This window comes from Psittacula echo (genome assembly GCF_963264785.1).
Source record: "Psittacula echo genome assembly, chromosome: 7".
NCBI classification, from domain to species: domain Eukaryota; kingdom Metazoa; phylum Chordata; class Aves; order Psittaciformes; family Psittacidae; genus Psittacula; species Psittacula echo.
Window position 1 is genome coordinate 38,797,684 of NC_137740.1, and position 288,358 is coordinate 39,086,041.

The following is a 288,358-nucleotide window of genomic DNA, read 5'->3' on the forward strand; positions in this document are numbered from 1 at the left end:
TTCACATTTCATACCTCTCCAGTCATGAGAACTGGTGCTTAAGATTGTTTCTGCACTTTGGAGTGGCTGCCGAGCCTAATCACAGCCCTGGTAACAACCCTTGGGGAAGCCACGAGGGATCCTGTAAACCTACTAGCATGGTTTTCATGGTTTTGTGCAGCTGCTCAGCTGCAGTATTTGGGACTCTGTAAGCTCCCACCTTACCCAGCCCAGCCTCAAAATGCACAGAGGCTTTGGAGCAGACCACACGCTGGATTTTAGAGTTTTTATCAAAGCCAGTTTAGCAGTAAACACTGCAATATGCATTGATACGCACTACTGATATGCATTGATATGCAATAAACATTGCATATCAATATCCACCCACCTAATCCAAACCCATCGATCAGTCATACATATCACAACACTCAGATTTCACTGCAGCTACTCACAGGACCACAGCAAGCAAAACCTGTCCCCGTCACTCCCAATTCAAAATCTCCCTTTTTTTTCCTGCAAGTTTTCCTTTGAATGAGGAGAGTTGTGCTTAGGAGGGCACTGCAGATACCCTGGGCCACTCAACCCTTTTGATTAAGCTGATCCACAGGTGAGTCACTGTGAAAAATTTCTGCGTGGCTGAATTAGTGGCTGGTAGGGGAGGGGAAGGAATTGTCACAGGTTCTGGGTATTCAGGATCTGACAAATCCAGAAGCAATTTTTTCAATCAAATGAGACTGTCAGTCTTCTATTTCCCATAGCTGAGATACTGCAAAAGTTGGGAAACTCTGGAGGCAGAGGAGAGAGGTGGAAACATGCGGAGCGCCATATAGCCCAATGAATCTGACATGAAACAAAGGGAAAATCCCTGCAGAGAGGATTTGACAAGGTTCTGTAGAAAATCAATGGAGCCTGCCTGCTGGCATGCTGTTTCCCATGGCTTTCCATGTGGAAACTCAGGAAAAGACTGTGTCGTTCGAAAACAGAACAGCACGGGAGAAGCGAGGTGTCCAGTGTCAAAGCCTGCTGTAGTTTGGCCACCTACATGGATAGAACATAACAGAAGGCCAGGAGGACCCTTCCCTACCCTGCTGTTGCCCACAAAGGCACACAGCATGTGAGGCTGCTGTTAAAGCCAAGGAGGGTGAGCTGTAAAAGACCACAGAAGGTACAGGACACTTCCCTGGACACGACCTGTTTTAAGAAGGTTTTGTACTCTTCTGCCCTCCTCTGAACATCTCCTGGTGAGGGCAGAGAACAGCATCATCTGGAAGGATGCCATGATCCAGCTCAGCTGTTTGTGCAAGGCATCGAGTGCCGAGGCTAGGGATTGCTTTCATGGAGTACTTTGGATGTGCAAACCAAGATGAGAACAAGATGTCTGTACACAGTGCTAGGGCAGGTTTTGCTGCTTTAACACCCGGGTGTAAAGAAATGTGTTAGAGTATTTACCAAAAATTGCAGGTGTGGGAGCTGTAATTTAAGGACACTGGCAGCATAACTACTTCATATACACATTTCAATTTGAGAACTGTTTTGACAGCTCTTTGGTAATACCCCATTTGGGTTTTGCTCTGTGAGCAGTGCTCGACAGGAGCTATTTATAGATTAAACAAGGCACTGGGTGCAATCTGTAGGAGAGCAATTATGGTGCAGGGTGCTTTGCTGGAGCTCCTATCCTGCTGCACTGGGTTAAATCAGTGCCAGTCTATAGTACAGCTGATCTGCAGATAGAGTCTGAACGCAGACCTGGATTGGGGGTGGCAGGGAAGGGCTGCTGGGTGTCTGTGCCCTGGGTGGGAGGTGTGGGCTGTGGGTCCCCTCCTCACTTGCCAAACTGACTGCCTGCTGAAGTGGCTGCTCAGCTGTATGAGTAAAGGCCCAGAAGCAGAGCCCTTGCTACCAAGCACCATCCAGCTTTTGCAGAGCCACCCGTGGAAGGAGGCAAGCCTTAGGGCCCAGTTTGGTGCCATTTGTGGACATTGCAGCAGATCATGGATGGGGTGAGGACAGAGGGAGAGTGACAGAGCAGAGTGTGCACATGGCTGGCAGCACCCTCAGCACATCATCTCCAGCCTGTGCTTGGATGTTCAGGCTTAACTGGAGAGTGATGGATTGGATGCAAACTGCCCACTGCTCAGGGACACATACATGAGCAGGGCAAGGGGCTGGGGGAGTCATGCTCTGCCTGCCCTGGGTGACACCACAGGGGCAAGCAACAAAAAGGCAAAGCCATGAGGGCTTTAGCAGAACCTGTATGGGCCAAACAAGTGGTTTTCACATGCTCGCCAAGCTTAGTAAGAAAACAAAAAAACCCTAAACCTCACAACTCAAGTAGCTCCAGCTTATTTCAATGGAGATGTCCCTCCTCCTCATTACTGATCTTCAGTAAGGCCAATTTTAATAATCTGCTTGTATTTCATTGATAAGGATGCCTATTAAATTTAAATTCAGTATGCATTTCAAGCGCAGCTCTGGATGAGCCCACACACTCCTGAAGGACAGTGCCTGAGTGTGTGAGCCCGCCTTGTCCATGAGCACCGGCAGAGATCAGCACATGGGGTGCTGAGGAGCCTGCTCCTCCCTGGAGGAGCTGTTCCTGTGCAATCGAGTCGACAGTGGCAGCTCTTGCAAAAGAGAAAAACACCACACCCCAAAAAGGCAAACCAAAAAAAGCAAATATCAGCTTTGTTTTGCATAAGCATTGCTGAAGGATGCGTGCAATAACCCTGCTGTGCGCTCAGCCCTGCAGGACTGGGCTCCGGGCCACTGGCTGTGACAGCCTGGTTTGGAGCAAGCTCGAGGAAGGCAGGAGGAGCAATGGGAGGTTGGGGAACACAGCCTGGGGGAGCCCCCAGCGCTCCTGGGTTGTTTAGACTGTGTCAGATAAGCCGGAGGCACAGCATGACGGCACTCTCTGAGTATGTAAGAAGCTGCAAAGGGAAGGGTACAAACTGCCAATCAGCACTGTGGGAAGGACGTGTAATAACAGGTTTACCTTTCACAGCAGGGGAAGGTTGGGCTCATCGTCAGGCATTCGGGAGGCACCTGTATTTCCCAGCTCTGAAGGATTTCAGAAATATGTAGGACTGACTTTCATCAGGATAAATCCAGGAGTGAATGCTGCCTCAGGCCAGGCAAGAGGTCTTTTTATGATACATGAAGCATACTCTTCTGAGCAGGGAAGAGCTGTGACCCAGACAGCACACTACCAAGTGATCTGGGTGAAGGCTTGGTACATGCCTGAAGCCATCTTCCAGATAAGGAAGGAGAGAGAATAGTCATAATTTAATGAGATTGCTCAAGGCTGTGCTCGACAGGCTCTGGGTATCAGCTGAGCAGCGCTCCCGGTCATCAAACTGGCATCACGACTGACCCCAGCACTACCGCAAGCAACTGCCCCTGCAAGTGTTCACGGTTAAACAGTGCCTAGCCCAGCCCAGCCCTTTCTTCATTGTACTGCTCTGCTAAGCAAGAGACACCTGCAGTAGCACCAACGAGATTCTGTGGTTTTGGGTAGCATTAATAACTGGAACCCTGTCAGCTCTTCACTGCTATGCAAGGAGGAATAAGCATCAGCTCATCCTTAGCAATGCTCTTTTGTTCCCTAGCAAGGATGCTGATGATTATGATGAGGTGTGTTTGCAAACCAGAAATACTCCAACAAAGCACCCTATATTTTTCTAAAAAGCAATTTCCAGTTTCACTCAATGGAAAAGTATTGGCAGGAACCATTCTGGGCAGCAGCTTCAGTTTCCATTTCCTCTTGCAGAAGGCCTGGCCTTCCAGAAAAGGGAAAATAAAAAAGGCAGGAACAGAGATACCTGCATTGCCTGTGCCAGCCAGACAAGATTGCTCCTTTCTGTCTGCACCACGTCCTCTCCTCCCAGGGCAGTCGAACCCAAGCAAGGGTCTATAGCCTCTGCCAGGTCAGGAGCAACCAGCACAGTCAATGTGTACAGGCTCCCAAGCCTTGCTCAAACACAGTGGGCAAAGTGGCTCTGGACACAGCTGGAGCCACCTCCCCACTGCAGGCCTTGTTGGAAACTGGGGAACTGAGCTGTTCCTTCATTCCACTGCTTTTACCAACCTGGTGTTTGTTTTCATGTGGTTTTAGACACATCTTGGCACATCCATTCTGACACATAAAGGTGGGCTATCTTTTGCACCAAGTGGGTGTTGTACAAGCAGCAGAGGATGTGCAGATGAAACCCACAACCGCCAGGTCCTGCCCAGTCTTTCCAAACACTCAGTTCTCCCTTCATTAGAGCACTGTGAAAGCCAGCAGTCACATCAGAAACTGCATGAACGGTTCCAACAGCTGCATCCGCGCTAGGGGCTGACGGTGTGTTTGCATCCTCCAGTATGACACCAAAATTAAGTGACATCCTTGCAAGGGCATTAAGGGCAGCCAGGCCTCATGAGACCCCTGCATACCAAACTGCTGCTACTCACCCCACCCAACACTGACCTGCTGGCAGGCAGCAGAGAGGAGAGACCCCAGAGCAGAGGAGTACCTGTAAAGCAGCACCTGGTTACGCAGGGGGCATCCACTTGTGATAAAGCACATGTAACCATGGGGGATGATTTCTGCAGGGTTTGCATATTCCTGTTTTTCTAACTGTCAGTGATTTCCTGCCATTGGCACCTCCGTTTCCATTTCTTTGTTTCTCGTTTTCTATTTGTGTTTTTTTTGCTGCTGGACATTTCCTTGAGTGCTTTTTGTGATCCCTTCTGCTGTTTCTGTTCCCACTCCTTTCATCCCTCCTTCCTCCTCCTCCTCACAAGAAACCAGTTCTCACTTTTCTTAAATGACTTCCTCTTCTCCTTATTTGTCTCTTCCTTTGCTTTGCTCCCTGTTAGCACTGGCTCTGTTGGCTGCACCTTTTTATTTTCGTTCACTAAGATTTATTCACCTAGATAATGCCAAGAAGGCATTTCTGTGCAAGCAGAAATCCCCTCTAGTATCCAGAGAGCCCTGGTTATGTTTTCCATTCAGACCTGGCTTGCTCTCTGGTAAGCCACTCACCTCGTCTGGGATCAGGGTGCAGTTACAGTTACAGCCCCTGTATTTAACAGCATGGTGGAGGGAGCCCAAAGGGCATGTCTGCACCGTAGCCGGGAGCTGAGCCTGCTTTGGTACCCTACATCTGCTTGGGCAGACAAAAATGGCTTTCTCATCCACGTGCCTGGGCAGCAGCAGGGGAACCCAGTCAAGGGTCCCTCAAGAAGCCAGCACAGCAGAGATACAGCCAGGCACAGCTCCAAGAGGCTGCACTGTGGATAATAGAAGTGAAAATGGTTTGGAAGCTCCCCACCGTTGACTGGGATGGACAAAAAGAGAAGTTCACTGCCAAAGCTGATTCATGACCTGGTCTCAGAGCAGGCCAACAGGTCCATCCCCTGTCCGTGTGGACACGGCATCATCTCCACTAATATGAACCCTTGTCCTACCATAAGCCCACCCCAGAGTGGCTGGAGGCCCAGGCACCTGTGATATTTGGTTGTATGATTGATTTCTCTTCGAAACACTGCTGGGAAGGGGACTGCAGATTCATTCTGGATGAGGTTGGGTAAACAGTCTGGTCAGTTACAGAGGTATGAGGATTGCACAAAGCCTGACAGACAAAACAAACCCCGAGTGTGTTTCAGTGCATGAGAACGTGCTCCCTGGGGGGGGGGAGAAGTGGGGGGAAAGCACAGATGATGATTTAAAATAGTCTGATTACACTTGAAACAGCTTGTACCCAGCTTGTTGGAGAAAAGGGAGCCCAAAGGAAATTGAGGAAAGAACAACCCCTAGGTCAACCTGACATTTGTTGTCCAGTCTGTGGGAAAATATTCTCATGAAAACAGACTTTGTGCCATAACAGAAGAAATAAAGAAAGTGGAGTAGGTGTTTTCAGTTGCCATGATGTCAGTGTGGGGACGGTGCCATGTCCTGCCAGCAATGGAGACCCCCAGCAGCAGTCAGAGATGCTCCTGACTTCTGTAACGCAGTTCCCAGCTCTCGCTACTGGGCAAGAAGCACAGATTTCCACATGGGAAAAAAAATAAATCTTCAACCCCAAGTTGTGTGTACTGCCAGGGAGCTTGGTACCAGGAAGCAAGACCCATCGTGAGGCCTCATGACTCAAAGCCTGGTTATCAGTAGCTCATCACAAGAGGTCCCATCCCTCAAAAATGTTGAATTCCCCTCTAGCAGAAGGAAACCCTGGGCCAGATTGTGACCACCCTGCTGTGATGGAGGGTAAAATACTCTTCTAGCCTTGTCTTGCTTTGCCTTTCCCAGTAAAGTTGAGAGGAAAGAGTTTTTCTCCAGGGATGAGAAAACCAAGGCTTTAGCAAGCCATCAGAGAGCTGCAGGAGTCCTGTGGAAATCCCTGGAAAAGCCATCCAGCATGAGTTCCTGCAGCCTGCTGCCAAGAACTGTCTCACTGCATTGATTTATGGTCTTTATCATGGAACAGGTTGCGCAGAGCAGCTGTGGCTGCCCCATCCCTGGCAGTGTTCAAGGCCAGGTTGGACGGGGCTTGGAGCAACCTGGTCTAGTGGAAGGTGTCCCTGCCCATGGCAGGGGTTGGAACTGGATGAGCTTTAAGGTCCCTTCCAACCAACCCAAACTGTTCTGTGATTTTATGATGCAAACTCCCTGCATCAAGTTTGCAAGTTATACAAACTGATTGCAACACACGGACACCGGAAGCTGGGGCATGTAATCATGGGGCAGCAATCCTGGATACGAGAGGACTTTTCTTGACCCCACAATAAGGACACTGTGGGTGGAGGAGCAGGTTGCCCAGGAAGCTGTGCAGCCTCCACCCTGCCAGGTTTTCAGGACCAGCCTTGATGATGCCCTGAACTGCCTGGTCTGACCTCTGAGCTGACCCAGCTTTGAGCAGGAGGTTGGTCTAGACACCTCCTGAGGTTCCTTCCCACTTGAGGATACCTCCTGAGGAACCTTCCCACTACAATCATCACTGCTACCACATTTCTTCAAGCTACTTCCCCAAACACCTCCCACAGAGCTGTCCCAGCAGCTGCTACGCTTAGGTGCAAGGTTGGCACAGCAGCCTCAAACACCTGTAAAGAGGGGATGGGGAGCATCTCCCGCTCCAAGATGATTCTTCATTGAAGAAATCTAGAACCTTGACAGCCCCAAACATCACCTGGACAAGATACAGGCCAAACAGGCACACAGATGGGGTCCCTGCCAGAGTGTTTTGTGGTGGGGTGAGCCCAACCAGGCTCAAGCCTCCACTGGGAGAGTGGTTGCCTTCAGTGAGCAGCATGCCTGTGTGCACAGGGAGAACAGGTGGGAATCACAGTGGTCTGACAGTTCTCACACAACCTCGTGGGCAGCTGTCACTTAAACATCTCCATAAGGAGCAGCCTCCTCCCAGTCTTCTGCCCAGCTTCCAAGTCAGCACATCCATGAGCTGTTCCTTCCTCCTGGCCACAGGGGCGCCTTTATCCTGCTGTCCAGAACAGTCTGCTTCATGTCAGAAGCCCTCTTCCATTGCTCACCATGGCCAGGCACCACCAGTGACTGAAGAAGATGTGACCCATCTCTCACTGTCACCTAAGTCAGAGCTTGAGCTGCTGCCTCCAACACACGTGTGGGTTAGTGGATGGCCCCTGGACGCCCAAGGCACACACCACATCTTGCAGCCCATGCTGGTCTCCCATGTGTCTGGAAAGGTCGAGCACAGCACAGCCAGCCCAGGAGGTTCCTCTTGGCACATGCAACCATCAGTGCCACTCCCATACCAGCCACAAGTTGCACTGATTGGCATTTCATAATGACATGGCTTTGCCCAAAGCATGTGTCATCACTACAATTTCAGTAATGACACAGCGAGATCTTTATCACAAATACTCATTTTTCACCTAGTTTCATCCTCGAATTCTTGACAAGTGACACCACTGAAAACAGTACATAAAAACACTATTATTTATTCATACTGAGGCAAACTCAGGCCCTATTGGGCAACCACAGCACAGCCCTGCACAGGGTGCTGCGGATCCATGGACAGGGACACGTCCTGTCCCAGAAACCTTGGGTGCAGATACAGACAAAAGCCAAGTTCAATAACAAACAGTAAGGGGGAAGTGGGAGGGGTGGGAAATCTGGCAACAGGCATTTAAACAGAGCAGCTGTGATGGCTGTGAGGGTTTCGCTGCAGTTATATTTATGTATAGTTTTCATATACATAAACACACACAGAAGGAGAATTGTAGCAGCCCCCCTAAGCAAGCAGGAACACTCCTGCTTGCTTAGGGAGTTAGATCAGCAAGGCTGGGATGAGGCCTGTTCTCTGCTGATGCTCCTTTTCAGAGCTCCAGAGCAGGGTTTAGTGCTAGCCCGTTTCTCAGAGTGCTCTGCTGAGACACCCCTTGAGCAACCGGTGCTGCAGAGGGAGCTGTGATGATGCACGTAGGAGGCAATTAACAGCCAGGTCAGTGATTAGGGCACGCTATGTTCCTGCTGGACTCTGCTGTGACACCCTCACAGCTCTGTCACTCCTGCCCAGGTCTTGTGCCACAGGGAGGCTGGAAGCCAAGGATGATCCTCCACTAGCCCTGGATGGGCACTGGAGAGTTATCGATGTTCACCTTGCCATGCATTGGCACCACATGGTGACACAGCACGCCCCTGCCTATCCTGCACTGCTGCAGATCAGCTGTACTGAGTTTTGGCCAGCACATCCCCATGGCTGGCTAGGCTGCTGGTGGCAGCAGCAACACAAGCTATGGGGCCAGACTTACAGGGGCACAAAAGGGAAAATGGGGTCCTCTGCCTTCCACACAGGACCATGTTGCTACATGCCATGTGCTGAGGAGCTAGTTTGCTCAGCTTTTGCAGGAACAGGTTGGCATGGAAGCAACATAAATATTTTCAATGCACTGTCAGCAGCGTGTCCTCATCACCAGTCCCCACAGCTTTTCAATGTGCTCACAAGAAAAGTCTAAAATGGTGACGGTTCAGGAAAACCATCTCAGGAGCATCAGTGGGTAGAGAGAATGGGGCTGTGGGAGCACCCACCAACTGGAGCAAATGGCTGTCAGCTAACCAGAAGCATGGAAGGGAAGGCCCCAGAAGATCAAAACTGTGACAACATCCAAGGAAAAATGTATCTTATTTCGCCAACAGTGACACGAGAATGGAGGGAAGCCTCCAATCCCCAGCATGAGGCTTTGTAGCCCCCGATGTGCCCTCCACAACAGATGGTATGTCCCAGCTCTCAGCAGCGGTCCCCATCTGCCGCATTGATCCCATTCATCTGAATCTCAGACTGGCAAGAGACCTTTGATGGGAGAACTACCGAACACAAAAGCCACAGGAACATCAACCCTTATCCAAAGCCTTTATCTCTTAGTGTAAATCTTAAACCTCAGCTCTGAAGCAACTTCACATCCCAATGCAGACAGTTTTAAAATACACGCACATATAGATACAGCTCCGAGTGTAATATAACCAGCCATCTCAGACAATCCACTCATGCTGCCGGAGCAGTACCTGGCCTCAGTCACCCCCCAACATGCTGCCTGTGCTCCTGGGAATGGCAGGGACAGGCACCAAGTGTCACCTTGGTGCGGGCAGCAGCTGCCCTCACCACAAGGCACAGCAGCAGGACCTGTTGCTTCAGCCAGTGCAGGAAAGCCTGGTTACCATCAGAAAGCAGAGGAAGCAAGACAGAAGACTTAGCAGCTTTCAAACCTTGACAACCTTGGCTTAACTTCATCATCAAGCACAATCCCTTCCTCCACACACTAACATACTTTTCCAAAGCCATCTCTTGGAGGAGGCAAGCTACATCCAGGACCAGCTCCTCTGTTACACATCTCATTGGCAGCTGCCATGCCACCATACCAGTATTTCCCCCTCTTCCAGGACAAACCCCCTCAAATTTGAGCCCTCCCCTGCACTGCCAAGAGCCTCAGAAGAGAGTTAACGGGAACCAGCTGCTTGGATCTGCCCCTTTTCTCACCTACCAGCTGGTTTGATCTACTACAGGTAACAACAAGGAGCAACCCAGTGGGACAGAACCAAGCAGGAGTGCTGGTGGGAGTAATAATTCTCTCCTGTGGCAAAATACATTTTCACTGAGCCACAGAGAGAAAGTGGATACCAAGCAGGTCACCACAGAAGCGCAGCTCTGGGCTCAGCTGGAGGTTTGTTGCTGAATGGCACCAAGTCTAAAGCTCCCTTCCACTGCCAGAGCCCCACCAGAGGGGCTCCTCAGGCTTGCAGAGCTACAGCAACCACCCAAGCTTCCTCAGCATGCCGTGAGTGCTCCTAGACCAGACCTGCCCTAATATGCCCTGTGGAACTTTTGCAGCGAGATAGTGCCTTTGTGAACACCCTAATGAGGACAGGGCATCTCGGGTACTCCTGTCTCAGGCTGCTCGAGGTGAACAATTAGAAGGCATCGAAGTTAATCTCACTGAGCTATAAACAATGTCACTTGGCATATGACTTAAAATTTCGTAATGCTGGCCAGCCTGTTATGGCTATGGCAAGGTATCAGGGACCTCAGCGTGCCCGTGATGAGCTTCTAATGACTTTGGTGGAACAAGCTGAGGCGACAGTCAGTAGATGAGCCAGCTCCCAATAGTGTGGCAGGTGAGCGTGTAGCATGTGCTCCATGGTGCAACAGAGGTGGCTCAGACAAAACTGACTTGAGCTGAGAGCACAGCGTATGCCAAGGTTTGGAAAGGAGGTAATTATTTACTTAGCTTTTCCTGAATTTTAAGTCACAGTTCAGACATGATTTCTGGTCCCACTTTAGACTGTTCCACAGCTAGAGAAGACCCCTTGTGCCGTGATTTCAGCTGTCCCTCTGAACCATGCAGTGTGGCCAGTGGGCCCCCCTGAACCACTGCAAGCGCCAGTGCTGACAAGCTGTGCTGCAAGCCCATGGCATCACTGCTGGGGTCATTCCTGCCAGCTGCCAGGTCCTTCCATACAACCTCACCTGGTACGAGCTCCTGTTCTAAAATGCCACATGACACACTGTCCCACTTTTGCCCTTTGAGATACCAATACATTAAAACTTGCCCCACAGCATGTTCATGCACGTGCTGGTCGCAAAAGCTTGTCTTCCCAAGCAACACGGGAGCTGGGAATGAGCAACCTGCCTGTTCCACCACCCACCACAGCTGGCTTGGGCCAGCTGCAAACATCAGTCACTACTTTGTCTTTTCCATCCCACTGAAGATCGCTGAGCTGAGAATAGCTGCCTGGAAAACACAAAAAATACCCTGATTAAATGAGGATTATGTGCTGGCAATTATTTTAATGCAGCAGTCATTTTTAAATTCATTTACTAACAGCCTCATTAAGTGACCTTAACACAAATTTCCATCCTTGATCACATTTAAAACCTCATGAAAACTAGACTTTGTTTGGGGTCTCTTTCCCAAGAAACCTGTTCCCCAGAGGTACCCTCTGTGAACTGGGGATGTCTGACAGCAATGGGGACCAGTGACACATGCCCAGTCATGTGTGGGTTCAACAGCACAGATCTGCTGGCTTTTGGCAGCTGCGCAGGTGCCTTTCTGCTCCCCTGATAAACTGCGCACCCCAGCAGCTGCCAGGAAGCCGTCGGGCTCCAACCCCTCCTCATGGACAGCATGCCATTTATCATAGGGCTGATTTTAGAGAATGATGGATTTATTTGTGCTGTCCTGTTTAATAATCCAAAGTATGAGCAGGATATTAGTTTTGTAATCTCTCCCAATCTTTCTGAAATACAGTAATAAAAAATAGTGGTTGGGAGAATCTCTTAACATATTTGGGATGAAAATTATCTGGTCCTGATATCTAAAAATGGCCATCCTTAAGTTTTGAGATCAGGGCACATGCTATACCATAGCCACTCTAATATGCACATATCACAACTGAAATTGTGTACACACACACACACACACTTTTAAACATGACTATTTACTAACATAAATAAACTGTTTTATAACAAAAGGCACAGATTTTCAACTATAAACAATGGAAAAATGTTTACAATTTGCACATACATAATCCAACAGCAAGTGCACAATTGGTCACTCCCTTTTCCGCATTTTGAGATTTAGTTCCTTCCAAGCAAGTCATTTAGTCAGTTCTGCAATGTCCAAATTTTCTTTCCCCTAAAAAACTGCTACCGATGCCAGATAAGAGAGTTTATTCAAATGAATACTTCAGCAGTGCAAGTTTTCAAATGGAGACAGTGTTGCTAACTTCTTCATATTGGATAATAAAATAAGGGTAGCTCTGATCATCATTAAAAATGACAAAAATCTGAGGCTCAAAGAAATTGTCCACACAAGAGTCATAGAGGTCACTGGTAATGCTGCCGGGGTTCACTGGAGGAGGTCTCCTCATGGTGTGGTTACCCACCGTGTACCTTCCCGTCAGTACTTTCGCCAAGAACATGTAATGAACTCCTCTGGGTGACCTTTTGGAAAAGTTATGGGAATAGCTTGCCTTTCTGGCAAAGTAACTGCCTTGTCCAAACATGGTGGCATGCTTCCCACAGACACGCGGGTCAAAGTTGTGCTTGCAGATTCCATCCACCACGTCCTGGGAGGTGCCATGGAACAAATGCCTTTCGTTCATTATCCTGTCAAGCCCAGTCATTTTTTTTGACATGTATTCCTTTTTCCTGGAATAGAAAATGGAAAGTGAAGATTAGTATTCACTGCAGATGTGCAAGGGAAACACAGTTTCCACTCCAACTCTTGAAGCATCAGTATTATCCTCTGCAGTAGCAGAGCTGCAAGAGGAGATATGAAAACATTTCCATATGGCTGGCAGAGCAGGTCTTCCACTTTCAAATAAGGCTTTTGTGTGAAATAGGTATGTTTTAAAGGACCTGAGCTCATACTGCAGGAGCCAGAGGTCTCCCACCTGCACAGCAGCAAAGGCAAAGCAGCTTGAGAAGTGCCTGCTTATCTTTGCCTGTATTTTACCTCAGATGCAGAAGGAAATCTTCCTCCAAGTGAAAACAAGGGCTGTGCAAGAATTAAATCCCACTACAGCTTCAGAAGAGGCCACAGCGAGGAATTACTGAGAGACAGGCTGGGTGAAGATGCTCTACAGCAGCAGGAACACTGTACGGAAATCAGTCTTTGCTCACCCAGACCAGCCCTTGACTTCTCCTGAGATTCTGCCTTCCTTGAGAAGGGAGAGAGAATCCCCAAATCTAATTTTTCATCAGTTATGAAGTGGTCAATAGACAGTAATTTTCAGACCCAGCATCTTTGGTTTGAATGGAACTGACAGACACAGGATTTCGTCTTTGCAAGGCCACTGCAAAGCCCTGGGTCACCATGATCTGGGAGCCATGCCACTAATGATTATCTTAAATGTAGAGATGACCTGATGAAAAAAATGCCTCCCAATTTGGCTTGAAAATGAACCTAAAGATTTTTCAGCAAGATACCCTAGACTTCTTTTGAAGTTTCTGTGAAGATACATTTTACAGAGGTTATCACAGTAGACAGTATAGTATTAAACCTCTTACATAAGAAATCTCAGGATATTTTCCAGATACAGTTGTTCAACTGAAGATGCTTCTTTTCTTCAGCAAATCTGGAGTTTATGTATTCTACTTAGCAATCAATGTCTATTTTTCAGCCCAAATTGCGTATTTTAACGTATTTTTCCACTATGGTACAAGAATGGTATTTGCATTATCTTACCTTTTATATTTTTCCCAAAGAAACTGATTCTGCACTCTCAGTATTTTCAAAATTTTATATTTGGTCTCTGGCACAGTCTTGTGAAACAGGTTATAAATGGTTCTATAGCTTTTATCTTCCTTCAGAACAGGCACTTGGATGAAGTCCTGAGATGGATCCATACTAATCCAGGTTTCAGGATAGAGGTTTGGAGAGGTAACAGCAGCTGGAGACAAGACACGTGACAAAGCTGGTTCAGCTGATGGAGAGGGTACTGGAGAGTTGCCACCCAAGGTCCTAGTTGGGGAAGGAGAAAAGGTTTGTGCTTAAAACATCACAGAGGAGCTGCTAATCACATTTATTTCATCACCAACACATCTTAAGCAATTGCTGCTTGTCGGTTCAGTGACAATTTACACATCTTTAACCGCAGATTCCTAGAATGGTTGGGCTGGAAAGGATCAAGTTTATTTATTTAATGCTTGCTGGTTTAAACATGCAACTATTTCTGCTATTTTAATAACTCCTCTATCCATGCAAACAAACAACAAAATCTTGACTTTCAGGGATGCTCTTCAACGTAGGGAAATCTTACTGCATGGTGGTGTTTAAAAGCCTGCTGTCATCATTATTTACATTCTGGGATGGGGTTACAAACTAGACAGGGGTTACAAAACAGACAGGCAGAACGCTACCAGATATGATTATTCTGTATGTTAGCTATAGAGTATTCATTATTTTAACATAGCAAATAGGATGTACAGAACAAGAAAAGATTAATAATGTGGCAACATTTAACCTAATTTCCTCAAAATATAAGGAGTAGAAATATACAGTTTCTTGCATAGGATGAATAATGACTAACCCCAACTAAAAGCATTTTGTAGGCAAAACTTGACGATTATGTACAAGAGGAGATGCTGTGTTTTTAGTACTACCCAGTATCATGCTGAGGAAGGCTCTCATTTTCATTTGTGCAGGCCAGATGTAGATTTGCATTTGCAGTTGCTTATTTTCATGCGACAGAGCAGCCCCTACTCTTGGGAATGCTGCCAGGTAAGAAGTCAGGAAGGGGTGAAGGAGAAAATTAGCAGCATGGATGCCAGAAAAAGAACAGACATTAGTAAAATCCAGTTAAGGACATCAACTGGGGGGGGGGGCAAGACTTTGTTCTTAACAAATACATGCATCTCTGTGGAGCTTTTTCATACTCCAGAAGCTGCTAAATTTAGATAGTGTGATATCTGTGGCTTATGTTCACCTGATTATAATCTGACCAAACAAGCCTTATTCATCTGAACAATCCTTACTTATTGGGCTTCTTCCACTTACGTCAATGCAAATACTTTGAACATGAAAAGCTTGCATGTTCAGGCTCTGGTTTTCACAATTCAAGTGCACAGCTCTTCAGCTCCTGCAAGCTGGTGAGGTTCCCCTTCAGTTGCAAAAATACATGGAACTATCAAAATTTCACCAGATGAGTATTTTACCAAAGCATTTTAATGGGAAAAGCTGCCATGACTCCAGGCCCAACCCACAACGAATGCAAATGGGCACAGTGCACTTGGAAGAAGGCAGCTCTTGTTAGGACAGCCTATGAAGTCACAGGTACCCACTATCTGGCTGGAAAGACACAAGGTATGTCTTGTCTCTAAATCCCACAGGTGACCTTAAATTAGAATTCATTAAAGTTTAATGAACAATAAAGTTCATGAAATTTCTAGGTCACTTGTGTTCTGACAATATAAAACTGCTAAAACGTAAGGTGAAATGTGCTCTGACTAGGAGGAAATGGGAAAAGTGAATCCTTTGTATATTCATCTCGGGCAAGCTGAGGTTTGACAACACCCAAAGACAAATCCTGCCTTCCTGCATATACGCAACTGGATTTTGCACACAGAAACAACAGGCAAACTCAATTCCCTATGCCATCTTTGTAAAAAGAAAGTTTCCTGAAGAGCAAACAACTCTCAAAAACTTTGCTGAAGTCAAAATCATTTTCTCCAGTGACTCTTCAGGAATCAATCTTCTTTTGTTCAGGCATGATGTTGCCTGAAAAGCCACAGAACCATGACTACTGCACCCAGCCAACCTGTTCTTGAGGTACGCTGAAACACAATCACAGAGCAGTTTCTGATTGTCCCTGCTCATTAGCCTGCTTTTCTCTGCAGAGCCAACGTAATTATCTAGCTATTCACATCTTACCTACAGAAATGTCAATTAAGATTGCCTTTCAGAATATTTAAAGCTAGTGCTGTATTAGCTTCGAAGAACTGTATGTGCTTTTTTTGTAGGACCCATAAACAATTTAATGTGATTTTCTGACTGCAGGTTGAGCTTTTCAAATCTAGAAAAAATGTCTGGAGAAAAAGAAGTCTATTTTTAAATTGATCCATTTGATTTGGATCAGATCGACATTAAACTGTAACAGCACTCACACTTTTCAGAGCAGACATACTTTTTAAGGAAGTGTTCATGTGGGTTTCACCTGCTGTTCAAAGCTAAAAAGATTTGCATGGATTTCACTCGACTCAAGAGTTCTTCTGTTTATTAATAGTTTAACAGAAACTCAAAAGATGATGGATTTTTCTAAGAATGATTATTAAGATAGAACTCTGCAATATTACAGTGTGCATTTAATGATTTTATTTTTTTTCCTCCTAAAGTCAGTGAGTAAAAAATATTACTGTAGAACTTCATTCACTCACGCATGGACTGGAAGACCAGTCACAGAAAACAGGAGATTATGGATTAATGAGTAAGATATCAAGTACAACAAAAACACTGCAATCCTTTGGTGTACTTTGTTAATTTCTTCTGACTAGTGTAAACTATTTATAAACATCAGTCACACAAGGGAAGCCATTAAAAAGTCAACATTTGTCAACCAGTACCACCCAATTCCCACAGTTTCTAGTCAAAAATTCCTTCCCAGTTTTGTAACAGATTTAAGCAAGTTGGAGGGGAGGGAAATAAAAAAATCTTTGTGGTAAGTGGAGGTGAATACTGACTTCTTAAGGATAGCTCTCAGAAATATTTAAAATACTCTTTTGTTCCTTGCTAAGAACTGGTAGATTTTCAATGAAGCATTACAAGGTCTTTAGGTAAAGAAAATAAAAATGAGGTTTACTGCAAAACAACGGAAATTTCAGGGCTTATTTTATAGATTGGGTAGGTATGCATTGGCATGAATAGTTATGGTTAAGCCCTTGTGAGTGTAAAACACTCAACGGTCCACTAAAATTAGTGGGAACTTTATAATTCTAGCATATTCCAAAATTATGAAAGTTACACTGTAGTAAAATAGTCACTGCTAGCAAAACATCAGGAGAATACCTGAAATCCTTATTTTTCATTATGCTGATACTCTGAATTGCTGTAACTGGAAAGTCCACACTTAGTCTTTTTACCTGCATCCTCCCGGTATCTTTTTAATTATTTTGGGTTTCCTTCCTGTAAAACCGTAGCTAAAAATGTTTCTAACCACCACATGTTTTGAGGCTCTGACCAAATTCTCTTCACCTCGCAATCAGATGCAGTAACAACTCTGTACGCTAATGAGCACTGCAGCCCTTCTGCAGCAGTTAAAGCATCTTTGATTGGCCCAGCATGCTAAGCTGCCAGTCAGACTAATGACTTCCACCCCTTTGCTAACAGGGCAATATGTTGCTAACTACTGAACTCTGACAATAACGCTTCCAACTGTGCTGGTGAGATCACAAAAATGGCATTTTTATGAGTTGTAATCAAAAATGACTACAGTGCAACACTTTCCTCATTCTGCCTTTCACGGGCGAGCACGTTAACCCCCAGTTGAGACGACAACAAAAACAAGGCATGTTTTAATTGAGCTTGAAACGTATAACATCTTTTTGAATGCTCATCTTTATGGGACCTAGAACTGTTAGCTCACTATAGCGAGTGAGAGGCCAAAAGCTGGACAGTCCTTTGGCAGAGTTTAAGTACATCTGTGCTTCTGATGTTCTGAGATCCACAAGGTGCATTATAACCTTTAAATAACAAATACAGCCTAGCAGTAAGGAGTTCCTCAGATAATATTTATCTTGAGAAGCGGCAAGCGAGAGCTGCCAATATGACTGAGAATTTTTATTATTGCTTCCGATTTTTCTACCCAGTGATGCCTATCTCCTCGTCACATCTTAAAGAATACAGTTCTCATGGACAGACCAACAGGGAGAACAAATGCAAAGTTTCCATTTTGTTGGGATACATACTGTAAAAACGGCATCAGCACAATGCATGAACGAAGAAGGGGTCTCCTCTTGATTTCTCTTCTGAAACACGCATTTTGCTGGAATCCATCTTTGATGTTTAAAATATACTGATTATGCCAAGTAACAAACCGAACCTCTTTCAGACCACGACAGCTGGCTTCTTCTATCAATCTTACAACAGGCTGTTTCAAAGAAATTAAGAAAACAAAAACATACACATGATAAATTACATGCTCAAAATGTAGTATTTTTGCAGAGATCCCAGCAAATCCCTCTCTCTACTACCTTCCTCTCTCCTCTCTTTCCCCTTGTGCTCTGAGGCGCAAGTACATTCAGACTGCTGAAAAATGTTCCACTACCTGTTTGCAAGATGTGCCAACAAGGCAGGTTTCACAACTTTTCTATGTAATTAGTGCTGGTGCTGTTGTATTTTTACATGTCAAATGTTATTCCCAATACCTAACCTAAAACTCCCTTGCCACAAATTACCTACGTTTTTGCCTTTGCCCGTTGAACGTGAAAAGCAGAAGTCTGCGGTAGAATGATCTTTTATATATTAATATATTAATATATTCTCTTTCTTCTTTCTTTCTTTTCTATGCTAGAGAAATCCAGTTCTTTTAACTTCTCCTCACAGGTCAAACATCCTAAACTTCTTGTTATTTTCGGTGCTTTCTTCCAGACTCTCTCCAGTTCTTTTTTATATTTGCAAAGCCCTAAACTGCATACAGTGCTCTGCCTTAAGCTTATAAAGTCAGCATGATGGGTGAAATATGATCTAGTTTACACTGCCAAAATTATGGCACTAATAAGGTTTTATTCAAAATATTATGCACAACACTGGTCAGCCAAAGATGAGCTCTTAACTACAACAACTATTTGAGAGACTTACTGGAGATCTTACTTGAATGAAGCGAACAGAAGTATTCTGGGTTTTGGTTTGGTTAGGTTTTGGCTAGCACAATACTGTTTGACAGTGGATGTGATTTATGTGCCCATAATTGGGGTTAATGAGTTAAAAGAGAGGACCTACTTACAACCTGATATGGAAAACTGGCTGTTAAAATCCAGTGGGCAGTGGTGACACTGGAACAAGTGTCCATAAACCGTGAGTGAACAGATATAAACTAGACATTTAGGAAAAGGTCCCTAAGGAGCAGGGGCATTTGTAGCCCACCTAGCTGCAGCAGTGTACAGTGCAGCCAATGAGACAGCAGCAGGCTGGATCTAGTGATTCTGGAGGCCCATGTCCTGCATTGCAGTATCTTTGGGGACAGGTAAATAAATCAAAAAACTGCACAGCTAAATGACAGTAGATTTAAAAAGGCTGCAGAGAGCCATCCCGCCTGTCTTAAAAACAGGTTTCTAGGGATTAGAAAGTACATTCTTGGTATTGACATGGCCAGTTTGCTCTCAAATGTGACAATTCAGTCAGCCTCCATGTCTCCAGTGTTTTCAGGGATAATTCAAGCTGCAGTCCAGCAGAGCAGAATTCTCCTTTTACTGCTTTTTCAGTTCAACACTGACATTCTTGATTTTGTTCCTCAACAATAGCTCTTAAGTAACTTTCCTGAATATTTGAAGAGGAAACAGACTAAAAATGTACATATATAGTATACAATGTACATAAGAGTTCTGGTTACAATCCAAAGGCAGAATTCTCAAATACATTAAATACCTCGGAGTATTCTCTCCAGCCAAAGTGGTCCCTGCAGAAGTACTTCCAGACTGTGTAGTAGCTGGAGCTGGAGCTGGGGCAGGAAGGTGTGGACAGCCGCCGCATTTGATCAAACTCAACAGTTTCATGTAATCTCATAATATTCAAATCCACCCAAAACTCATGTCCCCTGGAAAGAACAAGAAAAACAGAATTCTCACTTTCCGTATCCATTAAAAAGGTATTTCAGAGGTAGTAAAACAGCCAGTCAGAACTATAACTGGCACAGCCCTCTTCAGAGATACCCTCGATCTAGCTGTGTTTGGGTCTCACAATCCCCATCAACACAAGGCTATCCCACAAGCTTGAAGTGGGCACAACACAGAGACAAGCTAATTGAGGACACCGAAGAGCTGTGAGGGCAAAGTAACTCTTCAAATGTCTCCAGGGACAATGGTGGAAGAAACATGGCCTTCAGCACAGGAAGACATAAAACCAAACCCAGCAGTCTTCGTAGTCCAGTGGTATTTATTCAGTATGCACGAACAGTACAAAAATCAATATACGTATCCTTGACATTTTGAGCACAGCTAAGTAAATACATCACACAACCGTATTTGATGAAGCAGCCACATACTATTCAAAAGGTTATTCTTGTGAAACTTAGTGCTTCAGGGAAGAAAAGAAAATGTAAATGGCTCCAGATGAGGAGCATCTGCTGCCAATCCACCAGAGAGTTCGAGTATCTTTCATCATGTGTTGCAAAGGAGAACTATCATAGTCTGAAAAGGAAACATGATTTCACAATTATGGAGCCTACACTGAGGAATACTGGCTTTTTTGGTTTTTTTTAGTAGCTATACTGCAGCTACAAAAATCAGCGCCAGTATGCAACTTCATTGACTGGTGCTTCCAAAAGGACCTAACAGCAACAGGATGCTACAAATTAAGAACCAGAGTATACCACTAAAGGGTAAAGTTTTAGATAAACTAAAGGCAAAAATAAAAGGGCACTTCCTCTACACTTCATAGGGCCATGTTTAACAGTGACTGTGGAATGCCTCAGCAAACAGTTTCTAAAGCTATTTCATTAGTCAGTGTTAAGAGAAAGACATCAAATAAAAGAACATTCTCAAGTAAAACATGGAGTTCTAAAGCTCTGCTGACCAATAGACAACCACTGGTTTATTAGCAATCAAGAACTGAAGAAATTCATAGAAATTGGAAGAAATGACAGTAATATTCATTCCCGACAGAAATCAGGGTTTTTTGAACTGGGATTAACATATTTCCAAAATAATGCTGTTTACATAATTAGTTTTCTACTTTCATAATCTCTTTACAAGTTGTCATCTTACTGGTATTCATTAACAGTTACTAATCTTTGGCAACTGGAAATGAAGCTTTTGAGACTATATAAAATATTTTCTTTGAATTCTTAACAGTAAACATAAACCAAGCTGATACTTGAAATCTACAGTTTAATTTTAAAACATTGGCACATGAATACCATAGAGATCAAAATACTGGGTATGAAATTGCCACATCAAGTGATACCTATTCTCAACATCTATATGATTTGATGAATGCAGATTTGCTTGAGAATGGCTGCAATTTTGCTAGTTATTTCACACTCTTACTGGTACAGTTGCTGAAGAGTTTTATTACGCTGCTTCCACAGAAAACTACTGAAGAGTTCCCACTTTAAAAAAATGATGATCAGCTGGAAGGATCCTTCAGTCCTCAACAGGAGGTACAGGTGCATAGCTGTTCTTGGTGTTTATCATCATCAATTAATTGCATTTGGGCCTGTGAAGTGCTAAGCACAGTTTGAAGTATTACGCGCTTTCCTGACATAGACAAAAGGACAACGTGTCTCTTCCTATGGGCTCACAATCAGGCAACCTGATCCACTGCTGTTTGGGTAAATTTAGATTGCTCTGTTTTCAATAAGCATTCATGTAAGACTTAAAGATATAGAATAGTCTCAAAAGTCAAATCAGATGTCTTAACAATGCAAGTCCATGAGCTACTTTTGAAGTTGTTTGGACACAGGAGTCATTCTTCTTGCAGCTCCCCCAGCACCCCAGACCAAGGCCCCCCAGCAGAGGTTTTGTCTGACTCATTTCAGGGACAATTCACCCTGTGTGTGGCTATCCCCGCCACAGCAGACCCGTCTGCAGGAGCAACAGCTCCAGCCAGCCTTCTTCCCCTTTACACTGAGAACTTACTACCTAAAAGGAACATCTTCCCGGGTCCCTGCACGTGATACTCTAAAAACTGTCATAGAACCACACTAATTAAGATGAAAACTTTGTCAAGATGACACTATCACACCAAGTCAGTTAAAGATTTAACAGTGTGTCCCCTACTTCCATCAATGTCATGCAAAATCATTACACTTCAACTATGGGTACAGGAGGAAACCAGCTATTCTGCATAGGTGTATTCTAATAACTCGTGTCTTCCCATCCAAGCTGCATCCCACTACAAGACGTTTGATACACTAATTAAAACTGACATTCCACAGCCCACTGCATCAGAGGCTAGTACACGGGAACCCATGCGACTCAAGAAAACACATATAACAACAGCATGACAAGACAAACGTCAGATACAAGTGCTAGAGCACAGATGCAGTCAGAAGGAAAAGTAGCACTAAGAAAAATAAATGACCGGTACAAGCAGACTGAAAGTAAACGTAGGGCTTGAAAAAAAAAAAAAAACCCACACATTTTCTGGAGTGAAAAAATCTAGTAACAGATCAGCCCACCTTCCTCACACGCAGTCGTTTTGTTCCATAACAAGCTACAATCTACTTTATCTGAAAACAGTGCATGAAATCACGAGGAAATCATCTCTCTGAAATACCAAGCAGTGTTATTATTTATAGTATTTGCAGGCAGCACCACAAGCATGATTTTTTGAGTGAATTTCATAATGAATATATTTTTAATGCTCCTTTAGGCCATTTGCTTTTTCTTCTTAAAACATTGCCTTACAGTTCTGAATCCCAGTGCCTAATAAAGCTGTCATGTTTGAGAAAAGCACGTTTAGCAATTGATATTATTTATATTATCCTTTCAGAGTGAGGAGTTTGACTCACTGTTTTGGGGTTATGTTGCACCCACAAATCCAAGCCCTGAATCAAGACCCCCAGATATTGTGCTGCACATTGTATGAAACAAATACCCCAAAGCTATTTCTCAGTACAGAACCTCGCAATTTGAGCATTCATTCTCACTTCCATCTCTTTTCAAGTCAAATACCATAACACATCCAAAGATCTGTGACCTCCAAGAAAGTGCAACAAAATAGAAAATCTTTTCGAGTAAATTTGTTTCTTTTAAAGGTGGCAAACCCCAGAGGATTATTTAATTTTATTATAACTCTGTATGTTCCATGTGGTGGTGTGAAAATTGATAATGAAAAAATGTTTGCCGTAGTTCTACGCCAATGCAGTGCAAAGCAAAGAGAATATGAAAATCAACCTACACTATAAATATGATAAAGACTATCCACTAGCAAGCTGAACTTTTTTAAAAGTAATAACATACTCGTTAATAGCCTAAAAAGTTAAAGGTTAGATTTTGAAGACTGGAAAGAAAATTCCACAGACACTTGAAACATGACTGGCTTCCAATAACATGACTTGGGTATTTCTAATATGGGCTTAACTGTGCTAAAATACAGTCTCCAACAGACACACAGCTCCACAGCAAAGCAAGGAGAATCAAAGTAATGCAATGGGAGGGACCCCGTATAAGGAAAAACTCTTTCCAAGATGAACATGGTATGAGACTACTTTTCCTCATGCTTTTAATGTAGAGCAAAGCAGATCTTCAGGATGACCTCCTAAAATTCTGGGTTCAGAGTGCATATGCAAAAAAGGGCATTTGCATGCAGACATGTTCTAACTGCAGAACAGGTAGGGAACTGATACGGCTTTCTTCTAATAGTGCTGTAACAACATGAAAACTTCACATACAATTTCAGTACAACAAATCACAATTTTTTTCCTACAACAAACAAAATCTGTGCACAATTAAGTGTGCATTTATGTAGCCTGTAAGACTGTTCAAGATTTATAAGGCTGGCGGCTAATGACAGCTTACTGTGAAAACAGTTTCTCTGAAGGCTAAATATTTGTCTGCAAAACCTGTATAGAATGTGCCAAATTATTTCTCAGTCCTGAAAAATGTAATGATTGTAATGTCTGCTGTTTGGAGTTTTTTACATTTTTGTAGCTCATTGCTTCTGCCTCTTCTTTATCAGATTCCCCTCCCTTGTAAGCAAACTGAGGAAGACAGGATGGTCATTGCTCTGTGACTTATACTGACAATTCACTGAAAGAACAACCCAGGCATCAAGACCTGAAACAGGTGATTACCACCCCTGCAAACATTCTTCCTGAAAGCCTATGTATGATACCACGCGTTAAATGTTCTTGTTTTCCCATTCTTAAATAGAACTGCTCAGCCTGTCTGTGAAGGTCACAGCATTTCTCAGCATCACACCTTTTGGAGCATGCCTGTGACACAGAGAGCAAAGCACAGCTTCCAAAGCTCCCACGCACCTAGTGCTGGCTTTCAGCTTGGTTAATACAGATCCATTGCTCTTCAATTAAAGATGAGGACACTGGCTCTGTGCAGTTGCTATCTGGGTTTACCCAAAGTTTCTCTCAGAATAAGAGCTGTAGTTCAGAACCCAAAAAATCAATCTCTATTTCTGGAAGAAAAAAATGTGGTCAAGGTATTTCTTGGTATGGTATCGTCTATGCATTCCCCTTAGCTGTGAATAGGGAAAGGATGTAACATAGTAGAATTTTCCTGAAACTCAAACTTCTGTTGAATTAGGGATGCTTTAAAAATGGTATCTCTATTTTTCAAGTTGGTAGAGTGTTTAGAACACTACTTCCCGAGAACAGAAAATTTAAGTGACCAAAATATCTACACAACAGGTTTCTATTTATTTCCCTGAGTAGTATCACAGAATCACAGAATGGTTTGGGTTAGAAGGGACCTTAAAAACCATCAAGTTCCAACCCCCCTGCCATGGGCAGGGACACCTTCAAGTAGACCAGGTTGCTCCAGGCCTCGTCCAACCTGCCCTTGAACAGTGCCAGGGACAGGGCACTCACAGCTTCTCTGTGGACCCTGTGCCAGTGCCTCACCACCCTCACAGGGAAGACTTTCTTCCTAATAGTATTTTAACTAAAAACATTCTAACTCCAAATTTTCTACCTAACAGTAAATTATTTGGAATAACATTGCAACATTTTATACAGCTGAAAATTTTAGATGAATGCATTTATTTAAGTGACTGCATCTGAAAAACACACTATGTGCCCAAAAGCCTACCTCATTCTCCCCCTCCCCCATCATAACATTGTGAATAAGGAAAGATACACTTTCACAAAAACCCTGGATTCACATAAAATACATATTACTCCAATGCTCATTTACATTCTTTAACAGTGTATTTCTCTATTCAGAAGTATTCACTTTTTCAAATTGTAACATTCACTAGCTTTTAAGCTCTGAAATCCTAAAGCAAAGTTATTTAATAATAGCTCTCCAGTTAAAGCACTTCCTCTGTATATTAAAAAGCTTATTACCAGCTTACATAATGCAAACCCATAAGGAAAAATTGTGATCGCAGCAAGTGGTTGTGTGATTACATTCCTGGCTTCAACTTTAAGACACCAGTGATGAAAGCAAATGTGACAACTGTACCTCTCAACTGTTTGAGGCCTTAATATAGGTGACAGACCACAAATTTAGAGCTCAAGAACAGTTAGAATGCAAGATGCTCAAGGTTATGTCTGGTATGTTCTTTAGCATAACATAATTTTATCTTCACACGGTATAATGATTTACTACTTCGGAGATACAGTGTACGCTATCTAAAGTAAAGGGTATCCTCTATAATGTATAGACTATTGATAACATATAGATTAGGAGCGGGGAAAACCAACAATAAACCAGGCACACATCACCTTGGTTTGGGCACACATCATCTTGTTTTGTGCCCTGAAGGGAGCACGAAAGAACATATAGCACATCACACACACGTGACTGCACAGCTATCTGCACCTCCAGGAGATGCTCCCACGCAATGGTGAAGAAATACTCAGGTACTGTGATGATGACAGTGGCAAAACAAATATACATGAACCCAACAATTAAAACCCTTTCTTGTGTGCGGGGGCAAAAGAGGCCCCTCCCAACACTTCCTCAGCACCATCTCCAAAAGATGAGCTCCATGAAAGGGGTTCATCGCTCTTTATGCTTTCCTTGGGCAGTTTATGTTAAGGAAAAGGAGAGTTTTGTAGCTAATGGGATTAAAAAAAAAAAAATAAAAATCTAGTGTTTTTACTGATGGCCTTTGAAGTCTTTATCCGAAATATGAGTCTAGAGAAGGTCGGAAGGAGATTAGAAAAGCTAAATGTTTGTCAGACATTTGGGAAAGCAGGAAATGTATTTCAAATACCTTGGTGGGGCAAAGTGTTACTCCCAGTATCTCTTTGCATTATGCAACAGCCTTCTGTACAGGTTGAAACCAGTAATAAAAACAATGCTGTTTTTTTCTACAGAAAAAAAAATACTAAGCCCCTCTGCAAACACCACAGCTTTGCCTCATCTTGCTTCTGAAGCAGAAAATCACTATCCCCATTTTTCCCCGGGAAAGACAGAAACACAGAGAGACTAAAATAGTTTCTCCCAAGTCCCACAGAGAATCTGCAACAGAGGCAGGAACAAAGACTTCTTAAGAACTTCACCGACTAACCAAATAAAGGTCTATAAAATATCTTCACTGAAAGAATGAACATATTGAAAACTCTTAAGAAACCATCGCACAAACCCAAATCTGGTGTTGTACAACACCACAGTTCAAAATGAAATTCCACGTGTGTTTTCAAAGCAGAACCTGGTTCCTCAACATTTTCTCTGTACCTTAACTATAAGGAGTAATACAAAGACATAATCTCTTCAGGACACTGAACTAAGTAGGTACATCGACTAGAAAGTTACAATATTGAAGTCTTTTTTCAGATGAATGTAGCCTGCTAAAATAAGGGTATTTGGGCTTGCTCTTCCTTGCATCCTTCTGAGGAACTTCAGCCTAATGTGTGCATCGTCTGTGCTTTTTCCGTTCAATATGACACATGTTCACTAGATGTTATGTACAAATAGATGACGAGGAGAAATACTTTTGTAAGTGCTATGAAAATGCATGTGGCTTCAAACTCTTCTCCTAAGTTCAGTTACATGTCATGAGTCTTACCGCAAGCAGGGTTTAGAAAAAACAGAAACCTAGTAATCAACAAAGGTCTGTACAGGAAATGAAACTCAGTTCCCATCAGAACAGCTGTGATAGAAGCAAGACTGAGAGTTAAACACCACTCAGATGATGAAACTGGTGATTTTCTCTCTATGACTAAACCAGTTCCTCTCTGCAATAGCAACAAGCTGAAAACCATTCAGGGGAACAAATTACCTTAAAAGATTTAAACAGGTACAAAACCCTTCTGTGCTTACGTTGGAAACACAAACTGAACTCAATTACTGTGGCAGATATGTCTGTCATTTACACTTTCTGGCGACCCCAAATTAGCAGTTTTTAATCTTATTTGTAGCAAACATTTGTTTGAAGTTGCACGCTGTAGTCCAGTTTTGGGTGAGGGAACTTCAAGTATATTGTCCTTATGAGGTCTTTCTTTTTAAGCCAAGTACTGAAATAGGAACGTCAGATCTTAGACAACAGCAGCCAAAATTTGCTCCCATCAAAACCAATACCAATTCCATAAGAAGTAACAGTAAACAAGAGCTCAGGTAACACTCATGAAGGGACATTCATAAAATAGCTCTTCACAATGTAGGAATAAAAATGCAGCCAAATCCTAGCTAGTGCCATAGGAGCATGAAAGGAAACTACGAACCTTCCCTCACAGAAGCAATACTTTACATGAGGGCAAGAACAAAAACAAGCTAGCAAACATGATCCTCCGGTCTTGATCTTACCAGTATCTCATCATTCTTAAACTGAACAGAGGGGCAGCAGGTGACAGGGCAGGAAATTAGTTTCATATTCTACTTAATTTGCTCCCTTATCATGTCACACTGCTTCTCTCTGCTGCGACCGAAAGCCATGCAGGAGGTGTCCAACAAGGCAGACTCAGAAAACAGGTGCTACAGAAAGGTTTACCTTTACACTTAAAAAGCTCCATCATCAGAGAAAAGAAAAAAATCTACCAGTATAGTAGTAGCTTTACTGCTTTCCCTGTATTTTTTTAGAAGCTGGAATGGCAGGTTTTCCCTGCCTTACTACTGGTGACTGGGGGTGTCCGAAAAAGCAGTCTTCTGTAGTTTTCACAGTGAAAGGGTCTCACCTGACTTGCATGTTTGTAAATCTGAAACTACTACTGGCATATTGATCCAGATGTATATACAGCTTAAACGAAAGCCTGGCTCCAGATCTTTCTGAGGGGGAGGGGTGGGAGGGTGGAAGGGAAAGGGGAGGAATCAAGCACTCTCACACACCAAGATACCATCTCTGGATCAGGAAGACATTGAGGCATGATTACTGGAAGATGACAGACTGTGCTGAGACGTATGTCTGTCCTGTTTAGAAATCCACTATTGCCCACTTTTGAACAGGAGGTACCAGGTTAAAGTGGTCCTTTTGTGTGAAGTGCTGCTAAGTTCTAAAAATCCATAGCAAAGAGGATGACAAACACATTCAAATCTTCCAAGTATTACTGCATGCACCATATTTCATAATTCAAAGCCAAGTTACAACTTCTATTTGCAGTAGAGGATAAACATGGATGTCCTTGTCTGAGATAGATTGCTGGTTTCAAAGGTCTCCTACCTGCACCTGATGAGGATACATTCTGCAGAGAGTTTTGTTAACTTACATTTCTATATCAGTAAATGTTTTAGAGACAGCACAAGCACAGCTCTGAGTGGAAACAGAGCTGATAGAAGAACGGGTTTTCAGGTAATGGGAAAGGCATTCACTTTCACAAAGCTGTAATATGAACATCTTCTAGAGCACTTAGGTGGAACCTCATGTTCAAAGCCCATTTTTTCACAACTGTTCTGCACAGACAGGCCTGGGTATTTTTTGGTTGTGTTTTGATTGTGGATTGTTTTCTTGTTGTTGGGGGGCAGTTTGTACGGTTTGTTTCTTTTTGTTAGAATTCTATCCAATCTCAGGGCTTAAAATACCTCTGAAATGTACAATAAATAATGAAACTGCATCAGTTTCATCAATGCATTATAAAAGATGATCATACACAAGTCTAACATTGACTAGTGACCAAGTCTGGTTGTTTTGGTATCAGAATGTTCCACCTAACATTTCATGTCACATCCTCCACATCCAGCTTCCTAAAACTGGACTCCTATCTATATACATTTGACTACAAGTATCAAATTCTGCAATTATTACTCAGCTCAAATCCCTACTGATTTGAGCAAATACATGTACCAACTAGGAAGGAACTTCACAATCACTGCTCCTACTAAGCAAATAGTTTTAACAGACTCTTTCTGTTCCTCATCCTTACTGAAATGGACAGGCAGACAATGTGACAACCGTGTGCCCACTGGATTACCTGTAAGCAACTCTTCTGAGCTATCTGTTTCACCAAGCATAAATCTTTGTTTCAGAAAAGACTGTTTTATTACTGTAAGAACACAGGGAACAGACTGACCTCAACCTGAAGCCTGGTGACAGCTGTTTCCAAAACTGTAATCTGTTTACTGACATGAAACAAGAAAAGGGATACAGGAGTGATTGCTGATTCCCACAGCAGCTCAACATAATGCTTCTAACTTCCCTAGATTTGTATAGCTAGAAGCCAATTAGTTTTATTTCATATGTAAATGATATTATAAAGTGGAGCCAAGAGGAATTCATTGAACCATACTGTTAAAAAGCACAAGGCAAACACTTCTAAAATCACTTTACATGCTGTTTTTATTTAGAGTCTTTGTCTTGCATTTAATTCCTTGCTAGAAGCAAAGAAGCTCAAAACCATTCAGCTGTGTATATTCAAGAAACACCACACACAATATCACCAGACACAGTGAATTTCAGTTGTTTTCTCATCTCTGGTGTTACCAATAACACGTGAGTTAGCTTGCACACTGTGGCAGCTGTGCAGATCAGAAAGATAACTTCCTAAGTTTAACTACTCAACAGGTCAGACAACCTGCAGAAGTCCCTGAATAGTTGAAATGCTTCCGCTATGCTTTGTATAATTTTAAAATCATAGAAGCATATTTGAACCACAACAGAGAATCAAGCTATTCCATGATCACATGAATGAAGGAATACTACTTCCCTGTACATTTATTTTTGTCCCTACTGTTCCTTTCCATGTCCAATTGATAACCCTACTGGGGAGCAGGCAGTATTTACTCTGACTTCATCCAAGAACCATGCATGTATACTGAGTAATTAGTCAATTGCTCCCAGGCAGAATATGCACCACCTGCTTTTCTCTGACTGTGTCCCTGGCACACAGTGATGTTTCTTTGCCAAGAGAAGGGGTGGAATTTTCAGCTAAAGCAGGGGAACTGATGGGTCAGGAACTACAAAGTTATTTTAAACAAATCCTTGTGTAATCAGTAATGATGTTGCTTATTTTGAAAAGTAACACATGCATGATGAGACAGGTGTGTGTGGGGAAAACCTGCTTAGCTCTGCAGCCAAGTATTTCCCCTTACTAAAGGGTACCTCAAAATATCCCATCTTGGGTACTCTCATGCTGGAAAGCAGTACTTGGCTTTGTTCTCTCCAATACTTGGCTGCAAGCTGGAACTTTTCCAGGGCCTCTCCTCACATGTATGAGGAAAACTGAGAGCTTCTAAGTACTTTAACCTGTTTAAATTCATATCCCCCACTTGTTCAGATAGTTTGGTATTTGGCTTTAAGTACTTGATAGACTTCAGAAAGCAAAAATATAAACAATTTATGATAAAGCTTTACATTCAGTTTGAGGCCAAACTGCAACAAGGATCTCAGGCAGTCATATTACAAAGTGAGTAGACAAGATTTACCACTTCTGCTTTAAGATCGTGTTCCCTTAGGTGAAAGACAATAACTTAATGTTGTTTTTATGTTGTTTTCTTACATTACTCACCCCAATAACATTAAGATGAAGAAAGATTTTTATAAATAGCTATTTGAAGAACACCATATTTGAATTTAAAGCTTATTCTCTAATTGAGCCAATAAGCCCAACACTTTCTCGAATAGCCAGACTTTCTTGGAGGAGCACACAATGGCAATGCTATGCATGCAGTCTGTAAGCATTACTTACTGTGCCATATAAACCATGTTTAAAGCAAACAAGAATAAACAACTACCACCCACTGGTTGTCAGGCTGGCTTCCGCACGGCCCTTCTTGGACATGCAAACTGCTGAACAGACATTTCCTTGTTGTATGCAATCTGTATAGATAGGCCTGTAAAGCTTGTCTGACCACAAGAGATTAATAGCTTTAGCCAAATAATGTGGTAACCATGTGAACGATGAGCTGTTCTAGCATGTTTGCAGCCTCTCAGCAAGGTTCAACACGCTGCTATCTGCATCTTGTTGCCAGGAAACACAACATCGCCCAGGAACATAAGGGAAGCCAGGTTGCAGTGACCAACCATGAACTCCAGGAACAGCCACACTGAGTCTAAGCAGTCCACACATAAAGGTCTAGCAGGTTCTTCTGACACAAGATGATGTTGCATAAGAAGAAACTGGCAAGGATACACAGTAAAACATTTGCCGACCACTTCAAAATCTAGCTTAAAACCATGTAAAAACTAGGTTTTAAGGCACATTATATTCAGTTTTTGAAATCAGAAACTCTAGTCTTAAAGAGGAAGTTTCAACCCTCAGTTCTCACCAATACTTACCCTCAAACATGAAGCTCTTCCAAGGGATGAAATACATGGAAGAGCTACAGAAACTGTCAATTTGTCATTCCATGGTAAGTGGACATTGTAAATCTACAACAGTTATCCAGCCTTGCACTGGGGCATGATTTTGCAGCAGTGACTGAAGCAAAGATCTTCACAACATCTTTTAAGAAAAGGAAGAGTACAGGCCGTAGAATTAGCAGCTTAAAACAGAAAATTAAAAAATACTGATGTTTAAAGTAATTGTTAAGTCTCGGTAGACTACTTTTACTTCAAGAAAACAGACACTAACTGGGTAGCCAGTTCAACTCAACAAGATGAAGTCTAGTTTGCAGTCAAAGAATATGCCTCCACTTTGCCAGCGGAGTTTCACGCTGACTGCAGCATACCTGGGTTTTCTGAGATCATTCTGTTTCTCTGACTTCATCCACAGTAACAGAATGTCATGTGTCTGGCAATACACCCACTCAGTTACTTCCCAAACCCGTAGGTCAGACAGAAACTGTACACCAAGAGACCAAAATACCCACCAGACTGGAAACCTGCAAAATAAGTGTAAAGGCAGAAAACGCTGTCCAGCCAATTTTACAGGCTGGAGACGATTAAACAATTATGAAGCTTTTTTTTTTTTTTTTAATTAATAATTCTTAACTCCATCATTTAGAACATGTAGCTCCTGTGTAGTGATGGATTCTGTGATACAGGCTTCAACAAGAAAACTTTTTGCTCATTTGCAGAGAACTCAACTTTAAATTATTTGCATGGGCTTATTGTATTTCTGCATTTGCTGTTTTGTTTTCAGAAATTATTTCCAATACTTGGAGAAAATGGAAGTTTCTCTTTTAAAATACAGCAAATGTTACCTGCTATGCAGTTACAAGATTTTTTATATTTTTTATATTTTTAAACAGACCAACATTCCTTCAAGACAATTCTATTCTTATTTCCTACTTCACATTCATTTTCAGTGTAAGTGGAACTGCCTTCAGGAAAACGCATGAATCCATAGGCTATTGAGCCCAAGTTTCAGTGCCTAATCCAACATCCAGTTAGGTGAAAGCAATGACTCACGTTGATTTTAAGCATTAAATTGAGTCTCTGGTGCCTAATGAGAAATCTCAGCCTATAAAATGAAAATTTAAACACTTAGGAAGAAGTGCTGCACTTCTTCAGGAAGTGGAAGGAAACAGAGGCAGTGAGAACAAATCCACGAAGACTCAGATGGCAAGAGTCTCTGGTGCCTAATGAGAAATCTCAGCCTATAAAATGAAAATTTAAACACTTAGGAAGAAGTGCTGCACTTCTTCAGGAAGTGGAAGGAAACAGAGGCAGTGAGAACAAATCCACGAAGACTCAGATGGCAAATGGAATTTGAAGTTTTTACTACACAACTACAGAAGCATCGCTTTGAACTGACTACGGCTGGAATGAGTTGCACCAGGTTTATAGGTTAGGTAGGGCAGATAATATAGGAGCAGTCTGCATTATCTGCTTCCTCCAGGGGAAAAAAAATAAAAAAATAAAAAGCAGTCTTCACCCCACTTTCACACAAACATGGACTACACAGATCTGATGAACTTGAGAGCATCATCACTCCCCACTACTACTCAACATGGAATATGCATTACAAAGTTGAAGAAGTTTTGGGGTAGATTTCAGGGTGCAGGATTAAACGTAGATTGGTAACAACCATGGAAACTTAAAAGCTGCTTTCTGATTTCAGAAAATGAGTGGATAAACACTACTATGTATAGAAGAAACAATAATTTCTAATAAATGGTTTAACAATTTTAGATGACAAACAGATGATCAGCATTTCTGAAAGTACTGCTCAGGTTGTTCATAGCAAATTAGCTGAAACGTCACCACATACTACCAACCATATGAAATTTCCAGTCAAAAGACTTAACAGAGCACCTGTCTGACTTTAGTTGCTTAGAATGTAATAATGAAACCTATGCTTGGAGTGCACACATCCAATCTGTATTCACAGTGACAGACGACAACTGCTGTATGATTCCTGTTTCAATCACTGCAAAGGCTCATTCATGCTGCCACTTTTCCTAATACAGAGAAAACACTCTTTAGGATCGTTAAGAACAAGCACAATATTACACAACAGTCTCCATCAACTCCATTGACACAGAGCTGAAATTTCATTATTTCATACACTTCAAGTCTTCCAGCCTCAAAAAATACTTTCCAGATGCTAAACAGTAGTTTTAATAGGCATGCAAGACTTCTCTGTTGTGGCAAACTTGTTAGTTATTATTCAGGTAACATTATCATAGGGCTTATAAAAGACTCATATACAAAACATCAGGAAAAAGAACACACATTCTATTATACTTCTGCACCACAGCTCAGTTAATCACCCTTGCTAGTAAGGGAGTAAATTTAGTTACCTACCGATACTTCACTTTGATCCTATCATTGTCAGGGTTGCAGTACAGCCTTTCCAGATGCTCCTGGGAATCATTGGTCACACTTTGCCAACTCTGGGTTGCTGTCCTCCTCACCTGCCAGTGGTATGGCAAGACTGTGTGATGTTTGGGACAATCACTGCCATAAACACAAGTGCCCTGGAGAAAATCCACACAAATTTCTATTCCATCTTCCTGATGGGTGTGATATTGCAGCTGGTTCAAAAGCTCGAATACCAGATCAAGAGAAGCTTCTTCACTTTTGTCCTGGAATATCCCACCACTGAATTCATTGCTTAGGCTCAAATTGTATTGCACTGGACAGCTAGTCTCTTGGAATAAGCCAGATGAGTAGCTTTCCAGAATCTTGTCTGGGAACAAAGGACAAGGTGCACCATCACTAGCAGCTGGGTGCAAAGGATGGTCCTGGAATGATTCATTACTATTATCAGCAGTAGTTCCAGGAGTCGTTTCTGGTGAGAGATCTTGCTCTCCTGACTGGACATCCTGCTCAGGATGGCCAGAAGGATGAGCTACTGGCAACTGACTCTGCACATTTGGAGCTGCTGGCATCAACACAGTCACATTATTTTCTGGTTGGGGACAAGAACTACTGAGGTCCAGAGCCTTTTTCACAGCAGGCTCACATAAATCACTATGACCACCACTTTGGCCTCGGGGCACAAAGACTCTATCCAAGGTCCCAGCTCCCAGCAAACTGGTAAATATTGGCCGCAAAGCCCGGAGAGTTTGTGTGTCCAATCTCTTCTGCACTTGCTGCTTCTTCTTGAAGCAAGGCTTCACTGGTGGTATTTTTTCAGACAGTCTTATCTGAGGAGGAAAGTCCTCTGAAGGAGGGCACTTCATTCCTGGGCAGTGAGCCTGCTGCACAACACACGCTGGCTTTGGTTCCGTGTCCATCCGACACGGACTTTGCTCTCCCAAATCACTTTCAAATGTCCCAGAGCCTTGCAAGAATCAATCTAGGGCAGAAAGGAAAACAAGACAGTTAATCTCTCTAATTGCTCATGGTTGACACGAACAGGATCACCCCTGGAGAGGATTTCAAGCCAGCAACAGCAAACTCCTCCCCTCTCTGTGACTGTGGGTAGCCCCTAGGCACGTAAAGCATGAAACCAGCTAAACTCAGGCTAATTAATCCCAAACACACACTCATCATCTTCTCTCACGTGAAGTCTCAGAGACACTCAGGCACGCATACACAGTCCCAAGGGGGAAGGAGGGGAAGCAGGAAAGGGGAATGGGCTTATGCTCTCCTCGTGATGATGTTTAATAATAAACAGTGCTTTAGTTCATTATATTCTATAGAAGTGAACATTGCATTGTTCATTTCTATGCTTCCCTCACATACAGACCTGAGAATAGGGGCATTAGCTGACATACATCCCTGAATATTCCCACCACACTTTAACACCATTTCTTCTCCCACCAGATAAGCAGGCGGATGTACGCATTCCAATTCCATTCACATACATCTTCCCTCATACAACCTCACACATCCACCCAGCAGCTGCATCAACGAACTGCTGGCTTCACTTAAGGAACAGCAAACTTCATACCAGCACCAGCAGGGGCCAGCATTTAATCCTTGTTTTTTAGACACAGGAATTCAAAGTGCTTACACCCTGTTCCTCCTGCTATGCATCTGACACTGACAGTCTCATACACGTCCAGACACTCCCACGTCATCTACAGCCACTCTCACATGCCCACACTCTCTCACACTGACTCAGATGCACAGGCTGCACTCCCTCACCCTGCTGTGACACACCGAGCTCATTTGCCTCTTGCTAGGCTGGTCAACGGGAATTAAAACTAGGCAGTCAAGAAAACAAAAGGGTGCCAGTTTGCTAGTTACTCAGGAACAGAGGAAAAATAATATGTCTGAGATGAAAAACTATTTTTTTTCTCAAGTACAAATAAATAGTGTGTCTCATACGTCACCAGAAAGCAAGCTCTATGGCTTTTAATCAGGAATCTCGTAATATTTGATTACACTTAATTAAACCCTCTTCAATCTCCTTGCACGTAGCCTCAAAGCTTAGAGTAGAGCACATTAAGGATTACTTCTTGGATAAATGCATTTCAAACAAAGTAATTCACATTTCAAAACAAAAACCCAGAAAAGGGATAAAATTTAACAATAATTTCTTACTACTGACAATTTGCTCTGGAAAACTTCTCATTGAGTCTTCTTTTATTTTGAAACACACATTTAGAAGGCTTCTGCATTACTGTGGGAAACAGCACATCAGGATTGCCAGGAAAAAGGAAAAAAAGTTGTACTTTCACAGTTTCCCATTTTTAGATTAAATTTAACACAACCAGTAGATTTGTTTGCCAGTTTATTCAAAGTTAGTATTCATTGGCACCTGTTATTCTTCCACAGACAAATCAGGTGTTTCTCCTTCTAAACCATCAAGGGTACCTTAAACTTTCAAGTAACTTCCAAGGTTTAAAAATCCTCAACTCTGAAAGGAATCAGATGTTTCACGTCACGGAACCCAGGTTTAACAGCCCTGGTGAGGCGATATGCAAGAGGCTCTCCCAGGGTCTGAGGTGTCCTGCTGTGCCAGGGAGCTAAATAAGTGACTTCTCTGGTCACTTTCGGCAGTAACCCTAACCCTAATTCAGTATTATTATCACTCATGATTATCACTTAAGTTTTGCTGTGATTTTTAAAGAACTGCCTTCTTACAGTGTAGAGCTGAATCCCCCAGTAACTCTAAAAACAGAAAACGGTGAGAATCAGAGTATCCGATTTTGTCGGCATTTCTGATTTTTTTAACACCCCAAATCACTCGGTATTGTTTAGAAACAACGTTAACAGTCACCAAGAGCAACGCTGATTTGCACAATAGATTTCAACACAGGAAGATCTCTTGGTGCGAGATTTCAATCCCCAAGTACTCGCCATCTCATGCGAACCACACCTCCTTTCCCTCTGCTGAAGAAAGCAAGTCTAATGGTCCTAACATTAATTTTTTAAAATGAAAAAAGAAACAGCCCAGACACAAAACCTAACAAGAGCAAGCGCAAGCAAACCCTGACGGACAGACCGCCCCGCAACTTTCTGCAGGGTTGAAGCCACTGTGAGCGGCAGGTTCCCCCATAGCAACCTACCGGCTTTTGCTCCCCCCGAGCGAGCGTCCTGAGATTCTGACCCAATTTAAGATTAGCCTCGAAACAAGATTAGTCTTCTGGTGGGGGAAAATAAAATAACGGATGAACCGACTGCTGCAGCCGGGTGCTCGCACGCCGGTACTTCCACCTTAAACGCGCAGAAACGCCTGTGTCCAAGCTCGCAAGTCCCAGGCTGTTTCTCGAGCTGCCCTCGGGGTTACCAGGAGACGGCGGTGCGGGGAGGGAGGGAGCAGCCGGAGCCGAGCCCCGGCACTGCGGGGAACGGCAGCCCGAGTTCACGGCCGCCCTGCCCGCCCAGGAGTACGCGTGCCACGGCTCACACCGTTCCTCCCCGCAGCTCCCTCTGCTCCTCACACATCCTCCTCGCTGTTCTAAATATCGCTTCCCGAGAACGCTCTGCAGGCGTCTGTGTTGCACGGGGAGGGGCTCGGAAGCGACGGCGCGGCTGCTCTCCGCCGCCTGTGCCGGGAAAGGGGCCCGCCCCCTCCGCCGCTCCGCCCCAGCCACCTCCCTCCGCGCCGGCCGCCTATGGGGCTCCGGGCGGAAGGGCCAGGGGTGGGGGGGGTTGAGGCATGCACCGTTCTATACTTGCGACAGCCCTTCGTGTACTTCCGTGGCTTAAGCCCCGTGTTGAACCCGCAACCCAACCAGCGACACCAGAGAAAGCAGAAAGCACGGCGACCAGGTCATTCCCAGAAATAAAGGTGCAGTAGATCCCTCTGCATTTGATTTATCACGCATTAAGCATATGGTCTCACTTCTGTAAACCTTGCGAACCCCAGTGCCTTATCAAAGAGGATTTCCTCAGGCAAAAAACCACCAGTGATAGGCCAACGAGTGCACCCAGGCATGCGTGCGTGTGCGCCTGCACGCAAGCAGGGACGTGCTTCCGAGGACGTGAGTTTAGCACCATGTCAGCCCTTGCAGCTTGAGAGTCACGCAGCACACTGGGATAAAGAGTGCTCACGAAAGCCAAAGTCGGCACACTCATTTTCAAACGTTGCTGAATTTCATGGTGTTAAGTTATTCACTGAACACTAATTAATGACTAAGAAGCAAAGCAGAAGCCCATCCCGCCTTAAAGTCACCGTGACTCATTTTCTGTACCTACAGTGTGAGCTCAGTGCCCTCCTCGCATGGGGCTGCCAGGATTTGGGCCTGCACTTCACTGCCTGTGACACACTCTGAAAAAGCAAGCATGCAGTGCACCAAGTACAATGATTTGCAATATGTTACTATTCATTACATGCCGTATTTTTAAGGTGGAATTTGTTAAAAGCATAGTTAACCTTTTCTTTTGTCCAAAAGCTGTTAGCATGCTGTCATCTTTTGGCTGCACGCTGTGCGTGTGTGAGAGCACGATGGGCTTGTTCAGCTGCTGGTGGGATGGCCTGGCATGCTTCCCTGGTGAATCACATTCTTGTAGTGCCGTAGGAAACTTCCAACAGGACATGGCCATCAATTCACACAGGCTGCACACACACACCCCACAAGAATTAAGCACATTTGCATCACTAACATGGCCAGGTAAAATAACTTACAAAGAGGTAAATAACTTCAGAAGGTGAAATTCATGTTGATGGAACACGTTATATTATGTGTGGTTTTGTTTTCTTTTTAAATAAAACTGGTCCTACATTCCTTGCTCAGGGATTTTATGAAATTATGTATATAGAAAATCCAGGCACCTGGAAAGATACTGTCATTTTAAGGGAGCACAAGCTCTACAGTGTGCTTTGAAAATGTGGTGCAGCTCTGTAATGCATGGAAAATACACCATTTCCACAAACAAATTGCAAAAATTGAGCTTCATGAGTTGGAGCAAACTTCTTTTAGAATGACACAGGAGAGGCAGAGTAAAGGAGGCATCGCTGTCTATAGGCGCTGAAAACAAATTATCATCTATAAATTAACTGAACTCTTGAGAGTCTGAAACATCAGACAGGCACAGCCTCACACTCTGTCTGGACACAGCAGAACAAGAGCTTTACCAAGCACGGTGACTGGCCATGTGTCATACCCTCATTTAGCAAGAAAGAACTGTATACACACTTGCACTTATCTTCTGTTACCAGAACAAAAATTATCTGTTTGGAAGAGCTTACTTTATGCATGAGATATAAATAGGTAGCACATATGGCTGAACTATACACTAAGGTACACACAACTCCCACTGCAGTGGGATCATAAGGACATAACTGAGGGAAGACAGAGGCCTGGAATAACCATTTTTCTCAAAACAAATGTATAATTAAAGGAAATACATCATGGCACACCAGCATATTGTACACCCATTTCTGAGGCTACCCCACACAAATATGTAAAGCAACTATGACCACCATGAGTATGATCTCATTTTTAAATGTACGGTTAGATCTTAAGCAAGAGAAAGAAAGCTTTAATTATTTCTTTCAAATGGTAAACTGCATCAGAATGAATGCAGCCATTTACAATTTTGACTTGCAAATAATGGAATAATCAGTATGCACAGTTCATGCTAAAAAAGAACAACAAACCAAACACAAAAACCAATGGTTTTGGGCTCCAATGCATTTTTTTCTAGTGACAGAAACATGAGCTCCTTTTCTACCTTAATACTTGTACAACAAACACTTTTAACTTCTTAAGCTACATCCCATCACAGGAAGGTTAACTGTTCTTTTCTGATGTTTTATATGCAGAGAAGTCAGCAAATGCTGAACTGGAAGGACACTGGGGAACAAGGCAGCACACAAAAGGTGTGCTGCACCTTCTCAGCTTTTCTGAAGCCATTTGTTCCTAGGTCTGTCTCACACACTTGTGCTCTCAGCATTTTCAGTAAGAAGGAAAAGGGAGAGGAATAGTCACTGCCACAAGCTTTCATTTTAGCTCAATGTATTTCTGCCAGCCAATCCAGCAGAAAACCAGGTGGTCTTCACTGATTTCAAGGCATTAAAAAACTCCTCTTATGAGAAATCTCAGTGCTGCTGTTCCCAATGTGCTTATACTCTGGATGTCCAAAACAGTCTACCTCACTGTATGCAAGAAGAGAATGAACTTGACTTCAGTAGTACGAGTTTTCTCCAAGAACTTCTCTACCATTTCTCCAATTTAATCAGTCACTACATAACATTTTTCTTCTTCTTTTTAATTGCTTTCTAGCACTGAACTTTACACACAAGTAAAGAAATCAGTACTGATTATTACCACATAAAATACTGAAATCTACAGTTTCGGGCTTTTTTTTCTTAATATCATTATTATGTAATGCAATTATACCAAAATTGTCTTACTCTTAATTGTCTGCTTTAACAATTAAACAAAAATACAAAATGAGACATCGCTAAGGTTAAGTAACAAGTCACTGGCAACTGGAAAAGGAGAGAGGTCCCTTGACTTACACAACAGCATTTTACAGGTTGGATCAACCATTTAGCACATCAAAGTCCAAGAGGACATACAAATGTCTATGACTCTTTCTTTGCTATGTAGCAGCAGACATGGATGCCAAAAACTAGAAAAAGGAATGACAGTTGTTAAACTAGTGAACCATTACTTGCAGTAGGAAACAAACTACAAAGTTATGCCACCTTTATTTAGAAAAAATACAAAACTTCTGACTTTGATTTAGCAGTGAAAAAACAATCAATCCATTGATGTTTTACAGTACTGAACAAAGAATGTGCATTTATTACAGAAATCAATATGAAAGGAATTCATCCATGTAGCCAAATTTACTGTAATGCTTTAAAATTAACCAAAGAGAGAGTTATTTTTCCATACCAATGCTTGATGAGAAATATTGATCACTTTCAGGCCCTGCCCTTGTTCTTACATGGACATGTGCCAGCAAGTCAGTTAGGTAAGTACCAAGGGAAAAGAAAGGTCAATGATGCAGACATTTTTGAGAAGTTCACAGACAGGAAAAGAGACTCTCTGATCAGCTCACCCTGTCATTAGGATGTGCTTACTCTTCTATACCTATGAGACTTTTGCAATAGTCCATTTTTCATAATATATATCAACCTATTTTTTTCTCTCACAAGTTGCATAACTAAATACTTATAATTTTTATTTTCTGTGCATTTCTATCCTCCCTCTTAATACTAAGGCTTACTTTTTTTTTTTTTTTTTAGTGAAAAAGCACTTGCTGTGTTTATATAAAGGTAAAAAAATGCAAGCTAGTTTTCACTGATGAGGAGAGATCAGGGCAGCAAAGGTTTATGCAACACCTGTACTCGGGTGGCCTTTGCTGGAGTGACACCTAGTGGGGTACATCTCTCTTGGTCTGTCCTGACCATCCGGAAGTCAAAAATTTCAAGGTCCAAACAAGCTGACGTGAAGCTTGCTATTCATTAATGTTTCCCTCCACTGGAAATGCTCAACGTTGACTGAACTTTGGCCAGGCTGGTGCATACAGCTTCAGCTCAGGAAGAAGACCTCTGGGGAGTGATAAACACTTGATGCCATAGCCTAGAGAAGAAACTGGAACTCCTTTGGTGGGGGGCACAGAAGGGGCATCTGTCTGCATTGTGTATCTGTGTCTGACTTCCACACACTGTCAGAATAAAGAATTGCTTCTGCAAATGCCATTATATTTACAGCAGTATGATCTACAGTAACTACAGGAATTACTGTTCCTCCTTGTGCCCTACTGCTATCAAATATAGCCAGGAGTCTTCGATAACTAAGCAGTATTGCATATCTGACTGGTAGATGCATTTGGCTCTTTGGAGGGTAGCAATGACCCAAACCCACACTGTTTATAAGAAAAAATATAAACACAGATTATTCTTATTGTACTATCCACAAGCAAGTTAAAGAAAAAACAAAAAAACACCCCAAAACAACCATCATCTGCTTAAACATGATAATCTAGACTGGTGTAAATAGAAGGGGGTTGCAGTCTTTAAAACAGAAATCTTGCTAGATAAATGACATATTCACTGTGTGGCAGTGACTTTTTAGTAATATCTTATATTCTTCTGTTTTACACTGCTTAAAAGTATCAAAGCTACAGTAGTTTCAGTCCATCAATATTAGTAAATGAAACCTTTTGAATGCAGACCCAACTTTTACATTTGCAGCTAGCAGTAACAAAAATTTAGTAATTTCCTTGGTCTCAAATTCATCTAGTTTGAATATCTTGTACTAGTAATTATAAGCTTTAAAAGCAGACCATTCTGTTTCTTACTTATCTTACTTAAGATACTTGAAAGTTTGACAAGAACAGCATTTCTAAGAAAAAAGCACATATATGACACATCTGAATAGCACCATACTTCCAGTTATTTTGCTGACTATCAGATAATCTTATCTCTGTAGGTGATTTATGATTCATGTATTTGGACAGAGAATGCATCATGCAAAAAGCAGACCCTTCTCCTGGAAAATTCGTTAATCATTTCTGCAGAGGTATCTTACTATTACAGGGCTGCAGTCTTAGGGAAATGGACCTAGAACTTTGGCCTACACATGCAGAATAACACTTCAATGCTTTTAGCATATCAGCACAGTAACATTATACAACTTAAGATGAAGTGTTTACTAAGAGTTCCCATCTATCTTATGAAACAGGAAATAATTTTATCACAAAATCAAAACAGAGAAAACTTTTATCAGTCACACTCAAGTCAGCAGTCTCTCAAGATGTCATCTTTATACATGGAGCTTCCTTCTGCAGTTGTACTACCCAGTGTTGTACCAGTCTGAGGGAAAAGCTAACGATGCTTCAAAACTGACTCAACAAAATCCATTCTTAAACTTCATTCTTAAGATGCATTTGCAGGGCATTAGGCGAAGTTAGAGACAGGTAACATTTCAGTACACTAAAACCCCTCGTTTAAGTACCATTTTGTGACTGGAGTCTGAAGACAGCTTTTCATCCATATGAGCGGGACTTCTGGACACAGTGCCTCTTGTTCAAAAGTAAACTTAACTGACTCGCTTACCCAGAAATTATCATTTATCTATTCATGTATCTGTTACAGACTGGTGAGATGCTCTGGGACATTCAACAGATTAAAGCATCCATCCCATTTTGAAGCTGATTTAGATCCATGAGTTAATACGTAAAATGACTGATAGAAAATAATGCCCACAGTGAAGACATTCCTGTGTAACCTCATCTAGGTGTTCCTGCTCCGGCAGGGGGATTGGACTAGATGATCTTTTGAGGTCCCTTCCAATCTCTAGCATACTGTATGTGTGTGTGTGTGTGTGACACACTTATTTGATTTATATGGGATTTTGTTGAACGGGTGCACCCTCTTGTGGAAGTCTCTTAAATCTGTACAAGCCATGGATACTTAGATAAGGCCAAGGCAGCATTTCCATGCAACCTTTGTAATATGAGAAATACAAACTGGTTCATATAATACCATGTAACTTTTAAGATTTTTTTCGAAGGTTAATTCTAAACCACTGATGATTCTGGCACATGTGATCCTGCCCCATGGTAGGTAGTGATGTATGGATGACAGTGCTTTGTTCCTTCTCCTTTAGGCTGACTCCCATTTTAATGAATAGGAAGGCAATGTTCCTTTAGAATGCAATGTTGAGCAATTCAAATTTAAACAGTTCTAAAATTAACAGTTCTATCTAACAGACAGGTAGTATACTATTCTATATGCAAATAATGTCCACTCTTAAACCAAAAATCCCAACAGATTATAAAGGTATGCCTTGAAGGCAGCAGCATTTTACAGCTGAAAAAACAGCTAAGAGCTGCTCACTTTAGCAAAACTTAATTAGAGCTTTAGTTACCCAGTGAAACACCAATTCTAAAAAGGCCTGTAACACCCTTGAAAAGTTGAAGGTGTGAATGAAGATCTCTGTAGACATCTCTTGAAAAGGTCAATTATTACAATATAAAAGGGAGCTGTATTATAAATTTGACTGCCCTTTCTCCCAAGCTCTGCATGATTCACACAGTGAGGAGGAAAATTCACATACTAGGTTAAAAATAAAATGAATGGAAGAAATTAACACCAAATTCAACAAAACTTTTTTTTCTTTTTTCCTAAGATTCAGGAGATGAAGAACAAAAATCTGAAGCTCCAGAAATAATGTTCAGATCCTCAAACTTAATTGTGCTTTCTGAAAACAGCAATAATAATGGAAAATATTCACAAACATACCATGTGCATCCAGTGGGCTAGGCATAGTTCCAGCTCAGCTATAGCAACACACTTCTAACCCTGAGTAATAATACAAACCCATCTGGAAGAAAATGGGGCTAGTCCTTCATTTTGCCTAACGCATATATAAGTAACCAATAAGAAGAGAGACGCACATTACTTTAGTGATCCTGTATGTCTTCCTTCACTATGGGATGGCATACAGTTTGTCTTAGTGTTGACTCCCAAAGCCTCCCTGCTGTGGATACTGTGAGCAGCTGGATGGATACAGTCTGCAGATCACATAAATAAAACCACAGTGTTAGACAGCATCACGCAGAAAACAGCAAAATGATAGCTATATTCAGCAGATGTTCTTTGTCTGAAACAGCCTTAAGTGACTATGAGCAGGAGAGATGCTTCTGCTCTATGTTCTACAATAAGAATATGCTTTGGAATGATTATTTCTTTATGGAAGAATTATTGTGTGGGAGTACACTATAAATGCTTTTTTTCTAGAGTTCAGGAATCTGTGGGTTGCTGAAATCAGGATTCCAGAAGGGTACAGCATACTGCCTTGCTATATTAATTCCGCTTGTGAAGATTTTTTTCTTTTACACTTCTTAAGGGTTTTCAAATTTAGAAAAAAACATGACTTGGAAGAATTTCCTCTGACATGTAGGTCCAGATTGAGTCTAGCAACGATTGGCTAGCTAGAAAATACAAAACTAATTCTGTTTTCTGTGGGTAGATTAATCTCCAATCTATATCAATAGATTGATATTAACGAACCTGAATAATTCTATCCAGAGCCATCTCAAATTAGCACCACACTCAAGCTCACCACAGGCATGTAGCTATACTGCTGCAAAGGGCAGCTCCGTACAGCTGTGCCACAGAAGTTTTGAACTGCTTTCACATGAGCTTTACATTATGCTCAATAGACCCAACTTGGAGAAGAACTAGACCACTGCAGACACCTGAGTGGCTGGCTGTCATGGTTTAAGCCCTGTCATTAGCCTAGTGCCTGTCCTATTCATTATGTCTAGCTCCACACCAGACTTCCAGAATCCACAAGCTGCTGCTGCACAGCACACTTACCTGGACCTTGCTTTCTTGCAACAGATTATCCTGTGAGAGCTTTCTGTCCCAGCCAAGAAGTCATGCCGTTCTCAGTGGTAGCACTGCTACGCTCACTGCTACCCTGACTCCTACAGAATCCTCAGTATTAGTATTAATCAGATTTCATATCTCCATTTTATTCACTATAGCTGGGCTCAGCCATTACCTGAAGTCTAAAACTGGCTGGATATGATTTCCATATACTTCATTCTGTTTAGACCATTGGAGTGAAATGAGCATTATCATGATGAGTTCAGATGTTTGCGATGGTTAGTCCATGTTACATACAGTTACAAATAGTCGTTCAGAAGATGAAGTAGTCAGAAATATCCCCTTTTCATTCACTCATCCAAACATTCTTCACATGATACTTCAGTTTCTAGTTCATCCTTCTTACTTTAGATACTAGCATTTTAGGAACCATCAGCACAGGGATGGCCAACTCTTCTGACTACACATTACAGGCTAAAATTTTCCTATGGCTAAGATCCAGAAGATGTTTGCTGAACTCAAGGGTGCAGGAATGGGAAACCCCAGAGCTAACTCACAGGTGTAAACTGACATCAACCACCATGAGATCCTCCTACATTGCTAAAGTATGCAGCAGTAGTGGGTGGGTGCTTGCATGACACATTTCAGACTCAGAAATCCCATCTGGCTGACTTGCTCCCACTAACAGGGATTCAGACTGCAGGACTAGACCGGCATAATCCCACTGCGGATCACCTTATGTATTCCTGGTGTGGGAACTACACGTGAACTGCATACAGTCTTCATGCTATTAAAGAAATAGGCTGACTATCCCACATTTAAACAACTGTTTGATTGCCTGGCATCCTTTTTGCCTAAATACATAATCACAGGCAGCAACTAAATAGATGGTTCCAGACTTTGCTGTGTAACCAGCAACAAACCTTCGCCCTACACGAGTACTCCAACCATCTCAAGTCACACCCTTAGCTCATTTTGCCATCCTGCCAATTGTCTTCCACACACACAAAACACATAGATCTGCTTATAGTAAAGGCTTATTCATTCAACTTCCTCAGCCTCTCCTAGTGCAGCAGCATTAATGACACAGCTCCCTTACTTTCACCCTGTATTTCTCCACTACATTATAAAACGCAAGCATATAGCACCTCCATATTAGATGGCACACCCAGAGCTGCATGTGTAGAAGTGTTCTCCTGAGCAGGTGACAGAGTTCTCCAGTGGCCTCCCCACAAGAAATTGCTTGTCTGCCACCCTTGGATCACATCTGGCATATATGTGCAGTGCCAGTCTGCACAAACCGCCACAGGACACAAAGCATTTTGGGTTTGACCAGGATAAAAAGTGATACGCAAAATGATGAAATAGACTACCATAATTCTTTATTTCCTGCTTTTAGAAGCTTTTCTTTATATTACCTGCAAGATATGCCTGAAGATCTCAAAGCATGGAAACCAGACCTCAATGTTTGAGAAACAGATGCCCCAGATCTTGAATATTAGGTTTACTCTTACTTGTAGAGTTTAGCTATTTTTCAAATATTGCATTTGATATTGCTTTTCAAAAGTGTGGTCCATTCCATGCTCTTTCTGGGATAAATGCTCAGCAAGGCAGCCCCCTGAGATTCTATTCTATTAATAGACAGTATTTTATTAATTTGGTCTACATGCAGAAGAACTTACCAACCAAAATGTTAAAAATGCCACAGGAGGAAACTGAAGCAGATGAGACCATTTCAAAACACCAAAAATAGATCACATATGCTACACTGAGCTCCCTTCAGCTATAGAAAGTGTCACAGAAATCCAGAAACTTCCAGCTTTTAGAAATTAAAGGTGAGCATAGCAATCCATTATTTCAGTGCAGCATCCTCAGAAGGTAAAAGACAACTGCTTATGAAGCCACAGCACTGGATAATGTACTCTACTTTGTCCACCTCAACAACTATTGCAACATCGTCCCATTTCCTAACGCACAGAAGGGCAACTGTCCTGGTTTCAACTGTAACAGTTATTTTTCTCCTTCCTAATAGCTGATGCGATACAGTGCTGTGTTTCGGCTTTAGTCCGAGAACAATGCTGACAACACACTGGTGTATTAGTTGTTGCTAAATAGCGCTTACTCTAACTCAGACTTTTCAGTCTCTCATGCTCTCCAGTAAGGAGGGGCAAAAGAAGCCAGGAGGAAGCAGAGACAGGACACCTGACCCAAACTAGCCAAAGGGGTATTCCATACCACAGCACATCATGGCCAGTATATAAACTGGGGGGAGTTACCTGGAAGGGAAGATCACTGCTCAGGTAGGGCTGGGTGAGCAGGTGGTAAGCAATTGTATTGTGCATCACTTGTGTTTATTCTTTTTTCCTTTTCCCCTTTTAGTTTTGTATTCTCTCCCCTTGTTATTTCCCTTATCATTAGTAGTAGTAGTTTTATATTATACTTTAGTTACTGGACTGTTCTTATCTCAACCCATAGGGTTTACATTCTTCCAGATCTCCCCATCCCACCCGGAGGGGGAAGGGGAACGGCTGCATGATGCTGAGTTACTGGCTGGGCTTAAACCACAACGGCAACTCAGACATTCTCTTCCCCTTACAGAGTCATAGATTCTTTGCAAACCCACACCCAGATAAGAAAGCTATCCTCTCAAAACAGCATCTGGAAGCAAATTTGTATTAAGCCAGTGCCATTCCTTACCAGCCCCAGACTGCCCCTCCAGCTGTGACAGCTGTGCTCTTTTGAGGGCTACATTCTAAATCACATCAAGGACCTGGTTTGGCTGAAAAAGGATACAGCCAGATTGTGCCTCCACTTTTAAACCTCAGACACCACAGAATGCTTTAAAAAAAAAAAAAAAAAAAAAAAAAAAAAGCATAGTACACAGAAGCATTGGAAAGCTTCTCATCCAACTAGTTCATACAAAGATAGCGAGAGCTGCTCAGTTTGAGTGTCACGCGTGTTTATTCAAAGGTTTTTCTTTTGTATTTCAGTAATCCCCAATCTGTTGATCCACAACTCAGCACACTAATCCCTTACCACATGATAAATTTCAATACATCCAAGCAAACACAGGGATTTCAGAATATCAGAAGAGTTCAATTTTGAGCAAAGGGGGGTTTTCAGTCTCAACTATAGTGAAGCTTTTGCTCTGCTCTCATTTAATTCCTGGACATAGTTTAGTCCACTGACTGTAGAACAAATGCCATTAAGAAAGTTAGTCTGAATTTAGATTTAGATCTGAATGTAAAAACCTAGCAGTTCTCAAAGCTGTGGGTTTCCCTCCTAACTAACAAGGTGGGGAGGGGGAAGGGAGAGATGTTAGAGGAAATACAGAAGAAAATCTGTCCAGATTTCTTATAGTGAGAATGAGGAGAGCACACAATTTCTGCAGAGAATTGCAATAGACAGCTTCAGTGTTAAGTCTTAGTCACAACTGGTTTAGTCTGTATTAGAACAGTACTAGGAAGTACTAGTACTTAGAACACTACTAGGAAGTGTTCTCAATTTCAGTGAATTACTTAAGTTAAAACAATGAAGTAGATGGAGGTCTTCCACTTACGTGAAATGAAATGGTTCAGCTAGAACAATTAAATAAGGGCAAAAGGAGGTGATCACCCCAGGGAACTTCACAGTGAAATGGATACCAAAAGTAAATGATATTGTTTTGTCCTTAAAAAAAGCCCTTTCAGAGAAGCAAACAAAACCACAATGGTTGGTAAGTAAGCAGCAAAATTAATGGCTGCAAGGGTCAGCCAAGTCAATTTTTAGCTTTAGATGTAGGTTTACAATGTAGTTGCATATGGAAAATAAAAAGGTATTTTCATATGAATGGGATCATTCCTCTGGCTGTTGTATGATTTAAATTAAAATGCATACAGTACTATGGCATGTAGATGATGAACTGAAAAAGATGCAAGAGACTGCACAGATGCTTCATCTCTACAGTAAAACATCACATTCAGGGTAAACATTAACATGAGGTCAAAGGCACAATATTTTTTCCAGATTAACTTAAAAAGAGGAGAACATACACACCCCCAAGTACAACGGAGTATACATTACTGGCACTACTGAAAAAAACATATGCAAGCATGGGAGACAACACCAGAGAAATGAGACTGTTCTGAAAGACAGCTGAACTTACTGCTGCTTTACTTTGTATAACCATCTGAAATAAACAATTTTAAAATACCATGTGTATGTTAAGTGTAACTGAAGATTTACTCTGACAAACTAATGTTATAAAAGCAAAGTACAGAGAGGGTGTGTCGAAGTCCATGTTGAGAACATTCGTTTTGTCACAGAAGTAATTTCACACAGCACACTATGTTCTATGTTACTTTTACAAACAAACTGTACAACACAGAGATCAGCTATAATCACTACTGCGGTGACATGTATTTTAATCACAAATATTATTTTATGTGGGACTCAGTATTCTTGCCAGTCAGTATTTCTTCTTGATAACAACAAACAACTATTACTGTTGGAATGTGATAGTGATCACTACCCTGAAAAAGACACATTTCTGTCTGAGAGTTTTTAAGAATTCTTTTGTTAAACAAGATGTCAGCTAACTAACAACTGAACAATTCACTTAGCCATAAGAAATACTGGAACATCCTAATATTAACTCTGGGTGACAGCAAAAATGATCCTGCTTGTTCTGTTCACACATAATGTATTGATGTCAAGAGAGCTTTTCCACATGTTTTGCAAGCTCAATAACAATTATCAGGAGTCTTTGAACTAGATTAGAAGGACTGTATAAACCATCACACTGCAAGCGCCTGTAATCTTTATAGCAGAGCTATGCCAAGAAAGAACTACAGCTCAAAGTGATACAGAATTTTCAATGCAGTGGAGAAGCCTTACTTGCAGGAACAATTCCTGTGGGTGAGTTCCCAAGCGTTTAGGTAGGCATAGCTAGCCAAGCCTGAACAGAGTCTGACAGAAAGGTCACTATGCAATGTGAAGAAATGCAGCAAATGTAGCTTGAAAGAACTGCTACACAAGATTCTGTAATATAGTAATTTGATGGAACATGTCAATAAAAAGAGGGAGAGGGAGAAATAAACAGATGTTCAGAAGATTGCTAACCAATGACCAATAATAACCAAGATGCTCAAGACTACTGGCTACATGAGTACAGCTACACAACCTCAGGCATCCACTGCCAAAACAGCCAACTCCTCCCACCCCACACACAGTCCAGACACCAGTTTCATCCCAGATATTCCCACACTGACCCACTGGAGACACACACGAGAAAAGGAACCATCATCTGGTCAGAACAACTCTGTATCATGGTATTGCTTTTGCTACTACAGCTTGTCCTGGGTTCAGCAGCAGCAGTCACTTTTTCTCCTTCTTAGTAGCTGGTGCAGCGCTGTGTTTTTGACTTTCGGCCTGGGAATAATACTGATAAAGCCGATGTTTTCAGTTGCTGGTCAGAATGTTTACCCTGACCAAGGACTTTGTGAGTCTCATGCTCTGCCAGGGAGGAGGAGAAGCCGGGAGGAAGCAGGGACAGGACACCTGACCCAAACTAGCCAAAGAGGTATTCCATTCCATGTGAAGGAGACATTCTCTTACCCTCCCAGTGCCCCCCCCCAGACCGTTTACAGCATCGTTTGAGAGTTTCGAAGTTTTTGAATGGCCTTTTAATACTGTTGAGACCTGATTGCTGATCGTGACGGGGATCACCGTGTTGGCACGCATACAGAGTGTGTTTTGTCCACAACCATTATGTCTGATCACAAGAGTTAAGCAGAGTCAGGTTTGGGTCTTGTCTGGGGTTAGATGACAATATAGGGAGCTGAGAGATTTTCCCCAAGGCTGGACAGCCATGAGTGGCAGAGTGTGTGGGACAGTATGGGCAAGTATCTAGGTCAGTGGGCCCCACCAGTGCTTTGGAATTTCACCACCAAACAAGAGAAAAAGCAAAAAAGAGGCAAGAAGGGTGAGGCAAGATGAAGAAACAATGTATTCACCACCCAGGCCAGCATCTGATCAGGAGTCATCATCACATGACGAAGAAGAAGAGGTGACTTCTCGACCTCGGACCTCAACCAAGCTACGGAATATGTGAAAAGATTTTACCCGTCAACCAGGGGAGCACATCATCACCTGGTTGCTTCGATGCTGGGACAATGGGGCCGATGGTCACAGAAGCCAAGCAGCTGGGATCACTTGCTAGAGAAGGGGGAATTGACAAAGCAATTGCAAGAGAGAAAAAGTCCCTCAGTCTTTGGAGGCGGCTCTTGGCAGCTGTGAAAGAAAGGTTTCCATACAAGGACGATGTTATGAGTCGTTTGGCCAAGTGGACTACTTTAGACAAAGGCATCCAGTCTCTGAGGGAATCAGCCATCACAGAGATGATCTATCACATCAAGCCGAATAACGGGGATATACCCGTAGACCCAGATGAAGTTGAATGTACATGAATCATGTGGCGAAAACTTACACGGAATGCACCGTCATCATATGCCCATTCATTGGCAACAGTAACCTGGAATGACATAGTACCACTAACAGTGGATTAAATGATTCATAAACTCCGAGAGTTCGAAGACAATCTCACCCCTTCCATCATCTCAGCTGTGGAAAAACTGTCCCAGGATGTCAAACAATTGAGGGACGATCTATCTGATTTATCCAGCTCCTCCTGTGTACCAACACAGGTCTCAGCTGTTAACAAAAGGCTATTGTTTGAGAGAGAAAATATAGAAGGTATACGCCACGGGCCACCCTATGGTGTTACCTACAGGATCATGGAGAAGACATGATGAAGTGGGATGGAAAACCTACTTCAGCTTTGGAGGAACGGGTGCGTGAATTGAAAATAGGAACAAGGGTCAAGGCTGATCGTCCCATGAGAGCTGCGGCTTCAGTCTCTGGTGAGCAGGTTCCCAGACGGAGCGGAAGAGCTGATTTTACTCCAGCTCCTGTGATAACAAAGAATAATCCCTTTCAACAAGACTTAAGTGTCCAATGTTGTGATGACTATTAGAGGGGCCCTGCCTCCAGCCAGGTGGAGGTAGGGGACAATCGGATTTACTGGACTGTGTGGGTCAGATGGCCTGGCACATCAGTCCCACAGAAGTATAAGGTTCTAGTAGATACCGGTGCACAGTGTACCCTGATGCCGTCAAGCTGTCAAGGGGTGGAACCCATCTATATCTCTAGACTGACAGCAGGATCCCAAGAGTTGACTGTACTGGAGGATGAGATCAGCCTGACTGGGAGGGAATGGCAAAAGCACCCCATTGTGACTGGTCCAGAGGCTCCATGCATCCTCAGCATAGTCTACCTCAGGAGAGGGTACTTCAAAGACCCAAAAGGGTACCGATGGGCTTTTGGTATTGCTGCTTTGGAGACTGAGGAAATTGAGCAGCTGTCCACCTTGCCTGGTCTCTCAGAGGATCCTTCCGTTGTGGGGTTGCTGAAGGTCGAAGAACAAGTGCCAGTCGCGACCCCAACAGTGCACCGGCGGCAGTATCGCACCAACCGAGACTCCCTGATTCCCATCCATAAGCTGATCCGTAGTCTGGAGAGTCAGGGGGTGATCAGCAGGACCCGCTCACCCTTTAATAGCCCCATATGGCCAGTGCGAAAGTCTAACGGAGAGTGGAGACTAACAGTAGACTATCGTGGCCTGAATGAAGTCACACCACCATTGAGTGCTGCTGTACCGGACATGCTAGAACTTCAGTATGAATTAGAGTCAAAGGCAGCCAAGTGGTATGCCATGATTGATATCGTCAATGCATTCTTCTCAGTTCCTTTGGCAGCAGAGTGCAGGCCACAGTTTGCTTCTACTTGGAGGGGTGTCCAGTTCACTTGGAACTGACTGCCCCAGGGGTGGAAACACAGCCCTACCATCTGCCATGGACTGATCCAGAATGCACTGGAACAGGGGCAAGCTCCAGAACACCTGCAGTACATTGATGACATTATTATGTGGGGCGATACAGCGGAAGAAGTCTTTGAGAAAGGGAGGGAAATAATCCAAATCCTGCTGAAAGCTGGTTTTGCCATAAAACGGAGTAGGGTCAAGGGACCTGCACAGGAGATTCAATTTTGGGGAATAAAATGGCAAGATGGACGTCGCCAGATCCCCACAGATGTGATCAACAAGATAACAGCAATGTCTCCACCAACTAATAAGAAAGAAACACAAGCTTTCTTGGGTGCTGTGGGGTTCTGGAGAATGCACATTCCAAATTACAGTTTGATTGTAAGCCCTCTCTATCATGTGACCCAGAAGAAGAATGATTTTAAATGGGGCCCTGAGCCACAACAAGCCTTTGAGCAAATTAAACGTGAGATAGTTCATGCAGTAGCCCTCGGACCAGTCCAGACTGGGCCAGATGTAAAAAATGTACTGTACACCGCAGCTGGGGAGAATGGTCCTACCTGGAGCCTCTGGAAGAAAGCTCCAGGGGAGACTCGAGGTCGACCCCTCAGCTTTTGGAGTCGGGGATACAAAGGATCTGAGGGCAGCTATACCCCAACTGAGAAAGAGATACTGGCAGCCCATGAAGGGGTTCGAGCTGCTTCGGAGGTGACTGGCGCTGAAGCACAGCTCCTCCTGGCACCCTGGTTGCCCATGCTGGGCTGGATGTTCAAAGGCAGGGTCTTCTCTACACATCATGCAGCCGATGCGACATGGAGTAAATGGGCTGCACTAATAACACAGTGAGCTCAAATAGGAAATCCCAGTCGTCCAGGCATTCTAGAAGTCATCACGGACTGGCCAGAGGGCAAAGATTTTGGAATGTCACCAGAGGAGGAGGTGATGCGTGCTGAAGAGGCCCCACCATATAATAAACTATCAGAAAGTGAAAAGCAGTATGCCTTGTTTACTGATGGGTCCTGCCGTATTGTGGGAAAGCATCGGAGATGGAAGGCAGCCGTATGGAGTCCTCAACGACAAGTTGCAGAAACTGCTGAAGGAGAGGGTGAATTGAGTCAGTTTGCCGAGGTGAAAACCATCCAGCTGGCCTTAGACATTGCTGAATGAGAAAAGTGGCCAGTACTTTATCTCTATACTGACTCATGGATGGTGGCAAATGCCCTGTGGGGGTGGTTGCAGCAATGGAAGCAGAGCAACTGGCAACGCAGAGGTAAACCCATCTGGGCTGCTGCACTGTGGCAAGATATCGCTGCCCGGGTGCAGAACCCGGTGGTGAAGGTACGCCATGTAGACACCCATGTACCCAAGAGTCAGGCCACTGAGGAACACCAGAACAACCAACAAGTGGATAAAGCTGCTAAGATTGAAGTGGCTCAGATGGACTTAGATTGGCAACATAAAGGTGAATTATTTTTGGCCCAGTGGGCTCATGACACTTCAGGCCATCAGGGCAGAGATGCAACATATAGATGGGCCCGTGATCAAGGGGTGGACTTAACAATGGACACTATTGCCCAGGTTATTCATGAGTGTGAAACATGTGCTGCAATTAAACAAGCTAAATGGTTAAAGCCTCTTTGGTATGGAGGATGATGGCTGAAATATAGATATGGGGAGGCCTGGCAGATTGATTATATCACACTCCCACCAATCCGCCAAGGCAAGCGCCATGTGCTTACCATGGTGGAAGCAACCACCGGATGGCTGGAAACATATGCTGTGCCCCATGCCACTGCCCGGAACACTATCCTGGGCCTTGAGAAACAGATTTTGTGGCGACATGGCACTCTAGAGAGAACTGAGTCGGACAATGGGACTCATTTCCAGAATAACCTTACAGACACTTGGGCCAAAGAGCATGGCATTGAGTGGGTATATCACATCCCCTACCATGCACCAGCCTCCGGGAAAATCGAACGGTACAATGGGCTGTTAAAAACTACACTGAGAGCAATGGGTAGGGGAACTTTCAAGCATTGGGATACACACTTACCAAAGGCCACCTGGTTGGTCAACACCAGAGGATCTGCCAACAGGGCTGGCCCAGCCCAGTCAGAACTTTTACAATTGTAGAGGGGGACAAAGTTCCTGTGGTGCACATGAAGAATTTGCTGGGGAAGACAGTCTGGGTTATTCCTGCTTCAGGTAAAGGCAAACCCACTCGTGAGATTGCTTTGCCTCAGGGACCCGGATATACTTGGTGGGTAATGCGGGAAGATGGGGAAGTCTGATGTATACCTCAAGGGGATTTGATTTTAGGGGAAAACAGCCAATGAACTCAATTGTATGCTGTTGCCTGCTATGTAATACTTTTGTAGCCCATCAACTAGAATCTGCAGGGCACCAGCGACTGGCCCTGACTTCCCTCCAACCGTCATCCCAACAGAGAATGAACTTTGACAGAACCAGACAAGTTTTGCAGTAAAGGAACGATCAGCATCAGCAGGCAACGATCTAACACTGCACACAGCCTCTCCTGCCCTGAAAGACTGTTCCAAGAGATGGAGCCCGACATCATGGACTGAATGGACTCAGCAGCCTTATAGGGACTGGTCCATGCACTAAGATAACAGTGCACTGAGATGAGAGTGAGGGTATACTGAAAATGTGGGATCTGAGCATGACGTGAATGGTATGGACTAAGGGGTGGATACTGTCCTGGGTTCAGCAGCAGCAGTCAGTTTTTCTCCTTCATAGTAGCTGGTGCAGCACTGTGTTTTTGACTTTCAGCCCGGGGATAGTACTGATAAAACCAATGTTTTTAGTTGCTGGTCAGAATGTTTACTCTAACCAAGGACTTTGTGAGTCTCATGCTCTGCCAGGGAGGAGGGGAAGCCAGGAGGAAGCAGGGACAGGACACCTGACCCAAACTAGCCAAAGAGGTATTCCATACCACAGCACGTCATGCCCGGGGATGTAACTGGGAGTTACCCGGAAGGGCACGCGCTGCTCAGTCGGACTCGTTTTCGGCAGGCGGTATCGTATTCTCTTCCCTTGTTATTTCTCTTATCATTGTTATTATTGGTGGTAGCAGTAGTGATTTGTGTTATATCTTAGTTACTGGACTGTTTTTATCTCAACCTGTGGGAGTTACATTCTTTTGATTCTCCTCCCCATCCCTCCGGGGGGGGGAGTAGAAACTGCGTGGCTGACTCGCCAACTGGCTTAAACCATGACACAGCTATAAAGGCTCATAGCTCATCTACCGTAGGGCACCTATTACTAGCACTGTTCTGGTAATGGGAAGAGCCACCACAACAGCTTTCTTGTTGTGTTCTTGACCCACCTGAGGTTGCCCCCTGTCTGGGCGTCTTGCAGGAACTTCCCCTTCTGCACATTAGGGATTCTTTTAGGATTTCAACACCTAGAGGAAGAGATGGCATAAATTAACCAACTGAGAAAAAACCCTAGTAATAAGTTATGGACTCACTAGGGGGGCTGTCTTGTTTTTTTTGTAAGATAGCCATATTTATGAAAACCATTCTTAGATGCTGGGACATTAAGGCTTATACTGGCATGAAAAATGACAAACAAAATTCTTCTAAAGAGCAGACTTATTTAATCACCTGCCTAGGAGAGTCCACCTTCCAATCCAATGCAAACATATTTTGGAGTCTATACTTCACACTGATAAGTGGCAACAATAAAACAGACAAAACAAATCCTGCTGTGAAATGTCACTGCCCTTATTTTAAGATTTGGTCCAGCTTAGAGATTTAGAGAAAAAGTGAGAGCAGTAAGATAATCCATATGTTTACAGAATATTTAGTACTGTTTCTGTGTTTTAGAAAAAAAAAATTGTTAAGGAACGTACTTCGTAAGTTACAAAGATAATGGCATTACTATTTCTATTAGTAGAACTTTTGCTTTTGGGTCATTGAGCTGTTGTTCCTCTAATTTTGATGCCTTATGTTCCCAGCAGTTTCTGAATGAGCATTCAGACAGGACAATGCAAATTTAGGCACTGAAGCAAAAACTTGTATTATTCTGGCAGAAACTGGTTGTCCAATTTACTGTTATGGAAGCCACTAGAGCATACATAGAGTGAGTGCGAAGCTCCAGTGACAGGATTGTTGTATGCAGAGTTCTGCTTAAAGACGGAGTTTGCCAGTGCCAGGATTTTCAAAAAAAACAAAGTATCCATTTGTTTTTTTAAATAAAATCTTTCATCATTCCACTGCCTAAAACAATGTCATACTTCATCTTAATGGAGAGGCAGACGGTCACCAGGCAGATTTTGTTCCAAAACAACAGCATCCTTCCCACATAAACCCAAACCAAGAACAGAAAGTTAGACTTCATTACATTCCACAACAGAAAACAAATTCACCCAGATGAGCGGAAGGAATAAACCTGTGCAAGAACAGAGTCAGTGATTACATCTGAATCTTGAAACAATCTTTCCCCCAGTTTCCAACTACTTTATATGACTCTTAACAATGTTCTTTAATAAAACAACTCATATGATTGGTAATGTTGAGCAGTGATACTACCTACCATGCGTTTAGTTTTAATGTGTTTTATAAAGAAACCAACACTGGTTTCCACTCTTTCTGGAGCATGATCCTCAGCACAGATTTCAGAATGCCATCTAACGGACAGAGAGCATTCCCCACCAGTGGAAGCCAGGAACTGCTGAAGCCATTTCAGAACAGGTTACTATAACCCAGAGATGCAGGGAGTAAGGAAGAGAGACATGAGAGGGAAGAGGTATTCATGTGTTTCACATAACAGATACTCATAAAAAATGAATCAGTGAAAGTAAGGGACACTTGCAAATCCAGCAAAGCACACACACGCATCTGCTGGGCACAGGCAGATGTTTCTGTGATACTTAGAACTTCTGCAGTTCATCTGATCAGCTAATGTGCCGCTAACCCAGCTTGGGAATGAAGAGGCATTTCCAAGCCAAGAAGGAAGGTCTTGCCAGCAAAAGGTTACCTCCCATAGTTATCTGTAGATAATACATTAGCAATACCATTCTGCTAGCACATAACACTCAGTTCACTTTGAATCCTGAAAATCCACTCCCAGTTTGGCCTTGGAAATTTGTTAAGCAGTTAAAAGGCAGAGTCATACTACATGTGTTTTATAGAACTCCATCAGGATGAATTATGATTTTTCGTTATATAAATTTAACTTCATTTCCAGCTAGCATTCCCTCGTTGTGCGCACTTCATATCTTTTCCTGCAAGCAAAGATTAGCAACTGGGGGGAAATAAGTGGAAGAATTCCTTTCATTAAATTTTAAAAAGATACACACTGCTAAATAAAGCTGCCTCACAAACGTTCCAAACATTAAGGAAAAAGCGCTGCTGCAGGAGATAAGGAGTGCTACAGTCACTTCAGACCATCAGAGCCACATCCCAAAAAATGTATCACATCGGCCGGCCCTTCACACTTTCAAGCAAGACGCTGCTGTTAATCCCCGAGATTTCTCTGGGCTCCCACAGGCTTTTATCACTGACTGTAGATGGACCGTTTGAAACAGAGCCCCTTTTGTGGCTTCCCAGACTGGTGTGTGTGAAGGAGATTAGGGAACATTTCAAGGAGTTAAAATGACAAAGAAATGCTTTGCAGAAGTACGACTAGACTTGAATGTGTTGGAAAAGAACCAGATAAACACACGCCAACAACGGCACCAACTCTGTGGGAGGTGAAGTTGGGTTTTTTACGGATAATAAGGAGAAACGGGGGACGAGCCGATTCCCGGCGGGGCTTTCGCGCCTTCCCCGAGGCAAACCGCTACAGCTTCAGCTGCAGCCACGGAGGGAGCACGTCCTCCGGCGTCCCCCTAGTACTCACTTGCCTCAACCGTCAGGACTCGCGCTCCCACAGGCCGGCGGCCTCCCACTTGCCGTGCCGCGGCGCCGGCCGTCATCCCGGGGCAGCCTCACCGCGGGGAGCAGACAGACTCCGTAGCGCCGCATCGCGGTTGCCGGGGTTGGGACAATGCCGCACCCGCAACGAGCAGGCGAGTAAGTCATAACGGTCTTAACAGCCTTCCAAGAGAGGCGGAATCTTCCCAGCCCCGGAAGTGCTCTGGGAGAGACCCGCCCCCGCCCCGCTGGCGGCCTGACCCGGACGCAGTCGCGGAGCGCTGACTGTCTCGGTCCAGCTCCCCACCATGGCTCCCAAGGGTGGCCCCGGCGGACGGCAACAGTCCGAGGAGGACCTGCTCCTGCAGGACTTCAGCCGTAACCTCTCCGCCAAGTCCTCCGCGCTCTTCTTCGGCAATGCCTTCATCGTGTCCGCCATCCCCATCTGTGAGTGGTGGCGTTGCGCTGACGCGGGTTAGGGGGCGGCAAGCCCTGGGAAGGGGCGAGCGGCAGGCCCGGACGGGGAGCTGCAGGACTGGAGGGGGGAGTAGGGCCTCCTCGCAGCCTGCCTCGGGTTCCCGGCCCGCTGGCGGCTGCGGTCTGGGGTCCATGGGCTGCTGGGACTCGCCGCTTTGGGCCGGCCTCAGTTGGGATTATCTTGGTTGTCTCTGTGCTGTGTTAGATCCAGTTTGGAAGCTGGTGCTGTTTGGAACAGTGGGCAGGGTGATGGCTCTGTGGTGGGTTAAGATAGATGAGCTACCGGGCGAACACTGACGTGTCAGTCTGGCTGTGCTGGGCTGCTTCTCAGCTGCGTGTGATGTGGTCTCATAAGGCCCCTTCCAGCCACAAGCAAGCAGACTTCTTTGTTCCAAAGTATTTCTAATGCAGTTTGAAAGCCCCCCGGGTGATTTTGCAAAATTAGTACTGAATTAGAGCTTAGTAACCTGTGTAGAACTCCTGTGGCATTTGTCTTGGAGAGGGAAATCACTCAAAATGTCTTTTTTTCTGGCTTTTAAGGGCTTTATTGGAGGATATGGCATATGGATCTTGTTCAGTCTGCAGTCCTGTATAGTGTAATGACCCTCATCAGTACTTATCTAGTAGCTTTTGCATACAAGAACGTCAAGTTTGTTCTCAAACACAAGTAAGTTTGGTGGCTATTTGAAGTAGAACTTACTGTTAACTAATTTAACAAAATCAGCATTCGCAACATTTTCTTTTATGAATTAGAATGTCTGAAATGTTACTCCAGAAACTATTGTACACAAAAGTCTCTCCTAGTTGGTTTCTGTAATCTTTCTCATAATATGAAATAGACTGTTCTTGTCAGTTAAGAGTACAATGAAAAGCAAAGCTACTTTCCTTCTCAGGAAAAACTGATCAGTGTCTTGGCTGAGTTTTATTCTTCACTGTAAATACAACTTCCTGTAATCCCAGAGTTGTTTTATTGGGATTTTTGTTGGTTGGGGTTTGGTTTTCTTTTTTTCAACTTTAACATAAATCATGTTCCTTACAGAGTGGCACAGAAAAGAGAAGATGCCGTTTCCAAAGAAGTTACTCGCAAGCTGTCTGAGGCAGACAATAGGAAGATGTCTCGTAAGGAGAAGGATGAAAGGTAATCCTCTTTGTTCTGAACAAACAAGAGTAATCCTGTTTGTTCCTCTCCCTTGTTGTAATACTGCCTACCATCTTTAAGGCAATGAGAGGTATTGGGCCATGGTCTTTTTTTCTATATTCTGATAAGTAGAAGCTGTACTGTCAGCTCTTTATTCATCTGTAAAGCCTTTTCGAGGTGAGTTATCAGTGTAAGGTCTCACACATTGAAATGTTTACCATTAAGGCCCTGTAGGGCAACCTCTCAGTCCTTGAGCTGCAAAGCAAAACACCTTATTGTACATGCCTTATGATAACTCTCTGAAGAGTAAGCATCACCATTGTCTTCAGAAATAAGAAAAGCTCCTTTCCTTGAGGACAGGCTGGTGTGATGCCACAAGACTGGCATGCAAGTTCCTTCAGACTCCAGCGTTTCCATATACTGCTAGATTGCACCACTAATCACTAGTTGTATTTGTTACTGTCATGGTTGGCATGTGTTGGTGTGTGGATTTCCAGTTGAATGGCTCATACCAATGGAAATCCACACACATGCCTGATGAGTGCATCAGGAAGCACTTGGTATTAGCATAAATGCCCGTTAAGACTGTACAAGATGTGAGGTAATAAGCTAATCAGGTCCTTGGAGCAAAAAACCTTATCTTCCCTACTCATTGCCAGGCACGCTGGTAACATCTTAACAGATTCAGGCTCACAAGAAATGTTATTTATGAAGGGCTAATTTTGATGTCCCTAGTAGGAAAACAAGCGTAAGTCATTTGAGTGTACAAGCGCATGCTATAAGCAGGGTTTTGTCTAATGACTTGACTGATAGTTCTTGCTGTGCTCTGTCTTCAAGAAGCTGGCTATGACAAAAGCAACAGTATGTGGTTTACAATCCTCTGGGTGTTAATTACTTCATAATGGTGGGTGTGCCAGGATATGCATTGATTTAAATGTCTGAAATAATGTCTCTACTTCTTCCTAGAATTCTGTGGAAGAAAAATGAAGTTGCAGACTATGAAGCAACAACTTTTTCTATTTTTTACAACAATACTCTCTTTCTGGTCTTGGTCATCATTGCTTCATTTTTTGTGCTGAAGAACTTCAACCCTACTGTGTATCCTTTATTACCACACTTGAAACAACTGTAGTCCTACTCCTATGTGTTGTCATTATCAGCTATATTTGTGATGTGAGTTGTGAGATTGCTCTCTTGATACGTGCAGTTCATTTCAATTCCTTGTGTTTTGTAAAGCTTCTAAATCTTCTGTATTAAAGAGGTGGTATAGCTATCAGTATATATATCCTTAACCTTTTCCCTACAGAAACTATATTCTTTCTATAAGCGCTTCATCTGGACTGATTGCTCTGCTCTCTACAGGATCCAAGTAGTCAAAAAAAACTACAGCAATTTATTTCTGTGAGAGGGTTCAACTGCCATACAAAAGTTTAAGGATACATTTTTCTAATAGTGTGACTGCTTGAGAGCATGGGGGGGAGGGTTTGAATCCAAAATGATTTAACTGTATTTACTCTTGGTATCTTTACATGGTATTATTCAATAACCAAATTAATAATTTCTTTTTACTTAGCAATGAAAGGAAGTGGTGTGCAAGCAGTTACGACAATGAAGTTTTCTGAAGCACTGCATAGGTGTGAAGATACTATAGTGTTAAAGTACACTGTAGCAGGCTGCTACACAGCAGCACAAACAGTTGTACTTCAAACCTGTAACACAATTCCCTGTAAGCTTGGTGAGTGGTGTAAGAGCCAAGCTCACTGATCATAAAAAGTGACAATCCACCATTTATCACTGTAACTGGAAAAGTTTTAATAAAGGCTTTTTTTGTCATTTAATTCTTTGTATTTCCTTTTTTTTTTTTTTTTAAATTAGTATTTCCACGGGCAAGCAGTGTATGTAGGTTTGTCAGCTCCTTCTGCTTCCAGAAGGGAGGAGGCTTCTACAAGTTAGCATATGTACTGCATTCTTTGGAAATACTCCTCATTTTTGAGTAACTTGGAGTCAGAACAAACCCTAAACCTCCTAGAAAAATGTTTTGAAGTGTTGTTTTTGTTTGGGTTTTTTTAGCTTTTAAATAGTAAAGAAATTGAAAAGTCTGCCAGTTTTCCTGGCACAGCTTAACAAAAATGCTTTAGTTGGCTTTTTACAATGGGTTTGTCAGACAATCCTGTTCCTTTTTTTCATGCTATCAGTGAAGCAGCTGTAAGTTAAATGCTAAACTCTACTACTATTAATAGAATTCTATTTTAGAAATTACAGATACTGCCATTAAAGACTTGGAATCCTAAACAGGGAAGAAAGCAAGCTTATAATCAGATTTAATGTTAATAATTACTTTGCTAATCTTTACTTCAATAAGATTTGTACTTACATGAAATACGGTAAAATGAAGATTTTGAAGTGCAGGAGAGAGACAGCGTATCTGGCTTGCCTTACAGTATGGTGGGTTTCTAATGTCACTATTTCTGACAAAAGCAACCAGGACAGTCTCACAAAACTGTTGCCAGAAGATGCAGTACCTGCTGACTATTCTAGTACTCCTCGGCATCCTTTAGATGGCAGGGCTGGATGGGGGGTCTTCAATCTTAACTATCCCCTGCTTTTACTTTGCTTCCCAGTAAAGATAGTACTATTCATGTGTTCACATCATGAAAATTCCAGTGGTTTTGTTGTAAGTTAGAGATGCCATTTAAATTACTTTTCTGGCTGGTCATTTAACACTTCAAATGAACTGGACTGTTTTCTCTGAAAATACGTGGATCTTCACATATTATAAAGGATAATAAACGCTTATCATAAAGGGTATAAATTATATGTATTTTAGTCTTAAGTATTTATATATATATAAATATCTGTATAAAAAATATATATATAAAACAAATTTCAGCATTGACAGCCTGAAACAAAAGCAGGTGCATGGGTTGGGTGGGTTGTTTTCTACAGCAAGCCTGGTCTTTTCTGTGGACTTCACAGAAAAGTTTTGGGTTTTTTTGGTTACATGGATTTTTGTTTGCTTTTGGTTTTTTTGGGGGGGATGCTAGTGATGGCTTTTTCTTCTTGCAGTCACCGCAGCCAGCTGCACCCAGTTTCTTCAGTATAATGCTGAATGTTAGCCTAAAGGCAGGCTGCTGCTTGGCATCCTATAGCCCTCAGAGCCTTGGGCAAGATGACTTAAGCTTTTGCTCTAAGTAAGGGACAATGGCATCTCCTTTTCAATTAAAAAAATAAAAAGTTTGGAATTAGTATTTTTAATACGTTGTTGGATTCCCATGTATCTGAGAAGAGGAAGAGAGAACATTAAATGCTACCTTGAGAAGGAAGAAAAGGAGCTAGTCTACTACTGGCAAAATAATTATGAAATGAAAAATTAAGCTGTTTACTGTATAATGGTAAAAGCCTTTATGCTGCCCATGAAGCAAATTTAAAAATACTTAAATAGTTAATTATCACAGCTAATACTGCAACATTAGGGGATATGGCTCAGGGCAGTGAAACTAAGTCATACCCGGGACATGATAAAAGCTTCAGTGGCAGCCTCCACCTCAGCCAGTTTAATTTTGGAGAGGCTGGTGACTGAATCACAGTGGGCTTCAGAGCTGTTGGGAGGGTGCTCACATTGTGCTTGTTTCAGGCCAAAATGTTATATGGAACTGATACCTGCCGTATGAGACTTAACTTCTATAAGTACCTTCTCCAAGGTGTGCATCCAGCCCAGCCTTTCACTCCCCAGCTGTACCCACTCGTCTGGCCTGAGGTCATTGTTCCTTGCCCGGCTGGTGTGGGTACAGCTGAAGATCATCACTTCCCTGTGGAATGATATGTATCCATTTTCAATATAAACCACTGCTGTTTCAAAATCAGTCTCAGTATTAGTAAGAGGTCTCTAAGTATACAATTAGATGCAGAAAATGTTTTTATTGTGTCCAAGCAGAAGTCAAAGTCGGACTGCATTTCTGGATACACAGCAGCCAAGTTCATTTACACATACCATAGCTCATTGGATTAAATACACGGGAAGACAACTCAAGTATTAGTATCTGTTCACATGGCCCACCTGAACACTGCACACACTCTGCAGATACCTTGGAGTTCAGGGGACTAAAGTACAAGGGTTCTACAAATACTGTACATAACTGTAACCCCAAGGAAGTATGCACCCAAAGTACACAGTTCAATACAAGTGAGAAATACTTACTGAAATCATCAATGCATTTTACAAAGCAAACTCATGGTAAAAGATGACGTGATTCTTAAGATGTGCAAATTAAAATATAAATGCTTGCTTTCAACTCCTGTAGAGGGATGAAATGCTCACAAAAAAATACCTGTTTAAAATGTGACTTAAAAATGTTATGCATTTACTTACGCCCGATTCCAGAACAAGTTAAAGCAAATATAGCCTTCCACCAGAATATGTACCTGATTATTTTCTGGCATTTTTCAGCAGCTGTATATTACATATATTTATAAGTATCTATATCCATAAAAGCTCATAAATATTGAAATTTGCAATAGCTCTGTCTACAAGCAGGCAGAAGTAGAGGCAGACGTCTATAGATGCAAAACCCAATATTTTATCATGGCTTTCTTAGTTTAAGGTTCATGTAGAATTAGAATTTTGCAGACATTGTTTTCATTAACCTGACATGCGCATTTGGGTTTTCTAACTACGCTGTTATGGCTTGTACTCAGAAATACTTCCCAGGAGCACTCCACAGCTGAAATAATCATATAGTTAGGAGTTGAGCTATCTAATTTCTAACTAATTCTTACATCCTTTATTCAACTACAAATGAAATCTAAAGCATATATTCAGCATCAAAAAGAAAACTGAAAATTTGAACTTGCCCCTTCCGTCTGTTAACCTGAATAAACTTTATAATTGAGATATCCCAAATGTGGTTTTATTAAAACCTTAAGTTGTATCTGGCTTTTCTTCATTGAAAAATAGATCTGTACATCCTTCGTTAATTACCAAGTACCTGAAGGTTATAAATTATTTTTTGCTTTACAAGTGTTTTTCACAGCACAAGCATGAGGTGCTAAGAGTAAAGTAAAAATTAATTAATTCGGTCAAAGGTAAGAAAATACAGTATTATTCTTGGTTAGAAGAGAGATCAACTGTGCTTTTAAATTTCATTGCAGGTTAGTAGCAACAGCACACATCTCAAAGGATCCAGTGACAGTAGACACTGAGCAGCAAGCTGCTGAATGATTCTCATGACCGGATATTATTTCGGGGCTGTACTTCCGTACAGAGCACTGCTAAAACCATGCAGTCCAGGTAGTTCATGCATCGCATTATGATCTGTAGTCCTTCTTGCTGTAGGGCTTATTTCCCAGTATATTATCTATTTCATTTACAATATGGGATGTCATTTTTGGAAGGACCTAGGGATAGAAGAAAACCCATGTTTAATCAAGCTTCTATTAAAGGTTTTTCCAAATTTAAAACTAGATTTTATCAAATAGCATTTCCTCTGGGGTTTTGTGTGACAGATATTTAAATGTTCTTCTAATACTGTTCTCCCTTAAAGGAAAAATGACTGTAGTGTGTTTACCCAGTGAGAGAATCACAGAAGGGCTCTTAAACTTCATATATAGAATATTGCTCAGCTGCAGCAGAAAGCAAGCTGGTAGCTGGAACAAGAGAGGAAGCTCTTATTGCTAAAAGCAACAGAGAATAATAAAGGTGGGTACAAGTGACATGTGCCCTGTGGAAGACTTAGCACAGAATGTATCACAGTGTGTCCTGGTTTTTCAGATATCTTAGACCTGCTGAAGCCACCCTTTTGTTGCTGGACAGGGCTACGACTACAAGTGGTGGTAAGTCATAGTGATGCACGACAGGTTTGCCTAATTAATGTGCATAACTAGAACTGGAAGATGCCTGAAACAAATTACAAAGTATTGAAACTATGTAAGAGGAGGGTGCTAATCTTGAGGTACGCTGGTTACTCTACATGGAGCTGACCAGCAGCTAACCCCCCGCCTCTGCTGAGGTCCCGCCACCGCCTGCACTTGCCTGTATAGCTCCAAGGTTCTCTATCAGCTGCTCTGGGTTGGAAGATCCTAGAAGGACGGAGCTCACACCCTCATTTCTCAGGCACCATGCTGGGAATAAAGTCACAAGATCATCAGGAACATAGGCTTCATGACATGGCATTACTCCAGATGCTAATGTTTCTCAGAGCTTATATCTCTGTTTGAAAAATGACAGTATTATTTGTCTCAATCTTCATGTTACTCCTCCAGCACTACCAGGAAAATGCATGCATCATACAGCAAAACCACATAGCAGATCTTCCAGCATCCCACCTGACCTTGGTCTGTGGGCCAGCAGTTGTCTTCATTGTAGGCTTTGTTTTTTTACTATAATGGATCACAAAGTATTCAGCTCTTGGCTAGTTGAACCAGGGATCATTTGTCTAACAGATGTGTGGTATATTTCAGCTGAACAACTGCTAGCTTCCATGTGGGGAGGAACTGTTCAGACAAACAGGCAGGTCAGGTTGGACCCCAGAGAGCAGCCCGAGCTACACTAACCTTCTTGTCAATCAAAGCCTGGTGATGATGCTGGAAACAATCTTATTTAAATAATTTTTAACTTTACTGCTCAAAACCCGACAAAACAAAAAATAATGTTATTTTTGTGTGGGGCTAATGGACCAGGGGTTACTTCAAAGGCAATAAATGGCATTTTAGTAGCCTACAGCTTGTTTTGTTTTCTTCTTTTCCTGTGTTGCTTGAAACATACTAGCCTTTTCCCAATGAGGTGTTGCATTGGCCATCTGGCATTTATTCCATAACCCTTGACAGCAAATAACCATTCAAGTGTTTTAAATAATAAACAGATCTATAGATGCAGGCAGACACAAAGCCATCTATTGTCCAGTTTAAAAGATGACAGATCTATTTCTTTGTTACCATTTACCTAACCATCACTGATACTTAAACAAATGATGGGAGCACTAACATAATACCAGTAGCTTTATGGCTTTATACAAGATTTCACCTCAACTCGTCTCAACAACACATAAGGCACAAGCTTTCTGTGCCTTGATGCAGAGTATTTCCCTTTGCACTATGAGGATGTGAGCTAAGTTCTGCATTTGTGACAAATGTGAAGGTGCAAGAATAGTGCCCACTACCGTCACCTACCGACAGCCAGCTGAGGCAGTGTGCACCCGAGGCGCACGGCGATGGGTGACAGGTCTTTCAGCTTCACCTGCTGCTTTCTGCCTTCCTCACTTATGATTTTCTCTTTCAGCCACTGGTAGCACTGCAGATTAATTACATTGCAATCGACTGTTAACTTTAATCGCCCAAAATAGAAAGTTTAAGGCAATTATAAGCAGCTCTTAAAAAGCCATATCCAACTCAGGAGGCTGAATGACACAATGCTTTGCTACACAAAGCAATTATGAAAGGCCAAGGATGTCTCCTGTGGGAGCCTGTGTCTGTATCTCTCTGGCTTTATGCAACTGATGGACTCAGCCCAGAACCTGGAACCTCTGCAGTTTTATTTTCGCACCACTGGATCCCATTGCAGAGTGGAAAAAAGTGAAACATTGGTCAACTTGAGAAGATTTTGACACACGCACAAACTCAAATTGTGAGAGAACATCTGATCTTGTTCAAAAATCTATTACCATTCAAGGTTTAAAAATTAATTAAACAAAGCTGAGATTTTAGTTCTCCCAGCTCCAGACCTGAAACTTGATTCTGCTTCACTCACATCAATTTAATTTGAATTCCTCTCTGCAATGCCAGCTTCTTAGCTAGCTTTTACTAAATGTTAATATATTTTATTTTGGAAAAAAATCCCAAGCACAATGAAATACTACATTTGAAAATACTGCCTTTTGTGAACAAGTCAGTGTAGACCCTACCTTTCCTTTTAAAAACACCAAGCTGAGCAAAAAACAGCACAGGGATGTATATCAGTCTGCTGGCACTTGTTAGGCAGCACTGGCTTTTGCCTGTCAGCCAACAGAGAGGCTGAAATACCATTTTGGTTGATTTTTTTTTCCCCAGATCTGTGACATTTTAGTGCTCTGCCATTTTCCAAACCATTTAAACAACATGCATGCCACAGGTATGTTATGGAAGAACATCCCATAACCCCCAATAAGAAAAAAAAGCAGGATAATGATGAGAGAAACCAAGACCTGTGGTGACACCAAAATGCTAAAACATGTTAGAGAGGGCTGCTGCTCTGCCCAGCAGAGGGCAGGATCACAGAGGACCCATGTGTTTCATGGGGTGTTGGGGTCTGCCCTGCCTGTGGGGCTTCCAGGAGGGATGATGAGCTCCCACCACTGCTCACCCACACTCGCTGCCTGGGCTGGTGCCCAGGGAAAGGTGGTCAGAGAAATAATGTCCAGGTCTGGTTTACCCTTTCCACGGGTTTAAGAGGGTCTGAAGCTGTATCAATACATATCTATACAGCAGCTGTATTGATTAATGTCAGCCAGGAGCATTAAAAGCACAACAAAAACCCTTGGATTGTGCCATTTCATTGACTATTTCAGGTCAGTGTTAAGGGTTGTGACAGCATCTTTCTGCAGACACACACCCCAACCCCCCCCCGAATCTGGCTCCAGTTGTGTGCTGCCCCACAACCAGCTCGCAGCCATCAGCTCACTGCCATGGAGAACATGAGCATCTTTGTAACCCAGATTCTCCCACACTTTGGAGTATGGTTGCCAGAGAAACCGAGCTGATCTATCAATACAGCAGCACACAGGCCAGCCTTCTCACAAGGGATCTGTTTTCCCTTTGTTATTTTCCTGCCCTCACAAAAGCAGCACATCTACTTTTCTCAAACATGCAATAAAAAAGTACCTTTAATGCAGCCCTTGAGCTTTCAGGGACCCCATTGCCATATTTCCCTGAGATGATCCCACAGGCTAGTGGGGACCATGTCATTGCTCCGACCCCTGCAGAGAAAGCGGAGAAGGTGATTTTAGAGGACAGGGAGAAATCAGAGATGTATCAAAAATATGAGTTTCAGTTAAAAAAGTAAAAGCAAAACAATTACTGCTTGTTTCTGCAGCCACTGGCAGTGACATTCAGTCGGTATCTTCCAGGAAGATGCTGCTGATGCTCTTAAGGGACATCAGCAGCATCTTCTTTGAAAACATTGAGTAGCTTGTTCATACAAAGCCCTACTGTGGGAGCCTCCAGCTCCATCCTGGTCCTGCTGCAGCAAAGTACATGAACTCCTGACCAGGTGTCTCCTGTGCCTACCCTGCCTTACGCCATTATGTCTCTCCTGTGTTGGCCCTGCTTGGCAGGGACACCACCTCCTACCTGTCTCCTCTCAGACTGGTCCTCAGCATGGCTGCTCCAGGCACCATGGTAGGAGGTGTGCAAGAAGGCATCATTGTCTTCTAATGCACAGGAGAGGTGGCACCTGCACTATCCACATGGGTAACAAAGAATAAGCAACAGCCATGACAATTAACACCTATTTCCATCAGACGCACAATAAGCCAGTTTTTCTTTTAGGTCATTAGATAGATACTTATCTGTCCTCTTCAGAGCCAGGGAAGGAGAGCGCTGTTCCCATCTACAGTCCCATGCCAGACTATGTGTTTCTGTCTGTAGATGAAATAGCTGAAAGGCACAGCAGTCTCAGACTCACCAATTTTGTGATATAATTCTGGCAGCTGAACCTCCACTTTCTCTCTTTGGAAAAGATGGTATTCAGCTTGTTCACACACAGGCGGTATCATGTTAAACTGCCGGGCTACAGAATAGGCTTCCTGGAGAAAAAATTCAGTTGAGAAAAAAAATTCATTAAGTAAAAGCATCTTGTAGGACATGACATAACCTATGAGCCAGCACTCCTTGGGTGTGCAGGAGACTAACGAACCAAGTTTCACTATCCCTTATCAAGGCCATGCACATCCCTGTGAGTGCTGCCGTGCTGAGGCAGCACTCATCCGTGGCTGCACTGCTTCCCTGCTGCTTCCCACAGCAGCAGGGCACATGCCCACATTCTGTCTCCTCCAGCCTAAAGCTGCTTCAGCGCCAGCTCAGCAACAAGCCAAACAACTTCCCAGCTGAGGTGGCTGGTGCTGAGCTTGTTTATTGTGTTTTGACCCCACCACAAAAAGCAGGGACCAGCAGGATGCTCTTGGCATCTTTTAGAATCATAGCATGGTCTGGGTTTGAAGAGACTAAACAGTAGTCTAATCCCCTGCAATGAACAGGGACACTTCAACTAGATTAGGTTACTCAGAGCCCGCTCCTGCTTGACTTTGAATGTTTCCAGGGATGGGGCATCTGCTACTCTCAGCTTATCTCTCAAATGCTTCTGACACAGCATTAAGGATGAGCAGTCTAGGGTTTTTCAGATAAAGCCAATTAGGAGGTCCCCAAGGCCAAGCAGGGATACTTCCCTTCTGCACCTCTGGGCATGACATGGTCAGGGCAGTGCTGCCTGTGGAGGCTTTTCCCCTGAATGGGGACCATTCCCACTGCATCATCTCTGATGGTCCTGTGGGTCACAGAGCTGCTGCCCAGAGCCACATCTTGAGCAGGGCATCTGTGGCCACAGGTACGGATGTCAGACAGGAGCTTTACCAAAAGTCTTCAAGTCAGGTGAATGAAACCAAAAATAAACCAAACCCCAATTAAATGAGCCAAGACACCCAAACCAATAGCTCAGCCCATAGTCTTTAGTTAATATTGGGCTCATTCTGGAACAGGTTTTTAAATTATTTTAGGTGAAGAGATGCTGGATGGGGGAAGACTCAAACATCCCAAGCTGGGACACACGCTTGTCTTTCAGTTCCCAGCATAGCTTTCCGCAGACTCTGCGGCCTGCGTGGAGAATTACCAAGTGTTAACACTTTCCTAAAAGCTGACTTTACCATGATCTCCATAGCGCTCCAGCGTGACGTTCCCCAGTACATCGCCATGCCCTGATTTATTACATGTGTCATTGCGCGGACGATTTCTGAAAGAAAGAAAAAAAGAAAGTAGCATGAGAACTGCACAGAAACCAATTTTTCAGCACCAAATCCTCCCAAAGCCTCTTATAAATGCCAAGTATGCTGACAAGCCTGAGCGGCTTTGCATTAAACACTACTTCTTCCGTGCTCTCTTGCTCAAGCATGGATGAAAAAGCATTGACTGTTCAAGAAAATACATTTATCCTGCAGTTGTTTAAAAACTGCTTTTACCAATTATTGATGACCACCACCTTATGACAATATTTCTTTTAAAATTTAACACAAGAGGGCAGCACAGTTGAAAAATATACTAAAGGATAAATTTATTTTAAAATTTGCTTACTAAAAGCATATATATGGTCCTGCTGCTTTCTACTAGGAATATTAGGATGCTGGGAATAAAGTTGCATAACTGGACATGATTCAACCCTGCTTCACTGAGGGCACCTCTGCAAAACCCAGCACAGCTCCTTAGCGCAGCAGTCCCATGGTCCTTGGTTTTCCTTGGGAAGATGGAAACCTGTGAGACTACACACACCAGGACAGGATCTTTGTTTCTATCCATCAGACCTCTGCTGAGCAGCCCTGCCTTCTTGTTGGGGTTTAAAAGCCCATCATAAACTTCAGTTTGCAAGAAAAGGAAAAAAACTTGTCTATCCCTCATGGTTACCCAGGAGGTGACAGCCTGTCAAGATGCCTCACGGGGCTATAAAGGAAGTAGCCCATGCTTACTCTTTGCAACTCATTTTTAAGCCTAATTTCTCCCTGGGAGCAGCCTGCTGGTTATGTGGCATTGCAGGGGGCCAGGCAATGCCCATCATATCTCTGCTGCAGAGGAGCTGGGGACTGAGCAGGGTCCTCAGGGCAGGAGGGTCTGGGGAGTGGCAGGGTCTGCAGCACCAGGGACATAGTCCTCAGGAGCATGAATAACTGCCCTGGCTGCAGTAATAAACTGGTATTTTTTACTGAGCTTTGGCACTCCCTGCCCTTTGGAGCTTAGCCGCAGCTGCCAGGACACCCTCAGTACACTGCTAACATGTTGCACATCACCTAAAGGGACAAAAATGGGGTAAACTCACTGTGAGAAGCAAAAGAAAACAGTACTTAGTCATCACTCCCAACGCAGCACAAGGAACCTTGCATTCAGCAAACACTGCCACATCTCAGTGCACTCTTCCCTTGGGAAAGAGGGAAGGAACCAACAATCTACACCTACACTGTTAATTCTGACCCATCAAACTATGGTGAAACGACTCTGGTCGGATGCAGAACTGCAGAGAAGCCCTATGTGTCTGTTAAATCCCTTGGCACGTCTGCTGTTAGTTGGACAGTGACTCGAGGCGCTGCTGTCTCGAGATCAAGATGAGCTGCCTTTTACATCATGAGGATTCTCGTCCTACTTATGGGGAAAAAAAAAAAAAAAGAAGAAAGGAGCTTGGCAGAGGGGAGATTACACTGCCAATCTTGGCATTATTGTGAGATTTCCTCTGCAGGCAGCGACAGGCAGCTAAAGATGATGAAGTCTCCATTTATAACCTCGGAGGGGCTGTACAAGAGACACTGTGCCTCTTGTGCCGGGCTGCTGCCTTCCCACCGAAAAGGGAGATTTCCTCTCAAATGAAACATTGGCTTGAGGAGTTTTTTACCCCCCCATGAAGAGCAGAGTTTAAATGGCAGATTTTGTTTTCTTCTTTTTTTCCCCTCTCTTTGTTTTGCCCAAAACCACACTTTCCCCTGTTCCTAAGCATTTTATCCTCAGGCTGTAACTAGTCCGACAAAATGCCCCATTACCAAAGCAGCTGCCCTGCTACCTACAGGCTATGTACGTATGACAATCCCTCCCTCCTTGCTGGCTTCTCACTGGGTTTAGTTTTCTATTTTTGCTGCACTACCATTTAGAAATTTTGATAAGCATTTCATCATATGCCTCTTACACATCCCAGCCCGTGGCTGTTTTCATTTCTCCCACCTCTACTCCTCTCAAGAAAAACTGAAGTCAAACTAGAAAAAATATATATATATCTCTTCTTGTTTACCAGAGACTGCTCCCCTGGGTATGGTGACAGGAATGGTTTGTGAAGAGCACATGCCCAGATCATTGGGTTTGCCAGCTGGATGGCAAAAATGGCACCAGTTAAGGGGAGATTTTTTTAAATATAAGTGAATGGTTCAAAACCCAGGAAAGAGCCTCCAGCAGTATAACAGAATCTTGAGGTAGTTTAAAGTTTACAGCCTTGCTTGCCAGGGCTGGGCATGGAGTGGGCGCCCATTTCCCTGGCACCCTGACAATAGGGGGTCTTACCAGGAGACCCCAGGGACCCTCCTTTCCAGCAGCCAGAGCTGCCCTTCTCATCTGCTGGAAAGGCCACTCAGGATGTAAAAAAAAGCATCTGCTAGCACATTTGGGGGATCAGATCTCATACCTGACTAATGAGGCATGAAACTCATGGAAATTCAGGAGAGAAGCACAGGTCCTTCCATCACCCGTGGTCCCCATTTGGGGGAGGACGTGCAATGGCAGAGCCAGCCAGACACCTAGGGATAGCCCCACAAACGACAGCCCAGTGCAGATAGCCCCTCATCCTGCCTGCCCCAGCAGAGCCAAGACCAGCTCCAGGGTGAGGAGGGACACAGCTGTCCTGGCCAGGGACCTGAGTACAGGGTTATGCAAAGAGCTTTGCGAGAAGTATTTATCTCCAGACATTCCTCGAAGCTAACATTCTATTGCTTTTACAGTGAAAAGCTTTTCTAATTTGCCCAGAGATTTGTAAGAAAGGTAAATACATTTGTGATTTTTAGATTAAGCAAGCTTTGCCTGCTGCTTTGGGGACTAGAGTCATCTACAATGAAGAGATCTGTATTAAATCCTCATCTTCTTGTATTAGCTCTCTGCTACCCATGCCTCCTATGGCAGCCTGAGCTGGGCCGCGACCAGTCTGGGGTGCAGGAAGCAATTCTGCTCTGGATGGGGTGGACCAGATGAGTATTTCCAAATGGCTGATCCATTGCCTGCTGATACCTATAGACATCACAGCAGAGAGAGGATCCCGAGTGTGAGCAGAGAAACCTTACCTGCTTGCATGCAGCAAGTGAAGAAAACAAAATGAACATATGAAATCTGTGCTTTGATTTATTTGGTTGTACCTTACACAGCCACACAGGTTACTCAAGCAGGACCCTCACACATTGCCATGGGCAGCATAACCTGGGAATGTTTGAAGGTTACCTACAAATCGTTCTCCATCAGAAGCAGCTCTTTGGCTCATGGGAAAAGCATAGACATGTAAGGAGATGAAGCGGGGATTGTGTGTCTTGTGAAGGTATCTCAGCACTTATTGTGCATGCCAGATAGTGCAGAACCGACAGATGGTTCAACAGATGCTCTGAGATAGAAGTGGCTTAGTAGGTGAACCATAAAAAAAGCATGAAGTACGTAGAAAGAATCAGCACCACACCATTCATAATAAAAATGTCCCTTTCTTCACCCTGCTCAAAGTCTCACAAAGCACCACAGTTTATACCTATTGCCAAGCTCCAGCACTGCTAGCAGCATCTGTGGCATCTTAAAAGCTGCAAACACCTGAGATCAGCTGCATAGGCATGGGAAATATATTCAAGACTGCCTAATTAGATGACAACTGACTGAGCAGAGAGGTCACTTCTCCCTCCAAGATACATGTTATCTTCCTTGACCTCATCAGCTACTGCAATGGTCCTAAAATCACAAGCCAGTTTCCTGAACCCATAGCTGCTGGCATTGTTCGGCTGGGGCCGTGGTACTGCCATTCATCTGAGGTTCGTGCCACAGCTAAGAAAATAGGTGTCACGACCGCTGAAAGCCAAGCCAAGAGCTTCAAAGGGGCTTGTCAAGCTCCAGGTTTGTTCGATTTACATGTACTCATCTATGACAGATTCTGCAGCCTACAAGTCTTTCTTCTTGCTACTTTTTATTTAGCTGTGAAGCTAATCTTCTGCCACGGTGTGAATGGGTGTGTTAACTCCAATGGGAAAAGAGGAGGAATGGGAATTGGTGCCCATTAAACAGGGCACTAACCCCAAAACATACTGATGAAGGCTCCTGGATAACTGGGTTATATGGCCATGTACCAAACACACATACATGGTTATCAGCAGCTATGAAGCATAATTAAAGCACACAGTCACAGATCTTGTAGGTTCCTAAATCCATTCCCGGAGTTTAGCAGCCTAAATTTAACAGGAACCGTTCCCCCAGCAGGACCGAGGAGCAGGTGGTGGCGGCTCAGAGGCTGAGCCCAGCTCTAGGCAGAGCACTGCAGCTCTCCTTGCTCAGGGGGACCCTGCCATGCCCCCACCGGCCGCATTCCGCATGGCACCTCAGCTGAGTCCACCAGAGACTCAGCTTATGCTACTCAGGTGCTTGGGGCAGTGAACTACACTTGCCAACTGATTCTTGCTTCTGCCCATTATACCCCTAGTTTCAGCACTGAAGAAGTATGTGCTATCCAGGCAGCCCAGGGGACAGGGACAAGGATGGGGATGGCAGCGCTGGCACTCTCCATCTCTAGAGCTAGAAGCACCAGGGATAAGGACATACAGGTTTCATCTGACACAGAGACCTGCCTTAAATACCAACACAAATTCACCTTATCTAAAGGAATAAGGAAAAGAAAATAAAAACCTCAACGTTAAAGCCACCTCTAGGACACAAAGGAAACTTTAATTTCCTTCCAAGAGATACAAATTCATTTCATTGCAGTGTAATTATGTGGGGCTCCAGGATATCATGAATGAGGTATTTCATTTTTCAGCTGCTCTGCCTGAATATTTAATAAAAAATTGTTTTTAATTTCCTACCATCATCAGTGTAAGTCTGTAAGCCAGGTTCAGTCACATTAAAACCTTTAATTCAAGCTTCCACTAACCTTCCATGGGGGTATTATTGTCTGGCCGGTTGGCAAAGACGACATCCACATATTCCAGCTGCAGTCTCTGGAGGGAAGCCTTTAGCCCTGGAAACAGCAAAGCAGAGACAAGAACCTGCACGGTCAGCATGGGGCAGGAGTATGGTGGCACAGGGCTGCCAGGTACAAAACAGCACCACATTAGGACTGAAATAGGACTCATTGCATTTACATACATGCCTAATACATATACACACACAACACCAAATAGCATATAAGAAGGATGCTGCATAATGTTGTGCCATATCTATGCAGGGATATTAAGAAAAAAACACCAGCTTGTCCACATGCAGAATCGCACCCTTTCCATAAGAATTTGACTTTTTTTTTCTGAATTACACTGAGTTTTGGACTGATCACCAAGGGTACCCATGGCCAGCCCATAGAAGGCATCTGCCAGGGACCAGTTTCAGTGCTCTGCTTCTGTTCAAAGTTAATTTGATCTAAATCACATCATAGAGTTTTTTGGTACAAGCCCAGGGTACATTGCCTCCATCCTGTCCCACTTAACGAAACCCTGCCCCATGGGACCTTTCGAAAATGCAAGCCCAGATGGGAGGCTGGTGGCACTCAGATCCATTATGGTGAGCAGATAAAGAACAATAGAGGGGTTTACCCTCTCTGAAGGGTAAGCAAGCTGTGCCCAGCAATGCATTGCGTAGGGCAGAAATTGTTTTGCAAGGCAAGACAAGGCACTGTTTTGCAGCTACAGTCCAGAACTGCTCAGGCTTCAACATCTTCTCTACAACTACTGGATGGGAGATGGCATCAAAAGCCTACATATATATACATGTGTGTGTATTTAAGACAGAGAGAGAGAGGGAGAGAGAAGAGGATTTCTAACACTTATTTTCTATAAATCTTCCCAGGAACAAAATGTTTTTATGAGTGTTCATGAAGAATGAGCCAAAATAGAGCAGTCTGAAAATGTTCACTGAATTTTGAGATGAAAAAAGATGGCCATTTTTGCCAAATGTATTTATAGAAAACAGCTAACATTGACCTTAACACTATATGCTATGTGTTCTGTGAAGTTATTTCAACTGCTGCCAGTATTTTTTTTATCATTTCATGAAGTAGCTCCACAAGAAATAGAAAATGGATGGGTTTGGACCACCTATGACACGGCTGCAACTTCCCTGAGCACCTGTGGGTCTAGGGCCACCAGCAGCAGGGACACCATCTCATGGCAACATTATTCAAATGAAGAGTCAATAAAATGTTGGTAAAAAATTTGATTGAGAGTTATCTTAGTATGAAAGTCATATCCTAATGTAGCTGAATTCTGCAAATACTAAATAGCAAAAACTTTCCAGGACGATCTCAGACATACAAGGTGGGTACTAGGAGGCAAAACCGGCCGTGCTCTGGTGATGCTCCTCATCACTGAAAAATAGCATCTTTGAGATGGAAGATGCCCAAATCTGCACCCCAGGGAGGAGGCTGTTCTGCTCACTGTGTTTGCCAATGATTATGTTCATCCCACCTCACCTGCTCCCACCTACACCTTCAGGGTATGATGCAGGTGACAGCGACATCCCAGGTGAGGGATGGATAATATAAATATAGTAATGATATTTTCCATATAATCTATGTTTTAACATAGACAGAACAAATCCTGCTTGTTGAAAGCTGTGGCAAATGGGCCATTGCAGATTACGATGATAAAACATGTAAACGGCCAAACACAAGTTACAGCTGCCATTTCTGGCAGGCAAACTGGATTTTGTGCAGTCAGATGCTACATTCTGATAAGCAAAGACCAAAGCATACCTCCTGCCTATTCTGTGGTGCAAACAGGCTGGTCCCCCCCTCACCATCAAACTACAACACCATGGCACACTAGTAATGTAGATGAGCCTGAACTTTCTTTTCTGATTTGTCTTGGCAGCATACACTAGCTTAACCAGCAATCACTGTAAACAATTAGGGCTTAACTCATAAATCAAAGAGGAGACTAATTATGCCAGCATACACAGTGCAATAAAGAGAATCACTTTTCATTGCTGCAGCCATTGTGGTGTGTTGGTTTATGGAGGGTGCTGCTCCCCTGGGGCTTCAGCCCTGAGTTATCCAGGCTGTCATTGCTCAGCGAGGAGAAGCTGCTCCCTCGGGAGCAGCACAGTCTGCTGCCCTGCTCTCCCCAGGGACTTTGGCGTGGAGCATATAATTTCCCAGTAACCCAAAAAACATGCTTTGCACATCCCTCTGTGCCAGCAGACAGAAGTGGGTCAAACTGCAAAAAGAGGCAGGCGGTACAAATCCCTCTGCAGAGATCTGAAGCACAGGTACCAAGCCTGATGCTCCCCTTCTGCCCTGAAGGCTGCCCAGTCCCCTAAGAGCCAGAAACCCCCAGTAACTCCCTTTCATGGCTGCATAAAGCAGCTTTTCTCCTAACCCAAGCTATTTTTACCAAAAATATATGTAGAAGACAGACCCAGGCCCTTGCACTGCTAGCTGCTTTTCTGGGTCTGGAACCTGCTTACAATCTGCACTGGGGTAAGTTATTGGCCTCTGGGTCCTCCCCAGTGGGTTTTGGCAGTCTTTCAATCCCGCTCAGGAGCCAGCCCAGGCTGGCACTGTGATCCTTAATATGACAGAAATGTGTCTTTTATGGGTGCATTTGTGTCCTGCATGTAAAATCCTGTGCAAGTTATAATTGTGCCTACAGTCAGTGCTCCTGAGTACCTGACCCAACACCTAACAGCCCCCGGAAAGAGCTATATTGAGTGAAACATATAGAATTATCCATATAGATAATATTCTATCCATATAGAACATTATCCATATAGAAAAACATACATGCTCTCATGCCCTCTACAACAGTAATGTATCCAAAAAAAAACAAACAAAAAAGCAATTGGAAGGAAGATAAGAAGCATCTGTTAGACTCAGCAGAGACTTGGGTGAATAAATCCTGGTGGATGAGCAAGGTAGCACACAGCATCTCTCAGTGGGATGTAGGACTGGGTGCAAGGACCCATGTGAGGGAGTGTACAAGAAGATAAAACAGCACTGAGAGCAAACCACAGCCCTTCCCAGCCGGCTGCTCGGCAGATGGGACCTGGCACCCCTCCAGAGGCTATTTCTGCAGGCTGACATCATGCCCCGCATCCTCATCCCTCCCTGCTCTGCCAAGCGAACCCACGGCCAAGGCTGCTGACCACGCACTGCTGCCAAGTGCCCCATCCCTTCTGGGAAAGGACTGAAGGGGTGTCAGCAGAACATCTCCAGACCCACTGAGCCTTCCTGCCTCCTGTCATCTCGCAGCAGCTGGGACTGGGGCTGTTCTTAAGGACAACTATGCAAAGCTGCCAGGAACCCGCAAGAGACAGTAAGGTTTTGCAGCACAGAAAACCCTGATTACAGCAGATAAGCAATAAATCTACAAGCAAGACACACAGCCAGCCAAGGACAACACGCTTATTATAGCAAAAAACCCAAACGGTTATTGCTTCATAGAGGTGTGGTAGAGAAGGCTTTTTGTGTGCACGGCGTTTGCTCACAGCTTTTGAGGAAAGCCAGAATAATCCTTTGGTGCATTTTGAGCAGCTCACAGCCAAGCTTAGGAACTGCCTAGTGCAGAGAGTCAAGTAGACCTGGCTCACAGGAGAGCAATTGCCCTGGGATCCAGATGACCCATCTGCCTTCACCAGGCACAGCCAGGCACAGCCAAACCCCTATCCCATACAACACGTACCTTCAATAATGTGTTTTCTTGAAAGCCCTCTTTCTGTTTCAGCTCTGCAAAGGAAAAATAGGTACGCAGATGTTAGAGATCTGAGGTGCTAACAACTGGGGAGTGCTAATTTTGTATTCTGGTTTAAACCTCCTGAAAATGAAGTTACAACTCATACAACAGAGAGACCCTGAACTTTGCTGGGGTTCCCAGTCTCAAAGACAACAGCATCTTCGATATGTAATACCACTGTTAATTTAACACAGTAACAGCTATGCTATGGATATTACCCAACTAAAGCTACCGGCTGATACTTATAAGCAGAAGGATAACGATGCTGGCAGGGCAGCAGGGACTGCTGGGGCCAGGCAGCACAGGGATGGGGCTGTGCCCTAGCCAACCCCAGCACTGAAACCTCACTGACATCATCTGCAATTTTGAAGCAAGGCTGTCTTCACTCTGCCAGTGCAGCTCCCAGAGGTGCAAAGATACTCGGGGTGGGAGCACACCCAGCATGGCACCCAGGCCTCTGCTGGGGACTGCCACCTCTGCCAAGCTCCAACTCCGTAAAAGACTTGGCAAAATGAGGAGAAAGAGGACAATAGCAACAAGCCACCCCTCCAAGGTGCCACTGATCACCACTTGGTTGTATGACTGTGAAAGGGAAAAGCACAAAGCAGCAGCAAACACCACCAAGAGTAAATGCGACACTTACTTTCCACCCCAGTACAGTTTTGTTGTTATGACCAGACTGGACCTCCTGCAAAAAGAACAGAAATACTATCATTGTTAAAAACAATTACAAGTAACCAAGCTGCCCATCAAGTGGGTGTTCACACATCACTATGAAACTTTTTACAACAGGCCACTTCCATGCGTAGGTCTGCTGCAGACAGGAAGTGACCATAGACTGGTGTGCAGAAACCAAAGCTAATGCAAGTGAAATTACCAAAAAAAGAGTACATTTTTAATTATGGAGAAAGCAATCTCCAGAGCCCTTAACCAAGGGTATCCGAGTCCAGTGCCCCTCATTATCATGCAGTATTCCCAGAGCCATTAAAACTCTAAGTGTTAAATTCACTGCATTAATCTATATATTTCCATGTGATATCAAACCAAAGATTTATCCTTTGCAAACTACCTTACTGTGTAACTGTACAACACAATTTCTCCAGCTTTTGCTTTTTATCCACAGTACCCAGAATATTTCTTACTGAGTAATCATCCCCATAACACAGGGGATACTGACTTCAGAAAGAGCACCACTAGAACTCATTCTTCATTTGAAGACTGAACATGGTACTCACACAGGAGGTCTTGAAAGATTATGTAAATTCTCTTAAAACTACACAACATATGGTAATGTGAATCATTTAAATTAAGTATCATCTCCTACCAGGCTATCCAAGATGAAGGCCCATCACATCTTTGCATTCTTAATACATAATCTTATGTACACAGATAAGAATGCCAATGCACAACCGTCTGTCTTGACGCACCATGCAAAGCAGTGACAGTGTATATGCTCAGAAGTTGTATTAACTGCACCATGCACAGAGACAGTGGTCGAGGCAGCACAGCAGGCTGACGGTTGCAGCCTCGCAAAGCCAGTCTGTGCTCCCCAAAATACAGGAGAACATTTTTACATGGCACTTGAAAAGTCTGGCTGCTGCAGAAGTCCTGGCTGGCTGCACTGCATGTGACAATTGCACAGGCAAGCTCCTGGCACTGCCGGGAAGCAGCAGTATCTGCTCTTGGGCCAGCATCACCTAATATGCATAATTTTTAAAACCTAGAAGGATTTTCATATGCCCAGAGGTCCTGCCTCCTTGCAGGTGTCTGGCAATACAGTACCTCCAGCCTTTCTTCTTCAGGATGTTCCCCAGGATGACCTCAGCCCTGTGCAAGAGAGAGAGAGCCCAGTGTGAGGGGTGACAGGAGGATGCTCAGTGACAGGTAAACCACCATAGCTGTTGTCTACCCTAGCCCCATGAAACGTGTCCCTGGACACCAGCCTGCAGCATTGCTATAGGCTGTGCAGCCCTCCTCTCCCAGGCTTATGGTGACCCAGCACTGGCTGGGATGGGTCCCCTCAATCACTACCAAGATCTTGTCACCCACTCCCGTAGGGACAGACCTGCACCCCTATGCTCTACATCTGCTTGAACCTGCTTTGGGAAGGCAAAGCCGTTTTGTCTCCATACCAGGGATGTGATGTCCCAGTCCACCTTTTACACTAAATACAAAGCCATATAAATCAAAGTCAGATAAATTATGAATGGATATTTCCCACCCCAGTTCCACAGTGACACTAAGAATATTAGCTCAGCTGCAGCCAGAGTGGTTCCTGTGCTGGGATCTGTGCCTGGGAGCTGTCACAGGCCATTTATCACCGTTAAAATGCACACTGACTTTTCATTTATTCAGGACATTTTTCTACTCGTACTAACAGCAAGGGGCACAGGTGATACATTTCAGTCTTCAGCTGGCTACAAGAGGGCTTAGTTTAATTTTTGGTTCGATTTCTTTTAATAATACTCTAAATATAAAGGTTTTTCAGCTCCCCTCAGGGAGAAGGGGGTTTCCCAAGCACCACCAGGTCCAAAGCGTTTTCAGTCATGAGTGACTGACATGGGGAGGAGCAGACCCAGGTGGAGGGACCCCAGGGAAGTGGAGCAGGATGCTGGACACTCACTTGCCGGCCGCGTACACCTCAGCTGTGTCAAACAAGTTGACGCCGCTTTCATAGGCGATGGTCATCAGCTGCTCAGCCACCTTAGGGAACAGAGACAGAGAGGTGAGGAGTGGCAAGAGTGGCCACATCTCATCCCTCATGGGGAAAAGCCCCTTAAGGCACAAAGGGGCTCTAGCAGGGCTGGGAGAAGTGTAGCATCCCCTGCTCAGGCCTTTGGCAGGGCACCCAGCAGGGTGTGCATTGGCCTGAGAAGCACCAAAACACGGTGCATGGATTTACATCAACTTCCCTTTGACTCTTCTTGGGAGGAATTAATCTCTTCTCATGGGAACCTTCTAATAAGAAAGTGAACAAGAATTTTATAGGGCTATAGAAAATAGTCTGCAAATCTGTGGAGTTTAATACAGAAGGGATATGTCTATGGCAAGAGTTAAATTTTCTTTTTTTTTTTGGATACCCAACAGGCTATCGTGAAGCTCTCCAGCAGACACTGTGGGGTATGTAAATACCTGAAGGTAATTTCACATGATCCCCATCAAAGCCCCGGGATTCTCACTACTCCCTGGGGGGATTCTGCACCCAGAAGGGGCTGCCAGCTTGGAAAGGGAAGGGGCGGGAAGGCACCAAGCCAGGGAATCCATGCACAGCCAACGTCCTTAGGGTGGGCATCCCTCAAGGACAGGGCTGTGTTTCAGTCCTCTTTTTCCATGCATGAACACTTTGCACTGACTTATTCTAATCAAGGAGGACAGGAGAGCCAGGGAACAAATTATAATCAAAACAAGTCATCTCTCTTCAGCCTGCAATGCCAAGAAACAGGAATGAACTCCATGATCTACCGTCAACAGAAGAAATATCACCAAAGAACAAGCAAATTGAAAAGCAAAAAAGCTTTGAATTCAGACTCCTGGGCTGTTTTCCTTTGCCAAAGTTATTTTGGGGTTTGTCGTGTACAAGGGGGAAGGCAGCCAGGAGGTTGCTCTCCTTTTGATGACTAGCATCTGCAGCAAACCTGGGATGGAAGGAAACCCACGTGCTGCCCAGCACTTGGAGGATTATTAACTGAGATTAAGAGCCACCTGGTACAGGCAAGTGTGCGTAGGAAACCCAAGTTCATTTTCATGTTTCATCTTATTATGTAAAAAAATATTTCACCAGGCAGCTCCTTGTAAGCTGAGCTCCAGCCTGTATTTATGACTGTTGCTGGTTACATACATGATGCAAAAATAGTTTCCAATTTCCGCTCCAAGAGTGGTGCAACTGCCAATGGTAAGGAGGAAATATCTCCTCAAACAGTGTGGAAAAGATCACTTTCAGGGATAGAAGGGCGGTTTTTATTACAGTTGACCTCTGGAAATACCAGTTTCATTAAGGCTTTTTTGAAGCAGAAGCTCAAGCTTTGTATTGCTTTGGTTAGTACCTCTCTGTCATTTCCTCATACAGAAACAGGCTCCTCTGATTTTGGTAGCCATGGTTTCATTTAAAAATATCTCATATTGGTTTTTATTTCAGGCATTGCATTTAGACCAAGAATTACTTACCTCATCTGAGATTTGACCTCCAAAAGTGACCCATGTCCCTAGAAACAACAAAATAATCTGTTACTACAAGAGATTTTTGCGGACAAAAAATTTGCTCTACCAAAATTCAGATTCCTTGGGATTAAAAGGGTTTAAAATGGGGTTAACTGTTTCAGAGGCTGCTGTCTCCATGAGCGAGAGGTTCTTCAGCCAGGCAGGACAGTGACAGGCACTGGAACCCCGTCTCTCTGGGGAGACGGGCATGTGGACCTGGGACTGGCCCATAAACCCATCCAGGGAAGCACTGGTAGGACTCTGCTGTCAAAATACACAGTTTTATTGAACTCTGAAGCTCTTTGCAAAACTGAGTTCATTTTCCAAAGCTTCAATTTAACCAATTGGAAAAAAATTATGATGCTGGTGAAACATGTCATTTGTGGATTGAAATTCTTCCTAAATTTGTGCTTCAGCATTTAGCATCATACAAGTCAAAATTAGGGGGAAAAAAATACTTCTATTGACATGAAGTATTTAAAATCCAAAGTTACTTTTCCCCAGGAACTGTTCCATAAAGCCCATGTCCAACACCAGCACAGCTGATGAGCAGTGCTTTCATTATCTGGCTCAAAAAGTAGCTGCAGTTTAGACTCAGTTGCAGACTGGTCTATTATTAGGAAAAACTTGGGGCATTGTTTCTTTATGACCACTGCTTAAAAAACAAATGTTGTGTGGTGGAGAGAGCATGTGGATCTAACTGGATATTCCTAAGCTCAAGTGTACTATTTCCTATATAAATTTTATATATGAGTGTGTATATATATATATGTATTCCTATAGATATCTTAGGAATACATATTTCCTAAGCCATTGGAAGAGAAGAGATGACAGTGAGATGGGGAAGCACCAGGTCACATATGGGACAGTGCTCAGACAGCCCATACTCACCCTGGCAGACATTGCTTCTGCCCTACTTGTCTGACCTTAGACAACACCCCATGGAAAGTGATGTCAAGAGACAAGAATGGTGGCTGTGAAATTACCTGTGCCTTTTGCCAGTCAAAGTCACAAGGTCATTTTGATCCACAGCAGTTTTCAAGACATACACGCCAGCTACATATAAAACTACATGTTATTCAATTAATGGATAGGTCAGTGTTCACATGGCTCACACGAAATTTCTCAGAATTTAACATTCTGCCTTTTAGGATCCCTCCATAATGGATGGGGTTCAGGCCCAATGCAGTTTGGGCAAGATGGAGGAGACTGGGGTGCCAGCGAGGGGTTGAGCTCTGATATTGCTAAGAGGGAAAAAATTAAATGTTCCCTGGGTGCTTGCACTTGCAAAGATGCAATAGGTACGTAACTGCTCCCACATCTTCATTAAAAATGTATTGGTTAGCTCATTGCTCACAGCGAGCGTGGAAGATGAACCTTGAGCAGGAGTCAGAAAGCAGAGAACACGCCTGCTGCTAGTGCTAGAGCTGCTTTGATCACTCCCTGGTTAGAACAAAAACAAGAGTTGTTAGGAGATTCTCTGTTAGGAGAATCTGCTCTCTTTCCCTCAAAAAAGAGTCAATTTGAATTATTTTATACATGGTTTCTTTGAGTGCAGATACAGTTATTATTAACCATGTATGCTTACTGTGCATTTAAACTGAAACTCTTCATTCCCTGCAGAATAACCCAAGTTCTGGAAAAGCAAAGATTTCAAGGAACAGAAACATGTAACACAGCTAATGCTACTGAAATAAGAAGAATCAGCAAAGAGTACACATTTTTAACTAATTTTGCATTTACTTCTGCACTCTGTAAGGCGATAATCAGGCAGCAGTAGCACCCACCGAGCCCAGACCTGCCCTGCAGTGGGCAGGCACCCTTGCCTGCCCTGCTATGCTCTGACAGCTATAGACCTCAGGAGAGGCACTTTCATCCTGGAAGTAAGATATGCTCTGGTCCTGCACAATAAAGATAAAAATGAAAAGAGGTTCCAGCTTATCATTAAGCTTCTTTATGCAGATGAAAAAAATAAAAGCCAAATGAAGCCTGATTTCCATGTTAAAGCTTCAGAAGTGTTATTTTTATGGGAATACATTAAAATGCATTTCTACTGAAGAATGAGTTGAGACTGTTTATCCCAAAGTGATTTCTTTGCTTAAGTATGCATGCAGGTCCCCAGCACAGGTGAGAAGAAAGACAACTATTTATACACTTGCTGGATTGCACGTCCTCTCTTGAATTTCAGCGGCTACAACCTTACAACACAAAATGCCACAACGAGCAACAGAGTGCGTAAAGGAGAGGCAAAATGCTCAAGTGTTTGAGCACATGGAGAGCAGCCCAAGAGCTGGCAATGGCTTGTGTAAGAATAGTGAGTGCTTTATCTCTTTAAATACAAGGAGTAAACATATGCAATAGGTACTTGCCCTGGATCTGCCCATCTCTCCCTGTACTCCCGAATCGAGCTTGGGGAATGCAAGGGGCCTAGGACCCTAACCCTATCCTGACGTCATTGAGACCACATGGGTGAGGAATCCTTGGGGTATTCTTTTTTTCCTTGATCACTGCAAAATCAGCCAGGGAGGTAAGTTTTTGTTCAGCAAGGTGATGTCTAAAGCATCAGATGGGGTCAGGAAAGTGAGATGCTCTGGTGCAATCCCAGCCAGAGCCAGGAGCAGGGAAAGCAGCACACAATTCCCCCAGGCAGTTGACGTAGGGTACCTAAGCCCAAAACAGCATTGGAAAACAATTTCTCGACTGGATATCCTCACCTTTGTGGAATTTCTGCATTAAATGTAGATTTAGCTCCCTTTTCAAAGCATCCCAGAGCCTAGCAAGGTGTGATTACCAGTGAGTTAGTTGCTGATGCAAAATTGACCACTCAACACTGTCATTGCCAGCAGATGTGTCACCTCTGCAGGGGGAAAAAAAAAAGAACAAGGGTTCCTGCCTGAAAGCCAAAGCTTCACCTCCTGCCAGTACAGTTTTATCCCTGGCTTGCTCCTGGCAAGGGTGATGCCACATGGGCATCTGGCACATGGGTCTGGTCTGGTGCTCAAGTGACCAGCAAATGCTCGGACCTGCAAGCCTGAAGTACCTGGGTGCAAACCAGATCCCTCCACCACCATCCCAGGTCAGTGGATATCTGGTGTTGGGTTTCCAAAAGCTTTTCCCCAAAGCAAACACCAAGAAGCAATGGCAGCAGCTGACCCCTTCCGCTCACAAAACGTCTGGCTTTGCACCCAGTTGTGAGCACAGGGCATCCTGCCAGTGGCTGCAAGAAGGTTTCTTGTGTGCTCTTGCATATTGAATTGGATTTTGGGTTTTGGGATGGCTGGTTTTGTGCTGCTGCTCATTTCCTTGGGGTTGGGGTTAATCACCTTGTGGGACGGTGTATCAACATCTTCTAAAATTCAGCAAGCAGCCTCTGCAGGCAGAATTCACTCTGAACTAACTACAAGAAAGACGTGACCTTATTTTTCCTTCTGCATCACACTTGCATTTCAGAACCAGCATCACAGGTAGAGCCTCACACCTGCCCGTGCATCTGCCCAAGGTTAGACTGTTAAGACTCCTCTATTAAAGCTTCACCCGGTGTTAACTTGCTCAAAGGAGGAGGTGAAAGCCCAGCTGGGCTGAGAACAGGGATCAGCACCAGGATGCTGCAGGAGCTTAGTTCCACAGGAGCTCACCCAGCAGAGCAGTCACCACCACAGCAGCCCTTCCCAAATGTTTTTGCTTACAAAACTCACTGCTAACACATCTGACCTCGTGAGCTCACTCAACACTTCTTACACTGCAAGCAGCACCCAGCAAACAAATTAATTACAGTGTGAGCTAGGAGAAGCAGGACATAATTAAAGGGTATACATTGCCTTAGCACTGCCTGCCTGTGATTTCTGTCCTGCTTCACATTTTTCTCCACTTTTTCATGCAGGATGAAGCACACTTCCACCTTGCTGAGATTTTGGAAGGCTTTTAAGAAAGACTGTTGAGCCATCAAAACTTCAGTGAACCTTAAATTAGATTTTCATGCTGCACAGAGTTTAGGGAAACTCATTTATCTTTTAGGGAACTGCAAAAGAGAAGCTATTTAGAAAAGTCATATAAGCTGGTACTCAAAGCAGACACCTGATGGATCTGCAGTGGGAGGGAGGATGTGCTGTGCTGCAGAAGAAATACCTGTACATTCAAGTGAAGGTGGCAACTGACTTTCAGTCTTCCCAGTTCTCCCCTATTCCTGCACACATGGCAAGGGCTATAGGGCTCATTGCTTTGGGAACAGGCTGAGATGACTGGCTCCAGATGGATGCCCGGCAGCTCTCCCCCACCCATGCCTGTGCCCAGAGAGCCACTTGCTCCCTCCTCAGCCCCCCTTATCCCATGCAGCTGTGCTCACAAAGGCACAATATATTTAGATGCTGCTGCAGTTCCACATGCTTGAAATTAAAGAAAAACTCTGCAAAACATTTTTTCCTGCTGCTACTTCCTTCCCGTAGCTTTTCTCCACCACAACAACATTGGCTCTTGGTGAAACTGTAAGGATGATAAATAAAATCTCAGTGCAGATAAGACAACAACTCCTTTCAAAGCCTGGGTATATTTTAACCAGAAGAGCTCTTCTTGGCGGAATAGGCCTTATTTATATGACTTGTGATACAGGGTGACTTTCACATTTCACTCTATTTTAAAATCAAATCTCAATGTGTGTTGGAAGAAATGAACTAACCCCTCAAGCACCTGCCCTGTGAGAACAGCCAGCACCAACTGAGGATGGAGCAGGGAGCTGGAAGGGGACATCCACAGGCACAGCAGGCACCAAATGCAAGTTGAGCCAGGTCCTTGCCTGTTCCTGCCTTCACCCACTCCCCCCTGAGGCAGCGGAATAGCCCAGCACACCCAGCCACTTTCCTAAAGACATATCAGTGCCTCCAACTTCCTGTGCTAGAACTCTGACCCCCAGACGAACAAGGATCCCTGTTTAATGTGAGGCCCAGGCAGAATAGAGCATCCATCCCTTGAGGGTCTCTGCATATCCCCAGGGGCTTCATGCTCCTGATGCCCCAACCTTGCACCGTGGGAAGCTGCTCACAGGGACGAAAAACAGCCTCCTTTCTACAGCGTTTGGTTTGATTTTTGTTTGGTTTATACATATACATATATATGTACATATGTATACACACATACACACACTTTTAAGCATTCTCCATGTGAGCAGTTCAATTGCCAAAGAAATGACTTGCATGAGTAAAGCCATCAGGAGCTGTCCAGTTCATAGGACACTCTTACCAGGCAGCTGAAAGCCACCAGCAATGTACAAAAGCCTACAGCAACTGCAGCACCAATACACAATCTGCAGGGCCAGCATTTACCTGCCGCAGTGCTTATAGATGCCCTTTTTGATAAAATATAGGTAAGATAAAATATTGATAACATATTCTTCAGTTTCCAAACCAGTATGGAACAGAAATAACAAGGTACACACATTGGATAAAGTAACAATCTGCCCACAGCCCAGGCAGACCGTCATCCCCCGAGACTGGAGCTCTGATGCATAAAGCCCTTGGGGGCATTCACGGACATCTCTGATGCAGTCTCTGTGGGCTGTCCCTTGTGGCAATCAGGTTGTATTAGAAGGATTTTATGTCATAAATGCTCAAACAGTTCCACTCGAGCACTATGGGTGGAAAGCACTGCCTCACACCGTGGCTAATGCACAGAGCTGCTGACACACGTAAGAACTGCCACGAGCCATCTGCAAGACTGAGCATAGGCTGGGGCTCTGAGAAAGGACAATTCTCACTAAAACACAACAGCAGCTACCACTATACTTCAGGGCAGTGTGTGTCTGCAGTAAGTGCAGTGCCTACGGAGGTTACTCACCCAGTCCGAGGCACGAGACTCTCAGTCCGGATTTTCCAAGGTTTCTGGAAAGAAAAGAAAATAATTAGAAAATATCATTAAGTGCGCAAGGGACACACAACTTAACCCCATGGGAAACCAGCAGCCAGGGAAGATGAGTCCCTGTTTTCACCCAAATCATTTGTTTTTCTCCAAAGGGGCAGACTCTCCTTCAGCTGGGATGCTGGCCACCTAGTTTGGAGACATGTGGATGCACTGCCATCATCCTTGGCCTCACTAGGCTGTGGGAGAAGCTCTGAGTGCTCATGGGGCTGGGAATAAACTCAAATACATCCAGATGTATCTCACATCTGATGTTGCTTGGGGTCCCCTGAATAAAGCACACGTGTTTCTTTCTCTTTCATCATTGTTTGGTATTCATTGTATTAACACCAAGTTATCCACCTTATTCAGCTTCACTGGAGTTTTTTTATTCACCCTCATGCTTGTCAGAACACTCAAATCCATCACAGACCCCCGTTCTGGTTACATTGGGGCTCCAGTGTAACCAGCTCATGGATTCCCCACGAACAAAACAGCCCATGATTTTCCAGCTGGAGGGGGGGCAGTGCCTTGATCCCTAACACCGGCTGCTTTTCAGCATCAGTGAGATAAAGTTATTACCCTTCTCCTCACCTCCCAGAGCTGGGCTGAAGACAAGATAATTAGACCCGAGGCTATGAAATGTGCCATACATTAAACCCCTACCCTAACTTAAACCTATCACTGTGGTACAAAATACCCTTTTAATTATACCTTCCTGCTTTAAACTTTACATTACAGCTGGATCTGTGCAATTTTTTTTGCCAGATCAAGGTATAATTTAAGGACCATTTATCTACCTTCCACTGCAGAGCGCTAAAAAAAAAAAAAACAAACCAACAACAAAAGAAACAAAAAAACAAACAAAATAGTCAGGGCACTTTTTTGCTGCTCCCGATTAATTATTTAAAGCCAAATAAAGCAGGGCATGGTGAAAGGGGTCAGATGAAACACCCGACATTAGCACAGGTCATGCCCTGCTCTTTCAGCTCTTCCCATTTTCACATGCTTCATTTTGTGATCTTTTCACACGGCACAGTTTCCCTTGTTGGAGAGCAAGCAAAGGCATCCCAGGGGTTCAGGAGAGCCAGCCCTATTCCAGCAGGCAGCCTTTGAGGCTGGGTGCCCACCCTCCCACCCCCAATGCCACTGCTGTAGCCAGAACCTAGTGCTGCTGCTGGGAATGTAAAATTTTGGGAGAGACAGGAATTTGTTCTCAAGCAGCTACTTGAAAAGCTGCAGCTGCATTTCCAGCACCACGAGCCCCCGGGCTCACAGCACGGATGGGGCAGGCACTGACCTGATTTTTCTTTTTTTTTTTCCTTTTCTTTCTTTTTTTTTTTTTTCAAGTGAAAGCACAGCTGGAGCCCTGCACACCAAAACCCATCCGTGCACAGAATAGCACAAGTCATGCCCGTCCTCCCCTGCTCAAAGTATAACCCTCTGAAAGCTCAAAGGCAAATACCGGGCAGCTGCCTGCGTGCTCCAGACAGAGCTGCAATGCTTCTGGCAGGAAAGAGGAACCCAGGCTCACAGGACTGGGACTTCCACATTACTTCTGGAGACAACACACCTGCTGCACAGTGCTCTTTGAAGAAGTCAAGTGCTACCGTGCATTTACAAACAGTTTTACATTTATTTTATAGAAGAGCTTTTTTTAAGTCCTCTTTCTCACCAACCTATCCTTTGCCTTTCAAAGTCTGTCTCTGTCCCTGCACAGTTACACGGCTGCCAGGGCACAGCTTGGCCGTGGAAGTGTACTCCTCTACATAGTTATAAATACATATATACACACATTACGCTTTATATATATGCATATACATATCCTTTTTATATACCACTTTATGTAAGTGCATGCATACATACACATATCCATGCATGAAACCCTATAGCCTTCACATAGATTTTTAGGGTACATCACCCAGCAGCAGGGACTGTCTCAGTGTCTCAGCCCAGGTACTGGTTGGCTGTCCTGTCCTCGTTCCTCATCAGTCCCTTGTCCCCTCAGGCCACAAAACCACATCAGGGCTCACCCCTCCACAAACTGGGGTTTTGGGGGGTAAACCACACAGACACACGCAAACCCAGTTTTCCTCCAGAGAGCAATAAACAGTTTTTTGCAGAGTCTGGTCCACCAACAAATCTGGACAGAAATACGGTGTTTGGATTTCCAAAGCTGTCTTTGCCATTTACTTAGCACATATGTGACCTGGGTACTTGGAAAAATTTATATCTATAGTCAAGAGCCGACACTCAAAATGCCAAGTCTTTGCAGTGAAAAATCCCTCTTGCAAAATGAGCTCAGAAGCCACTTGGCAGCTTGGGAGGAGGTTGCCTGAGCCTGCGGTCCAGCTTGGAGAGCATTGCCAGGTCACAGCCCCCTGTTACTCCAATCCTTTTCAGCCCTCTGCTTGCTTGCAAGCATTTCTCTCAGCTGCACACTCTAGTTAATGGGTGGGCAACATGCAAGCAAAGCAAACAAACCAAAACATAGAGCCCCCAAAACAGATAAAAAGTCAGCCCTCCCAGCATGGTTCATCTCCCAGTGCAGACCTCCTGCTGCTTAAAAGCACACAGCTACCAGTTTGATTACTGGTCCTATGGCAGAGTAGTAATTTGTTTGGAAAAGCAGCAGTTCTTGACACCTGGTTCTCCTCTACCCCCCAAAAAAAAATAATATGAAAACCACCGACAGAAAAAAACTTTATGTATGTGTTTACATCCGTTTTGCATTTTCCAGGTGTACATATATGTATAGATATATTGCACACATATACATATAGACAGACACACATGCCCAAAACCTGCAAAACTGCCAAGTAAAATCAACGGTTGGTTTCTAAGTAACCGGACAGTAAAAGCCCTTTATGCTTTTGTTGCACTAATTTCCTAGTCTAAGACAATTAATGAGCTCAGTCCCCAGAGCTGAACCAGCAGCAGCCCATGCAAAGCCCCACGCATGGCTGCGCTGGGAGCAGTGGCTGGCATAGCAGTCGGGATGGCAAGGCCAGCAAACCCTGACTCTGATGAAGCCTGAGGTGCCCATTTGTCACTGGCTGCTCCAGCCATGCACAGGCTGAACATCCTCCCTGGGCAAAGCTGCTGGAGTGCCTGTGCCTATGGATACCGGGCCAGAGCACCACCAAATGGCTTCAATTCCCTTTCACATGGAAGTCCCGTGCATAGGGTGTGGGGGCTCCAGAGGGACAGTAGGTGATTAGGGATCAGCCAGGAAATCATGGGGGGATTCTGCCATTGCGCTCCTAAGTTATCATGGACAGTGTGGGTTTTTCTGGGCCAGCAGTGGAAGCTCTCAGCAATATTTTCAAGGCTAGAAATTATCTTTTTATACTGCCATCTTTTTATACATCTATTGCTGAGCTGACACATGTTTTCCCTGCAGGATGCTTAAGCACCTGGCCAGTGCTGTATGAAGGCAATTGCCCCTGCAACCCAAGGTCTGCCTCACCCATGTCCTCACTGAAGCCAGATCCAGCTAGGTGCTTTGCACACACCATAGGCTTCACTGCACAGGACACAGAGCCTGGGCAAAACCTTGTCCCACCAGCAGCACTTGGCTGCAGGAGGAGAGGGGAAGATCCCCTTTTCATGCATCTTTCAGTTAGTAATTATCAGACAGTATATCAGTACCATTGCTCTGATCCTTCTCAGCTCTATTTGGCACTTGCTAATATCAGGCAGGGAGGATAAGGTGTTCCCCCACGAGCATCCATGAGCAGTGTACCCGACATCCCACTTGTGCAATCACAGTGCCAGCACTGCTGTTTGCTGCTGTTAAAGTCCTGAGCAGGTCATTCCATCTCTGAACCCTGACTTTGCCTGCCCAGAGCAGGCAGCCCAGCCTGCCTCCCAGATACCTGGCACTGCCACTGCTCCTGGGAGTTTATGCTGACACTATTTAATCATGATTTCAGGAGTTTAAAATAAAGTTCTTTTCAAATTGGAAGTCAGTGCTGCTGCTGGAGGAAGTATCCATTAAAGAGGACATTGCAGGAGCCTTCAGTTTCTCAGGATCACTTTGCTTTACCTAGAAGCAAATGATTAAAAATCAGCACTTGCATGCCTTCCCCCCACCCCCCTTTCCATTAGCACAGCAGCTATCTTGCTTCTCCTCTCACTGATACTCAGCTTCCCTTGCACTCTGCAGAACTGGAGCAATTGCACTGCTCCCCACAAATCACTGCCCAACCTTGCCATACATAGAGAAGTACCAAGAGTTCTAATTCCAGGACTTATCCCTGCCATGGCACTTTCCATACTGCTTCTAGGCACCAACCTGAAGCTGCCTTTATTGTCTTTATCCCAAACTTGCACCACGAGCAAGACCCAAAAGGTATTGAACATCTCGCTCCTGAATTCTTTTAAAAATCAAAGGCTAAAGCAAAATGCTATCACACCACTGTGCTGGCCAAACCCAGGCTATTGCAGAACAGAGTCAAAGCACCTAAGCCTGTCCATGGGAGAGTTCACCAGAGGGAAGGGATGAGGAAAGATGCATGGAAGCTGCACAAAGAATATAATTTTGTGGCAGGGGCACAGGGCAGCCCCACTCAGGGCCCACAGCAAGAGCTGTGCAAACCCCACTGGAAGCACCCACACCACTGAAACCTCTAATAAAGGATATTTATAGCCATGCTCATTACATTGAGGCCAATAGGGCACTAACTTCATGAAGTGAAAGAAAACACCACTCTGTTTGTAGGTCTAAGAAATATATATTTTAAATTTAAATCTTTCCAGTTTGCTTCTCCAGGGAGCAGGCAAGCATACCATGGTAGTATTGCCCACTCCCAGCACCTGAAACCAAAAAGGGCAGGGGACAGCAAAAGACATGGGGACACAAAGCCCTCAAGAGCCCAGACTTGCATGCTGTTTTAACATTGTGCTTCCTTCCTGGCTTGAACCAAAGGTGACATTTTCCCTGTGCAGGTGGGAGTTTGAGCTATCACAACTGTCCCCGCAGCACCAGCAGTTTTGCCAGATTGCACTGGGCTCACAAGCACAGGAGATGAATGCCTGATTCATTGAAAACACAGCTTGCAAGTCAGGGATGTTGTTAAAAATACACCAAGGTACCAAAACAACATGTAGGGAGGGATGACATTTTCCTTGACTAGGCTTTTCCAAGCAGAGGGTACATTCACTTCCCAAGGAAGCACGAGTTCTTGGCGGTGTTTGATGGGTAAGCACCGCTTTGAGACGCTGGCATCCATGACAGCATCTGCGTACTGGCAGCCTCCAGGAGCAGCTACAACTGCTAATGCCAGTTAATACCACACAAACAACCAGGCAACACGTGAGAAGGCCTTGGTGGGGAAAAGTCTGGGAAGGAGGTGTTAGCCCAGCATCCGCTGGGGCCAGGAGCTCGCAGCCAGCAGGGAATGGCACCTTCCTGCTGGAAAGGAGCAACTTCAGCAGCAGGACCAAACAGGCAGCACAGACACACGGCTGGTTACTAATCCCTCTGCCACTTGCCACGTCTTCACCAAGAAAATCAAGTTCTCATTTTCTCTTGCTAGTGGAGAGAGTTGCACCTATACCATATCTGTTCCTGCCCCTTCCTCATCCTCCATAAACCTCAGGCTCAGAGCCACAGTCCCCAGTGTTGCAGGGATTTTGCCTGGGGTAAGCTTGGGGTTTTTGCCTGGCAGGCAGCACCCCAGCAGAGTGGGCATCAGGCCCTAGGGTGAAGGGGTTATTTCAGCTGCATGGGAACCTGGAAAACTTTTGTTCAATTACTTATACTTCTTCCCAGCCTGAAGCAAAGAGCAAAGCCTCTGCCTGGGCAGCAGTTTAGATCCCTGTGACTCAAGGGCACAAAGCTCTCTCAAATTTGCTTCTGTGATTGTAATTCCCATCTCCCTTGTTTCTAGAAGACGCACTGCTCGTTATCAGCAGCTCCAGCCCAGGCTGTAGACCAAGCACTGTTCCCTGTGTCTCACTACAGCTGCTGATTGGCGACTAAAAACAGAACCAAAACCCCACCACAAAACTTAGTTTTTAAACACAAAAGAAATTATACTCAGAAGTGGTACTTTCGTTCTGGACCTGCTATGCTGCTGAATAAGCTAGAGTTAATTACTGTGCTAGAAACCAGTGGCTAAATGAGACAAGTGCCTATGGGCTGACACCAGTCAATGCAGGGACATGGAGACCAGCCACTGCAAGACAGAACCAGCCCTGCAAAAGCCTACACCTCCCCAAAGGTGGGGAAAACAGGCATTTTGCTTGTCAGCCACTTTGCTGCGGGCAGAGTTATGGGCAAAACCAAGGAAAACACTAGATAGAGTGGTGTAGCAGACTTGAAAGATGGGCAAGAAGATCTTGTTATGTGTCTGAGGAGCCAGGGTTCAACATGCATGAGAAAAGCCAAGACAGCAGCTTCTGACTTCAAGAACTCTTTGATTCAGCACCAGGAAGTCAAAAAGCAATGCAAAGGGAAAAGAGAGGACAAATTCATTCTGCAGGAATATAAAGGGGTGATGAGAGCAACAAGAGGCACCTGGGATAAAGCCTGACAGTAAAAAGGAAGGGGGAAAAAATTAGTTTTTCAGGCGTCTCAGGAGCAAAGGAGGAGGAAATCCATTCCCAGGGAATTCTTCCTTGTAATGTGGCCCCATAGGAAGATTAGATTATGTCTTACATGTTAATTTTCATTAAAAGGGCACGAACCCGAGGTTTAAAATCGAGATGAATATTTGGCAATGAAAAGTGAGAATAATTTGACTGTGCATCAACCCTAAACCCATTTAACTCCTTCCCAGGAAGGATATTTGATGAGAATAGCATATTAGGGCATTGCTGGCTACCAGAAAGTCTGAAATTATTCCTGTAATGACAAAGCAAGAAGACTTAAAGTCAGCTGGAAAGTTTTTCCCTCGCTGCTTTAAAAGCCTTACTCAAGCTACCCTACCATCTTCCTAACAATCCCAGGGCATGCACGGGCATCACTTCATCAATACAAATCTGCATATAACAGCATAAGTTGTATTTGTAAGTGTTAATTGTATGGAACATCTCTATCAAGAATACCGTGGAGCTTGCTACAGGTTTGGGTTTCACAGGGTCTCCCTGCACTTGCAGAGACTGGCGCACAGTGGCTTAGGCTGGGAGTGAAAAGGGGCAAAAAGGATAAAGCCACAACAGCCTAATGGTGGGGTTATTCCCTGCTTTCTGACACGTAACAGCTAGGCTCATCTTGCAAAATCCAACCTACCAGAGATTTGGGTGCAGCCTGGGGTGGACAGTACCATTCCTTTGCTGCAGAGACAGCCCTTTCTGGCTGTTGGCACTGGTTGCCTTGCTCAGACCTGCCAGCCCAGACCTTTCAGACATGATCCACTGTATCTTAAATTAGGAAGTTTCTGCAGTGTTTAACCAAAGCTTCTTATTTTTCAAATCCACTACGTTATGCCGCTAAGAAAGCCTTTTCACTGGAAGAGCTAGCAAGCCTCTTCCAAATCTCCTCTGCTCAAGCAAGCTTTTTAATAACACTAAACCATTTCTTGCTGAAAAAGCCCAGCCTTTCTGTGTAATGCTGCTGTTTCAAGTAATTCCCAGGGTTCATGGGGGGTGGCCAATTAGAATCCCATAGTCGTTAAAGACTCACCTCGCCAAGCAGAGGAAAACCTTTTCAAGTGAAACTGCACATAGATAAGAAGGACATAATCCTTAACCTTAAAGTGAGGGTGCCCAGTCTAGCCCCCACCTAAGCCTCATTTAACATGGCACCACAGCAAGGATTGTTGAAGACCTGAAAAAAGTCCTAGTCCTCATTTTGCCTCTTGAACTCACCCAGTGCCTCCTTAATGGCTTTTATGATAATTTTTAGTTTAATTATTTCCTCAGAAGGATAAATGCTGACGATGCAGTCACAGCTGAACCAGAGCAAAAGGAGTATAATCCTAAGTTAGATAAATAGATATATATCTGGCAGGTAGTGAGAACAGCCGTGCGTCATGCCCTCCTGCCTCTTCTTTGGAGCTGGGTTACAAGCAGCATCACAAGGCTGAGCTGACAGTCCTTGCAGCAAAGCCTCCCCATCCACGTGGGGAAGAAGCAAGTTTTAGGAGGGATGTGAACATGAGGAAGGCGAGATGAACCTGGAGCAAAGAGCTCCCAGAAGGGGCAGACACCAAAATCCCTAGGAGTATGAGAAACAAAAGGAAAGCCAGAGAGCAGTCAGGCTGCTGGAGCCCTGGACAGGACAAGGCTTTGCTCCGACAGAGAGTATCCAGACAGTGATTTGGTAAAAATAAATAAAAAACCCCTTCATTTTTATGACTAACCTCTGATAAAGCAACACACAACAGCACAGCCCTACACTCCTGCAGAAAGGCACCTAGATCTCAGCAGAGGGGAAGGTCCCCATTTTGTGGCCAAGCACCTCAGTTTCCCCTGGAACAAGCACCAGCTGAACCCTTCCCTGAACCAGGCTCTGTGCAACCAGGCATCTGCAGGGTGGGGCTTTAATGAAGTGCCTAACTCAGCTCTTGTGTTTGAAGCCCCACATTTGCACCATTGCCAGGTACCTCCCACATTCACTGGGGTGAAGGAAGCCCCCAAAACCATGCACAGAAACCAAAGACTCCCATGCCCTCCCACACCACTGGCAGGGCTCTCATTCTCAGCAGCAAAACATCAACACAGGCCACAGCTGAACATGCTGCCAGCACCATGCAGGCAGTGGCACAGCACGCTGGGACCTAGTCAGGTCTGGGGGATTTTCAGAGCTGACAGTCTCTTTAATTAAAGAAAAAGGGGGAGAAGGTGAGGGAGAAAAAATGTCTACAAAGCAGCCCATGCCATATGGCAGGAATGGTATTTGTCTCCTGTGGCAAAGGTCAGAAAACGATTGTAATTACTCACTTTTAATTAATTTTAGTGTAGAGGAATTGGTAAGAAAGCCCACCAATGGCAGCAAATGCTGCAGCACTGAAGGCAGCCATAACACCAGACTGCAGGGAACCTGCCCAGGCAATGCTGAGCACCCTCCAGTCACCACCAGCAGGTGCTTTCCCCATCCTTCCAGAGCCACATCCATCAAGAGTGTGAATGTGATATGTGTAAAAACCCCACAGACCCAGCTCCCCATGTACCCCAACAAGAGAGAGCACCTACCACAGCACCCAGCCCTGGTGCAAAGGAAACCCATTTTTCCTCACACTTCAAGAAGCAGAGAAGAGCAATTCCCTCCTTTAGAAATAATCCTCACGTTTAATCTTCCAGCCCCACACAGCATCATCCATATCCCAGATGCTTCCCATAACACAGAGCAGCAACTTGGGCCCATCACAAGTCTCTGCATGGGAACACAACCAGCTGAGCCACCAGCCATCCCCTCCCAGCAGGGTTTTGTGGTCTGAGACACCTGTACTGCTTAATGAGCTCACTAACCTGCAAGTGGTTCCTGCTGTAGATAAGGGACAAAGCAATTACAAGAAAACACATCTTAGTTATCCATGTGGGAGATTTGTTTTGCTGCTGCCCTTTGTTGTTTGGAATAGGGAGTGTTAGGGTTCAGTCACTTCCATTAACACACACCCAAATCACCCTAAATCTTCCTGAACCTAGGCAGGGCTGCTGCACAATCAGGTGTCTGAACCTGCATCAGACTCTGCCTCCATAATCCCCCCAGGTCCCTGCTGGTTTGCAGAAAGGGACAATCCAAAACCCAACTGTCTCCATGTACGGGTAAACTTCAGTGTCTGACACTAGGCTGAGCTTACCTGCTGCATTGTGCTTCAGCATAGCCAAAGCTGATCCCAGCTGGGATCAGCTGTGAGTGCTAACAGTCTCCCCCCTCTGCATCCTGGAAGTATCTCCAAAACAGCCTCGTGTTTGGTGAAGGCTAAAAATGAAAAGTTTAAGGTTTTAAAGCAGTAAGTGACAGTTGGGCTGCTTGGAAGATGAAGATGCTGAGCAGGTTTGCTTCAGTCTGAGGTGCACTGAGTAACCCTGCTTTAAGCTTATCCACTACCATTATACCTAACTGTACAATGGGGTCAGGAGAAGCATCCTATCTGCCTGTTGATACATCTATCTATCTATCTATCTAGTTGCCTGTCTGTCTGTCTTTCTATCTATCTATCTGGAATGAGAGACAGAACGAGTGAGAGGTTTTTCTAAGGAAAAACATAAGTTTTAAATAAAATCTCTGCAATAACATATACAATGACTAAAACACTTTCAACTCCACACCCACAGAAGAATCACCAAGCTTAAAAGAGCTTTACAGACATCAGATAATGCTGGTTTTTCCTTGTTCCAACCCCAGTTTAATTGCCCTGTGTTGGTGGTCTTGCCCACAGAAGCCAGCCTCTATCAGAAATACAGAGCCAAGGGGACTGATCCTGCATGGTCAGTCGTACCAAAGCAGCCCCTGCCCCCAGGTGACCCCTGGGTGCTGTTTCACAAGCCCTGAGGGGTGCAAGGGAGGGATGGTGGGTAGGGATCCCAGGTCCATGGGGGCACCGCTTGCCCCCTGTAGGTGCATTACCAGCTTATGGTGCCCATGTTGCAGTGCCCGCAGCCACAACGATGGCTCAGCACAAGGGAGGCGTGCAGGGGAGGCAAAACCCGGTGCTCCCCAGGCATTTCTAAGTATTCCAGTGTGCAAAAAACATGCAGAGAGCAACAGATGGGAAAAGGAGGTGGGAGAGAAGAGGGGGCTTTGAACAAAGTGGAGGGAATGGGAAAGAGCACACAGCCAGGACCTGGGAGAGGCATTGGCACCTTCAGGTGTAGATACCTGTATGCAGGCGTCTTCATGAACATCCTCCACCTCTGCTACAGAGGCTACTGGGGCACCCCGAGCACATTGTGGCCCTCCTCACATGCCTGCAAGCACCTTCCTGGGTGTGGAGAGAACCCCAAGGCAGTGACACATCCCCCCACCCATTCGATTAAGCAAAACTAGAGAAACCATGACACTGTTTTCCTGCATATAAACTGCAGATAGTTTGGCTTATTGCTACAAAAATGTAAAAAAAAAGTAACTGTTCCTGAAGCTGGTGGTGGGAAAACAACGTTGCTTAGAAACATCCCCATTAATGCTCCAGAACCATTCCTTTCTGCACAGAAAATGAATAAAATATGTAATTTGTTCCCTGAAAAAGAGAGGCTGTTTCAAGTAACAACAAAACCTGATGAAAGCAGAGACCCTTTCCAATTACCCTCTCCCGCTGCAGCACGTTCAACGTCCTTCATCTGTGACCTGCAGAGTGGGGAACAACAAAGTTAATACTGGGCTTCAGAGCTGTGCTTGACCTTAGTGCTTCTGCTTGCTTCGTATCCTAAAGAAACTTCACTGGTTCAGCTGCTCCCCATGATGATGAATCCTCCTTATCACACCCTGCTTCTCTCCCCATTCAAATGCCAGAGAGAGCCACCCTGCTCCCCTTGAGCAAAGAGAGCTAGTGGCAATTACAGACACTGACCCCATCCCTGGCACCTGCATTAAAATGGGCAACAAGGGGCATTGTGGCTCTCTGAATTACCCTACCTAGCAAGGCAATGTAGGACCCCCTGTGCCTGCACCGTGAGGAAGGGGCTGTCCCTCACACCAGGATAATGTCTGCAGGGTACCCAGGACCCCGGGGACCCTGGGCAAACCAGTGCAACGTGGCAGGGAGGGGAAAGGACAGGCAGGAGAAGGGTGCAAGCCATCCTGGTGCAAAACTGTCAAAGCTTTGAGTGACGTTTCTCTTTGGCGCTCCTAGAGCTGTGATGATGGTGAGACCAGCACCAACCATATCTTCAGGGCTTTTATCCCCTTTGAACATCTCCCGAGACACACACGCAGACAGCTCCTCAGCCTGGCAATGTCAAACCGGAGGGCAGCTGGACAAGTCACCGCTTGGGCTGAGCAGACACTGTATTTCTGAGTGCTCTGGGAGAACACACCATCTCCTCAGCACCTCTCAAGTTTCTAGGGTGACCTGTCAATATCTGCTTGGGCTCCCGAGCTTCCTGCCTCCCCGGGGGAAGATGCTCAGCTCTTTCTAACATCTCAGAGCCGTGTTAAATATCTGTCACGATTCATCAGGCTGCAACAGCCCCCAGTGTGGCTTAGCCCTTCTGTGAACTGAGAGTGAGGCAACATGGAGGTGCTAATTCTTTTCTTTACTTAACTTGGGTGCTTTCCTACTTTTAAGGCTGGATTTCATTTTGCTCCATCAGCTCAAAAAGACCTGTAGATTTCAGACAATCAGCAGCTGCCCCTTCAGCAAGCTCCAATGGCAGGAGGTTGTCTCTAAGTGGTGTGGGTGGGAAGAGAGAAAAATAATGGTTTCTGTCTCTCATTTTGGGAACAAAACACTTCACAACACGCACAGCAGTTTCCACTAAATTACCGCCCTTATTTGCAGTAATTGCAGTGATGCAGAATCACAGCTTTCCACTGGTTTATGTTCTTTAAACCCATTCACATGTGCAGAGATAATGAAGCAAGGAAGGTCTGGGACACCTGCCTGACCTGGGCCAGCTTTGGTTACAGCCAGGTACAAATCACCGTACTCCACTTCACCTTAAATAATGCTGCAAAAATCAGTGCAATGCCTCACCAGCCATGTTTGCTGCTTTCTGTTGGTGCTTTCAACTGCCTGGCAAGACGGCATTGCATTCTACCTGGAAAATTATTTGTTGCAGGATAGGGTTTAAAACCTTTGTTCTTGAATATCAAGAATACTGATTTTTAACCAATGCTATGTGTATTTTTCCTTACTCCAGTACAAACTGTCTTCCTGTTTGTCCCTCAGAAATATTCCCTGTTTTTAAATGGAAATTATATCACCCTAATATGAATTGAAAGACCACCTGAACCACTCCACACAGGCACATCGGAACAGCCGGAAGGTTCCTGATGGCATCTGTACATCCCAGCTGCGGCCAACTGGGATGGGGCCCCTTTGGGGTTTCCTCTTGGAAAACCACCGTTTGCAGTGCCAAGCAGGCCAGACAGAAGTGGTTTCACCTACTATTTGTCAGAGACACCCTTGGCAGAGACAGCTCCACAGTGCCCAGCTGTGTCTGTGGTGTCAGGCTGTCCCATGCCCAACAGCCCCTCGCCGTGGAACCTTTGGATGCTCAGATCAAGGCACCGCATCAGAGCAAAGGCTTCATGCATGGGCTGAGGTCAAGGACATCAAATCTCAGGAAATTTTTAACTCCATTTTTGAATTATAACAATCACAGATGAACAGGCAAAGCTATAGAAGAAGCTGGACCAGAGCAGATGACCCAGCAGACACTTGAGCAAGCTTTAAACACAGATTTATTTCCTTGGTTGAGCATGTGCAGTCTTATATTTGCTTTAACGTTCAATCTTACACTTGCAGTGTTTGACTGTGCTTATATTTGCTGCTTTGCAAGCTACTTTGTAAACTCTTCTATCTATGATGTTATAGGAATTTGATTTATGTGTGTCCGCAGTAGAGTGGTGAAGGCATACCCTGAGTAACACTGCTTTTCCATGTTATTCCAGAGTAGAAGTGGATGGATAACATGGTCCCAAGAGCATCTTCTTTCCTATCCAGCTTTCTGCAGCAAGTGGTTGGGGAACACTGGCTGCTCTGTGGTCCCCAATGCAGTTTGGGGGAATTGATGACTACCACCACCCTTGCAGCGGTGATGTAAGTATTAGATAAATAATACAAAATAGGAGAAAAAAACACCTGCTACTGGTGGAGTAACTGCAGAGGCAAAACAGGACAGTATTGATCAGCTGAAAAACAACAGCAACAAAGGCAGGAGATAGGTCCTGGGCAATGCAAACCCTGGCTTGGCAGTAGGAGGGGCAGCCAGCCCAGGCAACGGCTGTGCGAGGGGACAAACAGGTGCCTAAATGGCATTTGGCCCCTGTTTCTTGGCTCTCTTCACACTTTCCAACTCATCCCTCGTATTCGTAGGGCCACCGGGTGCGTAGGTGGTCGCTTCAGCTGAAATTCCCCAGAATGTTTTTTGGCTGCATCCTCTGAAAAGTTGCAGATGACGCATTAAAATGTAGATAAGGCAAAATAGATGGGCTGCAGCCAAGCGCAGGGGCTGCCGCGCGTGGCTCTGGCAGACGTGCTGGTGTGCTCAGCCTCCCCACGTGGGATCTGTGCCATGAATGAGGCTCCCGCATGCGACGCTCCTGCCCACTCCAGCCCTCCTGCCCAAGCTCCTGTGAGACCGGCCAAGAGGCAGTCTGCCGGGAGGCTGGGTGCTGGCACCAGCATGGAGCCACTCACCACCCCAGGCTGCAGCCAGCCCCCGGGCACACAAACGCTGCCCAGGCAGCCTCTCGCCCACAGCTGGAACAGGAATGATTGCTGAGAGTTTGCTGCAATGGCATCCTGAAGCTGTGTGCAGCCCACGGCTCTGCTGCTCCCTCCGTGTTTCATCAGCCGTTGGACCCGAGGATGAAAGAAAGGAAAAGGAAAAATATTTGTCATTCCGCAGTGATGCTTTTAAAGTGCAGAGTTTCAAATGTCTGGGGGAATTACGTTATCTTTGCAAAATAAATAAATAAATACATCTTGCAGTTCCTAAAGGATTTGAACGAATCAAGTTATGTCCAGAAATGAGAGGACCAGGGAGCTCTCTATCACACCTAGGCATGGGTTAATCCACACATTCCCCACCGCCTTACAGTGTACCCAGCCCCATGGTGCTATAGATCTCAGAGGGCTGGACAAAGACGCTCAAACCTGTGACATGTGCCTAACCCTGTCACACCAGCCATGTCCATTCCACTTTACATATGTAGTAAATCAGTATAAGTAAGTCATACCTGTGCGTACGGTGCTGTCTATACTGTCACTAGTCAATACGTCCCATAGGGTTGTAAATAATGGATGCCATTTTCTCTCATTTCGGTACTACTTCAGATTGAAAGAGGCAAAATAAAATACCTCAGAAGGTATTAGTCACCAAGCTGAAGTGATTGAACAAGCTGAAACTGGAAAACACGTATTTTCTTCACAAGCAGGGGAGGCTAATTCTGACAAAATCACAAGACTAATGAACGTTAAGGAATCTGAGCAGCCCTGGACAATGCCAGGTGCTCAGTGCAGCTGTAAGCAACTCTGCCCTATCTGCAGCCGGGAGCACCCACGGTGGGATCAGCCCCGGAAGGGAGCCTTTTGCTTTGGAGGGGCAATTTATTTGTGTGTAAGGATTTAGGTAAAGGCTATTTGCATGAACTATTCAAAAAATAAGCAGCCTGATGGAGGGAGACTACTGTGAAAAATAGCTGGGTTTTGTTCCGTGCAGGACTTCTTAGCCTTTCAGAGAGGAAGGACGTTTTTGATAGATTTTAAGTACTTCTGAAATCAGTTGTAGCAGTTTCACAGCCGGTGCAGCTGGAGCTGTGACCAGGCTTGGCTTTTCTGGCTAATGTGCCAACAGGAAAATATAGGTACGCTATGAAAGTTTTACAACTTCATACACAAAATATTTCTAAAGCAGCTTGTTTCTGTACAAGACACATTTTTATGACTTATACAACCCCTTCATAAGCAGCATGCAAGCTGAATATATGCCAGGCAATCCTAACAGCCTCAGCCCAGCCATCACCTTGCTCATGCCCCTTCCGTGCAAGGAAGCCATCCTGCTCATTGAATCTGAGGTTTTCCAGATGTGTTGCCTCCAGCTGAATTTAAGCTGGCAGCAAGCCCTGCAGTAGACTCTCACAGCAGTCTTGCATGCTGTAAGCAATAACTAGACATCAAACACATGCCATCTTTCCTCCTTGGAACCTGCTAGGGGCAAGGTACCAGAGCCTCATTGAGGTGCCACATACAAAGGGCCTCCAGGAGCTTCAGAACCTTATTTTTCTGTAAGTGTATGGCTTCTCCTGCTTCTCGAGCCCTGTGTCACACCATTGATTATTTCTGTTTGTTCTCCAGGCAGAGCTTTGCCAGCAAGTACCTCCCGAAACTCTTTAGTGCAGTGCCTGCAGAGCCCTGACACCCCAGGCAAGGCACCTCAGAAACCAGGCACTGCTCCCCACTCCCACCTGCCTACCAGGAGGTTTCATGGTGCTACAAAAATAGTTTGAGAAACATTTCTAGTACATTTGTATAACATGAGGATCGAGTCTCAGTTTGCTGAAGAGATGATGCTATACCTCCCTCAGGGGACACTGTTGTGGCAGGAACTATCTGGGAAGCGGTGGGAGGGCATTGCTGCAGGACAGAGTGACCCCAGGACACAACAGACAGGGCACAGCCTGCTCCAAAAGGCTGTGAGCTCTTATACAGGACCACCACGGTCTCAGGGACTGCTGTATTATCCTTCCTGCCTTCTCTAGAGAGGTATAAAGTAGGCACAACAGCAGAAGATGTGGGCAGAGAGCAGCTTCTGATTAACTTCTAAAATGGGTTTGTTCAGGAGCAAACACCTTCCAACCCCTGCAGAGGCTCCTGTAAACATGTCTTTGACTCCTAAGCACGCGCTGAGCCCCAGGCAAAGAGGAGATATCCACTGACTTGCAGCAGGGAAAATGTCACCCCAGCTTTAACCTCTGGCTCACACCAAGTCACATGCGGAGCTTTTTCTTTTTCTTACTGAGAATTAATTTCTTAACAAACATGTTCTACAGAAGGCACTTTATAATGTTAGTCTAAAATAAAAATTAAAACTGAGTTTTGCCAAAGCAGCCATGCCAAAATAATACATTTTAAATATCTTAAACTGTGCGCTTCACAAGTAATTAAATTAGCTGTGTTTCTGCATTACATCTTCTCTTCCACCCATTTAAGCATTAGATTAATGTTGTCATGCAGATTTTAAATGGAAAATATCACACTGAGGAAAACGGTTCAGGACATGCGGAATGAGCAGGGTGAGATTTAGCAGCCAGTTGGTCAGGAGCTTGCTTCAGCCATGACCACAAACCAGGCAGCTTTCCCACAGTGCCTTGAACCAGGGGACAGCCACCACCATAAGCCAGTGCTGTTGAGAGTGGACCCTGGGTCCGGTGACACAGGGAGCAGCAGCGCTGGGACAGCTACCCACCAGTGACAGAGACAGTGCCCGGGCTGCTCCCATGCCCTGCACGGCTCGCCCATGGACAAGCTTTGAGAGGCTGTGCAGCTCATCACCAGAATATGATTGCATTATTTAAAAGCTTCCTTAATGTATCATCATTTTTCTTCTGCTTAACAAATCTGACATGAAAAGTGTGCTCTTTAAAACACCATTTGTCCCTGAATTCAATCTTGCTCTCCTCAACTCATCACTCTCTCTTGGGATTAAAATGGAGGGGGGTGGGGAGGTGGGAATCAATGGCATAGCAAGCCCTAGTTTGTTGCTGTGCTGCTCTCCCCATGCCATTCAGTGCTACCAGCACTGCAGGACAGCCTTCCTGTCCTCAGCATGATGCAGAGGCCAGGCCAGCCAATTTTTCATCCCCAGACCTTGCTCCATGGGGAGCAGAGGACGCTGTGTACTGGGGAATATGTAGCATTTTGCATGCCATGCTGGCCAGGGAAGTGGGGACTATCATGGTGTAGCTGGGCAGAGATGATGTCAAATGCTGAAACCCCTCCTCTGTATAATGGTCCCCCCCTCTGGTGCTAATACACAAGCCAGTGCCACTCTGACTGGTTGTGTATTTCTCCCTGAACTAGACCTCACTGGAAGATATATAATTAAGCTGGTGGACTGATTTTTCCAAAATGCCTAATAAGTTAGGAACGTTTTTATGAAGAATATTTGAATACTTGGAAATAACATTAAAAAAATCATTTTTTTAATTAACTAAAGTCGATGTAGCAGGTTCTTGGCTTGTTTGGGTCTCTATAGAGAAAGAGGAAAGAGGAGAAGGAGAAACCCTGAGCAGAAGAAATCCCTTCACTGCCCCTGGGGAGCGAAGAGCAGAGCAGAACCTGCAGATCTGGCAGCAATGGACATTGCTTCTCCCTCAGCAAAACCATGCAGGAAGAGATGGGAAGCAGCCACTCTCAGCCAGGCAGGCACCACCTGGGCAGTCTGCTTTAAAAATAAAAGGAGGCTTCGCTTTATCTCAGCCCTAGAAGAGAACATACATTTTCAGGGCTTACACTCAGCCCAGATAACTGCAAAGTCTTCATTTACGGACATGTGAAAGCCAGGGAGTGAGTATACCTTTGACAAATTCCATGCACTACCATATTTTTAGAGTTTACACAGTAAGTAAATGTGTAGTCGAATCTAAAGCTTACTTTGTCTGTCCTGGTTTTAACATTGCAATGTGAAACAGGGCCTTTGCGTCAATGTAATGAGACAAGAAAAATACAGACCACAGCCTCACTTAGCAGCTACGAAATCCTGAGAGCCATTAGGAATCTGAGAGCAGCAGAAACCAGCACAGATTTTGTTTACTCAACTGGTTCCTTTTTCTCCTCCTCTGATTAATTCCTGCCTTCTCTGTAGCCATTATAAGATACAGTCCTGAGGGGAAAACCATTGTGAATTCAGTGTAAATCCATTCTGTTCACTGGATTAGTCTTAATTTACAGCAATAAAATGAAGATCAGATGATGAGCCATAAAAATCAACCTGATGTGGAGAGCTACTGAAATAACATGTAATTTTATATCAAAATAATGGTGCCATTTGTATGTGAGTGCTTAAAACTATTCATAATTGAAGCAAGACTTAAATAAACCACAGATTCCTAAATATATGAGGTAGCTATTACACTTAATGCTTGTAGGTTCAAGGGAAAAGAAGACACATGTCCTGAAACACTGCTAAGAAATTCCTGTTTTCACTTACACCCCTTGAAAAGCATAAGAGCTTTATCTTCTGTTTCCAAACTAATTTTGCACCTCAAAGTCACCTGCGTGCATTTCCAAACTGGCAGATTGGAAGCTTGCTTTTGACTCCTCTAAGCCGACACTTAGACCGGCTATACAGCCAGGCATGTTGCACAGGGTCTGCATACAAAGTATGCTTTATGGTGCAATTCTAGCATTAATAATACTACATTTCTGCATAAGAAACTTGCAATTTAATAAAAGCATTGCAATTTATGCTTCTAGCCCACGGGTCACCAGGGGTATGCTCAACAGAGTGGAAGAAACCGCCAGCGATCACAGAGGCAGAAGTCATTTTCCTGATGGTAATCACACGGCTCTGAGTCTTCGCAGGGCTCCATCCCCTGCAGGCAGCAGTTTCTACTCTGTCTGCAAGCTCTCAGTAGATATGCCGGGGACCTCTCCAGGGAGGGAGAATGGCTGTGGGATGTTTCCCGGGAGCACAATTGCTCTTCTCCCCAGCCTGATGACCCTGGGAGGGAAGGTGCTCCAGAGCATCTCTCCCCTCTGGGCTGGGACCTGAAAAGGTTTGAGTTAACCATAGGATTGAGAGTTTTATACTTGTCATATAACTTAATTATGTTTGCCTATAGATACTTATTTAGGCAGAAAAGCAGGATGATGAATTCTTTGTGCTGTATTTTTATTGTGCCTTTTAATATCTGTAATTGGTGTGCAGAGCCAGTGGAGTGCTGCTCTGACCCTGAGCAAGTCAAGCCCACGGCCGCCTTTCCAGGAGGGGGAAGAGAGACATCCCACTAGAGCCACTGGAGGAATACTCCCACCGCTGTGGTGCAATACATTAGCGGCTCTTTGTTAATGCGCTTTGACAATAGCCCATGATTTCAGGCACACAGTGAAGAAAAATGACTGCAAACTGCTGATGAAGTTTTAGCCAGCAGAATGTAATGACCTCTGCTGGAATGTGGCCAGGGCACCACCTTAGTGCCACTGGGGACACTGGAAGGTCCCACAGCCTGCCCCTGGCAAGAAGCAGCACTCAGGCAGCCAGCCAGGAAAAGATTGACCAGGCCACCTTGCACCAAGCTTGCTGCAAGCACAGGCACCCACGATTTTGAGACATACCTGTGGCTCTGAGAGGAGAGAGCAGACAGGCAGCCGCAGCCGTGGTCTCCTCCAGACCCTCTGAGTCCATTTGGGTTCATGCTTTGTCCTCCAGAGCAGCAGGCAGTACTCAGCGGTAACTGAACAGTGCAGCACCAGCACCAGGGAGAGCTTGGCACCTCCTGGGTGGCTGGGAAAGGTCTTTGGTTGCCAAAGCTGCTCCAGATCTTACAAAACAACGCAGCCCTTGCATGGCCAGTGTCCAGTGACTACAAGAAGCACTATTTCCCTATGATGCCTGCAGCAGCAGGGCAGATGCCCTTGCAGATGTGGACAAGAAGGAACAAGGTTCCCAGGCTGGCATACCCACACAGGCTGCTTACATCCCTGCTAGCCATTACTAACACCCATCCTCAGAGACCTTCACAGCACAGGCAGTAGCCCCAGCGTTGTGGTGGCATGGGCATGGTGGCCATGAGTAGTTCATGAGATGGGGCTGGGCATCCCACACCTAGGGCAAGGTATGGGTTTCTCCAAAAATGATGATGCCTGGCCTCTCCGCACCTTGCCGCAGGCTCTGTGCCAGCCGCAGGGTAAGCACAGACTGTTAACTCCACCAGTTTGCCTTTGCAGTTCAAGATCTTTTGTTTAGGCTCACACTGGAGTTAATGGTCAAAGCTGCTGCCATCAGTTGTTTCTGAACATAAATAGTCGAGCTTTGTAAATGGGGTCCCTCGTGCCCATGTGCTGGCAGAGCTCTCATAAAGGGCTATTTTTGAACTGCTGACAGCCCCGAATCAGCAGCGCAGAGGATGCAGCTAGAGCTGAGCCCTGCATGGCTGAGCTCCCTGCCACGTCCTGGGAACAGACCAGGATCATGGGCAGCTGGTATGCTCTGGGACAAGGCTTTGCCATTCTGCATGCATGATGGCAAGGCTGCCAGTTTGTGCACGAGGAGGCTGGTCGTACAAGTCTCAGTCTGAGAAGTTGTTCTCTGTGATAGCCATGGCACATTCCAAATAGCCCCACGCACCAGGGTCAGGGCTGGATCGACTTTACTGACAATTTGGATTGGGCTGACAATGACTTAGGCAAATTAGGAAGAAGAAGAACCTAAGCTGTGACCTTCTCACGGCTCAAAGCAGGTGAAGACCCAGCCTGCCAGCCCTCCTCCCCTCAGAGGGATGCAAAAATATATCCTTTGTTTTCAGCAGTGGTGCAGCAGATTGCAATTTTCCAAGCCAAGCACTGCAACTACATCATTTCCAAGGAAAGACTTGAAGTGATCCCAAATATTCTCCCTGAGCATCTGGGCAGGCTCACCAGCGGAACTGAAGTGAAGCATTAGAAAGGATGAAAGGGGACAGCCCCTCTCCCTCTTTGCGTCTTGCACGCAGGAGGCAGCTGAATCTATCCCCAGCAGTGTCAGCAAAGGCGATATCTGGGAGGTCCCATCCGGCTGATGCCACAATCAGACAGAGAACATGCAAAATGAGATTTAGCAAACACAAAGCTGAGGTTTGCTCATGTGAATGCCGCCGGAACGCACCTGAGTCCTAATATTTGCAGATGTTCCCTGATGAACACGTTTATTCCGGTAAACTTTGTCTTTTATCTTTCAATTTGGTCTCTGAGCTGGAATGAGTCCAGAAACATGTCGTGTGATGACAAGCCCCCGAGCTGGCTTCTCTCCCGCCCCCACCCCTGTCACAGGCATAGTAGCTGTCTCTCCCTTTTACATAATCCCACTGGCATCAGGAGTGCCTGTCAGCTGGGGGAGGCTGCACTGGGGTTGGGAAGCATCCCAGGAGTGGTGTAGGAACTGTGGGATAGCCCTGCCAGGGGGGCGGCAGCATCCCTTAGAGTCTAAGGGAGAAGAGGCTATTGGTATTTTTAGTGTAAAACAAGGGGCAGTTTAGCTAGTGGGTCATTTTCAGCAGTATATACTGTATAGTTTAGCATCAGAGACATAATTCAAGCAGAAAAGGAATCGGGAAAGACTTCAGCTTCAAATGTAAGGGAACTTTACAGGATTATTGTTGCAGCCATTGGGGAAAGCCTTTGGCTTCTCCGTGTGCTGGATTTCCCTCAGACTGAGGAACCAGACCCAGAGATGAACATGAAATCATTGTTGGTAGGTGTTTTCCCTAACTAAAGGTTATCTCAATTCAGCAGCATCACAGATGAGCCCGGAGGTTTAGTCAGCTCTTCCTCCAAATTCCCCTGCGCTTCTTCTCTTGGGGGAGAAATCAGCTCTAGATATGGAGAGATCTGGCAGCAGAAACAGGGATTAGTCATAAAGATAAAACATCAGCCTTGTCATCAATGAGCTGCTATTCCTGATGCAATTCTCCAGGTCTCGGAGAGCCAAAGCTAGGGGAGCCATCAGGGCTGTGCTAAACACCAGCGGGACAATTCAGCCCTCACTCCTGAAACCTCATCTGGAAATAAGCCAGAAAGAATCTACAAAGGCCCAACTTTGGAGGCTGCAGGAGCATTTGTGTCATGTGGGCAGCAAAGAATTCCAATAACCCAAAGCGTGGGTACACTGATAGTGCTGGGAGCCCACGGGAAATCAGCAGAGATAACTGCCAATAATTAGTACATGATGCCTGAAAGCCCAACGAGCAAAAGCCATGACCTGATAACAGATCATGTCCCTGAAGGACATGATCAAAGACGTGTCTCTCACAGATGTGCTTATGGGGGAAACTGAGGCATGGAATTGCAATAGCATGGATAGGGCTGTGGGAAGGGAGAGGCGGTCACAGGAAGTCCCTGACTGGCTGTGACCACTCCACCAGCCCCTGCTCCATCAAGGAGGCTGATTAAAGGACAAGTTATGTTGATTCTGAAAGTTGAGTCTCTTTGGGCAGGACCCGCTACCATCCCCCAAATACTGCCCTTGCCACAGCTGGGGCAGACCACAGCACTCAGGAGCTGGGACTGCCACCCCCCAGGATCCCTCCAAAGTACTGAGCCTACCCCACCACGACACCCACAGCACTCCATCCTCTGGGAGCTGGCTCCAGGATGTGTTAATCAGCATTTCTGCTCCCACTGCATGTTCCTGTGGCAGAACCACCAGCATCACTTCTGCTGCCAAAACTATGCTGGTGAGCAAGCAACGGGAGCATGCAATGCTTGTGATAAAAGTTGTCCACAGCTGAACAACAAGATCAAGCAGTCGGAAAGGCCGGGCTTCCAGTCGAACAAAGCCTCTGTGTTATTTTTCAACCATTCACAACTCACAGCAAATACCCCCCATCTGTATGGCTCCTGGAGAGTTAATATTGACATTTTCAGAACTATAGGAGTGCCTAAAAACCAAGCCCTGTGATGAGCTACACTCACACTTTAATTTCATGTAACACTGCTAAAGCCAGCTTGGCTTTGAATCAGTCCCAAGGACCGTAAAATCAGTGTAAATGCAAAACTGCATCCCTGTCCCAGGTACCATCAGGAACAGCTGGCTACGCAGCCATTATTCAATGGGCTGGGAACAAGCACAACCAAAGTTGCCCAGAGCCCTGTGCCCCTCACAACCCTGCCCATGGAGACCCCCCTGTGCCGAACGTCGGGCTGCCCTGCCTTGGGCAAGGGCTGCAGAGCATTGCCAGGCTAGTCCCTTCCCCCAGTCCATGTAACGTCATCCAGGAGTAGCTGAAAGGGACATCCTGAACAGGCAAAGCCAACCACCAAAGTCATACAAATACTTCTCATTTTCAGCTGAAGGTGTGACAGAGAAGAGGAATAAAAATCTGTAAGATGCATGAGGCATTTTATCAGAATGCCTGTGGGGTTTTTTCCTGCATTTCACCTGAAATTGGCTTTGATCTCATCTTCACTAAGCGAACCAAGTGAAAAGTCACTAAGCGATCACCATGATGAAATGGTTCCCAAGGCAGACTCTTTTTACCTCCACACAACATGCTGCAAATGAACTTTTCCTGTCCAGCCTCAAACATGCTTTGCTAATCGTTTTTTCTGCTCATTAGTACCAATATGCATTACATTGAGCATGTAATAGAAACCATCTTAATACCACTATCATAAATTCGCAATGTTGTATATAATCTACCCAGGCGAGTGTTTTTTGTATAAAACCACAAATACATATACCTGCAAAAACATTAACACCCAAATGCTATTCAGTTACGCACAAGTTTAAAAATCTATTAATAACCTCAGTAGAGAGCTCCTCTGCAAAATCGTGTGCATCCAGGCAGGCAATTCTTTAGAGGCAGAGTAAAGAGCTATTACGCTGCAACATAACAAAGAACAATACTGTGACCATACCTATATTTCATGCCCGTTTGCTTTGCGGTAGATTCTTTTAATGAAATGTGGTGCTGAGGGGTAAATGTCCCCAGACTGCGAGCAATAATAGCCACTGTCCGAAATTTTGCCCGGGCTGCATTTACTACGTTCGGGGTAGTGGTGTTCTGCTTGCTGATGAGTCTGTCTTCACCATTTCGACTCTTCAAGTTGTGCTCTGTGCAGGCGATGGACACTTGCATCGCGCCCTCAGTACACCTTTAGTCACAGTCCAGGTCGCAGCCAGAGCCCCCGGCGCCCTGACGCGGGCTGCAGGCTGCCCAGCAGTGCAGGGCTGGATCCCAAACGCTGCCTAGGAAACCTGCCGACCTCGATCTCACAGAAGCAGCCGAGGCAGCTGGGGTTTTCCGGGAGAGCCGGGCTGTGTGCCTGCGATGCCCGGAGAGAAGACCCGAACTTGACAAAGCAATAGCAAAAGCAGGTTTCAGCTCACTCTCAGATCTCCCCTTGCAATATTTGGTGCTTAGACAAAAGCATCCATCCAGTCAGGGGCTTTCAGAGACATAAAGCTGTTCCTTCATGCTGAACCGTCAGCAGCAGCTGCCGCTCTGTCTTGATGGACGCTTGCTCCTAGTCGCCGGTTTTAAATCAACGCAGGCATGCTTCAAGCGCTGGCTCCAGCACCCGCTGGACCACAAACTGCTGATCAGGCAGCCTTGCTGGCTGAAGAAGCATCGACTCGCCAGCCAGCCTCTAAGGACCAGCAGTACCCATCCGGTTCTCCCTCGCCCAGATGTAGCAGTCCGCTACATCCCACCCATGGCAGCCCCTCTGAGCGCTGGAGCTGGCAACGACGAGGGAGGCGGAACGGCCCCAGCTCTGCAGCGGCTCCTGGGATCACCCCGTCAGGAGCCTGTGGGAAGCATGGGAACGGGCCTCCTTTGTGCTCAGGGGGAAGGCAGGCACTTCAGGCAGATGCCTCCCGAAAAAATAGCTGTCGGCATCGCTAGGCAAGGAGAGGACCTCTTATAGCGGGGAAAAATTCGATGTTAAAATGGGCTAATTATGGAAAAAGAGGGGAAGAGGAGGGCGGGGGGAGAGAGAAAAATCGCTCTGCTACAGTGTGCCAGTGAGTTAACACGTTAATTCCATGTTTCTGGCACCCGGAGCCGCCGCCTGCAGACCCACGCTCACAGCAGTGCCAGGGTTAATTCTTCCCCCCCCCCCCCCCCCCCCCCCCCCCTCCCGGCATCGCCAGCTGAATAAGCCGCAGCGCAAAGTCTTTGAAGCAAACCATCCCTGCCCCTTGGTGCAGCCGGGGCTGCAGTCGAAGCAGGGAGCCCAGCTCCAAGAGCTCGTCAGTGCTCACTGCCGTGTGCCACCTCTCGCAGGGTGCTGGCTTTGGGAGCAGAGGACAGGGGCAGGCCGGGAACCCCTGGGCAGGTGAGCTGCTCGCTGGAGGGCGAGGCAGGAATGGGGCGGTTTGGAGTCACCCCCAGAATCACTGCCAGTCACTGGCACCCAGCAGAGCAGCCCTGCGGGAGGAGGGGTATTGTGGGGTTCTGGGCAGCAGTTTGGGCATACCCCGGGTGCAGACCCATGAGAGAGGGTGTTTGGGGTGTGCATGAGCGGCAGCACAGAGCAGTGGGTGGGTGAGTGCTGCAGTCAACCGCTATCCTTTCCCCAGCCCTGCACCAGCTGGTGAGGAGTTCCACAGGAGCGCACAGGAGTTCCCCACATGCCACTACTAAATCTGTCCTCAGGCACCCAGGAGGGCTGGGGTGAGGGTGGGGTGCCTCCAAAGGGCCTCTTGTCCACTTCTTGCTCATTGCCCTGATTGCCCAGTACCCTGCCCTTCCGGGGTGTGAGTGGCTCCAAAGCTGGACATCCCCCAAGCCCTCCTGGTGACCTGCCAGGCTCTCTCCTGCTCAAGGCACACAAATGTGGAACAGAAGCAGCGGCAAGAGGAGAGAAGCTGGAGGTGCTGGTGTGGCAGTGATGACCTGTTTTGAAAGGTGTCTTGAAATATGACAAATCTTTGATTTCCTCCCCTGCAGCAGGGGTAAACCATGGTCCTCCCCTCCCCATCCTGCTGAGGAGGGGGAGTGCAAGACTAGCTGGGTGGACAGCCAGCTAGGACCACTCAGGGTAGCAGGGTGAATAGCTTCTGATGATCACTTTGCAGTTTGCTTATCTAATGGCTTATTAATGCTATCCTGCATGTTCCTTTGAGGATGGAAAGCATTATATCAGAATAAGGAAAATTACTTTGTGATATTTTCCAAAACACAATTAACAGTTAATCATACAACAGGCCCACAAACTCCCAGCTGTGAGCAGCCCCCTTGGCACAAGGGTTGGAGGAGGAGCAGGGCTATCCGTGGGGTGCAAGTCAAAAAGCTAAATAAAACTGAGCTAATGGCTGCAAGGCTCTGTCTCAGACACAAGATTTAGCTTTGAAAGTTTCCAGACATCTAATCAATGAGTTAGTATTACAGATCACAAATTAGTGCTTTAAATATCCAGGAAAGAGTGTGTCATTTGGGGAACATGCCATGGGGTTGCTGACACCAAGGTATCCCACAGCGCAGCCTCATCCAGGACATCCCCTATGCCTCCATGGGACTAGAGCTTTGGTGGAGGCACCCACAGGGCTCTGCCTTGATAGCACAGCCAGCCCACTACAGATTATGCACCCATTTGGCTTTTGGAGCTCAGCTTTGCATTTCAGAGCCCAAAGCAAGGTGGACAAAACTGGGATTATTTCTCTTTCTCTGATGGACATACAGCACCCTCTTGCTGGGCACAGACATTTCCAGAAGATGTATTTTTACACCTTGTTCTATATGTCCCTAGAGAGTTCCCTGTGCAGCCAGCAAGGGTCTGGGAATGTGCCCAGGTCACTGTCACCCAGGTCCTGGTCACCATCCCCTCTGCCATGGCTGCCCATGCCCTCTGGTGCCAGGGGAAGGAACAGAAAGGAACAGTCACATTCTCTGCTGGCATCCCACAGACCATATTAACTCAAGCCGCTTAGCTTCAAAGAGGTTACAGTGTCTGCCAAAGAAATAGATATTTAAATATGGGATTTATTTAATTTTCCTGAACAAGATAATCACTTCTAGACTAAGACAGTAGAATAACATAATTTTGTACCATGAAAATCCCAAGCTTATAAAACAAGAAGTACGTGACAGCCTCCGTGGAGGACAGTGCTGGGGTGCAGTGGCAGCTCAGGCTCAGCCATGAGCCTTTGGCCAGGCTCTCTGTGCTGATTCAGTGCCACCAAACTGCTACAGATGCAGCTATTTGCCAAGACATACATATACATTTCCCCCCCGAGGAAGACGACAATCACTTTTTCAGTAACTTGCTCAAAATGCTTCATCAAGCAAATCTGTTTTAACACAGATACAACCACACTGACTTTGCTTTTCCTGTGATCCCCATTAGCCCTCATCCCAGGAGCCACTGCGTCCATTCCAGGGTTTGAAATAAAACCAAACACACCTAAAGTGAGCAAGATACTCTAGGCAAGTGCAGCAGCCAGGAGATGTTCTATGGCTCCTACACAATTACACATCTCAATGCCTTGAACAGCCTGTTTCTTTGCCAAGGACCTTGCAGGGGCAGGAGGACGTGCATCGCTACAACGAGCAGAATGGAAACCTCCAGAAAGAAAAAAATCCTTTATTCAGACCCGGTCTGGTCCCTGCTGAGGCACAGAGGGGCCGTGCAGCTGAGCACAGCAGAAGCAGGTGATGGACAAGCCCTTTCCCAGTGCTCCCCACAGGCAGGAGGCTCTCTGCTCCCAGGGGCCAGGCAGCAGCACTGTAATGCTGTAATGAGCCAGGAAAAGATGCTTCTGCAGCCTAAAGTATAAATATGAAATGAGGTCCTTTGCTCCGGATTGTACAAACCCCTTCAAGTTGGTGCAGACCTGGCTCCTCCCTGGCTCAACTTGAACGAACTTTTTTCTTTCTTTCACCTTTTTTTAATTTCACTTCATACTGAAGCAAATTTGAAACATGATGCCAGGTCTGGCTTGAGGCTTTGCTTTTTGATGGCTGCAGTTTTAAGCTATTTGCACTAATTACTCTGCTGTGCCATTCTACCAAAGCAAAGCATCCCACTGGACAAATACCAATAAGCATCTTACTCATTTCATGAAATGTAATGGAAACCTATATGTTTGGTAACACCAATACACTACATGTGAGTTCTGGCAGGCTCTATCAATCTTTTAAAATGGCAGGGCTTAATTTCATGCCTTTCCTGCACGCAGACCTCAGCAGCAAGCTGTACTTGCGATAGCCACATATGTTAATTAAACGATGCACACTGCATGGGCAGTGAGGCTATGGTGGCTGGTGAGCACGGGGTAAGAGTTACAGCAGATCACCTCTGCCCCCATCCCTGCACCATTTGTGCTTTACCATGCAAAATCCTTCAGCACTTTTTATAAAATGAAATAAAATACTTTTTCTCACCACCAGCTGCAAAGTTCATGTTTCTACCTAAAACTGTAAACCCAGAAATATTCATTGATCTATATATAAAAAAATCTAATCTTTCACAAAAATAATCTGAATATTTCTCAGTCATACCTTAATTTCTTACAAAATTGTGTTTTAAATTTTGAGTGCTAACAAAATTAATCCAAAGAGGTGATAAATCCATCTCAGTTATCCCCCTGAGACAAGGTACTGGGGCTCCGTGCCCAAGTGGAGGGACATCCAGGAAGGTTGTCCCACATACACCCTTCTGCACCCCCGCTCACCACTGCAGGGACCTCGATAACTACCTGGATCCTTTTTAATCCAAATAACCTATTTTTGCTTTGTAAGACAGGCAGGATTGGCACATCTGCAAGGACACATGGGGGCTGTGAGGCAGGCAAAGACCCTGGGATGTTCTCAATGAATCACAACATGATTAGGGTACATTTTCACCTTATTTCAGTCGAACGTTCCTGCACTGTGGAAGACACCGTAATGTCCGGCTGCAGGTTGTGATACAGAGGAAAGCTGGGCACCAATCACATGCAGCCAGTTACATAAACCCACATCCCTGCATGCTAACCAGTAATCCAGGTCACCAATAACAATGCCACCTCAGCTGGTTTAAGGTTTTTAACGGGAATTCTTCAACACTGAGAGAAGACAGAAAGTTAATGCAGCAGTGAACATAGCACCAGCCTGCACCAATGTCAGATAAGACCCTTGGCAAAGTTTCTTTCCTAGAAGCCTTCCTTTTTAGCAATGCATAAAATTATCTTCAGTTTAGCTATTTTTTGTTTAAGCTGTGTCTGCATATATATGGTATAGTAGGGGGAAATGTTAACAATGCTTTCCAGTGAGAGCTGTGCCAAGAGCACTGGCTGCTCACACCAGGTTACATTCATGCAGCTGCAAGCCTCTTACAGAGCTTGTGGAGGGACTTTGTCAAAGCCCATGGGGGGGCTGGTGTCCCTGCCAGGCAGAGGGGACCTCCTGTGAGTGGGGGACAGCAGACGCCACTGAGCAAGCTACCTACGATGAGATTCTAGAGAAGCCCTGAGGTCTCAAGCAACCCCACACCTGCCTGCCAGGATCTGTGTGCCCATACCCCTCAGCCAAAGCTTGTACTGACCCTATGGCAGCATTCAGACAGCTGCTCCTGGCAGGTAAACGGCATTTATGTACTCCATGGTACAAAGTAGCTATCTGCTCTTCATGCTGTGGGGTCTGGTTGCCTGAGCCCCATGTTTTCCAGGGCACCTTTTGGGCCAGCGCATTTTAACATCCCCACCAGCCCTACAGATGCTCCCCGAGGTGCACAGGCAGGTGCAAGTTGCTCCTGGAGTGGGACATAGCTCAAACTGCTTTTGTTACCAACACCACCACAATGCTATGCATAAGCAGAAGTTTACGGCTATCATTGCTCACTATGGCAGCACAAACGATCGGTGTTGCATTGCCACTGCATAAATACGTGCAAAATTAAAAGTCTGAACCTTTTTCCCGTGCTGCACACACAGCCTCTCACTGGCAGCAGCCGCTCAGGCTGGGCTAACAGCATCTCCCTGCACTGCCCTATGGAACCTCAACCAGGCATCTGCAGAGGAGACACCAGCACCACCCTGAATGCCAGCAAAATCAGCACCTAACCTGGCTCTTGGATGGAAAATGCAGCACAGACCTGAAGTACCAACTGCTATATTGCCAGAGCATCACCAAGGAATGGTGAGATGCAGCAGGACAGAAAAAGTCACCACTTCCAGGATGAAGACACATTAAAAGCATGAGTTCAGCATTCGTGATAGAGTTTCAACCACGTTGGACATTTTAACAGATGCTCGGGACTTTGCATGCAGTGTAATCTGATCAGCCAAACTTCAGAAAGCTGTGTGGAAGCTGCAGCCAGCAGCACCATGACAGAAGGATCCTGCTCCAGAAGCAGGACGTGGGGAATGAAGGGTTTTGCCCTTGGAGCTTTTCCACCCAAAAAACGCCCTTCTTTATTTTATCTAACAGACCAGACCTCACTACAGCCACCACAGCCATTCCAGAACTGCCTTTCCAAAATCCAGCATAGGCGATTTGTGCAACACTGGCCTTCACAAGAATTATCTTAATATACTGTCACAAATTCTTGATCTGCAGACTTCCATACAACAGATCTTCCACAGCGCAGCATGACACGCTCAGAGGAATTTTGTGTTACGTCCCAATAAAAGCTTCATTGGGCCATAAAAGCTCTGATTATAAATACAGCCCATGCACGTCTCTCAGCCATTTCACTTCACATCAATAGCTGTTTGAAAACACATTTCCTGCTGGGCTAATTACTTATGATTGCAGCAGTTCCGTTATATCTCCATAAATTGGGCTGATATGGACACCAGTGAGATAACAAGTACTGCCACCCAGGAGCAAGCTGGCATTAGCATGCATCTCTCAAAAGAACTTCTGTGGTATTAATTTCAGTTAACAGCCAGGGCCTTGCTGCAATGGGATGCTCACAAGCTCAGCTGAGGAGTGGTCCTGTCTGAAGCAGCAGCGCTGAATCCTGCAGCTATTTGTAGGTCTTTCAGGTGTACCTAAGCACACAAGGAACATTTCTTTTTGATAACAATGCTGGAAGCTTGACAAGGAAATGAGCTGCAGAACAAAAGCGTTGTGCTTAATATAAGCAAACAGTCGTATCTTCACTGGTTTCACATGGAAAACTTAGTTTGCATTTGCAATCACACTTGAGGAAGAGTGATCAAAATCCCTATTAAACGTTTTTTAGTTAAAATACATAATTCTGGCAGGTTTTCAGCTGGGCTGGCTGCTGCACCCAGCCTGATCTGTCGCTGATAGCACACAAAACCTGTGATCATCTCCAGCCCCATGTCTGCCAGGCAGGCTCTGAGGGCTTCATCCTCCCAGAAGGGATCGAAACTGGGAGTGTAACAGCATAGAGCAGCTTGGGCAAACAGAGCCAGGCTGCTGCCTCTGCTGATGTGTGTAATGTGTTAAGGCAGGGGTACAAATAGCGCAGCATCATCCCAGCCTGGGGGAGGCACACTGCAAAACAGTATACGCTGCTCTTCTACAATGGTAGTCCTCACGTTCACACTACAGATCCTTCAGGATGTGATGAAATGGTAACCAAATCAAAACTGACATGAAAACTGCATTAGCTTTACTTAATTCCAGTTAGAATTGAGCCAGATGCCAGCAGGGTAATAAACGTGTGAGATGGCTTCCCTGTGGGCAGTGCTGCTGAGGGTTTCTGCTCTGCCAGAGCAGGGGTTGAACCCCAGAAGCAGAGACCCTTGGCTATGACCTCACCATGGCTGCACCAGGTTGCTCTGCAGAGGTTCGGGGGGCTTTGGGGGGTTTGCTTTGGTTTGGGCTTTTTTGTTTGGTTGTTTGGGGGTTTTGGGGTGGGTTTTTTTTGTGGGTTTTTTTGTTGTTTTGTTTTGTTTTTTTCTTTTAACCGAACAGTGCTGAAAGAGAAAATTTGCCTTTTCCAAACATCTTCCTAAACCCATTGAGGTTCAGCCCACCCCCCCCCCCTTTTCTTATTTTTGCAATCCATACATCATATAGAGATCCACTCTAGAGGAATTAATGAATAAACTCCCATCTAATTTTCAATCTCCCCCAGGTATTCAAGGCACCCACTCACCAGCCCCACACTGGGTGCCAGGAGCACCTGCCAAGAGCCAACAGCACCTCTGGTACAGCCTGTGGACACCCAGGGAGCTACCTGCTACCAAAGAGTTTTGCAATAGCTAACCAGCTCCATGCAATATTAAATAAATTGTCGCTTAATATAATGTAAAAGAATCAATACTGAAACTGAAACCCAGAGCTTTCAGTGTCTTACAAAGGGGATATAACTTAATGGATGCCCAATTCAATTAATTGGTCACTTATGCTTGCAGATAGAAAACATCTACCAGCACACTGCCTATCACCCTATTAGCTGCCCTAGCCCTCACTCCAAGCCAGGTAATTCAATTTTTATATGTTACCTATTTCAGTTCTCAGATGACTTTTCAGACAACTTTTCAGTCATCTGAGACTTACAGTGGCTTACAAGAAAGGCCTCAGAAAGGACCATTATATTGATGTACTGTAATACACAAAGAATGAGGAAACTTGATTAAAACAGAGCTGGATGAAGCCCCGCTGCACAGAGCTTTTCTTGTTGTCATTCCACCCCCTCCTTGGAGGCGAGGCTGGAGCCCCTAATATGCGTATCCCAGTTTCTGAGCAATGCATATCTTGCCCAAAGGAGAGGAGCATCTGCAGCAGGGGGATCCAGAGGAGCCTGGCACTACCCTCAGGCATTCAAGGTTGATGTACCAGGCTCAGGGACGCAGGTATCAGGCAGCACACAGCTGCAGGCTGCTCAACACGTTTCTGCCTCCTGTGGCATTTGAGGGGTTTTTGAGGGAAGCCAAGCCAGCCCTAACACTTGCCCCAGGCACAGCCCACAGCTGCTGGCCACAAACCAACCTCCCTGCAGGAGATGTTAAATAACATCTACATGTTGTCAACTACAACCACATATTCTATCATAAAAAGTATATAGGAAGATGAAAAGTTAGAAAATGCATGGAGGGTGGCAGCTCGTGGCAAACGCATGGCTTTTCATTTTGCCATACTCATACTCTAGACTGTGCATACAGAAAACGCAGATTTTCCCCAGGTGCTTTGCATGACCAAATAAAGCTCAGCCCAAGCTATGTTCTTCCAGCTTGGCTGTGCTTGTTGAATAGCAGATTTTAGGCAATTATGTATATTACTTTGTTATCCATACACATCAAATATCACCAAACCATTACTTGTAACAGCTTAAAATGCTAGATTAATTTATATGAAAAAATATGTTGCTAAGGTCTTGGATGCTGAATAATACACAGCTCCGTTCGCCCTTTTCTGGGATGACTATATGTGATATAGCAGATGGATGACTAATTATCATGCAATAACTTCTGATTCTTTGAGACGAGCTGGCAGAGGGTCAGAATACAGACGGGCTGCAGCAGACTGTGTTGTTTGCAAAACTTTTGAGGATTTTAATTCTTCTCCTGAGATTATCCTTCAGCTGCTATAACATTTCTAATTATTAAAGTGAGTGGCACAGAGTAAGAATCAGCTACGTCCAGCAAAACTGGCACAAGACCTTACTGCCTGCACTGGAGAGAAAACCCTTCACATTGACCAGCACCCCCAAAATAATGAGAGGCATCTGCTGGAGTTAGTCATTGAGGAAAATTATCACCCAGAATAATGTCATTTGCTGAAATGCAGCAGATAACTAAGAAATGATCTTCAGGCCAATTAATTTTATCATTGCCTTTTCACACTGCCAGGCTCCTCTTTGAGGAAAGTGATACAGAAAAACCATTGCATCAGCACTTCCTCCACAACTTAGTTTAAAGAAAAAAAATCATCACTTCAGGACTTCATATATTGCAAATATAAGAAAGAATTTTTTCAGATTAATCAAATATTTCAGATATTAGGAAGTAGTTCTTTCCTATGAGGGTGGTGAGGCACCGGCACAGGTTGCCCAGAAAAGCTGTGGCTGCCCCATCCCTTGAAGTGTTCGGGGTCAGGTTGGATGGAGCTTGGAGCAACCTGCTCTAGTGGAAGGGGGGTTAGAACTTGATGATCTTTAAGGTCCCTTCCAACCCAAATCATTCTATGATTTTATGCCTTCTGGAATCTGCTTTTCACCTGAACAGGGTGACTTCTCACACCAGGAGGTCTTGCCAGAGCAGGCTTTGGGAACATTGTCATGGGCTGCAGGCAGAGCATTCTGCTGCCAGGCACTGTGGTAACGCATTGTCTCCCTGATTTTCCCTCCACTGCCTTTGGACTAAGAGGAAAAATATTGCACTTCTCATTTCCAGAGCCCTCTGCAAAGGCTTTTTAACTTAGAGTTTTTTCTGCATCGAAGGCAGGAGCATGACGTATCTCAGAGCAGCTTAACAGTTTTAGTAAGTTAAATGCAAGGCATTGTCAAGTTTTCAGGTGACCTCCAAGCACTGCCAAGCACTTTCAAGCCAAGGATTCACTGTTCTTCCCAGGGCTAATGCTGGCCAGACAAGTAGTCCCTGATCTTCGAATGCATCCCAAATGGTTTTGAACAACCACTTTCATACTGGAATGGAGCCCATTTAATTAACAAAAGGATTTGCAAGAGGATTGTTACTTATTGCCAAACGCATAACTGCTCATTAGGTCCTCAGGGGAAAAGAATAATTATGCTTGCAATCTACAGGGTGTCTTTTTCTGCAGTGAAAAATGTGCATTTCATCACCCCAGCTGGGTGGGCAACCAAGGGCTGGCAGGAGGAGCTGCTTACCCAACCTGTGGCTGGACAGCTGTAAGCAGCTCCCCCAACAGCCTCATTGTGCCTATCTGGACACACTAAAGATCCTCACATACTTCACAAACACCCCAGGAAAAAAATAGCTGCCATGCTACTGAAATTATGGAAACACTGTGTTGTCTTCTGGAGTCTCTCTGGCATGGGGATGAAGTCAAGCAACTGTGAAAATGCACATTGAAAACAAGGGGGGGAAAAAGCTTATCAGGCAGTAGCAGGTCTGCAGCAGGCAGTTGAGCCATGGGAAAAGCTGCCTTTCAAGTCAGCCTCTCTGGGCATCAGCACACAGCAGAGCAGAGCCTGGCTGCCTGCATCCCACTCGCACATCCATGGGGGTCTCTGCCTGATAGGGAGACATAGAGAGATAAAGGTGATCACCTCAGCAAGAGGAAAACACAGAGTAATAGAAACATGTTTCAGTTGATCATTTTGGCTTGCTTAAACTGTAAAAAAAAAAAAAGCAAGTTCTGATTCAAAGACCAGTACAAAGAATCGCCCTGCTGAGCCCCATCACTTGCTGAGCATGTGGGGGTGACGCTGGTACTCTCTGAGCACACATAACACATTCATACTTGCACCAGCATGACAGACTGCCCAGAGAAGGGGAGAGTCACTGATTGAAGGAGCATCCTGAAGCACTGTAGTTACACCTAGTATTTCAGAGCAGACAGTACTAGAAATAATATCTAGAAGTACTGAGAGCAGAATCCCCAGAAGCTCACCCACCTCGTGCCGCTGCGGGGAGCATGCTGCAGCTCTGACCCGTGTTACATTTGTTACTCCTGTGTTATTTCCTGCAGTCGGTCCTGGGAAACAGCTGCAGGCTGGGGCTGTGCTTTAAGGCAGCCCTGCAGTGGCACCCCAGGAGCCAGAACCTCATCCTTAAGGACTGGCATCAAACACAACCTAAATTTCCATCCACTTCCCCGACCTGGCGACTACTTCCTGATGCTGGAGTGACTTTGAGGAAGAGGAGAAAACTGCAATTCAGTGGTAACTGGTCCCTGGACCCAACAGCTCTCTGTGAGAATTAACCTTGATTGGAATTGCATTGCAACTTTGCTTCCTCTCAGACACTTAACTTTCTGATTCTGCCAAATTCTTTCTGATATCCCCCCGTCTCGGAAGAGCACTTTTCATCCTAAATGTTTTTGCATCTCTTTCCAGTAAAGTTTCCCCTTTACCCCAAACTTGCAAGCCCTGCAAATTCTGAATGTAATGAAAATTCACTATTAATAACCATTAGTGTACAAACTAGAATTAATAATAAACAAGAGAGCAAAACTGAGTCAATTCTCTAAGCCATAGACCTGCACTGCTGGGGCTGAAAAGGGGCATTTTCTGCTCATCCTTGGGAGACCTGCAGTTGGGGAAGGATGTGGATGAGGCAGGAGGAGTAACTGCAGGGAGGAAGAAAGAGCAGCCAGGAGGGAAGAGCAGCTGCCATCACATTTGGTTATTTACTTCAATTAAGCAAAGCAAAAGAGTTGCTATTGCATCAATATTGGATTTGTATTGAAGAGCGAAATCCATTTTTATTCCTCCTGAACTGTGGGCCAAGTCAGCATTGCTGGAGTATGCACCACAGCTGGCAATAGAGAGATGTGCTCTCAGCCTGGCATTGAAGGTAACCTTTCCAAAGCTTTGCCAGAGCCTGGTTTTATGATTGTTCCCTAAAGGATGGAACATTAAACAAACCAGCAACCTGGCAGCTGCTGGAGAATGTTTAGATGGTATTTTCATAAACTCAGCCCCACTCTGATCCACAATGCAGCAGTTTGTGTCAGTGAAATGTCACAATATCAGCAGATCCCAAAGTCAGCCCAAAGACTCCCAGACAAAACCTACTTTAACCAAGACCACATGGACTGAGTTTCATCCTAGGGCATGCACACAGACTGCAGACTTCAAACGTGTATATAAATATCCCAGACTTTCAAGTCAGCCACTTGGATAGATGCTGGGTACGCTCTGCACCACTGATGCCGCTGCAGGGAGTGGAGAGCAGGCTCAGCAGGCAGCCCGCTGCCCGTGGAGCCAGTGATTTATTCAGCATCTGGCAGTGCAGGCTTTCAAACCAGAGTTTGACAGGAGCAGAAGGTGCGTGAAAAGTAGCAGCAAGCATGCAAATTCCTGCTGGGCACCTGCAGGAGCTGCTGCTCTGCACGTAGCTAAGGGTTAGCTGGGATTTACTGCTGTGGTGGTGAGCCGGGAAGCAAAATTTGCTTTGTCTTCCCCACAAGCCGAGTACCTAAGGCATGGGGAGCATCCTACAGAAAGGCGTGAACAACCCTGGAAGTACCAGCAGGCTGAATGTGACCTTTTACACAGTTCTGCAGAAGACTTCATACTGCAAAAGGAAGTGTGTGTGCATGTGTGTACGTACACGTGTGTGCAGGTGCACACACACGCTTTTGTCGCTAGCAGAAAGCAGAGGGATCAGGAGCCAGCACCGAACACGCAGCTAAAGAGCTCCTCCTGCTGAAACTCATCTGGGGAGACGGGGCTCACACTGCTCACAAGCTGTAAGTACCATTCTTCTGAAGGAGCAAAATGGGATTTCTTACTTCGAGGAGGAAATACCACGCTAGAAATGCCATCCACACACACGGGATACCCTGTTCACGTGGTAACTCACATACATCCCCTGTTTTCATCTCATCCTCCCCCACTAACGCATGGTATGGGGAGAACCCTATAAAAACAACACAGAAACTAGAGAGTGAGTGGAAGCTGAAATCGTGGAAGAAAGGATAAACATGGGTATACCTGCCATCATCATTGCATTAGATAGCAGGACATATAGTTTGAACAGATTAAAATAGGAAAAAAGAAAACCACTCATGAAAAATTAAGCTGGCTATTAAAAAAAGGACACAGCTGGATGTGGCTCTATAGATCAATCTGCACAGGAAATAGGGGAAACATTAATGCTGTAAGCTATATCCCAATAAATATAACACAACTGTGCTCTGAATTGAGCAGATTAGGATGGGATTACAGTGCAGGATTATAGGAGCACATCAAGTGCTTTCATATATTTTGCCATCTAAAGATTAGATATTTTAGAGCTTCAATGCATTAAATGAGCCTGACCAAGGGACCTCAAAAAAGCAGTTATAGCACAGTGATCATTCTTAAATTCTTCTTTTCTGGGACAGCTCTGTATGGGTACAAGCATGACCCCAGAAGAAGGAATAAGGGCTGAAGAGTGCGATCTGCCTGTTCATCCCCTACATACTGACCCATCTCCTATCACACGATGCAAGCATAGCCATAATGGCACGGAGCAAAGTACCCCTGCAGCCCAGCCACACAGCCCAGACAACTCACAGGAGGAAAGGTTATAAAAGAACTGAACAAAAATGCAGTGATGCCTTTCTGGGTACATAGTCTCAGCTTTCTGCTATCTGTCATTTTAAAAATCACTACAGGTTTAATACCTTTCTACTTACTAGTCTTTGGTGGCCTTCCCTGATACCTAACAATATTTTGAACATGCTCATACTTTCAGCATCCAAAACATCCCGTGACATCAAGTCCCCCAAAGTCATTACAAGACACAGGGAAATAGTTTCCTGGGGTTTAAACCTTTTGATCAAAAATTTCATTTGCATTGCCCCTGCTTTATGGGACATGGCGAGTTACTTGCTACAGGCTGTTCCTGATTTTAAACACATCTGGTGTAATCCCTGTCAATCACCTTTTTCCTAAGATAAAAGCCTGTTTAATCACCGGGTGCAGGGACAATGTCATCACTCAGAGACCTTTTCTTTCTATAGCCCAGCTTGCTGTATCCACCTAAAATGGGATGGCCAGCACTATCTGCAGGAATTTAAATGTCCCGGCTCCTAGAAATTAATGAAATCAACAGTGTTTTACTGTTATGGATGTTACATTTTCTAAAATGGTGTGTGCCTTCTTATCTAAGTAACTCAGAGATGGGGGGAACTTTTCAGCAACAGTGTTTTTGCAGGAGTATTTTATCTTAAAACTTAAACAGGGGAAGTTTAGACTGGATATAAGGAAGAAATTCTTTACTGTTAGGGTGGTGAGGCACTGAAATGGGTTGCCCAGGGAGGTTGTGAGTGCTCCATCTTTGGCGGTGTTCAAGGCCAGGTTGGATGAGGCCTTGGGTGACATGGTTTAGTGTGGGGTGTCCCTGCCCATGGCAGGGGAGTTGGAACTAGATGATCTTAAGGTCCTTTCCAACCCTAACTATTCTATGATTCTATGATCTTTTTTTCCCATGTTGGTCTGTGCCTTCAGCGGTCACCACAAAACCCTGGTACTCACCAAAAGCCTTTGGCTATTTCAGGATTCAATCCTTTTACTCAAGTGGCATAATTGTGTTGGGGAGGTTACAAAATGGAGAGCCTTTCTAGTACATTTAGCATGTTTGATCTCTAGTAACACTTCAAAAGTAAGCAATGACATAGGAAAACCAACATTCATTCTGGTGCTGCAGATTGCGTATTTCATTCCCTTATTGCTTTTCCTGATACAGATTTGAATCAGCACAAGACACACACCAAATTAGACATACAAATCACAGCACTTTTGCCATCAGTTTGCCCCTAGAGATCTATGCTGTTCCCTCTTGCTGTATTTAGCCACAGTATTTTAATTTTTCAGAATTGTGAGATATCAGCTATCTGGTCATGGCACTATTTTTATCACCAGCACCTCTGCCCACTGTGCACCTCTTCCTTCTCACACAAACATGACCACAAGTGATTCAGGGTAAAAGAAAGCACCAAGTCAGGGAGAGTTTTATCAACAGTTTGCCTCTGATGATTTGCAGGTAGCATCAAGTCCCCACAATCATTGTGCCCAACTCCTTGCTCAGCACTGCAGCTGAGCACTCCCTCTGTGATGGTGAAGTTTCCCATTGCAACCGGAAAAGAAAAGGAAAAAGAAACAACCTGCAAAGGGCTATCAGCTGGCCAGTGTTAATATGACAGCTTCAGCATAAAGTTTTTAATTAGCTTATTCAACAAAAGCAACATATATCAGGCAGTGCAGCCCAGCCCTTTCTTGGGATGCAGGAACACAGAACAGCCTAGGCAGGCTCACTCCAAATGAAGAGAGTTTGCCAGGGGCTTATGTACTACAGCAAGAATTCACCCTCCCTGACCAAAATCTCAATTACACATAAAATAGATAAAATACGAATAGAAAACTATACCCCCAGCTCCAAAGGCTGCTGCATGGGTGAATCCAGCAGTGCCTCAGGAATCCATGACCTTCCCAAATACTTTCCACCTGTAACATTTGCCAGCAGCATGTTTTGCTAAAGTTGCCTGGGTGCTTTTGCAGACATATACGCAGAACATTTCACCTCCAGGCTCTCAAACTGCAGCTGCCCAAATCCAGAGACACTATTTTAACCATGTATGAGCAAAACATTGAGAAAATGTATAGTCACAGCTTCCCAGGTGTGAGGACAGAACTAGCCCACGTAGTTCAGTCCTTAAGAGCTCAAACCTCAACAAAGCACGTATGAAAGGAAGCCATGCAATGAACAGTTGGATAAGACTACACCAAATCGGCTTTGCAAATGGCGTTTCATCTGAGAGGAATAGTATTGTTGTCAGAAACAAACTAAGCTCATGCGCTGCTGCACTTTCAGTTTTTCAGTAATAGCCTGAACTAAGCTGTATTTGCTAAAGCAATGAAAGGAAAAAGAACTAATCATCCTATAAATAAACCAGCTTAGGAGTATTTAACAAGTGTTTCTTGTTAACAAATCATTACTTTCCACACATAATTAAATAGCTCTTAATAAAAAAGGGGATTATATTGTGCTGTCTTTACACTAGACCTATGGATATCTGAAGAAATGTCTGAAAGGCAAAACAAGCCATGCTGGCAAAGAAAACATTTAAGCTCACAGTAAGACTAGAAGAGCCTCTGTACTTTTAAAGCTAAAAGAGCAAAAATCCTGTAGAAAGCAGCAAGTGATGACTGCTGGAAATCCCTCCTGCACTGCAGCAGAACCCTCTGTGCAGCCGCCTCTCCTGTACACATCTTCCTCTCGTGGATATATGTGAAATGCAACAAGTTATAGCTGTTTGTCAACTATGACAAATGCACGTACTTAAAAATTAACCATATACTTGAATCCATCAGCTTGGATAGAAATTAAGCATATGCTTTGTTTTACCATTACTAGAGGCTCTGATGAATGAAGATCACTCCATTTTATGAACTGAGAAACAGAGAGGTGTATAAAGCTGTTTACACAGAGTCCCTGCTAGAACTGAGCATGCAACCATAGCCCTTGGCACTGGGTAAAGTCTCAAGGCCAAGGCTAACTACCCCTGGAGCACAAAACAGCCACAGAATCTCTCATTAATTAGATTTTTCTGTGACTTAAATCCAGCCTCCAGTGGGTTTAGAGACTGGGTTTCCATCCCTACTGAAGCTTTCTCCCCTCCCTCTTTGCAGGTTTTCTCCTGTGCAGCAGCAGCAAATGGAGATGGATATTGCTGTCAGGTTTTGACTGATGCATTTTTGACTCAGTAGTGGTCTGGTTCAGGATCCGGGAGGTGTCTGTACATCAGGGCGTTTTGCAGGATAATCTCCTGTGGGGGGAACTTTAGACACCAGATCAGAACTGCTTTATGGGAATGCTGCATAGCTACAACATTACTTAGCTTCCCAGAGAAGGCACAGTAAGTATTAAGCTGTATCTGGAGTAGAGCAACACCATAGAAAGTGCAGAATTAGCAGACAGATAAGATAAATGGGAATTTTCATGTGTGTACTACCAACTGCTTCAAACACAACTGCCACATGGGATTAGGATCATCAGAAGGGGAGCAAAAGAATTTCTCATTAGAAGGGAGGCAAACTTCCAGGTCTGAAAACCCCAGTTAACCACAGCATCTCGGCCAGGGCCAGCATCGCTCCTGCTAACCCTGAACGATGCCAGAGATTACTTCTGTTGTAGCTCAGTTTGGAACATGGCATCCCTGAGATGCCATTCCATTGCCTTTGGACGTTTTCCCTTTTCATCATTCAAATGCTGTGGACTCAGTTCTCTACTTATTTACATTGGCTTTCAAGGCTGTGTAACCTCAACTTGCTCCATGGATTCCCAGACAGTACCAGCAGAACAGAGGTACAAAGCCCTTTGCTGTTTCTTCTTACGCTGAATCCAAAGCGCTTCTTTTGCACACTCAGTCCCCATTGGAATGTGTCTCCAAACAACAAATTTCCCCGGCCAGCAGCTAAAGCTGTGGCACAACTGTGCTGTTTCCATAAAAATAGTAAATATCTTATTTCAATTTACCATGGGCAAAAGTCAATCTCTTGCAAAGCAAATGTTTTGAAGAGAAATTTCTTTTATTCGAAGCACAAGGAATGTATCCACTTTCCATATGAGGTGTCACGCTTTATAAATGAATCTCTTTTGAAACAAAACAAAATGACAAATGATAGACTAAACACACTGATGTCTTCTTCAACCATCGTCCCCACCCTAAACCCTCTTTTCCCGGGCTATTCCAGCTACCCGTATGGATAAGTCTGCCCACATGGATGAGATCCCCTTTCTTGGATGCTCTTTCTAACACAGAAGCCGTTTATTTCACAGCCTGAACCCAGCTAAACTCTGGTTCTCAGGCTTTCAGTCCATTCCCTCTAGTTTCATGGTAGAGCAGGGACAGACACATTACATCAAAGCATCCTCCACATTCAGAATGACTTTGTTCTCCATGTTCTCTGTTTCACAGTTCAGCTGTTATCCTTTTAATGCACATAAATGAGTTTTCATTAAAACGCTAGAAAGAGTAAATACTTGTACCCAGATTTCAAAGGGACACTTCAGCAGACAGACACAAACAACTAATGTTGGAAGAGAAAGAACAAATTCAAAGTTTTAACAGGTCACATGCACTTAGCTTTGCTCAAAGTCGCACTGATTCTTATGGTGCTGAGAAATCTTAGAGAAGGAAAGGTACTAAAAGTAGACAATGTGCTCAGATCTTGTAAGCCTGTCTGAAGGTGTGTAGAGATTGCTCAGTCAAGTTCCCTGCAGTTTGAGTTGTTTGCTGCCATGCAGACAGCCGCCAAATACACCATCAAGGCACATGCAGAAGTACCTGTACTTCATTCCCGTCTCAGCTCGCACTGTCTCCTGCAGTGACAGCCCATGCAGGTGCAGGAACTTCTCCAGCTGCTTCAGCTCGGTGGCTTGGCTCAGTTTCCCCGGCCAGCCCACAGCAGGAGGGCAGGCTCTGAGACCCACACTTTGCTTTTTACCTTTCAAGAGTGCTTCACTTGGCTTTTGCAGGCTCGGCTTGTGGGGTGGGATATCTGCGCAGGCAGGCTTGTACAAATGCATGGTCCACACATGGAGCTGCAAAGGGAGACCTTTAGTGACCAGAAAATGCTGGGGTCCTCAGGAGCTTCCACCTTACAGAAGAGAGCCCAATGCCATCATGCTACCACCAGTACAAGATGGTATGACCCAGGTTGTGCTGCTCAAGAGGACCACAGGATTATGCAGTAGTATTTTTCTCCCAGCCATCCTTTATATTACCACAAGTACCTCATTGTAATTGATGCCCAGGATGGATTCTGGCCAAGATCAGCAATCTTGTTCGTCTGCTGAAACCTATAATGGTCAAATACTCCAAGGGATAAGGCCTGCCAGTGGGAATAGAGCACCAACCCTGTTTCCCAGGTCTTATATTTAGATAATGAGAAATACTTGTTTGGGATTCAATCCAAGGCCAACAAACAAAGTAAATATTCTTACAGGGTTTATTTCAGTCCTTGGGCTGGACAGATGAATGCTGCAAGCATCTCTTCTGCAAGTCATTAAAATGTTTTGTTTTCTTATGGTCCATTGTAAACTCACAGCTCAGGTTACCTGGTCTGTAAACTTCCCCAGCATCTGCAGCCTCCTGGGGCTTTGACAATTAATAAGAAAATAAAGACTATGGAGCAGTCAAACACTGAGAATTAAAAATAACCTACAAACAGACAAGGGAAATGCTTGAGAAAGGAATGCACTGTGGATATCACAGCCAGGGCAGGGAACAAGCAGCAGCTTTCAAGAGGCTGCGGTCTCCTGCAGAAGCCTGTGCATGGATGGGGAAGGACTGCGGGACACGAGCCATCAAAGCCACTGAGATGCCACCAGCCACTACAAAACCTCTCGCTTCACAGAACCAGCTGCCTCTCAGCACAGGGCAGCAGGTGAGGACACAGGTACATGTTTGAGCACTGTGCCTAAAAACAAACTTGCCAGAACAACAAACGTTCATTTTGCCAGTGCTAAGTAGCAAACAAAAGGTTTCAGGTTCTTGGAGTTTTCAGCTCTGAGGGATAATGGGAGAAACAGCACAGGCTTCGCTGCATCACCAGAGCCAGTACACGAGGGCATCCAGCTCCCTCTGGTCAAGGTAACATCCAGGAGCATCACAGAAAACTTTTCTGGCCAGCTCCAGCCACAGCAAACAAATCAAGATGATGTCTGATACACATCATGCAGGCAGATATCTGAGGCTCTCCTATTGTGCAAACTCAACCCATTTATGATTATCATTGCAATCCCAAATACACTGGAAAAATAAGTTAAATAATCAAGTGATGGATGTATCATGAACTCAACTAATCCTTAAATCGTTCAAAGCAGATAAAGAAAGACTGATCCCAAACCCAGAATGTATTTTAAAAGATTATAATTCAATGTCACAGAGAGGAATTTGCCTTGGACATTTGATTACCCAGTTATTCTTTCTCTGCCACTGTTCTGCCAGGGCCCTGAGGGCACTGATGGACCTTCATGTCCCAGTGTTGCAGGCTGGGGTGTCTGGAAGGTTCCTGCCTTGCCACCCCAGGGCCCACAGCCCTGTGGTACCCCAACACACTGCTGTCCAAAAACAGGGGATCCTGATCTTATGGTGCTGACCAAGTTGAAGTGTCAGTAGAGGGGTGCAGACAGTGCTTTCAAGCTCTACTTTTTCCAACCCAAGTACACACAAGAGGGAAATGTGCCCTGCGACTGCAGCCATGCCTGCCTTGAAGGAACCTGATTTTTTTCCTCTCAGCAGTGTAACCCCGAAGGCTGTAGCTGTGATCCCTGCTGCAGCTGCCTTTTGTTTTACCTCCTATTAGATCCAGCCCTCTGCTCATCCATAATGCAAGGTGAACCAATGGCAAAGAAATATTTCCACAAGCTTTTCTGAGAAAAAAGTTTTAGTCTACAGATTCAAGCATATTCCCTTCATTGTGTGAGTTAGACATCTCTACACTTACTACTTGCTCCGTCTCGCAGTTTTACCTCATTTTCCCTTCAATTATCCTGTTTCTAAATGACATTTTTATTAATTTCTAATCCTAGCACATCTGCAAAATCTCAGTTTGTGTCAGGCACTTCAGGCATCAACGCTCTCCCCAGGGACCAGCTTCTCAGCCTAAATCCCCACTGTTACTGGTGCATTTGTATAGAGCTGGGCAAAATGCTGAACCCCTCTTTCGCAACAGGCCTGTCCCTCAAGGCAATGGAACCCATGTTCTCCCTCTGCCAGCTCCCAAAACTCCCCTGAGCAAGCACGGCTCTTGTCCCCATGATGCTGCTGTAGAGAGACATAAACTCCAGGCAGTTTGTGTTTAAGTTTGTGTTTCATTAAGGGTCTTACTCAGCATGGGGATGATTAGAGAGTCGTACATCTAATTTCCACTAATATCAAGATCCCCTTACATTTTTTTAAATTTAAAGATCAGATCTGGAGGCTGCAACATTTAGGATTGATGGAATGAGAAATTCAGCAGCTTCAGGTTTCCCCTCCCAAGCAGCTCATTCCCAGGCTGATCCATCACTACTGCCCAGGTCCAGGTAGGGAAGGGGGATACAGGGACCCAGGGCCAGCAGCACCTGTCAAACCTGTCCTGCTGTTCTCTCCTGTCGCGGCACAGTCCCTGAACAACAGCAGCAACTTTTCAACTAAATTTAAATGAAGCTACAGCCACTTGAACAAAACAACTCATGACAATAAGGCTGAACAACTACATGGAGTTTGTGCTGAAGAAGTTGGACAGATTGAGAAACAAGTTCGTAGAATTTTCAGCTCTGGAACACACCACCCATTGTGGGGCAGGGAAAATAAATAAATAAATCAGAAAAGACACACTCGTAAAGCCAGAAAGTTTTCAATTGTTATTATCCTCACCACCACCATCATTTCCTGGAGTGCAAAATGCTACTCTGTGAGCGGCCAGGGGGGTACGTACCTGTGGGGCATCCCAGTGGTGTAGGCGATGGTGTACTCGTGGGAGAGCTCACAGATTCTCAGGTACCAGTTCATCTCCAGCTCCCGCAGCAGAGCCAGCCGCCGGGCACGCTGCTGCAGCTGGCCAGCCCGGGCTCGGCTCTCCTTCCCGCTTTCTGAGTTGCTCTTCACGGCTCTTTCCCTGCTCCCCAGGGAAAGCACCGACTGCTTCCTCAGCTTTAGGGTTTCCTCAGCATTTTTATTCCCCACAGTCCCTGTGCGTGCTGCCAGCATTTTGTGTCCTACCTCTCTGTGAAGGCAGCACCCCCAGCACTAAGTCACTGCCTTCAAATAATTTAAACTGGTTTTCAGCACATACCTTCCTCCATCTATAACCTCATGCTGGCTACAAAGCTGTAATTAGATAGGTGTCTGAGGAGCTCAACCAGAAAGGAGAGCTGCAACCTTCTCATGGAAACATCTGTAGCAGTTTCCCGCTTGCCAGTGGGATTTGTTTTGCAACGAATAAGGAGGACAGTTCTTAAAAAACAACATAGAGACACGTGCAAAGCAGCACACAAACTGGATTTGTATGAAATAAGGTATTTAGAGGGATAATAGCAGAAAAAAAGGTCCAGCTCACTAAAGCTGTAAACATCGGAGGGCTCCAGCCGGTATAGGTGAAGTCACACGTGTCACCTTGACTGCAAACCCACAGCCACGTGGACTCACCCAAGCAAACTGCAGCACAGTTCCTGCTGTATGCAGCCTCGGAGCATCAGTGTCTTCACCAAGCCAGATGCATTAGGACTGAGCCGGCCACTCCATCCCTCCTCCTCACACACACAGCTCTCCAGCTCCTCAGATCACCCTGTCCAGCAGGATCTTCAGTTCTCCAAGCATTTTGTAGAAATTTGGGGATATGACCACACTTAAGATGAGAACAAAGTTATGACTTTTCCCGATTCATTTGTTTGCAGAGCAGACGGTGGTTTTGGGAAAATGTACAAAAGGAGTGGACGCAAGAATTGAATCAATTTCCCTCTCTGGTATGAAATGTAAAAACTGATACAGAGATTACAGCACTAATCACAGCAGCCACTTTAGCAGCACAAGCATATCCTTGTTTGGAGAGAGAGGCAAGCAAAGAGGAAAAGAGTCCTCTAAAGACAAGCAGGATTATAAAGCCATGGCATTCAAAAGAAGAGTGATCACCCATCCATGTCCCACATGGGGGATGCATGCGTCTCAGAGGGAAAGGCAAGTTGCAGAGGGATTGGGGGCTGGAGGAAGAGCTTTACGGAATCAGGGAAAAGGCAGCTCTGGAGGTCTCTGGCTCAGTCTCTCACTCACAGCAGGTCTGTCAGCAGCTCTAGAGAAGTTAGGAGTCATGGGTTGCCTGAGCCAGACACAGTCCTGAGTAAGGTCTGCTGGCCATGCTCCCCTGGAGGAGTCCAGCATGGGGACTGTCCCAGTCACAGCATTCTGCCAGCTCACTATGGTTCAACATGTGCTGCAATTTAAAAAAAAAAAAAAAATATATATATCCCTTTTTAGGTGCTTTTTAAGAAAGCAGTTCCATTCCCTTTCAGAAGAAATCCTATAAAATGTACTTTCCACAGAAACTGATGTTATTTGACCTATTTAGTAGAGGTAGCACTAAAATGTTCATTGGAAGTTTTGCAAAACTCTAGAAAAATGACTCAAACTTTGAACTGTTACAATGTTCTAGTTCTGTGCCTATCCCAAAGTGTTTCCTCATTTGTCATTAAACTTCATAGCACTTCCCAAAAAGGAAAAGGTTTCCACCAATTCCAGAAGCTTTTAAATCAACCCTGAGCAGCTGAAATAACACATACGTATTTTACAGATCCATAAGTTCAAACCTTATAAGATTCTTCAAGTTCTTCCACTTGGAAGATGGCAAACAAAAGCAAAGTAAAGTTCTTAAACAGTTGTATAAAAGGCATATTGTGCTTACTCAGCCTTCCATGTTTATCATTTTCTTAACCACAGAAGCACTCTGTTGTTCGCAAAGACCTTAGAAGGTATCAGTCACCTTCAAAGTAAACTAAATTAAAAGCAGATACTGACAATTTGTTCCTTTCTAAATGGAGCATTGTTGGTTGTACAGCAGGCTATTGTGAGGCTGGATGTTCCTGTAATGTATCATTTAGGCAGGTAATGCTATCGGATATTGTCTCTCAGATGATTATATATTCAGGCAGGTAAGGATAGCCTGGCTCACCTTATGAAAAATGCAGAAAGATTGCTTTCCTGAAAGCAAAGCTAGCTTGATGGCTTTAAATATTGATACTACATTTCTACGGCTGTATTGAAATACTGTTTCCTCACCAGCTCACTAGGAGATGGTGACCACGCTGTGTCAAAGCAGCACGGACACCCAGCTTGGCTCTCCTGGGGGGCACCTCCAGGAGGGGAGGAGCCCTCTGCCCACAAGCATCTTACCTAGCCCTCTACAGCACCCGAAATCCTCACCTGTTTTGGTACTAACAGACCAACATCCCACTTGCGAATAGTGTTAGACCGACGCTAGTCAGTCTCTATGTTATTTCCCAGATGAGGGCGGGTGGTGAATCACTAAGCAGTTTTTCATGAGCTCCCCTCCCACCAGAGCAGGGAAAGAGGGAAAAAGTGCTCAGGGGGACACCTCATTAGGACCCACTGTGAAGATGGGGCTTAGGGCTGCTTGGGGCTGGGGGCACCTCCTTCCTTTTATATTGCCTTTTCTGACTGCAATCCGTGGTTAAAGTATTAAGCTTTTCTGATTGCAATTACGTATTACTAACATATTTATACACTATAGATACACTGTATGAACACATTTAGGAGCTCTGTATTTGCAGCTTATTACAAATTATAACTTATCAATACTCTTACTCCAGGCTTTGAACATTTCTATAGCTCTTCTTTCTTCCCCAAATCTGAATTTCACTTCAGCCGCTGCCCCAGGAGTTGGACACACGACACAGAACCCACCTCATTGCTGCTCTTGCAGAAGCTCCCCACTTGCCAGTCAGGCCCCCCTGCACCCACCATGGCACAGCAGGTCCCAGCCAGGGCCCCAGCACATCACTCTTCGCTTCTGCAGCCACCCAACCCGTGCGGGTGGGTTAATCTCTCCACTTCCGAGTGTAATGCCCTGCACTTATCTGTATTAAACACGCAATCCCAAGCTGTCTGGAACAAGGGGAGGTTACAGTAATAACAAGGGGTGCAGAGGTACAGAACAGCCATTTAAAAACCCAAAAAATTTTGTTCATTTTGCCAGTTTTAAAGCAAAACATTCTCATAATACCTGGCCTTGCCACCCCTGGGATCAGAGCACTGGTTTAGTACATTTTCCTCTAGCTCAGACACCATTTTAGCCAAACCTCCTGTTTTTCAGATGTAAACAAGAGAAGTTTTCCTAAAAACCTCCAGTAGATCTTTTCAGCTCAGTAAAGCATTAGGTTTCATGATGAATCAGTACACTTCACACAGTCCGCATTTTTAACATTCTTTTAAAGATTTCTTGAGCAGTTTTCTATCAGGATGTGCCATTTCAGTTAAACCTGACTGCTGATCAAGTGCCTCACAGCATTACACAAGGGAAGTCTGCCCTGACTTTCTTTACAACAAATTTATTTTGCCTCATTCCAAACTAAAGAGATGCAGGATGCAAATTCTGATCCAGCAATTCAACTAGAACATATGTAAAATTCATCCTCTTTTAATATGATCTTAAAATCCACCCCGGCTTCTCAGATTCCACCCTAGCCTCTTATTAAGAGTTCTGCAAATCTTTTTAGCTGTGCAAACAGAATTGTAAAATCTATTTGCATACACAGACATAGCTCACCTCAAGCAGGACAAATTAGCACCAGTTAATAACCTAGAAAGTCCTATTTAGAGGTTTTTCAGCAGAAAAATGCAAGCCTTGCAGAGGTACAGACTGAGTTACAAAATATCTGTAAGCGATATCTAAGTAAACATATATATTTCATCTCATGGGAGCACAGTAATTTTCAAATGCATGATCCAATTAGCAAGAGTCTAAACGATAGCCTTTAGGCTAACAGCTCTCCTGCTGCATACTGTCCTCTACTTAAGGTAATTGAAACCCCATCAGGGAAAGATTCATTAAGGTACTTAATTGGTTTTAAATAGTTCACCCTGCTCTGACAGCGTTTAAATGTAGCGAATTATGATCAGCAAGACCAGGGAAGAGCCTCAGCTCCCTCCGGTGCTGCTCAGCAAGTGGCTTTGTGTCCAGGACCACTGCTTTATGTTCAGGATCACTACTTTGTGCCTTGCTCTGGGTGCAGAAGCTGGCAGGGAGGACCGGCTCCAGGCAGGAGGCAGCACAGCATAGCCAGAGCTGGCAGGAGATACACCAGCATTCTCAGCAAACGGGCTTCCCTCAGCACCTGCAAAGGGAGTCCAAGGGAGCCTCTGAGCTCCTCTCCTCATGCACCTTCACATATCTTAACTTCTGTAAGTTCATTGGACTGACCCTGTGTCACGTTCAATACTCACATCCCTGAACACAACAGGAAGGATCTCAAATCAGCTGTTTCAGCATGCTTCCAAATATAGGCAAGTTCTCAAAAAAATTCAGTGTGGCAGGTCAGCCATTCCCTGTTAGTTTTGGTTTCCTGGAATAAGCTGGAAGGGTATCTGGCATTTCATCAGTCCTCTTACAATGGAGGAGCAGCCCTCCCTCCACTCCTTCTATTCACGGCAAGCAGGCGTGACATGGGCAAACAAAGAACAGGTTCAAAATTACATTAAAAACCACTATGTATTAGGTTTTATTTAGTTTTTAGAACTATCCCCTGGCTCCCCTCTCGGTGCTCTGTTTCCCAAGCCAGCTCTGCAGGTCATCTGCCTATGCAGCTCACCCCTAAAGATCCTTAAATAAGCATCAAAGGAGGTCCAAGACCCTCCTGGCTGCCTTGGAGCAGAGCCCAACAGTAACATGGAACATATTTATAAACCAGCAGTGTTATTTCCCTCTCAGCACACACTCTTTCTCTAGACTTTTGCTCACAAGGAGAATTGGATGGGCACCACAGTGCCCTGATATGGCCCTGGGAAGACAAGGAGCCTAGGCAGAGGGATAGGAACAGCATGTGGGGGGAAACAGGGAAAAATAGCTGCATCTCAGGCATTACAGGATACCTAAGGATTAGATATATCTAGACACCTCAGTCTTGAAAGAGAAAACCCAGCACCCAATACACCAGAATTAGGTGTTTATGTATATCCACATATCAAGCCCTCTCCTGGCAAGAAGCACAACAGCATTTCATCTCCTGGCTCACAGGAGAGCCCCAAGTTTTGACACCCCCTCCTATCCTAGGAGCAGGTAGAAGACCATTACAGGTGTTTTTCCTGGGGAAGGAGCATCTGTTTTCTCATCTCATCAGACATCACACTCAAAACCAGCAGTGTTGCCTATTTTTGATCTATTTGCTGACCAGCACAGGAGGGAGAGTAGGACTGCCTGCTCTGGCTACCACCATGCTCACTCTCACCTGGAGATGGTACCAGCCCATGGGCAATTTTGGCCACTTGCAATTTGCTGCTGTATTAACACATTGCTGTTCCATCCAGATTTATTACAACTGATTGAAAGACTGCTACAGTTAAAAGTGGCAGAGGGTAAAAAACAACATATTTCTTCATGAAATGGAAGTGGAGCAGTTGCATGTTGCAGCTATATATCCCAAAGGCAGCCCTTTGGAAAGCTCCCAGCTGCCTCCTTGAAAGGCATGAGGGGAGATGGGCAGCTCAGAGAGCAGAGGATCATACTCAGCTTAAAGTGAGTCAGTCTGCTGAAATTAAAAAAACTGACACTGAAGTAGCTCTCTTCAGCCTTTTATCTTCTCAAACAATTTTTAGCGATAGTCTCGGAGCCAAATGCCAGTCCTATCACACACAGGCAGAAAGAAAAATTCCTGGGAATGCTAATTACCACCATCTTTTCTCCTTGCTGAGGCTTCATGAAGTCACTGACATGCAGCTTTTCTGGGTTTGCACTGGATTGCACCAAGAGCAACTAGTGATCAAGCAAGCCGTGATTAGAAGGGGGAAGAATTTCCAAGGGCAACATTCAGATGTTCAGACCTTTCTGGAGGCCAGCAGCTACCCAGGGCAGGCAGGCAGGCAAGGGAGGTCCTGTTTGGCTCTGCTCTTGAACACATGCATCAGCCTTTAAAGCCCCAATCATTCAGCGTCTGCTTTCAAACAGTATGAAAAGGTGCAGAACCACCCACATTGTTCTTTACTTTTCTGCATAAATTTCAGACAAAAAGGCTGATCCACTTTAGTCAGTGGGGTTTTGAGTGGTTAATTCCCTGCTGAGCAGATTTAATGCTCCAAGGATACATTTACAGCTCTTTCTGGACAGGCTTGTGTGCCTAGAGGATTGCATTCAGTTTCCAGAGGTGAAGAGCCCCGGCTGGGGGCAGCAGCAAACCCCAAGTATGGCTGTGAGCCAAATCCATGGGATAAACCAGACATGAGACATTGAGCAACTGCTTCCCCTAAAAACAAGGTGGCCAGGAGTGCTGTCCCCATTCCTGTGCCTCCTGGTCTTCTGGCAGCACACCCATCAGAGAACCCGCACGGCGCTGTTGCATTGCCATGGCAATCAGCACTACAGAAGCAACTAAAAATAAACGTTGGCTCCGCAAACACTAAAGATCATCCTGAATCCAAACCCTGACTCTGCCACCTTCAAACCTGGGTGCAACGTGGTCCACACTCGGCAGCCACCCCACTTTGCACAGCAAGGACATTCACCCCATTCCCTTGCAACATTCTCGGCAGAGTGACAAGCTCTCTGTTGCACAGATACAGCCCATTTGCCTCAGTCCCGGTCCATCACTGAGCTCTGCTACTGAAGGTGGCTGGAGCTCCACCAAGAGGAGGTGGCCATCTCTCCAGAGCCCTCATGTGACTGCAGTCATCAAGAAAACCTTTTTTCTTTAAAACCCCACTGATTCCCACTGCACTCCCAATGTCCTGAGCAGTATCCCACCTCCCCACCAAGAAACTCAGACAGCTGGGCAAGCCCCAGGCATATCAGACATGGAAAGATAAGCTGGGCACTTACAAGTTACTTGTTTCATATTACCTCACCCAAGCAATAACAAAATTAACCCACAGAGCAAACTGCAATAGCAGCACTGAATCACCAGGGTACACCATAAAGCAGACCCAAAGGATAAATGCTGCACAAGAACATAACTCCTGGGCATAAAACCCAACATATGAGTGCTGCATGAAGAAGAGCCAAGCATCACCTCAGGTAGAGCTGCAGGACAAGGAGGTCACGGCAGAGAAACATGCTGAGCTTCCTGTTCCCCTATAGCATCACAGGTCTCTACTGGGGAAATAACAGCACAGGGACTCGGGTGTCCGTGGCCAGGTCACGGTCCCCACAAACCCATGGTCGGGTGGCAGCCCACGTCAGAGCGCACTGAATTATGCATGGCAGCTTTGAATTATTTTTTCTCCATTAAAGAAAACGTGTGCACAAATACGCCAGCAAACAACCCTTTCTGCAGAGAGGGCAAGCCTGGGAGCCTGCACCCTCCCCACCAGACACAGACCCTCAGCCTGTCACCCACTACCAGCCCCTGTAAGGAGCAGAAACTGTTTTTCTTTAGTTACCATTTCTCTTCAATTACACACGATCCAAACTCAGGCTGTCCGTGAAGCTTACACTCACCCCAGAACATATTTACATTGTGTTTTTTCACCCTAAAAAAGAAATTTAAAAGGAAGAAAACCTGCAAGCAGCTTGATGTTGGCCTTTGTATCCCAAGTCACTCTGGGGAATGATCAACAAGAAAAATATTCCAGCACCAAGGGTGTTCTTCAACACACTTTTAAATCTATTACATCCCTGAAAAGGGAACCTGTGGGAGTAACAGGGCACAATACACAGCTAACAAGCCTGAAGCAAGGACACTTGCAGAGCCCCATGTAGTCACAGCTTGTGATGGTGATGTGGAAAGCACTTAAACCATGCCCTGCCTCAGCACAGCTAAACCAGCTGCTGGAAATTGAATTGCCTGTATCATTTCTTCTCCCTTGTGCTGAAAACCTACAACCCTTCCTCTGAAGCCACCTGCAGCAAGGCTGAAGATGTGGGAAGTGCAGCTGTGGCAAGAGCCTTCCATAGAATCATAAAATCATAGAATAGTTAGGGTTGGAAAGGACCTTAAGATCATGTAGTTCCAGCCCCCCTGCCATGGACAGGGACACCTCACACTAAACCATGTCACCTAAGGCCTCATCCAACCTGGCCTCACCGCCAAGGATGGAGCATTCACAACCTCCTTGGGCAACCCATTCCAGTGCCTCACCACCCTCATAGTAAAGAATTTCTTCCTTATATCCAATCTAAACTTCCCCTGTTTAAGTTTTAACCCGTTACCCCTTGTCCTGTCACTACAGTCCCTAATGAAGAGTCCCTCACCAGCACGCTTGTAGGCTCCCTTCAGATACTGGAAGGCTGCTATGAGGTCTCCACACAGCCTTCTCTTCTCCAGGCTGAACAGCCCCAACTTTCTCAGCCTGTCTTCATACAGGAGGTGCTCCAGTCCCCTGATCATCCTCATGGCCCTCCTCTGGACTTGTTCCAACAGTTCCATGTCCTTTTTATGTTGAGGACACCAGAACTGCACACAATACTCCAAGTGAGGTCTCACGAGAGCAGAGTAGAGGGGCAGGATCACCTCCTTCGACCTGCTGGTCACACTCCTCTTGATGCAGCCCAGGATACAGTTGGCTTTCTGGGCTGCGAGCACACATTGAAGCCGGCTCATGTTCATTTTCCCATCGACCAACACCCCCAAGTCCTTCTCTGCAGGGCTGCTCTCAATCTCTTCTCTGCCCAACCTGTAGCTGTGCCTGGGATTGCTGCGACCCAGGTGTAGGACCTTGCACTTGGCATGGTTAAACTTCATCAGGTTGGCATCAGCCCACCTCATAAGCGTGTCGAGGCCCCTCTGGATGGCATTCCTTCCCTCCGGCATATCAACTGAACCACACAGCTTGGTGTCATCGGCAAACTTGCTGAGGGCGCACTCAATCCCACTGCCCATGTCACCGACAAAGATGTTGAACAAGACCGGTCCCCACACCAATCCCTGAGGGACACCACTCATTACCAATCTCCAGCTGGACATCCATTCCAGCCCTGTCACTGGGTTTTGCTACTCCAGAGACACAGAGCAACAGGATTATGGCAAGAGAAATATCCCACCCAGGTGCTTTATGTCTGGGCTCTCCCACACAGCCTTGCCAGCTCTGGTGGCACCGCAGCTGTCTGAAGAACAGGGCAGCATGCCCCATGCTTGCAGCCCACTCCTCATGCTCCCAAGGAGGGGGACAGTCTCTATGGACTGTGTGGAGAGGGTTGTAGCTGGGTTTATCCTAACGTCACTAACAGAGGCATTTAATGTCCCTGGAAACATTTCCAAGCAGAATTCCCACTGGACACCTAGTTCCTCTGTGGTGCTTTCAGGAACAAAATCAACATTTTTGTGTGCAGTTATGCCCTCTGCTTTGGATTGGGTTTGTCTGGGATTTATTTCATCTGCCCAACCTTTTTAAGTCTAGGATGTCATTCATCTTTAAGGACTGTCTTTGCTATCTTTAAAACCAGTGTAAGCAAAACCATTAAGGAACTGACAGTGCAAAAGCCAGCCAACTCATTCAAATGCTAAAACTACTCAATTTTATAATGAAGTAATTAAGTTACAGCACTGGTTTGGTTTTCTGCAGTTCATGTTCAGGCAATTAAAGAAACAGAAATAATCTGCTCCCCTGGATGAGATTCAATTCACCTCTTGGCACTGTGCTTCTGTGGAAGCGGTTACCCTTGGGACAGTGACAGCACTTCATCTCAAGTTCTTGTCTGTGACGAGATGCAATACAATTCAATGGCAAAAAAAAAAAACTTTGGAAGGAAGTGTCATGAGGGACTCTTGATCAGATCTTTAGGTAGAGATGTGGAAATGGTCTAGATGGGACACTGTGTTTCACGATCTTACTTTACTCCTTTACGTATGGCTTTCTTATGTGTGTTAGTCAAGTGGGTTAACGGCCTGAATCTCATTAAAATCACTTGCAAACAGCTATTACATCATTGCACAAGAGTCTCTTTGCAGTCTGCTTCTAATTCCCTAAGGAAATAAGCCAGAAAGGGAGCAGCCTCACAGCAAGCACTGCGGAATGGCAGCAGCACACCTGAGCAGCAGGGAGCCCTAGCCCTGCTCCAGGCAATGCCCTGACAGTCAAGCTGCAGCCAAGCACCACAGCAACTGGAACAACCTCAAGTTCAAAGTTATAAACCTCACTTTGAAGCAGTGTTCACTGTAAAATGCAGTAGAAACGTTTTAAGATAGAAACATTTTGTTCTATTAGAAAGGTCATTACAGGACTAAGGTGAAGCAAGAGACACAAAAAAAAAAAAAAAATGATTCCTTTAAATAAAGGCAGCTCCGGTCAAGAACAGCAGCCCCAGAAATAGGTGCTCTACTGTTTAAAGTAACTTAACTGATACAACATCACTAGAAAACTAATTTAAGTATTCCTTTCATTCTGTGAAATTTCTGAAAAAGCTTTTGTAGAAAATCAGTTTTGTGAAACACATTCTGGCTTCATTTCTGCAACTGTTCTTTCCCATCTGCTTTCACACTGCAGGGGGTTGCGCCTGCTGAATTGTTTGTTCCGGCAACATGGACCTTGAGCACCTCCCTGTTCCCTGAGTGCACCGAGGTCCAGAAGGATACATGGTAGCACTGCTGGTGGGAACTGGGAGGAGAGATCCAGGAGGCCTCCATGCTGCCTGCCACCCAGAGCCCCGGAATACCCAACAAGTATGACTGGACAGCTGTCACCTTGCTCAAAACTATCCTAGCTGCACCCCCAACTCCCAGAGTGCTTCAGAGCAATGCTCAGAAGCAGTGCTTAAGACTTACCTCAGATCTTTCCCTCCCTTCTCTGAGAAACTGCTTAATGCTTTTCTGAAAGGCTGGAAACCGCACACAGAGGGGTTTGCCCTGGAGTCTCCATCACTACTGAGCTATAGAAGAAAAACATGTAAAATATTTGCCTCAAAGACTCCCTCCAGGAACACAATACCTCCAAAAAAACAAAGCCCTGCAGCCTCTGTGAGCCATATGGGTCCAAAGCATGGGGTGACTGCTGCAGCTCCAGCTGCCAAGTCCCAACCAGAGATGAAGGAGAGGGCTGCTGGCAGCACTGCAGCTGCTCAGAAATGCTGCTGGGGGACCTGGATGAGAACAACTCGTATGCATTTATTCACATCACAGACTAGGGAGCAGGTCATAAAAAGTGGCTCAATCAAACCCCACTCCCATAGCACCCCTGAGCCACCAGCACGGCCCATGGAGCCAGAACCACCAAGAAGCTCAAGGCCAAATAATTTATACCAAAAATCTGTTTACTTTGATTACAGAGTGTAGCTTCTGCACTGCAAGAAAGAACCTTTAAGTGAGATAAATGACCGCTGCCGGCTCATTCTCTGTCCTGCAGAGGCAGGTTGCAGATGACAGCTGCAGATGGCAACTCCTTATGACTACAGAAGGTTTTGTTCTTAACTATAATCTCAGCTGCTTTTTACTTTTTAGAGGGCAAATTTGCACGTGGTCTTGTGATTGTGACCTACTGCTAAAAAAACCAAACACCAGCAAGCAGAGGTCTGCCACAATACCATGAGGTGCTGGAGCGGTTTCCTGCTAGGACATTGCACCGCGAGGAACAGAGCAGCCTGCTAAAGTCTGTGGGCATCACCACATTCAGTTAATTGTCTGGGCTGCTAAAACAGAGCCCTAGAACAGTTTTTATACACAGTTTTAGAAAGAGGTTACGTTTTCCATAGTGCATCACGGTACAAAAGCATGCATCAGCAAATTGCCACAGTAGAACCCTGTTACCCTGCAGCAGGGTGTGCCACGCTGTGACACTGAAGGCACAGCCATGCCCTGGCAGGGACATCTCTTTACTGCACGACAGTGTGTATCCAGAAAGCACAACTGCCACAAATCAGCTTTATCGACCAAAAATGAGCAGTTCCATTTATAATGTAGTCTCTACATGTAAGCCCTAAAAAAATAAGTCACACCAATGTTCAAACATAATACTTTTATTTGTGGATAAAAATTAAGGCTCACAGTACTTTATCATTTCACAAGCAGAAAAATGTTAAAAATTGAGAATGATGGGGAATGCCCCCAATACAAATTCCTCTAACCGCTGACATGTTTTACTGAAGACTTGAGGTGAACAATTGTACAGGGCAGCTACAGTTATTAGTTTGTAAACTAGGTGCTAAATGTATCTTTTTAAGAAATGTGAACAGAGTATTATGTTTTCTCTCCACTTCTGGCCATCCAATACACATGGATTCCACAAAAACACTCAAGAACCGCTGGGATGATAACACCAACCTTCCTAAGAACAACCCACCACATCTACAATGCATGGCATAGGTGTCAAACAGGGAAAAGAGAGCTAAAGATCGCAAATTTAATGTTGATAAGACATTTTGATTATAGTGCAATATGCCTAAATTTTCAATATTCAACTTTCGGGGTTCGGGGGGTGGTGTGGGGTGTGGAAACAAAACCCAACAAAAAACAACCCAAACCAAAGTATGTTCCTAAAGAGCACAGGAATTGCTGTTAAGCTCCGTTTCATTACAGACATGAAAGCAACCCGGATGATTAAAAAATGGTAAACATGTACGTCAAACTTCAGTATACACATAGCATACTGGCATAAATCATGCCTATAGTCAAGATGCCACTCCAAGAAGGATTTCCAAGTGTGCACCATGCTGTGAATAAGATTCCTGCCCAGGTGTGCTGCAAGTTTGTGGTCAACAGGTACAACAGTTACTGCAACTCCCAACCCAATGGACATCACCAATTGCCACACAACTTTTCTTCTGAGTTACATCATTACCATGCAACTACATACTGCACAGTTACTTACACAGAGACCAACTCTGTCTCAGTCAAAACTAAGAAGGGTTTAAGAGGTGCTCTATATCCTTTGCATTACTTAGTAATTCTTTCTGCTTTGTCTGTTTGCTGTCAAGGCAACATAAACTGGCAGCAGCAGCAAGAGAAAGCCTACTTACAATAAGCAACAACCATCATAGCATTAAAAGGCTGAAGGACTTCTGCATCACACCAAGAAGATCCATTTCTTGTCATTGCACCATTTACATCTGAGATACCAACACAGTAATGAAAGCAACCACCCTCAGCTTTTTATGATAAAAAGTTAAAAGGTACCTTATGTCCATAATTTCATTAGAGAGCTTTCTTTTGAGATAAGCTACAAAGAAAATGTGTTTGCAACAGAACCCATGCTATAACAGATTCTGCCATGGCAAACACAGACATACAGAGTTTTTGACCAACAGCTCTTAACAGCTCACAATCCGTAATAAAAGAACATTTGTATTGATAACACTTCACTTACATCACAAAAGCTCATCCAAAGGGCTTAAAGGGGTTATGAGAGATGCGGGTGAGAATTACTACCCCCATTTTATACAGGGGGCAGCTGAGATATTGGTCAAGATCAATTTGCCAAGCTACAAAATGTGTCAGAACACAGGAGCAGTGTTCTGAGGGGGGGGGGCAGTGTCTCCAACTCCAAATCATCCTGGCCGCTGGTCTGCTGCATGCTTGTGGCCCCAAAGAGTTTCAAAGAGCAGAGGGTTGTCACGCACCATCTCCTCCCCCAAGCAAAAAAGCACCACTCACAACACAGATGAAAGAACAAATTTACACAAGTTAGCCAGTTCCTACAAGCAGAAATTAAACCAGATTTCCATAACACGTAGGCAGCAAACGCAAGAACAACAGAAAAATGTATGCAAAAGAATATAGAACAAACACTTTCAACCATTATTCCAGTTCACAAATTTATGCAAGTGGAAATATAAGTAGCTACAGCCATGAAATACTCCATGTTATTGAACAGCTTAAAACAAGTATTTTACCCTAAAATACTAGGGTAATCTTGAGCCAAATGAAATGCAATTGCTTAAATTAAAAAAAAATAAAATAAACATGGCTAGAGGGACGAGCCTGGATACACGGTTACAGCTCCACCAGTGGACGTACCCAGCAGGCACCCAGCAAGCTGCTCAGGTCAAAATTTAACTGTCATTTTCACTTTCAGCAAACGTAGCCATGCTCAAAATTCTCAGGTCCAAGGAATAGCTTTGCCTCAACACATCAGAAAAGCAAAGGTGCCCAAAGCAACCATCTCTCAAATTATTGCTTACTTAACTACATAAATGCAGAATATGAATGACAGAAAGGATGTATACAGACTGAGCAAATCACCCCGATACCATGACCCCACACTAATAACTACAATGATGTTAAAGGTCAAGCTAAGTACGATACATACAAAAAAAAAAAAAAAAATCCTGTAAAAGCAAATGCATACAAAATAAACTGTCATCAAGTATATGGAAAGCACATCGGCAGCAAGCTGCAAAGGGACTGTGGTGCAAGCGTCAAGAGGACAGAAACAGGAATCGCAGATCCAGGAGCTCTGGTGTAACTGCTTTCCAAACCACACTCCCATTCTTTATACTTCTATCAGAGTCCCCAGAAGCACACAAAGATACTTCACTGTCTGGAATTTGACATACGCGTACATGCAGTAAGTGTATACTAAAGATTAGCTGGTGTGTTTGTTACCAACACACACACCTACTGGGCGATGCAAGAGGGAATGAGTACAGAAAGACAGAGGTAATTTCATATTTTAGCATTGCCCTTTTGGAGCTCAACATTATTGCCATGGGCTAATACGTCAAACGATACAGAACAAGCTTAACGGTACACAACAAATACACAGTAATTCCACAACTCAACAGCACCCACTACTCCATTTGGCAAAATATTTATTTATAATAAATCCGTTCAAAAGCAGTTGGTCACAAATTCATTTTACATTTTTTAGGCTGTAACAATGCTTTTGGTAGAAGTAAATAAACTGTCTCTTTTTACAGAGTATACAAAACCAGAGACATTGAAATGACAGTTAACAATAAAACACAAGAAAACAGAAAGAACTGGTAAGACAAAGGCAAAAGCAATAGGAATCTGTCTGCGCACCAGCAATGCTGCCATGATTATTTACCCGTACAAATCCTCAACCCCACTTAGTTATTATCCCCAGATCTTAACCGCAGGTTTGTGCTCCAGGAGAGGAATCTGATGCGATGTAGCAGCTCCAGTCACTCTTTCACAGTACTGCATGTCAACACTGGGAATGGTTTCTGATATGACTTAGACTGCACACAGTACTTCAATAGAAAAAAAGTTAATTACTCCCACTCTGTGGTTCCTGGTGGCTTTGATGTCAAGTCATACATCACTCGAGAAATGCCAGGAATCTTCTTAATCTCCGCCACCATTTTTAACACAACCTATCGTGGAGAGGAAAAATAAATCAGAAGTACGTAAAGCAGACTTGATGAAAGCTACCTGAGCTTTCATCAAAAATGGAAAACTTTGCTCATGCTAATTCTGTCATACACAAGAGAAAAAGAACATGTAGATATTAGCATATTACTACCAATTAACAAATAAAATCAACAAACTCTCTAGCTTCATATCTGCAGTTTTATTTGGAACATGCCATTTTTTGGCACTGATAATAAACCAGCATATCGATCACAATACACTTCCCTCAAGGTAGCAGCTCTTCAGCTTTTCTATTTCAGTGTTTCTGTAAAGTTCAGCAGGAACATGTTATATGTTCCTATCGCTCACTTCCAGACTTTTCTCAAACCATCTCCAGCTGAGCAACCATCAAATACAAAGCAAGAGCTTTCGAAACAAAAAAGGGAGCTCTAAAGGTAGAAAAAAAAAAACAAAACCAAAACCCACACACACCATAAAACCAACTGAAAACAAACAGAAAGAGGCGTCCAAAAGAAAGTTTCCATTGAGCGTCATTCCCCAGATTCCACAATCAATTCATGTTCACAAAAGTATTCTACACGAGATCTTGCTTGGAAGTTCAGCTTCCTTAAGAATCCCACAGTTCACAACAATGCCACTTACATGATGTGCTGTTTTATAGTGCAAGCATAAATTAAACGATGCATTGCTCTCCATGGAAAAACACAGGAAATTTTAAGATCAGATATGAGTGGTTTCCCCATAAATATAAGTATTTTCCACAAGCTTTACTATTTTGTTACCACATTATTACCTAGTCTTAAAGTGACCACTTTACATTCTGAAGACTGGGGATGGGAGTCATTTGGGTCTGGGTTTGTGGTATTTGTTTGTTTGTTTTTAAACACAAAATTCAAGGTCAAATGAATCCTCATTTTATATACTGGAATAGTTTACATTGTAGCTTAACCTTGAAACGTTTCTTTTTAAATTAATAGGTTGACCTATAGTGGAAGCCTTCAGTAATATGTAATTACTAAGAAATACCTATATGCTTTTAAAGTGTGTTTTAAAAAAAGTCAATCCTGTTCATCTACACTGCATTCCCAGAGAGACAAAGTACTTGAAATTGGACATACATAACGTTTCCCAGAAAAATATGCCTGAACTTGACTCCTACATCGTCTTAGTGACCTAAACAGAAACAGCACACATTGAGATGTTAAACAGCAGGTTCCAGTAAAATCAGAAGCGGCAATCAAGGTAAATTCTGTATGTCAGGACATTTCCAATTACTAATGCAAAACACTGATTTCAAAATCCCAGGAATGGTTGTGGTATTTTTCCTTTTTTAATTAATGGTATTTTTGGGTCAACTCTGCTGGATATCCTTTAAGTTTGTCATACCCATCTGCCAGCTTCTCGTTTTGTTACAGTTTTTTCCCAAAATACCAGCATATTCATCCTAATGAATACAATGAAAGAGACAGAAAAGTCACAACAAAATCAAAGTCAAGGAAAGCAATGAAGAGAGAAGGATGAAAGTCAAAATGAGGCATCTACAACACTAGCTCATGTTGAAAAGAAGCTTGAAAACCTATATTACCTCTTCTGGAACCTCATTACCAGGAGTTGCTGCAATACCAGTCATAAAATCACTTGTAATAAAAGTTCGAATAACCACAGATCTTTGACAGGAAGGCTGTTTCTGTAGGGGGTCCCGATCAAAATGCAACGGTGTCAGTATTATTGGCATCTGGCTAATTTTTCCAGCGTAACCTTCAGAAAACAGCAGTATAAAGTGCATTAATTTGGTTTAAAGACTCAAGCATGATAGAAGTTTTGCAGAATTTCCCACATGTACTTAGAACTATGTACTAGGTGCTACATTTACATCTTCTGTGATCTTGTTGCTCCTGCTACCACACCCCAGATGATCACACTCAGGGGTGCATACACCAGAACTACACAAATTGCCACTTGAAATGATCTTCAGTCTTTGCAGGCATGCAGAAAAAAAAACCAAACCAAAACCCAGATAGCCTCTGCTATCCCCATAATTCATTGCGAATACAATTTAAGATCTACTTTCCTTCCCAAATAACATAACCATGGGGTTTTATCTACCCCTGTACCAAGCTCAATAAAATAAAAACCATTCACAAGTATTTCTGCATCTTCGACATATTTAAGAGAAAGTTCCTGAATATCCCTGTTGATGGTAGTTGAAGGTAACTCCAGACACTCATCTCTCACTTTTTTTAAGTCTCCTTCTGAAGAAAACCCTAATTTCACTGTTTAAATGATCTGGCATTTTGAGATTTAGATGTGTGGCAGGCTGCAGAACCAGTCTAACACTGACGCCGGCTTCTCACCCTCTGCTAGCACCGGCCTGAGCTGTTGGTACAAGCCGTCTTTTTCACTAAATGACACATCTTATTTTTGGGTGTGATTCACTCACACAAAACCAAGTGTCACCAAAAGTTAGCGAGACACATCTACAGTTTTACAAACACAACTGACAGTGTTATCCTCAGCCTCTTGAGGCTAATTCTGTACAAATTTTGTTAAGACTGCCTTGCAAACCAAATGTATTCTCAAGAAGCTACCCTTTGTGACTTCATAATAATAAAAAAAACCAACCAAACAAAAACAAACAAAAAAACAAAACCAAAAAAACAAACCCCCAAAAACCCAGGGCCCACACCCACAGAAAAAAGCCCAAACAACTGAACCCTGAACCTTGGAATTACAATATTCCCAAACTCTGCCTGTGTACCTTATCACAGGATACTGAATGCTCCCTAGATGTTAAGGGTTTGAAATATTACCGCCTTGTAGCCTCAAGTGGCTGGCTTTACAAATACAGCTTCCACTTTTAAGAAATATGAAACCACCACAGGTAGTGAACACCACCATAAAAAACTTGGTATTTGGGCTCCTTTCTTACCACAAAAAAAAACCCAAACCCAAACAAACAAACAAAAAAAAGACACCTAAACCAATGAAAACATGATTTAGAAACTATGTCAAATTTCTTTACACAGTTTATTTACTTCAGGTAAATACTGATAACTGAGATCAAAGTGAAATAATAAAGCTGTTCAGTCAGCCAACAGTACATTTTGCAGAAGCTTGAACTACAGCTTGAAACACTGTACTTCAGCACTTCATGGTGTGTCAGAAGAAAGCCTCCATCCCCCCAGTCCCCTAAAATTAGTTCTGCTAGCAGAAAAGCTAGCAGTTCCTGTATTCCTGCCACTTAGCTATCAGCTTCTACAACTGTCAGAAAAGGCTTCTGACTGTCATCCCATTAATTTATTACTTCTTTTGAGATACTTGAGAAGCTTGTATATTCTGGCAGTACCACTATAACTATACCTAGTTAGATTTGCAGGGATCTTGAAACAACAATCTAATCCATGGGATAAGGTGAAGTACCTACCAGACTCCCTGAGAATAGTGTGAGCCTCAAAATCAGCTTGTCGTAAAGTGCTGAGGACTCCTGTCGTCAGGAAAGTGGGGGTGACATCTGTAGGAGGTTCTTTGACTGGTGGTCCGAACACATACACAACTCTGGAAAGCAAACAGGATACCAGGATGGTAGGGGACAAAAAAAAAAGAAATAAAATAAAATACCCCAAACCACACCAAACAACAACAAAAAACCCTCCCACATTTTGCATACACAAAAGACCAGACTGCTTGAAGATGGCATCTTTAGTATTGCAGTGAAAAAATAAAACTAGGAAAAAAAGGCGTAATACTTGATTTTGCTCCTTAGTTACTAAGGAGAGCTTTATATAAATTCATGCATATATTCCACAAGCATGACATGCATACTAGCTTTGGAAGTCAGACATATTAATCTATTTTGGCTTGCTAGAGACTATCAATAGCCCAAATATTACTTCAGGGAATACTTCTCTGAAAACACAGATATACAAACTCAGCGGTAACACAAAGCACATTTTTTCAATTTTACTATGATGTCAGTAAAATTTAAGATTATTACAGGAAAGCTATGTAATAAGTGTCTACAATTTCTATCTTTCCTCCTGATAGGAAACCAACAAAAAATAGTAAACCTTGTTCTTAATCAATAGGTGTGTTTTCAACACAGGGCAGTAACACTGCAATTTATAAATCTACATAATTATATCTGTAATAAAAAATCTCCTAAATTCAAACCAGTCACATCAGCTTTATTCCTTACTCTCATTCACTGTGGTTTATATGTTGCAGAACAAAAAGCAAAGTATGATACTGTCTGCCTGGCCTCATACAAGGATTTACTATGATGTATTCACACAAGTTGAGTTTGCAGATACAAACCAAGAATATTAGTCTAAAATCCAAAGAAGAAAAATATGCAAGCTTTACATTCATAGAATCATAGAATAGTTAGGGTTGGAAAGGACCTTAAAATCATCTAGTTCCAACCCCCCTGCCATGGACAGGGACACCTCACACTAAACCATGTCACCCAAGGCTTCATCCAACCCGGCCTTGAACACCGCCAAGGATGGAGCTCAACAACCTCCCTGGGCAACCCATTCCAGTGCCTCACCACTCTCTCAGTAAAGAACTTCTTCCTTATATCCAGTCTAAGCTTCCCCTGTTTAAGTTTTAACCCGTTACCCCTTGTCCTGTCACTACAGTCCCTAATGAAGAGTCCCTCACCAGCACGCTTGTAGGCTCCCTTCAGATACTGGAAGGCTGCTATGAGGTCTCCACACAGCCTTCTCTTCTCCAGGCTCAGCAGCCCCAACTTTCTCAGCCTGTCTTCATACAGGAGGTGCTCCAGTCCCCTGATCATCCTCGTGGCCCTCCTCTGGACTTGTTCCAACAGTTCCATTTCCTTTTTATGTTGAGGACACCACAACTGCACACAATACTCCAAGTGAGGTCTCACGAGAGCAGAGTAGAGAGGCAGGATCACCTCCTTCGACCTGCTGGTCACACTCCCTTTGATGCAGCCCAGGATACAGTTGGCTTTCTGGGCTGCGAGCACACACTGCTGGCTCATGTTCATTTTCCCATCGACCAACCCTCCCAAGTCCTTCTCTGCAGGGCTGCTCTGAATCTCTTCTTTGCCCAACCTGTAGCTCCGACCCAGGTGTAGAACCTTGCACTTGGCATGGTTAAACTTCATCAGGTTGGCATCAGCCCACCTCATAAGCGCGTCGAGGTCTCTCTGGATGGCATTCCTTCCCTCCAGTGTATCAACCGAACCACACAGCTTGGTGTCATCGGCAAACTTGCTGAGGGTGCACTCAATCCCACTGTCCATGTCACCGACAAAGATGTTGAACAAGACTGGTCCCAACACCAATCCCTGAGGGACACCACTCGTTACCGGTCTCCAGCCGGACATTGAGCCATTGACCATAACAATTTGCGTGCGGCCATCCAGCCAGTTCTTTATCCACCGAGTGGTCCACCCATCAAATGGATGTCTCTCCAATTTAGAGACAAGGATGTCATGTGGGACAGTGTCGAATGCTTTGCACAAATCCAGGTAGATGACGTCAACTGCTCTGCCCCTGTCCATCAGTTTCGTAGCCCCCTCATAGAAGGCCACCAAATTGGTCAGGCAGGATTCCCCTTAGTGAAGCCATGCTGGCTGTCACCAACCACCTCCTTGTTTTTCATGTGCCTTAGCATGTCTTCCAGGAGAATCTGCTCCAAGAGTTTGCCAGGCACAGAGGTGAGACTGACTGGTCTGTAATTCCCCGGGTCATCCATTTTCCCCTTCCTGAAAATGGGGGTTATATTTCCCTTTTTCCAGTCGTCAGGAACTTCACCTGACTGCCATGATTTTTCAAATATGATGGACAATGGCTTAGCAACTTCATTCGCCAGCTCCTTCAGGACCTGCGGATGGATTTCATCAGGTCCCATGAACTTGTGTACATTTATGTTTTTAAATGGTCTCGAACTGGATCCTCTCCTACAGTGGGCCTAGCGCCTTCATTCTCACAGTCCCTGCGTCTGCCTTCCAAGACTTGGGTGGTGTTGTCAGAGCCTTTGCCAGTGAATTCTATATATTTGTTTGTAATATAAAATCTGCAAGCATAGTTGGGCAGAGGACTAACTACTTCAGTGCTCTCCTCACACTGCCAGTTTCAGCATCCCTATGAACAGCAGTGAAAGACTCCAAAAACATACCCTGGTACAGCAGAACTCCCAGAGATGTGGTATATTCAGAAGCATAGTATTAAATCCAAAAGGGCTTAAAGAATACAGCAATGCTGCAAATCCAGGATACACAGTCCTTATTTGGTTTGCTCTGCATTTAAAGAAGTATCTTGCAATTCAAGATCTCACCTTTAATAATATCATGTAAGCGACACCTCTTTAGATGCCACTTATGTGACAAAATTAAGTTTTGCTATAAGCAATTACAAGCAGTTCTGTTGAACAGCTTACAGCCAGGCAAGGAGAATAAGCATTCTCTAGAACTGATTTACTATCTAAGCAACTTCACCTGCTAGAAAAGTTATGAATATACATTTTCTAGCTACTTGATTCCATAAGAGAGTTCAATAAATATTAAACCCAGCTTTGGATGTCACCTATGTGCCATTAGAACTGACAGTCCCACATAAATTCTTTTGCACACAAAGCAAGAAAAAATACTGCACGACACCCAGATTTATCAGCAGGATTGGAATCCTTCAAAAAAGATTTTGCCTAGGTTACACCGGATGTTGTCTAATCAAGTGCTTAAAGAAAATCAGAAGATTGGTTTATTTCTGGAATTGCAAGCTTGGAAAAAAAAAAATCAATAGCCTATGTTTTGACTTTTTATCTATTTGTAACCTCTGCATAATAAACCTGTCCAACACACAAAAGAATTATACTATAGATTAAACAGGAGAATGTTTGTTCATGCTAAACTTCCATACATTAGAAGCAAAGATAATTCAAAATACTTACCTGTTTATGTTATGGCACATGCGTGGTATAAGCCTGGCAAGAAACATAAGAGACTCCCAGTGTGGAGCATCTTTACTAGAGATCCCACAAACATAGCTATATGAACGGCAGTCACCCTATAAATTAAAAAGAAAAATAATAATTGAATGTGAGCTTTCCTGCTAAAATAGGTTCCCTTTCACCCTGTAGGCCACGGGACCATATTTTGTGCCAGCATTTAGCAGACACTAAACTGGTGAAGTCAATATGATCAGAGACACCAGGTGAATGAGAAAACAGAGTAAGATGACAGACCTCTCATGAGCTAACAAGAGCATATAAAAAGAAATATTCAGAATGGAAAGATTCATATAAGGTGACCAGAACATAGGGACTGACAGTGTATTGGTATTTTCATGACACCATATGACTAAGTACAGAAATGTGCTGAGGACACTACTGTTTAAAACTGTAATGAAAGCTGACTGCAGAGAGTTACAGAAGCAACACACAAGATTAAGCAGTTAATAGTAAGAGCCGTAATTCAATGCTGATTGTGCAAAGAAAGGTACTTCACAGCTATGACTACCCAGTAAAGAAATCTTCCAAGTTATTGCATTCAATTCCATGAAAACAGCCTTTCTATTTGGTTTATATTTCTGTTGCCAAAGGACAATCCATAAAAATGCACATGGCATTAGCGACTGAAAGAAAACACTGTGCCACTGCATGGATTCAAGTGTTTCCATATCCTGAATAAGTCTGCACTGCTCAGATTCCATTCCTCCTCTCAAGGATAAGGATATAGTACAAGGTTTTTTTGATGAACTTAGTCTAGGACTTACAGAATCATAAAATAGTTAGGGTTGGAAAGGACCTTAAGATCATCTAGTTCCAGCCCCCCTGCCATGGGCAGGGACACCTCACACTAAACCATGCCACCCAAGGCCTCATCCAACCTGGCCTTGAACATCGCCAGGGATGGAGCATTCACAACCTCCTTGGGCAACCCATTCCAGTGCCTCACCACCCTCTCAGTAAAGAACTTCTTCCTTATATCCAGTCTAAGCTTCCCCTGCTTAAGTTTTAACCCATTACCCCTTGTCCTGTCACTACAGTCCCTAATGAAGAGTCCCTCACCAGCATCCCTACAGCCCCCCCTTCAGATACTGGAAGGCTGCTATGAGGTCTCCACGCAGCCTTCTCTTCTCCAGGCTGAGCAGCCCCAACTTTCTTGTCCTGTCTTCATATGGGAGGTGCTCCAGTCCCCTGATCATCCTCATGGCCCTCCTCTGGACTTGTTCCAACAGTTCCATGTCCTTTTTATGTTGAGGACACCACAACTGCACACAATACTCCAAGTGAGGTCTCACGAGAGCAGAGTAGAGAGGCAGGATCACCTCCTTCAACCTGCTGGTCACACTCCTTTTGATGCAGCCCAGGATATGGCTGGCTTTCTGGGCTGTGAGCACACACTTCTAAACCTTAAAGGGAACCACAGGATTACGGGTCTACAAGACAATGAATGGCATAAAGAAACTGCCTGCAAGTGACCAGCATTATTCAACTTTAATGTTGTCCTCAAATACACCACCAGGCATTTACTCAAGTATCTATTCAGGTATCTTGACACCTTTGCACTACCAGCAGTGACAAATTACAACATTGGTATCACGGTCATTTGACATTTATGTTCTTACATCAAGCTCTTTATTTTCAAAGCCACAACTCTTAAACTTCACTGCAGCCTGCCACACTGCTAGGAAGCAGCCTTCAGAACATCCCTCAAATGAACCCATTTACCTGCACCCCCACAGTTTTGATTGGTAACAAGAAGGCATTCAGTGAATGTAGGCTTGTAATTTGCATCAGCTTCTCCTGGTCTTCTTCGGTTGTACATGCTTTGACCCTTTGCAGCAAAGTATGTGGCTGTGCAAAGATGCAGAAAAAAACATGTTAAATGAAGTCCCCAAACACTCAAACAGAACTTACACAGTACAAACGAAATTATTATTTAAGTAGCTGTTTGCTTAAATTTAGTCTACATTTATCCCTTGGAAACTATTTAAAACACACCCTTCATTTAACAACTAAATTTTGGCAAAACCAATTGTATTTGATTAGACTGTATGTATTTCAAGCTGAAGCTCTCCAAGACCGTAAGTGAAGCTTTTTTCCTATGCTCATTCTCTCTTTCACAGAACTGTATTTTTCATTTTTTGTCTATTTCATAGACAACAAAGCAATATCCTGTTATGCTACACTACAATATGTTTTAAATGACAAGCAGATGTAAATCCTCAACCTTCAATACTTATAAAAGTTTTGGAAGTTGCTCTGAACTTACACCTTAGAACAGACCTCTGCCAAGAACTTTTCAGCCCCCCTGTAGTTTAGTTCAGGTGAGCTTACAATTATCACAAAAGCTGTAACAGTTAAAAGACTGCGAACTGAAACACCACCAATTAAAAACTTCAGGTTTTTGTTCAGGACATCTGTTCCTCAACTCCTGCACTTTCATTTAGACATTCAGGGACTCTTAAGGATGCAAATCTAAAGTGTTACAATTATTTCAGGGAGGGAAAAATCTTTTTCTGATACTAAGTGATTTGCAGTACCTCCAGAAATCTCATCTGCGCAAAGTTTAACAAACAAAATTTATTTACTATTTGAAAGGTCTGTAAGCTTCCATTATCGAGAAAACATTCAACACTTGCACCAGTCATGGTGATAAAAATTCTACTGTACTGTAGTGAGTGGCTTCAAGTGAATTGCACTGGGATGAATTATTCCTTAAAGAGCCCAAACAAGTAGTTTTAAACTTCTAGCAGCTGAAACCTCATTGCACACCACTACAGAATGGTCTTATTACTTTTGTTAGAAATTATCAATTTTGTTACCTTCTTAACACTTGCAGAAAAATCTGCCACTATTTTCAAAATGTTGTTTGTTTCAGGGAAGTCTTTGCACACATAAGGTTCTTCAGCACAAATCACTCTGATTGCCAGCCCAGGACCTGCAATGCAAAGTTGAAAAAGCATTATATCAAACAACAGGAACCCGACTTTCAGCAAAATATGCGGCAGCATCTAGGACATCAGGTCAGTTATTGAGTACAGTACATTTTGCCATGGTACCTACACTTCAGTTGTCTAAACACCCTACAAGACCAAAAAAAATATATAAGCAGTTTATTCCAGAACAATATTTCTGTTCAGGACATTTAAGCTTTATTTACCTACATCTTAAATTGGCTGATTGTGTAAAGCAGCAGTTAGTGGTGACGAAGTGTGGTGGATGGCAAGTCAAAGTGAACAAGAACTTCCGCCTTCATTTTGGTAGGCAACTGGGATAAAAGAGCTGGCTTTAACGTACAGCTGAGTCTCCACTGGGTTTAAAGACCTCCGACAGCTATTTGACCTTTAAACTGCTTAATACAAAAGCATATGTAATTTGCTTGAAGTGTCTGAAGACAGCTTCTTACATTTCATGCAATGCAGGTGCATTAGCACAACAGCCTACGCACTCTGTCAGCGACTACTACACACCCTGCAGGATGATTTTAAAACATATGGACAGAACAACACACCCCTCTTAAAAGATGTGGATTTTCCTGTATTATATACTTGGATGTTTTCTTTGCAAGCTTTTTCAAGTTTGGTGTTTTGTTTGCTGTTTGTTTGGGTTTGGGGTTTCTTTGTTTTGTGCAATCTTTTCTCCATGCAATCATTTTCAAAACAGCAAATGCCCCTTAAAAAGGCAGGCAGATAAGCCATTATTTCACATGAGACACATTTGACAGCTCAGGCAGCATACAATTGCACTTGACAGATAATTCTTGCTTTAGCTTATACAACTAAAAAGAAACAAATGCAGCTAAAAGCAAACTCAATTACAAACTCCTCCTTTAATCACTATATGTAATAAAGCTGCTTTGAAATGTTCTTTTCCTGAAAGAGGATCCCGCTTAAATAAAAACTTCAATCCATCATCAACTTCTGTGTTTAGAGGTAAGTTTTATATTCCAACATACTGCAGGTTAAGTATCTTCTAAACAATACTGATGCGATCCTTAGCCTGCCATTAAATAGCACAGACCAAGTCTCATACCTGGGAAGGGATGCCTTGAAACCAGCTCTTCAGGAAGACCGAGTTCCCTTCCTAGCACTCGCACCTCATCTTTGTGAAAGTCTTTCAGTGGTTCTATTACTTTACCCTTAAAAAAGAAAAAGCAATTTACCCTCCAGTGTACATATTCAAACAAAAAGCCTCTAATGTTTAGGTTGTGGCAGTCAAACGGGCATGCTTTTCACAGAATGGCTGCCGATACTTACATAAACACTGGAGAAAGAAAAAAAAAAAAAACAAAACAAACAACTTATGGGTGTGAATACGGGCTTTGCAAAAAAGCTGCAGGACAAAACGTAGGACAAGGAAGTTTAAGTTTGTGCCAGAAGTATCAATGGCTCAATCAGTGTAGACAGAGGCAGCCTGACCTTGCAGCTATGTCTTCACAAATTCAGACCTTCGTTGTCATTGCCAGATGTCCAAACCAATCTAAAAGCCTTGGAAATACTTTGTGCAGCAATGAATATTAGAACCATGGATCATTAACAATTCCTCTTCTCTCCTGTGGTTGAGCACTTCCTAATAACTGAGCACCTTTGACAGGGCTTTTATGTGATGTCTTGTGTTGGTTCTTTCTTAAGAGTATTTTATAATACTGTTAGAGAACTTACCATTCTAATGCCAGAAAAGGCAAAATAGGGCAGTCTCCTACATTTACTAACACTTAGAGCTCTGCACAGGAAAGGTATTCAGAAATCTTTTCTGGACTTTGGACTAAATAGTCCGATTTAAAGTACGATCAAAGGGACAGAACTTGGGCTGCTTATCCTCAGCTCAACATCCTGTGCTCATATTATCTTCAAGCACTGGTCATCTTCCATAGGGGTCCATGTTGGGCAATTTCAGAAAGATCTGTGGGTTCTTAAAATTGACAACTGGCAAACAGGCTCTGTGCCACCAGCATGCTGCTGGCAGACAGCCGATCAGGTTACTAGAAATATGATGCAAAAGCTGCAAAAGAACAGAAAGAACTCATCCCTGTAGGCACCTGAAGGAACTACTCCTAGATTTCAACCCACTTAAGTGTATCATTCTCATTCTCTCTCTCCAAGGAGAGAATAATACTATGCTTGCAGTGCTGAATGTTACAAGAGGTTTAAGAGGAGGAGAATTTTGGCCCTCTCTCAACAGGAGTGGATTATCTTTTCACTGAAGCACTGTCACTGGTCTTACCTGATTCCATGATGTGCCAGACCTTGACTATTTAGATCCCCTTGACTATTTAGATCCCCTTGACTATTTAGATCCCCTTGGATCCCATTATCCCTCACTACCACAAACTATGCAGTTGAGTTTCTCACATTTGGGGAAACTGGAGGGTTCAGCATATCTGGAGTGCAAGGGATGAGCCTCACCCTGGGAAAACCACCAATAATAATAATAAGGGAAATAACAAGGGAAGAGAACACAACCGCTCACCACCCACCAACCAACACCCAGCCTGACCAGAGCAGCAATCTGGGCCTTCCGGGTAACTGCCCCCAGTTTATATACTGGATATGACGTGCTGTGGTATGGAATACCCCTTTGGCTACTTTGGGTCAGGTGTCCTGTCTCTGCTTCCTCCTGGCTTCTCCTCCTCCCTGGCAGAGCATAAGACATAAGGTCCTTGGTCAGAGTAAACATTACTTAGCAACAACTAAAAACATCAGTGTAATCAGCATTGTTCCCAGACTGAAAGTCAAAACCACAGCACTGCACCAGCTACTAAGAAAAATGACTGCTACTGCTGAACCCAGGACAGTATTCACCCGTTATTCCATACCATTCACACCATGCTCAGATCCCACATTTTTTCAATATATCATCACTGTTGGTATTCAGAACAAGATACAACAGAAGGAATAAGTCGTATCTTATGATGTGTACCATCACATCGTGAATTCCAGCTGAACCAGAATAAAGTTGTCTGGGAAGTCTTAAATCACACTGCTGCTAAAGACATATGGTATTGCTCTGCTTCCTTACTAGAATACAGGTTTGTTTTGAGGGTTAAAAAGTAAGAGTGAGGAAACAGCTTTCAGCTTGCAGCTGAGAACACCACTGTCCCCCTGAAAGAACACACATTCAATATGTTGGCATCTTTCTCAGTATCCAGTACTTAAACAATTTTAACTACTTTGAGAATGCAGCAACTAGAAATAAGTGTAATAAATTGCAATGTATTACAGTAGAACCTGAAGGGCCTCATCAGAATAGGTTCTCATCAACATGGGACAGTTATAGCAACAAAACAGAGGTTGTTCAGTTTTGGTACTCAGTTTCACATCTGTGAGAACCAGAAGGATTCATCAGAAGTATCCCATTTTCATTTACCTCTTCTCTTAACTTCCGAATCAGCTCTGTGTCATTATGATGGGTTTTGATGACTTCAGCTTTGCCACTTGCAACAAGGGAAGCACTTTCAATGAGATCAGGTCTGAGGGTACCCTGAGCAAGAAAAACCTCTTCAGGTTTCAGATTCATTTCTCCAATAACTTCATTGGCAATCTGTAAAGTAGAGAGGGGAAGGAAAAAAAAAAAAAAAAAAAAAGAAAAAGAGAAAAAAACCACATTCCAATATTTTTTTGTTGTCAAAGGTCTGAAGGAAGATAATGGATTGCCCAACATGCCAAATGCTACTGAGCTGCAAAAGCACAAATAGGAGGAGTAATTATGACACTAACCCACTGCTGAAATAGTCCTATAACCCTGTTTTTGGTGAACAGAAAAAGGAAAATATACCTTCAGACTACAAGAATATCATTGCCTGTTAAATGCTATGTTCTCCGTCCATCACCAGCACTCGTAGCTGATAGATGGAAAATGGCTTGTCTTCAACAAAGCAACACCCTAATTCACCTTACTCACTGATTTAGTGAAAAACATTACATGCGAGCTTATGCAACAGAAATGAATGGCCAACCAACACAGCATATCTAAACACTATGATGGATCTAACGCAATGCGTGAGAACAATGTTGTGACCACTGACTGGCTGCCAATAGCGTTAGGCTTATGGTAGTGTACCAATGGCTTTTTTAGTCACCCACAACTTGCAAGACCACTGATGCCACTGAGTCCACAGTACTTAAGAATTAAACAGTCTCATGTAGATGATGTATCTAGAAATTGTATTATTAAAAAACAAAACAAAAAACCCCCAAAAAAATGCAACCAACAAATAGTTATAAATATTACCTTAACAAAGGTGTCACCAATAATTTTTCTTTTTTCTTCAGGACTTGTAGTCATATTTAATGTCTTGCTAATTCTTTTACGTGGAGTTCTGTCCTCATCCGAGATGGGCAGGGTTGTTGTACCATTGTAGAATGAATGAGCTGCATTCACCACTGCATGAAATTACAGGAATTTTTTGGCAAAGCCAATAAAAATTGTTATGCAAGGTTGCAAAAAATAAATTTCACTCTATTGCTTTAAAAAAGAAAAAAAAAAAGAAAAAAAAATATCATTCCTGTCCTCTGACTATTAACTGCACTAAATAAGGCTGTTCAATACCTCAAGAACTATTAGAGGGGGGGTGGTCAGTAGGTCAAGAGAGGTTCTCCTTCCCCTCTACTCTGCCCTGGTGAGACCGCATCTGGAATATTGTGTCCAGTTCTGGGCCCCTCAGTTCAAGAAGGACAGGGAACTGCTGGAGAGAGTCCAATGCAGGGCAACAAAGATGATTAAGGGAGTGGAGCATCTCCCTTATGAGGAAAGGCTGAGGGAGCTGGGTCTCTTTAGTTTGGAAAAGAGGAGATGGAGGGGTGACCTCATTAACATTTATAAATATATAAAAGGTCAGTGCCACGAGGATGGAGCAAGGCTCTTCTCGGTGACAACCAATGGTAAGACAAGGGGTAGTGGGCTCAAACTGGAACACAAGAGGTTCCACTTAAACTTGAGAAGAAACTTCTTCTCAGTGAGGGTAACGGAACACTGGAACAGGCTGCCCAAGGAGGTTGTGGAGTCTCCTTCTCTGGAGACATTCAAAACCCGCCTGGACGCCTTCCTGTGTAACCTCATCTAGGTGTTCCTGCTCGGCGGGGGGATTGGACTAGATGATCTTTTGAGGTCCCTTCCAATTCCTAATATTCTGTGATTCTGTGAACTAACTGTAAAAAAAGCATTTCATTTCTTTTATTAACCTATTCTAGAGGGCTTTTTTTTTTTTTCCTCCTTATTATGAGGCTAGGAAACCATGTGAAAGTTCAGTTCTTGCCTTCTTTCTTAAATTATAATCTACTTGCTTTATTTAAATAGTTTACAAGATGGTATTTCCCCAAGGCCTTTCGGCAACCAAAATTAAATAATGCAGTATTTACTCATGGTACATTATGCCTCTTAGTTTAGAGAGTCTCTCAATGCAGAGATCAGCTAGGAGGCTCTTCAGCATCTTTTACCAGCACTGAACTCCTTGACCTACAGAAGGAGCACTTCCAGCAAAGGGATTCCTTCAATTTGTTACTGTGGCAGCCTGCCAGAGCCCAGGTTTATCAGTCTACAAAGTGGAAGAACATGACACAAATTTTTCAACTAATAAAAAGTGGAAATAAATAAATAATAAAGGGAGGGGAGTAAAAGCAAAAACACCGATGTGTGCAGAACAAAGTTAATCTTAGACTTTACTATGTCAAGAGACTGCAGTGCAATCTGCAAAATGTTAAGATGCAGCTCCCTGTACTGTTTCACATTGTCAGACTAGTGGAAAGCATTGCTCACCTAGTGTCATGCTTCCTCACCAAAACACAAGAGAATCACTTGACAACAGCACTTACACACAGCCCCAGGAATAGGCAGCTATTACTCATGAAATAAATCAGTCAGGCAGTATAAAGCAGCTCTTATTTTTGCACAACTCAACCATACAGAATGTCTTCTCTGACCTCCTCATACTTCAGCTACCAAAAAGCTCTAAACCTTCTTATCAGCCATGACAAGGTACCTTCTGCTCCCACATAATATATTGCTTCTCAACAAGCTACTCCAAAACCAACTAAAACGCACCTATTCAGAATATAAATAAGAGATCAAGGACAAGAAATAAAGCCACAGTGGAGCACCGCTAATCATGTTACTGAATAAAACTGCAATCAAATTAGTTTTGCAGAGGCTGAAAAGGATTACTCATCAGCAGAAAAGTGACTGAGATGCATGTCCACTGCTTTGTTGTGTTCCAACAGCAGACTGCAGCTACCAAAGAGATGGATCAGTTCATTGTACGTTCCCATCAAATAAGTAAGGCTTACTATCTTAGGTTTGAAATTTTGTGCATAGGCCTAGGTGGATCCAAATTAGCAACCATGCTATGTTAAAGTCTGAGAACTGCAAAGATAAATTCAAATCAATGAAACAAAACACTCAATGTACATTTTAGGAGACTGGCCACATCATTAGTGGTATCAGGTACATTTAACAAAATTATGATACCTTTAACTTGAATCCCAAGTTTTTTCAGTGCTTCCTCCACGGACTGGCTCTCTCTTTTGCGCATAAATCCATTATCTATGTGCACAGCTATAACCTGATCTCGGTTTAAAGCTCGGTTCAGGAGAGCAGTACAGACTGTGGAGTCTACACCACCACTGAGTAAAACCTAAGGATGAAGAAAAAAGAAACAAAACAAAACAAAACTTGGTCAGCTGTTTACGAAGAAAATGTTAACAAATAATTTAGATACAGCTATGAGGATCAGAACAGTCAATGATCTGAAGCAAACAAAGTCAGGTAGTGCACTGACCCAACTGTGCAAACTTTCCAAACCTGTTTAATATAGTACCCAAATCATGACAATTCTGCATTTAATTAACCCAAGTAACTTAAGTGTCAGTGTTTGTCAGGCTTTTGCAAATTATCTTTCAGCTTCAATTTAATCTACTTACTAGAACTTTTGATGAGCCCACTTTCTCTTTGATGTCTTGAATGCACTGAAGCTCTCTATTTTCCACTGTAAAGGTACCACTGCATCCCGCAATATCATAAAGAAAATTCTTCAGGATCATTTTTCCATTCACTGTGAGGCTAACTTCAGGGTGGAACTGTGCTCCATACAGTTTTTTAGATTCATTTGCTATGCCTTCATTGGTGCAAAGAAATTAACATTAAAAAAAAAAAAAAAAAAAAAAAAAAAGTGATTTATTCTGCCACACTTTGGCACAAATCACCAAGCAAAATTCAAGATTCTGGTTAAGATTAGGAACACAAATACTGTTACAGATCTAGAACATGCTATGTCTCAGAAACCATGAAAACCACTCATACATCCTAGGAAAGCCATTGTGAAAACAGGAAATCAACTGCCTTTATTTTTTCCTCACCATACGATACCTTATACAACACCACAACCAAGCCAAACTGACACAGCAGCATCCACATTAATAGGGTTGTGCTGGTCAAGCTGTGAAAACATCCCTATATTTGTACACTGGACGCAGCAAAGTTCACATAGCAAAGCAACATATAGAGTGGTCTGAGCAGGCATGACCTCTAGACTGGTTTGAGAGCAAGCCAGAATATGATGAAAAAGAATGAATACAGTGAAAGAGACCAACTTTAAGTCTTTTAAAAGGTCAGTTTTTCCCAAATTAGTTACCTAACTTAAAAACAGTACCTTAAGATTTTTATTTTTTTTTTAATGAAAATTTTCAAATAAGCCAGGTGAATACTTTGAGATCTTATTAAGTGGCTCAGCAAACTGAAGACCTCTCCAGGTCTCCCATAGCCTAGAAAAAGAGACACAAAGAGGCTGTTTGGCATTAAATAATTTGAGTAGCTTTCATAAACCAAATCCTAAGGTCCTACATTTTCCTGTGTGGGACAACCTGTGTCTAACATCTGAAACACTGTTTTCAGTAACACCATTATTTTTGCTCAGTTGAACACTCATCCAATGACATTAAATACAATAACAAGTTAATCAAGCTTTAATACTCAGGTAGTGTTTGACTCGTACTATTATAGTGCAAAACCCAAACATCGCTTACAATGTACACAACAGTACATGTCTTCCTCTGCCCTGCCTTAAGGGCACACAATATTTATTTCAAAGAGAAACAACGCATGCATACTTTAAAACAGCAAACTGTAAAAATAGGGTTTTTTTAAAGCACCAATTTAAATACAGGACCATTCATTTTCATGTCTATTTCTTTATCATCATGACAGCACAACATACAAGCAAACTCATACAAGAAATTGTTAAAAACTTACCTGCAAGTTAAATAACAGAGATTCTGTTCCCATTTGGTTCTAATTACTCTCTGCCATAATTCTTTCCTTTAACCAACATTATCAAAAGACAATTTCAGTATAAAATAATAATACCTGCTATAATGTTCCCAGACTGTGCAACCACTTTGAATCCATCAGCTACTTTATCCACACTATCTCCATGAGTGAGGAGAACAAGCTCCTCCTTCTGAAGGCCCCTAAAGAAAGATTAAAAACTACAATCAATTAAAAAAAGAACAAACACCTAACCACCTGCCTTTCCAAGAAAAGCCCTTAGGAATCCAAATAAAAGCACATGACTGACCAGGCCCATCTAAAATATATGCAGGATTTCCTTCTTAAGAACTGTAACATCCAGCTCCAAGATGCCTCCATTGGAAGCTGTGTAAGTTCTTGCACAATACATCCCTCATGCAGGAAGTAATCTAATTCAGGTAGGTTTGTGGGGTTTTTTATAAACATGCCAATAGGGAAGCATCCCCTCTGTGATGTGTAGAGCTATCAAGAGTCTATCAGGATATCATAGAATCATAGAATAGTTAGGGCTGGAAAGGACCTTAAGATCATCTAGTTCCAACCATATGGAAGTATTGCTTTTCATTTCAATTAAGTGAAGTTTTCTTGCTCAAAACTAAGTATTTTCAGGACAATTTGGGCACCACAGACTTCAGGCAGGGTATAAAGTTCTGCAGCAGCCCTAGTGGAGAAAGTTAATAAAACTGGAACACTGGGTATGAGTGAATGCTTCAAATTAGTACAAGGAACTTGAGAGATGTTGACAAGCTACCAAGCAATCTAATTCTGGTTTTACAAAAACCTCACAAAGCAATCTTAAAGGAAGGTAGAAAAGAAAATTGCTTCTGATTTTCTATTCTCTCTCAAAAACTGGATGGCTGCCAAACAATACAAGACTAATGCACTGTACAGCAAAGAAGACAAGAGCTTACTTAACACAAAGACTCACGTTGTGGTACACATTACCATGTCTCAATTAAGACACTCTACTTTAAAATACTACAACATTACACAACATTCTAAGCAAATATATCTCTATTTCTAGAATCAAATGAGAAGTTATGCCTAAGTATTTGTTTAAATGAGTGGTTTGTTTATGTACACAGTCATACAAGTTTTACTACAAATTATCAGATAAGCATGGGTGCAATTTCACCATTTTCTTTAAAATAACCCTCCTTTCATCCAGACACCAATTTCCAGACTGGTATTTCCAATATTGTTTTGATAATCTAAAATGTGTATGCACCTGAACAGTGAACATGTGTTATCCAGAGTAATGCTGAACACTCCGTCTTCTCTAACACTCTTCTTGTGCACTGTACCTCCAAACACCTTATTCATCATCTGTCAAAACAAAGATACTACATGAAAAAGCACCACACAACCTAGTACCAGTTTATACCTCAGTCTGCCTGTGACTGACAACTCTAGCCCTCCAATACATACCAACCTAGTTTTTCATTATTATACTCATTTAATACTTCGTTTTCCAAAGCTGTAAGAAATCTCTTCAACATTAATCACCGAGCTGTACTGGGCTTATTCCCTTCGGCTAGCTTTTCGTCAGCACAGCCAGGGACCACTGCCGTGCAGAACGAGCACCAGAAATTCCCAACGGTAGAAAACAGGTAGAGATTTGCAAAATAATGCATATGCAATAGTGTACATCTACTTGCACTTATAAATAGGTGCTCTGCAAATCAGCTGAGTAACTGAAGCCAGTTATCATTAAAAAAAAAAAAATAAATAGTTATGCTGCTAAACAAAAACCTAAGTTATCTATCCTTTAGTTAAGGACCCTCAGTTAGGCTTCAGCTTCACAAAACCTGTCTCCTCCGCTCTAGAGAGCCAGCCAAAAACTTGAGTCTATTCCCTTTGTACTACTACAGAGTAGTACAGTTTTCATCCAGGTTTTCTCTTCCTAAAACCTCACCTTGTCGTTTGAAGTTGGGTATCTGCATCTTAGGTTTCAGAATTCTCAAACATTTTTTCTCCTTGCTAGTATAACTGACAACTTTAAAAATACTTCTAGAGTTTTACATTCCAACTACTCTAGTTTTCAGAGATTTAATGCTTCAGTTTAGACCCAGTTTGATATTATACTGATTGCACTTGACCAATTTCAATTTTTTATAATGAAGTAGTAGTATGTTAATATGCACACTTAATTCATTTCTGTAAAGTCAGTCTTAAGGAACTCCCCTACTTGATGCTAGATAACAGGGTTTTCAATTTCCCTGGCATTTTAAGGCATATTTTAATATAACACTTTTCCCTTTAGAACAGGGAGTGCCAACACCATTTCTATGATTACCAGCATTCCTAAAGATTTTCCAGACCAGTAAAAATCACTAACTCTGGAAAATCACAAGTTACACAAGCAGAAGTCATGCATCTAATCCACCCCTTGTCTTCTTAGAAGTTTGTTTTTTCATTCACAGCTTGGATCTACTAGATCACTGCAGGATCACCAGTAAGTCCTAAGGTAAATAAATATTAGATGCTGGGGGAGGTGTTTAAGCACTAAGAACTATGCTAAAAACATTCCATATTGCACTTGTATTCATGAAGGGCAAATTTTCCAACACCAACTAGAGAGGATTAGTTAATGACTTCCAGGTTATATTTATTATGACAATAAAAATTGAGGGTGGAACTTAATTCACAGCACTTAAAGAAAAAACATTTATGCTATTAATATGGCAAAGCCAAGAGAAGAATACATAGTAAACTCAGTTTAACAATTAGGATTTTAAAAATATCTTTTGCACATGTGGCATACTGCTTCTATTTGAAAAGAAGGTCCAGTAGCAGTTAGTATCAGAAACAAGGCCTAAGAGATGGCTATAGACAAACATAACTTGCAACATCACCTGCATGCCATAGCAGATTCCAAGAACTGGTTTTCCTATAGTAAATATTGCTGGGTCAAACCATGGTGCATCTTCTGCATACACAGAGTTTGGTCCTCCAGATATAATAATAGCTCTGCAGACAAAAGATAAAGTAAACATTAACTAAAATGTATACTTTACTTTGAAATATCTATTTGCTTTAAATACTCTTAGAACTCTAAGTATTCCGATATAAATTTTATCACAGATATCCTAACATTATAGCTTAACTTTGCTATGCTATAGCTGTCAACACCAGCAGCTTAACAGAGAGGTATTTAATCAGTTTAAACAAAGTCAAATACAAACTACCTTAAAAAGTAACTATTTTAATTCCTCACAGGTGAGTATCAACTGCAAGAGAAGGCAAGGCAGTTAGGATCAAATGCAAAGTATTAGCATTAAGATACTTCACATATGCACCATCAGCAAGGAAGCTGCGTTCAAAAAAACAGACTCCTAAATCTCTAGAGCTGCTGAGAAAATGTCTCTTAATCCATCCTGATTACAAAGTAAAAAGGCATTAGCAACAGGTTGTGAATTTAAAGCCCAACACATGCAAATATGTATGGTTTGAAGTTAATACTTCAGGCTGTAACAGAAAATTAAATATTTTCCAAGGGGAAGAGAGAGCTTTTGCAAGCCACAATGATTTGCAAGATCATGAACTGCAGAAGCACCAGCCAGTTAGGCAATGCATTCTGGCCTCGGCCCAGGATCGAACACGGGTGTACCATACCTCACATACTGTTTATTTCACAGAGAACATCAAATTTGTTATTTGCAGAAAGAAGGCGGAGGGCTGGACAGAGGCATTCCTCAGAGGCAAAGTACAGCAGCTTGTGAGTTGGACAACACAACATTTATTTCTTTGTATGCTGGGATCCACAAGTGAGCTTTGGAGTAAGCATATAGCTGACAGAGGTGCGGATGAAAGGGATGCCATCCAGAGGGACCTGGACAGGCTCAAGAGGTGAGACAGCACAAACGTCATGAAGTTCCAGAAAGCCAAGTGCAACATCCTGCACCTGTTCAGGACAATCCCCAGCACAACTACAGGCTGGGCAGGGAATGGATTGAGAGCAGCTCTGAGGAGGACTTGGGGGTGTTGGTTGATGAGAAGCTCAACATGACCTGTCAGTGTGTGTTTGCAGCCCAAAAAGCCAACCATATGCTCAGCTGCAAGAATACTACACAGAATGCTATTTAATATTAATTAAAGGAAATACAGCCACACAAAAATTGAACATTCTTATGAAAAGTCAAAATAGCTATACACTGTCCTGTTCCAAAAAGGACTCTTAAAAATCTACTTTTATCCATACCAATTTAAATCCCACAGAACACAGAAAGGTTATCCAATGTGCCCAAGCATTAAAGAAAAAAAAAAAAAATATGATCTGAAGGCAAGGGATACACCTCTATCTTCTCAACTATCCAGGTTAAACCAGCATGGAATACAGATTTTGCAAGTTTTACTGCAATACCATGTAATTTCTTACATACTTACTTGCCTTAGTATGAATATAACTTTTTCTAGTTTACTTTAAACCACTTCCCAAGCTATCTGACCCAGCTTTGGAAAGCCTGTTTGCAATGGACTGAAGGCACACCAGGATCCATGTAAAAATACCAACAGTAAAATGCATGCATTGACACCCCAACCTCAGGACTCATGCCAGAGCTCAGACAGTGCCAGAATTCAGACTTGCACCAGCACAGCCCGTGACTGTGATGTCCCTTCAGCCCTTGTGGAAGGAACTTGTGGAAACTCCTAACATTTATGTCATATTTAGACAAAACTTGTCAATAGAGATTGCTCTGAAACTATGGAAAAGCTGGCTTTTTAAACACAACATATAAATACAGTTTAGCAAAATGTTCAGTCTTGCTGCTTGTCTCAAACCTTAGCACAGATCAAAGCACAGTTCCTTGGCCCATTCAATGCATGGGTTGCAATACAGAAACCTGATTATTCCCATGACACATGGAATATATATAAAAATCTTGCAGTAAAACCACAGACCCATTTTTATGGCAGTCCCTGAATAATGATACCCAGTGGCTGACATCAGTATTTGTTGAGCTTTCCTGGATGCAAACAACCGACTGAGATTGTGGACACAAAGCTTACTGATCAATCTGGGTAACAGATAACCTGAAGTCACTATTTAACCCTGAGAAGTGACATTTTGAATTAAGAGGTTTTGCCACACTTTAGAAAGCAATTATTTGGAATGACAAGTCCAACAAGTCTAATTATAGGACTTTGAAAAACATTCAATTGTGAAAAGAAAGTGGGAAAAAAATGTCTTGTCACTACAAACCTGCATCAATACAGCAGAGATCTGAGACTGAACATCATTAGTACTATGACCCACACCTCATACCCAGCACAGAGGAGTTGCAGGTATTCTTTTTAAACCAGCAATTAGGTATGTCCATCTTTTAAAGACTTGATTGTTGGAAAACAGAAACAAGATCTGACAAGTATTTTTCAAGACATTCCTGAAAGATAAATTCTTCACACAACAGCTACCTGATACACCCAGCAGTTCCTGAGGTTTCTGTTCACTGTATTTTCAGAACAGATCAATAAATTTCCATTTAACTTACTAAAACATACTGTTTATTGGTTCTCTAATTATCAGTGATTAGAAAAATGAAATTCTCAGTCTTATCTGTTATCAGGCACAACTAAGCAGCACACATGCATCGTATTTCTGCATTTGTACCAAACTAAAAAGTAAAATTTTTGATGATTTGTAGCCTTCAGGGTATTTATTTTCCCCACCCAAAAGAGATGTATACCCTGGTACTTCTAATAAAGCAAGAAAAAGAAATGTACAAAGTACTAAATGATTGTAAGACGTTCTCTCACTGCAAACAACAAGGGGTAGTTTCAGTTAGCTTTTTTGGTTGCTTCCCAGAAACTGTTTGGCATAATTATGATTTACCACAATACCTTCAATACCCAAGTTAGTGATTTCTATTTTTTTTTTTACTTACACTAAACAATTTTTAGAAACTCACAAGTCTTGTTTTCTTGGTTAATAGCTACCCTTGCTTAACAGGTAAAACAGCAAGATCACATAATTTGTTGCAGATCCATTTCTAAAATGCAACCTCTTGAACTATACTTACAAATGGAAATAATTAAAATGACACTAAGGCATTAAGAAGCAAAAAAAATTATTTTGCTGCACAAGTGTCCCCAGCAAAGCTTGAGTGTTTCTGTGGATAAGTTGAAGATGCAATCATTAACATCATTACAATGAAAACTATTGCTCATAAAACCCCAGGCAATTACCACTGCAGTAGACATCCACACATCCTGTTAGATCAAAAGCAGAGAAGCAGCAGAAAGCACAGTCAGAGGCATTGCAGGAAACAACCTACCGAAACCCTTGTTCTCTGATTGCAAAGGCTGGTGTTTCCAAAGGGAAGATCTCAGACTGGACAAACAGCTCACGTACACGACGATCTATGACTTTTCCATACTGAGCTCCGGCATCAAGTATGACGACGGCTCCCTCGTAGTGGTGCTGCCCATCCTTGAGCTCTCCTCCAACATTCTCTGGCTGTGAACATCACTCATATCAGTGCTTTATGGTGACACATTACAGACCACAGACTTTAAAAATGCTCTCTCAAATAACTAACATCCGCAAAGCTTACTAAGGTGGCCTATATGTTAACTTCTCAGCAAAACAGGAAAGACTAACTGAGAAACTTCTTCATGCAAAGATCCTTAAGTTTATAAGGATCAGTAGATGGGTGGCAACATAAAGTAGCCACATACTAATATAGCACATCTCTCCCAGTCAACCACACAAACATGACACCCCCATTCCTCAAAACAAACAGGGCTCAAATTAGGGAAGAAAAATTCTAAGACACTAATGAGAGGAAAGCTTTCCATAAATAAGAAATCATGTGCCCTGTTCACCACTACAGTCACTCCAGCTTTTTCCATTTTACAGTTCCATATAAAACCCAGCATACTCTATGATAATTAAGAGCATATGCCTTTTTCTTGAGCAAAACAGGACAGTGCAAAGGCAGAAGAAAAAAGCTTTTCCCCATTACACTGCCTCATACACTGAATTTCAATTCACATTACCTCCTGGAGAGAATAAAAAGGAGAAATTGAGAACAAATGTCTCTAAATGATTTAAAAAAAAAAAAAGCAAACCCCCAAAACAAGTAAACAAACACACTCCCCATCTCAAAAAAAAAAACAAAACAAAACAAACCCCAACCATCTTTTGAATGCAGCATTCAAGCAGATGGTGCATCGGAAAAAAAGCAATGGTTCTCTTTTCTTTGACCCCATCACATTTGCACTGGTTGGCCAACTTCAGCTAAATCTGAAAGAGGGCTAGAATATGCAAAGAGGAGGTTCTTCTTAAAAAAAAAAAAAAAAAAAAAAGAGAGGCAGCTATTCCATGGAAGTGTCCTTATCAGAGGATCTTCAAGGAAGAATGGGAACACAACCTTACTGTAAGACACCAATACATTAATGCAGAAAAAATTCTGCTGCTGAAAGAAATTGCTTACTTTAGGGGTGTCTTTCACTTGACTTAAAGCTTACACTGTTTCCCTGACAATACAATTTGATAAAGGAAAAACTGGGAAGGGTTTTACTTTGGCAAACACTGCTTCAAAACACATCCTGAAGTTTACAATTATTTCAAGTTTTAATTATGGCATGCTGGAGTTGTTCTGCATGTTTGTACCAGGCAACACATCTTCTGACCAAGGGCTCACAGGAGGTTCCCACCATTCCGAAGGATGCTGGGGCAGCCTTCAGCATGCCATGGCATTTCCATGTGGGTCAATAATCATGCCCAAATCAACCACAGGTTAGTCTGGAAGAGAGCATCATCCTGCTGGGACACATTCCCTCCAACAAATACACAGCAAAGGCCTTTGAGCTTTCTTCCTCAACTACAAAGAGACATCTCCAATAACTATCTTCAGATTAGTGAAGGAAGGCAAGCATGCTGGAAACTTTCAAAGTTTACACTAGCTGGAAGAGGTTTTATCTAAATCAAAGGATGTAAGTGGAAAAAGTAGTGCAAAATTCCTCAAAAGCCTAAATCAGGGTTAGAGTCAGTTACTTGATTTCATTCTTTAAGTTTGTAGCTAAGTGTGCCCAACAGAGAGCTCTTAACGACTTTTTACTCTTTGGTTACACAACAAAAAGGGCACATGTTGGAGGAGAGCAGACTTCAGCAGCAAACGCCCCTTCAAACCCTTGGTCAGATGGAAAGAGGTCACCAGAACTGCCTTCCCTTCCAGCAGTATGTATTTACTCTACACTTGTAGAGTAATTCTGGGCATTTTCACCTAGCAATTTCTGCGAAAGACCCCTTACTCTTTAATGCCCTTATTCTTTCTTTCCTGACCCCATCTTGCAGCACTACTGCTTTTTATAAGTCTTTAATTGTTTCAGAGCATGTACTGTAGCTTGTATCACAAAGGGTCTGAGCCCTGCAGTCCTCTCGGCTTCAAGTCTGATATGGTCCACTACCATCTGCAAAAGACCAGCATGGGATGCAAGCCATGGGCAAGGGTGCATAGCCAGCCCTTACACAGATGCATCCCACCTGCCAGCACTGCTGTCCACATATGATGCCCCAGTGCTTCCCAACCTGCAGAATGAGTAAGAAGAAAGTAGTACAACTCTGCAAAGGCAGCTTTTACATTTTACAGTCAAAAAGACTAAACCCAAGTTATTGTTGTTGGCATCAGCTCTGCTGGACTGACAACCAAGCGTTTACATCTGTAGCTAGTAAATAAATCTCATTTTCAGTGCCCTACCCTGAAGGCAGAGAGCTGCTTTTGCTTTGAGCAATCATGTCCATTTAGTGGGCCTAAGTACAGCTTTGGGGGAGATGTGTGTGAAAACAGCCAGAGCTCAAAGTTATTGGGAGGAAACTAAGAAATGTTGCATAAGGCAGCATAAGCAGGTCTGTAACTCAAATGAACCTTCACCTTCCTTAGCTCTCCTCAGCAAAAGCAGGACACTGATACATCCCACTTCATCACAATGAACTGGACAAGCCTCCATGTGGCAGTCCCTGGGATGTGAGCACTTGGCTCCCTTCACTGAGCCCATCCTGCTGCACAATGATCAGAAGAACACACTCACAGACAACTGCATCAACATAAGAATAATTTCTTCGTCATTTATATGGCCCTGAGAGATGGCTGTTTAAGGCTTCAAGTAATAGCTCATTGCACAAGTTTAGCTGGGAGTCCATTAGTACTCTCCCAAAATCTCCAATCCAAAAAAAATCATAGAACCATAGCTAACCATAGCTCAGGAAGTTTTTCTTCAGATGATGCTAAAGGCATTTTAAGCTAAGATCAAGTGGAAGCACTGCATCAACTGAGCAATACAGATCTCCTTATGGGGAATACAGAAGATGAGCAAGACAATGTGCACCTCAACAAAAAGGAAAAAAAATTAAATTGGTGGCCTAATAACTCACTGCTTCCTTAGATGTAGGCTTAAACTATGGGCAGAAATCATTTCCTCCCAGTCACTGCCCATTGCAGCCAACTTTGCAGCATGTCCCCAGCACACATCCAAGAAAGCCCCATCCCTGGAGTTAACACAAGCACTATCACCATACAGACTGTGTCAGAGTTTTTGTACTTCACTTTTGAGCTAACATAGAATTGTAAGGAGGTTCAGCTCTGCACAGAGTCCAATAGAAACACTACCATAAATCACACAAAAAAAGGAGAAAGGCCGTAAGTCAGTACAGGATCTGGCTTTATTTATTTAAAGGCACAGTTCCAAGCCTAGAGATTTTTAACCCAAATTTAACACGGGAAACTTTTTTTTAATAAAAATCAAAAAAGGAGCAGATGCTGTTAACGTGCAGCCAACATGGCAGCTTAGCTCATGTGTTTGTGTACCATACACATGACAGGAGAAAGATGAAGAGGACACCAGGCAGCCCAACTCCTGCCAGTAGAGGGTTGATGGAGCCACCACCTCTTCCTAGTGGGGATTCTCCAGTTTCTAATAAAAGCTCTTTTCCCCCATCCTTCAGTAGGGGTATAACTGGAGTTCCTTGTCTTCTCCTGGTCTATTTTCACAAAAATCTACAGAGCTTGCTATTTGTGAAAACTTCTCTCTAAGCTGGTTTGACCTCTGTCCAAGACAGTTCAGGGTGATGAGGCACAGCAGAGGCACAATTCTGACATCCCGAGAGTTGGACTAAAACCAGAATGGAACTTGTGTATGCCCAGGGAAAAAGCCGGGGGGGACGACCTATATTCATGTAATTTAAATCACAAGTCACCCTGAAGACCACACCATACACAAATATACATATATGAGTATTTATATATACATTAAAAAGAAATTATGAGTTCCAGAACAAGCTGTGGTGGGAAACCTGCCATCATGTTAGCATGACCAGCTGAAGACACCACGTATCTTTTTTCTTGGTGTACCTACCTAGCACTTTAAACTAAGCTTGCAGGTTACTAATGGCCCACTTCTGCAGAACCAGGGAATTTTTCAGCACTTCACACACCCACCTGCTCATGTGATTTTCACTAATGCAATTTATAAACCACACTAACATAATGAACAGTCATATTCTGGAGTACCAAGAAGCACCTGGCAGAGCCCAGTGTGCAGCAGCAGCCCCTCTGTCCAACCCCTCAGCTTTCACCCACATTAATAACTTAGGACATGCCTAAACAAGGAGCCTTGATCTAGCACTTTCAAGTCAGCACAGGTTTTACAAGAGCTTAATTGTTTCCCTGTGGTATTAAAATTAGGCAGGTAGAAGAATACTTACTCATATTTTGTGAAAGTGTAACAGGAAAGTAACTCCTTCAAACTCTGGCAATCCTCAAGACTGATACACAGCCCCCAACCCATTATCTCAGGCAAACTTTAATATACAGAAGTCACATGCAGATTTCCAATGGCCGCTGGGACTCAGTCCTCTGCGGAAGCTGCTCGCGTTACCCACTTCCTGTGAGAGCACAGGTCTTGGAAGATGAGCTTTGCATCACACGGCTTGCTCTGGGTGCAACCACCCCAGGAAAGAGGAGTCCTCCAGAGCAGCCCGGGACACAGAAGGAGATTGTGTCACTGCTCAGGGAAAAGCACATCAGAAACTCAATTGGGGACCAACTGGGTGTCCTGGGTTCAGCAGTAGCAATTAATAAAAATCCTCAGTCACTTCTTCTTGCAAGGTAGATAAAAGTATAGAACAAGGCTTTCATCGTACTACAGAAGCAGCTTGAGGCAACTTGCAGGGTTTGGGTTCAGAAGTTACATTTACAAGAAAAAGCTTCAACTTCATACAGGCACACGAGTCATTTTGTCACCCCAGCATACAAGATCTATTCTGACACGCATCTGTTTTGCTACTGTCACTGCAAGCCAGACACGGAGTGACACCAAAGGAGTGGCATGACTCTGGGGGTCATGGACCAGCACAAGGACTAGCATGGGCTGCCTGCCCGCTCCTGCAGCAATTTAACAAACCAACTTTTCTCTCAGGTTGCCCGAACGACTAACCGTTCTGCTTGCGATGTGACAGCCAAACAGCGCGGCTCCCTCCTAGGAAAGGCGCTGGCCGTACCCCCGAGAGCCCTGTTTCGGTATCTCCTCGCGGGCTGTGCAAGGCACCTAGCAGACCCTGCCACCTCACAAGCCAATATTCAAAAGAAATGCCATTGTGGCATTACTTAATCTTCCCAGAGCAACCGCTATGGCGACCGAGGAGCAGAGGGGCGCGGGACACAGGGGCCACTGCCAAGTGCCGGCGTAGCGGACGGACAGCAACGGCCCTCACGGCCGCACGCCCGCCCAGCCCCGCTCCCTGGCCTGCTCCTCAGGGCCGCCGGCAGCCCCCGGGGAAGCGGCTAGAGGAGAAGGTCAGGCTCACCGCACCATGTGCCCGAGGCCGGGCCCAGCAGCAGCGGCGGCACAAAGCGCCCGTTAGGCCCGGGGCAGGCGGCTGGCAACGTCCTGGGGCGGGCCGCAGCAGAGGGAGCGCGGCGCTACTGACCTTGGTGTCGCCGTTGCAGAGGGCCATGGGGTCTGCCGGGGACGCTTCCAACGGGCGGGGAGCGGCGGGCAGGCGGCCCCGAAGCGGGAAGGGGGAAGAAAGGGCCGCGAGAAGCCGCCGCCGTGCGATGAGCTAATGCCGCCCGGCTGCGCCTCCGCCGCGGGGAGGAGGAGCCGCCCGCGCCGGCTCCGCTCCGGCGGAAGGGGCGGAGCGTGGGGCCGGGCTCGGTCGGGGGCGTTGGGTTCTGGAGATGCGAGTGCATGAGACTGGGCGGAACAGCGGGGCAGTAACGGCTGTGGTGTACCCCGGGCTGACCCCCGAGCTCCAGACTCGGAGCCAGGGAGTCCCGGACGGCACGGAGGGTATCGTTAATGGTTCAGGTTGCTAAGGGAGGCAGCTGCGTCCGCACAGCTTCCCAGAAACGCTCTCGAAATGCTTGTGACCCCTTTCGCTGAACTCCCACAACCCCACCTGCAGAGAAGGACCTGAGAGTGGTGCGAGGGCAGGGAGTCCAGACAGTTATGCGTGGAATTATATCGCCTGCACCGCCCCATTCTGAGCGATTTTGTCCCAAGGGTGGCATCAATGTACAATTTTCATTCTAAAGGGGTGGGGTTTTGTAGGGGATGCCACTGTTATGCGTTATTTATAACTACATCATGACCAGACCACTAGAAGTGTATCTTATATCTTGTTTTTCGTCTGTTTTTAACGCCTGAAGCATCCTTCCGTTTCCCAGGTGTTTTAAACTCCTCAAAGACTGCCACGCTGTTGAAGCTGTCCTGTTCCTGCGCCCTTCCTCCGCTACTGCTCACCAGTGAGCCCGACAACGGCCTCCTACAGCACCGTGGACCTCCCACGGGCCCGCATACTCAGCAGGCGCAAGGACCGGTGTTTCCACTCGCTCCCGCCCAACACAGTCGCAGCGCCGCCTCACCAGCAGGGCGGGACGGTACCTGACGTATGTCTGCGGCGCACCAATGAGGCTCAGCCAAGCCTGCCTCTAGTGCCCGCATGCCCGGAAGGGGTGGGGTGGCAGCTGTCCGGCCTGTGTGCAGCTTTTAGTAAGCGGCGGCGTCAGCTCCTGTTTCGGCCCCTGCGGGCGCAGCGCGGCCCCGGGGCCGCCGTCGCTGCTGAAGATATGTCGCCCGCTATCGCGGCCAAAGAGGGCGGCCGGCAGCGTCGAGCTGGGAGCCACCATCACCACCACTGCCTGGACGTGGGGAGCGAGGCGCCGCCCGCCCTGGCGTTCTGCGGGGATGGGTTGCCGGGCGGTGAGGCAGAGGTGCTGCTGCCGCCGGAGCGGAGGGCGCGGGGGTACCGGGCGGAGCTGGGCAGCATCCTGCTGCTGCTGGTGCTGTACGTGCTTCAGGGCATCCCGCTGGGACTGGCAGGTAGTGTCCCTCTCATCCTGCAGAGCAGGAGTGCTAGCTACACGGAACAGGCCTTCTTCAGTTTCGTGTTCTGGCCCTTCAGCCTCAAGCTGCTCTGGGCCCCCTTGGTGGACGCCGTCTACTTGCGAGGCTTTGGCCGCCGCAAATCCTGGCTGGTGCCCACACAGTATGTGCTGGGGCTCTTCATGATCTACATGTCCACTCAGGTGGATGTGCTGCTGGGTGACGGGGAGGGCCGGGGCCCCGACGTGGTGGCCCTCACCGTGACTTTCTTCCTCTTCGAGTTCCTGGCGGCGACGCAAGACATTGCAGTGGACGGCTGGGCCCTCACCATGTTGTCCAGGGAGAACGTGGGCTACGCCTCCACCTGCAACTCCGTAGGCCAGACGGCTGGCTACTTCCTGGGCAACGTTCTCTTCCTCGCCCTCGAGTCGTCCTCCTTCTGCAACAAGTACCTGCGGTTCCAGCCCCAGCCTCGAGGGATTGTTACTCTCTCAGGTATTGCTTGGATACCGCCGGCCTGTGCGAGCTGATGCTGGGATGGGGATGCTTCTTCTCTGAACGTGGACCCAGGAGCTCAGGGAAGCTCTGTTCGAAGTGAGCAGTCTGAACCGAGCAGGTTTGGTTTGTCTCCTGCCCATGAGAAAGCACCGCCTTCCTGGAGGCTGGCAGAGACTAGTCCTACATGTACTTCCAGACTTCCTTGGGCTTAAGAGTGTGGGAAACTTGCCTTGTCATTGTCATAGCTGACCTAAACACTTTGGAGAGAATTCCCCACCACCACCCCCTTGTTTAATGACTTGTTAAAAAAAAAAAAAAAAAACAAAAAAACAAAAAAACACCCACAGAAAAACCAAAGGCTTTGCTTCTTTTTAAGGAGGCCTTTTAAGAACATCTCTGGGAGGAAAGAGGAGTTGAAAAATAACTCCTACAAGATAGTATTGTTCACAGAAGTAGAAATGACAAGTGTTCAGGGGTGACCGTGTAGCCAGTTTATGAAGGAAGGCCCTACTTTAGTGTATTAAAGGGGACTTTGGTTTCTAGGTAATAGACTAAATGAAGTCTGGTAAACCAACCATAACTAGCTATTAGTTTAGGTATGTCTTCTCTTTGGTGGTTTAGGGGTTGCTTGGGTGTTGTTTTGGGCTTTTTGGTGATGGTGGCGGTTTTGTTGTTTTGGGTTGGTTTTTAAAGAAAGATGTGTTGGTTTTTAAAGAAAGATGTTAGGCATATTACCTGGAAGGTGTTTAAAATGCACATGTTTTGGTTTTAAGGTTGAGTTTAGCCAGCTCAGCTTATGGGAGGACAGGAAACACTGGCACCACTTGTGTTTGCAGTCTTAACAGTGACCATGCAGTGAAGGTCTCACAATTTTAGTTTCTTTTCCCTCTCTTACATTGATTCTTCTACCTGTATCATCTAAGAGAAAAGGTATGCCAAAACTGAGTTAAATTGTTGTTCAAAAGCTAGTTTTTACTTTCTGTCCTGTACATATCTTATTAATAAATTGGGATATCGGATTCCAAAACTGCTGTACTTAGTCTATGCAGCTATTGCAGTTGCTAACTAGCTTTCCTCTTCCATTCCTTTTGCTAACCCTATGTCTAGTCTATGTGTCAACAAGCATGGAGTGGTTCTCAAAGTAACACTGCTGGTTTATTGCTTCCCTTGGTTTTCCCTTACTGTGTAGTTTGTCAGTGCTGGCGTATCTCTTCCTTCTTGCTGCAGCAGCAGGCTGATATCTAACTGCTGATGCAACTTGCAAATCACTGTTGTATTTAGGAGTTTGATTTGTCCACACTGTTGTCCTTTTGTTGTTGTTTTCTTGGGTTGGGTTGTTTTTTTCTTCTCAGTACTGTTTGTATAAATGAATTTGATGCTATTGTAAGAGTGCTGTCTTTGAAAAAAATAACAATAATCCTAAAACCAGCAACATGACCTGTTTAACTTGTCCTGGAATACTAACCTGGGTGGAGTTAGCAAATCAAATAACTCTGACAGTATAGTTGCAGGATATATTTTTTTGGGGATAGTAAAATGAGCTGCAAGAAATTCCTGTTGCATTGTTCATGTGACCATATTCCACAATTTGCCGTGCCCTCGTTTCTCCTGAAGCAGCTGTAGAGCAGCAGTACTGTCAACCAGCTCACTGACATGAGTACCTCTCTGGCCCTAGCAGGGCTTGTGATGAACCAGTTCAGGCAGTTAAAGCAGCAGAAAACTTTACAGTTTCAAAAGGTGGATAGTTTTCTGCTGGTTCAAATTTCTGACCACTTTCATCATAGGCTGAGTACCCATGCTGGGGAAAGAACACATCAACACTTCATGACTCCTGTCAGCCTCAAGCTGTTGAGAAGCAACAGCATTAGTTGTTCTTGTTAACTTTGGGAAATAATATGGAAAAAAAGTAAAACCATTCAGCAAAACAAATGCTGTGTTATGTTATTTCAGGCTACAGTTCCAGGGAAGAAAATGAGAAACACATTTATTTGGGCATGTATGTAAGGTTAGGTCTTGGCTGTTCAAATTACTTTTTTTAAAGGCTTACTGGCTGGGTCTTTTGATTCCTGCCCAGTTTACCATGCAGTCATGTGAATGCCTGCTCCAGCAGGAAGGAGAGGTAAAGTGTGAGTGCAAGAAGAAGGTGCCACTTCAAGGCAGCCCAAATGTATGGGCCAGTGACTGCTGTGCCCCTTTTCCTGAGAGGAGATGCATTGCCATAGAATTAGTTAAAGCTGTTGTGATGAAACACCTGTAGCCCATGCACACCTTGTTGATGGTTATTTTCCAGCCAGGTCTGTCCCTGGTCTAGTTCAAAAGTTTGCTTTGTCCCAGTGCAATGGTTTATTTTGTTAGTAGCAGTGTAGGGGCAGGGACAAATGTAGGGTGTGGCAGTAGACAACAGTGGTGGCACCAGAAACTTTGTGCTAGAAATACTTTGTGTAAATTATATTTTTTTAAAGTTTTTTGTTTGTAGCCTCTTAGTGGACTTCACTGTGTTTGAAATGAAGTGTACCTTATGTTTGTGTAAACTGCCTACAACCATGAAAGGGTTTGGTTTGTTTTGGATTTGTTTTTTTTTATATACATGGCTTTCTGTGATTGCTGTTTTGTTGCTAATCCAGCCATTGTATCACTGCATTACTGCAGCTGACAGGGCTGCCCTGATCAAGAGTATTCATGCAATCATGCTTAAAGCTATTTCTGTTCCTGTCCTCACATTGTAGACTGCTCACTGTGGTGATTATGCTTGGCTCTATTATTAGAGTACCTCTCCTGTATGTCTTCTGAAGACAGTAGCTGTGATTAGCATGACTCTGAAAACTCATCTTTTACTTAAAAGTATGTGTTCAGGATACCTTTTTTTCTACAGAGGAGAAAGCAGTCTGGCAGCATTGGTTATGAGATCATCTTTACTTTAGAAAAGGGCAAAGTAGCAGGTATGGAAGAAGCAGAGAATGGTTTGAAATGCCTTTTTCTCTTTTATAATGAGAATGGTAGGATATACCTAAAGTAGTCTTCTCATGTTTTCTTAAAGCTTCATGTGTTTTTTCTCTTTCTGTGTGTAAGAAGCAACTAATAATTGACTCTGTGCTGTCTTTGCCCCTTCACCAGCCCTCACTGCTTATTTCAAGTCACGGTGAGGCTTCTGGAGTTGCTCATGGTCAGGAAGATAAAGGCTACTTCTTTCTTACCCCTCTGCATGTTACTGAGTTATTTCCTGCCTCTTTCACAGAAGTAGAGGATAGGATTATCTTGAATTAATCCACTCACTAACTCAAAAAGTACTTGCCATAAAAAACTGTTGTGTTTTTACTATTGTTGTCTTCAGAAGCATCATTTGTCAAATATTGTATCTGCTTAAAATAGAGCACATAAAGGTTAACAAGTATAATATCCACTTAAACCAGACATATTTGAGTGATTCTTTACAACATGTGTAAGAACTTTCATCAGGCTGTCTTTACACTTGCAAGTATAAGTCTTTGTTTCCTTCAGATGGTAGATAGATCTTAGGGAGTATAGAACTGAGGCACAGACTAGTTACCTGACTACACAGTAAATCAGCTGGAGAGGTGATTTACTCCTCTGAAGTTTTTTCCCCTGTCTTGTAACTATGAATTATTTTGTTCCTCCTCTATCACCTTTTAGTAGTTGTACACATAATCCTTCAAAATTTTTATTCTTACTTCTGTTTCTTCTCCAACGTGCTCATTGTGGTAATAACACACAGATCAGCAGGGAAGTGAGCTGCTCTGCTGCTGCTCTTCTGTCTCCAATCTCAAACAAATGTATCATCACAGAATGAGAGGCAGGGAAGAGCTGTCAGTTACTGTGCATAGCTATGTGTTTGTGGCTTGCTTTTAATGCTTGTTTTTAGGAGGTTCAATGAGTAATGTGTATTACTATTAGGTTTATATTTTTGCAAAATAACTGCATTTTAGATGCTCAGTGAATTGTTAATGAAGTGTTAACGATGGCTGTTAGAAAGTTTTTTATTATTTTTATTTTACCATTTTTTTCCCCCTCCAGATTTCCTGTTTTTCTGGGGAGCTGTCTTTTTAATTACCACTACACTGGTTGCCTTTTTGAAAAAGGAAAACAAGGAACTAATACCAACAAAAGAAGAAACAAAAGGCATTACTGATACATACAGGCTGCTATTCTCAATAATCAAGATGCCAGCAGTTCTAACTTTCTGTCTCTTGATTCTCACAGCAAAAGTAAGTAAATACATATATGAATTGTCAGATGCTGATGATATCAGGATCTGAAAGATTGCCAAGTCCCTGTGATGTAACTTGTTAGTTTTACTAGGGGTTGTCATCAGAGTTCTGAATTTTCACATGGACTTTGGGGTAGAATTGCTTATATCATCATGCCAAGAAGGGTTGTACAAGAGGAAACTTGTTCCAGCTTTTGTAAGTGTTTACACAAGCATTAAAGAGAAGTTTGACTGCAATCTAGTATTAAAGTAATTTACTTTTAAACATTTTTAAACAGTTAGGCTGTTTGTGTAGTCTGCAGTTAAAAAGACAGAAAATGTTTCTTTTAACCTATATACCATTTCCAGAATCTGCATCTCTGCATGAACTAGGTTTCCACTGCTGCTTCTTGGCTGTTGTAGATGCCAACAGAAATTAAGGCATGGGACGTGAATGTCATTGCTACATTTAATGCTCTCGGTCTGGTTTTGGCACAGATAATAAGAGTGTGCAAGTGTAGAATGTGTCTCGGAGTTTATTTGGAAAATGCATCAGAGATGGAAGTGACTTGTAATCTATCATGTTTCTCAGTTTACTTAATACTGAGTAAACTGAATTTCTAGCTAAACTATCACTGCTTTCCTCACTTTATTTTGTCTGACTTGTGCTGCAGGTTGGATTTTCAGCAGCAGATGCTGTAACAGGACTCAAATTGGTGGAAGAGGGAGTCCCGAAAGAGCACTTAGCTCTGCTAGCAGTTCCAATGGTTCCATTACAGATAATATTGCCTTTGATTATCAGCAAATACACAGCAGGCCCCCAGCCACTGAACACATTTTACAAAGCTATGCCTTTCAGGTAAAAAACAAACAAACAAAAAAATCTCATTTGATAGAAATGTAGTAATTTGTGTACTCAGACTGATTATAAGATTTCTTGTGTAACTCTGACTTCCAGGTACAAGGAAGCATGTTGGAATTCTCATAGTAAGTTGAACTGTCTTGTGCCTTGAAGATAATTCATGTAGTATCACATATAGGAAAACAGAACATGAGGTGTTTTTAAGATGCACACACAACAGCATTGCAGCAGTACTCTCCTGTTCTTACTCAGTGTCAATAGTTCTTTATTCATGAATTGCTCTAGATCTGGGACTGTACCTGTAAAATTACATGTGCTTCCTAACATAAGAGTGGCAGAACGCACTAACAAGTCACTTGGCGCATCTCCGAGGGATATGCTTTACTGAGGTGACTGAGAGTAAAAGACATTTCATTTTGGTGGTGTTTTTTATGTAGGAGTTTGCTTGTGGAATTCTAAACCAAATGAATCCAGCAACCTAATGCAGTTACTCATTAAGTCATGTAGCATGTTTGTAAGAGGTAGCTGCACTTTTAACACGTTCTTATGCAACTATGTATGTTTTCATACACACAAAGAAAAGTACATCTTGCTTGGGCTGAATTTGGTTGGATATCTTGAAGGGGCATGGGAGAAAGCTTGTGTAGGAGATCTGGCAGTGAATTATGTTTATATGGAAGACAAAATTAAATATTTGACAAGCACTGAAATTGTAAATATTTTATACCTAAGCAATTCTAAGACAGAAATAGTTGTAACCAGATATAAACTATTTTAATGTACTTTGTATGTATAAATGTTTGATGGTTGCTTTGTATTAAGGAAACACATGAATGAAACACATAGGAAGAATTACTTGAATTACAAATTATCTTTCTTATTCCTCCAGATTACTTCTTGGTCTGGAATTTGCTTTTTTGGTATGGTGGACTCCTAAAGTAAAGCATGAAGGAGGATTTCCTATCTACTACTATGTTGTAGTATTGTTGAGTTATGCTTTACATCAGGTAACATACGTTGCATGTGGGAAGGGGAGGGTAACAGGAGGGTATTTCATATCAGTCAAGTAGAGGACTATAAATGCTGTGAACTTGCTTTTGTCCTTAATTACACTATAATTCCTCTGACCTGTGTGCTGTATGGCTATATTTACTTTCGATACTCTTGCAGTAATATTTGTCCCTCTTCTATGTGCTCCATTGGACATTTTCTGTGGAGTTACTTTAGGTTGACAATATCTGCTTTTGTTTCCCAGATGTTTGGGGTATTTTTTTCTCCCAAACCCAGAAGCTGAAAAGCATGGTGGAGCTGGAGAAATCCCAGCATTCTGACTGAGTTTCAGAGGCATGATGATTGTGCCTATTATGCAAATCCATAAAGTTATGTGATCCTGGTCCTAAAAAAGATACTGTACTGATTTTGAAGGAATGTCATGATGGATCTGATCCAAAGGCCTGGAAAACAAGCACCTAATACGAACTGGGCTTTGGATCACAACTAAAACATATGCAACTAACTGGGAGTTGATTTTAAATGCAAAAGTTTTATTTTTCTGTGCTATTTTAGCTGGTCATCTTATACTTCAGATTGATAACCTGAGTCATTCCAGTGCAGGTGAGGCTTGGTCTGTTTCAGCCTGACTTGAGAGAAGCGGCAAGGCTACTTCTTGGTATTGGTAGAGGGGCAGACTGCAGAAGTAGTTTCTCTCTCATGCAATTTTAAGGTGTTGGGATTATTTTTCAATCAATATTGCTTACTTCTAGTAATCTTTTAGGGGTTTTAGTTGTCATTGTCTGCACCTTATTGTTATTTGTTATTGGTTTTCTTATTTCTTCTATAGATTACGCTGTATAGCATGTATGTTGCAATAATGGCTTTCAATGCCAAAGTCAGCGATCCACTGATTGGAGGAACCTACATGACGCTCCTAAATACTGTGTCAAATCTTGGGGGGAACTGGCCTTCCACTGTTGCGCTCTGGCTTGTGGACCCACTCACAGTGAAAGAGTGTGCAGGGGCCCAGGAACAGACCTGTGGAACTACAGTTGCTGCAGAAGTAAGTTTTGGAGGTGGAGGAGGTCCCTATTCAATTATTTCTCCATTAAATTGTTTCTCAGTATTTTTTCACCTTTGAAAACCTTTGTAGCCAATAGCTTAAAAAATCCTCCTGATTAAGCTAATTTTCCTGTTAGATAAAATTGTCTGGTTTTGTCTGTGTGCTCTTAATAACTAACATCTTACCAAAGATTTGCAATTGCAGAGTAGTTATCCATTTCTTTCTGGGCTAGAATGAAAAGCTGGTGGTAGAAGCACTAGATTGGTGCCACATTCTCTATGGTATAAGGAGGCTGTAGTTACATTTTTGAGAGTAAACCTTTGTAAGTTCAGAGTTGTGTAATTAGGCACTCTGTTCTTGGCAGGCTGTTTGTCCCACAAGTCCCTTAAGTTTTGGGGTAGGTTAAGTTTTTGTACCTTCTGTCTTTCTGGAGGCTTCCTATCTGGATGCCTTGATACCTCCTCCTTCTGTGATGTTCCTTTGCTTTCTTTGATCTTCACTTTCCACGTGAAATTGAGTGGTGTGACTTGGCAGCTTTCCTAGTTTTGGGAGCCTGGTGGAAGAGAACAAAGGACTTGCTGTGCTGCTGTACACAGGTCAAGAAACAGGCCGCAAAACTGCCTGGAAAGCGAGGTTTCAAATTCACCGCTTCATGCACTAATGAGAACACTTTAACATGACTATTTGGAAGGGTGGAAATGTTTTGGGTATTTTGTTGGTGTTATGGTTTGGGGACTTTTATCTGTGCACATGACTGAGATTTATTCTGCTCTAGAATGCCCAGGACTCTTAGATGTGAAGGTTCTCTAAATACACAAACTGTTCTAGAGGCCAAAAGTGACTTGTTGGAACTGGTGTTGCAGTTTTTACTAGTTGCAGAGGGGAAGCTGTTTCCACAGTGTGTGCTTTTTCAGCTTGCCTCTCATTAGCTTACCACTTACTAGGTTCCCTGGACTTGTGCTGAATTTAAGTACTTCTTCCTTCACGTTACTCCTGTGATCTTTTTTCACAGCTTCTCAATTGGTAATGTTCCACCACTGCCACCACTCCCCTTTTATTGCTAATCTGATCTTGACATGTCCAAGAGTAATGAAAGTGCTGGCAGAATCTCAGCACAGAGGATTGATTTATCTTGGGGTTATGGTAGTATGGGAAGCTGAACAATAGCAGAAACAATTGTGTGCTATATATTTACCCTTTAAGTGCTGGAGTATTTGTCTTCCAGATTTGCATTATAAACCATCCTGGGCATGTTTTTTCCAGACATATGCAGCATTTTGTAATACCATTGTGGTGAGATGCAAGGGTATAGTTTCTAAAGAAGCCATTTGGATGGCTAGGGAACTAAAAAAAAAAAAAAAAACAACCAACCTTTCCTTTTGTGTGATTAAGAACAGCGATCCCACCTTCAGGTCAACATGAGGCAGCTGGGCAGCTTCCGTTTTCTGGAGTTAGCCCCTTGGGCCAATATGCTCAATTTCCCAAATGTTTCATAACAGTTTCTTATTTTCATAGTGATGATAAGCTCAAAAGCCTCTCTCATAACTCCATACAAATGAAGGAAGGGTAAATAAATGCAAGTAAAAAGCAGTGGATATCTAATGCCTGTTTTCTGGAAGTCTGTTTCTGTGTGACCCAGAGAATACTTATTGCATCAACTTCTACTTCTCTGTTTTAGCTCTGCACAAAAGCTGGTGGTTCCTGTGTTACTACCTTGGATGGTTACTACGTGGAATCCATCATCTGTGTCGTTCTGGGATTTGGCTGGTGGTTTATACTGGGCCCAAAATTCAAAAAGCTGCAGGATGAAGGACAGTCGTCATGGAAATGCAAGAGGAGTAATTGATGCAGTTTAAATATTGGATGGACTAGCAAGGTCTTTTTAGTTTTATTACAAAGACATATCTCATAATCAATAAACAGGAATATAGGTATTTTTAAATGCCCCATCACTGACAAAAAGGGTGACTGAGTCAGTGGTATGGTTGTATGTGATACCACTTGCCCTGCTAATACGAAAATGTAAGTTCAGAAAGTAATTGTTAAAAAAATGACACTTGCGTCCTACATCTGTATCCCTGAGCTCTAGCTTCAGTCGTAGCTGCTGGTCTAACGCCTGAATTTCCATAGAGTACCTATGGAAAAGCTAATTGTGCCATGTCTGTCTGAACAGCAGCATTGTCAATTAAGTTATGACTCTTAATTTTCAAACAGCAATGATATGACACAGGGCATTGACCCGGGGAAGGACATCAAGGGCAGTCTGACATGTAGGTTAAGCGTGTTGTACTACAGAATTCCTTGCGGGAAGATAGAAGTGAAATGTCTGTGGAAAATCTTCTCCCTTTCTGAACTGTGACCACACCTCAAAGGATGAAATCTTTCGGAGATTCTTTTAAATGTATTTTCTGGCTTTTATAAGCTTTAAAGATTTATAAGAAAATATTTTTATAAACAAATTACATTTGTTAATTTATTTCTGCTGTTTCAAAGCATTTTGATTTACGTTCAGGTACTTTCTTTGAGAAAAAAAAATGCTGTAAGGTAGGACTTGAATAACGCACAATACTTTAAGCCTTGAGTTCTGAAGGTATAGACTGGATAGCATAGCAGGTAGCACACAAAAAAGCCCTTGGAAGGCAGCTATTATGAGGGAATGAATCCATAGTGTTGGTTCCTGTATGTGACTAAAATTCAAACATTCAATTTCAAAATCAGTGGGAAAAAATGTGACCCTTCCCAGCTAGTGAAAAGGAAAGGTGATCAGTGCCTTTGAAAGTGATTTGGTGACGACAAACCTGAAACACTCCAAGCGAGTTGGTGTATGACTTGGTGTCACATAAATAGGACGAGATAAACCCTGTGGTAGAGCTGCTACAGAAATTTATTACTGATGTTGTGTGGTGGAAACATTCCCATTGCATTTCTCAAAAGTTACTTCCCTCCTGAGTGCCTTAGTGATGTACAGCAAGCACACTGTATGCCTGGAGAGAGGGCACTTGGACACTGTTCCATGCATATAGCACATCATTATTAAAAAAGAAAGCTATTAAAAATCCCTTTGAAAGGTACCTGATTTTTTTTTTTTTTTTTTTTTCTATTCTGTGTTTCTTGCCTTGTCAATATTTGTAGTATTGTATCCTAAGCTCGCTGTTCCAGGCTCCAGAAGGGCTTATGGATCTTTTGTTACTGTATGTTTTTTGGGAAAAGTAAATCAATAGTGACTTTTGACTGGCTGGAGGGGACATGGGTACAAAGTGTCTGCATGACACAAGGAGCAAGAAGGTGTTCAGAAGTGGAGAGTGACCAAGTGCTTCCTTGGGCACTGAGCCTTGTTTCTCTGCCTCCTCTCCCTCTTCTCAGAGCACCAAGCCCTGAGCTGTACATCAGTCAAGATAAATAAAATCACATTGGTTTTACTCCCCAGATGGAAAGTTATAGAATTATTTGGGTTGGAAAGGACATAGAGATCATCTAATTCCAGCCTCCCTGCTACAGGCACAGACCCCTTCCACTAGAGCAAGTTGCTCCAAGCCTTGTCCAGCCTGGCCTTGAACACTGCCAGGGGTGGGGCAGCCACATCTGCTATGGCCAACCTGTGCCAGCGCCTCAGTACCCTCATAGTGAAGACTTTTTTTTTCCTAATGTCTAATCTGAATCTCCCCTCTGCCAGGTTAAAGCCATTCCCCCTCATCCTGTCCCTGCATGCCCTCGTAAAAATTCCCTCTCCAGCTTCCTTGTCAGCCCCTTTAGGTCCTGGAAGTTTGTTAAAAGGCCTCCCTGGAGTCTTCTCCTGGCTGAATGAGCCCAACTCTCTCTGCCTGTCTCTGTAGGAGAGGTCATGTAATTTCACCTCTGCATAAGCACAAAAATAACGTAAGACTATGTTGGAGATTCATAGTCAATGGTGGACACAGGTTTCAGCAGATCATCTCTGCTGGATTAACTATGTAAAAGGCACTTCAGTTCTGTGTTTCTACTGGAACAGTGAGCCACTTTAACTGCATCTTGTTCACAATTAAAGATATATTTTTTCATTAACTTTTCTGAACTAGAGGAAAAACTTCTCAAGTGAAGAATATGAGAAATTATATTCTTAGGTGCTTTAGAGTTTTTGTTTTGTAACACAAATTGGAAGTGGTCCTACTGTACCAGCCCATTAGCAGGTTGCTGAAAAGAACCGGTAAACTTAGGTCTCACTATGTTTTTTCTCCTAACATTAGTATAAAGTGATTTAATTTTTTTTAAGATTATAATTACTGTCGATTTAAACATCTCTAACAGTAAAAAAATAACTTTTAAAAAAGACAAGAAGTGGCAACCCAACCTCTTCCTTGAGAGTGTTATTAAATGGGAGTTCAAGAAGGTGGATGGTTCCAAGTGCTGCTGTAGATCACTTGGTAACTGCAGGGCTTTGTGCTCCTACCTGGCCTGAGTGAGTCATGGGAGTCAGATGTGTGTTGTCTCCAGCAAAAGTGAAATGGCAGAAACTGGATTTTTGTCAGTGAAGGGTTTGTCCTGATTTTTGTTCCTCTGCAGGATCATTGTGATCAGGTCCCAGGGGAGAGGGTGGACCAAGGGGTCGGTGTAGGAGGACACAGGGAGGAGAGGTAGTGGACAGCTCTCCCAGTGCTGGGTCATAACAGGGGCTTACCATGCAGGAAAGTCATTGTCACCTGCACTCGCAGCTGGGACTTGTTTCCCAAGACTTCATAAGCAGCAAATACCAGCACTCCAGAATTCAGTTCTATAATTCCCATGCCCAGAAGGAGCATGCGTGCAGCAAAGTGTAAGGTCCAACAAGCTGTGTAAAATGGGATCAGGCTGCTGTTGTGCCCTGTCTCCTCCAGCCCGTGAGCAAACAGCTGAGGACAGAGCGTGCCAGTCTGGTGGCTTGGGAACTTAAGCACTGCCGGTGCACCATCAAAACAACTGGCCGTTCTTGTTTTAAAATACCAGCTCTACGTTTTATCTTTGTTACAGGTGCTGAGGAATCTGCCAGTGCCCATTTTCCACTTCTTTCTTTTCCGTAAAGCTGCTTTGTTTCATTGCCCTTGTTTTAGTTTCAAGCTTAGATAAAATTTTTTGACTCAAGTATGGGTTTTGCTGCCTTGGGTTATGAATTCCCAACTAAATATCTGCTTCTCTTGGAACCATGATTTGTGACTGTTACTATTATTGTCTCATGTATGGTCTGTTCATGTAGAAACCTAGAACTGGGTTTAAATGGAAGACTTGTGTAAACAAAATCCAGTTTATTATAATTAGAATATTATTATCATTAGATTTAGATCAGATATTACAAAGAAATTCATTACTGTGAGCATGGCGAGGCACTGGCACAGGTTGCCCAGAGCAGTTGTGGCTGCTCCATCCCTGGAAGTGTTCAAGGCCAGGTTGGACAGGGCTTTGAGCAACCTGCTTTAGTGTTAGGTGCCCCTGCCCGTGGCAGGGGGGTTGAAACTACGTGATCCTTAAGGCCCCTTCCAACCCAAAATGTTCCCCGGTTCTGTGATTCTTACAATGCATGTATTTCTTTGAAGCCCACAGAGGTGCATCACAGAGGTGGGCGTTTGATGCAGCTGAGGAAACAGCTGGCTAGAGCTGTTTGGAAAGGAGTCACAAGTAGTTGTTATGAACTACGGCAGGGAAAAGAATAAACAACAGATGTGAGTGTGGAAGTGTTCCAGAGGTGAGTTTTCTCTTCAGATGGTGCCCCGAGGTGCAGCAGGGGACCTGTCAGGTAGCGGTACCGCACCTCAGGGCTCCGGTGAGGTGTGGTGCGGTTTGGGAGGTTAAGGCCGTCACGGCCGCGTTAAAGTGCCACCCTGCCGAGACTCTAGATCCGCCCTAACAAGGGTTTGGAGGCCCAATGCGTACAGCCCGCTGCCGCGCCCGGCCCCGAGGCCGCTACTGTCCCCGCCCCGGCAGCCCGACCAGCGGGCGGTGCTGCGGGGAGGCGCTGTTCGGCCATGGCGGAGCGGAGGAGTGGCGCGGCGGAGGCCGTAGCCCGCCTGTCCGAGTGGGCAGACGCGCACCTCGGCCTGCTGAGGGTGACGGGGCCAGCGGGGCACGGGTAAGGGGTGGGGGTAGGAGCCACGGCCTCTCCGCTGAGCCCCGCTCTCCTCTGCCCGCAGAGCCTGAGCACTGGGATGGCTGTGGCCGGGGTGCTGGTGCTGGCCCGGAGCGTGCGTATGGTGAGTAGGTGCGGGGCGGCCGCGGCTCCGCGGGGCTCTGCCCGGTGCCGGCGGACGGCGGGGAGCCCAGCGGGGCCCGGGGACTTCGGAGGGCCTGCGCCGCTCCGCGCCGGAGGGAGGGGGAAGGTGCGGTGTCAGTCGTGTCTGTGCCTGAGCAGCAGCCGCGCGGCTGGGGCCGGGACGTGTTCCTCGCTCCGTGGTCTGTTTTCGGACTTACAGGCTTGGACCCCAGATGGGAAGGTTGTCTGAATAAATAACGTTCAGGAGAGAGATCTTTGAGTTTAGTCGTGGTGGCTAAGGTTTTTTTATTTCCAGAGGGCTGGTGTGTCCCAGCCGGAGTACATCAGCAGGTCGGTATTTTTCACAGCTATACAGATGTGTGTCAGTGCTCTGCAAAAGGCTAGTGGCACTTCTAGATGTTAGAGTCTTAAATTCTGGGTGCTGTGCCATTCCCAGCTCCCGTCCTTCTCCCTCTGCCCACTAAACCTGTGGCTGCTTCATTCCTGTGCAGCCAGGCAAGGCTTTGCTGCTCCTAAGCAGTTTCCCTGTGTGATCACATAACTGCCCCCTTTGGATCCTCCTAGTAGCAAATTTAGTCCTGTTGTGATCTCTTCAAAGGTGTGCATCTGCTGCTGCTTCTCCTCTTTTAGTCCCTTACCAAAGGCTGTGCTGGTTCTACCTGCGCCACCTTGGTTTTCAGTGTGTCTGTTCTCTGCTAGCATCTTTAAGCACATCTTGGCTTTCCTTCACTCTTATCCTAGCGCCATTCAGCCCACTTTCAAAACACCCTTTTCATAGTGAATCAAGAGAACTTCAATTCACATTGCTCAAAAATGTTGCTCTCTGTGCTTTCTATAAACCTTGCTTTCATGCCCACCCCTGATGTTGCAAGGCCTGTACAACATGGAACATTGCAAGTGTCTGTAATGGCTGCACATAATGGCTTCTGCAGCTGATTACTATTAAATAGATATATATACACACATATATATACTTGTCTGTGCTGTCTAATAATTGCAATTTGCCAAACAATTTTAGGAAGAAGTTGGATTTAGCATGATTTACTGCTTTATGATTTTGGTTTGTTTGTTTAGGTTTTTTCCCTTAAAACTTTGTCTTTTTTCCATCAATAGACAACAAAGTTTTCAAGGGCTTTGGATATACCTGTGGAGTTTGTAGAAAAGAATGTGAAATTGCGGGGGAAATTACATCGCATAACAGAGAAAGGCCTGGAAGTCGAACACATTCCCATTAGCATTCCTTTTGTTACAGCAATACAGAGAAAATGTGAGTAGAAGAACACAAAGGACAAGGGTGGGAATGAAATTTTGGGGCTGTTACTATGGCTGCACAGAGAACAGGCTGTGGCAGGCTGTTGAGCAAGGGTTACAGTACAGTCCTGCCTCTGCCTTTTGGTCTTTCTGTACTTCACAGGTGGAAAGCCGGGGAATGAAGGACTGCAAGGAGACCTGTAAAAAGAGCTCACCAATACAATATTTGTATTAATCAGGATCATTATTGTGATATTTTTCTAAAAAGCTAGCACACCGGCAGTTCAGCTGCTTGCATAACTCATCTCATTCCTGGCAAAAAGACTGTTGGGGTGGTGCTTTCTTTTACCCTGAAGATTGGCCACCTGCTCGTACAAACCCACTCTTGGGGACAGTTTTGCTGTGACCTGGTGAAAGCTGTCCCTCAAGCCTGTGAGGCACGCACTTGCTTTGCAAATACTTGTGGGTGCTAATGCTTCTTGCCTGTTATTCCTCTCCTTTCAGATAAAATGAGAATGACTGATAGTGAAAGCAGTTCTTTCTGTTTGTGTGCAAAATAAAACAAAATAGCTTAAAATGAAAGAAGCTAGATTAAACCACTTACACAATCTTTAATAACTTTTTTTTACTAAAGGAGAGATGAGACCAAATTCTTATTTGCAAGTAAGTAGTGCTTTGGGGAATCAAAATGGGTTATTTTTCCCTTTTAAGTCCATGGGAATAAATCCATTACTAGCAGCTGAGGGTCTGTGCAAAGCCTGAAATTCCTTTGCTGGGTTCAGTAACAAAGTTCTTTCTCTCTCTAATCAGGGCAATCAAAAGGTCTTCTACTGGTAAGACTTGCTGGAGTGGAGTTGGCACCAAGAGGCATGGCCTGGTTACAGCAAGAGTTAAAACCCCAGCAGATGATATGGTTCCAACTTCTGGGAAGGGAGGACTTGGCACTAGAGTGTCTAGTTTTAGTAAATAAGGTAAATATAGCAACAAAAAATTTTCTTTTATCTGCAGTTTTGAGTTTGACTGTAGTTATACAATCCAGTCATCTCAGGACCTTTAAGGAAGATGATGATTATTTATAATTTATGTATCTTTATATGAATTTTAAATGTTGTATTTGCAGCTCTGATTTCAAGACCGGTGTTTTTGATGACTGATTCATGACAGAGTATTTCTCTCAGTATAGCCTATTTCTGTCAATAGGCTGTATTGTGTAGTTCTGATTAGCCTAATGTTTAGTCTGTCAAAAGTTCTCTCACGAATGTCTTAGTATTTATATATTTAGCTATAAAATGCTATATTTATCATCAGTATTAGTTTTTAATTCAGCCAGAATCCTTTTAGCTTTTAGCTGTTTCTGCCAGAGTATAGATTTAGCCATAACTAAAGCTTGTATCTCAGAGGGAGTTGACACAAAAACATAAATAAAACAACTTTAAAGGTGGAGTATGTTTATTGTGCCTTTTTATAGGGTCGATTTCTCAGCATGTGTTTAAATGAAGAGATCTTGAGACAGGGGCTTGGCAGAACGGCACATATTAGAGGACTGCATCACAATTCCCACCTGTACTGGAAACTTCACAAAAGACTCCTTCGAGCAGAGTTAAAGGCCTTGAAGAAAAATAAAGGAATATGGCAAGAAGAAAGTTACTCTGAAAGAATTAGAGATCGTATAAGTAACAATAAATTTGTACGAACATTGAAACAATTTGTGAGCTGGTTAAGACGCTCTGTTTAAATAAAAAGGGGACTTGTTTGGAGGAACACTAGCTACCTGTGTTATGTGCTTGATGTAAAGTGTAAGTTTATGGTAAAAACCAGTGCCATAATTTTGAGGGTCCCTGTCTTGAACAGAAAACCCATGGTTACTTAATGCCATTTTATAACCCATGTGGGATTGAAATTTAGTAGTAGTATGCAGGCCACAAATTAAAATGTTCTGAAGCTGAGCTTTGCTACAGCAATGTCCTAAATTAGCTGCCCAGTTTTCCACCTGCTGAATACCTGCACATCTCTGCTAACCAACTGGTGAAAGCAATCAACAACCCAGTTTTTAAGAGGTGCAGAGTGCTTGTTCACAGTGTACGGCCTTAAATGCTTCTCTGCTATGTGTCATTGCTACGTAGCCCGCACTGATTAGAAAACTTTTCAGACCTTTACAAAGCTTGTGGTATTTACACACGAGTATTTTGTCTGAATTCTGTTCTTACGCTACTTTTCTGTATCATTTGTGTTTTAAAGTCATTCCTCTTGAATAATGGGTTGCACTGTTCTTGATATTAAAGGTAATTTTTTACAGCTGATCCTAAACATCTGATAAGGTCATAACAACTAAAATGTCTTGGAAAAAAAAAATCAGTTGGTATATCAAGGAATATAAATTAATATGTCAGTAGTCCAAATAGAAGACAACATTCACTTGAAGAGGAAAAACGTATGCTGTTTTTTCTGATGGTTCCATAAACGTCTAAAATCAGATGCAAATAAAAGTTTAACGTGAAGTTTGAAAAGATGGACCATACTGTGATAAGAACTTAAATTCTTATTCTTGTTTTATATGGAAATGCATCTTAAGTGTATGAGAGTGTATTATTATTTATTTTGTAAATATTCTCAGAATAAAAACTGAATTCTTATGTTCATTGTTACATGTTTTATATATCAAGCACTTGACCTTTGTTTAACCTCCCACAGTCCCAATATTTATTTAAAGTGAAGTGTTTTACAGATTTCCTTTCTTTCTGTGTAATTCCTGACAAAGAAATACTAGGGAGAAGAGCATGGTATAAAAAAATTTTGATAGCTGAGCATTGCTTGTCTGACAATTAGTTGCTATGTCATCATTTTTTCTGCTGACTTAGGGCAAAATTGTGAATTCTGAGATCCTAAAGTGAGAGTAAATGTTAGTGCTTCTTTACTGCTTTAGTTCCTGGATCTTCTGAGGGGTGACGCTGGTGTTTGCAAAGCACAGGGAGCAGCTGACAATGAAGTACCTGCAGCACAGATCTCAGTGTTAAGAAACCAGTGTGGCGGAGAGGGCAAACAGTTCTGTGGGCTGAAGCAGGGCTCGACGGGAGCTGCAAATCAGATATCTATGCCTGCTAAAAAGTGAGGCACCTGGTTTTATGCGTTATACAGCGAAGGGCTGGGCCAACCACTGCTGTGGTTTACACATAACTCTTTCCTTTGGAGAATGCCACAGGGATTCAGGATCAGCTGTAGCATCCTCTGAAGCAAAACTCAAAGTTGACTTTGAACCCTAAACTACAAATTCGATCTAAGCATTAATTCACTTCCCATAGGGTTCCAGTTCCTGCACCTATTATATAGAAAGCGCTTTTCCAAAGTGGGTATAATTGTACTGTTATATATATAATATAAATATAATATAATAATGTAATAAACATAATTCTATGTGCACTTTCCACTCTCTTTTGTTACTGAGTCATAAGAGGATTTATCACAAAAATCCACTGTAAAGCTGAGAGCAAAATCTCAGGAAGCTGCATGCTACATTTGTAGCAAGCAGAGGTGAAGTGCGAGCAAATGTGAAGCAAGTTTGTTCCCTCAGTCATGACTCTTATCCCTTTTTACCCTTGATGAATTCAGAAAGGATTTATCTAAATTACAGTGAATTGCTGTATCATTTCTGGTAGGTTGTGTCTTATGAAGGATTTTTAAATGGTGGCAATTGGGCTGCTTCATCACTTCTGTCAAGGAAGCCCCCCGCTTGGTCTGAACCAAATTTTTAAAGTTCCCTTCCCTCTATTGGTAGTAAAATAATCTAACAGAAATAATTTTAGAAGGAACTGTGAAGAGGGATATCCAAATATTTGGATTCAGCCCTCTAATCTCTTTTCATGTTTCTTGCACAAGGCAGGAGGTTTTGGTGATGTGCTCTTACTACAGTTCTTGGTCAGAATACAAACACAGGGAGGTGGTTTTGTGTACAGGATCAGCACTGTAGTGGACAACACTAATCTCACAGAGAGTAACCAAGTGGTGTGGGATTTGTGATTGCAGTGACAAACGATTTTGGGAGAGTCAAGTCCTGTAATTGTTTGTTAATGCTGTTTTCCTTATCATCCAGGGCTTATCTGTTTTTAAAAAAACAAACAACAACACACCCTACCCCCTCAAAATAAGCACAATTGGGTTCGAAGCTGTGCTTTCCATCTATGCAAGGCTTGAGAAGTTGCAGATCTTGTCTCAGTGGGAGGCCTGTCTATTGAAAAAGCAGTAACAGGAGTAGAAACAAACAGCTCTGCAGAGTTGAGGAGCTGACTGGGAGGTGGGGGAGAAGCAGCACTTTTCTGTATTATATAAAACCACCCCATGCTGCCCCTGAGGAGCACAGGCCTTTTCCTTTAGCTACAGCAGCAATGCACATCAAAATATTTCCAAGCAGAGGATGCGGTTCTTGTGTGATTAGCAATAAGGACAAGAATTAAACTGTGTGCTCTTGTGCCTTTGCCCCTGCAACTCTGAATATGCCGTGAGCAATACAACGTCTTCAAAAGATCATAGGGAGTGAGAGGAAAGGCCTCCAAATGGCCCACTAAGAAAAATATCTTCAGTGTTGCACAGGCTTTTTATTGCTAGTGCGGCACGCAAGGCAAATGGTTGCCATAAACACCACCAGCCTTTCCCGGAGCCCACCCAAAAAACAGTGTACACAGCGCTATTCTGTTTTCGGACAGACTAACAACGGAGCTTCGCTGTGGGCATGGAACGAGGCCTCACCGCCATCGCGATACTTAACCTCCTCCAGCAGAGCGGTGCATTCCTCACACCAGGACTTTCGTTGACCGTCGGTACGCTGTATGTCAGGGACAGTGTGGCTAATCAAGTACCGGCTACCGTTTCCTTGCAATTACACTCTGTTAGTCAGGGCAGGTGAACAGCCCCTGAACATCATCATAGATTTTTAAAACGAAAAAAGTACTTCACAAGTCTGCCAACGCGGTATTTCCCTCCCCGGGGAGGGAATCCCGCACTGCTCAGAGGAAGGCCCCTAAAGGCTCTTTCCGACCCCTGGGGACGACGGGTCTCTCCCAGGGGCAGCTTCGGCGCCCTGGCGGGGGCTGTGAGAAAAGGTAGGCTCGCTCCGCCAAGCGGCAGGTGCGGCCGTTGTGGCCTTTGCCGCCGTCGCGCGATGCCCTGAGGTGACGGGGCCGCCCCGCGGTCTCCATGACACCCGCCACCGGCGCGACGAAGGTGAGCCTCAGGGTCCGCCTCTCCGCGGCTGCTCCCCCCGGCTCGGAAGCTCTGTGAGTCCGCCGGGGGGAGACTCTATCGGGACACGGCTAAGCTGAAGGGCCCCTAGTCCTGCGCCCCACCGGCTCGGAGCGCACACAATGGAGCAGGTTGAATGGGAGCGGGCGCGGGGCCGCAGCAACAACGGGTCTGGATCGCCGGCCTCAGGCACCATCGCCGCCCCGCTAGCGGACGGGAGCACGCTCCACTCCGGGTCCAGCGCTGCTCCGGGTTTCCCCTGAGCTCCGCGCTGGAGGGCGGGCCGGGCTGGGCCGGGGCGGGGCGGGCGGCAGAGCCGTGCGTTTGAACGGGAGAGCAGGTTGTGGCGGTAGCAGTGGCACGGGATTGATTTGAATCTGGCGTCCCGCGGTAAGTGCGGACGGGCTGAGCCCTCGGCGGGAGGTTTCAAGCCCCTGGCCCTTGAGGCTTGGGTAGGCCGGTGGCTGTGGAGCGGCGGGGTCGGTGGTGGGACGGAGCTGTTTCGGGAATTAATGCCGCTTTTTCGCTGTGTTTGTCGCCGGAAGTTAAGGTAAGGGTTTACAAAGTGTAACTTTTTTTTCCCCCAGGATAAAATATTCCTGTGGTCGGTGAGAAACGCTGTACCTCACAGGACTCCGTTATAGTCGCTTTATCAAGAAACTGCGACCTTTCCTTTCCCTGGAACCGCAGCCGGTCCGGGGCATCCTCGAGAGCATCGTGGGGTCCCCGAGGGAAGCGGCAGCGCCCGCAGCGCAGCTGGGCCGTGGGCTGTTCCTTGGTACTCCGAGGTGTACCTGGAGCTGGCCGGAGTCATAAGGGGCTACACCAGCGGTTGTGTTGGCCGTATTTGTTCTGTTGGTTAAATAATGAATCATGCTGGATAAAATTCCAGCCGTCTTTAGGCTCTTTGCTTTCTCTGCTGGGGGTAAAACCTGCTTTTGCCATGTGCTGTGGGAGGTTCTGCTTGAAGGCTGCGTCAAAACGGTTGCAGCACCCGATTCGGTGATGAGCTAAAACCAGAGAAAGCCGCAGGCGTTTGATATGCCTTAAATTTAGGCCAGACCGTGTTAAATGAGCCTTCACATAGAGTCGTGACCCCACTGAGAAGAGCAGAGGATACCACCCAAAGTGTTGCAGGGTGTAACACTGAGGGAGAACACTTGGTCTTAACCCTGTAAGATGCTGAAATAGGTGTGAGTCAAGCCTCTTGGGGTATTGAGTACTTCATCAGCCCTCAAACAAGGCATTTTTAGGATCTACTCCACAAACCATTTTTCAAGGGGAAAAAAGGCAAAACCAAAACAAACAACACAACAGAACATACAATAAACTGGGAATTATAATCCATGCAGGTTTTGTTGTATTTAGGCAACTGTATAATTCTGGGAACTCCAACTCTAGCTGACCAAAAGGTGTTCTTAAAAGAAGAGTTATTAAATTCCAGGGAAAGAGATATAAGCCTTATCTGATGAACCAGTCATAGGCTCTTTGTTTAAAGTGTGCTTTAACTCCTGAGTTATAAAGCACAACGTTTGCCTGTTTTCAGTGGACTCTCCTGATTTACTTGTCCTTGAGATTTCTGGCGTTTGTATGTTACAAAACTTAGATGAAGAGAAAGAAAACTTTTAATGTCTTGTTCTGAAATATGAAAGAATAATTGCACACACCATTACTGAAAGGATAGACAGGATTCAACCCTGTAATGAGACACCCAAGTTAGCAATAATGTGGTATATAAAAAAAAAAATGCAGACTTTCTGGGAGGTGGAGTACATGGACACTGTTAGAAATCTTACAGTTTCTTTAAATGTTAGCTTTCTGGAATAAGTTTGAGAATGCTACTTACTTTAAAAAAAAAACAACTCTGAAGGATGCTTTTTTCTAGGTCTAAAAATACTGGTAGGCTGTTAGAGAAAAAAAAATTAAGTTTTATCAGTTGAAGACACAGCATTTGTGAAAAATTATCTGACCAGTGGCAGACGTTCTCTGGTTTTATGCTACCTATTGTCTCTAAAAATGGGGATCAGCTGGTGGTTTTGGATTGAGTGGTGCACAACTCATTATTTTAACAATACTGGCTCAGCCCGGGAGGTTGCCTAGGGAATTGGTTTAATGCTTCTGTCCTTTCACCCTTTGAGGCAGGTGTCCCACGATGACTTTGATAAAAATCACCAGTAGTTGTAAAAGAGAATAAAATTTTCACTCCATAAAAGCAAAGGAGAAACCACCTGCTATTAACAGATCCTGGTTTTGCATGAGTAGATCTGTAATTTAAAACACTGCTAAGAAATACCTGTAAAACAATTTTATGAGCATAAAAACACAGAACAAAAATTAAATCTTCTATTCAATATTTAGCTTCCCTTTATTTGGGAAAGGCTTTAATGCTGAAGCTGTGTATTTCTCTTGGCTGTACAACGTAATCTTTCTATAAATAGAATGATTTTCCTTTAATGAAATCTGAATAAGATTTTTCTTTAAAGGTGTCACCCAAAATCCAATTCAATTAAATGAATAACCTAGACAGCAAAGCCAGAGCTGCAGCTACAAAAGGTGGTGTGGTGGTTTTTTTCTGGGTTGGTTTTTTTTTGTTGTTTTGTTTGTTTGTTTGTTTGGTTTTGGTTTTTTTTTGGTTTTGTTTTTTTTTTTGGTTGGTTGGTTGGTTGGGGTTTTTTTTTTTAACAAGTTTAAGTCTGAATATTAAAATAAACCCCGAATAACATAAACACTCAAAATTTGGAAAGCAGAGGTCTGCTCCCCCTCCTGTATTATCTTCAACAGGACAGCATTTTTTGCCTGTGTTTTCAGAGGAGGTAAGATTGCCATGTATAACTGGCGTGGCCTTGCAGAAACTGCTGTAATGCTTCAGATTTGCTTCAATGTGTTGAAATGAAAGTGCTTTAGGAACACAGTTATTATGGCATTTTCTTTTTGGCATAGTAGGATGCAGAGCATGGTCTGAGCAGTCATTAGGGCTGTTGTACTGGAAGGGTGTTAAAGCCACTTATCTGCACAATGTGGTTCCCCCGGGGTGAAGGAGCAGGGCTGAGCCATGTGCTAGAGTTTAATTGGTCTGAACCACTGGGTCTGGACTTTGCTAGGGATAGATCTGTCTTTGCTTCCAAGTCTATAAGCAGAAGATGCTTCTGCGTGAGTACTGCTGAGGTTGGCCAGTGTTACTGCAGACTGATCTAATGTCCAGGAGGGAGGTGTTTGTACTCTTTTTATTTTGTTTTGGTTTTGATTTGTTTTCTTGTTTATTTTGGGAAACTGGGATTGTTTTCTGTAACAAAGATACCTTTTTTTTGTCCATGGACACTGAGGGCATTATCATTACTCCAGAGATATGAGCTTGCCCTCTGCTTTCCTGACTTATGGTGCATTTTGATGGTCATCCAGCATTACAGAAGGACTATCTAGTTGTACCTGGGTAGCAGAGAGTGATGTACAGTGTGCATTTGAGAGATGGTAAGGCAGGCTGGGAGATCCAGAAGGTGAGGAAATATCTGCTACTGTGGATAGGCACTTAGTATGGTTCCCACAGGGGCAGTGGGAGTGCAGAGGAGTGGAATAAAGAGGTGGGCAGAGTGGCTGACAGCAATTTGGAAACAGACACCTGTTGCAGTGCTAGAGAAAGCCAGCAGCAGAATGATGCGGATGTCCATACCCCTGCAGAGGCTCAGGTCCACCAGTGAACGAAGCAAAACTGCTTCAAGGCCGCCTGGCCATGTGTTAAAGCAATATACCATTCTCAGCAAGAGCTGTCCATGTGAGTCTCTTCAACCTGAAACAACTCAAGGTTGCATGCAAGTAATTTCAAGTGGAGACAAACTGTTGTGTAAAGCAGCCCATGCTCCATTACCAAATCAGTTTATTGGAACTGACACACAGTTCAGGTACCTACACACAGTGAGCATGACCAAGCATGTCACTGAGATGGAGTACGTGATAACTGCGTGGGTCTGAATTGGGCACTAGTGAGCCCCACATTAATGCGTTTCCCATATTCTTTGCTTGGCCTTAGTTCCAGCCACATGTGATTGACACATTGATTGGTAGTGTCCCTACAAGAAAAAGAGGGAAGGAAACTGGCAATTACCAACTGTCTTGATGACAAACGCAAAGGGTCTTGTGGTTTAAAACATCTTCTCTGTGGGGCGCTACGAGTCGATTGGTAAGTAACTATATATGCATTTACATGGCTGGCTGTGCTGATACAAATCCTTTCTAGGCATATTATTTTTATCTTCTCTTATTATCACATTATTTGAATTACTGTATGCTACAGAAAAGCAACATCCAGGGCCCTCTAGGTAGAGCCAGAGCTATAAGTTCAGCAATAGCTCGTTCAGCTATGAAGAATAAGGTCTCATATATTAACAGTGTGTCTGAAAATGGCTTCTCCAAATTATTATTTACTCATAGTGAGAGATGAGTACTCCTGGGTGTGATCTGGTGTGCTGTGTGTCGCCTGCTTTTTACAGGGTATATTTCTGATGATCTCTTGAGGAAAAAAAGGTCCTCCTTAAAGCAAAATAATCTATGGAAGAGAAATGTTTAGATTAGTTTCTAGAAAGAAAATTATTGTTTTCTAAAATTATGATAGGCAAGAACAAAACAAGCTTACACTTCATGTTCATTATCATGACTTCATGCCTTTAAAGCACCGTTTTGCTGGTGGAAAAGGTCTTAAAGTCTTTGCCAGGTATTTTCGGAAGATCTTAAACATGTGTTATTAGCAGCTGTTGAGTGAATTTCTCGCTGTGTTGAATCTTCCTGAGAACATCTACTCCCTTCACTTGTGTTCTATGTTTCATACTCCAGGCAGTGATGCACATGGTGAAGTGCTGCTAAACAGAGCTTCATCTGAAAGCAGGTCTGGATGTGTTCTAGGGAGACTGGGGGTCTCCTTTTTCCCACACTCAATAGTTCACCCTAGTCAGCATCAGCACCACCAAACTGAGTGGTGGGAATTAGAGTTTATTTTCTTGACTGTGTGCAGTAGTGTAATTCATTGAAGTCTGTGAAATTTTTCATCTCCAGCATGGGAGATAAAGTTGGCGTATTTTTTATATATATTTTTTTTTCTCTTGATCCAATTTTTTGCCTAAAGAATGGAGGCATGAGCCAGGAATCCCTGGAAGTCCAGAAACTGGCTCCGATATCAATCAGTTCTTCTGACTTTGGGGCCATTAATATTGGGGTGGATGGCTCTGTGCTTTCTGTGCATTCCTTTGCCTATTTCAAAGTGATTGATGGTTTTTAAGAACAGATTTGAGAAAATATTAAGAAAATCTCAGAGTATAATAGAAACTGAAGATGTGTTGTTGATGATGCATTAAAAATAGCATTGCCAGTGTGGTGAAGTGAGTTCTTTCTCTGGAGATTAAAATCTCCAATATAGAAAGTCTTTTGCATTCAGCATCTAGAGTTTGAAAGCCTTTGTGCAGCAAAACTAGAAAATTATTTGGGTTAGTTAATTGGTGTACAGAGAGCTGGCAAAAGTAGCAGAAAGGTGTGTAGAGTACTGGAAAGCTGTGTAAGGGAATCATACACATACACTTGTTCATATTTATCAGTTCCACATCTGGTGGGATCACTGTTATGCTGAACAGGGGTGTGCAAAGCGTTTTCCAAAACTATGCCTGCTGAGCGACAGAGGCAGCAGCGTGCCACCCTCCTGGAAATAATTCCTTAAATAGGAGAAAAATTCCATTTAGGTTCCTTGAGGAATGAGGAGCAAATGCTAATTCCCTTTCAGAGTCTGTTGCCATGGGGAATCAGTTAAAATCTTTTCTAATGCCTTCCTCAGCAGCAAGTTGTGCTGACACATGCCTTTCATGACTTCCCAGAAGGAGCAGAGAAATTACTTGAAACAAAAGGTCCATCAGAATGAACAGCCACAGGAAGATTAAGGTTTGCTGGTTTTTGGTTGTTAGTAGGGCAGATAAGAAAGTTGTCCATTACACAGGCTGACATGGGTTGACTGGCCTCCTGTTTGCAATGGGTGGGCTACACAGCGGGGAGGGCTTGCTGGGCGGACACCATGTATGGTGCAGCGTAGTGAAGTCTACCTGCTCCTCTCCTGGAAAGTGAAAGGGTAGTTTGTGGAACAAATTGTGGGCATCAGCCTTCTGTTGTGATCCAAGTTAGATGCAGTTGTGGTTAGGCTGAACCTTACATACCATTAGAGAATGTGCAGCTGCCACTGCCCACTCTTTACACCATGGCATTAGCTAAGTGAAGCTGAGTACAGCTTCCTGAGTGTCCCCAGTTGAATGCTGGAACTGGGACAAGAGACTGAACTGCTGTAGGGGACAATGAAGGGAGCTGTGGTCTGATACGGCAGTAGCAATGATAATATGATAATGCTATTTCAGTCTTGCTGATGTAGATAGATAATTGCTGTAAAATGAACAAAGATTTAGAAGCATTTTTAAACACTTAAGTAAACTGACATCAGAGTCTGTCTTCATCTAGTGAATGATGTATGACTAAGATTTGTATTTAATGCTCTAATAAGGGAATAGCCAAAATACGAAGTTAAAAACAAATAAAATAATAAAAAAATCTGCATTTTCAGGAAACCACATCTGCCTAAAGTATATGCATGTGCAACATCTGTGTCCTAAATCCAAACTGTCTTGTCCCTTTTTCCATTTGAATAGACAACTCTGACTTCTAAGAGTTTCCAATTGCTCCCAGCAAAATCCACATGATTTCTACTGAGCTGGCTTGCATACTCCAACACCTTTACTGCCAGCTTTGTGCCAGCACAGCTGTTCTTGTGGCCTCATGGCACATTAGATTAGGGAACTGATCTGGCGGAAAAATAAACCAAACAAAAATCACTTCTTCTATTCCTCCAGACCAGTTCCTAGAGAAATAAGAAAAGGATCAAATACTGGTTGGTTTTCCTTTCTATTATTAAGTATTATCAGTAATATTTTTTTTTCATGCTGGTGGTACTTATGGATAAGTATTTGTTGTTGAAAAGGGAGTTTAACTTTTTTAAGCTTTTTGGTTTTTATGCATGATACTTTAACTTCTGGTAAGTACTCCTACATTTCTGAAATAGTTTACACCATAGCTAGGTGAAACTTTGTTTTTTGAATTAGAGAGCAACATTAATTTGTGGTCAAAAATGTCATTTTCTATCATCAGGGTGGATCTTCCACTTGATGCCACTAATGTGCCTTGCCTATTCCTCATGGGTCCTATGCATCTAACTTTACCCACATTTATGCAAGTTATTTTGAGTCAATGTTGATATTTGATACTGATTAAAGTGAAGGTCTGCACAGATGATGTATGGAACCCTTAGAGAGCCTGGCTCTGTATGACACTTAAATCTAAATCTGCATGAATTCAGACCAGCTTAAATGCTTAGCAATATTTGAGTGACTTAGTGGCTTAATGTAATAAGAATCCCAAGATTGCAGATGGGTGGATGCCCTGTGAAATATTATCATATTAGGATGTTATATCTCTTCAGGTTCTGTTTTCAGGTCTGACTATGGCTAAGCTCTTCATGTGATAGCTACTTTGTTTTGTGGATGCTGTTTTAAAAAAAATACAGCCCATGTTGTGCAGCAGCTGCTCTCTGAAAGCTTGAAGGTTGTTTCACTAGAAGATTTGTTGATACTTTCTTTAGAAAGTAAAACCACGGGCTAGAATCACCAGCTCTTCTAATGCAGAAAGCCTGGAAAGAGGTTCATGCTGATGGCTACTGATTAGGTAATCTAGGAGAAGTCCTTCAGCTATTTCAACATGCTCCAGGGAAAGAGTTGTTGAGGGCATAATTTTTCCTGGTTGCATGTTGTGGTGTAAATAGATTTGCAAATTACTTCCCTCCCTCTTTTCAGTACCTGTTGTTTTGTAATGTTAGTATAACAAAGGACTGAGCCCTAGGACCCTTGAAGAGCACTTTCTGGGATAAGTCTTACCTGATTTCTACTGCAATGTGTTTGTCAAGCTGCTGAGTGCTGATGACACCTTTAGATATGATGTATGGCTTGATCTGGAACATTTCTTTATCAAACTAGGAGGTTGTACAGAGACCAACAATCTCAGTCCCATCTTGGCAGCCCTTATTCTGATCCTGAGGTGTGCAAGCAAATCTTTTGTTTACTCTCAAATTTAAGGTAAATCATTAACCTACCTCTGTTCTAATACCTCTCTTCTAATCTACCTATATGTACATCTGCTGTGAAGCTAATTTGCTTGATTTTGAATACTACCTCAGTATTTTCAAAGAAAAGTTCAAAGTGGAATTTGTACTGTGATTTGGTGTTTGTTTTTATTGTTTCTAATAACTGGAAGCTAACTGGATGCACATGATAGCAGTCAGATTCTGAGTGTGCCCACTGCAATCACAGCTGTCAGATTAAAGACCAGGGTTTCTCTTTGGACAGTATATTTTTCTGCTCCTTAGTGCTAGCCCGGTAGTCTTTCTGCCCTCACACACAGATGTTTGATGCTTTTAAGGGTGCTCTCTGGCCATATCTGGATCTAATACAGTAGTATTTTCAGTCACACACTTGGTGTGTCCTTTGCTTGACTGCATTACTTTTCTCATTTCTTGTTTGTCTGTTTCTTTATTATTCTTTTCCTTTAAGTCAGTTGTGGTGTCCATTTTCTCGGAATTATTTTTCATTTTAAAATTTGTCATTAACAGATATCTGAAACAGGTGCATGCTTCCAAAATCTGAAGTCCTCTGAATATCCAGTGTTTTCTGGACCTTCTTTCCAGTTTAAGACAGAATTGCCGGGCACATGCACTTTATTTATTTTTTTTTTTTTACTTTGGTAGAACTTTCCACAAAATATTTGTTTTTTTTCCATACACCATTTGTGCCAAGGAATATATTTTTTTAATAAATTGTACTTTCAAAATATGCTCACTGGGTAGATACTGGTGTGAGCTTTGAAGCTGGAGCTGTGGTTTTGTCAGAGGGTGGTAAACAGCAATATCTGTCCTGTTATTAGGAATGATGCACAGCATCTAATTGACTTAATAGTATTATCTGTTGAAGTGCTTCAGAAACAAGAAGGGGAGAGGCCAGCTAAGAAAAAGTGAGACAAGCAATCTCTCCACCTGTACACTGTTTGCTTAACTACCTGTTAATCTATCTGAGCATTCTCAAGAGAGCTGTGTGGCTGGACTCCCAGCTGCACAGGCAGAGTTCTGGCCTGGTGGTAAATGGGCATGTGCCTAATACCCTCTTCACATTTAGGACCTGCACAGGTCCAGGTTAAATATTGCAGATAAATACTTAGATTATGCTGCTACTCTCAAAGCCAGCTTGGTGCTAACCGTAGCAGTCAGCCTGGGCCGAGAATATATTCAGCTCAAGTGTTGATCACCCTCCAGCTCCTGGTATTGTGATTCACTGGAACGAGCATCCTGCTCTTCTGCAAAACTCACTAAAGCATGAGGGTTTTAGTGCAAGAGGGAAAACTGGAGCATACAGTGACACCAGTGTGTCAGGTGTTCTTGGTGTTAAGCCTCTTGTGATAAGAAGCATTTATCACAACCTAGACAGCATATGCATCCTCTTCTAGATTCAGAAGTATCTTACACATTCATCTCTACAACTTTTATAATAAAATAATTTCATAATGTATGCATATAGAAAAAAATTCTCTTGTAAGGAGCTTACCCACTGTGTTGATAACAACAACAAAAATCATATTTGTTAATCTCATCCAGCTATCTGAGGTCGGTATTGGGAGTGGTGCTGTTCAACTTCTTTGTCAGTGTCATGGACAGTGAGATTGAGTGCAACCTCAGGAGCCTTACTGACACCAAGCTGTGTGGTGTGGTTGACATGGTGGATGGAAGGGATGCCATCCAGAGGGACCTGGACAGGCTCAAGAGGTGGACCAGCACAAACCTCATGAAGTTCAACAAGGCCAAGTGCCAGGTCCTGCACATGGGTTGGGGCAATCCCAAGCACAACTACAGGCTGGGCAGAGACTGGATTAAGAGCATCCCTGAGGAGAACAACTTGAGAGTATTGGTTGACAAAAAGCTCAACATGACCCTGCAATGTGCACTTGCAGCCCAGAAAGCTAGCCATATGCTCGGCTGCATCAAAAGGAGTGTGGCCAGCAGGTTGAGATGGGATTCTACCCCTCTACTCTGCTCTTATGAGACCCTACCTGCAGTACTGCTTTCAGCTCTGGAGCCCCAAACATAAGGGATGTAGATCTGCTTCAGTGAGTCCAGAGGAGGGCCACATGTGCTTGGAGGCCTGAAGCACCTCTCCTATGGAGACAGGCTGAGAGAGCTGGGGTTGTTCAGCCTGGAGAAGGCTTGGGGGAGGACTTACAACAGTCTTCCAGTACCTAAAGAGGGCCTAAAAGAAAGCTGGAGAGGGATTTTTTTATAAGGGCATACAGTCATAGGATAAGGGAGAATGGTTTTAAACTGACAGAGAGTAGATATAGATTAGATATTATGAAGAAATTTTTTTTGCTATAAGGGTGGTGAGGCACTGGCACAGGTTGCCCAGGGAAGTTGTGGATGCCCCATCCCTGGAAGTATTTAAGGCCACGTTGGATGGGGCTTTGAGCAGTCTGGTCTAGTGGAAGGTGTACCTGCCTGTGGCGGGGGAGTTGAAACTAGGTGACCTTTAAGGTCCCTTCCAACCCTAACCATTCTATGATTCTGTATCTACAGATACATGTATATGCATGCGTACGCACTTGAATACTTAGGTTTAATTTTCATGTATCAAACTCTTTGAGCAAAATCAGTTTACTTCCATTAATAGCTCTTTTGTAAAGAACAGTTCAGGAGAAATAATCATAGCTCTTCTAAAGGATGTCTTATGGAACACAGTAGTAAAACACTATAAGAAATCTGGAGAAGGACTTTTTACGAGGGCATGCAGCAATAGGACAAGGGGGAATGGTTTTAAATTGAAAGAGGGTAGATTTAGAATAAGAGATTAGGAAAAAATTCTTCACTATAAGGATGGTGAGATATTGGAATAGAAGCTGTGGCTGCCCCATCCCTGGAAGTGTTTAAGGCTAGGTTGTATGGGGCTTTGAGCAATCTGGCCTAATGGAAGGTGTCCCTTCCCATGATGGGGGTTGGATGGATGATCTCTAATGTCCCTTCCAACCTCAACCATTCTATCATTCTATGAAAATAACACAGCTGACACACATTTAATAGAAATTAATTGGCTAAAATAGAAAATACATTTCTTTCAAGTTCCTGTGTTTCTGCAGACCACATAATGGACTCCCTTGCTCTGTGCCTTTAAATTCACTTTATCCAGGTATAAAGTAGATGGATTCTTGACACGCTCAAGTAATATCTCTTCACTCGAGTGGTGAAGCAGTGATTACCACTTGGAATGAATGTGCCAGGCTCAAGACTGAACCTGCAGGAATTCTGTTTGTTGTGAAACAGCGATACCCCTAAGGTGAGAAATCTGCAGAGTGGAAAAGTTAGGAGTGTTTTCAACTCCTTCTGAATTGGTTGATTTATCAAGTAACTACACAAACTGATTTTGAACTCAGATTTATATCTGCTCAGGATCTTGGAAACTTTTTGCCAAAATAGTTTTGGTGGTACAAGTCCTTTCCTATTTAAACATATGCTTACTGGTGCTTTCTACTCATATAGGATATTCTACGTAACATAAACAGGATATTCTTTTTCTGCTATATTGTTGTTGAAATGGTGCAAATTTTTAAACAGTTAAGTTCCAAAGTGCATGTTCATTTGAGATAATGGTATTTTGGTCCAAAGTGTGTGGTTGCTTGGTTTCTTGTTTGCTTTTTTTTGTACAGTATAAGGCGTGATCTTGGCTGGGCTCTCCCAGAGCTCTGTAACAGAGAAAGCAAATAACTTTGAGGGCCATCCAAATAACTGCTGGCATTTCTTAGGAAGGTTTTCTTACAGGATGTTTCTGTCAGCTGATACAGCTGCTTTGGGATTCTGCCTTCATCCCTGATGTGCCAGGGAGAACCTTTGTTCTAAGGGGCCACTGTGGTGTGGAAGAACCCTTTGTGCAAGAACAAAGGAGTGTTGAATCAGCAGGAGCCATGAGAGGGAGTGGGCTGAAGGGCTTCTTTCAGAGGCACTGCATGTATGTATTGATGGCAACATTTTCCCCATAAGTCTCCCCTGTGGTATGAGTTCTGTGTGGGAGTTGAGCAGGAGATAATTTCTCTTTTTATTTTGTGTATATTCTTAGTGATGAATATTTGATATGGGTTTCTTAATTAAAAACACAGTGCCACTTGCATTTTTATAGCCTAAAATCAAAAAACCTGGCAGTAGGCTGGGCCATGATAGTAAAATTATTCCTACACTTTAAAAGTAACTAACAGCTTGTGCCTTACTAATTAATGCTAGAAAAGTAACCCTAGTTATGGCAAGCTATAATGAAAGCTCATGTCTGACAAGGGCAAAAGTCCAAGAAATGTAGAAGATGAAGTCTGGCAGACATAGGGGGTATTACTGCTTAGCATTCCAAATTTTATGCCTTTAGTGTAAACAATACATGGGCCGTGCCCAAAACACATACTGTAATGGAGACTGATAGGTTTAAGATAGAGCAAACCAGAACAGGTGTTTTTGACTCACAGTTGCAGTAGATCATTCAGACCATCTCTCCTCCCCACAGAGGCAACAGTAGAGAGGCAAATCTTGTATCTGCAGCAACAGTCTCCTCACAAACCTGCAACAGAAATATCACAGACATCATGTCAGTATTTGCCTATCAATCTCTAATATTTGCACCGATCAACAGTGCAAGAAAACATGAATGTAATTTTGCACTTTGTCACAAGTTATTGGCTTCAGCCTCATGCTAGCTGTTGTTTCTGCGAATGAAAACCTGTCCCTGTTCCAGACAGAGTGCCCCTGGCAGGAATGTCTGTGACACCCCACCAGATCTGACAGCTCGTTGATGGGAGAGGTGGAGGCTGTTTCCCTCTCTGCCTTGCCTCCACGTTGCAGGATGCTGCTACCCCTTCACAGTGGTAATGCTGCTGAACCTTCTCTGAGCTCATTCAGCCTGCTAGCTCTCCAGAAACAGCCTGCTGCTTTTCCTGGGTTTATGAGGTGAATCAGTTGAGGGGTGTCTGGTGACTTATTGAGAAGGGGGAAGGTCTGTTCTTTTGATACAGGGGACTACAATAGAGGTGGGACTAGGGCTGTTCCCAGGTGGACCAGACACAGCAGATATTTCTGGGATCTTCACGATCAGCTGCTTCATCACTGCAGGAGATGGTGTTCATCATACTAATGAATGGGAGGGGGGGAAAGTTCTCCAGGTTCCTTAGTTCCCATATAACTGGGTTCCGTCCCAGGAAAGGATTGTAGCTAAACTGATCATTAAATGAGTCCTGTTAGCTATGACTTAAGATTACTTGTTTATTTTCTTGTTTTGAAATCACTTGAGCAAAATGGATTTGCGTTCCTCAGCAGAGCTGCAGTCCAGGCGTTTACAACATGCTGTGGTATTTCATCTGGGGGGATTTGTTACTGCCCCCTGGCAGTAATTTTATGAGGAGGCTTGAGTAGCAGTGTCCTTGCATCCTGCTAGCGGTTTCCTTGGATGAAGACAACTGGAGTTGTTTATATCTGGCGTGGGTGAGAAAGCAGCTGGGTTGACTGGAGTGAAGGTGGGAGGGAGATAAAATGGGAGACCAAAGTGGGCTTGTAACAGGAAGGGGTATCTGGGTTCCTGAAATGAGAGTCTTAATAAAACTGCAGGCAGAGAAGGAGGATCTAGTGAAAGGATTTGGTGTCAGAACAAGATATCAAGGAGTCCATGGTTGGTTGGTTTCTTTTTTGTTGGGTGTTTTTTTGTTTGTTTGGGTTTTCTTGGTGGTTTTGGTTTGGGGTGAGTTTTGGGTTTGGTTTTTTTTTTTTTTTGGATATATTTTTTGGGGGAGGTTTGTTTGTTTGATTGCTAGGGGGTTTTTTGTTTGGTTTTTTTTTTTATCAACAAATATCAAAGAAATATGAAATACGTTTTTGTTTGACTGTAACCGTAACTGGCATAGGAAGTCCTGCTGGGTTTTTGCAAGGTCCAACTTGCAAAACAAAAGTTTGGAAGTTCAGGGAAGTTCAATGAAATGACTCAAACAAATACAGCCTTGTCTTGAGTTATAACCATCAGCTCATTAATGAGTTAACTTCTACTGTTTAGGTCTCTGAATATAATTGTTCCAATTGTTTCTGTTGTCCCGGGTTGTGGCAGTGGAACAACGAGTGGCTGTGATGGAAACACTCACAGAGCTGAAGGAGGGTTGTTTCTTACCTCATTGTCAGCAATTGGATCACGTTTCCCTCACTTGGCTGGGCTTGTTTGGCCTGGCTTGCTGTTCATTTCCATTTTAACTGGTTTCTAAATATTACTGGCTGGATCCAAGAAAAATTGGCAGTTGAGGGCTTGGCCTAGTGGAGCGCTGGGGCCTGTCCAAAAAGACTGCTCTCCGCTCCCAGCACTTCTTGGTGATAGCATCTGCAGTAAATTACCTGTGAATACTTTGATAACTTGTCTCTGATGCTGCTGGTGTCAGAGGCAGAACTCATCTGTGACAGTGCTGGGAGCCTCAGCAATGGCTTGCAAGCAGGGAAGGCAGGGCCTGCATGCACCCCTGCAGGGAAGGGCTGCTGCAGTCTCATGGGACATTCTCTGCAGTCTGCTTCTGAAATGAGTGCTGTGGTTCAGAGATGAATCCCAGTCTTCCCACACAGCAGTGTGAGCTTTTGCCTGCTGATAAAGACATATGACTTGTGGTCTCCACTGTGGAGGAGGAGCGCTCAGGCTCCCAGGCTGTGCTCTGGGGTGTCCTCAGCTGGTGGCACTGCCAGGAAGAGTGCTGCTCCCACTCTGTTCGGTTTGGTTCTGTTGGTGATTAGCTGTACAATAGGAGTGTAATGGAGGCAGGGGAAGCAGAAAAGATGGAAGCAGATTGACGATTTATCATGTGCTTCAGCACATGGTAGCAGTGGCACTCTGAGTTGACAGCATCTCTTCCCTGTGCAAAAGTGCGGTCCTTCAGGGCTAAAGGACATAAATTTGCATGACTGACTGTGCCTCCTCAAAGGTGCTGCTCAAACTGCCTGTCCCCAGGAAAGTTCTTCTTGAGTTCCCTCACAGGTGACTCTCTGCCGAGGGCAAGGGTGCACAGGCACAGGGGGAGTGCTCAGAGGCTCTATGTCCACGTAGCACTACTTTAGTCTCAAAATTACCTTTTATTCATTTGGGGAGGGTTTATAGTTTTGTGGCATTGTCTGGTGTTTCTGCAGCTTGTTAAATATGGGGCAGCATCACTAAATAGACTAAATTCATCATCTTGCCATGGCCCCACAGTAGCCTACAGGGACTGTGGGGGTGGCTGTAAAAACAAGCATCCATTGTGGGTGCAGTGAGTGCTGGGTAGGGTGGGCTTGCTCCAGTAGTCTTTAACATGCTAGCTGGCAGTATGCTGACCTTTCTGCCCTGCCCAAGTGATCTGCTCATGCCGTTTGCCTGTACATACTCAGAGTACTCAGAGATGGGCATGTTTGGAGAGTGAAGGGCTACATCTATTGCAATGCTTTGTATGAAGCTAATGAACTATTTTGCATAAAGGGCACAAACAAATACTCTTACAGTGCTTTGTAGTTATGCATTTCTTGTAAATTAACTCCTAATTATCCACTCTTTGTTTTCCTTTGTAGGGCCACTGCCTTGGATGGTGAGCAGGAAGTCATCTTACAATGAGTTACTGGAGTCTGGACAAGAAAAGCTGTCTGCAGTACTGCAGGCACTTCTTGGTGGACAATGGTGTGTTTCATGGTGAGTTACAGCTTACCTTAAGTGCTGGCTTCTAGCATTTCCTACCATCAAGTGCCAACGAGGTTTTGGGCGTGTGTGCACATCTTGTTGGTAACGCTGCTCTTGGGGCCATTTAGCAACGGGGCCTGCTCAGCTCACCGTGGGTGCGAAGGCCGGGATGCTCTTCTGGTGGGGTGCCGGGGCTGCGGCGCCCCGGTGGTGCGCGGGTGGCCGGGGGGTGCACAGACCGGGGCCGACTGCTGGCGGCGCCGCGCGGGTACGCCAGGGGGCGCTCCGGGACCGCACCCCCTCCGCAAATGCTGGCGCCCCGCACACCGGCCGCGGCTTCGGGCAGGTCAGCGCGGGGAGCCCTTCCCGTTCTCTCCGCCGCTTGGTTCAGGAATGCGCCTCCTCCCTTCCCCATGGGTGAGGCCACCCACAGGCTGGTGCACCTGGCAGGTTATGCTTAACCAGAGCATTAAAGCCCGGAGAAAAGCAGTGCAGCAGGTGGAGCACAGGCAGTGGACAGGGTTGCTTGGAGTGTAGGTGGTAATTGTACTTTGGAGTGAAATGGATTAATTGTGTTCACAAAGCCTGGTGCTGCCTTACACTTAAACATTCCCTCCTGTCATTTCTAGAACTGCTCCAGTTGCAGGTATGTATCCTTTGTGCTCCTAACAAGGAGGAATTGAAAGTGTCGGAAAGAGCTTGACTTCCAAGTATCGACCAGGCACTTGTGTTTGCGCAAAATAGATACCTAATAGTGATCCCTGGTTAGTTGTCTATCAACCTCTTACATTTTAGTCTCTTGCTGTTGCAGATAATATGCTATAATCATTTAGTTGTTGAAGTATTCTTCCAGTAACAAAGTCAGGAAATACTCTGAAGAAATTTTGTGATAAGATTCTTCCTTCTCAGGAGCTCTTTTTGTATACTTCAAATTTGAATTCTCAGTTTAGAGCATGTGTCCCCCATGCAGGTTTCTCTCCCTTTGCTTTACCCTTGGACATGGGGTGCTGAGCCCAGCCCATGCTCCTGCAGTGGGTTAATGACCACTAGGACTCAGAAGCCATGCGTGCCTGGAATAGACTCCTGCAGGCCTAGTCTAATGAGACAGCTGGATACCTACTTGTCCTGCTGGGGGAGGGACTTCCTAATGCTGTTTCCAGGAGGCCCAAATTTTGTATTCTTTATTCCCTTTGAGGTCAGTGATTAAAAATTGTCACTTTAGGGTAGATTTATGGCAGTATTAGTAGCAGCAATGTAGAATGCCTATAAATTTAACATAGAAATACTCAACTTTTTCAAAAGCAATTTTTTTTTTTCCCCCTAGAGAACCTACACCTCCATTTTCATTGTTTGTCAGGAAGCTGGCGAAGTTCGTGGCTTGCAGAACTGCAATGCAACCCATCATAAACCAAACTGTGTTTGCATTTTTGTCACTAGTTATGTTACCGTTGACGAAGCTAGTAGCTAGTGGTTGAATTAATCATTTGTCAATTTATGCATCATCTTAACAGTCTATATAGAAATTACCATTTCCCCCTGTGTTGCTTTTTTCTTGCCCAGAACTGTTAGTTCTGTTTGGGACATCAGAAGAATGTTGTTATTTTTCTGTAAGTCAGTCTGACAGCAGCACTGTCCTTCAACTGTGTGCTACATGTGGGACATGCATTACAGGGAAGATGGTTCACAAACTTGTCATTGGTAAACCTGTTGTCTCCAGGCACAACTGTTCTGCTTCTCAAATGGAGCAGATTCATTCCTGGGATTCATCAGGCCACTTATGTTGCCCCACTGCCTTTTGTGGGATTGTGTTCTTTCTGACACCATAGAAGGAGACTGTTGTCTCCCCGGTATCTTCACCCAGATCCCTCTTTTCTGAGTCTGAGCACTCTGGCAGTGTTTTGGTAGATGCCAATTAATCACACTTTTCTCCAGGTAACAGTCTGCTCTCTGAGTGTATAACTGGAGCAGCCGTGTTTTGGATGTGTATTTGCAATTTTGCTATTCTAGATAAAGTGAAAGAAAAGTCTGGTCCATACTCTGTGACTTGAGGTAGCATTTTATTGTAGAGCATCACAATGTCTTTATCTCCCTAATGGCCCAAAGGATAGATAATGAGCCATTAGCACAAACTCCAGTAATCCCTGAACAGCTATCGAGTAATGAGTTTGAAAAGTGATAATCATCTAAAATAGAAGACAGAATTAGCAGGCGTCCTAAACCAGAAAGATTCTATGGCTTAATTTATTTTTCTTTCATTAATGACCAGACAGGTTTAATTATTTTTCTCTGACAGAATCCTTCAGGGCTTCCCATTTGTCTCTTTGACCTAAGCAAGACACTGCAGCCAACAGTTATTTTCACACTGAGTATATGGAGGGAGTTGAAGTCCCTGCTGGACAGTGACAGAGGTCCCAACAGCATGACATAAGGGACATGTGCATGTCTGCAGGAATTAGCATGTTGCTCCTGATGCTCAAGAGAAGCTGATTTCCTGTGGGACTAGGCTGATACAGATAAAAGGGTTGATGGAGCTTTTTAAGGATTGGGGTTTTTTGTCAGTGAGCCTTCTCATCCTGTAGGTCCTGACAAAGGGCACGGGGGACTGGTGGGGGTGTGTGGGCTGGGTGCTTGCCCCCATTCCTGGTGGCAGGTAAGATTGACCCATTTCCTTTCCTTTCCTTTCTTGAAGAGTTCAAGTGGGACTGAGCAGTGAACTTTTGAGCTTTGCATGGCTAAGTGAAAGCCAAACAACTAAAGTGGGACTTACCTGTGTCTGAGGCCATATTTTCTTCAGCAGATATAAGGAAATTATACTTGTTTAGAACTTTTTTATAGCACTGGGAAATTGGGAAAGAAAATCTAATACGAACTCTATGTGGGAAGGGACTGCTAGCAGGGAAGGTACTGTGATACAACCCCTTGTGATTTGCTGACATTTTAGTGTTTGGGTTTGTACATGTCCAGCTTTAGGGTGTATTAATTCTGTTTTACACAGTTTTTTCATTTTTTTTTTTTTTTTTTTAGTTATTACTATTATCATTTCATATTCTGACATTGAGAGCATAGCTCTTCAGGAAGCAGGTACACAGAGCTATTGATTAGCTTATTTTTCTATGTTTATGAATGCTAATACTCTGTAATAGTTAAACAGAAAAAGCTGTGACATGTTTAGCAAATAGCTGATTTTGTCTTGGCAGTTCTGAAAGTATCTGTTCATATATAGAGTCAGTTACCTATGCCAATTATCTTTTCTTCTTAAGTTCTCTCAGAAATACAGCCCTTTTGTTTCAATTGCATTTCCATAATTGTAATTCATTCTCTGTTTCTAATGTTATCTTCTGGATTCTTCATCTCTTTCCAGACTTGTGTCAACAGGGACTTGGCCACTGTTGGTAGGATGTCATATTAATTAAGTCTTGTTCATATTACCTAAACTGCACTCTTCAGAGCGATGGGCTAATATAATTGTATCAGTCTTCTCTAGAAGGTTCAATCTCAGTGGCACAGTTATTATCTGCAATTGAACTTATAACCTGGAAGAACTGTTGCACCTTGGGTGCAAACCAGTCAGATAAAATACCCCACTCCATCAGATGGTGTTCTTAAAAAGCATATGAACATCATTCTCTGTAGAGACCTAAGTACTGGAAGTGTCTACAGTGGCACACAATATGAACTTTGCTGCTCAGCTGCATTTATCTCTGATGTCCTTTTGGAGCTCAGGAACAGGCAGAGGAAAGGACTACAGAAGTGGAGACAAGATGAGTCTGGTTTGTTTTGCTTGGAAAATCAAAGATTGATAGGGGATGTGACTGACTATCAATGCATTGCTCAGGGAAGCAAAGGCTTATTTGAACTGATAGGGAAATCTGGCACAAGAACAAATTGAAAATTGTCCACAAGTATATAAATAGACACAGGAAAAACTAACATACTTTGAGGTGGAGATTGGTAAGTTTTGGAAAAATTCTTAAAGCACCCTGTCTGTGCTCTTACTCTGAAGTTATAAATGTAATTAGTAGCAAGCAGTATATTGGCTAATGTGGATGTAAGGCTGAAGAATTATTGAAGTGGTCCCAACTCAAATCCTGTGTACAGTGAACATCAAATACAAACAGGAGTGTTTCCATTCTATTCTGGAAAATGCTGCTGTACAAAATCAGGCTGTTCCTTCCCTACATTATGATGATGCTTTGAGACACATGTTGTTACATGTTGTGTATTGATACACAGCTATCTGCCTTTCCATGGGGCTTTAATGGGTTGCCTTTGAGTAATGACTGAACATTCATCTGTGTAATGCTGAAGTACTATATGCATCAAAAGTGCCTAAGGATTTATCCTAATTTTATAATTTTTTAATAAAAATCTGCTAATAGCTGCAGTTGCAGGATATTAAAATTCTAATCTGTTAATGTCTGAAATTTTTGGTTACTTGATGTTGTGCCTTGTAGTCTAGGGAGTCTTATCTGCCTGGAAGCAAAAATGTCAGTTTTCTTCAGTAACAGTAAGATACAGCACTGTGTGTGCACACAGAGAATAACAAACCGAAGACAGATCTGGGTTTAAGCTATTTTAGCAGTTTCTGTAGAATAGAGTAGATAAACAATTATAATGTGCGGAATAGCCATGAGGACTTGATGAACCCACTTTCTTTTCCTTCCTGTTGCAAATAGTGCCAAAATACTAAGTGTATCATGCCTCTAGGCTTTGAAAAAGATTTTTAAATTTTCTCAGGGTTTTCAAGCTATAAACGTGGATCATATTTTGTTTGTTTCCTGACAATAACAATGTAGGAATGGTGGTGTTGTCAGACCAAGCATCCATCTACTTTGCTAGTAGATGTTTGGGGCTTAAAGCATAAAGGGGAAAACCCACAATATACATAATAACCCTTTCGGTGGCACATGCTCCCAGTGCTTGTTGGTCAGCATAAGTACTTCCCCAGACAGAAGCTGCATCTATATATTTGTATTTATTAATCTTTACATCTGATAAGTTTTTCTCCTGAAGTTTTTTTTGAATTCATTTATGCTTGTGACCATCTGTGCAAGTTAACTCCAAAATTAATGATGGTTGGTGTAAATCTGCTTGAACGGATACAATAATTTCATGTAACAATGCCACATTCAGGCCATAATAGATGGAACAGGTTTGGTTGCTTGATTGGTTCACCTTTGAAAGACCATTGGCTGGATGTCCTGAACTGAGGGCCAAATCTGTAAAATAAAGAGGTACTTCAGTTGTGTCAGGCAGACATTTTGATAGCTTCAAATGTCTGCCTTCTAATGTCTTACAGAGGAAATGGGTGGAGAACATTGTGGTGATAGCACTTTCTGCTGCCCCTAAGAAAGGGAAAGCAGCAAGAATGGGAACTTGATTCTGAGCTTCAATATTGGGGTCAATACTGAGATCTTGAGACATAACAGTGCAGCTTTGTGGTACAGTGAATACAAGTACTTTCGCTTACTTTAAATGGCACTTTGAGATAAGCCACTCAGATGTCTGTCTCGTGGTGGCACTAAGCAAACAATATTTTTCAGTAATTATTTTGTCATCTGACAATGTGCAGTGTCTGTCCCAGCCACCAGCAAACTTGCAGGGAAAATTGCTGACTGCTGATCTGGATTCCTGCATGTGCTCTCTGCCTCTTGTTTCGGGAATATCCAGCTCGTCTCTCAAAAGGTTCTTCCAAATCTACTTCTATACATCCCAAATTGAGGGGGGAGAGACTTAGTCCAAGGCAATTGCTTATTTTGAGAGATAATCTCAAAGATTTCCCAATTGTAATGGATGTAATTGTGCACTGCCTTTATTAGATTAACAGCTACTCCTGTTACACAAGCAGCGTTGCACAGGTTCACAAGAGGTTGCTTATGGCTGGTGTTATTGCAGTGTTTTTCCATTCATTTCAGCCTGACAAGCTGAGCTTTTGTGCAAGTTCTTGTAGGATTTTTTTTGCTTCAGTGATCTTGAACTTTTGTGCCCAATGAATGGGAATATGAAATGCATTATATTTTACTTTTTATGCAGTAAAATGGTCTTTTTTGGTTATTAGAGCACAAGAGTTTGGGGAAGCAATATTAAATCTTTGTTGAAGAGCACATATATATTAGGCTTGATGTTTGCTGATGGGCAATGCTTTGTAATTAGCTCTGCTGAAGCCTCATGCAAGCCCTGTGCTTGAGGCTACAGTGCTAAAGATGGCAGATGTAGACTGCAGAATTCAGACTTATATCTTAATAGTCAGCTTCAATTTAAGTTTTATAATGATGCGTGGGAAAGTAGGACAAGATAATAGTGCAATAATTTTTATTTCGGGTTATATTATGATTTACATACCAAAATATCCACAATTCATTCCTTGAGGGCACCAGGCGTAACTGAAAATGTATATGCAAGAAGGGCATTAAAGAATTTCTTTATTAAAGTTCACATAGGTTTAAGAAATGCCTAAAATGCTAGAAGAAAGGGCCTCTTGGTGCTTTGTTGAATGCGTAACTACCTTTGAGAACCCCATGTCTATTGCTAGATGCATCTTTGCTGAAAGGAGGGGTTTCATGTGTGGGATGTCTGTCATAGTGTGTCAGGTGGTTGAGTTCTAATGCCAAGTGTTTTCACCTTTCCATCTTTATATACTTGTTAGCTTTCCAAAGAGCCATGTCTTCATAAATCACAAATGAGTAGAGCTGATAAAAGCTTTAATCTGATTAAAATGGTGAGTTTTTCATGCAGCTAAATTAAAATTTTATTCATTGCTAGCTGGCTTTTCATGAGGAGGTTGTATTACAGCTTAGGTCTAAGATTAAATTTGGATGATTAATATGAAGATGTTATCTTCTTATTTCATTATCTATTTGCTGTAAGAGGTAGAAGTTCTCTAATCAGCTTTTCTTGCTCTTCAGCAGAATTAGTCTTCGTACAAGTTTTCAGCTATTTTGACAGTGAAAAAGGAAAAACTGACAAGCCAGAAAATTAGTATTCTTCTGATGCTATAATTTCAAAATTGTTAGTTAAATCATATTCTCATTTACTGGAAAATGAACATTTTGCAGTAGAACTTGCAGTGTTATGTCTCTGTCCAGTATCTAAGCCTTGTGAGGTATGGTCTTTGGTGTTAAAAAATTGGGCTTCCATTTCTGGTAATCTGGCAAATGCCAAAGCTTTTGGTAATTAATTTTATTCAATAGTGAATGGGGATGTGTCAGCTGCCTAGTTCAGGTGCTGCGGGGCTTTGGTGAAGAAAGGCAGTCTTCTGTATCTGAGGGCACAGGCAGAGCTACACCGCAGCTGGTTCTCCAGCAGATACCTTGGGCCATGGCCACTAAGCATTGCCAAATGTGGGCTGTTAGCTCTCGAAAGGAGCATCTGCCTGAGCTCATGTGATACAGCTCTGCCTGGCCTCCCACATCCCGTCTAACCCAGAGCAGCAAACACAAGGCAGGATTTTTACCCTGGAAGTACTGGTTCAGGTTTGCGTGGTACATGTATCTTCCATGCATCTCCAGGGAGTTTTTAACTGGTTTTGTAGCCCAACAGACTTGAGCTGCCTGAGTGAGGAGGAGCTTGAATGTAGTGATTCCTGCAGCTGGCTGGCTGTCCCCTTGGTCATTCCATGTGGGAATATTTGCTAGTTATCCCATGGGCTATTCCCTCACAGGGATGAGCTGGGAGTGCTTTCGTGGCAGGTTTACTCCATATTTTCTTTCAAGGAGCTAAAAACATTGGCGATGGTTTGGCATATATACCCCAAGCCAAGCCAGGACCACTTTGTCCCTCTGGCATTGTTTTTGGTGCAAACCCATATTCTCTCATCTCACTCAGAGCTGTAAGCTGAACTACAGTGTATTTTAAATGAAAACGTATCTGTAACTATGGGCATGGAAGAGAAGAACTACAGTTTGCAGATATTACAAGAAAGCTTTAAATCCCCTTTTTTAATGAAATGGTAGGGATAGTGCTTTGACACTGTCTGCTTTGTACCTGGAGGTACTTGCTGTCTTGCCTCAAAATAATTCCAGTGGTTTAATGGCAGAAGCTTTATTTTTTTTTTTTTTTTTTGAACAGCAAATTGAAAAGACTGGAAAATAATATGAGCCTGGGGGAGATAGATTTTGAGTGAATAAGCATCTTTTTATAAATTTTGTTGCTTTTGTAGCTGGATTGTCAAAAGCTATTGGCAAGATGAAGTTTGAAGGATGGTTCATGTGTTTCTTGAAACCAGCTTAAAAAGTTTTAAACCCCCAGACTTTTAAGCATGCAAGGCACTGGCAAAGGTCTTGCAAGGAAGTGCTTAAGGGGCAGAAAACATAAACAGGAAAAACAAGCATACAAGTAAGCGTGTTACCTTCTATGCCAAACCTTATCTGGGGATTGTGCAGTACCTATAAAACAGTGGTGGCTGTTTAGAGTCTGTACATTTGTCTTACAGTGCTCATTGATGTTAATCAAATTCAGGTAACAATAACAATTTTATATTCAGAAAGGTTGCTTGTCACCATCAACCCTGAGGCTTTGGTAGGACTTTGTGTGTGGTGGGTCCGCGGATAGCTCGCAGCAGGAACATCATGATCCCCCTGAGAATAGGGGATGTATACGAAAGTGAAGTGAGCTGGGAAGAATGTGAGGGTCACCCAGCCATGGCTGAAATAAGATGTAGGTACAGCATCAGATGGAATAAAGTGAACTATTTGTCTTTTGACTTTTCCCCTTGCAGACAGTCAAACTCATGTAGAGTGTCTTTGGGGACATACCTTTTTCAGATCTGACTCTGACAGAGCCAGCGATTGGATGCAAAACCTGGCTTGTCAGTGAAGAGTTGTCATGGTGATTTTTTGGGGAGTGTATGTTGAATAAACCTACAATTATCTTCATATCAGTTTGCATGTCTCCTGAATTATATAGAAGTCTTTGGTTTGTTTTAAAAGGAACTTTATTTTGAAGGGAAAATAATAAGGAATGTATTAATTATTGAGCAAGGTTTCTTACAGAGTAGCTTCATTAAAGATGGTTGTGTATATCTCCTTTCATAATTAACAGAATGATAGGACTATGGAGTAATTTGTATTTAACACATTATCAAGTGCAATCTAATCTATAAATAATTAAACTGTAGACTGGTGATGGTTTAGATTTTGTTGTTGAATTGCAACTGCAGCACATCAATTCATTTGAATGTAAATCACAGTATCACAGTGTGCTAGAGATTGGAAGGGACCTCAAAAGATCATTTAGTCCAATCCCCCCGCCGGAGCAGGAACACCTAGATGAGGTTACACAGGAAGGCGTCCAGGCGGCCCTTGAATGTCTCCAGAGAAGGAGACTCCACAACCCCCCTGGGCAGCCTGTTCCAGTGTTCCATCACCCTCACTGAGAAGAAGTTTCTTCTCAAGTTTAAGTGGAACCTCTTGTGTTCCAGTTTATACCCATTACCCCTTGTCCTATCATTGTTTGCCACTGAGAAGAGCCTGGCTCCATCCTCGTGACACTCCCCCTTTATATATTTATATACACTAATAAGGTGTCCTGGTTTAGCAGTAGCAGTCATTTTTTCTACTGGTGCAGTGCTGTGTTTTGATTTTCCGCCTGGGAACAGAGCTGATAACAGCGATGTTTAGACTGACCAAGGACTTATGAGTCTCATGCTCTGCCAGGGAGGAGGAGAAGCTGGGAGGAAGCAGGGACAGGACACCTGACCCAAACTAACCAAAGAGGTATTCCAGACCATAGCACGTCATGCCCAGGAAGTAGAACTGAGAGTGGCCCAGAGGGGCTAGATCACTGCGGGGTGGGGGTGAGGTACCGGTTGGTGAGCGGTTGTATTCTCTTGCTTGTTATTTCCTTTATCATTATTACTATTAGTGGTAGCAGTAGTGATTTGTGTTATACCTTAGTTAGTAAACTGTTCTTATCTCAACCCGTGGGAGCTGCATTCTTTTGATTCTCCTCCCCGTCCCTCCAGGAGCAGAGGGAAGAAAGGTGGGAGGGGAAGTGGACTGCGTGATTCTGATTTACGGCCTGGGCTTAAACCACGACATAAGGTCACCCCTCAGTCTCCTCTTCTCCAAACTATAGAGACCCAGCTCCCTCAGCCTTTCCTCATAAGGGAGATGCTCCACTCCCTTAATCATCTTAGTTGCCCTGCGCTGGACTCTCTCCAGCAGGTCCCTGTCCTTCTTGAACTGAGGGGCCCAGAACTGGACACAATATTCCAGATGCGGTCTCACCAGGGCAGAGTAGAGGGGAAGGAGGACCTCTCTCGACCTACTGACCACCCCCCTTCTAATACACCCCAGGATGCCATTGGCCTTCTCGGCCACAAGGGCACAGTGTTGGCTCATGGTCATCCTGCCATCCACTAGGACCCCCAGGTCCCTCTCCCCTACACTGCTCTCTAAATGTATTGATAACTGTCTAGAGGCTTCAGAGTGAGGACTTTATCCATTAATCTTGTGAACTGAGGTGTGAACCAGTGGTGGGGTAATGATGCAGCTGTTTCATTTCCGTTGTTGTAACTGAGATGAGTGACACTTCTTTCCACAGAGCATGACTTCTGCTATGTCCTGGAAGTGTGATTAGGAGCATGAGCTTTGAGTGCAGCTAAGAATGATCCTTCAGTGGGTTTGGAACATTGTTTCATTTTATAGGTTTGTTAGATATAGTACACACACATATTGCAGTGTGCTGTGATCTATCGTGACGTGGTGACTGTGGGAAGCCTTACAGTTTGTGTTAGCAGCAGCTAAGAAATAATATTTCAGCAAGTAAAACATGTCAGCTCCACTTGTATCTTGTCCCCCATCTTATGCAAGTTCTACAGGCATGTAGAACTATGGGCTTTTTTTGATTTTGTTTTGCTTTGTTTTCTCAGTCACGCTGTCTATTACGTAACTTTCTCCTAGCATGTGCTAGGCGAATTCTGTCCTCTTTTATTGCTGTCACAATCTTTGAGAATACAACTGGGGATTCCTTTGGTGTGCTGATGTAAATGTCACTGTGTAAAAGCCAGCTGAATAGTAAAGCAATTAGGAAATGCAATAAATCAAAGATGCGAAGCATTATGTATGAAGCCTGCTTTATTCTTGCTATGCTTTCCAGCCCTCTGCTCCCTCAGGCTCTGTCGTAAGTAAGTGCAATTTATGCAAGTCTGAATGTTTCTGCCCATTGTTCCACCCTGACTATAAACCTATTGATTTGAGTTAGTTTAAACAAGCCCAGTATTTAGCCAGTAGCATGGCAATTTTTTTTATAGCTCTTGGAAGAGTTAGGGCTCAGCATCTCACAGGAGACTACTTGTTCTTACGAAATCAAATGCTCAGTGATGCAGAGACTAAACATTTACATGCTTTGTGCTCTAATTGGCTTGATTCTGCAGAATGACTGTTCCCCATCAAGTTAGTGACAGAGACAGGAGGAGGGGGCACAAACCTAGGGGAAAGAAGTGCAGTCCAGAGATTCTGTCCTTCTGCCTCGCAGAATCCCATGGCTGCAGATGCTGAGACTTTTCTTGGAGTGAGGGTCATTTCTCATCTGCATTCAGCCGGTGTCAGTCTCCCATTTTTTACCTGAAGTATGGTAATCCTTTCCTGACCGGCTTCCCTAGGTGCAAGCAGGATTTCCTCACACTTGCCCATACAGAGCTGCTCTTCCCAGGCGTTGCGCACACTTAATGCCTGGAGCATCTTAATCGCTGTGCTATGTATGCATGTCTCATACCAAAAGTAGTCTCTGCTTCTGCATTCCTGCAGCAGCAGCAACGTAGAGCAGATGCTTCCAGCATCCTTCTCAGACTGTGCTTTTCGGTTTTGAAGAAAGTTGCCTAGTATTGTCTCTGGATTTGTGCTTTCCTGTTTTTGTTTTATGGATCATGAAGATTTCATTTCTTGTAAAGAGCAGTGCTGGCAGTGTTCTCCTGTGCTTCTAAGGATTACTTTCAAAATATTTTAGCCCTGGAGACATGAAGACTAAATTGAGGCTTTCCTGCAGTGAGAATTTCCATTCCACTTGCAAGTAATGCATGAGTTACAAATTTAATGGCAGACCTTGAAGTATATAAAAATTTAAGTCCAGAAAAAGGTAAGGATGTTTGAGTTTGGAATTACTGTAGGAAGAGCTCGTAACATTTCTGGAAGTGCCATAGAAAAATCAAGTAACTTTATCCTTATGGCTGGTGAATTACATACAATATGTGGACATTGTTAGTATGAAAAATATGTGTGAGTGTATATATATATATATATATATATTCCTGAATATTTAAGAAGAAAACCTGGAATTTTTGTATTGACTTGAAAGTCCATGAAAACATAATATGTATTGTATGTGAGATACTGCTGCTATGACAGGGATGTACTGGACTTGTGTGTTACCTTAAATTATTAAAACTGTATCTGTGTTTAAAAAAATATATATAATCTTGACATTTTCATCTCTTGGTCATTTTGCTGTGGCATAACTTTCTATGGAAAAGAGTTTCTGTGGTTGGTTGTTGTGGTTTTTGCCATACTAGCACTTATAAATAGTTTAACACACCTGCAAAGGATGTGTGAAATTTTAATCAAATAGCATTGAGTGGTAAAGATGTGTCTTTTCAAGAATTGCAGGAGGATGGTACAAAAAAGGAAGACATCTTGAATAACTTTCTTCAGTAACTTGTAGTTTATAATTTCTGATTTTGTTCAATTTAAGTCAGTGCTGGATGGAAAGTGGTAATTAGCTTAAGCATCTTAAGTGCAGGCTGTAGTGCTGTGGAAAAATCATGAGAGATAAAATTTATTTTTGTATTTTTCTCATCCTTAATCATGTTGGAATATATGCTTTTAAAGAAAACAACACAACTTACAAAATACATTTAGCAAAGAGCTGGCTTGTCAAAATTGGGTAGTTCAGAAGACATTTTCTGCAAGATTATCAATAAGTTGAAACCAAACTAGTCTCAAATAAAGCCACTAAAAGTCATGGATTGTATTTGAAATATCATTTTGCCCACTATAAAGCATGTTAAAAAGAATTAAGGGCAGTGTTGGGGATTGATATATACTGATTTTTTTATTAATATTTATTTAGCATGGATTATTTTGACAAATATTTTTTTAACTAAAGAAAATTACTGGAAACAGACATAGCTGTTGTACAAGAAATTGATATATTTTTAAAGAAAAAGTCAGTTATTTGTATACCCTCTCAGGGAAGGAACTGTATGCTACAGTTCTAAACACTGTTTTTATTTTGGAGGTTTTGGTTGCACAAAGCTCTACATTAAGCTTTGATGCATATGATTAGGTAAAGGAGACCAGGTGTTACTCCATCTGAGATGCAGAAGGTAATGGATACATCCCCATTCAATAATTTACAAGAGCTAGCTTATTTGAAGGGGATGTTTTTTGAACAGTCCTGGAAGAAAAGCATCAGGTTTACGTTTTGAAGCTCATGTAAATGTGTGTGAATGTGTAGATAAGCAGGTTTCATACCAAAGTACTCAGCTGATGGTGAAAATCTGTCTGAGGTTATTTTTCAGTCAGTACCTTTTTCTTAGGCAGATATAATAGCAACTGCCAAATTTCTGTTGATCTTCTCCAGTTAGCAGCACCACCATTTCGAACTGCCTGGTGGAGATGGTTAAAGGATGCAGTAGCAGCGAGTGCAACACCATGTGACTTTGTGTCCCTTGCAGTCAGGTTTGGCTGCTTTGGTGGTGTTGCAGCAGTGCATATGGGGTCATGGTTGGGCTACTGGGGTGCCCCAGTGCAGAGGAGGGGTGACACAGCACCAGGCAAGCACAGACTGTGGGCGGTGCATTTCATAGGCATGAATATATTCATGTGCTTGGATGGTGGAAGAAGGCAGATTGCCTCATCTTCTCTTTCTTGGGCTGGTGATCACTGATGCTGATAACAGCAGGATCATACCCCTTGCACAATTTAGGCACAATAAGAGTGCTTGTATGATGTGTAGCACTTGTATAAGGGGATAGCTGATCATAGAGGTTCTGTGCTTGCTGTTGCTGGCTGGGTGTCTAATTTGCTCTTCAATAAGAACTTGCAGGAAGCAGCAGCTCTGCACCTGCGAGTGGCTTGACTGTGAGTTCATACATGACTTCTAACCACTGTGAATGGGAAATGTGCATGTGCCCTAAGAGGTATCAGCAGTGGGATGTTAATGGGCATGGCACAGGAGGAGCGGTATGGACTTCCCTTGTTCATAGGTCTGTGTCTTTAGCTGATGGGGTCATGGTACTTCGTAGTTACCTTGTTGTTACTGCTTTAGTAGAACACTAGGTTTGCAGTTGGTACAGCTAAGCAGAGAAACAGCAGTGAACTGCGTTGTGTTTCATTGACAGAGACTATGGCAATAGCTTTTTTTAATGTCATTATTAGTGCTTCTTTGGGACTCTTGTATCCTTGCATTTGATCAAGCACCTGTAAACCAAGTATTAAGTATAGACACTAGAATAGTGATATATAAAGAAATTACCTCAGAATGGCATACAAAATGGATATTGAAGGTATCAACCTCCTCCTGTGAAGAAATTAGGTCTTCCATAAGTTTAATTCCAATAATATCTTAAATCCATCACAGTATTATGTGCACTTGCAATTAAGTAGCATACGCATATGGTTCAAAGCCTCTGGGTTGTTTGGTATGTTCTGATGATGTTATCCTGAGTGAAGTGAAATGCCTCACCTGCCAGCCTAAAAGCAGCGTCACTGTGGTGTGCAGTGTGGAGTGCCAGGTCCTTCTGTGGCACCACTGAGGTTTCAGAGAATGCTGGAGCTGGATGCTGAATGCTGATGGCTGCATGAAAGGTGTCTAATCTGCTTCTGTATGGTTGTTATATACTTTGTGTTCTTTTTTTTTTTTTTTTCTTCTGTGCTTGTGAATTAAATATGCTCCTGTTTCAATAAATCTACAGGATACCATCATCTTGTGACACTGAAAAGGTTATTAGAATTTGCTGGAGAACTGTGCCTTTCTGAAAGTGTACAGCAAAACTGTTAAAGTAACTCTTTCATTGCTTTGAAGACTCAGATGGCCAGATGTCAGCACTGAGCTTACCTACAAGGGGAAATATGTGTGCTTATTCTTCCTCTTTACCATGAATTTTGAAGTAGTCCCTTAAGAAGCTCATGTCTTAGAGGGCAGCCTGTTAGTATGCAGGCAGCATTTTGTGCTGGTATGTGTGCTTCTTGGATGACTGAAATTAAAGTCATGGGAAACCATAAGCTGTCTTTTTTATACAAGTGACAGAAAAAAGCTGCACCAGGGGAGGTTTAGATTGGATATTAGGAAAAATTTCTTCACTGAGAGGGTGATCAGGTATTGGAACAGGATGCCAGGGAAGTGGTGGAATCGTCATCCCTGGAAGTGTGCAAAAACCATGAAGATGATGAGGGCCTCAGTGACAAGGTTTAGTGGTGGTCTTGGCAGTCCTAGGGTAACAGTTGGACTTGATCTTAGAGATCTTTTCCAGCCTAGCTGATTCTGTAATTCTCTGTGTTTCAGTTGGGTGCTGACTGATACTAAAAAAACCCAAACCTGTAGGTGAGGAAGTTTATCTGTTCTAGGTCAGATTATTGCTGTCCTCAGCAATGTAACAGGTAACTGGTTTGGAGGCATTTTCATATTACCGGTAGAAACATTGATCAGCATGAGACTTGTGCACAAACAGATGCACAAAACATGATTGTTTTTGTCAATAAAATTACTTTGGTATTTGAGAGTCAAGTCATTGTTTGTCCACAGATGACTTACTCTTGTGAGTGACTTGCACTGAGGTAATCTGAGAATAGAATCCACATGTTTCTGTAGCAAAATAGCTTTCTGAGGCGTTTGAAAAAATTATTTTATATAATCAGTTGTGCTATAGTCTTCATTACTTTTAAAGGTTAATTAACTGTACCTTCATTTCTATTCTGTTTTTTTTTCTACCTCCTATTCTTATCAAGCCCTAGATGTGGATTTATTTGGCATTATTTGGCAGCCAAAGGGGAAGCAATGCTTCCACCAGTCTAACCACTGTCACAACCCATCATGATGAGCGGAGGTCCTGGGGACTAGATCCTTTTCCACCCACTTCATCCTACTTCATACTACTGCTCTTGCACCTTGTGATTTATTCCCCTGACCAGGATGTGATGCTGTACAGGTGCCAAAATTGCTGTGACATTGCTATTTGCTGATAAATTTGTAGACATTAGAATTCATTGTTTGCACTGAAGCTGAGACAGTTTATCCTCTGCACGTCTTCTGTGTGGGAACAGAAGCAAGCTTTATGAAGGGTGTTCTGGTGGTTTTGTTTTTTGGTTTTTTTTTTTTTTTTTTTTGGTGGTTTTTTTTTTTTTTTTTTTTTTGGTTGTTGTTGGAGAAGTTGAGGGGAGGGAAATATAGAGGAATAGCATATTTCTGGGGCAGGAGTGAGGGGATCTGACCCAGCTCAATACGTTGCAGCAGGAGATGTATTTCATTGAAGACCTGGGTAGTATTGAGGAAGGGGAATGACGTTCAGTGCTGTACAATAAAGGCAGGCTTAGAACAAGACATACTCGGTTATCAGTCGTATGATCCTACTTTATGTACTTATTGATTTTTAGAGGGCAGACATTCAGGGATTCTGGAAGAGAAAGATTTTACTGTTTTGAACTCCGATCTCTGTATCCAGAGGCATAGCTTCAGGGGTGCCTTTCAGACTTCTTTATCAGTTGCTGTGTGCCCTCAAAGGAGAAGCTCATGTCTTAGTGCTGCTGGGGAGCATACACAGGTGACTCAGCTGAGCTACTCAGAGTGAGTTATTGCTGTTTTTTTCTGGGAACTGAGCAAAAGCTTGCCTAGTTGAAAGGCGACCCTGGGATTTCCTTTGGAGAGATGACCATAGAACAATGTCTTGTATTCCTTGTGAATGGTTGCAGCGAAGTGAAGGTGCTGCCCGAGAAGCCAAATGTGCCTCTGCCCTCTGCTTCTCCTGAACAGTCCTACTGTGGCTGCCACAGCAACATGTATGTACAGACCTGTCCACTCATCCTTCTTGTTGGCAGGTGTTGTGGAAACTATCCTCTTCCATTTCATCCTTTCTGCTGCTGCTTCCACTTGCTCTATGGTGTCATTATCAATTGCTGTGCCCTCCTTGCTTGAGGAATCCTCATGCAATAGTGGAGATTAGGATGTGCAAACTTGTCAGCTGTGTTTGCTTAATAAATATACATACTTTGTTCACTCTATTGATGTGACAATGTGTTTTGGCAGTTGGCCATATCTGTGGTTACATGGTTGTGCTTTTTCAGTGTTGAGAAAGGAGTAATTTAAGGAATGGAAAGCTTACAATCCTCAGACATGCTGGGTTGCAGTGGCACAAGAGCTCTTGAACAGCTTTGCTGCAGTCTGTTTCTGAAGAGCCTTATTTTGAAGCTTCACCTCTCTTGCGTATTATTTAGTGAATTTACAAGTGTAAGTTGGTTTTCAGATTTTATGATTTTCACTGATTGTAAGCCATTCACAATTGTTTTGAGTGTCAGAGTTTGTGTTTGGCTGGGCTATTTGTTTTGATTCTCTACCTTCTCCAGGGCTGAAATGGAATACCTGCATATTCTTCAGCTGGGCCTTGCAAGGACTAACATCAGCCTTTGGCATCTCTGCTGGTTTTGTGTAACTTCCTTGAGGATTTTGAGATTTGCAAGAATGTGAGAGATTGTCCATCTCGTGTGCATAGACTTCACAGAAATTATGATTCAATCCACTCTAAGAAACTTAATGTAAAATTCTATAAGGTTGAAAGAGTTTGCAAATCGAATTACAATCTGGCATAAAATATGACATGTGGCTATTAAAAATGGTCCTGACTGGGGCTGCCATGGATTCCCCCAGACCCGTGGTCTCTGTTCTCCTAGGCTTTTTGCCCATTACGTAACAAAACAGCAATCAACAATTTGATGACATTAGTGGTAAGCTGTGTGGTCTGCTGGATATTAGTGCTGTTCTATGGGATTTAGATAAAATATGCTCGCTGGGGAATGGAGGTAGGGAGGAAATGGCTTTTAATGGCATTAGTATAAAGGCAAACTTACAACTTTCATATGATTAATAAATGACACAAAAAAGGGTGATGAGAAGAATTCAGACATCTGAGAATATTGGGGGTTTTGGTAGTTTGCTGTTGGGGTTTTGTTTGGGTTTTTTTTGTTTGGTTAGGGGTTTTTTTTGGGTTTTTTGTTTTGTTTTTTTGTGTGTTTTTTTTGTGGGGGAGTTTTGGGGTTTTTTTGGTGGTGGTGGTTTTTTTTGATTGTCTATTTTGGTTTGGTGATTTCATTCAGAGTATCTTCACTACTTAGATCCTGACAGTTTAATTTCATATTGTTCTCTGGTTCAGGAGTGTGTGTGGGTTTTGGTTTGTTTTTTTGTTTTGTTTGGTTTTTTTTTTTATATATATATACTTCTTCAGTGCCTGCTTCTGGGAATGTGCATCAGTGTCAGTAAAAATGGATTCCAAACTGGATCCAAGTACATGATTACAGTGATGGGAGCATGCTGAGACTCCTTTGTTAACTACCAACCACATACTTTTTGTATAACAGCCTCACTTAGAGTTCAGTTTCTGGAATTTGGGGGGTAGGGGATGTGTGTTAAATCTGAAAACTGAAGAGAATAACTGAAGTAAGATAAACCATGCTTTCTGTAATGTAAGAGCAGTTACCTTATGTTGAACCTCTTGGGATGCTGCATCCAGTGAACCACAGGAGCTGTCTGCAGAAGTCCTGGCAATTGTGTGGGTGGGAATAGCATGTGGTAGCACTGGAGGGTCTTTTGGTTTTTCCCTCTCTGAAGAGAGAGCAAATGATATATCTGCTAAGTGTACAGTAAAAAAGAAACAAACTGAAAGTGGGGGAGAAGAGCTGATGTTGCAGTTGAAAAAGTAACTTCTGCGTTTTATGGCTTTCTTTTATTTCCTCAAGCTTAATGTTGGCTTTATGCAGTTAATAGTTTCTTACAGTTCCATAGTTTAGAAACATGGCTCATCCTCTTTCATGATTATACTTCTCATTGTTTGGTAATGCTCTTTATACCTTATTTAATCTTTTTGTTTTGTTAGACAGCTGTAACATTAAGTCCATAAAAGCGGTGGAGTTGGGATAACCCAGAAAATGTTGGTGTGCAGTGTTGGCTGTCACATGTGGGTGATGGGACAGCTGGTACATGCCAAATATCCCAGCTGCATCCCAGCCAGGATCCCTTGGGCGCCAGTGCCTCTCCTGCACGGTGCCTGCCTGTTGGCTCCAATTGCACGGTGACCCACATATTTATTTAATCTTGGATAACATGTTCTATGGGGAGTGGATGTTTGTTTCACTGTTGTGATGTGCCCTGTATAGCAAGTGCATTTCTATTTTACTGAAAGTGGTGCCAGGTGTAATGTTTTAATTCCCTAAATATTTTCTGTCTAAAGGGTCCTGCATGCCTTAAGGCTTTGTAGTGAAACACAGCAGCAAGCAGATGTACAAGTCATAACTATGACTGTTGAGAATTAAACCAAATTAATTGCAAACCCTTGATTAACAGGCCATGACTGTTAAACCTGTGAACAGAGCTGTAACTTTTTGTGACAGATTCTTGCAGGGTGCAGTGCTAAGCTATTCGCTGGTTATTAAAGACCTGATTGCACATTGGGATAGATTAGAGCAGAGCTGGATGGACAGTAGCATTGGCTGATTTGTGGCAGATTAGAGTGCTTTTTGAACGTAAGACCACGCATGGTTAGTGGTCAGAGTTCCAGCTTAGTGTTCCCAGGCAGCAGCTTGCTTTATTCAGCGGCAAGGAGCTGTGCTGTCAGGTAGAATAAATAGAATCTGCCTAATGTGCAAGATTTCAAGTAACATCTGGACTTTCCAGGAGCTTGGATGGCTTTCCTCCTGGCTTCAGAGGTCTGCCATGTGCTGGGGAGTGTGGCCACTTCAGAAAAAGTCCAGCTGGCGCAGATGGGTTTGTATCTGGCTTACTGTTAGACAAAGAAGAAGCTCCTTCTGCAGAGGAGATGTGTGTGCTACTAGGAATGGTTATCATTGTTTGAATTAGAAATCAGAAAATGCTCTTTGAACTCAGGTCTGTTTAGCTCTAAATGGTTATTTTGGGAGGAAAAAATAGACTGGTTTTTAATATTATTAAAATCCATTAAAGTACAGGATGTCTGTTTGGATGAATTTAGACTATCAAGAATAAGTTTGCATAAATCTGGAAACAGAAATGACTCATTTTCAGATTTATTTTTTTTTTTTTTTTCATTTGAAGGTAAAGCTTTAAATAAACAATGCATAAGCTTAATAATTTTGTATTTCCAGATTAACTTGCTTTGTTCTTGTAATACATAAACTATATTGTATTCTAGTTTCACTAAATTAATTTTCAGACTTCAGGCAAAAAATGCATAGCTAGTCCTTGTGTAAGAAAAATACCATATAATGGAAACCGTTATATGTCTTGTTTCCTCAAACTTCTGCATCGAGGAGCTGCTTCACTTACTTAGTATTCATGGTTTATCTAGAGGATTAAATGTTTTTCTGGAGTGAGTTTTCCTATTCCTTAGTGAAAACATTCTTGAATTGCTCTTCTGGAGCTTTATTCTGAACTGCCTCTGTTCAATAACTTCACTTTATTCAGATGCTAACGTGCGGTGGTCTCTGTCTTGTGAATGTCTGGCCAGAGACTGGAATTAGCATTTTAGGAATAGATTTGAACAAGAGTTTTTTTTCTTTGTGTACTTATATTTTATAAATAGCTTTAAGGGGAGGACTATATTTTGTAAATGGTTTGCAGAGCTGAAATCCAATGGGCCTATGAATGGTGTGGCAGTTCCATTACCCTAGTCCTTTCTTTAGAAGTGGATTTTTTCTGTGATTAACACCTACACAGTAGGGATGATGTGATGAACTCTCTTACATGTTTACTATTCTTCTTTAAATGTTTGCATTCAAATGATATTTTCTGATGGAAAATTGAAAGCAGAAGAGATGGTGCTTATTTGGGCTGTGGGCTTCTTGCAGATGGCATCTGAGAAATGGAGAATGTTGAGATATTTGGCAGGAACTGGATTTCTTCCACTCTGAAAAAAAGTGTTTTAAAATCTATTCCCTATAACTTTGATTCAGAAGTCTATCTGAATGCGTGTATGTGAAATGCATCTATAGCAGTTACAAATGCGATACAGAAATTATTAGGCAATTGAAACAGTGAAGAGGTTTTGGTTTGTGGGGTTTTGTTTGTTGTTGGTTTTTTTTTCTTTTCTCCCCATGGTTTTGTTGGCTGTAATTACCTGTGTTGGCCCATTTTCTGCTTTCCTTACAGTAAAGAAATGTAGTCCTCTTTCTTCTGCCTTTTGTTATCTGTCTTGAGCATCTTTTGTGAAGCCAGATTGTTGTTGGGTTTTTTTCTATGATAACTGAGCTGATAAAAATAAAGACTTACGTGATAATTAGGGGGGTTTTTGTAAGACTTTTAATAATAACTGATAGCCTTGGGTGCAAAGAAGCAGACTTTGTGTTGAATAGCTTGTTGCTAAACCTCTTCCTGAGATAAAACACTGTTGAAATTGATCGCTCTAATAGTGTTGATAGTTTTAATAGTGAAATAAGAATGTGTCTGAAGTTTGTATGCCAGGCTAATGTAGCGGTACAGATTTGCATATCCACGCACACACTGGTACAACCTTTTTTTGTGGAGAACCTTATTTGTGTGCTGGAGGACCATTATTGTATGTTAAGCATGAATCCAAGGCAAACTTTATCTAAACTCAGTTCCAAAATGAAAAGCTCAGTTTGCCAAGAGAAGGTGTGCATGTATGTACATATGTAGTAAGTTTTAGAGGCTTAGTTTTGCTTCAGTTAATCTTTCTTCAAGGTTCTGAATATTCTGTCTCTTGTGGTGTAAAGGCTTATCTTCCTGGCATTTTGTGCATCTTCAGATAGATACAGGTTAAAACTGTCATGGCCAGTGTGTGGATACTGCATAACATATATTTCTGGCTTGGTTTATGCACTTTTCTGGCTCATCTTAAAGAACTTCCAAAGCCACATTTTCATTTGGTGTATATTATGTATATTCAGGGAATGCCGTATATTTATGGACATATAAAGGACAAATTTACTGCACTCATGCATCTGATGCTTTCAGAACAGTTTGGTTCTGTTCAGCTCAACCTGAGTCCTCTATTTCCTCTAGGAAGGACAACTCAGTAAAAACTGATTCTGATGCAGTTTATTTGATGTGGAGCTTGGCTTGCCATCTCCCTTTGTGTGAGGGAGTCAGGGGAAGCTGGTCCAACAAACATGGCTGTTTGTCCCATATTTGGCTAATGTTTGGGATGCTGTTCTGACTGCATCTGACTCAGAGATGCTTCAGAAGGAGCATCAGGCTTATTTTCCTTCACTGATAGCCTCAGGGTTGTGTGACTGCTGGAAGACATGCTCTGGCCACACATCTGCTGTGGGGGTTAACTGAGCAGGGCCATCACAATGTGTTTTGGTGTGTGAGAGCACTGTTGGGTTTCAGCTGGGTTTGAGTCCACTGCTGGATGTGCCACTTGCTGTGGGAGCTAAGGAGGTGTCAGGAGCTCAGAAAATAAATCCTAGCTCTGACAGAGAGGAGTGAGAGGGTGTCTTGGTCTTTGTTGTGATACCAAGAGGAGTATTGGAGAGAAATGATAAAGAGCAGAAGGGTGATAAGAAGAAGTAAAGACAGACCCAGATAGTATTTGGGAGCCAGCCAGAGTGTAAACAAATCATCTGAGAGGTGAATGTGGAGTGATATCAAGTGAGGAGAGGCTGTGAATGGATAGGAGAATGTAACTTAAGAGCATGGATCAAGAGGAAATGTTATCTTGATCCTACTGTTTGGAAAACTGTAGGAGGGAAGACGTGAGATGAAATGGAAGAGATGGGATTATTTCAGTCAAAACATTGAGAAACAAAGCCCTACCATCCTGGGTGGGATGATGAAAAGAAGTCATCACAGTATGTGCTTGAAACTTAGTAGCAGGATGGAGAGGGTGTAAATGTGTGGTAGGGAGGAGGGATTGTGTATTTATAGATCTGTTATCAATTCTAACAGTGTCAAAAGCACAAGATATAAGCTAAAAGATTAGCAAACCCAAAGGAATGGGAGTTTGAGTGATAATCTCACCATCTGAAATTTGCTGAGTACTGGAGTTTAAAATTACAGTACTGTGTGTAATAATAGAAGATAATTAAATGAGGTAAGTATTGAACAGCTTTAAATTATTTAGCTTCAATGTATGGTAAAGTTTTCTTTGCCTCTTTGTTGTGAAAGTGTTTTGACAGATTATTTTTGATTTTATTTATTTTTTTCCCTATATGGAGAAGCTAGTGAAGAAGAAATAGTGTGTCTCATACAGCAGTGACTAGTTTCTGTCATTAAGGTGCAAACCGAAAATGTGATATGCTTGGCAGATGTTGGGAAGCCTGAAAGTCATTTTACTAGTAGAATTAGATGGCCATTTAGTTGAATTTATTCTGTCTGTTACACAGTTGAAAGATGCATGAGTGTTATGCAATCTGGGACTCAGATGGTTAAGCTGAAGAGTGGAACCAAAGGACTAGTTCGTCTCTTCTACCTTGATGAGCACAGAACCTGCATTCGATGGAGACCATCCAGAAAAAGCGAAAAGGCAAAAAGTAAACTTCTAATATTTATTTTAATTTCTGGGGCAGTTCAGTGTTAAAATGTGAACTACAGAGGGATTGATTAAATAAATGCTTTTTGATGCTTATTTCAAATGTGATGTGATTCTTACATGAAGATTTTCAAGGGTGTGGGTAGAGTTCAACCACCTACTAAAAGTTCAGGATTATGAAAGGCAGGCAGTGTAGTTCAGTCTGATGTCAACATTTTTCATACTTCTATATGAATTACGAGCAAACTGAAGATAACTACGCGGAACTATTTTAAATATATACATCACAGGTTTAAATACAGAACTAGAAAAGTTTAGATTGAGGTTTCTTAATCTTAATTGATAATTTTCTTTAGATATTATTAAGTCTTGAAGTCAATGTATAGCATTATTTCTTATTGAAACTGTTTCTGCTGCACTGTTTTAAATTGGGATTTGAAATTAGTGGTTTATTGAATAAAATAACAACTAGAAGTTCACAGGACTGTCAAGGAGGCTTGAGATTAAAAACAAGCAATTGGGAAGGCTACAGACAGTGACAGTTGATGCTTTTGATGCAGTGAGTGGGGACTAAGCTGTTGTGTTGAACAGCATAGCTGTTTCATGACATGGCACTGGGAACCATGTTATCCATCACTGTGCTAGGGTATCCCTGTCTTCCTGCTCTAGAGAGCACATCTGTGATAGGAGGAGTCCCTTTGGAGCTATGCAGTGTTTCACTCATTGATAGAAGACACTTGGTATCTGTCTTCTTGTGCTCCCTTTTGAGTAGCCTGCAGTCCTCTGATGTAGCAAGGAGCACTCAGAGCTCTGCTGTAACCTACCTATACAGGCACTGGCATGCCTTCAAGGCAGCTGCACTGTACATGTGGCTTGGACAAACCTAGAAATCAAAAAGCGCTTTGAGATATGACAATGTAACATTAACAAATGTTTAATGACTTTTTGCCTGAATAATTCAGAATTGCTAAAACCAGAAAGAAGTTGGGTGGTTATCCAAGCATGCCAATTTTTGTTTTCCCTTTTCCCAACAGTTGTCATTGATTCTATTTACAAAGTCACTGAAGGCCGGCAGTCTGAAATCTTCCACCGCCATGCAGAGGGGAACTTTGACCCGAGCTGTTGCTTTACCATTTACCATGGCAACCACATGGAGTCACTGGATCTGATTACATCTAACCCAGAGGAAGCTCGCACCTGGATCACAGGACTGAAATATTTGATGGCTGGAATAAGTGATGAGGACTCACTTGCTAAGCGACAGAGAACACATGATCAGTATCCTTTTATGAGCTTGAGCTCCAGCTTCTGATTCAGTGTTTCTGGCTTGTATTTTTTGTGTTTTAGTGACTTCAGCATAGGGTGTCCTTTCACCTGCTGTTATGTGATCAAAAACCTTGCAATTGATTGTGATGAAAGCTTGAGTAACGGGTTTGACACGGACACTTAACTGTGCAATAAAACATCAGCTGTGCCTTAGGGATTGCATTAAGCTGCATTGAAATCAGGGGATAGTCTTGCATTTTGTTAGTGAAATTCTCATTGAAGGGTCAAAACAGTTATTTCTAGTTATCTCAGTAAATACTAACCCCAGCATGATTTCAGGATTTCTGTCATCTTCTGTGTTTTTATTCTTCTGCTGCAAATTGCAAAGTCCATTAGAAGACACTGTTTTCAAGATACTGCTAATTGAAAACTTGAATTCATTAGCCTCTGCACAAGTGAAACTCAATGTTTTTAGGAGTCTTCAAGTAAACTGACTAGTAATTCCTTGTCATCTCTTTCTCCTGGTCAGTGTATGTCAGATGCATGTCTACTTCTCAGCCTCCATTGATTGTCAGGAGCACAAATCTTTAAAACTCCTTAAATATTTGTTGTAACCTAGAAACCAAAATGAACTTCTTATAAAGATCATGTCCATTGAATATTTCTTTGATGTGCTTGCTTTCACGACAGTGTTGACTAGTATTTTAGGCCAGGTTGGATCGGGCTTTGAGCAACCTGGTCTAGTGGAAAGTGTCCCTGCTTGTGACAGGGGAGTTAGAACTGCATGATCTTTAAGGTCCCTTACAAACCAAACCATTCTATGCTTCATTCTATGTTAAATACAAAGAACACTCTTCCCGCTAAACCAAAACCTCCCCCCCAAAAAAATGAACCAATAAAGAACAAACCCCATATTGATTAAAATTGTAATCTGTCTCTTCTGCCACATGTAAATCTACAGTGGTCACTTGTAAATATTCCTTCTGAAGAATATACATCAGGTATTTTTAATTCATATTTCCAGTGTTTAATTCTGATACAAGATAGGCACAGATCCATTTGGGGGATATATTGCATGCTCTGTTGCGCACATACTCAGTTTGCTATATTTATCCGCAACTTTTCCAAGCTGCATGTTCTCTACTGGTGAAACATCACTTTAAGTCTCGTTTGTGGTATCAAAAGGGGCAGCTGGGAGACTGCAGACAGAATGACTCTGTACCAGTTACAGCTAGCATAAGAACTTGGCAAAAGCTGCAAAGGGATATATGTGCAAAGAGGGGGTAAAAGGTACTGGTTAGAAAGTGGAGAAATTCAAGCAGAATGGAGGGAGAAGTGGAAGATGATGTTGGAGCAAGCTCAACAGTATTTGAAAGCTTAGAGTGTGTTCTCAGAGAAGTTAGTAGCAGAATTGAGAGTGTGAAGGGGCTGGTATTGTGAACCTGTAAATAATAGTCCAAACCAGTACCAGTTTTAAGCTTTTGAATTAAACTGTAGCAGAGCAGGGAGAGGGGGAGAGAAAAACTGGTTTAGTGTCAGCTCAAACCCATGTAAACCTGCAGAATAAATAATAATAAAGGTTATGTTAAAAATAAGCTCTATACTATGTGAAGAATCACCTCTTGTTTTCTGAATTTGACAGCTGTTGACTTTATTTGATGCCATTTTGCCCTTGTGAGGGGAGAAAAAGCAAATGTATGGGTGCTATCCATTTTCTCTGTGCCACTTACAGTTCTGATGCCCTCTGGAAGCGTAACACAAGGTGAGGACAGAGATATTGGAGATAAAGTGGTGGACAAAGAACTTGTCCAGAGATGGAAGAATTATACAGATACAGGTGAAAGAACTGTGTGACAGTCTTGGAGGAGAGAGCATGGAAAACCAAGAATAGTTAATTTTTAATGAGGTTCTGAGGGAAACCAGAGGATAATCATGTACTTGGGCTGGTTTAACAAAGTCTTCCTTATTCTATCCTCTTACACTAGATTAACATCATCTCTGATACAGATGGCTATTGAGCTTGATTCCTTAGAGTTGAGTCACAAAATCACCAGCCCTCAAATATAACTGTCTTAGTTGCACCAGGAAGGAGGTGCAATAGCAAATTGTACCACAGGGTGTACAGTAGTAAAAATGCTTTGGTTTGGCATGAGTGTGTGGAGAACAATGTAGATAGCATCAGATCTGTGCCAGCAGTAACTTTATTTCACAGTGTACCCAGGATAACAATAATGCAGGCTGTGGGAAGTCTTAATGCAAATGTTCTACCTGGAAGCACTGACTTGAGGAAAACTTGTTTGTGAAGACTGGATTGAATAATGCCCAAGTTTTTCTCCCTGGAAGTTGTTAAGGTCCTCTGCTAAGGAGGATTACTTCCCTGCCCAGAAGAGTTGGGGCAGAGACTTGTTCTCCTGAATTTGAGTCTTGCCCCTTACCTCTTAACTACTCTGTCTCCCTTTGCCATGAGGAAATTGCACTCTTGTACCTTTCCTTGACACATTTGTAGCTGGGTCAAACAAACCTTTGAGGAGGCTGACAAGAATGGAGATGGCCTGCTGAATATTGAAGAGATCCACCAGCTGATGCATAAACTAAATGTTAACCTGCCCCGCAGGAAGGTCCGGCAGATGTTTCAGGTTGGTAGTCTCTAACACAGTTTTGCTGTGGTAAGATAGTGCCAGTTATGGTCTATTTCTGGACAGGTCCAGAATAGGATTTGCAAGTTGTGGCTTTAAACTCTGTCCGTTCCAGCACCTCAGACTTTCTTTGAGCCTCAACGTTTTTGTAGACAAGGATGCACCAGAACATTGTTTTAATGATGTGAACCACACAGAAGACAATTTATTAATATTACTTTTTCAGATGCATGATTGTTTTAATCTCTGAACTGAATTGTTCTATGCTGGCATTGATGGACAATGAAGTTACTCTGTTTCTATTGAAATACTTTTTCATTTCCTTTATGGAAAATTATTTAATAGAAACTAGCTTTATGACAGTAATTGTTTGTTTGTTTGTTTGTTTGTTTTAAAAAAGCTTCCTCTTACTTAGCCAGAATCAATTTTTTTACTTCTGTATGAAAGCAGTTACCATTTTCCACCAGCCCTAGTATTTACTGTAGGAAAGAAAAGATAAGCCAAGGACATAATGAAGAGCAAAATAAATTTTTCTTAACTGTTCAGAAACAGTAGCAGCCAAAAGCTGATTTGCTATAAAACATGGGAAAATTAAAGAATCTTCTATGGTCAGAAGTAATTTGTTTTTCTGTCATAAAATCCACATTAGAGATACATCTATGGAGTTTTCAAGTTACTCCCCAATGACTTGAGAAGTGTGGGAACTGGTGGGGTTGTGTTGCAGTAATGAATTCAGGTTGTACTTGTTCCCACAAATGATAAATATCATTTAAGATACGTAGTAGATATAAAATGCTTCAAAATCCAACTCAGCACCAGATAGCTGGGAATTATTTTCTTCTCAGCTTACTTTGTGATCTGAGTTTATAGCTCAGATGGCATTAGAACTAATAAGGTGTAATGAAATGCAGCTCCCTGAGATACTCAGGTTTTGCTGATACTGTTCACTGCTACAGGAGAGGGAGGGAGTTGTGAAGCCATGTACTAAGAGGAAAAATAACGTAGTTCTGTCTGCACTGTTAAACTGTCTAGGAATGAGTGCTGGGGCACTCTAGAAACCATTAGCGTTTGTATAATCAGAGGCAACTTTTGATTAAAAATGAAATGCTTTATTTACTTTCATTTTGCTGCCCTTGCTGCCAGCATATACCCAAGTTAATGTCCTAGACCTCACAGACATGGTTAAAGTTATTAAGGTCGAGTAGAAAAGGAGCGTTGAAAGTTTGTTTACTGTTAGTCATTCAGGGCTCAATCCTAGAAGTCTTACCCCACAAGCAGTGCTTTGTGCCAGCAGTTCTTTAGACTTCCAGGACTTGATGCAGAATAAAGGGAGTAGCAGAATAATGGTGGGACAAGTCCTTGCCCATGTATCTAGCTACTGTGCCCTATTCTTGCGCTTAATCTGCTCAGGTGGTACTGTTTATGTGACTTAACATTGCAGTTCAGACATGGCACAAACAGCACCTGGCCTGAGCAGGAGCACCTGTGGTCTATGGGGATCGCTGGGCCTATGACACAGTCCAGACCCTGCACCTGGGAATAGAGTATGGGGCTGCTACTTCAGTTGTGTGTATGTACTAAGAGTAAAGATGGTTTCCTGTTCTAAGACATGCTTCAAAGTTAAGTGGAGTATTTTATGTGAAGGAGAAAGTAGAACTGGATCTTTGGAAAGCAAGCCAGGTCAGAGATGTGTTCATTGCATCTGCTCCTCTTCTGTAGAAAAAGGGAGGTTGGACACCAATTGGAAGAGCATTCTTGTGAAGGAAAAAGTGATAGTAGGATGAGTATGTCCTCCATCTGGAGAACTTGTGTTTGGTGCACCGCTGTAGACGTAAGACCATAGGTTCAAAGCAAAGTCAGTGTTAAATACGCTCTCTCCACAGAAAGTGTTCTGACCTGAACAGAAGAAAACACGATTTTTAATAGAACATGACTTGAGAATGGCAATGGGGTTTATAACTACAGAGAAAAAAAACCCTATATACAGCTATGAATGAAGGGCATTATTCATGGGAACAATAGCATACTTCCAAACATTTATTTCATTTTGTCTCCATTATCTGCTTACGGCCTCAAACTTGGCAAGAGTTGTAGTTTCCATGAAGTTTGTTTTTTGTGGAGACCTACATAAAGTTTGACAGCAGTTCTCCAGAATATAATCTTTGTTTTGAAAATCCAAAGCAATCCTCTTAGGCAGATGTTCACAGTAAAAAGCTTGTATTAACATGCTTTAAGTACTGTTTTCTTTTCTTTCTACCTCTGAGGATAAACAAAACCTGCCATCAAGACTGAGGCTATTTGACATATGTTGTGGTGTGGAGTCTTATTGCTGCTGCAGACTTGTCCCCTCTACAGAGTGCTGACAGGGGGCTGAGTGTGTTGCAGTTTTGATTACCGTATAAGACTCTGATATTGTCCTGAATGTTTTAAAATCTGAGACCCTGTTGTTAGGGGAAGCCATGGGTGAAATTATTAGGTTCCTTATTATGTTTTAATCCAGGATAACTGCAGGCCATACAGGAGAGTAACAGAGATCAGAATAAAGGCCAGGGTGAGCCTCTTAACAGGGGTAACAAATTCAAAACTAAGGATGGAATTGAGACTTTCGTAAGATACCTGTAGCTTTAGTGTGGCAACTGTTTTCACCAAAAAAAAAAAAATCCAATAGATGGTACTATAATTTTGCAGTTATTTTTGCTACTGGAATTTGTGTCTGAACAGAATCTTGCAGACTAGAATTTATTGGATTTCTGTTGTCTGTGTAAAACCTGTTCTGCTTTGTTCCTTGAATTCACCTGTGTTTAGCATGCTTATCTGAGTTTCTTTACCTCTTAGGAAGCAGACACAGATGAGAACCAAGGAACCCTAAATTTTGAAGAATTTTCAGTGTTTTACAAGATGATGTCCTTACGTCGAGATCTCTACTTATTGCTCTTAAGTTACAGTGACAAGAAGGATCACCTCACTGTTGAAGAACTTTCTCAGTTTCTAAAGGTGGAACAAAAGGTATGGGAATACTAGGCAGGCATATATATGAGCATTTAAATATATCCAAGTGTAGGGAAAAAATGTTCAGACAGCTGTTGTGTGATTGTTTGTTCTTCCCTCCGCCTTTCTGCTGTACTCATGGCACATCAAGTGCTTTTATTTCAATCATAGCAGAGACCCTTTTGATTCTTGTGCTGATGGTTTTATACAGTTACAAGGTTGGTGTTACAAACATGAAATGTTTAGTTTTGGTTTCCTGAGAGTGAAGTTTCCCCATGTGCCTACTTTCCACTTGAATCAGTTACTTTGCAATACAGTGTTCCTCTGTCCCGAGAATAAGGGCAGCCTGCTGAGAATTTGCCTATGGCAGCATTCTCTGCATGCTCAAGGAGGTGCTTCATATTGAGTGATGTGCCCTGTTATGCTCCTAAATGACAAGAATCAGGTGGAAGCGTTAATACTGTGGCACCATATTGGTACCAAACTGGTATCTTCTGTGGTTAAAAGAACGGCGGTTGTATGCAGCCCAAGAGAAACTGACGGCAAAAATGAATGCCCCTGTTCATTTTAATTGAGCTAAAAAAGAAGTAATTTTAAAAACAGTTACACCCTCGGAACATGCACATACAATTATGTAAAGCTTTTTGTTAATTACTCGGTACGGGTTAGTGCATTTTGAGTTAAGCCTTCTTGAGAGAGTAACTTTCCTCTTACTACTTATCTACACTAATTATAGAGTATCACAGGAATAACTAGGGATGTGGTGAATAATGAAAAAGTGACAAAAAGTGGTGAGAAGTGGGGATTAAGTACACTTTTAGAAAATGAATATTTTGAAATAACTATACCTGCTCTCTTGAGAGGTGTTTTAAAGGGATATGAGATAGTATATGCCAGGGTGTGTCTGTATATGTAAGGCTATGATCTGAAACACTCTGTGTAGAAGGATATCAGAAGCCAGTATCCCAAAAGGAATAGGGAACTGATAAGAGTATCAGTGTTGGTACATGGACTTTGAAAACAGGAGAGACTGTAGAGCTTGTTACTATCAGGTAAAGAAGACAATACCAGATCATCATGCCTGGTCAATCCTTGCTGCTTTCCAAAAAAAAAAAAACCCCAAAAACCCTCTGTGGCAACACAAACTCTTGATTGGAAAGCAAGACGATGACTTCCTCCCTCTCTCACACAAAAGGATTATCACTATAACTGATTTATGTTGTAACCCAGTGCGTCATGACATCTTACATTGACATCTTGCACTGAAATTGGAAGAATGGCTTTGATTATTTTTTAATTTGACTTTTCTTACGGAATAAATAACTGAGCAACTAAAACCTAAACCATTACAGTACTTTTGACATGCTGATGGGTTGGCATCCTGTCTAGGAATACCTGTTATTAGCATTGCACTGCTTTTCTAACTTCTGCTTCCTTTTTTTTCGTAACTTCTCTTCTACTTTACATTCCCTTCTCCCACTTTCTTTCCTATGAGAATGGAAATGAGAACAATTCACATTCTTAGCTTGTGGGATTTTGGCAGAGGAGGTCTCTCCTATTACTTGGCACTGCAGTGCTTTGCAGCTTCAGACAGCATTAGACTTTTGGCAATAGGTTTGTCTGATCTGCATCCAGTCAGATTGGTGAGATCAAAAGTGATTTCTCTCTTCTTTCTCGTACTTCTAGACTGAAGATTAAGGATAATGTTGGGGGTTTTTTTGGTAGTTCTGTAGGATCTTGTTTTAGGAAAATTAGTTGGTAGTTCATTTAGTTAAAAACAAAGTCTTATTGGTTATTCAAAGGCTAATGCTCTTGTAAAGGAGATATCTCCATCAAAACTAAAGCATTTAACCAGGAATATAAAAAGTAGCTATGTATTCAAAAGATTTTGGAAACACTGCTGTTGGTCATCTTCAATACTTCATGTATCTAAACATTCAGTTATCGATAACGGTCATTGCTATTTTATACTTATTTTAGTGGAATACTTTAAAACTTAATGAAAACAAATTTAAATGAGTAGCCTAAGTCATCATCTCTCTATCTCCAGTTAAAAAGCGCGAATCAGTGGGCTTTTCCCTAGCAGATGCAGCTTTGGACTAGATTAGACATTTTCAGTCCTAGAGCACACAAGTATGCTGCCATTCAGCCATCAAGGAGCCATACAGGATAATGAACACTTTATTTCTAGCCAGCTCATGCTGAAGAAGGGCCTGCTATGAACAGTGTTTGCAATCAAACAGCAACATTTACTTGAGCTAGGATAATCAGTTGGGTTTTTTCCTACTGAATTGTTCTATTTCCTATAATCCTGTGTAATTCCTGCAGGCGTCTCATGATTGTTGGCTTAGCTAGGAGATATAAATGTTTGGAGAAGGAGATGGGCCAAGCCACGCTTTCCCTGTGCAAGAGTAAAACAAGGAAGGGCAAAGGGAAGAAAGAATAGAAAATAGCTCTATGTCCCTCAACTCGTATGGCAACTCAGGCTGAAGTGTTCACATGCTTGCCTTCTGTTACTATACTTCTAACATTGACATATCTCATTTTTCATTTCATTTCATATTTCATTTTAGTTGTTATGAGATATAGTCAGTCATGGCACCCAAATTTCTTAAGACGAACCCAGCACTTGGCAGGATTGGGCCCTTACAGAAGATGATGAGATTGAGAGGGTCAACATACTTCTAGATTTCCATATAGCTGAATGCTGTTGCCAGGAATCCTGAGCTACAGGAAATGATGGAAAGCACGAATTCATTAAAGGCCACAGAGAGAGCAGTGTAAATAGAATTGGTGTTGCCATCTGAAATGTTGTCCATTAGTAAGAACAGTTCATAGAGAGACTGTTTTCAGATTTAAACAATAAATACTGTGTAATCTGCATGATGACTAACCTCACTTCTGCCTCTACCTGAAGCAGTCATGTTAGCAGAGACAACACACTATCTGAGAGGGGCAACTGCATGTTCTTGTGCCTCCAGACTGTCTGCATGTCAGGGCATTTGAGCTGACTTTGACAAACTATGCTGAGTACAACCAGTAAACAGAATAATGATACAAATAAGCTGCCAAAGGTTTTAGTGTTGTCATTGTCATCCTATGATATTATTAGTGGAGGAAACGAAATACACCCAATCGTATTTCTCACTTTGGTTCTATATACAACTTCAGGGTGGTGTGACAAGAGAAGAGCTGAGCAACAAAAGCTGCTACTTTCCTTCAAAATTAAAGGAAATAGAAGTATAGGTGATACTTTGACCACACTAGTCAGTTAGGACTTAAGCTGCTGGCTAGTTGAAGCTGATGGCAAAACTCTTCTTTGTTTCAGAAGAACTGCTGGTTTTCTTTTCCGAATCTAATTATTTATCTCAGCCTGTGTATTACAGTGAGCACTCCTGGAAGTAATGAAATCACAGAAGTGGAAAATGCATGAAAATTAAATCAAACCCTGCCAAATTTTTTTGCATGTTTAAGTGGGTTATATTAAAGAATATAACTTCATAGTTCTCATTTCATCATTATTGCCCAGTACAAATAGTAAGTGTGCTTAACAGTTGATTTTAATCTTTAAATTAAAATGACACACCTTTTAAGTGATTGCTACCTCTCCTATTTTTATCCTCAAAGATAAGAGCCATGAGGCTTGTGCCAAAAATAAAATCAAAATCATAAAGTCCTTTACAATAGTGTTACTGACTGTCTTACTCATATTTGACTGATCTCAATGTTTGATCATAAGTTTTTTCAACTGAACCCAGAAGCCTGAAGTAAGGTTTGACATGCTGGTGACATGATATTTAAAGTAAGTGCTCCAATGCTGGGGTTTTTTTGTGCAGATGAATAATGTGACACCAGAATATTGTCTTGACATCATGCAGAAGTTTGAAGTATCAGAAGAAAACAAGAAACAAAATGTTCTTGGGATTGAAGGTAAAGGTTTTGATTTCAAAATTATCTTTGTCTCTATATAATGTAGTGGAATGGAAAAGCTTTAACAATGTTTTGGTGTAGCTTATAATATTTGACTGTGATAGGACGTTATGTAGATTAGCAGTCTGATCAATAGTGGAGGCACATTTTTGTGGGACATGGCAGAGATAAGAGTAGGTGGGGTGAATTAGCAGTTAGTATTATACAGTGATACGTCATAGCTGTCAGACAGTAATGTGAATGCCTTGGGCTTGAATGAATTTGTTGCTGAGTATTTGTAAAACAAATGTAAAACCATGTGATTTATACCACAGCTTGCTCATAACTGAAGCAATAAAAGCAAAGTTTCCATTCTACTCTGTCTTTGCAGGTTTGGAATTGCTCCTGTACAATCCATTGATTTATGCTTATGTGAAATAAGCATATGAAATGAAATACGGGTAGTTGCATTTTCTTTGGGTTTGAAAACCTTATTCATCTCGTTTGCTAAAGCGATTCTAAATGGTTTATTTGTTCAGAACCCAGCTTGGAATCAAATGAAAATCTGAACTGGCATGAAATAGATTAAATGCCATGGTGTGTTAATTTGCCCAGAAGACAGCTTTTGTGAAGCAGCATAATTTAAATGGTGACTTTGGGTTGGAGGAAGGAGAATTCTTTCACATGGTACTGAATCCTCGGTATAACCTCCCAGATCTTAAACAAGCCTCTGGTGTGACCCAGGGTGCTGCACTTGAACTGAAGTAAGGAAAGCAAAATGAACAAGCCATGCACTTAAAAAATATTTCTGAAAGCATTTGTGTTCCTCTTAACCTTACTGCTGCTGCTTTTGTGTTTGAGTTGCTTTCAGGGTTAGTGCTGTTTGCACTATTGTTATGTAATATTTTACATTTCTCTGTCTCAAAGGAGTGATTTTTAAAACTTTATCTATCTAAAGCTGATTTACGGAAGTATAAACCAAGTAGCATATTCTCAGATAAACTTGAAGCATAGGGAAAACTGTAAACTATAGTGAAATTAGCTAGATGTTTGAGTTGGCTAGCATGGACCCCGTTCTCCCTGCGCTGCAGTGCAGCCCTTTGGGTGGTGCTACCTTGTCTACATGTTATATTCAGTCAGGGTAGTGCTTACAGTAAAGGAGTGTCACTGGGGCAGAGTCAGCGATAAACTCAGGGAGTGGGGGAAAGGATGGAAAAGAAGCATTTGCTTCAAAGTCAGGATGTCAGTCTGACTCCCACTTCTGTCCTGTGATCTGTATAAGAAAGATCTGACAATTTCACTTTGATGAAAGTGTGTTATTTTGTTTTGTTCTTGACACTGTTGTGCTTTCTGAAGATAACTTCTCAACTTGGGACCCATGGAGCATTAACAGCAGCATGAAGTCCTGGCAGCTCTGCAGGATACCAAACCTATACTCTTGCAGGTGTCATAACCTTTGTCTCTTCTGCTGCCCAGTATTTGAGGGATTTCCTCTGCTTCCTCGTATTTACAATACATTACACTTGTGACGGAGCAGAACAGAATAGCTTTTACCTGCTACCATCACAAGGGTCCATTGAGAGAAAGATGGTGCACATGTCAAATTCTTTGCATCCTGCTGAATGTGAGGCTGAGGTTCCTCCCCCCCTCCCACCTTCCCATCTATATTCCCAGCAAGCAAAATCACTTGCCCTCCAAGGCACAATTCATCTTCCCAGGAAATGCAGAGTGATGCTGCCGAAGCATTTGACCCAATTTCTCAGTTATACTGATGCTTTAACAAAGATCATGAGGGGGTAGGGGATACCAGTTTAAGAAGAAGGGGAAGGAAAAGACAGTTTTTGTAACAGTAATGACTCATGGTTTAGCTGCTTGCTCTCTGCAGTAGCATCTAGATGAAGAGATCATTTTTATCTCACTGAATAATGGTGAGGGAGGATATTTTCTGCCACCAATTCTAACAGAATCAGTAACACATTTTTCTGTTCCACTTAATAGCGAAGTGGTTTTGTCTGAACTGCAGAAGGCAGCTGGAGCACACTTGTTTGTCCGTGCACTGGATTTGGTGTAGGTTCGTCAGGGTTTCATAGAATTTTTTACTTGTGTGTTTTTGTCATCTGCCCCTTTTGAGGGTCTGAATGAAACGTCTGATCTGAAAATAGGTTGGCCAGTGGCCGTATCTATCTGTCTTGTTTTCAGCCTTCTCATATAGCTACTGTTCTTTACTTTTATGCTTCTCTTAGAATCCTGTTTTGTTTTTCACTATTAGTTGTTAATTAATTTCTGAAGAGGCTTAGCTCAATGTCACGTTTTGCAAATGCTTCATTTTTATTTTTCAGAGAAGTCATAAATGTGTCTTTCTAGATTATATTTGCTTTTCTAGTTCAAAGCTGTTTGAAAATTGCCTGGGTTGGATCTTGGGAATGTATTCTTGTCAAAGGTGTCAGAACTTCTATAGGCTTCAAAAAGAAATACCTGTGTGTGTGCCACCAGAGGACTGAGTCTGTGGAGAGTCTTCAGTTTCCAAAGAACCAAGCAAGTCACAGACAGTAGTTAATATGTTGAAAACACAGCGTAAAGGAAGATAATCCCTGTGATGTGGTTTTGGAGACCACGAGCACAGATAAGCATAAACAGAAAAAAATAAATGTTACAGTGCAAATCATTTGCTTGGCAAATATGTACTGCATCTATTGCAAAACTGTTTCTCCTTGTTCAAAGGTTTCACCAACTTCATGCGCAGTCCTGCTTGTGATATATTTAATCCGCTGCACTGCGAAGTGCATCAGGATATGGATCAACCCCTTTGTAACTACTTTATTGCTTCATCTCACAATACATACCTGACGGGAGACCAACTGCTGTCCCAGTCCAGAGTGGAGATGTATGCACGAGTGCTGCAAGATGGTTGTCGATGTGTTGAAGGTATATTTTTAGTGTAACCTTCTGTCTCTGGGAAGTATGATGGATATTTCTGACGAGCACAAAGTCAATGGCAAACTCGAAGCATTCATGGTTCACTGTCTGATTACCTTAAGTTGTAAACACTTGTTTTCTAGCTGTCTAAAAAGAATTTTTCTATTGGGAATGACCATCTCAAGCACCATAGACACCACTGTTTTCTTCTGCCTGCTGCTGTGTTCTTATGCTTTTCTCAGTCAGTGCAAGCCTTCCATTGCCCTGAATTTGTGTAAAGCATTTTTTTTTTGTGTGTGGCACAAGCTCCAATAAGGCAATGGGCAGGCACCTGTTTGGGAACCTGCAGTTCCAGCAGAGCAGCCCTGGGTGTTCTGCTCTGCAGTTCCCCCGTGCATCACAGAACAGCTTCCAAATCCACGTTGTTCAGAATGAGCTAAACCAGCAAAGACCTTTTTCTTTTACAAGCTAAATGGGAAAGTGGGTGTTTGCATATGCAGTTCCTCCTGTGGATGCGAAGGGAAGATGAAAGGTGCCTGTAGGAGGAGGACAGGTGTGCAAACAGTTCCTTCTATCAGCACAGCTGAGTATCTATTTCTGTCACTGTCTTAGAGCTGAGAAACTTAGCTTTTGTCTGCTGCAGTGGAGAGGTAGGATGCAGTTTCATTGGCTGGATGCTGATGTATTAAAACAAGATGCTGTTTGATAGCCTGGAGACTGTGCTGGATTCTTGTTCAAGTTCTGCATGATTTAAATAATAACAAAACATTAGCATTTTGTTTTCAGGATTCTGGGTAGAATAAAGTCTTTTGACAAATTTTTTAGAACTAATATTGCAAACCTCATCGCTAGAAAAAAAATTGTTACTCTGAATTTAAAAATTAATTAGAGAAAGTGAACCTGAGAAGATTGGGCAATCTACCACTGTACTTTCACTTTTGTAGGAAAGTTCACCAGAATGCAGAGTAGCGTGCTATTTTGCTCGATCTCAAAACTGTTGTGGATTCTATACAGCCTAACTAATAGCTCTGTGGCTTCTGTTTGTGAAGCTCTTGACTTCCTGTAGAGGCAACAGTAGTAACAAGGTTGGTGTGAATCCAGGATAATTCATTAAGAGAAGTATTACTGTCCCAGTCCATTCTACATGTGATGGATTTGATGCTACTTTTACTACAGTCAGTTATAAAACTGCATGCTTAATTTGGCATGGAAAAAGACTAAATTCTTTTTAAATAGTCTGTCTTTCAGAAGCAGAAGCTGCTTTCCCAAGAGGTAGCTGTAAATGCTATTTGACCTATCACACCTTTATAATTTTATATATAAGGAAAAAAACCTCTGCTTAATATAAGGGGAAAAAACAAATTTAGGTTACATATTTCTCATTTGATGTAAGAAAAAAGCCTGGTTTGTTAGTCTTAACTCAATTGGTAGGTCATAATAAATTGAATGAATTTCTTGACACCTGCATGTTTGGGTAGTGTACATATTATTGCCAGTTCTGCTGTCAAGCAAGATCAGCAGAAATGTATCAGATCATGGCATCTCTTAATGTATAGCTTTTTCTTTCCTCATAGTGGACTGCTGGGATGGTCCAGATGGAGAGCCGGTAGTGCACCATGGTTACACTCTTACTTCTAAAATACTTTTCCGTGATGTGGCAGAAACTATCAATAAATATGCCTTCATCAAAAATGAGTAAGTGTAGAGTGAGTTCTGAAGCTACACCTGTTTGGTTTGTGTCGTTAATCCCATGTCAAAATCAACAATCAACATCGGGAAGTATGAATATTCCTTAAAACACATTGAAAAATTATAAATTTGATTCTGTTCCCCTGTTTGTCATATTTATTGTTCAACTGCATGAGCTGTTTCCATCAATCAAGTTAGAAAGTTCATCCTAAGTTAGAAAGACCTTTCTTGCATTGTAAACTCAGTGACGTTTTGAACAGTCTGAGACTGTTGAATATCTTTGAACAGAACTTTGCACTCATATCCACAGGGAAATTATGCTTAAAAATCAATATATTCTCTATGTAAGGAAAATGCTTCATTTCAGTAGGAAAATTGAGCAGCTATCTTATACATAGTATGAGAAAATACTGAGATGTAGGGTAATGTTCAGATTCTATTTTGTTTACCATGGTGATTTGTAACAGTTTATTATGAAAATCATGGAGTTTAACCACATATATGCAACAGCCTTAGGTCATGAGTATAGAATTTTGAGTATTTGAGAAAGAATAAAGGGTAAATGCTTACATTCTCCTATTCAAAAAAAAAAAAAAAAGAAAAGGCAGGAGCAGGCAAAAAAATTCCCAACCAACAAACGAAATACTCGAGCCCAAAAGTTTGGTGTTATTGATTAGAAACAGGACGTGGGGATTTCAAAACTGAAGGAGGTAGTTCTTTATTTGGTGTGTAGTTGGCATTGGGGATTCCTTGCCATAGAATTCTGGGGCTGCCAAGAGTTTAGAAAACAACAAGGCAAATTTGTGGAATGTCTTTACCCACGGAAACTTCAGCTGCAAGTTCCTGGAGCCTTGAATCTGTTGATTCCAAAACATTTTTCTTCAGGAGCATCTTGCTGGTCACTTAGAGGTTACGAAGACTTTGTTCATGGCTTGCAAAGGAATAACGTACCTTCTGCTCAGTTACATAGAACAGCAAGGCATTCTGTTGCTGTTGAGCTTTATTGCAAGTTTCTCTGTGCCTCATGCTTGGTGATCATCAGTTTCAAACTTTGTCACCCTGTGTGCTAGTGGGTAGGGTTGGAGTAAGAGAGCAGAATCACCTGCATGGACTATCTGAGGGATTCTGACAGAACACAGATTTGGGAGTTTATGTGCAAAGTCCTTCTTCCCAAAGTGAGTTTGTTTCCAGACTACTAACAATGCAAAAGCAAACTGTGTGAAAAAAGTTTACATGGCAAGCTGTGCAGGTCTTCTCTCTTAAAACAGTTATGACAATATCTGGGGTTTTTGCTTCTAGGTTTCCAGTGATACTGTCTATTGAAAACCATTGCAGTATTCAGCAGCAAAAGAAGATTGCTCAGTACATGAAGGAGATATTTGGTGACAAACTGGACTTGTCATCTGTAGTCACTGCAGATTCCAGACAACTTCCTAGCCCTCAAAATTTGAAAGGGAAAATCCTAGTGAAGGTAACTTGCTACTGGTGGTGTGTTCAAAATGCAAAAAAAGTAATATTTTTTGTGCTATTTATTGTATATTTTCTTTGGCTTTAGAGAACCAGTTCAGCAGTATCATGTAGAACAGTACAGATGCAGTAAGTGAGTTAAAATTCTGAGCATTTCAGAGACAAAGTAAGTTCACCTTGGACTTGGCAAGTGTTCCAAAGTACTTTTGTAAGTGTTTCAACAGGGAGGTGATATCAAGAGCAGGGGAAAGAAAATTCTATTTTTTGAGCATCTTATCTGAGAGTCTTAAAGACAAAAGTGCTTATTTTTAAACCTTAGCACCATGTCAGGAGAGCAGAAAAATGACATAAAATCCATGAATATGAATAAAAAGAACTGTGGCAGTTACCTGAACCTGGTATTTTTTTTTTTTTTTTAAGTTTGTTTAAATTTGTCTAGCCTGTTATTAATGGATATTGTTCTATATGGTTCAGATCCCTATAGCATCTAAACATTACCCTACAGTTCCTTCTTGATACTCATATTTTGGAGTAATATAAAAGCATCTCAAAATTTCTTGTTTTCTTGCATTTCCCCCTCATCCTGCTTTGAGCAGTAGTTCATGAAATGAAACTATTTTCATGGTTCATCAGCTGTGTTTATGAAAGAAGAGCACTTCAGAAGGTAGCTATAAGGAACAGTGAAGGAGGAGGAGGCCCTGGAGCACTGAAGTTAGTGTTGTATGCAAGATTAACTGTTTGAACCTCTCAATATAAACAGATTTGCTCTGAAAGGAATTTCGAAGACTGAGATGAATATAATAAGAAAGAAAAGCAAGGCAGACCTTTGAGAGGGTGATTAATAGTTGTGGCTTATCAGACTGTCAAATTTACTTTGACACATGGGGGCAATTACTTTGCTGTGAGCTCTTGAGATACTTCCCCCCCCCCCGCCCCCGCCATCCTCTGCATCAAGCTGGCTACCAGGATTCACAATTCTGGTTTGATGTTAGTTTGGACATATTTCAGTGTGTAGTGCAAAGCTGACTCTGAATTAGAAAACCTTCACCTGCTTTACTGAATCAGTTTTCATGTGTAACTGCTAGTTAATGAGCTATGCAAGCATGTAGTGTTGGTGTTTTAGGGAATCAAACTGACCAATACTTAATGTCAGTTGTGCGACAAAACCTGGCACACCTGGCTTGAAATACTATGTCAATGCAGAAAAAGCAGGAGAGGTTTGGTACTGTGCAGCTCTTACATGAAATTTTGAGCTGGTTTTTGTAGTACATCTGAGTTTGTAACTTCAGTTTAATTCTTCAGTTGACAGTGCTGAAATCCCGTGAGCTCTTATAAAGGAGTGTGGAGCTGAGCTAATGTTCAGAGAATAAGGAATACTATTTTAAGCATCACAGTATCTTTTCACAAAGCCCTGTCTCCCATCTCCTGCTCAATTTAAGCAGCCCTGTTGGAAAAGATAAGATCATGCTTAGGAATCAGCATCTTTTTGAGAAGTAAACCACTTTCTCATATCTTGCCATTATTTTTGCTGTTTTTTACATTTTACTATGAAAGGCAGTTTTGATTCATTAGCCAAACAATTTTGAGTAATGGCATAATTTTCATCTTGCTAGTGTATATAAAGAGTAATTGTAATAATACTCATGGATTTAAGCCAGTATTAAAGGTGACAGCCTGAAGTGAATTTGACCTACTCGTTAGCAGGGTAGCATTATTAATTTCCAAATGCAGCCTATAAATCAATCTATTTCTGGAGAAATCTGGGTGTAATTCTTGTCTACCTCTGCCACTGATGAAACAGACTGTGAACATTTCTGCAATCAGTGAGAAAGACACACATAGAAGTAATAACTCAAAAGTTTAATAGGTAATTTATTAAGTAGTAGACAGTAAAGCAAGAGGCAATGGCCACAAGTTACAGCTTGGGAGGGGCAGATTGAATGCCAGGAAAAGCTTTTTCAGCTGAAGGTAGTGCAGCATGGAAAGAGACTGTGCAGAAGGCCAGGGGAGTCTCCACCTTTGAAAGTTTGGAAGACATGGCAAAGCAAAGCTTGTTGAGAGCTGGTAGTGATCCTCCTTTAGTGGGAGATTGGACCAAAGACATTCAGAGCTCCCATAGCCAGCATTTCTAAGGTTCTGTGATTGTGCTTCACTGCAAGTCATGAAACAGGAAAATTAAAGATGAATGCTCTAAAAAGCAAAACTAAAACTAATCTGTCAGAGCATTATTTTTTTTTTTTTTTTTTTTTTTTTTTTTTTACTGTAAGTAGCCAGTAACCTCTGTTTGATGCTCACCACTCTAATCAGTTGTTGGAAACTAAACATGGGGTTAAAGTAGTTCCTTTCTAATGTAGATATACAACGTTCACAGTACTGGATTAGCATCTAATTTTGGACTGCTGACTATACTCTTGCCATGACCATGCAATGTTAAAATAGGTTTTGATTTTGCTGCTTCCTTCATGTTGATGGCTGCTTGCAGTGACTTCTTTTGTGTCTGCGTTTTCTATTCTTATTGAGGAACCTATAACAAAATCTCAGCTTCTGACATTTATTTTTTTTATTTTAAATATACAATAGTCTGCTTGCTAGGAGTGAGTCTGAAATATCTGGAAGTTAACTCAAAAAAATCTTTTGGACCCTTGCTTGCTTTCTCCAGACATGGGAGGTGATACACATTTTTGAAAGAGCTTGCAAAGATCTTCCAGAAAGAAACTTTTCCAGAAAAATCTTAAAATATCACCTGCGATAATCTAGGTCCTTGAACCAGTTTGCATGAGAAACTCTGAATACAAATTCCAGACTGTGGTCATAATTAAAATAAAGAATAGTTGAGGAATGAGCTATTTTGGTCTTTGCATTAAATAACACTGGCCATGTGTGCATTTATTGTGAATATTTTTTTTTTCTCACTTTAGGGTAAAAAGTTGCCATGCAGTCTCGGAGCAGATGCTGAGGAAGGAGAAGTTTCAGATGAGGATAGTGCTGATGAAATTGAAGATGACTGCAAATTAAAGCCTTGCTACGTATGTGCATTTATACAGTTCCGAGAACTGTTACTCTACATCTCTTACATGCATACTCTATAATCCTACGTAGTTTTTAGCAGATGAGTTTTTAACTGTGATTTCTAAGTCAGGTCCTTAACATGCAGAAGTTATATAATTTTGCATTTAGATATGGAATGACATTGTTTGGAAATGCACACTTTGTCTTTTAAATTATATAAATAAAGGATTTAAGTACTTCAGGTACACTGGACTGTAAGCATTGATGCTAGCACTTGCAAGCTTGCTAGGCTTTTTTCAGATACAAATGTGTAGTACTTAAAGCAATGGCATGATGGATTTGCTACACAATTGCTAGATGAAAATTGAGACATACAAATGAAACAAATATGAGGTGTGAAACATTCATTTTCAATCCTTCTGTTTCTTATTTTTTTGATACAGAAGATTGATTTCCATTTGCTTTCTTAACTCTTCGTTTATTTTTCTGCTGTTAATTTTATTAACATATTTTTTTGCTACAAGCTGAAACTGGTGCGCATTATCCAGTAAGTGGGTTGTTTTTTTTTTTTTAGTCAGAAAACAGCCTTGCTTCACCAGTTAAAACTTTTGAACAAAGAAAATGCTATCTAGGGAGACGTAGAAAGAATTGATTTGAAAGAATTCAAATTACTACTTGGCAAGTCTAGTTTTAGCTTACTCAGTGACTCAGAATTTTATATTTTTGTTGGTTTTTACTACAGTATTGGAACTATTTGGTATTAATTTATGGGGAAGCTTGAAGACTCCCAATTCCATAAATCTTTAGGAATATGATTGATTTTAAGTACAGCTACAAAATTCTGCAGGTTTAAGTTCAAGGAAAAAGTATATATTGAAAGAACGTAACTCTAATTATGGGTGTAGTGAGATGAGATTGCTCTACTGGTTCTGAAACCAATGTAAGGCCTGAAACCAATGTGCTGTTCACAGGAGCAGTCTGTGTAATCCATGTATACTTCACTAATGTGGCTTGAGCGCTTCTGATAAGATTATGGTTTCTTTAACAGAAAGATCTAAGAAAAATCTGGCAATCCTTAAAGCCAATGCAAAACACAGTATGTCTTTTGGGGCTAGAAATGGAACGTGTTAGGACAGAACAGTTGCTTTCCTCTCCTTTCTCAGGAGAAGTCTCACACCTCAGTGACAAAGGGATGCTAAGTGCACACTGTTCTACAAGATCCATTTTTATTTTAGGCACCTTATGTAAGAGACTGGTTTCTATCCGTATAGTACATATGAGTGTTGTTAATTCCTCTTTCTTACTGTTTGGAGCCGAAGCATAATGATGCTTGGGTTGTCTGGTATTTTGGAGGAAGAAGGTAAGTGCATTAGCTAGAAATTCATGTCATCATGTGAGAGAGAAGATCAGACTTGTGACGGTTTTGAAAGAAATTGCTAACACCAGGGCCAGGTTCTGGGCGTTCTACGTGGTGGATTGTGCTTTGGTGTGGCAGTGTAAGTTGTGTCAGGAGGACTAAAAAGAAAAAGGAGAATGGAAAGAGCCACAAAAGCCACTAATAGAAAAGGCAAGGTTATGCAAGACAGGATTATACAAGAAGCTTCTTCTTGCACAAAGAAAATGTTCTGAGTGTTGTGTTGCCTGAAGAGTGTGTAATGCTTCGTCAGGCTGTCCCAGAAGCGATGGACATAATAATCTACTTTAACTGGATTTCCTAATGGATTTAACTGGATTTCTTTCAGAGTAATGGTGCAACTGAGCACCAGGTGGAATCTTTTATAAGAACAAAACTGGAATCTCTAATAAAGGAATCCCAAATCAGGGACAAAGAAGATCCTGACAGCTTCACTGTGAAAGCCCTACTAAAGGCAACTCATGAGGGTTTAAATGTTAACCTGAAGCAGGTATGTGGGTTTTTCCCTTTCATATGCTGTGTTCAATATTAAGTGAGTACAATGTGTATTGCACATTTTTCAGATGAGAAAGCTGATAATTTAAACAGCTTCTGAAAGTTTGCTTTGTCCAAAGTGAAAACTTGGAACTATTTCAGGGAAATATCTAAGAAGAGAGTTTGGTCAAATGTGAAGAGTATGTTGCTTCAATGTTTTCTAATCTGGTTTGTTCCTTGTAACACTTGGAAGCAACCAATTCAGTAAGTACCAATTGCAAGCATGTGTCAAGAAATTCAGTTTGTGTCTAGAAAGATCCTTTTTCTATTGCCTTAGTCTTAGGAAGACTGGCCATAATAACAGAAAGTGTTCTCTGCCTGTAATGCCAATGGATGAAAGAAAGGTTGGGTTTTTTTTCATGACTTTCAGACTGTTTCAGATCAAGAAGGGTAGGTTTTCTTTTCCCTTTTGACATCAAACTACTTTTGTAAAACAATAAAATGTATCAGAATTTTGACTACATCAGTAAGCACTACCTTGAATCCACGGATACCGTACTTTCACCTCAATTGTATGCAAACCTCGGTTAAATACTGAGTGAATTGTTGTGTGGGGGTGCCTACTCTGTAAGAGGTATAGTCTTAAAGGTCAAGTACATGTAGCTCTGCTTTCTGCATGTCTTCCCACTCTTTAGGGCCTATGTAGTTTTCATAAATCTCTTTCACCAAGGCTGGACCTATGAGACTTTTCCTGGAGCCAGGCTTGCTTGACTACAGCAAACATACTCGGCCTGTGCTGATGCTCGAGACGTCTGTAAAACCTGTGTTGTGGTGGGAAGAGGCTGTAAGAATGCAGAGGACAAAGCAATCTGACCTGACAAAGGAGGGTTATTTTCAGACTGTGGCTTTGCAGTCTGAGAAGAGTCAGATTGCTGGTTTCCTTTGGCCTTCATGAGGTCAGAAAAGTGGGATTTCAGAAAGCAAACTCCCTATGTTAGTAAATATGATTAGATATGAGTCAATTCAATGTTACTTTTTGTTAAAATTACATTTGCTGTGTTCTCTGATGTCTGGAAAATTATTGGCCCCTAGATAGCTTTTGAAGGGGTAAGGAGTTTTGTTTAAAGAATGCAAATTTCCATAAGGTGTTGGTGTTGGATATGATGACTGAGATTGCCCATTACATGTCATTGATGTGATAAAAATACTGAAAATACTTTAGTAATACAAGTGCGTTATTCAAATATCTGTCAGGTAATAATATTAAATGATAGAATTTTCTAATTGACATTTGAAATTATTGAGATCTCTTGCTGCAACAATCCTGTGTGAAGATTGATTGTATGTGACTCTTTTCAAGGGTCTTATAGCAATACAGAGCTGAACAATTAATAACAATCAGTTAAAACAACTGGAAGAATAATTTATAGCCACTGTTGACTTAGATGGGAGGAAGCTAATTGGTTAAACACTTTGGTGGTTTGGTAATTGTCTAACTCATTAGCTAGCTTTGGTGGTGTTGTAAAGCTTTTTTCTAGTAGTTACTGTGTAATTGATGTACCAGAATGGGATCTGTTGGGAATTTTTTCTGATTTTTGGTGGTCAGATCTCATTTTCGTTTGTCGCAAGTTTTATGTGCTCATCTCCAGTAATTACCAAGAGGATTCTGGGGATAGGTGAGCAATGTAAGCAAGCAGTATGTACAATACTTAACTGTCGGTCAGGCCTGATACTAGTTTCAGTTTGCTGTTGAAACTGTCAACTCTCATCCTTATCTGAGGGAGAAAAGTACTTTGTCTGCTGAAGTTTCATTCAATGCTTTACAGAGACTTTCGTCCTGAGCTAGGAACAAATCTTTGAACATAGATACAGAGGCGATTGACTTCCTTGGATGTAGTGCCCTTACTGTGACAGTAGTCAGAAGTGAATTCCAGCTCAACACTGAACAGGGAATAACTGGAATTCATAGGAATTGATGAAACCCTGGGGGAATATTCTGCAGCACCTTTAGGTCTTTGTTTTGCTTTTTAGAAGAGAAAGGAATGTGCTTTTCTGACAGAAAAAGCTAGGCGCTGCTTGGTATTATCAAACTTATGTCTACGGGCATGGCTATAAATGTGAAACTCAGACTTCAGGCTGCCTATGAAAAGTCCACATTTATCTGCTAGATTTTATTTTTTTTTCTCTTTTCCTTTGTGACTGTTTTTAAGTGCACTTTCAAATGTTGTGTTTTGTTGTTACTTGCCTGTTTTTGCTAGACTGCTTTTTGTACATGGTTGGTTGTTGTCTTAAGTGTCAATATTTTTCCTTAATGCTAGAGGGTTGCTAAGCTATCAAGTATATAAGCAAATTAGAGAAGTCCTATGAAGATCTTGGATTTCAGTTTATGGTCACAGATCAGTATGTTGCAGTTTAGCCTTTAACTCACTTTTATTCTCACTTGGAATCAATGTACTTTTCTAATAGTGAATCAGGGTGACATGCAAAAATTTACGTTAGGTAGAAATGATGTCTTTTAGAGACTGTAGCAGTCTCTTTAAGGATGCTTCTGAAGGTATCTAGTTACACTTCTTATTGCACTTTCTCTGCACAGAACCTGGACATAAAAGAAGGTGGAAAAAAGTCTCATAGTCGATCATTAATGGGCAATTTCGGTAAACATAAGGTAAGTAAAATGAAAGACTCAGTTTGTTCTTCTAGTTCTCACAGCATTCTAGAGACACTAGGTATGTTTTATTGCTTGGAACAAGCATGGTGTGTATGGGGCAGTCAGAAAAGACTATGTGATTACGCTTGGTACATTTATTGCTGTTCAGAGGAATACTGGCTGCTAACAGTATTGGAGAACTTTTTTAAGATGAACATGTAAAGTAAAAAAAAAAAAAAACCAACATCAAAACCAACCCAAAAATCTTGCCTGACCAAAAAGATCGTCTTTACCATTGATGTGGAATTGCTGGCTTTCTGATCAAACTTGCAACGGCATAAAAGTAACGTAGACAAATGCCTTGGTGTGTTCTTGTTTTCCAGACTTGTGTGCTCACAGCACACATAATGTTGGTTTCAGTCAGGATCCAGTTTTGCTGTTTAATACCCTGAGCAGTGCCACACAGAGTGTGCTGTGACTGGCTTTCCACTTGCTTTAGGAGACTGCTGTGACTGAGTACTGGCTCTGGCTTCTGCTTTGTAAAAATGTGTTCTTCTCTGATCTCTTCATGGTTTTGCAGATAAGTTAGATGTTTGTGTAGCTGCTAGGTCAAACTGTTTGCTTCGCTGGGTCTTCAGTGTTGCAGCTGAACCAAGTAAGATCTGATATAATTCAAATGAGCATGAGGTTTCGTTTTACAGGTGGACAGCAGCTACCAGAAGTGACAGTGGGCCCATGTTTCCTCCTATTCCCATATCTTGACAAATGTGTTCCTGTCATCCACCTCCCCTGTTCCCACACTCCCACAGTGCTTTGAGGCTTTGATTTATTGAACATGTAACCTCAGCATGATTTTGTTCAACTGAAGGCTTCCTTCCTCCTGAGTCAATTAGCAGATACTAAGTAAATAAATCAGCAGATAGGCTTGTCATGAAAGGAGCACACAGCAGGTCTGCAGCTGAGTCGCTGTGCTGCAGCCTGCAGCACTGTGTGCTCCAGCCTGCAAGACACCTGTATTCCTCTTCAGTGCTCTCTGCAGTGAAAGTTGCATCTGAGCAGGGAACACACTCTGTAATTGATAAAATCTGAGCGTCAGTTTAGGAAAAACAGCAATTATGAAATAATTCATACAGCTTAATCAGCCACCAGTTCATCTGCCCTGGAGTCAGCTAGGAGCCATCAGAAATTCTCTAAGCAGGACTCATTTACACTTCGATTATAAGCTTACATCAGATTGAAGTGGACATACTTCTTTCAGCAGCTTATCTAAGTGCACATCATTCACTCAGAATATGTTGAGATCTCTAAGTACCTGTTGTGCATGATAGTGGACACTTCTGTTTGTAACCTGTGCTTGCTGATGGGAAAACAAATGCTGTGGAATGAGTTATCACTGGCAAAAGTCAGCCACTAAAAATTGCTGGTCACGCTGAGGACTGGAAAGTATGTCAATAATTTAATTACTACAACTGTATAACCTAATGGATAGAGAAGGTTGAAAAGCCCATTTGGTTCATCTCTGCTGAAAAAAATCTGAGTATATATAGATACCTTTTTTTTTTTTTTTCTTTTTTTTTTTCCCCGATTGTGTTGTAGACTGAGGCAACAGCGATGTCCAGTAACTTCCCCCTTATGCCATTCCAGCTAAAGGGATGCCTGGGAAGGATGGTTACTATTGATATTTTTGCAGGTACAGAATTATCCGCTCAGGGATGTTGACTTGGGGTATTTTCAGCCAGCTGTTGTGCCTCATGTATAAACCCTTTAAAAACTGCCAGTGGAGGGATGAACACACTAAGGCTGGCAGTTCCTGCAAGTTAACTGTGGGAAGCATCCCCAGTGCAGACCTTCAGATTCCAAAATTGAACCAAGAAACTTATTCCCAATCTAGGCAATTTTATTTCAGCACTAAACACAGCAAACTAAATTATGTACATTATTTATGTATCATAACAGGAGAAAAGAAATCTGTGCTCAATTAGCCATATGAGTAAAAGGATAAGGAGTTTTCAGTTATGTTGTTAATTACCCCTTGATGAGAAGGGAATTAAACTCTCACTTGAAGACATTGTTAATGTTGCAAAAGATGTAATGTTGTTGAAATAGGAAACTATTAAATAACAGTTGCTTGTGAAATAAAGGTGCTTTGGAGATGTTAATGTTTTTATCATAGCTGTTTACTGTCTACTGTAATAATTTGGAGTAACTTGACTGCTTGTATGGGGGGGCTCAAAAGGCAGCAGAAAGATGATGTTTGAAAATTTTGCCCAGACCGTTCTCCACTTCATGGATTATTCCTTTAATTTTCTAAGTTGGGAGTAGCATAGGTAGGTGAAAGCAACACACATTTAGATACTACTGTGTGTTACTGTTTGTTAAATATGATACAACCCATTAGAATTTCAGCAGGACTGGTGGCCACTGTACTGGAGACAGTTGGAGCAGTGTTGTGCTTCCATGTCAGGAGGTAGCAGGGGAGGGAAGCTGCAGATTATAATATTTGCAGAAATAATATTCTTCAGGCTTGGATTTGTCTGCTTACCAGCAGATAAAACTACTCCCCGGCTGCAGGCTTGGATCCTTGCAACCAGATATAGTGAGATCTGGGCACAGGTGCTTTGTGGTGGCTTTTCTTCTTTGCATGTATAGAAACACTTGACATACCACCCAGAGTTTTCTGTTGTCAAACCCCCAGGAGTCATTCTGCATCCTTGTAGGACACTGGTCCTGTGCTGTAAACCTTCTGCAGCTTGCCCAACCCACTGACATTAATTATGGTAATATTTATTTATAAAACCACCCCATAAACTGACACAGCTGTGCTTGATTCTTTCCCAACAGAAAGCTGTGAAGGTAGCATCCAAATACCATAGTGCATCGGATGATGATGAAAGCCAGCAAACACCCTGTGGGAAGGAAATGGGGCAGCTCCACAGGTGAGCCATGAATCACCATAGTTTTACAGCTCAGTTAAGCTAGAGGCAATGTTTACTACTATCGATACTTACATGTCATTGCCTCGGGGAAGTCTGTTCTTAAGAGCAGGTCATATATGACACTTCTGTTGGTGTATATTTTGCTTGACTGCTGTAGCCTGATATTTTGATTGCATAGGTTTTCATTGGTTGCAAATAGCTATTACCCTTAGACGGAAGTGTGCTAATAATACTCTTCTAATGGAAAAATGCCGATCTACATTTTGCATGCTGTAAGAAAACTGTTTAGGCTAGATAAGGGTACATCACAGCCCAGCCAACTTTATTACATCTGAGAATGTAAAGAAAAAGCAATCAAAAAAGTGCCGTTGAGAATGCATTTGTTGTCACTGAAATGCTCCTTTTTCAGATACAGCTCAAAGCTGTCTGCCTTGTTTATGTTGAGAAGAGCCATGGTGCAGCTATTTCATTATGTTTTAAATGAAAAAATTTGTGTATTGTGACTATAGAGGTACGAGGGGAACAGTCATCTTGGAGCCTTCTCTGAGGAGGCTTGCCTGTTCACAGTTGTTCATTTCCTTATTGATGAAAAGAACAGAAAGGGGGATTGAAATATGCTTTAAATATTGAAAATTTCCTGATTTGTTTTATATATTGAACATATTTCAGCAGACTGGCTCATCGAAGAAGAACAGTGAAGCTGTGCCGAGCTCTGTCTGACCTAGTGGTGTACACGAACTCTGTGGCTGCCCAGGATATAGTAGATGATGGTAAGGCTGCTGGCACAAGACTTAGACATACCTTTTTCACTTTCCTATTTGGATAGGAAACATGTCTGCCTTCTTCATTTTTCCCTTGTTTGTTTGTTGGTTTTTGGTTTTTGTTTTTGTTTGGGGTTTTTTAAGATGTTTTAAAAGTAGAGTGGTTAGTCACGTGTTCCTTTTACTTAACCGACTGCTACTGCCGAGCCCAGGACATAGTGAAAGAGTAAAGCACCACCTTTCCCTTGATTTCTTATGTCAGTTTTAAAAATGAGTCTTTTTTAGGAGAACCCTTTCCTGTTTTCACCATTCTCTAGAATTTGTCATCATCTTTTAGCTTTATTAATTTTAAGTACCATCTAATAACATGATAGAATTTTAGTTGTGATAAATAGATATGATCCCCATTCAGAAAGTGTGCAGTTGTTTCACTAAACAGAGGTAAAATGGACATTGAGGAAGTTGCAAAGGAATTTATGGGGAAGGTCACTAAATGTACATGAACAAACTGTGTATGAAATTCTGTAATTACTATAAAATTAATTCCTAATTTAGTAGAATTTAATGGGAGAATTTAAGGAGGGTGAAAGCACCATGGAGAAAGTTCAAGATACCATACAAGAACAAAGTCTTGAGGAGTTTCAGTGATATTGTTCTGAGCTGACAAACAGCTCAGCTTTTTCTGCAGGTCCAGGTGCAATCTGAATCTGTCTGATTGCTCTTGACCATTTGGGAAGGAGGGCTTGCTCATCAGAGCACAGTACTGCTCTTACCTTCCATCTAGATCTTGTGCTTTCTTGATCTTAGCTGAAGAGATGGGCAATGGAGAGATCATGCAGTTGAGTGGGTCTAACTGCTCTCTCACAGTTGAGCACTTTCACCTAAGAAAGTCTTCTGGGCAGTCTTTCTCCCACAGGGCTGATCATAGGGGGTCTGCCTAAGGGGTAAAACTTTCAGACGGAAGACCTATGAATTGGAAAGACTGCTTGGATTGCTTAGAGAAAGGATGAACTGAAATGGGTTGAGTGGTTCTATTAGTGTGTTACAAGGACAAGAGCCCTGCTGGGCACTTCTTCTCCCTGACTGTAAGCTCTTGAGTAAGATAGCTATCATCATGCTGCCATTAGTAGATTTCTGTATAGATTCTTTTTAGCAGTCATGTCTGGGGTGTTTGGCAGGAGAAAAGTCTCTAGCAATTAGCTTCAGCTCTTGCTTGGCTTCCCCTTCAAGTTCTGAAAGCTTGACAGTAGAACAAAAGACCATCCTGGAAGGGGAAGCTGGTGCTCTTCAGCTATGCAGTGTATGTGAGTATGTGATTTGCATATGACAGGGTAATCTATGTTATAATTTAGGACTAAATCTCATGTTCCACTTGATTAATACCAGCATAACTGAGGTCTGAGTTCAGGCCCCCATCTCGTAGGATTCTTTTATAACCTGTTTGTTGATTTAACAATGCACACAGGATCAACAGGGAATGTGCTATCATTCAGTGAAACAAGAGCCCACCAAGCAGTGCAGCAGAAGGCTGAACAGTTTATGCTTTACAACCAGAAACAGCTTACAAGGGTGTATCCATCAGCCTATCGGATTGACTCCAGCAATTTCAATCCTTTACCTTACTGGAATGTTGGTTGCCAGTTAGGTAGGTGTCGCATGGAAAACTTACTTCCCAGTCCTTCTGTATGTGATAAGTGAATATTATCATTATCAATGACACCTGAGTTTTCTCTTTCATCAGTGGCACTAAACTACCAGTCTGAGGGACGTGTGATGCAGTTAAATGAAGCAAAATTTAGGGTAAACGGCAACTGTGGTTATGTCCTCAAACCTCAGCAGATGTGCAAAGGTAATGTCCCACTATACATTTCTTACTGTGTCAAGCCTTTCAGAAAGTGTCTTCATATGAAGTCGTAAAGACACAAGAAAGAACATATATAGAATCTTTAATATTTCCATACATTCATAACTTATTAGAGGGGACCTTTCTGTCTTGTAATCATATAACTAAGGGCTGCTTAGCTCAGAAAAGGTTGCAAGAAAGTGGAATGAAATTTTAAAATTAATCAATAGCTGTTTCATACTCTGTAAGTTACTTTCTTATGACTGAACTTTGGCTATATGTATGCATCTTGGGTGGTACTTCTTCTGTGTGTCTTTTCCTTACAATTCTCATTCCTTGCCCTCTTTTAGGCACATTCAACCCCTACTCTGCTGATCCACTTCCTGCCAGTCCTAAAAAGCAGCTTATTCTGAAAATCATCAGTGGACAGCAGCTACCTAAGCCCCCTGATTCCATGTTAGGGGACAGAGGAGAGGTAAGATACTCTGATACCATCAGATGCTTCAATGAGAGGCCCTGGAGTGACATGACAGATTGTGGCTCAAATAAGCTTTCTCCTTATTTAAATATACCAATAAATTTCCAATATTGTCAAGCTTTTGGTCACTAAATGCTGCATTTTCCCAAGGAGTCTGTATCCTACACATGATGTTTAAGAACTGATTTGTACTTTCTTGAAAATTAGTCATAGCTGGCCATAGCTTTTGAGACTACAAACCGTACCTCAACTTATACTTCATGAAGTCATTTCTCATGATTATGCTGCTTGAAAATCCGTCTGAATCAAAGGGTTTTGAATTCTCATATGAATTTAAATTAACTCTGTGCATGAATTTTCTTAAAAATTGACTTTTAGCTTTTATTATTGGCTTGCTTTTAAAATACTTTGTTTTTAAAAAATAGATAATAGATCCCTTTGTTGAGGTGGAAATTATTGGACTACCTGTTGACTGCTGTAAAGATCAGACCAGAGTGGTTGACGACAATGGTAAGATAATCTGGCTGATTTCTTCTTCTTGGAGTAAAATATTGAGTAACTATAAATGATTTACTTTCTAAATTGCAAAGCTTCTTATCTGATGAACTGAAATGTATTCTAACAGATTAATTCTGGAATTCTGGTGTGGGGAGGCAGACAAGCTAGAAGTGAAGGACAGGAGCTGTTCACCACAATATTGTCTCCTGGATAGTTCTTACATCTCCTTTATGCAGAAGTTGCAATATTTTTTTTTTTTAATTTTTTAATGTATGGAAAATACATGTATAACTTTGAATGCAATGAAAAAAACCAAATCACATCCTAGGCAATTTCGCTGCCACATCAGCCTTCATAGGAGAAAGGTGAATAACAGAGTGGGATAGCCTGTTGCAGCAGGAGAGGTGGCATCAGTTCTCATAGGCAGTTATAAAACAATGGGGAGAGAAAAGTTGTAGTTCCTCTTTGTTCTGATTTGTCCTTAGCCTACTGTAGTTCTACAAAAAAGCAGCTTGCCTTGGTATCCTTGCCAGCTACCCAAACAACCATTTTGTTTGTAAAAGCAACCCAAGAGACATCTGTCACGTTGAGTTACTTACATAATAGAGATTGAGTGCACCTGTATCTAGATGAGCAATAAGTAATAAGTTATCATTTGTGTATTTGGTCTGCTTGTTTTCTATGTCTCTTGCTGCATATCATGAAAATTGAGGCTACTGCTTGTTATGGACTTGTTTTCCAAAATATCTGTTCTGTTTGCTTTACAGGGTTTAATCCTGTTTGGGAGGAAACACTCACCTTTACTGTCCACATGCCTGAAATAGCTTTGGTGCGATTTCTTGTTTGGGACCATGATCCTATAGGGCGAGACTTCGTTGGACAAAGAACCCTGGCCTTTAGTAGTCTTGTGCCTGGTTAGTCCCACTTGTTTGATTTAGAAATCTAGCTGAAGAACAAACAGCTTTAAACTTAAAGATGAAGTTATCAGCATAAGAGATATGCTTGTATCTCTGAAACTTCTTGTACAAGCATGGACAGTTCTTCTTAGGGTGGTATATTCAGCATTACTTGAGGGAGTTTGGGTGTCTGTGCTTTTGGAAATTGCTATTGGGGTCTGATTTATAACTTGGAGGCAGTTTGCTCTGGGGTGGGCTTGGAAAACAAGAACCTAAGAGAAGTTTTAGTAAAGGCATAAGGTGGCTTACTGTATATATTTCACTTTTATAGGCAGTCATTACCAGTTGTGCTTAAAATTATTTGTGGTGTAATATTTTTGGCTTACTAGGTTATCGTCATGTGTATTTAGAAGGACTGACAGAAGCATCCATATTTGTTCATATAATCATAAATGACATCTATGGAAAGGTAGGTATATCTGGAAATTTACATCTTTTATGACTTGTTTGTTTTAATTCTTCTGATAAAAATGGATTTAAATATATCACAGAACCTCACAGATTTGTGTGGTTTCTAAATGATTCTTGCAGCTTAGGTTTGTGGCAGTTTGTACCTTGGTTTGGCAGTGCCTAGCTCTCCCTGGCAATGATCAGTTAACAAATTTGAAATAAAATATTCGGATTATACAATAATGACATAGCACAATGTCTGATTCTCTGTTGTCCTCAACTTGATGTCTTCATTTATACTTGTATCTATAGGTAACTACAAACATACAAGCATCAGCATGCTCAAAGAAGAGAAATACAATGCCTTATACTGTTTTCTCTGAGGAGCACTGAGCCAGGGTACCCATTCACAGCACACCCATGTCCAGTAAAACCTGTCTTTCTCCAGCTCAGATACCCCAATAATAGCAAAGACATGCTTCTGTTGGAGCACTCAGGAAGGAGAAGGATGTAGCTCATAGCGTGTGGTGAGGTTCCTTGTGGATGATCAGCAAGGAAAGCATAATGTACTCTTACTCTAGACTTAGCATGCATGTACTCATCAATGTTCTTACTGTTAGTGCCTAATAATTATCATGTCCAGATACAGTAAGTACATTTCTTCAGTGTGTTAAACTAATTTTATTTTAAAGTAAATCTTGAGAACTGTAACAGCACCGCAACATGGTATTGGGCAAGCTATTTTAGCCACTAATTTAAGCTTTAAATCTTTAAGGGTTTAGAGCAGAGACTTTGGTTTTCTGCAAGATTACTGATTTAAATTTTTTTTTAAAACAAAAATAAAAGCACAGTTCTTTTTCTGTGCATTCCTGCTTCAACTGCCTTCATGAGCAGTTCACAAGATGTAATTGGAGATAACTAGCACAAATAAATTAAGTCCATATTCAATGGAATGCTAAAATAAAATAGCTCTTTGTAGTGATTAAAAAAACCAACCAAACAGAAAACCCTCACAAACCAACCTCCCCACCTTTATGAAGGGTAAAGTTTGAAAAGAATAGTTAGCCCTCAGTCTTTCTCCCTTCTGAGAGTGGATGCAGAGAATTTTATGTCAAATATGTAAACCCACAGTTCTGCAAGCACCCAAGGAAAGCTGAGTGGAACAGAAATAGAAAATAATATATACAAGGCCTTGGGGCTGAGATTTGGTATAGTCCAGATCCTTACTTAACTCCCCTACCTTTGTCATCACTGATCCCATTAGATTACTGAATGATTCAATGTTGGCTCTGTAAGCAACTTAGATATCTTGCTCTTGGCATCCTTGTCTCAGTGCAGGGACCAGGGTTTCAATGTACTCCTCTGTTTTTGCCTCCACAAGTGTTCTTCCTGCCAGGGAGGACAGCAGCAAGGTGATGGAAGGAACAGCACTGACCATACCAGATCTGTTCATGTTCTGTGCACAAAGAGAATCTTTTAGTATTCAAGGTAGACTTTGTTACTCCTAAATCAATGTAAAAAGAGAAACAGTAGTGAACAGGCTGGAATTCGTTGCAATGTATACCTAAATCTGTACATGTCTGGGTACAAGTGTGAAATCACATACAATTTTGGTGGTAGTCTGTAGCAGAGCCTGTTTGGCTATTGCTCTTGGCTCATGTGCTCTTCAAAGAAGAAACAGACTCAAGAAAAATAGTAAAGAGTAGTTTCATAGCAAAGACCAAGAGGATGAATGGAGGAGAAGACCCATTGAGACTTATCTCTCTATCGCTTGGTCTGTTCATCTAATGCTTGCCTTAATGATGGGCTGTGCTATTGTTTCTAATGTATAAACAAAGGCTGAATGCCTGTTTGCATCCTTAAAGTGAGGGTATCTGTTTAAGTTTCTGAGAGAGACTTACTTTAGACTAATAAATAGGTTTAAATTTGCTGTAGAGCAGTCATATTTACAACTGATGTACTACTACCTTATTTGCTTGTATCAAGCTTGTAGCCAAATGTATTTGCATTTTGTTTTTGCCTTTCAGTGGAGTCCCTTAATCCTCAATCCCAGTTACACAATATTGCACTTTCTAGGAGCCACAAAGGTAGACTTCATTAGCATGCACTTTGCACTTGCTGGGCACAGATATTTTCGAATGGTTCCTAATCGCATGATCTGCAACTACCAAACTTACATCATTCTTCATTCAGACTCTGAAACATTTGAATATTGCTTTGATGAAGCCCATGCATAGAATTCCAAGTTAATGTGTAGCCTGTCACTGTAGTACCCTTCTTACAATCTTGTCATCTCTGATTAGGAGATTTTGAGCAAACTTCTTATGATTGTGGCAGGCTGCCATCCTAATGAGGAGAAATACAGACATGCATGAATTCATGGAGACCAGTGCTGATAGTTTCTTGGTCAGAGCAGATGTGAATTGCCTGGTGTGAATTTTTGCTTTGCTGCATTTTTAACTTTGTCTTCATCGTTCATAAATACTCTAAAAGCAGGCCTTTTCATTGTATTCGTACAGGAGTTTGAACTCACTTGAAACTGTGGCTATTCTTGTCCTTTCAGAATAAGCAACTGATAGGACTCAGGGGTCTGTTTAACAAGAACCCAAAGCACAGTTCTGCTGAAACCAGTGGGCACTGTGTACGGAAGAGATCTATTGGTGATAGAATTCTCCGGCGCACAGCCAGTGCACCAGCAAAAGGCAGAAAGAAAAGCAAGATGGGTTTTCTGGAAGCTACAGAAATTAAAGACAGTGCATCAGAACCAACAGACCTGAAGGACAAAGAAGGAGTTGTAAGGCGTACAAGCCGGAGCTTGCAAGCACGTCCTGCTTCTATGCCCGTGGACAAATATCTTCTTGTAGGACTGCCATGCCCAGCAGATGAAACTGCCCAAGATGACAGAGGAAAAGAAAACACATCTGGTAAGATACTTCCAAAATTACTATTGGTGTAGTAAGTTGAAATAGTCTGCTAAAAGGCTTAGTTCTGCAGTCTCTATGCAAGTAGTTTTACTCAACTGAAGAGTTACTGGACAAAATTATTCTGCAAAAGAGGCAAATGCATTGCAATAATTTCTGGAAGTACTCTTAAAAGGGCAGTTCCCAAATTTCTTTTTTGTAATTTAAGAAGCAACTTTCAATTGTATTTCATCAGTTTCTAGTTTACTACTATCCATTTACATACAGAACTGGAGCAGCTGGCATGGTGGGTTTTCTCTCTCCTTTTTCAAGGAGGAACAACAGCATTCAGCATACGTTTTTGAAAATAAGTGTGTGCAAAGACTAATGCAGACTTTCAAATAGACGTAAAGGGGGCAAAAGTAGGTCAAACTCTACCCAGCAGTCTTGGTATTAACCTAGGTTGTTTAATTTAATTTATATAAAAAGCATGTGTTGGGATACAATCATGGTCTTCTATTATTGATGCACAATACAATTTAATTCTTAAAATACCCTTTTTTTCCTAAGTACATTCAGCAATAATAGTCTTGGTTTCAAAATCCAGTTATTCCCATGACTATAGCAAAGTTAGTGTGTTTGACCTGCCTAATATTTGATTTGCTGGAATATTTACATAAGCTTAGGAATCTTGAATACAGTAGCTGTAGTTCATTAGACCTGCTGTCTTCACCCTGAGCTTTTACCTAGTCCAGATCATCTATACTGCTTTTTGGGGCTGTTTTTTGTTTGTTTGGGAAGAGTGTCTGCACTCACACAGGCTGTCCCCACGAGGCTGCAGGGGTAGCCAGATCTTAGTTCTGACAGCACAGTGTTTCTGTAGTTAGTCCTGCAGGGCTCTTCCTCAGCTGGCACAGGACAGCCAGAAGCATGGTCTGTCTTCCTTGGTGAACAGAGAGTGCACAGAGAAGCTCTCTTGGCTGGGGGGAGTGATAGAAATGCTGCTCTGAATATTTTCAGCTAGGAAGCAGCAGCTTCCAGCAGCCACAGGAGTCACCCTAAAAAAGGGGAACTGCTGGGCACAGATAAGAATATGTTGTTAAGTCACCTTTGTTTTACATGCCTATATGAGTGGCTCTGAAGGAACAGATAATCTGCACATTGCCTTGTAAAAGAAGTTAGGAGAAACAGGAAGCAAAATCAAACCATTTCATTTTCTACCACTCTGAGAAGAAACTGTAGACAAGAAAAAGAGTATTCCTTGTAAAAGAAGTTAACTTTGAAATGCTGTATTTTAAATTGAAAGATCCTCTAGATAAACCTTTGAAGATGATGCAGCTCAGCCATTCTTTGCAACAGATGTAATAATTTCTTACGTATTTCTTCCTAAGATGCTACATACAAACACACAAAGTTTTTTAGAAGAAAAGGTTTTGGAGGTCAGAATTATTCACTTATAGCAAAATAACCTTTGTAGAAAACACAGACCTTGGTGACATGACCTAAAAAAAACCTAAAAAGCTGTCATAGGGAATGAATCCTGCCCCTTCTAACTATGAAAGGCATGGAATTCTGTCCTTTAGAGTCTCCACAAGGAAGACTAGTCTATGAAGGACTGGTCACCTTAGACATCAAGAAATGAGACATGAAGGAGACAAAATTCCAAATGGAGCCCTCTTCTGTCCCCAAGAGACCTGTTCCCCTCTCTGTGCTGCAGGAACACCCTGGCTTAGTGGTGAATGTAGAGAAAAGCTGCCTGTGTCCCCCTTTGTTGTTTTTTTTTTTGGTTTTTTTTTGGTGGAAGCACCTGTGTGGCATAGTGGTAAGAAAAGGTACAATGCACCCTTGTGCACCTACCGGAATAGGCCTGGGTATTCTCATAAAGTAAGCTCAGCCTAAATATTTCAGAGTGGGAGGTAGCTTCACCCATGGGGAGTTACTAGTCAGTTGAGGTGTTCGTTATTGTAGAATGGAAAGGGCTGGCTGTCCAACAGAGATGTTTCTTGCTAAAATACTATGGCTGAACATATCTCCAGTGCCTTAATTGGAATTATGCCAAGTGATCCATTTCCACCTTTGTTCTTCATAGAGAAAAAAAAAATACAAATCAAAGCAGTGTACATCTCATCCATCCTTATCTAGAAGCACCTGGAAAGCTTGGGAAACTTTTCAGATTTTGGAGATCAGCAAAACCAGACATGTCTGTTAGAAACAGTTCTTACTGTGGGGGTTCAGTCACTGTTAGTGCATGATCAGGGCTTCTCTCATTTCCTCCTAGGGTACCTGATTTCTAGCAAATGTTAGTTACAGTACGTATTATGCCAAACTTGCTTCTGTAGTCCCTGCTTGATTAAAAGCTCCAAAGGAATGGGTCTTGGAGCTTGGATTTGGCATATAAAGACATGCAAGAAGATTTGGTGGAGAAAATATCTAATTCACTTTCTTTAAGGAATTCAAAATCTTGCTGTCATGAATGTAGCATGTTGTTAGAAGATAAAAAATGAAATCCTTAAATTGTAATATTTTACAATAACTAGATGTATAAAACAGTCTGGAATCCATCTATTTGGTACTTTTTACTCAGCTCTTTTAAGCATGCATCTGGTTTCAAAGTATTATGTTTTTTAACAGGGCTGTTTTGTTCTGTCTTTATTGCCATGCTTCTTTATAGTACAAAACTGAATAGGAACACAGCTGAAGGTAATACCATGTGCAAGCTACGATACGGTGCCTCATTAACATTATTTGCAACAAATATTACATCACATGCTTGATGTAATAGACATTCAAAGGAAGTTTCAGTGAAGTGCCTGCAGTTGTATTTTTCCATTTATTCATATCACTCGGGTAATTTGTACCTGTACAACACCATGATTAAGTTCTGTCACAAACTATACCTAATTTTGCGTTCTCCATTTGTCTGTCTAAGGACAAAATAGTTGTTAATAACCAACACAATATTGTATGCAACTAATATGTTTCTTATTTAATTTAGCCAACAGTGATGACAATACAAACGAGAAGGAAACAAACTTGAAAAAATCTGTTTTTCTATGTTCGGAGAAACCAGCAAATACTTCAAATTTTCCATCTCAGTATAAGAAAAAGAATGACCAGGAGACTACAGTTGACTTTTTAGAATCACCTCTACAGGAGCAACCTGAAAATTTAGTTTTTGCAAGTGGGGTAGCTGAAGCAAATCACCTTATAGACTATCAGGAAAATAATCTTTCTGATGAAACTGTCCCTCTAATGCAGCACTCTGATTTTGAACTTGCCACAGAAAAAAAGCGTAACAAAAACTGTGCAGACAATAAAAAGGAAGATGACGCAAAAGTGTCTAAGGAGGCGAAAATAACTCATGTAGGGACTTCCCTTTCCCCAAAAGAAGAGATGGAAAGTCAAAAATATGATATTATCAAGAAAAGCACTGCAGCACTTCTTTCTTTGGCAGGTATTTCTTCTACCACTTGCCCTGATGCGCCTGATTTGCACTCTAGTCTAACCATGCAAGACAGTGACCTTTCTCGCCTTATAGATGAAGTTTCTTTAGTGAATGAGAGTGAGATGGATAGCGCTGTCTCAGCTCTGATTGGGCAGTTTGATGTCACAGATGATGAAACTAATCTTACGGCTGTATCAAGCCTCCACGGCACTAGCAGCCAGGCTTTCAGTATGACGGCTGCACACGCATGTGTGCTTACTGAGGATCTCAACAGTCCCTGTATCCACAACTGTGCTGTCACAAAAGCCATCAAATCCCCTTTGTTCTCCACTCCAGATACTACCTTGTTCTCCAGCCCTGAGACTACAGAGTATTCTGTGCACACAGTTGCCCACGAGGCAACTCTTACACCACCTTCTGAATGCAAGACCCACACTGGATTACTTTGCAAGAAGAAATTAAATAGTATAGAAAATGCAAATCCCAAAAGAATATGTGGAACAAAATCTGGAACAAGCTGGGAAGCCTGCAAGACTACTAATTCTTTTGCTTCCAATAGCCTCATCTTTGAGGAGGCACTTGTTGACCCTCTCAGTGGTGAGAATTCAGAAAGCAGCAGTCTTATAGAAGTAGATGGAGATTCTCAAGATCTGTTGGTAACTGCATGTGAGTATAAAAGGGAAGATATGAGCCAGTTGGCTTCCCCTTTGAAATTGAGGCAAAAGCAAGATGCTGGGCATGATGGAGAGAGGCCTTCTGAGAACAGTGCAACTGTTCAGCTCTGTGCTGCTGCGCTAGACTGCTCAGAAAACTTCAGGACTGCAGGGAGTCATCTCCCTTTTCCAGTATGTGAAAATGTTGGTTTCTTGTGTCATCATCATTCAGATAAACAGAAAAATGTAATGTGTACCTCCAAGAGATCCCAGCTCAACATACACTCACCGCTGCTCAAAAGTGCTTTGTCTTTCCCCCCTCATTCAGCCATCAAGCAGACTAGCCCTTGCAAATCCAAGAGTCTCGGTGACTTGACATCAGAGGATATTTCCTGCAATTTTGAAAGTAAGTATCAATACATAAGTAGGAGCTTTATCTCATCAGGTATGAGAGACAAGAAACTTGCTGCTATGAAGAGTATGAGACCACATTCAACAGATGCTCTGACGGAACAGCTGAGGAAGCTGGTGTCCCTGGACCAGGAGGACAGCTGTCAAATGCTGTACTCCAGGCAGATTGATGAAGACTGCCCAAAAGCGCTGGTCAGAAAACTCTCCTCCAGAAGCCAGAGCAGAGTGCGGAATATAGCCAGCCGTGCCAAGGAGAGGCAGGAGGCTGCCAGCAAGCAAAAATCTTCTAACACAAGTAGTGTAGCAGGGGTTATCCTTCGGAACAAGCCCTCAGCATCTCCTCATGTTATCAACAGGCATTCAACGGGTTCATACATAGCCAGGTACCTGAATGGCTTCCCTGGGGAGGATGTGGAGGGCCGAGGAATGCCAGAGGGTGCATGTGCTGCTTTGCACTATGGCTGTAGTGACCAGTTATATACACGTGATTCTGTTCTGCAGCTGGAACACAGTAATGATGATAAACCTGAAATTTATTTCCTGCTGAGACTGTAGATTGTATAAATGTACATCTTCAAAGTTTACAAACTTACACTGAGAAATGAAGGATTTTTAGCAAGGAATACTTTTTGAGGGATTAAATTATTTAGAAATATAATTTCATGCTAGTGAGCCACTCATGATTTAATGTGCCCTTTCTTATCAAAGCTTATGTAAACAGAATCCATGCTTCATCCTTACGTATGTATTATTTTGATTTAGAAATTATAAAGTGAAGTAATCTGGGGACTATCTGCATGCAGTAAGCATTTGTAGCATTTTGTATTAGTAATGCTGTACTTGAATGCCTAATATTGCAATGAATGCAATAGTATTCTGTTTTCCCGATGTCCTGTCGTGCTGTTTGTGAAAACATTTTTAGTGATCACTTTTGGCCTTTCATGCAAATTTTATTAAGCATCGTGCTTTCTGTTCCTGCTAATGTCCCTGGGGTAAGACTGCCGAACTAGGGCTTGTTCTGCCCAAGAAGCAGCAGCTGTGGAATGAGACCCCTCATAGGCATCACTGTTTTCACTCTGACTTGTACTTATTATTTTCACATGTTTCCATGTATGAGCTATGATTAAACAGCAAACAGTTTGTGGAATTAGGGTTAGTCCCAATTTGTGAGTAATGTAGATTTGTCTTCTGCACATTCTATGAAATATAGTAACAGCTGTCTTCCTTTTTGGTCACTGTGTGGAATGTGGGAGTAATTCTGCATTTATGAATGGAAAACACTTAATTTCTGCATATTTTGTTATTATGAATTTTTGCTATTGGTTGTATGTGTAGCTATGCGGTAGTAGTGCAGTAGCAGATCTGTTTTCTGTATATGTGTAATTTTATTGCTAAATTGGTGACAGTCAGTGAAATATTTAAAGCTGACATGGTAGAGTAACTATTTTGACAGTCCATCTTCGTCTTTTTCCAAAAGTCAATTGAGTGAATAATTTCAAATACCTGAAGCTTTCCTGCAGGGAACAACATAGCTTTATTTTGGTTTTTAGATATTTTTTGCCTTTGCTGTAAGTTTCTTATATGTAAAAGATGTACCTTTTACCTTTCTTTTGTAATGAAGAGTATTATTATTCTTGAAAACATCATTAAAATAGATTTTTAAGCACTTGATTACATGTTTACTGAAACTATGGCAAATCGAATTATGCTTAAACTAACAGTAACTGGTGGCTGCAGACATCTGTCTTGTCATGAGCTTGCAATCAGGTTTCATGAAGGGAAAAAAATGTTGTCATTTCACATGATGTGCATGGTTGTTAGCTGGAAATCTGCAGCTGAGCTCACTTTCTTTTCTGTATAGGAAGCCATGTTTATTGAGTAGGTCCAACTGCTTGAATGTGCCTATTTTGTTCCGTTAAGGGTCTAAGAGATGCAACTGGCTGTTGTTTCAATTGCTTAGGAGAGAACAGTGTCTTTTCTAAATAAATAGCATTTTTCCGTGGAGGAGCAGATCCAGATACTGGATTAGTCCCTTAAGCTTTGGACCCGAATGTCTATTCTGGTACTTGTGATACAATTCCAAAGGTGTGACTGAACCACCTCTAACTTCAGGGAAGTTCAGAAGCTGTCTGCCTTTTGGTGTCAAGAGTTCTCCTGAAAGAGAGATGGTTTCAAATTGAGACTTGCCTGTGGCTTGCCTGCTGTGGTAGTGTAGGTACTTTTACCAAGTGAAAGAGGGGATGTGTGCAGGCTGTGATCTGTTCTGCTGAATGCTGCCTGCCCCAGGTGCTCACACACTGCATTTACTTGTATTAATAGAAACTATAAATTCTCTAGAAATAACTGACATGAAAAGTGCCGGTTGTTAGTTTAAATTGGAATTAATTTAGAAAAATTGTATGGTCCTTACAGGAGGTTAGAATAGATCATTACAGTGGTTTCTTATGACTTAATCTCTTATCCTTTTGTCTTAGTTTTAGAAGTTAATTCGGATGAGGACACTTTTCTGTGTGAAAGTGAAATTTTAATAGCAAAACTGGGCAGGGTTTCTGTGATGTAGACTGAAGCCAAAGATCTGGCTCAGTGGCTCACTGGGCTTGGTATTGTGGGTTTTTTGTTTTGGTTTGGGGGTTTTTGCCTTGCTGAGATTCAAATTATGTTTTGAATCTGTAGTATCAGGATGTGCCAAAACCTGACTTCTCAGTGCTGGCATACTCTGAGCCTGAAAGAACTCAAGTTAGAGTATTCAACATATTCAAAGGTCTTGTTGTGATCTAGCACAGGTGAGAAGGCAGAGAGTACTGGTATTAACTACTATTAATTTCTGTTCTTGTATAATCTGTAGGGCAGTTTGTGGGCCTGGACATGGAAAACTGATATGAAAGGCTATTTTTATTTGTTTGCAATGGTGATATTGTAAGAGAGAAGTTTTCAGACTTCAGAACTTAATTTCAATAGGTTGTGTTAGAAATGGATTTGGTCCTTAAATGTATGTCTTCAATACACGAAAAAAATATTAAATTACAAGTGTTATGTATAGAAGTGTGAAGATACCTTTTTGAGCTCTGCGCAGAGAAGCTTGATGATGTGATGAAGTGTTTTGAAGATTGGAAGCATGCATTCTGTCTAAAATGTTTGAATTGGAGAGGGGTCTAAGCTAAAGTCAGAGACACTATCTTCTTCTTTTATGTTCATAATTATAAAAGAAGAAAAGCTTAGTAGTAAACATAAGTGCTAAAAAGTCAATGGTATTATTTTGTACATCTTATACATTTGGAGTACACATATATGTTTATATATACATATACTCCACATATGCATGTAATATGTTTAGTATTTTGCATTAAAGCAAGTGCACCAGTTGTTTTTACAAGATTAACCATTTGACCATCTCTCTCTTAATTTACTAGAAATGGAAAGCATTCAGACTCTGGAATGAAGAACTTGAGATTCAGAGGAGCTGAGTCCATACTACCCTTACAGAGTAGGCAGGTGAAGAATTCTCCCCAAGACTGGCCTGCCTTCTGTTTTCCTGCCAGCTGGCATAGCATCCAGTCCAAGTGCAGTGCTGTTTCTCTTTGGGTACCAGGTCAGAAAGTATTTCTAATCACCAAAAGCCATTCCTATGCTTACTGTTAAGTATAGGGCTAAGGTATTCACAGAATTAGGAACCATTCTATAAGCAGATGTCAAAGATGCTTGAAACCTCAAGTTAAATTTAAAGTTAAATTCAAGTTAAATGAGAGCTTGTATAAACAATTTAATCCATATGGCTTCTGAATCTGGAATTTACAAATAGTACAAATGTAGGGCAAGGACAAAAGATGGAACAGGAAGTTAAAGGCATCATTTATTTCATAAACTAATACTTATTTGTGTGTTAAACGGGAAGTTAAGATGAATTGGAGACAGGTAGACAGCACTCTCCAGTGAAGTAAGTTGGTATAAATCAATTACTCTAAAGGGGATGTACTGCATTCTGTACCAGTTTATATTCTCAATTCCAGTGGATTTTATATATCCAAGATTTCTATTGTATCTTCAGTTTTTAGTTTAACTGAGTGAGCTTCATTTTCTTTCATGGGATGGAAGAGCTATAGACAAAAGTACATTCCTATAGTGATGAGAACTGTGATTAGTGTACAATACCAGTCTGTTGCAGGTAATGTCTGGTTTCTAAGTACTGGGCCGAATACACCTCTGGTATAACTAAAAGGTCTGATCAGAGAAGCTATACTTGGGGTAAATCTGCCTTACGATATACAAACTTTTTGGCGTGTTAAAACAGTGTGTTTTGATTAAATAGCACCCACTTTTTCTGTTAAATTCTGATACTTGGCATAAACTTATATATAACATATTGCTCCATGCATGCCTCTGGAAGTCGCTGCTGCTGCTGTACCAGAAAGCAGCCATGTGAGAGTCAACAGGCTAGCTGATGCTGAGCCTGAGCTCACTGACTGCCATGCTATAGTCTAGGGATCAGGCTAGTTCTGTAGTTGCCAACTTGTAGAAGGAAATGGACAGCCTCTTTGAGATACTTTCATGAGCCTGGAAGCATGCTGCCAATCCAGCTGCTGCAGTGGTGATGTTCTTATCACAAAAGTGGCCTGGCATACCTGAAAATGCACTGGTGATCCTCCTGTGCCTGAAGGATGATGGTGTCTCTCCCCATGGCAGGGGGGTTGGAACTTGATGATCTTAAGGTCCTTTCTAACCCTAACTATTCTATGACATAATGGTGGTCTAATGTGATACTCTCAAAAATACATAGAAATCTTTGTCTCACTGTGAATTTGTGCTGCAGAAATGATAGCAGTGTCAGAGAAAATCTAACCCAGAAGTAATATGCTTCATACAGCAATACTAAAATGTGATGCTGAATAGCAGTAGAAATGGGACAATTTTGGAAAACTGAGATTACTTGCTGCAGTAGGCTGGTGTACTAGATAATAAAATGAAAGGGCACTATATCAAGAAATTAAGTACTTTCTGAACTCATCTTGGTCCTTAAACTCCTGTGAGCATCTGGTACATAGATTACAAGAAGCATAGTATAGAGCCAGGATTTTTAGATATATGATAGAACAGCAATCTGCAGTTCAGACATTTATAAGGCCATTCATTTTTAGTTGTTCCCCAAAGTTA

General features: G+C 42.8%; 7 protein-coding genes across 15 annotated transcripts; 4 read left to right on the top strand and 3 right to left on the bottom strand.

Annotated features, from left to right (window-relative positions):
* Positions 1 to 12,097: 12,097 nt before the first annotated feature.
* On the bottom strand, positions 12,098 to 34,858 carry TIPARP (TCDD inducible poly(ADP-ribose) polymerase). The gene is made up of 5 exons (XM_080623883.1): positions 33,886 to 34,858; positions 19,570 to 19,738; positions 17,892 to 18,073; positions 13,678 to 13,953; positions 12,098 to 12,638 (listed from the first exon to the last, which is right to left on the bottom strand). The coding sequence occupies exons 1-5, from the start codon at positions 34,818 to 34,820 to the stop codon at positions 12,191 to 12,193; spliced, it is 2,010 nt and encodes a 669-aa protein (XP_080480009.1). The 5' UTR covers positions 34,821 to 34,858; the 3' UTR covers positions 12,098 to 12,190.
* Positions 34,859 to 59,258: 24,400 nt separating this feature from the next.
* On the top strand, positions 59,259 to 62,464 carry SSR3 (signal sequence receptor subunit 3). The gene is made up of 5 exons (XM_080622970.1): positions 59,259 to 59,458; positions 60,029 to 60,155; positions 60,528 to 60,626; positions 61,593 to 61,724; positions 61,933 to 62,464. Exons 1-5 carry the CDS (start codon positions 59,320 to 59,322, stop codon positions 61,997 to 61,999), a joined length of 564 nt encoding a protein of 187 aa, XP_080479096.1. The 5' UTR covers positions 59,259 to 59,319; the 3' UTR covers positions 62,000 to 62,464.
* Positions 62,465 to 65,930: 3,466 nt separating this feature from the next.
* Positions 65,931 to 139,750, bottom strand: KCNAB1 (potassium voltage-gated channel subfamily A regulatory beta subunit 1; the record flags this gene model as incomplete). 5 transcript variants are annotated; one of them, XM_080623689.1, is made up of 15 exons in its annotated part: positions 65,931 to 66,020; positions 66,655 to 66,743; positions 67,791 to 67,911; positions 69,477 to 69,571; positions 70,279 to 70,399; positions 71,513 to 71,598; positions 76,498 to 76,584; positions 80,237 to 80,280; positions 80,931 to 80,975; positions 82,070 to 82,114; positions 82,911 to 82,990; positions 84,452 to 84,489; positions 90,311 to 90,354; positions 136,645 to 138,135; positions 139,623 to 139,750. In XM_080623689.1, 14 exons carry the CDS (start codon positions 136,914 to 136,916, stop codon positions 65,931 to 65,933), a joined length of 1,257 nt encoding a protein of 418 aa, XP_080479815.1. The 5 variants fall into 5 exon arrangements, with proteins under 5 accessions (XP_080479815.1, XP_080479816.1, XP_080479817.1 ...); XM_080623690.1 differs by lacking the exon at positions 139,623 to 139,750 and having other exon boundaries at positions 136,645 to 138,496; XM_080623691.1 differs by lacking the exons at positions 136,645 to 138,135; positions 139,623 to 139,750 and adding an exon at positions 133,506 to 136,312.
* An 11,835-nt stretch (positions 139,751 to 151,585) lies between these two features.
* On the bottom strand, positions 151,586 to 182,483 carry GMPS (guanine monophosphate synthase). 2 transcript variants are annotated; one of them, XM_080624372.1, is made up of 16 exons: positions 182,334 to 182,483; positions 176,680 to 176,861; positions 173,260 to 173,374; positions 171,633 to 171,730; positions 170,462 to 170,565; positions 169,021 to 169,214; positions 168,569 to 168,734; positions 166,337 to 166,488; positions 165,473 to 165,646; positions 163,139 to 163,244; positions 161,929 to 162,044; positions 160,832 to 160,957; positions 159,050 to 159,165; positions 155,553 to 155,683; positions 153,714 to 153,886; positions 151,586 to 152,130 (listed from the first exon to the last, which is right to left on the bottom strand). In XM_080624372.1, exons 1-16 carry the CDS (start codon positions 182,358 to 182,360, stop codon positions 152,029 to 152,031), a joined length of 2,082 nt encoding a protein of 693 aa, XP_080480498.1. In that variant the 5' UTR covers positions 182,361 to 182,483; the 3' UTR covers positions 151,586 to 152,028. The 2 variants fall into 2 exon arrangements, with proteins under 2 accessions (XP_080480498.1, XP_080480499.1); XM_080624373.1 differs by lacking the exons at positions 151,586 to 152,130; positions 153,714 to 153,886; positions 155,553 to 155,683 and adding an exon at positions 157,131 to 157,984.
* A 98-nt stretch (positions 182,484 to 182,581) lies between these two features.
* SLC33A1 (solute carrier family 33 member 1) lies at positions 182,582 to 196,328 on the top strand. Of its 2 annotated transcripts, XM_080622523.1 has the most exons (7): positions 182,582 to 182,695; positions 183,073 to 184,225; positions 188,261 to 188,451; positions 189,107 to 189,291; positions 190,184 to 190,301; positions 191,135 to 191,350; positions 193,029 to 196,328. In XM_080622523.1, the coding sequence occupies exons 2-7, from the start codon at positions 183,475 to 183,477 to the stop codon at positions 193,194 to 193,196; spliced, it is 1,629 nt and encodes a 542-aa protein (XP_080478649.1). In that variant the 5' UTR covers positions 182,582 to 182,695; positions 183,073 to 183,474; the 3' UTR covers positions 193,197 to 196,328. The 2 variants fall into 2 exon arrangements, with proteins under 2 accessions (XP_080478649.1, XP_080478650.1); XM_080622524.1 differs by lacking the exon at positions 182,582 to 182,695 and having other exon boundaries at positions 183,065 to 184,225.
* A 749-nt stretch (positions 196,329 to 197,077) lies between these two features.
* LOC308223471 (protein C3orf33) lies at positions 197,078 to 202,146 on the top strand. Of its 2 annotated transcripts, XM_080622525.1 has the most exons (6): positions 197,078 to 197,403; positions 197,488 to 197,547; positions 197,863 to 197,897; positions 198,681 to 198,834; positions 199,629 to 199,789; positions 200,287 to 202,146. In XM_080622525.1, the coding sequence occupies exons 1-6, from the start codon at positions 197,223 to 197,225 to the stop codon at positions 200,551 to 200,553; spliced, it is 858 nt and encodes a 285-aa protein (XP_080478651.1). In that variant the 5' UTR covers positions 197,078 to 197,222; the 3' UTR covers positions 200,554 to 202,146. The 2 variants fall into 2 exon arrangements, with proteins under 2 accessions (XP_080478651.1, XP_080478652.1); XM_080622526.1 differs by lacking the exon at positions 197,863 to 197,897 and having other exon boundaries at positions 197,287 to 197,403.
* Positions 202,147 to 219,789: 17,643 nt separating this feature from the next.
* On the top strand, positions 219,790 to 283,765 carry PLCH1 (phospholipase C eta 1; the record flags this gene model as incomplete). Of its 2 annotated transcripts, none has more annotated exons than XM_080623693.1 (23): positions 219,790 to 219,868; positions 243,379 to 243,525; positions 244,559 to 244,802; positions 247,297 to 247,426; positions 250,262 to 250,432; positions 254,251 to 254,344; positions 257,045 to 257,248; positions 258,814 to 258,934; positions 260,228 to 260,399; positions 263,314 to 263,421; positions 265,147 to 265,308; positions 267,886 to 267,957; positions 270,781 to 270,875; positions 271,545 to 271,645; positions 273,102 to 273,281; positions 273,378 to 273,485; positions 273,830 to 273,954; positions 274,383 to 274,467; positions 275,223 to 275,369; positions 275,741 to 275,820; positions 277,829 to 277,888; positions 278,365 to 278,725; positions 281,697 to 283,765. In XM_080623693.1, 23 exons carry the CDS (start codon positions 219,790 to 219,792, stop codon positions 283,763 to 283,765), a joined length of 5,115 nt encoding a protein of 1,704 aa, XP_080479819.1. The 2 variants fall into 2 exon arrangements, with proteins under 2 accessions (XP_080479819.1, XP_080479820.1); XM_080623694.1 differs by having other exon boundaries at positions 271,548 to 271,645.
* Between the last annotated feature and the right edge of the window lie 4,593 nt (positions 283,766 to 288,358).

Excerpts from the sequence above, each read along its gene's own strand:
- TIPARP (XM_080623883.1), bottom strand. The coding sequence starts at position 34,820 with ATGGACACGGAACCAAAGCCAGCGTGTGTTGTGCAGCAGGCTCACTGC. Across the intron at positions 19,739-33,885 it reads AGGATCAAAGTGAAGTATCG|GGGACATGAGTTTTGGGTGG; the intron begins GTAGGTAACTAA and ends TGTTCTTTCCAG. Across the intron at positions 13,954-17,891 it reads GTGCTGATGCCGTTTTTACA|GACCTTGGGTGGCAACTCTC; the intron begins GTATGTATCCCA and ends TTCCCCAACTAG.
- SSR3 (XM_080622970.1), top strand. The coding sequence starts at position 59,320 with ATGGCTCCCAAGGGTGGCCCCGGCGGACGGCAACAGTCCGAGGAGGAC. Across the intron at positions 59,459-60,028 it reads CGTGTCCGCCATCCCCATCT|GGCTTTATTGGAGGATATGG; the intron begins GTGAGTGGTGGC and ends CTGGCTTTTAAG. Across the intron at positions 60,627-61,592 it reads CGTAAGGAGAAGGATGAAAG|AATTCTGTGGAAGAAAAATG; the intron begins GTAATCCTCTTT and ends ACTTCTTCCTAG.
- GMPS (XM_080624372.1), bottom strand. The coding sequence starts at position 182,360 with ATGGCCCTCTGCAACGGCGACACCAAG. Across the intron at positions 171,731-173,259 it reads GAATCTGCTATGGCATGCAG|ATGATGAATAAGGTGTTTGG; the intron begins GTGATGTTGCAA and ends TTGTTTTGACAG. Across the intron at positions 165,647-166,336 it reads TTGGTGACACCTTTGTTAAG|ATTGCCAATGAAGTTATTGG; the intron begins GTAATATTTATA and ends TCTACTTTACAG.
- SLC33A1 (XM_080622523.1), top strand. The coding sequence starts at position 183,475 with ATGTCGCCCGCTATCGCGGCCAAAGAGGGCGGCCGGCAGCGTCGAGCT. Across the intron at positions 184,226-188,260 it reads AGGGATTGTTACTCTCTCAG|ATTTCCTGTTTTTCTGGGGA; the intron begins GTATTGCTTGGA and ends TTCCCCCTCCAG. Across the intron at positions 190,302-191,134 it reads TGAGTTATGCTTTACATCAG|ATTACGCTGTATAGCATGTA; the intron begins GTAACATACGTT and ends TTTCTTCTATAG.
- LOC308223471 (XM_080622525.1), top strand. The coding sequence starts at position 197,223 with ATGCGTACAGCCCGCTGCCGCGCCCGGCCCCGAGGCCGCTACTGTCCC. Across the intron at positions 197,404-197,487 it reads CGCACCTCGGCCTGCTGAGG|AGCCTGAGCACTGGGATGGC; the intron begins GTGACGGGGCCA and ends CTCTGCCCGCAG. Across the intron at positions 198,835-199,628 it reads TACAGCAATACAGAGAAAAT|GGCAATCAAAAGGTCTTCTA; the intron begins GTGAGTAGAAGA and ends CTCTCTAATCAG.